Consider the following 267,958-nt stretch of genomic DNA (forward strand, 5'->3'; position numbering starts at 1 on the left):
TCTTTGTCAGTGCAATATCCAGTTAAACAGGAAGATCCTTGCAGACCTTGCTATACATGAACCCAGATCTTTCAAGGTCTGTGTGTTTAGTAATTAGGTTGTTATATTGCAAAATGAAAGCATGTTCTCTCAGAAATGGGCAGATAGAGAAAAATTCTATAAGCTTAAGATGTTTTATGGACCCAAACCAAACATATGCTAGCCATAGTATGGCAGTTATGTTTTCTTTACTGAAATTTGACTCCTTATATCATGATTAATGTCTTTTACCAAGAAGTATCAAGGAATATTAAGAGTTCCTTTGAAGTGTAAGCAGAAGAATTCATAAACACCAAAAAGGAAGTCATAAAATACAAGTTAATGCTCACTCGTGTTTCACTTTTCTTGTTTTCCTTTCTTGGTTGGGGTGTTGGGTGAAAACTAGTTGTTTTGGTTATTATGATATTTGCTGTGGACAATAACTGTGGTTCATTACAAAACAGACCCTGAATTAATGCAATTTACTGTATTGAATGGTGGCTGTTGTTGTTTTTTTTTTGTTGGTTTGTTTGTTTGTTTGTTTTTTTCAAGCATGGTGAAAGATAATGATTTTCAATCAAATTCACGCAAAATGCAAAAATAAATTACATGATGTTAGTGGAAGTTGACTATAATTTTTAATTATTTGTTGCTTTGTTTACAGGCCCTGTCAGAACTTGCAAAGAGTCGCCTGAAAGATGGTTTACTGGCAGCCATTTAATAATTTATGTAACCTCCACTGAGCTATTTTGAACAATTTTTAGCTATGGCAGCTCTGGTTGTAAGAGTGGAGAGGTTTTAATCGCCAGGTAGCAGCTCTGTCATTCAATAGATACTAGGAAATTTGTTATATTTTTTTTTAAAAGCTGCTTGCGTATTCTTTGTCATACCACAATATCTCTTTTCTTTGAAGTGGAGAAGTTACATAAATTTTTTTTAAGTTGAGTGCATGAAATGTTTTTTGACTGCGCTCCAGTTTTATTTACCTAATGATTTTAGAAGTTGTTTCTGTTAATTTTGTCACATTAGGTAATTTTTCAAGATATCTGTTATCTGAGGTAGCCAAAAATTGAAAAAGCATGATGGCTTGAGGGTAATGAAGCCCTTTTGCTGTGAACCAGATATCAACTGCTGTATCAATATGGTGAGGTCTCTTTGCTCAAGTTTCACCTGCTCACACTCCTGGTAAATTTGCCTACTTCCCTGATCTAACTATCAGCTTATGTATCTTTGCGGCCTTCTATACCCTTCCAATGATACATTTGCAACCGTTGTTACTGAAGTTTGCTCTGAAATGGGCAGAACTTGTAGAAAACTTTGAGGAATATTTGAGCATCTCTAGGATAAATGAATAAGTCTGGATGTGAAATTAAGATAAATGAAATAGGGGAAGACAGCTTGGATTAAGGGTATGTATTTTGATAAAAAATGATGGGAAGTCTGGTCTGTATATTTGAATTCTTCACTCTTAATATAAAGCAATGTTATAATTTTGCACATGCCATTGAAGTCTCCTTAAGTCTAACCCAGAAAAAAACAAAGGGATGTGATTGAGGAATATAAGGGGCTGGGTTTGCTTGCCTCTCCCTGGTCAGAGAAAAGTAGTCATAGGGAAATGTCACATGAACAAAGATATAGTCAAAGCACAAGGGGAAATCAAAATTGATGTTTTTAAAACATCAGCATGGATGGAGGACATCACTTGATTTTCTTGTTCATTAGCGCAAGTCAGTTGTATTCATTTAAATTGTCATTCTTTCCCTCAGAATGGTTGTTGTTTAAGAATTAAAATTATGTTTAAGTGACACTTGTTTCAGAATTAGCATCTGAAACCTGGAGTTTTGTTTTTCCTTCTACCTCCCTTGCAAATATTTTTTTCCAGGACTGGGGAAATTGTAAGGGTGTTTATATAAATTTACAAAGAGCTCTATAAGATGGAGTATGGTTGTGTGAGGCAGCAGTCACCTCCTACTTAGACCTGTGTCAGGTGTCTCTATCGTGGTGCAATAGGAACAGCAGAGCAAAAATTTGTAAGCTCTAGGGGAATAAAAGAAGGGATGCTCTATCCCTGCCATACTGCAAGGTTAACAAAATAAACCACCGCAGCAGGTTATCTCCCTAGCCTATGTTAAGCACCGCAACATACTATTTGTGCTATACTTCCATTTGTTTACATGTGCCAACAATGAAGCTGCAATGGTTGGCAGTAAAATATTAATTAAAAGATCCAAATTTTCTATCCTGTATTTTTTCATATGTTGTTTCAAATTCTTCCTTAAAAAATTGGAATTGAAATTGATGCAAAGTAGGCTAAAAGAAACGCCAAAATTGGTCCATTTTCACAACTGCATCACCTAAACGTGGTACTGTGTGTTTGTGTGGACGGCAGGGGGTGGGTGAACCTCCTCCCGGGAGATTCCTTATCAGTTTTAAAGATAGCTGCATCATTACCTGAAAAAAAAACTCTGAGGGTTGAAGTCTCCCGGTAATGACCCCACGGAGGTATTCTATTTGCCGTCTCTGATCTATCAAAATTCTGACCGAAAACTACTGGGGATGAGGTTGAGCCGTTACGGATCGTGAGAGAATCAACATGATCTCGAGACCGAAATTACGATTATCGTTATTTCTAAATTGGCACCAAATTTATGGATATAGTAATTTCGTGGCACTCTTTACCAATCCTCTTTACACGTGTTAAATAAAGAGAAGGACTCGGTTCCACTGTCTTACAGCATTCAAGATGGCGGAGGAAAGGGGTAAATGTGCGTTCAGTTGTGATCAGCATGATCTCGACACCAAAATAACGATTATCGTTATTTCTAAATTGGCCCTGAAATAACGAATATCATAATTTCAGTGCATGTCTGAGACCTTCGGGCTCGAAGCTTGGGAACTAGTATTCAGGGAAAGATAAAATGGCGGCTTACGGCGGCGAAGGAAATCTCAGTAGTTTAATATTTAGCGTGAAAAGGCTTGGGTGTTGTGATCTGGTTCTCAAGTAAAAAAAAAAATCACGCGATCACGGTCTGCAATGGCCCTACCACCTTATGAACAACAAGAAAACATTGAAACGGTGGTAAAAAGCAGCAAGTTTCGAAGTCTAAACGAAAGATGGGTAAGCTGAGTTTCAGTCAAATATCATGACATTTGGGATGTAATTTCGATACCGAATAAATAGTTCTACATGGTTATACACGCATAGGATTCTGTTGTGTTCACGTGAAGGCCATTTCAGCCATTCCTGCCACTTGTAAGTGGTAGGAAATAAAAGATATGTATAGTTGTTTCGTATTGAAGCCCTGTGAAATCAAAAATTTGATTTATTTCTTCTTTGTTTTAGGTGGTCATTATCCATTACTTTTGGAAGTCGATGCTGATGAGAAAGAAAAATGTTTATGATTATTTCTTCTCTCGAACATTTTACTATTTAGGTACCAAATAATCTTGATATTGAAGATCATTGCATCCATTATGAAAAAATTACCCTTGATTGCTTTGTCAACTGGAATGTATAATGTAATATACCTTGTGATTTGTGGGATTTTTACAAGTAATCTAGAAATACTTGAAGAGGGTAATGATGTACTTAATGCAGAGCATTTGGTACAAAGTCTGCTTTGCTGTAATCTACCTGAAGGTGCTTTTTATATGCTAGTAACACTTGCATAGCCCAGTCAAAATGTTTTTGAGTAGTAGAAAAGCTGGCCAAACCTCTTCCTGAAAAGCAGTCTGAAAAATGTGAAGTTAGCGGAAGGTACTTCATTGTAGGCGGCCAAATTGTAAGCTGCCAGCCCATTTTGAGTGAGCAGTAAAACTCAAGATTGGCTATTTTAGCTAATTTTATTGAGAACCAAATTCCCAGCAACGGGCACAATTTTACTGGGCTATTTGTTATTTAACTACTTAGTAATATTCTTATTAAAATTTACTGCATTCCTTTCTAATAATTTGCTGTTGATTGTATGCTGTATATAGCTTATGATTTGTGTGATTTTCACAAGTAAATTAGAAATACCTGAAGATGGTAATGATGTACTAGATAATGTACTTGATGCAAAGCTATTTTGGTGCAAAGTGTGTGCCTTGTCTGTAGGTGATTTTGCATGCTAATAAGACTTGTAATTCAAATAATACACATCAGCTGGAGTGGGAATATTAAAAGAAAAATAATAATATTTAGCTATACCAAGTTCTGGTTTTATGTCCAAAGTGTGTGCCTTGTCCATAGGTGATTTTGCATGCTAATAAGACTTGTAATTCAAATAATACACATCAGCTGGAGTGGGAATATTAAAAGAAAAATAATAATATTTAGCTATACCAAGTTCTGGTTTTATGTCCAAATTAAGCACTTAGTTGAAGATCACTGCACTGCTCAGGTCCAGAAGGCTGAAAGAGTACTGTCTGCTGTTAGTTTGATTTTTGTCATTTCTATTGATTTATTTTATTTATCAATGTTTCTTTGAATTGTAATTCATTGATCTCTTTCCATAGTGCAGGTTCGCTCATGTAACCTAATCTCCCACTTATGTATGTATGTATGGATGAGCTCAGTCAAAATGTTTTTGAGTGGAAGGCAAGCTGGTGATAGTAATAGGCAGCAGAGGCTGAACCTTGTCTTGAATGGAAGTGTGAAAAGTGTGAAGTTAGCGGCAGCTATATTGTGGCAGGCAGCCAAATTGTCAGCTGTGGCACATTTTGACTGGGCTGATTGTGTGTAGTATATATGTGCACTTCTTTTAGGGTGTTAAACAGGTTAAAGTACCAAGAAATCCTCTGTGATAACTTGATAATTCAAGATGTAAAAATTTTAAATAATAAGGTAAAGCTTGATCATTCTTAAGAGTTTCCATTTGTTCTGGAAATTTGGGGGAGGGTCAGGGGAGCATTATTTATACATAAATAATGTACATAAAAAGTAAAAAAAAAGGCCCAAGGTAAAATTCCAATTTGTTTTTAGAGTTAATTTTATTAAGAGAAAACCCTGGATATAGCTTGGGATTTGTGTGATTTTCAGAAGTTGTTAGGAACCTTGTTAATTTTCAGCTTCAAGAACACAAGTACATAATCTTTAGTGCAGCCCTCTTTTCTACCCGCCATTATTCTAATTTTTTTATAAAGTTTCCTTTTTCTTGTGTTCAATTAATTTATTGTCTTTAAAGGTGAAATTTTAATATCTGCTAGCACAATTATCTCTGCTAAGAGTGTCTACCATCACTCTTGCCGGTCTCAAGCCCAAAACGCTGCAAACTAGCTGAAACTACATGTATTTCGTAAAATTGCAATGAAATCTATCTAAAAACACCAAAATCTGGCAGAACGCACGAGTTTTTGCCAAATTTTACGCAAAAGTTGACAAAAGCGCTCAATTCGACCTGAAAAACACTTTTTTTTTTTTGTGCAAAAATCAGCCTATTTTACATTCAAAAGCACGATGTCTTTAACAAAATAGGGATACAATCCATGTGAAAACACTTATTTATTCCAGCTAAAACGCAGTGTTCTCAGTAAAATTTGGGGAAAAAACGCGTAAAAACCGTCAGAAACACGACAAATTGGGCTGATTTTACCCACTTTTTGTGTAAATAGCTGCCAAAACCCTCTAAACTAGCTGGAACTGCATGTTTTTCACAAGATCGCCATAAAATCTTGAAACGTTGCTTTAGGGACCTTTATGCCTCCAAAACGAGTTTTCACTTTAAAAAAAATGGAATGAACAAAGAAAAGGGGAAAAAGGGGAAAAAGCTGTGAGAAAAGGAGAAGTTTAGTGTTGCTGTTTGATATGCCGCCCAGATATATCAATTTATTAATTTATCAATTTATTAATTTAACGCCTTTAGCCGTGGGCAAAAGTTTTTCTCTAGACTAAGAGGACCCTCCCTATGTTGACGAACCTCAATAACTCGTTGATTTTACTGTTTTTACACAGATTTGATTTTAACCATATTCGCCAAAATAACTGCCAAAACACGGCAAACCAGTATCTCGGCCAAGAGCGATATTGGCCATTTCACACATCCTTATTAGATATGAATTTTATTAAAGATTGTCATTCTAGCATATGTTGGCTAGTTACCACAGGTTTCTTGATTTTCATGGGAAAGTGGCATTGGTTGGTACCATGACCAATCTCCTCGACTTTCCCATGATTTTCATAGGATGTTAGCGACCCATACTTCGAACCTCAGTTGTTTTTTTTTTTTTTTTACATTGGTGCGAGTTTCACAACTTTCTTGTGGTTTGGCATTGACTCAGAGTTGGGCTTATTTTTATGGCTAATCCATCGGCGACTTTCTCATGATTTTCTTGGGTTCTCAACAGTGACACGCACTTTGGAACCATAATTTTATAAATATGTCAACACTGGCAAATACTGCTAAAATCTACACTCTACTAAACTCCATGTACCACAATATCCACACAACTGCGTGTGCCTACTTGAAAATCCTAACCCTAAAACTATCCAGTTAGCCTAGTATTGTATTGCTGGTTTGAGTGACTAAACTGGCTCAAATGATCCAGCTGCTTAAAAATCTAAGCACAGAGTAAGTTTAAAAAATTCAATTTTGTAAGGTTTCGAAACAGTTCCAAAATTAACATGCACATAGCTCAGTGTAAAACATCGAAGCTTCTAGGACTTCTTATGATTCCTATGAACGTACACACCTAATGCACGTCAATTTGCCTTTGTTGTCCTCGAACGATCACGTCTTCATGGTAACGTGGTGTAAGAACTGTACAGCACTTTATAAGTATATGTTTTACTTGACGGTAAAAGTTTGAATCCGTACAAGGAAACGTAACGGAAACAGGCGATGATAATATTCCGTTGACAGAAATGCAACGGAAACGTGTCGTCATATTTCCGTTCAGGAATCATAACGGAAACATAACAGGTCCAAGGAAGAAGTGAATGATGTGGAAACATAGAGTTTCATTTTTCCGAATTACGGAATCATGCTATTTCGTCCTGTGCTCACTCTAACTCTGTGCTATCCTAAACCTAACCCAAACCCCAAACCAATCCTAAGCTATGGTAAAGGGTTTAAGTCAGGGTTGAGGATAGGGTTAGGGCAGGAGCCCATTACCTGGTTAGGGTTAGAGTTTGGGTTGCTTCGGGTCAGAGGGGTTTAGTGTTACAATCAGGGCTAGGGCTAGGGTAAAATTATGCTTAGAGTTAGCGGGGTTTAGTGTTAGAATTAGGGTTAAGGCTAGGATGAGGCTATGCTTAGGGTTGGCGTTAATATTTTTCTACAAGCATTCAATTGCAGGGTTTTTGGTATTGTGTTTGTAAATTTCAGTAACTACTTGAAAGTTTACTGAAAAACAAACGATAGGCCGACTGGTACACTTACAGGATAGATAGAGAAGGTTGGGGTTAGGGTTAGGGTTAGGGTTAGAGTTAGGTCTAGGTTAAGGGCTATAGGTTAGGGTTTAGGGTTTAGGGTTAGGTTTTAGGGTTATGGTGTGGGGCTAGAGTTAGGGTTAGGGTTTAGGCTTAGTGTTAGGGTTAGAGGGTCTGCGGTTGTGGTTAAGGCTAGGGTGAAGGTTTGGGGTTAGGGTTTGGGGGTAGGGTTAGTGTTTAGGGTAAGGGTGTAAGCCTCTTCAAAAATATTTTTAAGAAGATTTTGTCACCTTTTTCACTTAAATAACCACCTGAAGAATTTTGACCAGTTAGATTATTTGAAGCGGTTGGATTAATTGATTGGGGTTTAATAACTTTTAGTAGTTGGATGATTATTTTTACCAGTTGAACCACTGTAATATGCTGGATCTTTTTAACTAATGTTACCATCCTTACCTGAATTATTTGAACCAATTTCACTGTTTACACATGCATTATCCAGTTAAACCATTTCAACTGGTTGGATTATTTAAACCAGCTTGTCCATTTTAGATATTGGCATCATTTTATCAAGTTGGATCATGTTAACCAGTCGCACCATTTTACTAAGTGAGATCGTTTCTTCCGATTGGACCATGTCACGTATTTAAAATCTTTTCACCGTTTAAACCATTTTATCTTGTTTTGGCTGGTTGGACCATGTTAACCAGTTGCATCATTTTGACTGAAGTGAAAAGTTCCGTTCTTAACCCGAGCCCTAACCCTAACCCGGGGTTAGGGTTAGGGTTAGGATAGCTCGCAGCTAGAGTTAGGGCTTGGGTAGGGTGGGATTATGATTAGGCTGAGGGTCACAATTTTTTCTGAAAACATCCAATTTTTTTTTGGTATTGTGTTTGGCTCTAAACTTTAACAGCTACTTGAAAGTTTGCTTGAAATCAAAATATACCATTTTTTGCCAAAATAACTGCCAAAATGCGCAATTCGGGCCTTTTTATCAATTTACACTTGGTTTAAGCTTGGTTTTTGTGTTTTCCCACAGACTCTTAAACTATTTTGCTGAGAACATTTTTTGCAGCGTTTTTAAAACTGAAATAAGCTTATTTTTGCAAAAAAAACAAACGTGTTTTTCAGTCGAATTTAGTGTTTTTGTCAACTTTAGCGAAAAATTTTGCAAAAATCGTACATTTCTGCCGTATTTTGGAGTTTTTAGACAGATTTCGTCGCGATCTTGTGAAAAACATGTAGTTTCAAGCTAGTTTTCAGTGTTTTGGCAGTTATCTTGGCAAAAAATGGGTAAGTCAGCGCAATTGTTTTTTTTTTTGGTTTTTAAGGTTTTGTTTGCCCAAATTTTACTGAGAACACTGTGTGTTAGCTTGTCTCCATTGTTTTTTCGCAGATTCTATCGCTGTTTTGCTGAAAACATAACGTTTCAGCTTGTTTGCATCGTTTTTGGTCGTGAAATAAGCTAATTTTTGCAAAAGGAAAAAAACCTGTTTTTCAGCCCAAATTGACATAAAGGATACAGAGGAACATTTGCTTATTGCCTTTTTTTTTGTCCTTACTCATGAAGTTGATTTTGGCATTTCAAACAAAAACTCTGCTAGAGCATTAATTGAATGACATATCATGCACTTACTTTGAAGCAAGAACACTTTTTTTTTAATTCAGAAAAATACCTTTTTATTTTTTTTTAAGGACTGCTGGATATAACCTGTACAACCAAGATGAATTTACATTCATTATTTGTCGTAACTTACACTAAATTAGAAATTCAAGTATGAAATGAGGGTACTAGCCCTGTAATAGTGTTCAAAATTTCCATATGCAGGGGTACTTGTGGCTACTGGAGAAGAATCAGTCTTTAACCCTTCACCCCCCCCCCCCAGGGAGATAATAAGTACAGATATCCTCTTCCCTAGGGGCAACTAGCTCAAAAGTGAGTGATCTCAAGGGCCCTCCAAAAACGTTTTCTACAGCAATAACTAAGCTCTACAGAAGCACACTATGCAGACAAAAGGTGTAAGAGAATCAATGAATTCTTTAATTCTTGGTCCCTCCCAGGCCAACCTATTGTACAAATCTCATGACATCTGTTCCAGTTTCATCAGTCAATTTTTCAAGCTTCAAGCTTTTCCTGCAATTATGTACTTGTTCTTGAAGCTGAAAACTAACAAGGTTCCTGTAAATTAAGTTTACATAACAACCTAACAATTTGTGAAAATCACACAAATCCCAAGCTATATCCAGAATTATGCTCTTAATAAAATAAACTTTTAAAGCAAATTGGGATTTTGCCCTAGTTCTTTTTATTTTTTTGTTACTTTTTAAATACATTTGTATAAATAATGCTCCCCTAACTCTCCCCAAAACTTTTAGAACAGATGCAAACTCTTAAGAATGATCAAGCTTTACCTTATTATTAAAAATTTTTACATCTTAGACTACCAAGTTATCACAGAGGTTTTTTTCGGTACTTTGACCTGTTTAACACCTAAAAAGAAGAACACATACATAACACACACACAATCAGCCAGGTCAAAATGTGCTGCAGCCAACAATTTGGCCACCTACAATGAAATAGCTGCCAATTTCACACATGTCAGACTTCTATTCAGGACAAGATTTGGCCTCTGCTGCCTATTACTATTGCCAGCTTGCCTGCCACTTTAAATTTCAACTGAGATTGTACATACATACATGTGGGATTAGGTTACACGAGCGAACCTGCACTATTGAAAGAGGTCAATGAATTATAACTCAAAGAAACATTGATAAATAAAATAAATCAATAGAAATGACAAAAATTAAACTAACAGCAGACAACTCTTTTTTGGCCTTCGGGGCCTGATCAGTGCAGTGATCTTCAACTAAGTGCTTAATTTGGACATAAAACCAAAACTTGTTATGGTTAAATATTATTATTTTTCTTTCAATATTCCCATTCCAGCTGATGTATATTATTTGAATAACAAATCTTATTAGCATGTTAAAATCACCTGAGGACAAGGCATACACTTTGTGCCAAAATTGCTTTGCATCAAGTACGTTATCTAGTACATCATTACCATCTTCAGGTATTTCTAATTTACTCTTGAAAATCACACAAATCATAAGCTATATACAGCATACAATTGGCAGCAAATTATTAAAAAGGAATGCAGTAATCTTTAATAATAAGAGTAGCTAAATAACAAATAGCCTAGTCAAAATGTGCCGGTAACCAGGGATTTGGCTTTCCACACAGAACATTTGTTAGGCGTCTAATCTGGACAAGGTTTGGTCTCTACCTTCTGTTACTATAGCAAGCTTGCCTACTTCTAAAAAACGTTTTGACTAAGCTGAAAAAAATGTTTGAGAGAAAAATGGCCACAACAAGCCCAGTTACTGCAAAATAAGAAACATAAAAGTAACACTTCAAATTAATACAGAATATAAGCCTTGCAGGATTTGGCTCTCAATAAAATTAGTTAAAATAGCCGATCTTGAGTTTAACTACTCACTCAAAATGGGCTGACAGTCTGCAATTTGGCCACCTACAATGAAGTATCTTCCACTGACTTCACACCTTTCAGACTGCTTTTCAGGATGAGGTTTGGCCTCTGCTGCCTATAATTACAACAGCCAGCTTGACTACTACTAAAGAACATTTTGACTGGGCTGTGCAAGTGTTACTAGCATATAAAAAGCACCTTCAGGTAGATTACAGCAAAGCAGACTTTGTACCAAATGCTCTGCATTAAGTACATCATTACCCTCTTCAAGTATTTCTAGATTACTTGTAAAAATCCCACAAATCACAAGGTATATTACATTATACATTCCAGTTGACAAAGCAATCAAGGGTAATTTTTTCATAATGGATGCAATGATCTTCAATATCAAGATTATTTGGTACCTAAATAGTAAAATGTTCGAGAGAAGAAATAATCATAAACATTTTTCTTTCTCATCAGCATCGACTTCCAAAAGTAATGGATAATGACCACCTAAAACAAAGAAGAAATAAATCAAATTTTTGATTTCACAGGGCTTCAATACGAAACAACTATACATATCTTTTATTTCCTACCACTTACAAGTGGCAGGAATGGCTGAAATGGCCTTCACGTGAACACAACAGAATCCTATGCATGTATAACCATGTAGAACTATTTATTCGGTATCGAAATTACATCCCAAATGTCATGATATTTGACTGAAACTCAGCTTACCCATCTTTCGTTTAGACTTCGAAACTTGCTGCTTTTTACCACCGTTTCAATGTTTTCTTGTTGTTCAAAAGGTGGTAGGGCCATTGCAGACCGTGATCGCGTGATTTTTTTTTTTACTTGAGAACCAGATCACAACACCCAAGCCTTTTCACGCTAAATATTAAACTACTGAGATTTCCTTCGCCGCCGTAAGCCGCCATTTTATCTTTCCCTGAATACTAGTTCCCAAGCTTCGAGCCCGAAGGTCTCAGACATGCACTGAAATTATGATATTCGTTATTTCAGGGCCAATTTAGAAATAACGATAATCGTTATTTTGGTGTCGAGATCATGCTGATCACAACTGAACGCACATTTACCCCTTTCCTCCGCCATCTTGAATGCTGTAAGACAGTGGAACCGAGTCCTTCTCTTTATTTAACACGTGTAAAGAGGATTGGTAAAGAGTGCCACGAAATTACTATATCCATAAATTTGGTGCCAATTTAGAAATAACGATAATCGTAATTTCGGTCTCGAGATCATGTTGGAGAGAATAGGGGTTCATGGGATTGTTTTTATTCGTTACCAATCTACCTTAACTTTTAGATAAATAATCTGTAGCAGCCTTTTTCCCTCGAGTCGTATCTCTTCGAACACGTGGGAGAGGAATCGTGGTCCTTTTTTTTTGCGGGCTTGTTGTAATCACTTCGAAAATGGCGAAGTCTGACACTTCCAAGAAGGTAAGGAAAGCATCTTTTCTCTTCTTTCCACATTTTTGGGGTTAGTCTGGTGTATAAACGTGGTTTAGAGAGGCAATCTGTTATGTTAAATCGAAATCAAAGTAAACTACAATTCAACTAACATGAAAGTGAGTTTCTCAAATCTTCCATGGGCTGTTTAAAAGCGCATGGAGCTATTTAAAAAATGTGGCATTTCCATTGAGGTTAAGTTATGAAGTGAGCAAAAGGAAATCAAGGGCTTAGCGTCGCTGCAAAAAATTGTTTCCCGGCAGCTGAGCACGTGTTTAAATTGCGCAACACAAACGTCGTCAAACTTCTTTTAACTCTTTAAAATTTTGGCTTTTATCTCTGGGAGGAAGAGTGTTGATCATTTTTAAGCAACGGAATGTCGAGGTCGAATTTTGAGCGAACGACAAGGCTCAAAACCTTTTTGGCCACATACTTTCAGCCGTTGAAACTTCAAGGATCAGTGTTCATCTAATCAGTTGGCGATTATTCCGGCGAGGGGAAAAACAAAAGTAACTTTCTTTTCATTGCGTAGTCTCTCTGTTCAACTTCTGTTTACCATCCAAAGCATGTTTACTCTCAAGCATAGAAAACTGATCCTCGGTGCACGTGTAAATTCGTCTTCAAAGGATTACAGAGAGACAGAAAAAGAGTTTGCAATTGGAACTCGTATTTCATTAACAACCAGAAGTTGAAAGTGGTAGTTAAACCTCTGAAGAAGCGCTGCAAGATTCGAATGATTTTTGTGGCAGTTAGAGAAAACATTTTGGTAACTAAATTTACGACACAAGCCACCCAGGTAGTGACGTGTGTTCGGTGGTCATGTAGGTATGAAGTCAGAGATAACATTTACCGTGGTCACAAGAGTTTTGAGCCTTGTCATATCATACGAATCTCCAAAAACCAATGCCAGCCATTCTGCTTTTTCCAAAGACAATATTGCTGTGGCTAGCAGTTTTTTCTATCATGCACAATTGCACTAAGTGTCTTTTTCCTTCTTTTAGTGACCAACATTTGTTTCAAGCAATCACTTGATGATTTTTGGTCACCACATGGCAATTTCCAAGTAAAATAAACTTGGTAGCCCTGCTTAAGTTAATTTTAAAAAGCTGAGGGTTGAAGGGAAGGTCCCTGATCACAACAAAATGCTGTCTACATTTAGTTGTCAGAACAACTCTTCTCTTTGTTAAAAGGCCAATGCTTGAAACACATGCTTTTCAAAATTAATTTCAGAGAGTTATATAAAACTGATAATGTCCAGTTGTAGTTTATCATAGTGTTTCAGGAATCTAAAACACAACACAAAGGTTTATTTAAAAAAATGATAACTTTGGTTACTGATAACTGACCATGAGAGTGAGTGGAACCCTTATGAGTAGCACATACTTAGGATATATGGCCATGTACAGGAGTTTGTTGTTGTGGCATAATACATAAGGTGAACAACCATGAATGTAAAATTTAAAAAAAGCAGCCAATATGATAGCACACAAAAATTGATATTTTTATTCAGGAAAAGGCAGTAGATGTATCTAAAAAGCTTGACAAAGAGAAAAAGTCCAAGGTTAAGAAACAGAAACCTCATACAATTAATGGAACAAAGAAAGTCAAGGCTAAAATCCAGAAAAAGGCAGGTAAAGGAAAACCAGAGAAGCCTCCTCCAGTTCAGCCCCCTTCAGACTCGGATGTAAGTGTAGAGATACAGGTTCCCTTTGTTTGTTTTGTTTTGTCTTTTTGTAGTATGGTATGTCATGATAAGTAGGAAACATTGGAAGATGAGATAATGGAACCATCAAATGAATTGAAGTATTACTATAGATACACTAAGATTTGTTAATTACTTGATGCATGTTATATTTGAAGATGTTGGAAATAAAATCATAGGTGAACTTGGAATATTGACTGACCCCCTAGCTGGCCTCTCAGGCTTAACATTATCTCAATTAGGGGCATGTGGTCAGTGAATAGTCAATCAGATATCTGGTGGTCAGTTTAAAGAAGTGTTGATCATTCAGAAATCACTGTCTTCACAAGGGCGAAGTGACCTACAGAGTTATCTGGAGTGACCTGGAATGTTATTCAATCCTTAAGATACCTTAGTGTTCACCCTATTTTGATCATACAGAAGAAACCTTTCAGGAATTTTACCTTTTTCACCTAAATACCCTTTATTATTGGATAATTTACTTCTTTGAGAGAACAAGGTCTTGTGTCTTTTTAGCATTGCTATACAGTACAAGATTTTACCTCTACACATATTTGTAGAAATTTTTTCATGGGTCGCTTTCTGCTTTCTTCATATTTTTGCCTTTTAATGAATATCTTTTATCCTCAACAGGACTCAAGTTCAGATGAGGATGAAGCTGGGTCAAGGTATTCATCTATGGAGTATGATTGGAGTAACCAGTCAACTCGCCGACGGACCAACTCGCCGACGCCAACTCGCCGACGTATAAAATCGAGTAGAGACGTCGGCGAGTTAGTCGTCAATCCAATACAACTTATTAGAAGTTAAACATACAGAGAAGTAAACGATATTTAGTAAAAAACACTGGCGAACATTGGTGAACATCAAACAGAAGCTTAAACATCGGTGAACATTGGTGAACATCACCAATGACTATAACGAACGAGTTATTGTGCGACAACAACACCGTAAAGACTCATCTTGTCAATCGCTCAGATTTTTTAACGAAAACTTGGCTTTCTAGACGAGATCTTTAGTAAAATGCAATTATTTTTATTTGCAACAAAGTTTATAAGGATCTTAAGGCGAATAAAGCGAAGTAAACCTCACCAAGACTCTAACAGCTTCAGACGCGAACGAGTTATTGTATGACAACAACACCGTTAAGACTCAGCATGTCAATCGCTCAGTTTTTTTAACGAAAACTTGGCTTTCTAGACAAGATCTTTAGTAAAAAGCATTTCTTTTTATTAGGCAATTAAAGATCTTGTCTAGAAAGCCAAGTTTTCGTTAAAAAAAACTGAGCGATTGACATGATGAATCTTTACGGTGTTGTTGTCACACAATAACTCGTTCGCGTCTGAAGCTGTTAGAGTCGTTGGTGAGGTTTACTTCGCTTTATTCGCCTTAAGATCCTTATAAACTTTGTTGCAAATAAAAAGAAATGCTTTTTACTAGAAATCTTGTCTAGAAAGCCAAGTTTTCGTTAAAAAAAAACTGAGCGATTGACATGATGAGTCTTTACGGTGTTGTTAATTGTCACACAATAACTCGTTCGCGTCTGAAGCTGTTAGAGTCGTTGGTGAGGTTTACTTCGCTTTATTCGCCTTAAGATCCTTATAAACTTTGTTGCAAATAAAAAGAAATACTTTTTACCAAAGATCTTGTCTAGAAAGCCAAGTTTTCGTTAAAAAATCTGACCGATTGTCATGATGAGTCTTTACAGTGTTGTTGTCATACAATAACTCGTTCGTGTTTGAAGCTGTTAGAGTCATTGGTGATGTTTACTTTACTTTATTCGCCTTGAGATCCTTATAAACTTCGTTGCAAATAAAAAGAATTGCTTTTTACTAAAGATCTTGACTAGAAAGCCAAGTTTCCTTTAAAATCTGACCGATTGTCATGATGAGTCTTTACGGTGTTGTTGTCACACAATAACTCGTTCGCGTCTGAAGCTGTTAGAGTCGTTGGTGAGGTTTACTTCGCTTTATTCGCCTTAAGATCCTTATAAACTTTGTTGCAAATAAAAAGAAATGCTTTTTACTAAAGATCTCGTCTAGAAAGCCACGTTTTCGTTAAAAAATCTGAGCGATTGACATGATGAGTCTTTACGGTGTTGTTGTCGCACAATATAATAACTCGTTCGCGTCTTAAGCTGTTATAGTCATTGGTGATGTTCACCAATGTTCATCGATGTTTAAGCTTCTGTTTGATGTTCACCAATGTCCAATGTTTTTTTACTAACTATCGTTTAATTTTCTGTATGTTTAGCTTCTAATAAGTTGTATTGGATTGACGACCAACTCGCCGACGTCTCTACTCGATTTTATACGTCGGCGAGTTGGTCCGTCGGCGAGTTGACCGTAAACCATGATTGGTTGGCAGTTCAAACCTTGAAAGTCATTACATGTGAAAGTTTTTTTGACCCTTCTAATAGTAACTCATCGTAAAAATATTTAAAAGTTCCTCTTTGTAAACAGCTACCTTCTAAAATTGAGAAACATTCAAATTAAGTTGGTCTTTTGCATCCTTACTTCAATGTTTTGAAATATTTAACCTGCATGATACTGATTCATTTAGATAACAAAAGTAGCCAGGACAGAACTGAAACAATTACACAGCTAATAAAACAATTACTGGTATGACAATTCACTCATGGGTATTTTCTGTCCAAATCTATTTGAAAACACCTTGCTGGGCACAAACAAGCCAGTTTACTTTGACTCAAAATTGAAGTTCCAAGGTTGTTTCTTCCACTGGTGCACTCAAATTTAAAATGGCTAGGATCCTGATAACCTAATCTTCCTCCTTATCTTTCTGAAATATAATACCGTAAGCAGTTTTTACTAATAATTACATTATCATCTATTAATAGTAGATTTTTTTCATTCTATTTTCAGAAAACAAGCTATCTTTAAAGATCAAAAGAAGGAAAAACTCAGTGCACCACAAGTGCGGGGAATTGAAAACACACAAGGAGACACATCAAGTGATGAGTCCTCCTCAAGTGATAGTGAAACAGCCATGAAGGTAACACCACAGCAGACAAAAGCACAGTCTTCAGACTCTTCTGATTCTTCAGATGACAACAAGAAAACAAAAATTACCACAAAGAAGAAGCTTAAAAAGAAAACTGAGCAAAAGAAGTCAAATGGGAAACCAGCTGGAGGAGTGGCTGTTGAACCACCTGCTGATTCAAGCTCTGATTCATCACATGAAGAACAAAAGAAACCTCTCAAATCACAACAAGTAGTGAAGAAACCTCCTCCTAAGAGGGCATCATCAGAATCCAGCTCAGATTCCTCTGATGAAAAGGAAGGAAAACAAAAAGCAGGGACAGAGAATGGAATTAAAAAAAAAATGACGCAGCCTAAAGCAGCCTCTTCTGAATCCAGTTCTGACTCTTCTGATGAAGAAGAGGAAAAAACAAAAGCAGGCCCAGAGATAAAGAATAAAAAGAATGCAGTCAAAGCTAAAGCAGCTTGCTCTGAATCCAGCTCAGATTCTTCTGATGAAGAAGAGGAAAAAACAAAAGCAGTCCCAGAGGTTAAGAACAAAAAGAATGAAGTCAAACCTACAGCAGCATCCTCTGAATCCAGCTCTGATTCTTCTGATGGAGAAGAGGAAAAATCAAAAGCAGCTATAGATACTAAGAATAAAAAGAAAGAAGTGAATTCTAAGGCAGTTTCCTCAGAGTCCAGCTCTGATTCTTCTGATGATGAAGAGGAAAAATCAAAAGTAGTTGCACAGATGAACAATAAAAAGAAAGAAGTGAAAACCAAGAAAGCTTCTTCTGACTCCAGCTCAGATTCATCAGTTGAAGAAGAAGAAAAATCAAAAGGAGTCACAGAGATAAAAAAGAAAAAGAAAGAGGTGATAACCAAGAAAGCCTCCTCTGACTCCAGCTCAGATTCTTCAGATGATGAAGAGGAAGGACCTAAAGTAACAAAAACTCAGAAAGGAATTAATAGTAATGAAGTGAAACCTCAAGAAACATCAGATTCAAGGAGTGAGAATGAAGATAAACCAGCTGCTGAGGATACAACCCAGGCCAAGAAACGAAAGAACAATTTTCATGAGGAACCAGACAAGGCCAAGAAATCCAAGAAGCTGAAGGTATAAAGTAGAAACATTTGTCTTAAGGTTAAAACCCAGGGGTTTTAGACTTTGCTGGTTTTTAAATGACCTTCCTTTGTGACTTTTTGTTGGACATTTATTGTCAGTTGACCAACTACTGTTGCTATTTACATACCCTATATAGGAAATTAACTATTTACTTTATTGATTCAATTTTGAATCAACCTCTTTCACCTGTATTATTGTTGCAACAACATTCACTTCTATATGAAGGTTCATATTTTTAATTGATCCTTTAGCCAGTCAATAGTAACTCTCTTGGTACATCACAGTAGATCAATGCTTCTTTAAGTCGGTTGAGTCATTAACTTGGAAAACTAAGAGCATTGTTTCACAAGATGACAAAACAGAGGGACCACATCAGTGTTTTATCTTCTCCAGGAGCCTTTGATAGAAAATGAGGAAGGATATAAACAAAAAAGAAAGGCAGACACTTATGGCGAAGATTCTGGAGGCAAGAAATTTAAACAAGATGATGATGTTACTGAGAAAAGTAAGTTAAGTTTGTGTAATGAAGTACCATAAACATCCATGTATAAGCCGCATCCATAGATAAGCCACACCCCCAATTTGGAAGCGCAGAATTTGGAAAAATATAAAAACAATACAGTTTGAAGTTTCAGTAGAGTTGTATTGCTACAAACAATCAAGGTTTCGAAACACCGACATAGAAGTTGTGGCTATCTTTCACATTAATCAAGTCTAAAGAAAGCGAAACAGAAAAGAAAACCAACAAGTGCTTAGTGGCCAAGTTTTAAATGTTGGGAGGAGTCTGGGCCAGGGCCTGGCCATCGTCGACTCTTCTGTTCAGGGATACCATGCGAAAAAGATGTTTGGAAACCTGCATTAGGCGAAAAACTTCATGGTGAACATGAGTCTGATAATGCAGTTGACAAATTTGCCATGAAGGTAGTAAAAAACGAGAGATTCCTTGTATTTTGGTGTTTAGTTGTTTGAGTAAAGCAAAAAACATCCAAGTGAATAAAGATTTTGAAGGAGGATTTTGAGGATTTTGAAGAAGAAGGCTTGTTAGCTCAATTGGTAGAGCGCGGCACCGGCATCGCAGAGGTCATGGGTTCAAATCAAACAGTATTCATTGACCAGCTCCCAGTTGGCTTGTTAGCTCAATTGGTAGAGTGCTGCACTGGTATCGCAGAGGTCATGGGTTCAAATCCCGTACGAGCCTGAATTTTTTCAGGTCCTATTTACAACTACTCGTTTCAGTAGTGTTCTTAGCTGCAAGGATCTCCTAATTTCATCTTTCCACTGCAGTGCAAATATGTGAAATTTTCATATATCTAAAATCTTCATTCACTTGGATGTTTATTTGTACCCAATTCATTGACCAGCTCCCAGTTGGCTTGTTAGCTCAATTGGTAGAGCCCTGCACCAGTATCGCAGAGGTCATGGGTTCAAATCCCATACGGGCCTGAATTTTTTCAGGTCCTATTTACAACTACTCGTTTCAGTAGTGTTCTTAGCTGCGAGGATCTCCTAATTTCATCTTTCCACCGCAGTGCAAATATGTGAAATTTTCATATATCTAAAATCTTCATTCACTTGGATGTTTATTTGTACCCAATTCATTGACCAGCTCCCAGTTGGCTTGTTAGCTCAATTGGTAGAGCGCTGCACCGGTATTGAGAGGTCATGGGTTCAAATCCCGTACGGGCCTGAATTTTTTCAGGTCCTATTTACAACTACTCGTTTCAGTAGTGTTCTTAGCTGCGAGGATCTCCTAATTTCATCTTTCCACGGCAGTGCAAATATGTGAAATTTTCATATATCTAAAATCTTCATGATTTTGCTCTCTAACATCACAGCCAAGATATTATCATTATTATTATTATTATTATTATTATTATTATTATTATTATCATTATCATTATTACAATTATTATTTAACAATTTAGGCAAGCTATTTAATTATTGTTGTTGCATTTTGATGCCAAAGAGAATATATAAAATGTTTCAGTTTCACTGTATGTGGGAAATTTGTCTTTTGACACCACTGAGGAAAGCCTGCGGGCTCTGTTTGAGGACAATGGTGCAACCATAGAAGAAGTGAGAATCATAACAAGAGATGGATTGTCCAGAGGGTATAGTTATGTTCCATTTTCATACATTTTTGTTTATGTACAATATACAATTTACACCTATACATGTAGAGGACCAAGAAAAGCTGGAATTGTATTTGTGCTCCATGTTATTATAGTGTAACTTTGTATATTAATTCATGTATCGTGTTGATTGTACAGCAATGTCTTGCCACAAAAAAAAAACTTACAATGTAAAGAAATTTAGTGAGCACCTTTGTACATGCACTCTCAACTTGACCTGAATGTGAAATTAACATCCTGTTTACCAATAAGAGGAATTGCAATATTTTCAAATATTTTTCTTTTGCAAGAGCTTTCTATAAGCAAGGATTTTTTTAACTAGATCATTCTGCAAGTATTCAGTGAACTTGTAATTGTTGAGTTAGGTTATGTACTGAAGAACTACTCGCATTCAAGTTTGCTATGTTTGAATTTTAGATTTGGCTATGTCGATTTTTCAAGTCATGAAGAAAGTCAAAAGGGATTGGAACTTGATGGTTCAGAACTTGATGGCAGAGCGTTAAGAGTCAATTTAGCAGAGCAAAGACGCAACCAAAATGAGAGAGGACAAGGAAACTCGAGAGGCAGAGGTGGTTCTAACAGAGGCCGTGGTAAAAGTACTCCATCAACCACCTTGATATGCCTTGGTCTATCGTACAACACAGATAATGACTCATTAAGTGGAGCTTTCCCAGATAGTGTCAGCGCACGAGTCATCACTGATAGGGACACGGGCAATCCAAGGGGGTAAGAATCTCTACCTGCCTTTAGTGTTTGTTTTATCCTTCAGTATCTTGGCTTTGTTTACTGAGTGATGTAGTGAAGGGAAGCTGTCAAATTGAGACCATGCTCTACTGATTGAGTGTTAGCGAAGTCAATGCTGCAAAATAAGGAATGAAAAACACTTGTAAATACAAGTAGCCAAGCACAAGAAAATGATTTCTCAACAGATGGCAATTCTGTCTTATTTTTGTATAAGCATCTAGAAAATACTTTGCACGGTCCTCTATTTTAGTTGTTTAGAATCATAATGTTGGCTTTTTGTTTATTACTTACGATTGCAAATGTGCCTTTTTGTGAGATGTTTCAATTAATATTTTCTTGGTTATTGAATATTTAAAACTTGTTTGGGTCATCAATCCAAGTGGAAAAACCTTGCTCCGTTACTCACAGTACTAACAACTGGGTTAGTGAGGTATGAAATCCCCAGAATATGTTGTTTTGTTAAATACATGCAAATGTCTCCTACACTTAAAATTTTAATGTGTAGAATTACTTCTCTTGTTCTGAACCTCGTAAAAACCTTTAAACAAGGCATTACTGAGTACTGGAAAGTAACTTAGCACTTATTATATCCTTTCCATTAAATGTCTTAGTTGTAACTGGCGATTAAACACTCTTCATGTGACTTGTGCTAATCCCTTTGTCCCATGGCCTCTTTTCAGTTTTGGTTATGTGGAGTTTAACAGTATTGAGGATGCACAGTCTGCAATATCCACAATGGAAGGACAAGAATTGGATGGGCGTTTCCTTCGACTTGATTTTGCAGAACCAAGAGGCTCCACACCTGGGAGTGGAGGTGGTAGAGGTGGCAGTAGAGGTGGTAGAGGAGGAGGAAGAGGTGGCTTTGGAGGCAGAGGAGGGGGAAGAGGTGAGTTTATTTGTAATTTTCGTGTCTTTTATTGTACTTTAAGGTAGCTAAAAAGTTGATTAAGTTTTTTTTTTTTCCTTTTGGCACCTGTTAGATAAGGTACTTTATGTGGTCACCAAAGAGTGACTTTGTAAGTAGAGAGCCAGTTTGGTTATGTAGCACACCTGTGGTGATTACTGACCATGTAATACAACAGATGAGTACACAGAGAAGTTTAAATTTGTCACAAAGTTGCTATTTTCTGCTGTCAAAACTCCAAGGATCACTTTCTCTGAAAATTGGTTATATCCATGCTTATATGACTCATGTGCCATTATGCATGCCACAGAACTCAGTCTGTTCTCTAAGCAGTTCTTATATTTTTGTTTCAGGGCGGGGAAGAGGAGGATCTCCCTTCAGTGCCTCACGTAGAGGAAATATTCAGGAATACAAAGGGACAAAGATCTCATTTGATGAATAGGTGGCTGATACATTTGGCCAATTTTACCATATACCATAATGTGTAAAAAGTTAGAGGCTATGGTTTAGAGTCTTTCTTCGCGCATTCCATCTCTGTGTTAGAAACTTCATTAATCCATTAGAGGCGCAATACTTATCAGCAGAGTGTGAATTTCTTAGTGAATCAAATAAAATGTTCTATATTTCGCTAAAACATATTAACAACACCTGGCACAAACCCAAAGACAGATAGAATGCGTAGTAATTATTTATATCAGTGAGAACTTAATAATTACACTCGTCATTTTAATACCGTGAGATTTTATTGTTTTTAAATTCTCTGTCAAATTTGTAATTGGTAGGTAATCTAAACGATTTGTGAAAGAAAGCGTTGCGTTTTTTTGTTGTTAATATCAGAAAATTGAGCGACAGACGTTTACCGCCACTCGTGAACAATGCCCAAAAAGTCTCCTCGTTTCCAATTGTGGAAAGTGCAAATAGTAAATGCAATCGTCTTTGGTTTAATTTTTTTGATCCCTTAGTTTTATTCACTTTCCAAACGTTCCAATGAGAGGTTTTCATAGTTTGTAGGTGGAGTGGAGATATCTGTATTAGAAGTGTATCCCTTTCAACACCACTGAAAGCGTCTAAAGAGTATTGAAATAGGTCTGATATTACTGACTGCTGTGATTTGTAACACAATAGATAATTCAGTAAAGTATGATTTACTCTGAACAGTGTAGAATTCATTGTAAGGTAGTATTTTAATATAGTGTCTGCATTTTTACCATCAAGACGTGTTATCTAGATCCTCTGAACACAGGCCCTCAATAAGCTGGTCATGGTTGTGTTAACGATGTTTTACTCTAAAATTGATGTAATTTTTTTTGCATGGGTTTTATGCGTGAACCTCTCTTGGTAGAAGATCTGGTCTGCTGTCAGAAACGTATTTCTTAGACGAATTAGTTGATAGTTCTCATCTTCGTCAACAATCATGCAGTCTACCTTCTTAAATTCAAGAATAAGACTGGCTGTACTTCCTTGAGTGATGTCTGGAGCTTTAGCGCTAATGTTTGTAGCTTGGCTATCAGAGCAAAACAAAGGTTTCTCGAGTTCCCATGAACTTTGAGCTACATACAGGTAACATTGAACTGGGGAGGAGAGTCTTGTCAATGATTTAGAGTGTGGAAGTTACAGGAGTGTCATTCTACACATAAATAGGACTCTTTAAACATGATATTTCAACTAATTTTGACACTGATTATTGCAGCTCCATCGGTCAAACAGTCTTCTTATGCCTTTGGTTTCAACCCGGCGATATTCGGAAGACATCGTCCCCGACAGTGATCTAGCGGCTAAAAAGCCATGCCGTTTGTGGCTGAAGAGGTGGGATATGTGATCCCGTAGACCCGCCAGAACACAGCGCAGGAGAACTTTGGAGATGACAGGGAGAGGGGAGATAGGGCGATAAATCTCCACAAGGTCTCTTTTTCCTTTCTTGAAAATGGGTACTATATTCGCGAGTTTCCACTCTTCTGAAAAAATGCCTAGCCGCAAAGATTTGTTGAATAACATGGTCAGAGACTGAAACCGCTGACCAGATCGCACCGTCCCTGACCATGTTATTCAACAAATCTTTGCGGCTCGGCATTTTTCCAGAACACTAGAAACTCGCGAATATAGTGCCCATTTTCAAGAAAGGAAAGAGACCTTTTGGAGAATCATCTCCCTATCTCCCCTCTCCCTGTCATCTCCAAAGTTCTCCTGCGCTGCGTCCTGGCGGGTCTACGGGATCACATATCCCACCTCTTCAGCCGCGAACAGCATGGCTTTTTAGCCGGTAGATCTTGTGTGACCCAGCTCAGCAGTGTCTTGCATTACATTGGCGGTCAACTCGACGCCGGTAACAAATAGACAATATATATCTTGACATGAATAAGGCATTCGACAAAGTGATCACACCAAGCTACTTGGAAGGTTGCACCAATACGGTATTACTGGCAAACTCTACGACTGGTTCCGTTCATACTTACAGGGACGCAAGCAACAAGTTACAGTTCTCGGAGCTATTTTCCGAGAATTGCCGGTTACTTCCAGGGTACCACAAGGGTCCCTACTAGGGACGATACAGTTTCTGCTGTTTGTGGACGATCTATCAAACGCTGTTAAGACTTCGGGAGTTGCCTGTTACGCCGATGATACTAAGATTTTCAAGAGCATCGATTCCATCACAGACTGTAACGCCTTGCAATCCGACCTTAACAATCTTGTCAGTTGGTTAGAATCATCCGGGCTCATATTTAATCAGTCCAAGTGTAAATACCAGTGCATCTCCCGCAAAAAATCACTTGTTCAACCTACATATACTATCAACGAAACGCCTTTGGAAGCTTGCGACACAGAGAAAGACCTTGGGGTGTGGGTGTCAAGCAATCTCACCTGAGACAAACAAGTATCTGAACAGTGTGCGAAAGCCAAAAATCCTCGGGTTTGTGCGCCGACTTTCTAGGTACATCCAAAGCACCCAAACGCGTCATACACTGTACCTTTCTATCGTCCGGTGCCATCTCGGCTATGCAACCCAAGTATGGTCGCCACAGTCCATTGGCCTACTAAAGCGAGTTGAAAACATACAGCGCCGTACAACAAAACTAATTTTGAAGCTCCCCTTCCGTTGCGATGTCACCGATGAGACCCGCCTCCAACTAACAAATCTGTTGCCCATCTCATACTGACATGAATTTTTGGATATAGTCTTTTTCTACAAAGCTGTTAATAACTTAGTTTTCATAGATAGTGAAGCTTTACCTGTAAGCAGGCAATTTACAAGATCTACTAGGTCATCGAGCAGCATTGCTATTACTTATATTCCTAAGCGAAGTAGAACTGTTACATATCGACGTTTATTTTTCATACGCGTGTGCCGCACATGGAATGTTCTTCCCACTGAGCTACGCACAAATCACATATTTCTAGCCTCTTTTAAAAGTTTATTACTTCAATATTACAAAAAGGCTCTGAACCTGTACAACGTTGACGACATTAGAACCTGGAGAACAATCTGTCCTAGGTGCAACACAGCGAGGTCTCTCCTATGCCCACCAACATGCTGCTTCTAGCAATTTGGACTTCCTTTTTGTTTCCTCTGAGTTTTCTGCTTACATATTAGTAGATTTAGTTATTAAGTATTTTTTATATAAATAATTAACGAGGGATCCGCTGTAATTGGCTAGGTTGTAGTGGTCTCCCTGCCTAATAATTTTTGTATTCTTTTTTACAAATTGTATTCTAGTTAGGCGAAGCTAAATAAATAAATAAATAAAAAAGATAAGAATAGGGCGATCGTATCACCTTAGAGTAAGCCTCCTGTCTTTTGTACTTTCGCTGAGAAGAGGATTGGTAAAGAACTTCGATGCGATCAATGTTAGGGAGATTCTTATCGGTCAGTCATATAATTCTCAAGCAATTGCAAATCATCGGTCTCGGGTGATGGGAGAAAGCAGGAAGTTTGTTGCTCCTTGATGTTTAATTTCAGAATTCAATCAGTTGCCTCAAAAAGATAGATTTTTATTTGTTTTTTGTTGTTGTTGTTTGTTTGTTTGTTTTTTCTTTATACTATTGCAGGAATGTAGTTTGAAGTAGATGTTAGTGAATTTGTAATCTTTTTTAAGGCCAGCTAGTGTAGCTAGACCTGGATCTGAAATGACACAGATTTGCCCCAATTCCCCTGGGAACTTGTTCCGAGCAAAGCCTTCGAAGAAAGAACTTGTTTCAAATTCAGTCCCAAACAGTTTTTTTTTTTAAATTCATGTAAACTTTCAGAGGACTGGATGGCTTAGGAAACATAGGAGGAGTACATACATACATACATACATGCATACACCCATACATGCATACATGCATACATACATACATACATACATACATACATACATACATACATACATACATACATACATACATACATACATACATACATACATACATACATACATACATACATACATACATACATACATACATACATACATACATACATACATACATACATACATACATACATACATACATACATACATACATACATACATACATACATACATACATACATACATACATACATACATACATACATACATACATACATACATACATACATACATACATACATACATACATACATACATACATACATACATACATACATACATACATACATACATACATACATACATACATACATACATACATACATACATACATACATACATACATACATACATACATACATACATACATACATACATACATACATACATACATACATACATACATACATACATACATACATACATACATACATACATACATACATACATACATACATACATACATACATACATACATACATACATACATACATACATACATACATACATACATACATACATACATACATACATACATACATACATACATACATACATACATACATACATACATACATACATACATACATACATACATACATACATACATACATACATACATACATACATACATACATACATACATACATACATACATACATACATACATACATACATACATACATACATACATACATACATACATACATACATACATACATACATACATACATACATACATACATACATACATACATACATACATACATACATACATACATACATACATACATACATACATACATACATACATACATACATACATACATACATACATACATACATACATACATACATACATACATACATACATACATACATACATACATACATACATACATACATACATACATACATACATACATACATACATACATACATACATACATACATACATACATACATACATACATACATACATACATACATACATACATACATACATACATACATACATACATACATACATACATACATACATACATACATACATACATACATACATACATACATACATACATACATACATACATACATACATACATACATACATACATACATACATACATACATACATACATACATACATACATACATACATACATACATACATACATACATACATACATACATACATACATACATACATACATACATACATACATACATACATACATACATACATACATACATACATACATACATACATACATACATACATACATACATACATACATACATACATACATACATACATACATACATACATACATACATACATACATACATACATACATACATACATACATACATACATACATACATACATACATACATACATACATACATACATACATACATACATACATACATACATACATACATACATACATACATACATACATACATACATACATACATACATACATACATACATACATACATACATACATACATACATACATACATACATACATACATACATACATACATACATACATACATACATACATACGTTTATTGCAACTCCCAAGTTTTGGGTTTTTCAGTTACAAAGCCTACATTAAAATTATTGTAGTATTATAGTAACATTGTATTGGCCTAAAAATATATATATAAGTGAAAACTAAGGCTAGTACAATATAAATACAAAAGGCCAGTACACGTTAAAAACGCTAGTGAACTAAAACAAAAATTAGACAAGAATAGAAGATTGAAATGATTCATCTGTGCGTGACATTTCCACTAAGGAGCACATTCAGTAGGCGGAGCCTAAAGGCGTTTACATTCTCAGCTGCTTTTAAGTCATTTGGGAGGTTATTCCACAATTTGCATCCGCGATACGTGAATGCACGTTGCCCAGAGGACAGACATTCAGTAGGCGGAGCCTAAAGGCGTTTACATTCTCAGCTGCTTTTAAGTCATTTGGGAGGTTATTCCACAATTTGCATCCGCGATACGTGAATGCACGTTGCCCAGAGGACAGACAGCATCGTGGAATGTGGAGCAGATTACATGATCTTACCCTACTATGAATACGAGATCGTGGGCCAAACATGTCAGCCAGATATTCAGGAACTAAATTATTTACACATTTAAATACCATTACAGCATCGTTAAAATAAAGTCTCTCCTTAACAGTGAGCCAATTAAGAGATTTTATGCCTTGGGAGACGTGGTCAAATTTCTTAAAACCTAATACAATACGGGCAGCAAAGTTCTGCACTAGCTGAAGCTTCTTTATATTTCTTTGAGTTGTGTTGGCCCATACAGTTGAATAATAATACATTGTACTAAAAACAAAAGCGTTCATCAAAAGTAAAAGGGTTTCCTGTCCAAGAGGTGTTTAATCCTGCTAATCTGTACTAGTTTAAAAATACAGTTAGAAGTAGCTTTAACAACATGATCGTTATATGTTAAGGACTGGTCGATGTAGACTCCAAGGTCCTTTGCCACAGGGACTGGTGTTATTTCCTTTCCCGAGAGTGAAATTGACGTTGGAGGCAATTTCCTCAGTAGTTGAGGAACACCAACTAGTAAGATTTTAGTTTTAGCTGGGTTTATTAAAAGGGAATTCTGACAGCACCATGGGCAAATTTCTCTCAAATCTTCGTTCAGATAACCAAATACGCGAGCGATGTCAGTTGAGCGAAAGGATAGGTATAGTTTACAGTCATCGACGTAGCACACAGACTTGCAGTGGGCTGGAACGGACAAGAGATCATTTACATAGATGGTAAACAACACAGGCCCCAAGATAGAACCCTGAGCAACTCCGTATTTAAGAGGGAGCGGGTCTGAGATAGCATCCCCAATGCGCACTCGCTGGCTACGACCAGACAGGTAATTATGAAACCACTCTAAGCTCGAAGAGGCAACACCTATGCTCTGTAACTTCTGAAGGAGAAAACCATGTCTGATACTATCAAAATTCATGTAAATTTTCAGAGGACTGAATGGCCTAGGAAACATAGGAGGAGTTGGAGATATATCGTCGTCAGCAGTTCTTCCCGTCGAGCACGGGTCAAATGCATTCAAAACTATTCTTAATTCAGCCTTCAAGCTAAGAATAGGGGCAGCCATTTTGAAACTTACTGCCTCAGGACTATGATTAATTAGAGGAAATTTGGTTTGATCAGCTGAGTTGGTAATGTAAATTGGCCACTGTTAAGAGTTTCTAAAGCTGACGTTGCGAGCGTAGCCCTTCGCCGCTGCTCTAACGAAGGACTAACGCTTGAAACTAACTTAAGCTTCAGAAAGTATTTACGTTGGCCAATTTACACTATAAACTTAGTTGGTAAAAACAAAATTATCTTGTAATACCTCCAACCGACGCAGCGCCATAGTTTCTTCAGAAACTAACCCCCTTTTCGATAACTAAGGGTTGGTCAAACCAGTATATCACAGATTTTTGAGCCAATAAGAGTTTAATTGATCTGACTTGTTTTATGACTTTTCTGCATGAATTTCCGCGCTAGAATTCCCCGTTGATAAAGCTTTGCATAACCACGAATCATTATGATATGACTAAGCGCATTTGTATCCATTGACCGTATATTTCTCAAGTTGAGGGTTCTCTTTATCTAGAGCTGTTGCAAGAAGGGTTACGAAACACAAATGGAATGCGTACAAGACGATGCTAAAAGGTTTTGTGGGTAAGGATACATACCAGTGGTTTGGCCAATGATGAGGGCAATCTTTGAAGATAGGTATACATATCCCCTCGTTTTGATACGTAAAAGCAACAAGAACTTCCTTTGACAATGGGTTTGTCTGATATGCCGTTTAGGTAATAACCTAAACATAGTTCTTTCAAGAAATATGTTTCTGACTTCGTTAAGCAGAACTTTTTATTTAAGTATTTAATATGTCAAGGCCACCATGACTGCACAGAACAGTGCTTTATTGCATCCATAAGGCTACATAGCAATTTGTACTAAATATGATTTTCCATTCGGAAAAGGCACTAGTATGATACACATACACTAGTTTGTGTACTAGATTAGTTCGTTTGCCAATGATTTACAACTAATAAACCACCATCTATTCATCATCACCGTCATCCTCATCATCACCCTCATCCTCATCATCACCATCATCACTATCGTCACCATCATCACTATCGTCACCATCATCCTCATCATCCTCATCATCTTCATCGTCTTCATCATCCTCATCATCTTCATCATCTTCATCGTCCTCTTCATCCTCATCGTTCTCGTCAACGCTATCATCATCAAGATCATCATCGTTACTGTCATCAGCGGCGGCTGAATCATCTTCTTTGGTGTCAGCAGCAGCATCAGTGCTAGCATCCTCTGCAGCAGGCTCAGTCTCGCTCTGAGCTGGATCATTTTCAGCTTCAGATGGTTCAGCTACAGCTGGATCAGTGGCATTGGCACTTTCTGGAACGTAGTTACGAGCCTTATCTTCATGGGTATCTAATAGCGTGACATTTTAGGTATAAGATCCGTAATGCTGTACAAACCATTAAAAAATATTAGAAAAGAAAAACAGCTGGGATATTTTCTCTTCGACTAAGTGTGCCCCATAGGGCACAGCCACATCGCATGTTGAATCTTTTTTTCAAAATTGATTAGGATTGGAGCTAAGTACGAAACCCGCACCATCTTAAAGTTTATACCAGATCGTTCATTTCACTAGCAGATGTATCGCTTACTTACCAGCTGGCATACACTGCACAGTAGCAAAAACGGCAATCAGAGCCAATGCAATCAAGAAGTTCCTCATTCTGTATTTGGTAAATTTCTCGATGAATCTAACAAAGAAACATTATGTCAATATGATGGCGATGGTATGGAACCAAACTGACACTGACAACAAAAAGTTCCTGAATTGTAAAATCAAGGCTCTCTGTTTCAGGCGTTCAGCCGGTAAAATGATGCGTGATAGTAAACAGCATAATGGTAACGGAGGAGCGAAAAAACCAGGGAGGTTGAGTCGGGTCGCGTAACGACTGATTATGATGTTCTTCTAAGAATATTAGTGCCAAAAATACTATGTGCTTAGTGACTGAGCGGAAGGGCCGTACGGGAAAAAACTGGTTCGAGGTCAAGACTTACTCAGTCAAAAGGTATTTGTTAATAGGAGCACTAAATATTAAAATTTTGAAATCGTGTTCGATCTTGTATAAGACGCATTTACATTTAAACCATTGGTGCGCGTTGATTACAAAAAAGATTCCGTAATAAAAACTGTTTATCAAGTTCCTTGAGTCAGAACAAGAGACTGACAATTCATCGAAAACTGTGACTCATTTTTTCATTTCTGTTATATTTTTATATTAAAGTCTGCCACAGGAATTTGCGTTCTCTGCAACAGAACCAAGCGAGCGCAGGCTCAGACGGCTCTCTCCAGACCGGCTCACGTCAGCCCGACCAGCCCTATACTTCTAAAAAATGCAGGATATTTTGCATACATGGTTAAAACCAATATTTGAGGTAATGATACGTGAAGCGTGAAGGAATAAAAAAGAAAAACCTGTACGTGAGCACAGAAGAAGTTTAGTCTCATAAAACTTATCTTTTCAATATAGGAAGCTGAAAGGAGCTAGTATGTTGCCGTTGTGAGGGGTCATGGTGGCTGATAAGGCCTGATATGTGGCCGTTTCACTAAAAAGTGAGGTGGTATCCGGCAAGTTCTTATTTTGTTAGCAATTATTTCACTTTATGTTATTCAATTCCAGCTCATGAGAAATTCAAACAACCAGAAATCATATGAAAGATTGAGTGACAAAATGTCAAAACAAAACGAGAGAAAGATGTTGAAATTTTAACAATTTCAATCTACTGCGGAATTGTTCGCTAGGAACTTATTTTAACCTGTCTTTAATGAAAAAGTACGAAAAGGAAGAAGAAATCTAAATTAACCTCACTTTTAGATTTGTTTTGTTTCGCCTCTTCATAATTTTTACATCGATGACCTCATGATTTATCGGTTAATGTTTAAACCTATGACTTGGGCCGGTAACAATCCCCCTCTCCCTACTTTGTTTCCTTTATTTTGAAAGTTTAACCGATCTTAACTCGGCTACTAGAATGGAAAAAAATATCCGTTTCCTGCGAGAAACTTCATGTTCATTATTTTCTTAACAGTATCTTGAACGTAACGCCGTAATGAGTGATCAAACTGATTAAGTGTTGTTACTGATATAGATGCCGTGACAATTTTTTAAAAATGTTCAGCGATTCAGTATCATGTGGCACAGTGAAGTAGTGAGACACCAAAACAGCGACAGAAAACTTTAGTTAGACAAATGAACCTCTAGTTATGTAACTGTCTTATGTGAAGCTACTACTTGTACTCGCTTTTACCATGAAATAATCCCGACTAACTTGATTATAATATCTACACCACTGAAAGCCATGCCAGAGCCAGAATTAAAGAAATAAAAGACAACTTCATAAACAAATAAGACTAGAATTAAGCAAAGAGAATAATTGTATAGTGTATACACGAAGGTCAATGATTTACCTTCTTCCGCAAAAGTTGCACCTTGCACTTAGTCCTCAACTCTTCGAATGGCGTTGGATCCGCAGACAGATGCCTTTTGTTCCTGTTTATTGTTGAATATGGTGATGTAAGATTAAATGGTCGAATGGCCTTTTTTCTAAAATATATATGGTTATTTTATTCCCTGCTGCTATTAACTGATCTCAAAACAAACATTTTTACGTCACCCTGGAAAAGAAGTCTAATAGTCTGTGCAGCGTAAGTTTCCACTTTTTCAACATGACACAACAAGCTGCACGTCGCTAGAATCGAAGTAAGATTATAAATCGTTTTCAGCTACATTCACCCAGGGTTTGTTAAAGCGCTCTTGAACAGTTTCTCTTCTTTCAATATTTGTTATTTTGTTTCAGTTTTGATAGCAGGTTGAGACAGGCTATAGGAGTTTAAACAAAAGAGGTGGTTAATAACAAGTTTTGATTAAGTGGAAATGGTTCATGTTTGGAAATTTGAACAAACTTTCAACACGTCTTTAGTGTTCCTCAAAAGCTGTCCGTAGTAACTACTCTCTTGTAGTCCACAGGAATTGACAAAATCAATCTCTGCCATAAAAGTCGTGAGAAGTTAAATTTTTAATAAATATCCTCTTTTGATGAGGAGAAATTGTTTAACAAACACGAAAGTGTTTATCAATGCCACCAAATGAATTCATTTATGGTAGCGAATCACTTTTGGCCAACTCTTTATTGCCGTTGCAAAACCAAGATGAGATATGGAAAAAAAGCCAAACACTACTGGTTGTTTGGTGAACCGTCTCGAGGACCAAAACAGCAAATTTTAAACATTGATCAACTCCTGAAGTTCAAGAAACGGCTTAATTAAAACACTTTAAACGAAAATCAGTAACGAAGTAAGTTTCTCTTTAATAGGACTGATTACTCTTGGGCTAGAAAAGCAAACTGACTCCCTGTCATATGTGGGTGAAACTTTACATCTAATGTAGGTTTTCGTTTATTCAGTTATAGGTACTTAGCCTTTCTTTGAAAATAAATCAGCTTTTCAATTGCAATGACCTTCTGATTTCGCACATAACCGACTGAACTCAAGCTAATTAGGGACAGGTTAGAGGAAAGGGTATCGTTATATATCTTTTTGTGTTTGTTACATTTGCATCAGGACGAACAAGCTGTTTCATTTAAAGTTACAATTAGTCATTATTTTCATTCTTCAGGGTTCGTTGATAACAACATAGTTTCAAGAAAAAAAGGGAAATTCAGTGATTGCGTGAATGCGAAACCAGCATTTATGTAGAATAATTCTCGGCAAAGGGTTAGAATCCTCTTTTATCTGTAAGGACGTTTAAGTATTGTCAAATATAGTTAACGATTATCGGAGTTGTTTAAGCAGAGATTGTAGTAGAGACGCTCAAGAAGAATTTTGAACATTCAATGCATGAATTCCAGAGACTTCGTGCCTCCATGAAAATCTGAACAAAGGCCATTGACCATAACAAAAAAGGTGCCGAACACAACAAGAAAGCTTATCAAATCACAAATCATGAAAAAATATTTAATAACTTTTCAGTACTTAAAACATCACACTTCTGTTTCTGTACTGCGCGTCAAACTGAAAATGTGAAATGCACGATGGAATGAAAATCCCTTGGTGGTCCCTGAGCTAATGTCATTATCTAGTAACCCTTTGTGATGTAATGTATTAATGAACTTCCGATACCTTCATGGTAATTATTATTTGTTTCTAGCCATGGCAAACCCTTCAAATAAAATTAACTTATCTTTCTTACGCTGTTTCTTTCTTTAATTAGCCTCATCCTTTGGTGCCAAATAAAAACTTCCAGTGAAGAACCGTTTGGTTCCTTGCATGGAGAACTAAGGACCGATGCACGGACCAGTTGGAAACATAAAGATACCTAAAGGTATATTGTTTACACTGGTCGACATGACAATTTGGGACACCCAGTGAATAGGAAGAAAAGTGTAATCAATAATAATCAATGCCCTTTGATATGAAATATATTTGATGAGTAGATACATGTGCAGGTACAGTTTACAACCAAAAATGAATAACTTTAAATATGTTACCCTTCTACAGTTGACAGTAATACTATCATGCCTGAGTGGCTCGTTTCTTTTGATTCAATGCAAAATATGGTTTCGGAATTATTACATATCTGAAGATATGATCGAGGGTCTCAGTGGGGTTAATCGTTAGCCGTAAACGGCCAAAGATTTTGGCTGTTAGCCGTAAAATTTGACAAATTTTAACCTCTAGTTGTAATAAAAATTACTTTATCATATAAACTACGTTTTTATACAAGGATTTCCAGCCCTGTGAAAAGCCGTAACAACACAAGTGAAAAAATACGATATTTTTTCACGTGTGTTTGATATCGCCAATCAGCTACTGACGCGCCACTTGCCTTTCGCGCCTCTCGATCAGGTTGATGAATGAACGGCAAAGCCTTCACCATTCTCAATCCACAGACGTTTGTCGGAATCTTTTCGGATTATGGCTACTAAAACACCGAAAAATCCGTATCGCTAACAGACAGTGACGTTCAAACTTTCCTAGAGGGGGAAGAAAACCAAAATACGAAAAGAAAAACCGAAGTTACGTATTCAGTGGCCTTGGTAATGGATTTCTCCCGGCTGAGAACGAAAATCAACAACTAGAAGATTTGCCACAGGCCGATTTTGGCCGTGTACCTGAAAGATTTCTTTTGTCGGTACAATTTCAATAACTGAGAATTCGCATATTGAAAATTAGGCCATTGTTTATTTTGTAGTGATTTAACGCACGTTTTCATCTTAGGTGCGCCAACGCACTTTACGATTTTTATTCAGGGATTATCAATCTTTTTTTTTTTTTCATTCATTCATTCATTAACAAAGTTGACTTTGCTAGTCAGTAAAGGGCTTTTGTGTTTATATGATAAACAAAATAATACATGGTTGCTTGTAGATATGAAATTTCGCTCCTCGTGTACAACTCGACATCTCACTCGTGAGCTATCGTGTTAAACACTCGAAGAGAAATTCCATAACTACGCGCGCCCATGTATTATTCTCTATTTAAAAAATTTTGACCTCAATGAGAAAATATTAACCGTAATCCGTAAAACTCATCACCCCATTGAGACCTTTGTGATTTTGCTTTTACAGCCATACTTATATTATTATGATGGCTCGGTCTCAGGCAAATCCTCTGCATCCCGTTACTAATATAGGCAATATGAGGCTGCCATCGCAACACATATTCATCCTTGTGTGATACATCATCGCTCCACAACATCGTACGCCAGGAGATGCTGGATATACAAAACCCGCGCAACAAAGCTGGGTAACTGTATTGTAGGAAGTGGGATAGTGCTCAGCGAGGCAACAGGCTGAGTAAGGTGAGGGTTTGGGAACTACCCGATTTTCGCAGCACAATTGATTCTGTACATCATATGCCATCCTTCCGCAGCAAGCTGAATGATTTCCTACTTTGCGGACAGGAAGACCCTCGCAGCAGAGCTGAGTATTGACATCGTATGCTAGCGAGCCGCAGCAAACTGAGTGTATCCCTGGTTTGAATTGTACATAGCTATCACAGCATATTTGGGTAGCCATATTGTATACGTGACTTCCGCAACAGGCTGATTGGACTCCAACCTTTGGTAATGGCGTATTATCACAACACAATGTGTAATTTGCATCATAAGGATCACTTCCACAGCAGCTTGGTTGCCGGAATCCTATCTTTGAATGTGGGTTAGCGTCGCAGCACATCTGGGTTAATGGATTGTATGACTCGCTACCACAGCACATGAGACGTGCTGTTGTTGTCCTAGGGATTAATGTATCATCACAACACAAGAACATAGCTGTACTGTACATTTGGTTTCCGCATACCCCAAAAAACCTGCGAAATCTTGAAACACCCTTGTTTGGTCCTGTTCATGACAAAGATTAAAGCAATATCAATATACTCAAAATGATTTTTTTATTCCCATATTTGCAATGGTCTTTAATGGTCTTTGTCTAAAACGGGTCCTCATTTGACCTGCAGTTTGCGTAGCGTATTTTGTTAGACCATCACGGCTTATCCATATTTTGTTCCGAGACAATTTTTCCTTTTCTGTCTTTAGGTGTAGCAGCAGCATAGCCCTAGTACCACTTTCAAGGCAACAAATTAAATGAGCCAGCACTGAAATGCACAGCGGGGTCCAGTCCGAAGTTTAAAGGTTTCCCTCTTTTTCGCCCGTTTTGCATTTGAAAGCACGCGATTTTCATTATTTCTCTCTCTCTCTGTCTCCCCTCTCTCCCACTCTCTCTCTCTCTCTCTATGTTTCTGCGTCTCTTTCCTTTTATTTCCGTCTTACTTGCTTTCTTCAAAGAATTTTCTTTACCAAAGATTTTACCTAGAGAGCTCAAGTTAAATACTGACTAAACAAATCAAAGCCTCTTAGCTTAGTGATTTTAATTCTGTTGTGATAAAATGAGTCCCATTAATGAACGGTGAGTTATGCAGTGATCTATTTGCAGAATGATTCACTTTTCTAGCTGGGATTGTAGATTTTATGTTATGTATCTGTTATGTTTGTCAGCACAAACGGGGTCGAGACGAAGACCGAGTTGAATAAAAAGTACACGAGATAAGTACAGCAGCGAAATGATGAAGAAAGGGCAATACGCATGTAGCCTTTTCGCAGACACAAATAAAATTCTTGTTAAAAAGGGAGATCCCACATCAGGAAAATTGTTGTTTGGATCTTTTTGTGAAACTATATTGACACGAATGTTCAAAGTATATCCCCGGATTTACAAAGATGATATATTTGTTGTTTTTCAGTAACTCGAAGATAACTACTTATTCATGTACCTTATTACCTACCAATTCTTTGTTCATTTCTTCCCTGCAAAGCGGAGTCTTTGTTGAAGGAAGCACCGTTGGTGAGAGTTACCAACAGGACTGTACAAAGAGAAGTCGTTATAATGTACCACATCTCTGATGCCGTGCTTTCACCGATAAGCTATTTAGGCTCTTTGATTTGCTCTAGAAGACAGCTGCTTCTAGTTCTTGCCACGCGTGAGGGGCGTTTTTAAACTATCGATACTAACAACAATGTTTTTCAATATATATAATGGCTTGTGACAGTATCAGGAATGTAGTCAACTCAGTTAGCCTTCCGATAAATAACAATTGATATCGTTTTTATTAGTCTTAATCAATGTTGTTTCCAAGGAGCATTTTACAAACTCGGTCAGAGTAAATAAATTAAAAAAAGAGAAAAACTATCAACAAGGGCTGGTAGAATTCAGTTGGTAATTATTTCTTGCTTTTTAGTCTCATGTTTTTTAGACATCCTAAAGATATATCGCTTAAATATTTTTAAAGTCATATTACAATACAAAACATTATACAAAGAAAACAGTATTGGACACATATTTGGTGCAATAGTGTGCAAGTGTAGCAACCTTAAGGTTGACTTCAAGCAGTCAACAATACCCTTATGGACCGTTGGTAGACCGACCTATCTCACAGTTTCAAATTTCTAACTTATAAGTTCTACATAAAAGGAAAAGGCAATTATTCAACTTTACATTTTTCAAATCCACAATAAAGTTTTAAACGCTCAGATCTGTTTCTGTTTTGCCTTTCTTTCTCAAAACTGATCAAACTGTGTGCGTCTCAAAAAAGGACACACAAGCCATACGTGATCCAATACACGCAACAGGTTTCGTTGTGATCCAATTTACAGTTCGTTATCCACGTTGAAGGCCCACTCGATAATCATTTGGAGCAGAATGAACAAAAAACCCTCATTAGGAGCCCTCCGCTTTAGCCAGTGGTAAATGAGAAAGAAAGTAAAATGTAACAAAACTTTCCTTAGGTCATGAGTCATTGTCATTTGCTTGTTCAAATATTGCATTGTTAGTAAATGATTCGCGTGTAGTTCATAACACCGATGACTCCAATATCATTTTTTTTTTCGGCTGAAAAAATATTGGAAAGTATTTTCTAGTTCAACTACTTTAATTTGCCCTCCCTCTTTTTTTTTTTGCTCAAATATTTATGGGTTGATGTCTAAAGCTTTCTAAAATTATCTAAATTTTGTACGACTTGTCCTTATATTTTCCATATTGTACACAAAGAGAAGATTAGAGGATAAGAGCAACAATTCTTCTGTCGTTTGGATGAAAAGACTGAAATTCTTTTAGATGAATAATATTTGTGAATATTGATACTAATAGGTATGGATTTTCCTGCCAGGTATTCTTCGTGGGCACCAAATAGAAACACGCTCTGGGGAAAAAAACTTTGACTAAATTGGTTGGTACTGTGTTTGCTATTTAGTTGAGAGGCCAATGCTCCCAATATCATATATCTTCATTGCGGATCTTTTAGCTAGATATTTCATGCAGGGGCTCAAATATTGACCAAAATGATTATTACATCACCTAATTGCAGCGAAAATTCTTTTCTGAATTCATTAGCTTGATACTTTTTTTTTATAATTCTTCCTGCCCTGACTTTCATTTATCCAAAAACAAACTGTCATACTCTTGTTTTTAAGGTGTTTAGGGTAACCAAAGCCTCTCAAACCTGGTCGCGTTCTCGACGACGCATGTAAGTTGAGAAAAAATACATCTTAAGATTTTGGTAAATGCTAGATCTTAAGTCGCTAACAATTTTATGAGAATAAAGAGAAAGAGTGAAAAGACTTGACCTGTGAACAGCCCCAGCTAATATATGTTAATAAGTCGAGTGAAACCGATATCACTGAGGTGGTTAAGAAATCTCTCATTAAGTTTTGTTGCTTAAAGTGATCTATGGAATAAGTATAATCCAACAACATCTGCTGTAATCGTGTCGTCGAATCTTGATGAGGACTAATAAAATGCAGCGAGTCCGGAAAGTCGTGCCGCTAAGCGGCCATTTCCTTACGGGCTATAGCTCATATTCCAGTATGAAATTCTTGCTTGATTAATTTAATTAAAGATTGACTCAAACAATCAGAGCCAATATACACATTAACATTTGCCGAGGCAGGCGTTGTCGTACAACTTAAAGTGATGCCTAATTATCAGTCCACATAACAAGCGGTGAGCAAGCGGTGCCGAAATGGAGCACACTGATGGTGTCAATCAGCTATAATGTTATGGTGGACATGAATTCTATTCATAAACACTTCCATTTCTTTCTAGAGGGAAACAATCGTATTGGAACTTTCTCCAACCTTCGGTCAAGATAAAAAATCCGGTCTAATCTTATCCTCGCACAATATCTACAGTTCCAACCAAATTTTTGTTGCTTAAAATTTTTTATCTTATTACATCTCAATTTAAATTGTCTAACAACTTGGAATCAATTTCCACCAAATCCCCGAGCTTTAGGTTTCTTGCTGACCTTCTCTCATGCTACAGTTAATGAAAAATAGTCAAACATTTGGATCAAAATTCCATTGAGAGTCCCCACCTTGAATATGTGGAAGACAATTGCAATTGGCCTCTGAGCTAGTTGTTCTATTCCCTGCAGTTACATCGTGTTGGCATTATTACTAACCAGGTCAAAACAGCGCTCTAGAGTTGTTATTCTGTTTGAACTTTATCAATCTGCTGTTGCGTCAAATTGTCTGCGGTGTTCTGCGTATCACGTATCACTTTGCAGTCCTTTTGGTCAATGTTGTGCTGTTTCTACGACTCAAGTTCACTTATGTCCATTGCATCACTCCTCGTTCGCAGTTTATAAGAGAGTAATCAAGTCATGAAACTAACGAGCGAGCTATGGATGAAATTTTGAGCCCTTAATTTTATCGTAAAGAATTAAATTAATTAATTAATTTTACTGGTATAAACGCTTGACACTCAGACTAACAAACCCATGACCCACCCCAAATTACATGAATTAATTATAATCAGTAAGAAGTGCAAGTCCATTCCTATCCCTTATGAATAAATACTATGATAAGTAGATAACTGTATCAATATATTGTGTTTTTCTTAAAAACCTTAAAGCTTGCACTGGATCTATATCTGTAGGTAGAGAACTCCACAATTGTGTGAATGTGATAAGGATACAAGATACATTGAGGGACGGAAATTTTCGAAAATGATTTTGTTGCATAATCTTAAGTATTTTAGTGCAGTCTATCGAAATTCACCACTTTGGGAGGTAAAAACATTATTCCTGGTGAGAATTTAGGAAAAGATCATTTTCGAATCAAAGTAAACAAATTGGCTAAGGAAACTTTGGAAGCGCTCTTCTACGCTTTGACCTTCGAACCAATTGGCCAAACATTCTCGAATTCGGGGCTCACGGAATAAGACCGATTCCCTTGGAAATTGGCAGAGAGTAAGATCAATAGTTGAAGAAAAAAACCGCGCGGCCGAATTTTGATTTTCGAATTCTTTTTGAGATATGACGATGAGTGCAAAGGTCAGCAATAAAAATTGCAAACTCGAACTTGAAAAGCTCATATTTTTGCAAGAATACGTCCATTAATAACCGGCCACACGACTTCTTAGCACATTTTGGCATGCTGATTGACTTCCCAGAGACTATTTGCCGAAACAAGAAAACGCTAGCGCGTATTAAATCGATTGCAGACACATGAGTAGTTTTCTCTTTCTTTTCAATTATCTCTGCATTTCAGAAAAATTAAAAAAACAAGGAAATTCTCGAATTCTGTAGTTTATAAACTGTAAAATGATTAATCGTTTTATATATGGATTAGCTCAAAGCACTTGCTTAATGGTAATTTTTTGTGACCCACCGTAAAATAATATTGTAGCCTTCAAAAAGTTTCACTCCCTTCGTGAATCGTAATGTAATTATTTAACACTCTTCCTCCACCGAAAAAACCTCCCTTTAATTTTCCATATATAAACTGTATTTCCTATACAATTTACGAATCATCCTTTGATGAAATGAGGTTGTGATCTCAACTTTATTCATCGGTGAGAAAGGCCCGAAAAGCTGATCTAATCAACAAAGCCAAAGGAGTACACCCTCTTGCCTGGCCAGTAAATGTGCAAATACACTCTTTTTTTTAGAACATCGTCTAATTTGGGCTTGAGGCTGAACATACTTATTTTTTTGCGATTTGTGCCTGAAAACGTTATTAACATCTTCAAGTTGTGTGGCATAATGCTTCAATACATAAATTAAGTTCGACTTAAGCGTATTGTGCAATAAAGAAACCGCATTGTCAGTGTTAAAAAATATCCCTGAGTATTTGAATTAATTGTCTTGTTAGACCACAGTTTTACATTGGTTTTACCTATATTTACACTTCTCACAAAAAAAATTAGCAAATTAAAGACGTTCTTAACTGACTTTCAGCCTGGGTATGTTCTTAGTATGTTTTCAAAATTTTGGTTTATCTCAGCTTAAACATTCCTTTAAAAAAGGTTCTTATAAACAAAAAAAGAGTGTAACACATTTGGCACTTGCAACTCAGAACTAAACAAGCACACATTGTCACAAAGTTTGAGTTTCAAATGTAGTCTTTAACAATTATTTTGTGCCTCTCACTCTTCCAGTCATCTTAGGCCGCAAACCGAAATATTGGGCTAATACAAGTACATGAAGATCCCGTGATGTAAATGATTTTTAGTTCCACCCAATTAAGCCAACCTCCGCCATTAGAATCATTCCATCGTCAATAACATGTATTTCAAATTTTCCAGAAAGTTTTAAGGCTCATCTCTTGAACTTGTGATAGTCTCCTTTTTCAGAACCTTTCACTTTGCCTTTTGGAGTGCTCAAGCCTCTTTAATGTTTGTTTCCTCAAGAAATTTATCGTTTGAGTGTTGCCTTCCAATCAACATGGAATTTTCAACAGCCTTAGGACTTACTCCAGATAAAGTAGCATAGCTCTTTCCAATATGTTACAATTCGAAATCAAAAGGGGACGAATTATCATTAATCACTTTTAAAGATTCCTGATCAATCAAATATTCTTGATGACATTCTTGTAATGAACAAGAGATCAATTTCCATAGAAGAAGAATGATATCCGATTTCTTAGAGTGCCATCCCAAAACACTAAATGAATAAACTGACGCACTAAGAAAAGTCTCTCTTTCCCAGCTTATTTCGTCAAGGAAACAGTAAAATTAGCGTGCAGAAAAGGATCCACGCTGCACACTCGCTGAGATATGCCCACGGCATACTTTCCTTTGATTAAAAGGAACGAGCGTTTGTTTGTTGAGCTTTCTTGAGGATATTGCGCGTCATGGCTCTCACTGATTTAATTTTTCTTATATCCCATTCGCGAAAGTATCTTCCGTAAAGAACTCTGTGCATGTGATTCGATCTAATAACATGGATACGTATGAAGGCAAATTAAGGTTTGCCTCTAATCATCTGGCTCATGACAGCTTCGAATAAAGCATATAAAGAGTTTATAAACAGTTTATAAGCATATTTATGAAGTCTATAGACTTACCGGCTACTGTTGCAAGCTTTTAACTACCCAAAAGTATTCTAAAAACTCGAGTAGGCGAAGGTTAATCGGATATTTAGAAAAAAAGTAAAAATAGAGTGGGAGACGCGGTGCCTAAACTGTTGACGAGGTGGACTCTTAGTTGTGAGTCTAGGTTCGAGACCTGGCCAGGTCATTTTGTTGTGTTATTGTGGGAGTTACTTAGCTCTTACAATGCATATCGAAGATAAGTACCCCTATTCTAATTATAATAAGCGCCCCTATTCAATAAGCATTATTGAATAGGGGCATTCCAATAAGTTTTGACAATAAAAATGAACGGTAAAACACGACGTTTCGACCAAACTTCGGTTATTTTCAAGTGAATAGTAAGAACGCAATTCCGAATGAAACACACCACCTCAACTACAATAAGCTGGACCTTGTCGATCTTCTTAGAGCGGTTACAAAGGACCAACTTTTATTGTTTAACGGCCATTTATAAGTGAACAAACAGACGGAGTTGCTATGGGCTCCGCCCTTGGTCCTCTATTAGCCAACTTTTTTATGTGCAGCATTGAGGATACTTTGAAACTTGAATCCAAGATGCCCACATACTACAAGAGATATGTGGATGACACACTGACTATCATGCCACACATAACATCAGCAGTCAATTTCCTCGAGATTTTAAACCAGTACCATTCCGGTTTATCATTTAAGTTTACCATGGAGACGAATAGTAATAGCACGCTTCCCTTTTTGGGCACCCAGCTGCTCAACAAACACACACATGTTGAGACTAAGGTGTACGTTAAACCCACAAATACTGGCCTTTTGCTGCATTACAAGAGCCATTTAGACTACCGATACAAACGCGGGTTACTAAAAACTATGCTTGATCGTGCATTTCGGCTTTCATCCAATTGGTGTTACTTCTCTGAAGTATGTGATCGACTGAAATTATTGTTTTCTCGACTGAAATATCCTGACAAACTTGTCAACTCTACTTTTTCACGTTTATCGCCATCAACCTGTTTCCTCACCGACTGTCAGCGATCGAACAAACCCCATTTCTGTTGTCCTACCGTTTAAAGATCAGGCCTCGGCTGATATTGTATGTGTCCAACTCAAAGATTTTAGTCAGAAGATCCACACGACCGTACAGCCTGTCAGCCAGAAGATCGAACAAGATCTCAAGTTACGAGAAGCGAAGCCACCGGTTGTGCCTTGTTTACAAATTTAAATATGACCTGTGCGATACAGGTTATATTGGTTTCACACGCCGCCATCTGCATTAACGTGTTCAAGAACACAGAAACTAGACTTCATTGATTGGCAAACATTTTCGCGACAAGCATTCTTTGGCCTCAAGGGATCTTACGAAGAATTTTAATGTTTTAAAGAAGTGTACGACAAATTTGACTGCCTACTTTAAGAAATGATTTTTATTCAAGAACTAAGACCGCTCTCAATGTGCAGTCGGACTCAACTCGTGCAAAGGTTTTTAATTAGGTTCTAATTTTTATCTTTAATTTGGTTTTTAACTAGCTTCTAATTATTTCTTCTTTTTTTATGTTCTCATTGTCTGGTTACACTTCCAAAAAACTTTTATACTTCTTATACACATATATATACTCATCGTGACATTCTTACTACCCACTTGAAAATGACCGAAGTTTGGTCGAAACGTCGTGTTTTAAAGTTTACTTTTATTCTGAAAAGTTTTACGAAATCGCTACTGATAGGCATTTCAATGAGCGCCCGTAATCATTTTCTGTTTCAGTAACAGCACTAATAGAGTACACATACATTGCGATCAACCGTGGTCCATTTTCCTTTAATTTCTCGCTAAACGCGTCATGACAAAAAAGTGGTCTTCGTCTCAGTTTCTCAGCTATTATGTCGCCGTGAGTGAACCGTTCCTTAAAACAAAAGATCCAGTCAAAAGAAATATCACATTCTTCTTTGTCTCAAAAAAAGAATAAGCACCCTGTTCCTAATAAGCGCCCTCCCTTGAGATACCAAAAGGAAATAAGCGCCCCGGGTGCTAAATCGAATCATGACGATATACCCCATGTGATATTCCCCAATTTTCAAAACTTACGTCTACTTCAATAAAAGTCTTTGCTTAAAATTTGATTTAAGATAACAAAGCGTTTAGCTATTGTTACAGAGAAAAGGACATGTTTGTTTCTTCATAAAGTCGTATTAGAGAACACCAGGAAAGAAAACATCCCACACAGCAAACAGTAAGCTGTTTGTGAACATTTGTTTGCGTATCAAAAAAGGACACACAAACCATACGTGATCCAATACACACAACAGTGTTTTGAACAGTCAGGTTTTGTTGTGATCCAATTTACAATTCGTTACACAAGTTGACGGTCTCTCAATGATAATTTGGAGCTGAGAAAAAAACTCCCTCGATAAGAACCCTCTGTTTTAGCCAATGGCCAACGAGAAGGAAAATTAATTGTAACAAAACTTTCCTTGGGTCATGAGTCTTTGCTTGTTAAAATATTGCTTTGTTAGTAAATGATTCAAGTATAGTTCATAACACCGATGACTCCAATATCAGTTTTTTTCGGCTGAGTTTACAACTGGAATATATTTTCTAATTCGACTTTTTAAATTTGCCCTCCCCCCTTTTTTTTTTACTCAAATATTTATGGGTTGACATCGAACGCTTTCGAAAATTATATGAGTTTTGTACGACTTGTCCTTATATTTTCCATATTGTACACAGAGAGAAGATAAGAGGATGAGAGGAACAATTCTTCAGTCGTTTGAATGAAAAGACTGAAATTCTTTGAAGTTAATAATATTTGTGAATATTGATACTAGTAGGTATGGATTTTCTCGCCAGGTAACCTTTGTGGGCACCAAACAGAAACACACTCTGGAAAAAAACCTTGACTAAATTGCTTGGTACTGTGTTTGCTATTTAGTTTAGTTTTTTGCTATTTAGGCTAATGCTCCCAATATTATATATCGTCATTGCGGATCTTTTAGCTAGATATTTCATGCAGGGGCTCAAATATCAACCAAAATGATTATTACATCACCTCATTGCAGCGAATACTCTTCTCAGAATTCATTAGCTTAGTGATACTTTTTTCTCATAATTCTTCCTGTCCTGACTTTCATTTATCCAAAAACAAACTGTCATACTCTTGTTTTTACGGTGTTTAGGGTAACCAAAGCCTCTCAAACCTGGTCGGGTTCTCCACGGTACTTATAAGTTGAGAAAAAAATACATCTTAAGATTTTGGTAAATGCTAGATATTCAGTCACCAACAATTTTATGAGAATAAAGAGAAAGAGTGAAAAGACTTGATTTGTGAACAGCCCTAGCTAATACATGTTAATAGGTTTAGTGAGATCGATATCACTGAGGTGGTTAAGAAATCTCTCATTAAGTTTTGTTGCTTAAAGTGATCTATGGAATAAGTATAATCCAACAACATCTACTGTAGTCGTGTCGTCGTGTCTTGACGAGGACTAATAAAATGCAGCGAGTCCAGAAAGTCGTGCCGCTAAGCGGCCATTTCCTTACGGGCGATAGCTCATATTCCGTTATAATATTTTTGCTCAATTAATTTCATCAAAAACTGACACAAACAATTAGATCCAATAAGGGGCAGGCGTTGTCGTACAACTTAAAGTGATACCTAATTATCAGTCCACATAGCAAGCGGTGAACAAGCGGTGAGCAAGCGGTGAGCAAGCGAAACGGAACACATCGATGGTGTCAATGAGCCACAATGTTATGATGGACATGAATTCTATTTATAAACACTTTTATTTCTTTCTAGAGGGAAACAATCGTATTGAGCTTTCTCCAACCTTCGGTCAAGATCAAAAATCCGGTCTAATCTTATCCTTGCACAATATCTACAGTTCCAACCAAATTTTTGCTGCTTAAAACTTTTATGTTATTACATCTCTAGGTTTCTGTTTAATAGATCTTTTACATTTTTGTTTTGCGAAGAACCATCAAGCTAACAAAATACAACCAGGGAGACTGCGTGGGTGGAGGAAACAGTTCCGATGGGCTTGAAGATGAATTGAAATCGCCGAATACTTTAATTGACGATCAAGTAGAGGAAACTTTGTCCGCTTCTTTCCGGAAACTAAAGGAGGAAACCGAAGTAAAGAAGCCAGTAGATGAATATGATGGAACATCTAGAGGTAGGCTAGCGATTACAGGCTTCAGGCTCTTTGACATGGAAGTTCTGTGCAATGTGCTTTGGATGTTGAGATGCCATCAATGTGGTGAATTGAATCTTTTGTTTACGGAAGATGAAATTAACAGGAAGAGGTGCGCCTCAAGTCTGTGTTTACTGTGCGAGAATTGAGGCTGGAAACATTTATTTTATACTTCTAAGCAACATGGAAAGAGCTTTGAGGTGACCACACAAATTGTTTATGGGATGCGAACCCTTGGAAAAGGGCATACTGGTGCCAAAACATTTTGCACTTCAATGAACATTCCCCACCCCAGCTCCAAAAAGTTATTCCAAGATTTAAAGCATGATCGCATCTTGTTTGCGGTCTATTGCTAAAGAATGTATGAGAAAAGTAGCTGAGGAAGAAAGAAAACTGAAGGGGTCAAATGATTCTGCTGGTACTGAACCTGTGAACTGTGGTGTGTCTTGGGATGAGACATGGCAGAAAAGATGCTTTTCATCAAAAAATGGCTATGTAGCCGTCATACCTATTGACACAGGAAAGGTGCTTGATGTTGAGGCTCTTAGCCAGGCATGTAAGCAATGTGAGTTACATGAACATTTAGACAAGAACAGTGAAGAATTCCAGAAATGGAGAGCAGACTACATCACATGCAAAACCAATTTTAAAGGCTCTGCTCCTGCCATGGAACCTGAAGGTGTCGACCGTATATTAAAAAGATCTGTGGAACTTCATAACTTGCGGTATACTGAATATTATGGAGATGGTGAAAGTAAAAGTTTTAGCAAGGTGAAAGTTGTATATTTAGCCTCTGGTATTACGGTTGAAAAGAAAAATGCATCGGTCATGTGCAGAAAAGGGTGGGCACAGCACTTCGTAAGTTGAAGCGTGAAAACCCAGGCCTGGGAGGGAGAGGAATGAGAAAAGCCATCCATGCCAGTTTTATGCACTGAGCTTCCAGTGAGTCCCGCCCACTACACGATCATTGCCCTACTAGCAGCACAAGTTGGTGCCGGTATCAGCGAGACATAGCAAACGGTACAATTTTCTGCATACATGGACCTGGACTTCCCTTGCCAGTTATTGCTAAAGTCAAACCTGAGTATGTGAGACTGAGTGAAGACAGCTTGTTGGAAAAGTGCTTGCATGGGAAAACACAAAACCAGGACCAGACATTGAACGGTATGGCATCGCATCCTTACGGAAGTATATATCAGTGGTGAAATTCTTGAGATGGGTCTCTATGATGCTGTTGCATACTTCGATATTGGTATTTCTGCTGTTTGAAGCTATTTGATGCTCTAGGCATTCCTTTAAGAAATTTACGGAAGCTGAGTGCCGGCAACAAGATTAGGCGCCTGTTCACCTGGCACAAAAGAAAGAGCCAAGGCGACATAAAAAGGAAAAGGAAAGTTCCCCGGAGCTCAAAGAAAAAGGAAAGATGACAAAAGGGAGGAGGTAGAGGGTGTGAACTATGCCTTTAGACAGTTTTAGCCATTTGAAACCACATTTTCTTTCTTGTAACTCTTTTTAAATTATATCATGAACTTTTAAAGCCTTTTTTTCCAAATTGAGAATTTTGCACTTTTACCACCGCATAAGCTCGTTTGAAATTCTACTAGTACTCAGATCGATTGGACGACCGTGTCATGTATTACGACACAAATTCTGTGATTGACAAATGGAGCCCCGGACAAAGTGACATGTAATTAGGAGATCATCTACGAGAGATGAAAAGTGAATCAGACGCTAGTGATTACATTACCGAATTCGTGTCTGGTGGTACCAAGAATTATGGGTATGTAACGAAACAAGGGAAGACTTGTTGTAAAGTGCGAAGATTTACTCTAAATTATCGCGAAAGTCAGCGATTGCATTATGACATCATGGAGCAAAATGTGTCGGACGAGATTCAGTGACCCCTGGACGAGAGGCGTACCATACCAATAGTGAATCCATGTTTCTCTGTGCATGAACCAGCAAGTAAAAAAAATCAAGATTGTAAAACGCGTCAAACAGTACGGATTAGCCTTTGACAAGCGAGTCGTCGATAGTGACACTTTTCTTTCTTATCCTGCTGGTTAAATGAAAATGGATGATGAATACATAGAACTCGTTCAGACACCCGTAGATTTGTAACAGAGTAAACTTAAATGTAACGCGAAAGAAAATTACAATTTCAAAGGTATAATATATCGCGCCATGTTTTCCATGAACGACTTCTGACCCGGAAGTTTCTTGGTGGCCTGAACCATATTATCGTCGGCAATCCACTTCTAGTTGTTATCGTGCTGCTTGTCAATTCCATCCAAACTATTTATTCCTGGATCCCCACGACCGAGTCTTTTTTTTCAAATGAGTACCTGATCCCAAATATTGATGTTCCTTTTTGGACAACGAGAAAGGAGGGAATTATATTCCCAGCTTGCTGATCCAGTTTTGAATGTCGTGTTTGCCTCCTTTCTGTGCTCTTTGTCTTTGTCGTTTCTTCTTCTTCTTCTTTTTGGAAGTGGGTCAGTTAGAATTCTTCATATTATTCTTCTACTTTTCTTCGTAAGGGTTTCCCTAGAGCAGCCTCTTCACCTTCTTTCAACCACTCCAATTTTACATCCACCACATTTTCTTCTCCTCTTCTTTTTTACTTTTTTACGTGGCGTTTGAGTAAATTCGCTACGACACCTGTCATGGCAGCATCTTCTTCTTCAGTTGTTAGAATAGCAGGCCTTAAAAATAAAGCCCCCATTTCAAAGAGACCATACAATGCCACCAGTAGTACCAAGCAGGGATTCAAGAGAGGATTGAATAGAGGATTGAAAAGCGAATCGAAACGGCAATCGGCCGAGCGACTCAAAGGATATTTCTATTCGGAATGAATCACATCGGACCTGTGTATTCTAGAAATATGTCTTTAGTACGTGCTGCCATTCTTGAGGATACGATTTTAATAATTTTCCTGGTAGAAACATGTCTAAACTACCGAAATGTTTTTATGATGAGAATTTCTGGTCCAAAAAGGTCCAAGACTTCTTTATCGTTTCCTCCTTCATGACGTTAAATCGTCCAGTACCAAGACACCCCCGCGAGGAAACCACGTTTCCAATTGTGATAATTCTGGAACTCCTTCGTGAAATTTCACTCCGCCTTTTTTCATCGATCTGAATTTATCCTGCCAGTCAACGTAACAGTACACGATCACAGACGTTGTATTCACGAATAATTCTTGATGGTGGCGTGATAATAACGATTCTGTAAAACAGGTCTTGCCACATCCCGAAGGACCTACCATAATGATACTTGATGGAGTCTTAACTCGAAGCGGTTCGATTCTTTCCATGATGAGGATCAAAAGACATTTACCATATCTTCTGAAAGCATTTCTTATTTATGGAGGATATGGTAGAAATTTTAATGAGGTAGCATTCGAACCTACGACTTTCGGGCAGTGAGTCAGACGATCTTCCCGCTGAGCGACCCAGCCATCGCCACACTTGGTAAACGTAAATCAACTCTTTTATTCCTTCAACGCATGTGACATGTCGTTTGATGACCTTCTTTCTTAGAAGTTGCATGCCATTCTTTTTGTGAAATCTCTTCTTCGATCACCGTTATAAAAATTGACCTACTTTATGATCATTCTCTACATAATCGTGTTTAGAAAAACGTTTAAAAAAATCTGACAAGTCTTTTCCTCTAACTGTATGACGCAAATACATCAAGGCGTAATCGCCACAACTCTGACTGTAAGGGATTGCAGACTCCAGTGTTTGTTCATACTTTCGATCAAGAATTGTGTGGTTCCGTATTCTTGTAAAGGTAACTTGTAACCATCCATGATCTCGCAAACGTTCCCATCGGTTCACAGAGCCAACCAATGTTTTCCAGGTTTATCGAGCGGATCCGTGTTTACCATGTACCCCACACATCTACCTCTATGTGGATGATGAGGTAATTTGTCTTGGGTAAGGTACCGTAAAAATGCGGACACAACACGTGATCGTGTCGAGCTAAAAAATCTAATTGCACTTTATTCCATATAATCTTTTCCATCTTCTTTGATCTTACACAGATGTTTGACCACAGACGATGTCGTGCAACACGACCTGATTGGAATCGACCTCTAGCAAGTTTTTGTCATGGGTTCTAGAAATCCTCCTGTTCTCACATCACCTGATTGTTTTTTGGTCTAAGTAGGGACAGTCCACGCATTCGATGGCCATGTTGTCTATGGCAAGAAGGGTATAGTTTGAAAGCAGCTATGGATACTAGACCGGCCTCTAAGAAACTAAGAATTCCACCATTTAACGGGTTCTGGATTTCTATTCAATGGTGTATTCTATTTGAATAGTGTCACACTATTCAAGCCCACCTCCCACATTACATCCAATTGTAAAGGAAAGGATAATCGTATCTTGAAACTGATTGGTTGATTATGCGGAAATTCGCTCAAACTTCCGGTAACGAGATGCAAAGTACCGATTGACTCATGGCACTTTCAGACACATCACATCACACGTCAAAATTACGGTCCCGATCACCCATCCATTCTTGAAAAGACTTAGACCGAATTGACGCGCGAAACGTGGGACACCACCCAAGCTTCCGGGTTTCTTGGGATTTCCATAAGCTTTCAATAGTCCTCTTCCTTTCTTTTTTTTTTCTCTCTGGCTCGGTTCCAACACAAGGACAACAGCAATGAAGACGCGTTAAATTAAATATGGAAGTGCACCGATAAGAATATACGTTTTCCATTTCGTTGAAATAACTCCGGGCCTCTTTTGGAAAATTGTGAATAGCCAAAAGACGAATACGATGAAAGAAATGGAGTGGTTACGACTTCGGAAAATTATTCTAAGGGTTATAAACCAGCCTCATCATCTTGTTTGTACATTTCTATGGTATTCAGGACATCGTAGAAATAATCGTGTCGAGATCTATGAGTCTTTCCGTAGAAACCCTGACATAATTGCAAAACGATTTTCCACGTCAATCGATCCGTCCCCTCGACCTAGAGAGTGGACAGACAAGTGAAGATACTCGTGGTGACAATGTCACGTACAAAATGAACTTTTATCCTTTTATACACTCTATATTCAAGGTGTCATGACTTCTCTCAAATCTTTTTTGTTAGGAATCAACCTTACAAGAGGTATTTTAGCCCATTTCATTTTATTTATTAGACTGTAGAAGGTAGCGTTCTTATTCATGCAAAGTCCTTGGGGTCGTCTCTGACTCTTTTTCACAAAGTTCTCTTTGGTAAACGTTTTATTCTCAATCTCATTCTTCTTCTTCAGTGGTTCTCTTTTAGAAGAAGACTTCTTGGACCGTGTCTCCAATTCGTTCCTTTTTTCGGCAAAAGTTTAAACTCCTGGATTAGCTTCTGCGGCATCCAAACCAAATCAAAGGAATTCTTCTCGAGACCATGATGAAAAAAATACTGAAAGTCTTTTTTGGCATGAATGTCTTATAAACGTGTCACGGATTGTTTATTGTTCAAATGAAGCCTGATGGAACACACGTTGTGTAAAAGTTTATGTTTGTCTTCAGGTCTGTAGAGCAGTCCATACACTTCTGGTCGATTTAAAATTCGATTGGTACCATCATCCGATCTTCATCGCCACATTGAAAGATTCTCTAAAAGCGCAGGAAAAGACAGTTGGGATTGCTATTAGAGTTCCATGGGTTCCTCGCGTTTGCATTTCAACATTTTTTTGAAGACCAGCTTGTGGTAGATAGGTGCTAAACCACAAGGATATTAAGCACGACTCAAACAACTGTAAGCACGGTCCAATCTACGAATACGTGACACTCTTTTTAGGCACAGTAGAGATGTTCCCAACTAGCTTTGGACTGGTTTTTTTTTTCAGGGGTTAAAATCTGTGAACTCCTGATCGAGTTCTTCTTCTTTTTCATATGGTTGATGATGATGTTGTGTGTCATGGAGTAGACACACAACAAAAATGAACTCTATACCATTTGTTTCAAACGTTTTTCAAACAAGTTCCAAACCACAAAACTTGTTTCAAACTAGAAATGTGAGTGAACTTTGTACTTCAGGATGTCCTAGGTATAAAACCGTTTTTTTTTGTTCACAAACCTTTGTAAGTCAGAAACGTGAACTTTTCTTCACTTTCATCATCATAATTCCAGAAATTGACAAAGAAATTACTCTGCAAGAACAAATTTATGAGATATTTATGAGATTACCGTGAAACTATGCGACCTATTCCTGAAGGACACTAAAATTTGCACGAAAATAAGGGAACTCGAGGAAAATCTAAAAGAAATGAAAAGAAATGTGGGAGAATTGAAGAGGGTCACGGAGGATTACGTGAAGAGGGAAGTAGACAGAGCTTTGGATTATTATATGACCTTATATGTTTCGTTAAAAGAAAAAAATCATGGAACCCATGGAAGCAGAAGAATGTTTTCAAATTCACTGTAGGGGAAGAGGACCCATGACTCAACATATTCAACAATTTTGTCACTACTTTTTTGTTCAACACAAATATTTTGAAAAGCAAATGCGTTCTTTTCAAGAATAACAAGAATTTCACATCTGTCAAGAAAAGGCAGCTACCAAACTTCTTCGATTTATATCTTTATTAACTGTACAAGAACAAGACAGAATAGTGGACCCCCTTTACTTTTTGGTCAAAGATGCCAAGTTACTTTCAGATTTTGACCATTTGAATTACACTAAAGATCAAGTTTAAGGTGACGCAAGATGGACTGTTCAGTTTGCTCTAGATCAAGGTTCCAAAGTCATTTATGTATTCGACGATCGATGGTAATTACAATAAAGCACAAAATTAGTACCTTGTGACACACCTCAACCTTTAGCGGACATTACATGTATCTAAGGATAGAAAGAACCATCCCTATGGATAGATCGTGCTTTAGATTCACAGTTCAATCAATTTTTCTCTTACGCTTTGTAATCTCTTATATTCTGCTCATATTTTCAGATTTTATTTAAAATTACCTGTTGGCAATAGTTGAATCATGGCCCATCCATAAAGATTATTTGCATCAAAATAATTAATTTAAGAAAAATCTTCATCAAAATCATCTAGATATTAATTATTTGCTGTTGCAAAACCATGTGAGCCACCGCGCATCATTTGTTCAATGGTGTTTTACATCAAAAGCAAAATGGGTGCAAAAAGACTAGTTGTTGGATCTAAACCATAGTATTATAAGCATATACTCCTGAAATTCTAAAAACCATCAGCAAGTAATTCAATGTCAGTTTTCAAATATAAATTATGATAATCAGCAACAATTCTACAGTTATATTTTTTGTAAACATCAAGTGCAAATTTATATTCTTCATCAGTAACACTATCTCCACTCAATGTTTTGTAGAATTTATCTTTGGGTGGTAGATTCTTTTCATTGCATCTTCAAAAACTGTTAATATATTCATGCATACGGGTAAATGCCCCTACGTGTTAAAAGTGCATCTTAAGTGTATTTAAATTGTGACTTTTTAAGATCTTTGACTAAATTCTCACGAGAACTTGCCATAAATTAAAAGTATCAATAAATTCTAGTTTCAAAAGAGATTTCCTTGATAGTGTGAAACCTATATATTTCCCTGCATTAGATGGTATAACATTTATTACAGCATCTTTAAACTTGCCAATTTCTTGCATCATTAAATGAGAATCATAACCATGCAAGTTATGAAAAACAACAGGTATTTTGATGGCAATTTTGTAATTCAAGTTACAATTAATATATGCTGGCCCTCTATGCAATCCCGTAAAATGACAATGATCTCTGACTTTATCTTTTTTTATCTACAATTTCCTTCAAGCATATATGACAAAAATTTGTCTTTTTATAACATATATTACATTTGACATTACAATACTGACATTACAATTTCAATAGTTTGTCTCTTTTTCATTAATTTAGTTAAAGCATTTGTTCTTTAAGAATTGCCTCAATAGATTAGAGAAGCATTTTCTCCTCTAAAAATCTTGACTCTTTTTGTATATTTGTGATCACATTTACAGAGAACTTTACATCCGTAACTACATGTTTTATGTTCCTTAGTTTCATAGGTAAAGCTCTTAGTTTTAGCTTTGTGTTGAACTTCACATGGAATAATAATGCTCTCAAAATCTGCATAAATGGCGAAAGGAGCAATCAGCTTCTAATGGTAACTCTCAAATTCAACAAATGTATCCGTAGGTGGTAAGTTAATGGTTTGTTTCCCATTAATGTTGCTACAATCAAGTTTTTGTTTATCAAGTAATTCTTGTGTAATAAAACATTCTTGACAAAATATACAAAAGAATTTCTTTTCATGATGGTTTGATTGGCAATAATTTAATCTATTAAAATCTTAATATAAACAAAATGACTATTGCCTTTATTATCAGATATTAGTATTTGATTCAGCTCATCTTTAAACTTACATTTTGAAATGGAAATATAAACACTTTTATTTTCGAAACTGAAGACTTAAAACTTTTTTAAAACGTTTGATGTTTCTGATAAAAATTTCTTTATATCTAACTCTTTATTATTGTTAATTATCTTATATCCACTGAAAATTTATTCTATATCATTTTCTTTGATTTTTTTTTTGATTGCTAAGTTGAATGATATATCAACATCATGATGAGCCTTAATATTACTACTTTTTCACTGAATTTCATTTAAAATAATAGGTATTTTGTTTAAAATAGATGATTTTGGAGATACTGATCCTCTTTTATTGCAAAGGAGGAAGGCTGCACGTAAAAAATGTTTGGTCAGGGAAAGAAGACATATCCCTTGTATAGTGAAAAAAGTGGTACAAAAAAAGCAAACGTTGAATCCATCACTCCCAAAACAAATAAAAACCTCACTTGTCCTAGAGCGAGAGGTTTTGATTGCTCAGAAGGATAACGAAATTGACGAGCTGCAGAAGTCTATTCAGGAGGATCGGGGGACTGCCGATGAGGAGAATGAAGACCAAGCTATAAAAGAAAGAGCAAGAGAAAGGAAAATAGAAAATAAAGAGCGGATTGATGATCTTGAGAATGAGAGAGAAGAACTCGAAGAAGGCACTTGACGAAGAGAGAGAGTGAAAAAAATCTTCAAGGGGTATGGATCCACATTCACTCCTATTGTACTCGCAGTCGGAACAACGATTGGAGTGAATTTGAAAGAAAATCAGAAGTTAATTTTATTTTTCTTAATATTAAAAATGGGAGATATTTTTTCATTGTCGGAAGAAGCCCGGAAAGAGGCAAGCCCCAAAACGGTAAGCCGCGGAGTGGCAGGCCTCGAAGAATCAGATTTGAAAGTAAGATAATTTTTTAATTACGCTTCTTTGCGGCACCATAAGGTCTGAAGTATTGCTCAAATTTGAGAAAAATGACTCATTGATCTTATTGTTTGAAAAAGAGAACCTTTTGTGAAGATCAATCATTTCAAGCTGATGGAAATGGCTCGAGGAAAAACGATCAGACAAAGAGAGCTGCAAGAATCACTTGGCATTGAGAATGTTGATGATAGGATCGCATCAAAGCCATACATTTTCATTTAAGACTCAGATGCCAAACTATTCACATTCAGAACACGGAAATAATCTATGGATTTATTAAGAATAAGTGGCAGTCGCCTCGCTGAAGGAATAAACAATAAGCGAATAATTGTTGACGCTATTGAATACCCATTTAAAAGACGCTGGAAACTTTCGTCTTTGTAAAAATGTCTTTATCTTTTTAATTTTTGTCTGGTAAAAACTCTCAAGATTAACAACATCAATTTTTTGCTTGGAATCTCTTTTCTGTATTTTACTCCGTAGCTTTTAACAACTTCTCTGAACTCTTTCGCGCGTATTACAATTAAATTCGTTTCCATTTTAATAATGTGTGCGAAATTAAAAATAAAAATTTTGTGCAATATAAAAAATATGGAAAAAAAATGTTCCAGACTTAAGAGCTGAGGCAAAACGGCTGGTACTCAAAAAATATCCAAGACTTAGAAAAGCAAAATTCTTGTCTATCCAGTTCCAAATATTAATGCTCCACTTCTGACACCAACAAGATATGTCCCTGTTAAGCCGCAACTTAATGAATGTGAACAAAAAAGAAGCAATGAAATCAGAGAAGTCAAGGAGATGCTTGGATTAAGAAATAGACCGAAGGCGACTCCGAAAGTTATCCCAAAAATCAAAATATCAAGTCCAGAAGAAGGAGAGCGAGATAGAAAAATCAGATAAATCAAAGAGATTAATAGGAATTAAACTCAGGTTTTGGACCGAGACTATTTATACAAACAGCAAAAGCTGAAGTTCTGAGGCGAATTAGAGAGAATCTTAGAACAAAAGAGTCATGATGATTTTGAATTTTGAGATGGTTGGAAAAGAATTATTCAATGAGTGTGAGAACTTCTGAATCCAAGCTGCGTAATCGAAAATCTGGAAGTAACAGATGAATCTGAAGAATTTGACAGTTCAATAGATTCAAGAAAGTATTCAGAATGTTATTCAAGGAGGAAGCAACTGGAGATTTCAAAGAGTGACATCTTTTGACATCCATCTTGCGGAATACAGACGGTTAAACGGCAGCTCTTACATTGAACTCCCAGAATTCAATAAAAGTAAGAAAACAGTCGTGAATATGAAAAAATGCAGATAATTAGTTTTCAAGTGGTGCATAACAGGAGTGCTTAATCCGGTTGAGAAAGACCCTCGAAGGTTCACACAACTCCTCAGAGCACAACCTGAGCAGCTTAATTGGAGCGGTATCAACTAACTTATGAAGCTGACTGATATAAGCAAGTTTGAAAAGCAGAATGAAAATATTGCAGTAAAAGTGCTTGGTTATGAAAGTGTTTTTATCGATTGAGGATCGGCAAAGGGAAAAAAATAGGAAATATATCAATCCTCTTCTCATATTAATTGTACACGAATGTCTGATAAAAAGCATTAGCAGACCGCTATCGAGTCAAACCTCCGAGGATAAGAAAGTGAAAGAATATTACCTCAGCTGCCTGAACCACTTCTCAAGCAAAGAAAAGCTTGCATACCGTAAAGAGCATTGTTCAAGAAATGAGGCAGTCAGGATGGAGAGGCCAGATAAGGGTAGTGCATATTAGATATTTGTTGAAATGCTCGAAGAGAACATCAAGAATATTCATAAGGAACTCGTTATTTGCAAAGAATCTTAAGCGATAAAGATGAGTTCAACAATGTTGCGCACTGCTGGATTTGCAAGGGTTCACTTATAAACGATAAAGTGAGAGACCACTGCCATTTCACAGGGAAGTATCGTGGAGCAGCTCACTACATATACAACCTACAATTCAAGAAGCCGAAGTTTGCTCCTGTCATCTTCCACAACTTGGCTGGTTATGACTCTCATTTATTCGTTAAGACTCTCGGTAAGACTGAAGGAAACATCAGTGTATTCTAAATAATGAGGAAAAGTACACCAGCTTCAGCAAAGATCTCGCTGTTGGCTCTTTCATCAACAAAGAAGGTAAAGAAGTTGACATTAAGAATTAGCTTCGCTTTATCGACAGCTTCAAGTTTGAGGCTTCTTCTTCTCTATAAATTGGTTAGTAATTTGAGGCTTGATAGGCTGAAGGAAACTGAGAAGGTATACGAGTACAAAATCGAGTTGGTCTCAAGAAAGGGTGTGTACGCTTATGACTACATGGACAGTATCACTAAGTTTGATGAAACGGAGCTACCGCCAAAAAAAGCATTGTACTCAAAGCTGAATGACTATAATATGTCTGACGAATATTAAGAGCACGCATGGAATGTCTGGAATGAGTTCAAAATGAAGACGATAATTGATTATTATGACCATTAACTCAAAACGGATGTTCTCCTGCTTGCAGATTTGTTCTTGTTCGAAGAGTTCAAAAACGTCTGTCCTGACGGTATTTCACTCCTCCTGAATTGGCTTAGGATGGTGCATTGAAGGTGACAAACGTTGAGCTTGAGCCATTGAGAGGTCCAGACATGCTGCTGATGATGGAAAAAAGAATTCGGGGAAGAATCTCAAGGACCTCAAATCGCTCTGCACGGGCAACTAATCCATTTATGAGTGAAGCTTATGATAAAACAAAGGCAACGAAAAACAACCTCTCTTAATGCAAACAATATTTATGGATGGGCAATGTGTAAGCCTCTTCCTATTAGAGGTTTCGAGTACATGCCTGGCTTTGACAACTGGAGAAATATTCCTTGCATTCTTGAGGTAGATCTTGAGTATCCAAAAGAGCCTCATGACTCGCTTAACGACTACCCACTTGCTCTCCAGGGGCTTATGATCAATAAAGTTGAGAAGCTGGTTCTTAATCTCAATGACAAGGAGAAATATGTCATTCATCATAAGAACCTCAAACAATATTTATACCTTAGTTTGAGGATCAAAAATATTCATAGTGGAATAAGCTTCAAAGAAGAGCCTTGAGCTCAACACAAACCTTCATGCGAAAACAACAAATGAATTCAAAAAAGGTTTCTTTGAGCTGATGAACAATTCTGTTTTCGGAAAAACTATGGAAAACATCAGGAATCGGATGGATGTGAGATTAGTTAGCAAACGCAAGGAAGCACAGAGGCTTTCAGCAAAACCAAACTTCAAGCAACTGACCATATTCAATGAAGATCTCATTGCAATCCACATGAAGCGAACTAAGCTAGTGTTCGATAAACCGGTCTATTGTGGAATGAGCATCTTCGATATCAGAAAAAGGTTGTTGTACGACTCTTACTACAACTAATTGAAAATTCAGACACTGACAGTCTTGCCTACCAGATCGAAACCGAAGACTTCTACAAGGATATAAATAAAGATGTTGGAGATAAGTTGGACTCAAGTAATTACTTTGAAGATCACGTGTCAGGGATACCAACTGGCCGCAACAAAAAGGTGGTGGGAATGATGAAAGATGAAGCTGGTGGAAAGGTCATTGAAGAGTCTGTTAGATTGGGAGCAAAACTCTACAGTTACTAGAAGTTTGAGGGAAAAGAGGAGAAGAAGTGCAAAGGGATTAAAAAGGCTGTAATAAACAAGAGTATCAAGAGTATAACTCACGACGACTATAGGGAGTGTTCACTCAGCGGAAACATGCAAAGGAGGAAAATGAATGTGATCAGGTCGCATAAGCATGAGGTCTTCACTGAGTCAATCAACAAGACAGCTTTGAGTGCTAATGATGATAAGAAAGTAATAAGAGAAGATAAGACACCAACTTTTTCTCGTGGTCACAATCAATTAGATCAATAAAAAAAATGAATCCTGATCACATTTCATTTAATGCATTAATGTTCGGACCTAGAAATTCTGAAAAGACAAGATTCCTAGTCGAACTCTTGAGCACCACCTTCCGACGAAAGTTTTATTACATCGTTCTCCTCTGTAAAACATTCACTCACAGCATTACATATGACTGTTTCGGAGAAAATGATAAGGACTTACCTTTCTTAACTCCACTCCAAGACCAGATTGATAATTGGCTCAAGATTAATAGTTATTTGTATGAGGGAACAAATACACTGATCATTCACACTGATTGCACTGCTTCGAGAGATATGAAGCAAAGGATGGATGAACTCGTGAGTTTAGCGTTCAGTGCAAGGCACAGGAGAATTTGGTCATCGGTCTATGATAAAGAAATAGACAGTACCTGTGAAGAAACTGATTCACGTCTTATCAAACGCTTGAATAAGAACTTGTGTAAGTACTTGATAATAACTTGTGTTAGAAATTATGTAAGAACTTGCGCAAGAACTTAAAATTATGTATCAACAAATAAACCGGATGGTAAAGAACCTTAAGAAGCGCCGGCTCAACAGGTGACTTCAACTGAAAAAATAAGACAAAGCTAAATAAAGACCCAGGGCGTGTCGCAGCTAGCAAAAAACTTGCTGAAAACAATAGCAGAGTGAGAAAAGCAAAGAAGACGAAAGGAGATTTAAAGCAACCCGATGGATTACAACCAGAGCCGGTACCAGAACCATCAGCATCATTCTCACTCACAGAAATTCTTTCAGTAGCAAATGTTGTTATTTCACTGGTTGGACTGTACTATAAAAGAAAAGAGTAGATGGCTCTCGTTAATAAACCAAAACTAGCACAGCTAAGGGAAATGCAGCAAAACACACAACCACAGATTCCTGTAAGAGTAAAGTCAACGGATTGTTTTTTTCTTCTTTTCTGTTTACCAAATAAAATACCTGATAATGGGCCTGTGAAAACATTGAGTGATTCACTTACCTTGACTTGATTGGCTTCTGGAGTCGAATGGATTGCGAAGAAAGTTATCAAGGGACCGATGACCTCTGATCCGAGTTCAAGTTTCATGAACTATGTTAAGTTCACTGTCGTTATCGCTGCATCAATTGCGGCAAAATGGTGCTTTGAATAACAAAAGATTTTACCATCTTAAAAATGTTCGGGCTATGTACAACTTATGAATGCAATCAAGTTCGCAGCAGTCTACACAATCATTGAGACTGCCTTAGTATTCTACATCAACGAGATAGAAGAAGAACACTGTCAAAAGTTTCATGATGAATACTTGTTGGCGATTCTCGAAATAATGTTGAAGATAAATAAAATGGCAAGGAGAGCAATAATGATCGGAGGAACGCTTATCAATGCAACTGTATTTGTTGGTGGAAGCTCTCTCGCAAAGTATTTGAGTGGAGACCAGAATAGTGTTGAAGAAGAGAAGAAGATACATGATCTCGCAGTGGAGAAGTACCAAGCGGCCTATGAAAAGTATCAAGAAAATCGAATAAAGCTCTCCGATTGGATTGCAACTAATGACAGAGTCAAGGAGCAGGCAAAACAGGATTTCTTGATGCAGACTATGCTTTGAAACTTTACAATAAAATGCATAATCAAGATCTTGATCTAAGGGAACAACAACTTTTCAACCTTTCAACCTCGAAATAACGAAAACAGAGTGAGATGATCTATGTCGGGGAAATGGCTTAGGCTTTGGAATTGGCCGTTACTCGCTCTATTGCGAACTATAATAAAAATGGAAAGGAAACTTTCAAGAGTCTATTACAGCCCAAAAGGATTATGGAAGGGATTGGCTGTAGTTAAGAAGTTGGCTAAAGAAGCTGGAGTATCTGAAGATAATGGTAAGCTTTGGCTGATGAAGCAAGCCATTTGGCAGATTTATTTGCCTACACCAAAACATATCCCGAGACCAACTTTTGATGTTGAATCTCCAAACGTAGTTCATCTGGCCGATCTTCTTTTCCTCCCTCATGACAGACTTTCGAGAGGGAAGAAATTCAACAAGTATGTATTGACAATTGTTAATGTTGCAAGCAGATTCAAGGCTGCTGAACCTCTTACCCCAAAAGATTCTTCTGAGGTCTGGAAGGCTTTTCAAATAATCTATAAGCCAGGACCAAAAGATGGCCTAAAGTTCTTCAGGTTGATTCTGGGCGTTAATTCATGGGTGGAAGAGGCTTCCAGAAGTTGTTTTGGCTTTGAATAGTGAAGTGACCAGGTTGACTGGAAAGAAACCTGTGGATACCACTAAAGACAAGTCGGTTTACGCAAAGAGTTCAACGAATTATTCAAGGCCTGTTGGCTTGAAGGAGACGAGATTCGACTCTTCAATGAATGTGAGATATCTCTATGCCGCTGATGAGATGGAAGGTGGTCAAAGGAGAGCAACAGGTCCAATCTGGTCTCTGAAGGTCTGTGGTATCGAGAAATCAATTGTGAATAAAGGAGAGCCAGTTTTCTACTCTCTGAAAGATGGTCCAAAGCGTGGATTCGTTCGAGAAGAGCTGAGTTTCCTCCTGAAGGAATTCAGGAGTCAATCTTACCAATCGAATTAACATTAAAGACGCAGCAAACAAAGAGTATGTAGATGAAAAAACAAAAACAATCGATTTATTCACTTTCTTGTTAGAGGGAGGGTTTTTTCAGTTGTTAGGAATTTTTCGTTTAAGAAAATGATAAACCCTTGTGCTTTTCGATTAGCTCTGAGTCTGTGAAAAATCATAACTGTGTGACTTGCTTACCATGAGTGCGTGCGTGTGTGTGTGTGTGTGTGTGTGTAGGAAGTTTTGCTCTTGCTTCACTAACCTTAGTAATGTTATCAGATATTTATTACGAATTAGGACAAGTATCTTAGCAGCAGTGAATCTCTGGGATATAAAAAAACTCTTTGAGTAAATAACCGACTTAATTTTGTAACTTTGATTATTAAAAATATCTTGATTCCTTGAAACAAGGTAAGTTCTATCATTCTAGACACCCATAATGGATTAGGCTCAACCTACACGAAATCCCAAACTTTGTCTTCTCCTCCCTTTTCCAAATATAAACATGTATACAGGGGACACCTCAATAAGGTGGGTACAGAGACACCAGACTAAGTTTTATCCTGACGCAGAGTGCACAAAAACTTCCCTCCACCTCTTAGCCCAATTAAAAGAGCAAAACCACCTTGTTAAAAGTGAAAAGTAGAAGTACTTAAAAACACATACACATACAAAAGAAAAATAGTAACAGCACAAAAATACAAGGAGACATCGAAATAGCTGACCTTGAGGAATACTAAGAACTCAACAGCCCTGTTAGATGGGATCCTTTGATCACTAGGGATTGAGTGACAGCGCTAAATGGAGAGCTAAGGGCTATCGCGTTCATTACCCTTCAAATATTTTTTTTCGAAAAAAATGTATTACAAATTGAAGGATAATGCCCTTGGTTGAAAACTTGTTCTCAAGATATTATTCTTGAGGTACATATTCAACTGTAAGGGTTTCGCCGGGTACGGGTACGTACGTTTTTCACCGTCCTGAGTTCTCAAGCAGAGAGGAGAAAAGACCTGGGAACGAGGTTTTTACAATGAGTAGCCCTGAGAACGAGAGTAGTCGCATCGACCGCCATTTTCAATAGGTCGTAAGGGAGAACGTAGAAAAACGTGAACAATTACGATTCTCAGAGAGAGTAGAAACAGCTGTCTGTACCAATGAAGCGTGCGTGCTCTCCAAACTCGATAACGCCGCTAGATTACTCCATCGTGACCACAGAAGGTTTGGAAAGACCCGATGTCGTCAATGATGCACAAAGTTACATCTTGGGAGGCGTTCTGGGAGCTGGAAAGTTTGCGTGGCTCGCTCGTGGTGCTACTTTGGAAGTCATAAATACCATAAATGGTGAGAGACAAGCGTGCTGTCGGTTTGGTTGGAGCCCACAACGGCAGCGCTTTCTGTCCATTTCTTCAGTCAACGAACTTCATATCGAAGACGGTACAAAGCTTTTGGTAGGGCTAAAGGACTTATCAAGTAGCGGTGCAGGAGTTTTGGTCATTTTTGATCCTTTGCTGTCGCGGGTGATCAAAGCTATTGAGGTTCCGTACCCTGTCACCGTAGTTGAAAGCGTTACCAGCTCTGGGGGAGCTCAAGCAGCTCCACATGCTCTCAGGTTAGTTTACAGTGTACAAATTATGCTTCACTCTGACCTAGGGCTAACGCTCGAAACGTCAGCTTTAAACCTCTTTACGGTGGCCAATTTACCTTATCAACTTAGTTGATAAAACAAAATATCTTGTTACACTCCCCAACCGACGCAGCACCGCGGTTTCTTTAGAATCGTACCCCCTTTATTAGTTTACAGCAGGACGTAACATGTCGATCATTTCAAAAGTCGATCAATGTCGATTGAAATCGAGTTTAATCAATCGACAAATAAAATGATAGAAATCGATCGCAAGGTTTCTTTTTATTATCGATTATTAACTCTAATGTTTTTCCTGTCTGGATGTTAACTGTCTAAGGATTGGAAGAATTCTGCAGGGTATTCTGCCGGTTAGCCAAGGATTGTTCCTGTTACAGTCAAACCTTGATTATCCGGACCGGTGATGACTGAACAGAATTGTCTGAATGATCAAAAGTCCAAATACCGTATTCGCATGTGTATAGGCCACACTCATGTATAAACTGCAGCCCAACTTTTGACCATGTTTTCTTGAAAAAAAAAAAAATTTTATGTTTTCTTGAAAGGACAAAAGACCTGGCAAGTGCTACATACCACCAAGATATATTTGTTTATATCACAAACTTCATCATAATGAATAATCTAACATAGCATGCCATCGATGGAACAAAAATTACAAATGCAAACAACAATGGCTATTCATATCTTTAAAATGGTCTTAAAGTTAGAAAAAGGTAAAGTTCAGTTCAATGTTCACCAGCTTTAAAATCCTTCAAAAGTCATTTTCATCGTCACTCTTGCCAAACAATGCCAGATAGGAAGCTTCATCAATCTCCGCTTCAGCCACTTCATTTTTGTCAGCATAGTAAAGTTTGCTGTCATCCTCAGGTAGTAGTTCACTGTCCACAGCATCCTCCTCTTCATCTTGTCACAAGAAATCTTCCTCGCTGCCATCCAGGGCATTCGTGATGCTGCATTTTAGGAAGGACTTCCTAATCAGTTGCTAAGGTATCTCATCCCAAGCTTCTTTGATCCATGTGCAGATCACATCCAGCTCAACCTTCTGCTTTCTGCTACTGGCTGTCAATGTGTGCTCCTCAGACAATATCCATTCCCACCACTTTGGTCATAATTAGCGCCCTCCCACAAGGAGGGACCTATGCTTTGAGAGACCTCCAACTTTAGCCCAAATAGAGGTCAACCAGTCTTTGGCCTTGTCCATCCAACCCTTTTTGTGGTATCTTACAAGCATACCATCAGGGAACTTGACTTTCTTTGGCAGGGTCTTCCTCTTACAAGCACACCATCAGGGAACTTGAGTTTCTTTGGCAGGGTCTTCCTCTTGAAAACAACATAAGGGGGAGTTTAGAGCCATCTCCTCTACAAGCTAACATCATGGTGAAAGGGTCCTTCTTGTGTCCCGTGCTGATAATTGGTATGGACTTGATTCCGCTGGAAGAAACTGGCATGTTTGATGCATTGTCAAATGTTAGTGATATTTGATCTGCATTTCCAGTCATGCTTAGATCATAGTCATAGCATTGCCGCATTCATAAAATGAACTGTTGGAAGTTGATGAGCTTGTCTTCAAAGTTCTCATGAAGTTTCTGGGCCACTGTGGTCCTACTTGTAACACCAGCTTTGTGATGTCTTGAATGTGTCAGCTGCAATATCTTTTTCACAGGCAAGGGCCTTGGCTTTTAAGCAGATTACAGTTGTAGATACTGCAACTCCTTCTTGTCTCTTTGAAGTAATCCATGCAGCAAGGTCTTCTTCAAGTTCAGGAAATTGGGCACTTTTCCCCACCTGGCTCGTTTACTGCAAGGCATTTTCTTGAGGTTCTCCTTCTGTGACCTCCATCTCCACACACACTTTTCATTGACTGAAAAACTCCTTCCAGCAGCACTATTCCCATTTTGTTTTGTAAACAACACAACCTTCAACTTAAAGCCAGCAGTGTAGGAAACATGAGGTGATCCTTTTTCAGACATTTTGTAATGTGATCAATGATCAGAGTAAAAAACCTTGTTAACAAGGTGTCTTTGATGCACAGACTAGGATCAAGATTACCATTTAGAACAAAGATAATTGTTTTAATTGGTTGTTTATTTCTATTATCAGTCCATTTATATATTAGCATTAAGTGGGACCTCTCAGGAAACATATAAAATGAACACGACTTGCACACGCAGAGAAATAAATGGTGGCATGTGGCCTCTTAGATGTGGATTGTTATAGGTTGCTAAGATTGATGAATGAATCAAAGATAGCGGCAGACTCAACTTTATCACATATGAAAGTTTATGTTGCGTTTTCTATGCAGTGTTTGATGTCCTTAGATTCTGCTTTCATTGTGAATCTCAAATCGAATTCAAACAATTAGCACATGGGACATGCAATTGCTACCTCAGTGTACTTCTTTGCTTGCAAACGTGTTCTGGCTATACATGAAAAATTACGTGAAAACTTTAAAAGGGGTTTCCATTTAAACATAAAGACTTAAGTTATACTGTGTATAAGCCACACCCCCATTTTGCGCAAAATTTATATGAGAAAAAAGGGCAGCCTATACACATGCGAAAATGGCAGTCGAAATTGGTCTATACTTAAACAATGGATGGCATCAAGGGCACTCTGATTGGCTATTTGAAAGCTGATTTGCGCAGGATTTGCACCCCAAAATTTGTATTCATTGCAGAAATGAATTATTTAAAATCATCTTTTTCTGCCATATTTTCTCACTGTCTAGTATAAACTAAAACAACTATTCACATGAGTGAAGGCAGTCAGCAATGGATATTTATGCTTTGCTTCTTTGTAAATATCCATCACAAGCCACCTCCACTTTGGTGAATAGTTCTAAATATGAATATTAATGTGCCAAAAATAACACTAGGTATCATTTAATAAATATTACGCTTGAATTAAAGTATATTCTAAATCATTTAACACCATTGCCAAAATTTGTCAAAGTATTTACAAAAATGTTCTATGGCAACAACATATAACTATCTAAAATGCTGACATTAATCAGTTTATTTGAAGCTGCACGATAGTTCTATTATTCTTGGAAGCTGCATTAATGAATGGCATCAACATTGTTTCAGTTCATGTGCTTTGTTTGATGGGAAAAGTTGGGTACAGATCTCAAATGAGACTAACTAGTATTCATGAAAAAATGGAACCAGAGAAGTGAGTCCAGATAACAGAAAAAAAAATTAATAGAGGTCTGGATAATTGAGGTTCAACTGTTTTAGGGACCTTATTATGCTTTGTCATTAAGGTGACTCCATAGGGTTTTTGCTTAATGTTGGCATGCCCACCAGCATTATGTTTGTCTAGAAAATTTTTATGTTTTGCTTTTCTTGGTCACTAAAAGCCATTAAGAGGGTAATGAGCAAGGTTCAGGCTATTGTTTGCCGTAGTAAATATTATCAAAATGATTTTTGTTATTAAGCTAAGACTCCACTAGGGGAGGCACTTGCCAGTGGTAATTTGGCTCAGCTTTGATTTTCTTCAATTTTCTTCAGAGAAATCTTGTCCTGCCAATCATTTAAGACCTGAAAAAATTGGGGTTATAAAGGCAGTTTCCTCGCTATTTGCAATTTTGTATTTTCTTCCACCTCAAATTTGGCCTGATGAATTTGTTTGTCAATGGGCACCAGCAAGGGCACAAATATGTTTAATGGTCTAGCAAATCTTGGGACTTTCCACTGAAGGGAAACACAATGAATCTTGCTTGAAAGATCCCTATTTTCTTTGTCTCAAAATATTATGTTATGGATAGAACTTCGCCAAGATGTATATCTGAGTGTGTGCAAACTTTACAATTTGTCACAATCTGTCACCTTTTGGCAATTTTTCCCATGGTGTTTCTTCTTGTTTGACCTCTCTTTCAGGCATAGAAGGCCTATGAATATTACAGGTGTAGTTGCTGGAAACCCTAGATTCCATCACACAAAAAGTGTATTGTGTTAAACTGTTTTTAAGACATCTTTTCAGATAACAATAGTACAATTGTATTGAGCTGCCATGTTTTTTTGCATGTTAACACTCTTAAAACTCATGCTATGTTTGCACCCAGATCCCGAGCAGTCAAAAAACCATATGGAACCTCCTTAAGGTGATTCCCAAGAAAGAATAGTTGTCAGTAAACCTGAAAAATACATGTAGCTTGCATTATTTTCATCTTACCCTGTAAATACACCAAGATTATCCTAAATCATCCACTTAAGTCAGAAGATGCAAGAATAATTGTGTCAGTATTATATGCCAGTCAGCCTTGTGGCCAATATAATGAGTTCTTTAGGTGCAAGATCATAGCAGAACATTATGCAGCTGTAATCCCTATGGAATAATTACAGATTATGCAAATTATGAAGAGCACAAAACTGTTACTTAATAAGTACCATGGTGTGTCTCTTCTTTTTTCTAAAATCTAAGTGCTTGAAAATGATGAGGGCAAATTAACATGTGGCCAACATGCCAACAAGAAGTCAATGTTTCTGCATTTGGCAGGGCTCTTTTTGGTAATGTATAGATTTGGGATTCATCATTTAAACTTCTTGCTATAATTTCAGTCCCCAGTTGAGGCTGCTGTTTGGTATTGCAGCTGTTGGTACTGAACAAGGGCACTGTTATTTAGTGGATCTTCGCCTTGATGACGAAGATGAACAGTTTGATGAGTGGCGCACAAGCCCTATTGAAGTAGTTGATCCTTTAGCATGTGATTTGGCTCACCTCAGAAATACTGCCAGGACCAATGAAAGCCATTTAGGAATTGAAGTGGGAGGTATGCCAAACTATTGGACAAGTTGTTGTACATTTTGAAACCAAATGCATATGCATTGTAGCCTTGAAACATGTATAGGTATGTCGTAAAGCTAGAGTTCATTAGAATGTAAAAATAGCTAATCAGTATTTTTCCCCCAGTAATAAATAAGTAAATAACCTTAACTGCCTCTTGTATGTGAGACAAGTGAAATTTTTGTTAAGTTACTGTGCTCAGTGGGCTGTACCATTATTTGGGCTTACTGTTCAAAAGCCTCAGTTTAAAATTCAGTCATGTTTTGTCATCTCTCTCACCAGCATTTCTACACAGGCACTGGTTATCTGATTAAAACACTCAGTCAATGATCTTTGACTGCTCCTATGGCTAGCTTTTCACATCAGATCTAGTAAACAATTGAAACAATTCTCAATAGTGTTGGGTTTGTGACTAAAAATTGATTTTTTTTGGACATAGTTTGATGCTACTCTGGTTTAAAGATTTAATGAATGTAACTGAGAAGTTACAATTCATAGACCCAACGTTTTGACACTCCTGTCTAGTGCCTTCATCAGGGGTGATCTAAATGCTGCATCAAGAGGTCCTTTTATACATTCACTAATTAGCTGTCCTTTTTTTTCTGTTAACAATGTTTGGAATAAACTTTGAAAAATTAGTTCTATGATGAAAATTTGTGTGCTAAAGGTGAGGATGGATTCAAAGAACTAATTAGTAAATACCTTTCTTGTTTCAATGTGAAGCTCTAAAGTTACCATTTCTTTTATTAGTATGACTGTTTATATGTTCAATATGTGGTCTTTGTTGATCATAATACTATACAGGGGACTTCTCAGGTGAAACTTAGTATATGGTCTTACTCTACAACAAGTTCCCTGTACCTGAAGCTTATTGATAGACAATTGAACTGGGAAATCTGAAGGTCTGAGGTTCAAATCCTATTTTTAGCCTCAGATTTTTAATTTGCATTTCATGTTTGTGACATGGGAAAAACATCCATATTCAAGAGTGTTGAAACATTAGAACCTAATCCATGGGTCAAACAGCATGGGTTCAAATCCCTGTTCTTTATTCCATACTGGCAATGAAAAATAACATCTTGTATGAGAACTGTTCTTTAGAGATTGTCATGAGCTCTGAACTGGTAAACTTTAAGGACAAAAGGTCCATTAAGTGTGATGCAGTTCAAGGAAATGCTGTCATACGCAGACCTTTCATTAAGCAGTCATTCAGCATGAAGTAGACACGGGCCCAAGTCTCAAATTTCTTGTCCCCTTTCCACTATCTACTTAAAAATGTTTTTTTAGTCAGCAAGTGCTTCAAGTAAAGCAGAATCATGCATGTAGCTTTCAGGGAGATTACAGAGCAGTTACAGTTACAAATCAAGGCACTGGTGGTAACGCTGATTAACGGTGATAATTTTAGACTTATACCAGCCAATTGTATGGTTAGTCAGACATGTGTGCTCCAATAAAGCTGAATTTTCTTTTTTACAAAAGAAAACCGGTTTTTGATGCTCTTTCAAATGTGTAGCAAATTTACGTTTAGTCTGTCTGATGTATTCGTTGTCACAGTTATTACAAGGAATAGAATAAGTGGGGTTGGTTCGTTGTTCTTTAATGACAGGATCCTTTGGTTTGGCAAAAATTTGCCCCAAAGTCTGAAAAGTTTTTTGAGCAACTTTAACATTGTGGGTATTCAAAATTCTCTTGATGGGTTCCATAACACCCTGAATGTAGGGAATAACAACACAACCAGTCGCTGGTTCCCTTTCATCAGGAGTGCTACTGGTACAGGAGTGCTTCTAGGTGGTGGCTTACTTCCTGAAGCCTATTTTACACCTCGTCAGAAAAAAGGCAGCTAAATAGTGATCATATAAAAGGACCTCTTGTTGCAGCGTTTAGATCACCCCTGATGAAGGCACTAGACAGGAGTGTTGCAATGTTGGGTCAATGAATTGTAACTTCTTTGGTTACATTCATTAAATCTGTAAACCAGAGTAGCATCAAACCATGTGTGATTATCTAGCTGGTTGCTATGTTAACTTTAATATATTTTGGTCTTATTCTATCTACCCAAAACAGCTTCATTTAAGAGGTTTCTAATTTTTCACTCTATTGCACTTAGGAGTAACTCATTGACTTTTTCAGCTCAATCTGCCTGACCCATATTGATATGTTACTTGTAAGTGGACTCTCCTGAGACATGTTTCAATGTAGGCATGTATCTTACTCACTAGTTCACCTTGCCTGCATTAGATTACTACACATAGTTCATAGCAAAGATGATGGTTATTTTATTGCTCTATCATGACTTAACTTTCATTTCATCTCAGGTTGTTGCCACACCTTTGGAAGATTTTCATATGTGAGTTGTGACTTTACTGAGTTAAAAAGCTTGTTTTCAGGTATGTTAAAATGGGCTAGAAAAAAGTGAAGCTTTCTTTCAATAGGTACTATTGCCATCCTAATAGTCAAACATGCACCATTTCCCTCCTACATGTGTTACCTATTAAATAAAGTGAAATATTTCTTGAAAGAAACTTCTTCAGAGTGGGCAAGTAACATAAACATGAATTTAACAAAAAATATGTTTAAAAGCACATTTTTTTAAAATGTCATTTAACAGCTGTTTAGAAGAAATATCTTTGTATCTATTTAAGTACAAACAAGGTTGAATGGCCTTTGGTGTTTGTTGATCTGTACCCCAGCGGATCATTTCTTCCTGGCGGTGTTTACTTTCAAACATTTTTGACAAACTTTTAACTTTCTTCAGTTGCAATCATTGGCAGTAATTGGCAAAAATAGCGAGCTTTCTGTTAGAACCATTTATGGTATTTTGAGCTTTCTGTTAGAATTTCCCAGATTATGAACAGTGAATTTATATACAATCCTGTAAAAAGAAACATACATCTTAGAATGCCCTGATGAGTCCAATTATTGGCTATAACAAAACAAAAAAAGGTAGAAAATATGAATAAATATTATTGAAGTATTGATGTTTTGTTTGGGTCAGGTGATGTGTTTGTGACAGCAGTCAAGTATGTAAGACAAACAAGCACCTTGGTTGTGGGATTCAACTTTGGCTGCTTTCAAATGTGGAATATGGAAACTCTATCACATGTGTAAGCTAAGTTGTTCTATGATTTTTCTCTAATTATGCTATATACTGTACATGGTAAGTATAACTTAAATACTAGTTCTTAACTGCTCCAACTGACCTCTCATGACCAATCTTTCTATTTTGACTATCAGAAATTGAATGAAATTTACTGTTAACAAATTAACCATTTGTCAGATTTTGTGTGACAATTGTGCAGCATAGTGCAACTAATGGTCTGAACTAAATGTGAAATAAACCTTTTCATACAATTACTCCCCTTTTGTCTTTTTCTTATAACTAATTTTGGTTGTTGCACAAATATCCAAAAGCCATGTGACTGATCACAGCTGTCAAATGCATATCTTGGGCAAATGAATCAATTTTAGGCAGTTACACTCCAATGTCCAGCACAAAATTTCCAAGGAAAATATGATGCAACCCCTGTCATGCAAAAAATATGAAAGTGGGGAGTTCAATGAAATCTGCTGAAGGAAGAAAAAGGAGGAGTAAAGAAATTCAAGGCTTTTAAAAACAAAATAAAGTAAAACAAAAAAGACAAAGTTTGATTTATAAAAATTTTCCATTGAATTAACATTCTTTCAGATTGACTTTTGGTTTGACTTATGGTAGTTAAATTTTAATACTGGTGACAAAGTTATGGTTTTAGGCAACTTATTGGAAACTTTGAAAAATGTTGAGCTTGCAGCCTTACTTCACTGGAATAGTCATTGATTCCAGGTTCTAACTGATGCCTGTTTTCACTGTGTTTTTAATGAACTTGAAGTAAGTAATCTGTTACATTATTTAGCTTCTTGCAGTATTTAGTGGTCTTTGTTGTGTAATTGTTCGTTTTTGTTTTGGTTCTAGTTACAGTAGCCAGGTTGGGCAGTATTATTCAGCTGTCACACACTTCATGTACCAGGTGCATTATCTAGTGATGTTAGATTTTATTTTATTTTATTTTTTTAATTTTTCATAAACAAAATAACGTCAATAGGGGAAAGTACAATTTGTTATTTGATTCACTCATCCCAGATTGCCTTAAAATATGTTTTTTAAACATGTGAATTTTCTCAGATATAGAAATACAGGGTGACATGCTTTTTCTTTTCCTAGATCTGTTTATGTTTTTTATGTTTATGAAAAGGATGTCTTGTCACAATTTGATGCAAAAGGCCTGTAATTGAGTTTTCTATTTGTGTTTGTTTTTTTTTTGTTTTTGTTTATTTTCTTTTTAATTTGCCACCAATAGGAGCCAGAAAATGATCCACGTTATTGCTGTTACTTATGGGTAGCTCGTGGTCCACTTGTATTAGAAAACTGTCCAGAGACTCCAGCAACACTGACTTTATATCAATTGGTTTTTGCCTCAAGAGATATACTGACAGGTTATGGGGTGATCTACAAGGTACGTACAGTCCAAGAGTTTCCTTAGAACTTTAGTAAGATTTGATGACTGGTGACAATCATGATGGTCACTCTTTAGGTAGGTTTGATTTGTCACTGATGTTTGGTGTATCAGTTGGAGGGTAACAGAGTATGATTTTTTTTTCACTAGAATGTGTCTTTACAAGATAGTGAATTCTGTGTAATTGTTTCCCATTAGGAACTTGGTGGTGTTGGTCGGAGATTTGAACATCAGCTTACTTCTGATGTTCATCATCTTGCTGATGCTACATCGGTGGGAAGTAAAATTGTGTGCTGTTACACTTTAGGTAGGGAGAGACTTCCAAGTTTTACTTTCTTTTATGAGTGACATTTTTCATACCAGTTTGATTTCTATTTTCCTGTGTCTTGTATTCATGATCACCGTCTGAAACAAAAGGAAAGACAAGTTAAACTTGTATGAAACATTTTGAATCAAGAAAAATTTGAGCCACAACATTTACCAAACCATGGTAATAATCAATTCCAAGGCAATAGAATAAACCCTAAGTTATAACACTTTCCCACTGATCTAATGGCACTCTTGCATTTTAATTTCACATTTCTACATATACTGGACATTTATGATTGTCACATGTTTAATAGTTCTCTTTCTATTTTAGAAAAAGGTTCCAGTGCATTGGACAGTCTGAGGGTGGATGAGAGTGCAGGTGCTGAGAGTAAGATCTTCCTAGTCTTTTGCTTTCTTGAAATACTTGTAGAAGTTTTATTCTCACTGATGTATGTACAAAGGTGTTCAAGTAAAACAAGAGTCAAGGAGACAGTTTTAAGATTAATTGGAGAGAGGTAGTCAGACATAGTTGTAGTGTAACTTTCACAGTGAGGAAACTTCTAGATTTACCTAACCATGAAGATAATGATAAACTGTTCTTACATAACCTCTGATCTTCTGACCAAATTATCCAGGGAAATAAATCACACCTAAAAAAACTAAGTTTATTTTATGCAATCATTTTGCTTTTACAACACGTTTGAGTTTCTTTGCGTTCTTGAAATACAAAAATTTCACTGAACTGTTTGGAACAATTTTAACTTTTGCTAGCCAGCTGAGGTTACAAAAGGGAAAGGAAAGGAGGTTCTCACACTGAATAGGGGGCTTGAGTTAGGATAACAGACTTGATTATGTTACCCAGTTGTATGTTTGTTGCCAAATGAAGCACCAGCTTTCTCCTTCACCCAGCCCTCCTCCCACCTTTTCTCTCTTTCCCAATGTTGTTCCTTTGAAATCAAGATACATGTTAAGAATGCCAGCAACATTTTTATTTTTTGTTACAGCTGTCTTGAATATGATCCTTTTGTAAGTGTTCCAGTGGGTTGTCAATTAAGTACTGTTGTACTCTTTTTGTGACAGATAAAGGGCATTCAGTGTGCTAGGATACTGGGTTGATTTAGAGAATATGCATTAGCAAAAGAGAAGAAAACCAGGTTAAAACCTGAACATTTTTAATTAATTTTTTATTTGCCATAAATGTCAAGCTCAAGCTCACAAATGCCTTAATTAAAAATGAAACTCCCAGCTTTTTTTTAGAGTGAGTTAAGATGTAATCCTAGACTAGGTAGAATGGGTTCAAGAGTAAAACTACTGTGCACTCAATTATTAAGTGTTTTTTAGCTTAATTTGGGGTGGCTGAGTTAGTTGTATTATATCTTTGTTTCAGTGGAACATTTTAGGGATCTTACTCTGGCTGTATGTGTTTGGGAAGCTCCTGCACAGGATCCACAATCCAGGCCCACATGTCATTTGGGGATCTTTGATATTAATTGTTGGTACCATTCACAAATGCCCCCGTCCATTAGGTTAGAGTTATCTGATATGGTTACAGCTTAAGATAAGTAGAACAGCCACCTGGCATGAGGTGGACAAATGAAATAGGAGTACCCCATGGCTTGTTATGTACATTGTATGTTATCAACAAGAAGGGGATTGAAATCTTTTGATCTTTTTCTTAAATTAAGACTTATATGGTTACTGCCATTCAGCAGGAAACAAGCTTATGCAAACTTTGAATCCACTTGATTTTCTTCTTAGAGGCATTTTTGCAGCTTACAGTACTTCCAGGCCCTTATTGAACAGTTCAATTCTTTTTAGGTCTTTAAAAAGTGTCATCATGAGTGTGAAATATAGTTTGATTCTATAAGTGTTACAAAGTTACAGAAGTATTATGAATGTTTATTTATTCCACTGAAATCGTAAATGCTTCTTTCTATTTCATTTCCTTGTGGTCAGAGATGCTATGTTTGGTAGTAAGGATCCAACATGTCCATTTTTTGCTTTTTTTTCGCTGGCTGACATCTTAGATGCTGCATCACCGGATGGTATTGTGGTATGTTACTGATTCACTACTTGACTTATCAAATGAACCATTCTGAATCCCAGAGTTGTCTCTATCATCTCTTTGCTATGGCATTCATTTTGGATGAGATGGAAAGAAGAAGGGGTTAAACATTTTGTTATTAAAAATTTTGATCTGTCATGCAGTGTAATGAATGATCCCTCAACTTAATCCTTTAATCCTTTAAAACAAAATAAATGTATTGTACAACTATTATGTGCTCCATAAAAAGGCTACAGGCTAATCATGATAGATATTAAAGTTCCTGCATCCCTTTAAGGTTACTTCCCACCTTCAGAGGCAGAAAAAAATTGATATTTCTTTTATTTGACTAATCTGAATTATAGCATTCCACCAATTCTTTCCATAAAAAATTCTGAAATCTTTCAAAGCACCCTAGTTAGTTAGAAAAATGTATTTTCAAATAATTTTTCCATTTTTGTCATGGGTTTTGCCTTTGCCTTTAGCAACTTTGCTCATTATTGTGTCGTCCACCTCAGCGCTCTACTGAGTGATTGAGATAAAAAGAAATGTGTCTGCGATGGGTTACTCTTCCCGAGAAATCAAGATCCATCATCATTGACTCGAGGAGGTCCAGTTGTCCCATTGGTTTGCAGTTTCAGGAGGCAAGATAGTCTCCTGGAGTGGTGCAAGTTGTTTGCAAACCTTTATGAGCTAAAGTCTCACATTTGATTTTGAGAAGAATACAAACACTTTGAGCAAATTTGTAGGGTATATAGATTTGACCAATTTTCATCAAGTTTTGCCAAAACATTCCAGGAATAATGAAAAATGAAAGTGTGTCAGGAAATTTTGATTTTTCACATATTTGTCCCTTGGTGTCCATTTACACAACATGCCTTGCATGTTTTTAGCTACTCCAACTTTAGATGCCAATATCTCAACAACCAATCAGAATATTGAAAAGCCTGACACTCTTTCGTCAATTGATGCCTTTTGAATAAGATTGTGCAGCCATTTTGCTTATGCTGCAGCATGCAATACCCAATGAATTTAATAGAAGAACCTTTGGCCCTTTCATGCCTTACCGGCTCCTGACACTTCCTTAAAAGGAAAGGTTCTTATATTACATTTTTTTATTGTAATTTACAGTTATTAAGCTTTCTTCTGATATATAGTGTGCTAGGTTTTTTAGTGAAACTAGTGCATGTACAAATTTTTTCCCGAAGGACAGCTGCGAAGGTGGGAAGTAACTTTGTGATAGATCTTTAGACTAAGATTTTTTAAATATAGCCAAATTGCTTTCTTTCTTATTCTGAATATTATTGTACTGCAATGCAAAAACTGGTTAACTTACCAGCAGATGGCAAGAGAATTTGTTTAATATTCTCATCTTTACTGGGTATAAGGCACTTGATCCCTTTTAGTGCCGGGTTCTTGTGTTTTATGTGCAGGTAGGATAATAATAGAGGGTAGTGGGTGAGGTTTGCCAGATTAGTACATTACTTCAGGCTAATTACCTCTCCCAGTTCATTTTTTTTTGTTTTCTTTTTTTGTGTTTAAGGATGTGTTTGTAAATGCTAAGTCCATGGGCAGCTTTGTATCAACTGCAGGGTCAACACTTGAGGAGCACATGTGGCCAGCATCTCTAAAATTTGGTTAAGAGTTTCTTTTGTTTGGTGTTCTGGTATTTTTCATGCACTAAGACTACTTAGTGACAACCTTGCAGTGAGCTGCAAATGAGAATACATATGGACCCTGTGATGACCTTGCTTACCAAAGAGTTTCTGTGGCTCAGTGGTAGAGCATTGAAGTGCTAATTTCAAAGGTCTGAGGTCCAACTCCTCATAGGACTCACAACAAGACAAAAAACTTCTTTTTCATTTTCCATACCCTTGTCAAATTCTTGCATCTTTCTATGGTTAATTCTGTTTACACACATGAACAATTGAAATGAGGAATTCTTGAACATGTTGATGTAGTGAATTACACACTTATCAAACAATATAGGGTTGGCCTAACCAGGAGTAATGATGATACATATCCTATTTCTTACTATGCTTTCTTCCATTAGCTGATTTTTCATGCAATTTAGTCTACAATTTGTTTTTGTTTTTCTTTTCAAAACTCTTATTTGCTTCCTAATATCCCAAACAATTTTTGATTTTTGTATTATTATTTCAGACACTTGTTGTTTGTTGGAGACAGGACTTGTGCACTCCAAATTCCTGGGAGTTCAACGTCAGGTGAGAAGATGTATTGACTCACTCGATGCTCATTTTGCCCATTGGCATTACTGGCATTTGAGGCAGCAACAATGGTCTTCCACTGCTGTCTGCCACTGGCCAGATTATGGGTTTTATTTCAGCTGTCAAAAAATGCTAATTAGTGGTAGTCCTACCATGCTTGTGCCAACCTTTGGGTTTCAAATGTATTGCTGTCTTGGTAATGGAACCATTTTCCTTTCTGGTGGCTGGTTATGTCCTTATCTTTATTCCTAGTAATTTGGTTCTTCCACTGCCACCATCACCATTGTAAGCAGGTCTGCAGAATCTTTTTTGAAAGCTTAGAGTCACCTTTAGAAATCTCTGCTCTTAAGTTGTTTTGGTGTGGAGCTTTACCTTTTCTTTCATGGCTTTAATGATTTCATATTTGTTTGGAGTAACTTCCTTTAGGGCAGACTCTGTAACTGATGGTTGGGAGATTGTTGAGGGCATCTTTGAAGTAGTCTTCCAACAGGTGTCCTATTTTTTAAAATTCCTTTTACTTTTGGTGTGAACTCTATCCTGTGCAACCTTCATGGAGGTTTTGTTTTTGCTATTGTATTAGCTACAAATTGTCCTAGTGTTTCTCTGCAGTTGTATGGAAGGTTATTAGCTCTTAATATTTTTATTGAAAAAAAAAGGTACTGTAGTGTGTATTATATAGGTACTATAGATTCAGCACATAAAGGAGAAAGTGCTTTTATATGAAAGAGTGTATATTGATTTCCTCTTTCTAAGATTTCAAATTCTGAACAATCATGGAAGCAAGTTGAGAGTACTGTAGCTGGTGTTTGTGGGTTGTGGGTATCAGGTTGTTGGCTGTGGTTTGTGGCTACTAGGTCTTGTGTTGTCATTGGTTCAAAATGTAGATTGCTCATCAGAATTGCAGTCAAGTCACCAATGGTTCAACTAGCCAATACCAACTTGCCGACGTATAAAATCGAGTAGAGGCATAGGTGAGTTGGTCTTCAATCCAGTACAACTTATTAGAAGTTAAACATATAGAAAAGTAAAAGATCTTTAGTAAAAAAACAATTTTTTTTCTTCCAACAAAGTTTATAAGGATCTCAAGGGGAATAGAGCAAAGTAAACATCACCAATGACCAAAAAAGCTTTAGACACGAACAAGTTATTGTGACAACAACACTGTAAAGAATCATCATGTCAATTGGTCAGATTTCTTGGAAAAAACTTGGCTTTCTAGACAAGATCTTTGGTAGAAAAAATTCTTTTTATATCCAACAAAGTTTATAAGGATCTCAAGGCGAATAAATCAAGGTGAACATCGATAATGACCAAATAAGCTTTAGATGCAAATGCCCTATTGTGTGAGAACAACACAGTAAAGAATCATCATGTCAATCGGTCGGATTTCTTAAAAAAAACTTGGCTTTCTCGACAAGATCTTTGATAAAAAACAATACTAAAGATCTTGTCAAGAAAGCCAAGTTTTTTTTAAAAAATCTGACTGATTGACATGATGAATCTTTACAGTGTTGTTGTCACACAATAACACATTTGCATTTAAAGCTTTTTTGGTCATTAGTGATGTTCACCTTGCTTTAATCACCTTGAGATCCTTATAAACTTTGTTGGAAATAAAGATAATTTTTTTTACTGAAGATCTTATCTAGAAAGCCAAGTTTTTTTTCAAAAATCTGACCAATTGACATGATGATTCTTTACAGTGTTGTTGTCACACAATAACTTGTTCACGTCTGAAGCTTTCACAGTCATTGGCGATGTTCACCTTGCTTTATTTGTCATGAGATCCTTATAAACTTTTTTGGAAGAAAAGAAATTGTTTTTCACTAAAGATCTTTTACTTTTCTATATGTTTAACTTCTAACTAGTTGTACTGGATTGAAGACCAACTCACAGACATCTCTACTCCATTTCATATGTCAGCAAGTTGGTGTTGGTGGGTCAAACTGTTGGCGACTTGACTGGATACCGCTCATTGAGGTTATTAAAGAAAAACTGATTACAATCTCAAGCACAGAATTAAATGTCAATTCACATTTGACAATTTTTCTATGACACTGAAAGGCAACTACCCTGTAAGCCTCTTGGTCAAGTTCTCCTACACCAGGTCCCTCTTGTTTAGCATAGGAGAAACCAATTGATCTCTCAGGGTAAAACAGATGCAGCGAGCAATTGCTGAGGAACAAAGTTTCAACTGTTGTAAATGGTATAAAATAGTTTAACTCAGATCAGAGCTCATTGTTGCCTCACTAAGAACTCATTGCCAATCTAGTGCTACCCACAACCTGGTGCCCACAACTCACAATGCATAAACAGTGGCTACTCCCACAGATATTTCAACACATGTATAAGTGTGAAGAAAAGAAAAAAAAAACAGAAAAAATGAAAATCATGGTGTTTGTAACATCCTCTTTGGCAAATCCTATTTTTGCTGAAATTCCAATCTAAAGTTCTCATGCACTCTATATATTTTTGTTTAGATTCTTGCTAACATAAGCACGCAGGGATTCAGTTGCCTCTCTGATGCTCATGAGTACTTCAATACATGCTATGTTGCTGGTCTTCTCCCAAGAAATTTTGACCTTTCCAAGCCACAGGATAGGACTGTAAGCATTATTTAGTTAGATAATTATGATGGTTTTTGTACTTCATGGGCTTTCTGGTTGTTATCTACTGTCACTCTGGTTTTACATGGGAAATACAGTAGCACCCTGCTAACTTGAACTCAGTGAACTTAACACCCCCCCCCCCCCTTAGTAACTCAAGCAAGATCTGATTTCCCTTGAACCCATTTCTCAGTCATTTACCATCAGCTAACTCTAACTATTTTTTTTGTTTCCCTTTGGGAGTTCAAGTTTGTGGGATTTCCACTGAAATCATAAAATGAAGACAATGCAAAAAAAAGTCAACAATATGAAATATTATTTGTGATTACCTATCCAAGTTCTAACACCAGTAAACAGGGCTCAAATTTATTGGGCAGCACAAGTATGTGGCTAATTTCCATGATTTCAAGCAAAAGTTTTAACATGGTCTGCCACAGGCATCCCACATAAAACCAGATCACTTGATGTGTAAACATTAGTTAGGTCATCATCAGTTACTTGACTCTGATGATGGTGACTGTTGATCTCAGTCATTGTACTTCTCAACATACTCTAACTATATTTCCTGTAATTCAGTTCCTAAGTTTCAGGGGGTAGGGGGTATCAATTTGAGCCTGAAATTAAAAGAAGCCATTTTCCAAGGTTAAGAGTGGCATAGCATTAAAACAATCAAATAAGCCTATGGACTAATTTTTTGGCATGATGGGTTTCTTTCCCAAAGGTTCTGTGGAGTCATATTTGAAGGTTTGGTAGAGAAGCTCAAGGGTGTGTAGAGCCTGGCACATTTACATATGTTGGTTGATTTTTTTCAGTTTCACTACGAGGCTCTTCTTTCAGTTGCCTTAGAGCATGGCTTGGTGACTTTCATCACATTATGCATTCAGAAACTGGGGACAGGAAGTAAGTTGAATAACTGATTTAAGTTCATTTCTTGGCATGAAGAAATTAGGGCTATGAAATACTCCAAACCTGTGGTTATTATAATAATTTGTCTCGCAGTTTCAGTGATTCCTATTCATGAAAATCTAACACTGTCACTATCATCTTCTTGGGTGACATCAAGCTGTAATCAGTCATTTACTTCAATAATATTGCATAATACTGGATTCTCAATGTATCCCTTCCTACCATAATTTCCAGTCATTAACCCGCAGGTAATCTGTTGATTTTGCATTAAACGTGCACCACTGCGGGTAATAGGGAGGTGCGGGTTACATGACAGTTTTAAATTCTTCTGGAAGTTGAATTGAAAAAATTTATCCCCTACCTGTGTTTCCACCTCTCAAATGAATTTTATTGTAATAAAAGTGCCACAAAGCAGCACGAAAACCTGATGCCAACTTGAGTTTATTTCACGCATAATTAGTTGCATGACAAACAAATTTTTATTGGCACGTGGCAAGTGGATGTCAGAGGGAATCCATACCTTTACTGAAACAAGAAAAATGAGGAGGGCCACCCATGCCAAAGTCTGCGACTGGGTTGTGCGAGCTTGAGAAGCAGTAAAATTTTTGTCCATCAAGAATGGTTTTAGAAAAGCAGGAATAACAAGTGGCACTGACGATGATGCATCTCAGACATCCAACATCCGTGACGACAAACAAATAACATTTACTCCAATTCTGGATTCTGTACTCGATGCTCAGTTAATGGACTTATTTAACAGTGACACAGAGGATGAAGATTTTAATGGATTTTGAACAGAACTTACTTATCATTCAAGTTTTAACACTTGCCCCAGCTTTCTTTCGACAAATCAACATGGTGCTGAACAATCGCTTGCACAAAATGTGGCCACGAACTCACATTCTGTCAAGTATGAAATGTTAAGATTTGGGTATGGGTCGCCAGTGTTTTTACTGTATAATTTTATCAATAAAGTATAAGCTAATATTGACAAAGAATTGTGCGCGTGTCTGAATTGAAAGACTGAAATGTATCGCCTTAATGTCACGTTTTCGCCACCAAAAAAGTTGTATAACAACGTGCGGGTTATCCATCAGTGCGGGTAATCTGTTATCTCTTTTTTTCACCGTATGCAATAATTGGCCATGCAGGTAAACGACCGGAAATTACGGTACATATAAATATTGGTCATCTCATTCACATTTATTCACATTTTGCCTTCTAATGGTGTTTAGGATTTCAAAAGTGACCAGGGAAATGTTCAGAAGAGAGCTCCACACTTTTCAGTATTCTTTCTTGTTTTCTAGCAGGATTTGTAGAGTTCATAGTCATCAGGAATCCACATAATATATATATATATATATATATATATATTTTTTTTTAATGCTTTTAAACATCTTTAGATAGTAGAAGATGTCAATCAGAGTTTTTATTATTTGGTCTGAACTTGAGAAACATCACCAAAGAAAGAAAGAGTACTTTGACCAATGGCGAACCTCTGAATGAACAGATATCAAATTTAAAATGCTTTTCAAACCCCTCAAATATCTCACAGTTTTGGAGTACAAAAGTTTTTGTAGCATATAGTACATTACAAGGGGCAGGCTTGTCAACTTTTAGGCAAATTTTTGTTGTTGCAAGAGGTCAAAAAAGGGCTTTTTTCAGCTTTGATTATTGAGAGCTCGACTAATAGTTTTATTTTAACGTATTTTCAGAAACCACTGTGGTTTTATTTACTGACTACCAAAGATAATTTAATGCACAAAGTTCAGAGATTGCCATTTTAGAGTGCAGGGCATGTGTCAATGTACTTGGCAAACTGATATTGAGTGGTAATGTCTAAAAATTTTCAGCCAAAAACAGCAACAGAAGAAAAACTCCCTCTCTTATTAATTTTTCTTTGCACATAAATTGGGAATTCAGTGGTAAAACTGCCAATGTAGTTTGTCTGGACTAGAGATCCAATTCTAGTGACAAATTGAGACAATTCTGTGTACTCCATTTTTTTACTTTTTATTTCCTCTTTTTTTTCCAATTTTTCTTTTTCCATGTTGATGTTACTACTTTATGGTAAATTTAAGTCATCAGGAGGCAAACATGAGGGAGATAAATGAAATCTGAAATAGCAAGATTGAGTAGTTGAGAATTTTCGCCAGTGACATCAATTTTCCTCCTAAAGTTCTCAGTTGTTTTATCTTGTTTTGGAGCTGAATTGACTCCCTTAGCCTAAGTCAAAAGGTTTTTCCCTTCCATAACTTGATCAAGTGTACACTTGAACAGAGCTGTTTTTAAGTAGTAACGAAATCCAAAGTATAGTGCTCATGAAAATGTGTACTTTCTGTCCTCTGACGTGCATCTAAATTGTAAACTTAGATTGAAGAAAAGTCAAAAGTGAGTGACCATCCAACCCACAGAAGGATGAAATTAGCAGATATATGTATCAGGCACTTATTAATTTCCTTTGCTGTAGTGAATTCAAACTGCTGCTTACTTTGCTAGCATGACAGCCAAATTATTCAAATTAGTATGTTGAGCAAGCTCCATTTATGTTATGATATAAAATGATCAGAGTTTGTGCATCAAACTTACAGTATTTGCTAGTAGCTTAATAAGTCTTAGATTTTGACCACTTTGAAATGAAATGTAATGGGACAGAACTTTTAGAACACACCAATTGACACTCTAAACATTTTAAACAGTTTAAATTTGGCAAATTATTGTCCTGCGATGAAAGAGGTGAACTACAATGTATTGAATATCATATTGATTAGCATTCTGTTGATGTTTTATTGAGAAACTCTTTTAAAAAAATGGTTTAAGTTATCTTATATCCTGAGTTTAAAGAGCCTAAGTTATCCAAACCTGTATGCACATTTCAGAACCAAACAACAACATGACCTTCAGTGCAGTATCTTCTGTTTGACGTTTTTAAACAACACAGAAATCTCTCATGCATATCTTCTCCAGCCTGGGACTCAGAGTAATCATACCTCATGAGTTCAGTTCCCTTTCAATGTCTGAGCCCTTGCAGGGTGGGCACTATCTTACTATTGTGGTGGCAAGCTGCTTTATCTGATCTTAGAAAGGCCTTTTTTATCCCCAGATTTTTCAACTTTATGGCAACAGAAAGATTTTCAAGGAATGCAGCACTAAGAACCAGTCTTTTTTAACAAGTCTTTTTTACTTCTGTTAAGATGGTGAATGTAGTTGGATACTTCTAGGCTTTCCACCCATCTTACAACATTGCACTCACATGTCAATTCATTCCTCTCTCAGCTAACCATTCTGCTTGCTTATCCTGCAACTTCATAGCCATGAACTTCATTGCCTTGATCTCTTCATTTATTTACTTTATAGCTCTTTATTCCACTTATGAATAACCAAAATTTGAGACACTTGCTTGCCATTATTACACTCAATGCTGTGCCATTTCGTTCAGTAGCCAACATGATATTTCACTCACCAAGTAGCCATTTTATTCAGTTTAAAGCCTGACACACTTTGTTTGTATTAAAAAATTTTTTTTCTTAAAAAAAACTAGGTGCCTTATTTGAATTGATTTCAGATGTGACTCATGCAGGCTGCAGTTTGAAGTTGATACTGGATTGGGCATGGGACCGTGTTGTGGACATAAAAGACCAGTTAGATCAGCTTTGTAAGAATAGTGAATTTCCCTTTTATTAGGAAAAATTGGGAAGGTTGTCCAGATTTTTTGTAGTTTACCCTTATGCTATTTGTTTAAAAAAAAAATTCATCTTGTCTTGTTTGAACCAAGTAATACATGTAGGTAATTTTTAATTAGTGGTCAGAAGTCAGGCTTGATCTTTTGCTAACTAAAGGAATCTGCTTAATGAAAATTTTGAGTGGATTACTAAAGCCAATTGCCCTCAGAACTTTTGCCAAACTGTGTAAAAGGGTGCAAGCAAATGGAAGCTGAACAGTCAAATACTCCTACTGACAATAGCCCTTGACAACTGATCAACTAATAACACCAAGTTAGTTAATGTAATAACTAACAGTGAAGTTACTTTGTTGAAGGTGTTCCACTGTTTGATGGAGGAGGTGGCACACCTGATGAGCAGATGCTTTTAATGTTAGACAATCAGAAGGTGCAGCTGGCCCATTTAACAACTGTATTCCAGGCTCTGATAACCAAGTCAGCTCCAACTACCTATCAGGGTAAGGATTCTTAACTTCTATAAGAACATGTTGCCAAGTGACAGCATACTGTAGATTCCTTTCTGAGTGGTGAAGTGGAAGTTGTTTGATAGAGGAGTTCAGGAACCACTACTGAAAAGAAGTGTCTTTCTTTATTGATTGGACAATAAATTGGCTCTAATTTTAATCTTTTAATTACACTTGGAACTCCATACTTTGTTATTGAAGGTTTGAAGGACTTGGAAGCAAGATACAGTGTTGTTGGAACTCTTGCACTGGTAAGTATTCCATACTACACCCACAGTTGTGCATTTACAATGGTACATTAGATAAGGAAAAAGTGCCCTTGAAGTCCAATTTTACCATCTGGAAGTTTTCATGACTGTATGGTCTTCACCCATATACTACAAACTAATTGTGATTTTCAGATACCAACACAGCACTGTGATTTTATTGAAGAGCTTTTCTCCAATTTTCTACTGTCTGATATTTCACAAATAAATTCTGAAGTTGAGTTTTCGATTGCCTATTGGTTGACAAGGGAGAAGTCCAAATCAACTATCACACATAATTCAATTCAGGTGATTTATCTAATTGTCTGAGAAAAAATGTCTATTAGATAATCAAAACTTAACAACAAGTCAGGCTCATGTTTTAATTTTATTTTGTTCACAACCACACAATACTTAGCCACTCACTATCTATTACTGAAAAGATAGCCAGTAGGGCAGCCAATCAGAGTGCAACATATATAGGTAATAGAATGTAATCACAAATAGGCTTCAAACTGTTCTTAATCTTGGTGGTGGAAGCACCAAACCTGACTCCATGGGTTTGCTTCAATAAAGTGAATTTGCAGGAATGCTGGAGTATTTTGAAGCCTACTGATCAAACCCATGCCACCTGCACAATGTCAGTTCCTAATTTTTTGCCAATCAGAAGCAGGCTGCAAAAGTGAGACAACATCACAGTGGCCACTGTTCTCGTACTAATGTGACTGCTTGTTGATCACTTCCTGGCAGACTCCCTGGCAGACTCTGATAGGCTGCAAATTGAGTTGACTGTCAAAATTTTTTTCATTGATAACATATTGTTTGAAATGAAAATAGTTTGTGCAATAATCAATTTGCTGAAATATGGTGTATCCAGGAATTGCTGATGTGAGTCATGACATGAGGCAGGGGGACTCTGTGCTCTTCGTTCTTGGTCATTTTTGTCTGCTTTGATTGTCACTTAACCATGAAGAACAGCAAACACACATGCATAAGAGGTCAGACTAACACAAGAAGCAATCTCTGGATTTCAACAATGCTGGACTTTATCAGGCTGAAAATAGGTGTGGATTTGCTTTTGAAAATCAAGTTCATTTAGGCAATTGCATAAGAATGCTGCTTGATCAACACATCCCTGGAGAGTTAACAAGTATCTTTTCAACCTTAACACCTTGTAAGAATGTGTTGGATGCTGCTTTGGAATAATGGTCAATCTAATCATACCCAGGGTCTTGACAAAAGCTACAAGTACTACACCTTTTTATAATGAATTGCTCCTTTCTGTCAGAAGCAGTAACTATTCCACATTGTTTTTGCATATACATGTTATCTGCTCTAATGGAAGGCCGCCCCTCAGAAGAACTGAACTTCGAAATCACAGCAGTTGATGTCAAGACTGACAATTGAGTGACTTTATTACTATCATCTGCATAACCAAACTGAAGTTGAAGTGTCTGAAAAATACATGTAAACACCACAGAACCAAGTCACAAATCCCATATTATTCAAACAGCATTGCCACTTTTCAACTTTGATTGAGAGCTGAAGATATATCTGAGAATCCTGGGTCAACAGTCAAGAGTGAATGGACACATCCTTGTACTAAAGCACTTGTCTGTCTACAGTGTAATAAGTGCGTTCAAAGAAATCAAAAACATTTATTTTGCATCAAATTGATGGATCTCACTCACACCCACTGTGCTGGAGTGGGTAACACTAAACACCTCATTTCATCTCTGCCAAATGAATGGACATGTTCCAAGTACCTTATTTCAGTATCACCCTACTACAGCCAAAATATATTAGACATATCAGAGACATTTAGTGATGACACTGAGGCTATAGAAAACCTGCACCTCAACACTTTAAAAAACAACAGTAAGAATTCGCGAGTCATGCACATCAGTACTCAGTGAAGGGACTATATTCAACAACCTGCTGTTAACTGTCAACCATTACCCCCTTAATGTTATTACAATGAGTGAGACTTGGCTTAAAAACAGCAAGTTGTTGTTCCAACACGTTACCATCCTCAGCTTCATTCATGCCTTTAAGAGCGGGGACAACACCAGGAGAGGGGGCATTGGCATATATATCAAGGAATCAACAAGTTTAACAGACATACTGATCTGGAAAAGTGATACCCTAATCTGGAATACCTGTGGATGGAGATCCTGGGGAGCAACAGACACAGCAGAGTTTTGCTTGGAGCCATTTATTGTTCTGACCTCATATTGCCATACAACGACAGATTTGAACTAATAATAATAATAATAATAATGATAATTTATTGACTTCTAAGGTGCAAATTCTATGTATATATATTCAAATGCACCGCAACATAATAATTACAATAAAGTAATGATGAAATAAAAATAATGATAATGATGATAATTGGAGTACAAAATAACAATTAAATGCAATTCATAATAAATAAGATATATAACATATAACTAATTATTACTTAAAATGTTCTATTTAAAACTTTATCAATGAATAAATAACTATAAAAACTTTATCAATTATAAAATGCTTTCTTGAAAAGAAATGTCTTTAGCTTCGATTTAAAACTATTAATAGAACTAGATTCTCTTATATCCCTTGGTAAATTATTCCATAGCTTAGGTGCTGCAAACATAAATGCTCGGTCACCAAGTGTTGCCTTAGACTTAAAACTAGGATAACTGACTACGGTCTTATCACTGGAATTCCTTAAATTATATCTTGAATTGGGCTTGCGTGTAATTAAATAACTTAGATAAGACTGTGCTAAACCCTTAAAAATCTTAAAAACAATTAATATGATCTTAAATTCAATTCTTAACTTAATAGGTAACCAGTGCAACCCCATCAACAAAGGACTAATGTGACAATATTTACTTTCGTTGCATATTAATCTAGCACACATGTGTTGAACACGTTGCAATTTGTTAATTTGATATTCTGAAGTACCATACAATAAGCTATTGCAATAGAAGTTCACTGCCATTCCAAAGACAAAGGAGTGGAAATCAAACAACTACCTCAGGCCTATTTTACTGTTGTCATCAAAAGTCTACGAATGTCTTGTCTTACATCAGATGACAAATTTTCTGTCACAACATGGCAGTCCTTAAAGACACTTTGAGTGGGTACAAAAAGGGACACAATACCACCACTGTGCTTCTGGCTATGAGGGATGACATTGTGAAAGCTTTGAAGTGGGGCAAGGTTACTATGGCCGTCCTAGCCAACTTTTCAAAGGCATTTGACACAGTCTGGTATGAGACAGTTCTTATGAAGCACCATAATCTTGGATTCTCCAAGTCCTATTTAAGAGGATAACCAGCTACTTGACCAATAGGAAACAGTTTGTTTTATTGATGAGAAAGCCTCTGAAACCATTGAAGTAGCATGCTGCATCCCACAAGGTTCCATTTTGGGGCTGGTGCTATTCAATCTGTACATTAATGATTTATCTGACTGCCTTAGACCTGTGAAGTCATACCAGTACGCAGATGACACTACCATATATAATCATGCAAGACCCTCTGACTTGATGTCCTGTGAAAAGCAACTCCCATGTGCCCTTGACATGCTTTCTACCTGGTCAGCTGAATCCAACCTGAGCCTAAACCTCAACAAAAATGAAAGTAATAATGTTCTCAACTGAAAAGCTTGCCAGTGTTCACAGTCTCCAGGATTATCAGTTGCATCTCAATGCAAATGGAATTAATCTAGAGAGGGTAAAGCCAGCCAAACTCCTTGGATCAGAGCTACATGAGCACTTAAAATGGAACCGCAACATTCTGTCTAAAACATTCACATGTTATGGTATGCTTGCTGTACTCAGAAAAATGAAGCATCTTGCACCCTTCCATGCAAGAAAATAATTGGCTGAATGTCTTGTTCTGTCAAGAATTAGTTATAATGATGTTTTATTTCATCAAGTGCCAAATTATTGATTGATCAGCTGCAGCATGTCCAGTTAGCAGCTGCCAGTTTGGTCACGTGTGAGTATGCAGACTTGTCAGATATCTTGAAATTGGGCTGGCTGCCTGTCAAACAAAACACAAACTGAAACTTGTGCAAACTTACTTACAAGGCACTGAATCGTGAAAAATAGCCTCTATATCTCCCCTTGGAGGTGTGTGTTCACCAGCACACTTTGTGATCCTCATCAGTACTCAATTTAGTTATACCATGGTACACCACAACTTTCACAAGTGAACACCACACCACAACACAACTTTCACACCAAAACTTTCACAAGCAAAAGTGGCAATACACCTGCAAGAATAATCAGCCATATTAAGTACAAAAGCTGATGGTCACTGTTAAATGCCTTAGCTAGTATTTGTATATAATTATATTAGTTAGTCATAGTCACTTTGTAAATATGTAAGTTAATCCTTAAATAGAAGCCTTAGATAATTCTTATATATAAAATTAATTATGCAGTATGCACAATTTTGTAATAGTGATAGATTTTTAACTAGTCGGTAGTTAGTTTGTAGCGTAGAAGAGCCACCCCTCTGATGGATATGCTAATGAACCATTGTCATTATCATTATCGTTATCATTATCATCATCATCCCATCATCAAACTTTTAAGAAGATTTTAAAAGATAAAATTATCTAGCACCTGTTCTATCCTGAAGATACAGGGTTTAATAATTATGAATCCAAGTGATTATTGTCTTTTAAAAGTAATTATGGTAAGTCACCTTTTACAAATCTTGAAAACTCTCTTATGTTTCACAAGGCTGTTGTTTATATGTTGGCTTAAATTTTTTATATTTATTTCAGTATCTTAAAGTTGTCCTTTGGCTCATTGGACAAGGCTTATTACCTGAACAATCAGGTTAGAATATTTAGACTAGGGTGGTGGCTAAAGAAGAAAACCATTGATTAATTGACTACAGCACAGATATTTGTCTGGTGACAGGCTGTTTTGATAAGCTTTCAATCATTGTTAAGATTTTGTCACCAGCTGATGTTTTTGATACAGTCTTCCTACTGGAAGATGAAGTTAGAGAACCATTGCGATTAAATGATTGCCTACTACATATGGGCCACATGCTTTGATTGAAGACCTAAAGTTTGAACTAACTAGACTTTATTTTATCTTCCTCTTGTCTTTTGTTTATGTTGTTTTTTTTCTTCCTTACTTTTTAGAGGGTTCAATTACAGGAAGTAAAAGGTGCAGAAAATAGACAATTTCCCTTAATTAGTAGTTGGTTACATAATAGGCTGTGATGTTGTATATTTGTTAGAAGGTTGTGACTTCAGTGCATTTTCACTGTGAGATCTATCTCTACAAGAAAGTGATTTTAAGTTTTTTAATGGAAACATGCATGCAGGTTAAAGAACCTTCTGAACTAGAATAAGGATAGCCTTTTTTTTTAAGATAGATGATCTCATGTAATGTAGGAAAGCCAATTTGTGGAGTGGTAGAATAGACTGGAAAGGTTTGATGGCTCACATACTTGGTTTGGAGCTTTACAGATAGTAAAAGATTATTATCACTTTTATACAGAGGACACTGTTACCCTGCTGTGCCTCTTTCTAGAGCATGTGAAAGCAGACGTAAAGACTTGGAAAACCTTTGTAGTAGGTACGTACATCTTTCATCACTGGGTTAAACAGTAACTACACTTTTTTTACACAGTAGTCTCTGAGAATGTTTGAATTTATATTCAACTCAGGAACTAGTTTGCAGCAATTTCTGAGATACCTTTGTGGATTCAATGATAAGTCTCTGTAGTCTTTCCAGAAAACATTATCTTATTTCTTAATACTGGAATTTCAAGTTAGTAAAAATAGCCTTTTTGTGAACGGTTACAAGAATGCCAAAAATTTGAACAGGCAAGAACTGTTTTCATTACCAAATACTTTTAGACAAGTATTTACACAACGACAACCATGTTTGTTTGCCTACACTGTACAAGCTGAGCTGTTTTTTAACTCTTTTTTTTCCTACAAGGAATGAGCTGAGAGGTTTTGATAGTTTTTCTCAAAATAATCTCTAGGAAATTAAAAATCCTCACAGACATCTCTTACTTATGACCAGATCAGTTTTAGAAAAGCATACATCCTCCAATTCCTGTGACTCTAAAATGCTTTGGCTTGCACAGATGAACAAAGAAACTCTGGTGAAGATATCAAGCTAGGACTTTATGTCAATTTCAATGACTAAAGAATTGAAACTGAATCTCTGCTGAATTTTCATTGGAATTGACATGAGACAAGAAAGTTGGGTCTTGACTTATATTTGAGAGTTTTCAGGATTTTAGTCAATGAGCTTAGTCCATCACTAAGTCTTGCAAGTTTGAGGGTCTCACCTCATAGCCAAGCTTAGCTTATAAGAGGATAAACACAGTATATCCTTTATGTGTGATTGAAATGGACTGAAACAAAGACCTCCATGTGGAGTTATGTACAGAACACTTAAAAGGTGACATGTGCCAGCACTCATAGAACAGTGATGTGACACAGTCAATATACAGACATTTACTTCTAAGCACATAGTAAGTGTAGGATTTTGGAAACAGCTTCTGCTTGATAGCACAGTTTAGGGTTCTGCTTGTGTTTTCCACCAAAAGATTTTGCATAAATGTAAATAACTACAAATGTCAGCTTGATAATTCCTGCTACCATGTTCAACTCTATATAATTATTGTCAGCTAATGGTTAGTTATTAACCCTTTAACTCCCAGTTCAAATTTGTAATTCTCCTTACTATCAACTATAAAATTCTTAGAATGTTAGTTCTAAGAATTTAGTATTGGATCAACTAATTATTTTCAAGTTTATATATTTTTTTATTCTCTTCACTTATCTGATTGATATTGTATTGATATTATTAGGAGAAATTCTGCCTTGGTCACTCATGGGAGTTTAAGGGTTAAACAATTATTCCACAAGCCAACATTGCATGTGAGATGATAATCATCTCATATCCGACAAGAAAAAATGGAATTATTCTTTTATTACAAACGCCCCAAAATAATAAAACCGTTACCATGATTGGTATAGTAGCTCATAACCTATGATGGCTTAGTCAACGAAATCTCTTGATTTGCATTATCCAATGATCCAGTTTTTAAAAATTGCAGCTTTACACAAGAAAACAATTAAAAAATAAAACAACAATATACTGGAGTATAAGTATTTGTAAATATAATTGTTTTTTTTAATAGAAATATTCCCTCAGGCAATAGCAAGGAGAAATTTTTTTCTCTGTGCTGTATTTTGACAAAGTGCTGACTACTGGCACTAGTGTTACGTGACAAAATATTTTTCTCGATTTGCAAAAATTTTCTGGATTTTTAAAAGATTTTTGGCATGGTAAACCATTTTTGATTTTCATGAAAGTTATTTGTGGATCTATGAATTAAACCAGGCTTTGAAATTTATTTCTTGATTTGACAAACTTTTTAAAAGCAATTTGTCTAAAAGATGTTGATTCTAAATATGTTTTCAGATTTGCAAAATATTTTTTAATTGTTCCTTTTCAGCTTCTATACCTCATTCTTGTTATTCTGTCAGAATAATTTTGCTATTATGTCATAGTCACCCTGGCTCAGTGGGCTTGATGGTAGACAAAGTCATTAACCAACTTGGCTGTCAAGGAGTGAGTCAGTGGATATCTAAGGGAGGTAGCCAGCAGTACCCACCTAGCAGTTTACATGTATGTTCCTATCATAGAAAGTGTACATATCTTTGTCTGAATTTGGGGCAAAATTTCTGTTTGCCGAGTGGCCTTTACAGAAGGCATTATTTTCTTTATCATGGGCACTTTTGGTAATCAATAGAGCATGATTGGTCATTAAAAGAGAAGTATGCTCCAGAAATTCTTCTGAGTAAGAAAGAGATCTTGGCAGTAACGAACACTACTCAAGCAGTACTGAAAACAAGGCCTGAAAAAAATTCAGGCCTGTATGAGATTTGAACCCATGACCTCTTCAATACCGATGCATTGCTCTACCAACTGAGCTAACAAGCCAAATGGGAGCTGGTCATTATGTTGGTTCATAATGACAAATTGCAAACCAACATAACGACCAGCTCCTAGGTGGCAGAGCACCCCACCAGTATTGCAGAAGTCATAAGTTCAAATCCTGTACAGGCCTTGATTTTTTTCAGGCCTTATTTTCAATGCTGCTTAAGTAGTGTTCATTACTTTGAATATTGCTTTCATATTCATTTCTTAATCTGTATACAAGTATATATATATATATAGGAAGTCTGCAAGTCGATTTTCGCGTGGAACAGTGCTCAATACATTGAAGCAGAGCAGAATAAATATTATGAGAGGAAAAAAGGACGCAAAAATGTTGCGTCCTTTTTTCCTCTCATAATATTTATATATATATATATATATATATATATATGTTTAAGTATAAACACTATTTATAAATGTCTGACATTGAAGGCATTTTGGGAAGAGGCACATACCTTTAACTCTAAATGTTCACCTTTCTGTGGCTAAAGCTTGATGTGATTTGGTGTCAAGAATTCTCCCATTTAAGATTTAATGATGTGTTTGCAGATGTCAGTTTTTTAGTTTGTAGGAACAATTGCCTTGAAACTTGAAACTTAAAATAAGTAAACATCTATTATGAGCCCTTATCATGGTGTTAAGCAACGAAATCTGTTTTAAACTTGTTATTCATTTGGGAAAACTACAGGGTACAAAGTTACACATACACCTGTTGCCTAATACTGTATTAGGCAGAGCAGCCAAAAAGTCACCAAAATATGGCTGAAAATTTCTGTGCAACAATGATAAGCCTGCTTTTACTGTTAAATGGGTCTTTTTACGTTCCTTAGTTTGATTTTTGTATTTATTTTCTTACCTGCAGTTATGTTAGAGTTTTGAAAAATTTTCTTTTTAGAGTGTGTGCAGTCTTTACCTTCTTGAAAAGGTGCATCCTAAATGGAAACATGCCATTGTATCCTTCATGTATAACTTGGAAATGACTTTCCTTAACTTAAATCACTTTTGGCTGTGGAAATGAATAAATCACTTGTTTATTTGATTCAGCCTCATTTTTTCTGTATTTGCAGCAGCACCTTGCTATTGTCAAGCAATTTCTCGCATATACTAAGACATTAAACACTCCTATTTGTGAGGAATCTTGGTTTATATAATAATGTTTTGATTATACTGTAAATGTTTTAGTTAATAAGTAGTTATTTTGGCTTCACTGTACATTTGTTACAACAGTTAATCTGTACATGAATGTATGTAATTCTTTAACTGCTTTTAGGTATTCTATCTGTTGCTTGACTTATGTTTTCTGGATACTGAACTGCAAAGTAACGAGGTACAATTTTCTTTTTTTTTTTGCATTTGAAGATTTTCTTTACCATAGAATTATACGTACACTGTATGCCCTTTGTTTGTAAATACTTGGATATACCTATTTTTGACATGGTTTGATGCTATTCTGGTTTACAGATTTAGTGAATGTAATCATAATTATTTGCAATGCCATGTCAGCACGATGAGGGTCCTTATAGAATGATAACAGTGATCGTATGTTATCAATAAAACATTTTTTTTCTTTTTTGTATGGGTATCAGGTGGCCACCAAATTTGCCAAAGCATTCAGCATGTCAGAGGATTTGATCAAACTCATTCAAGGATTTTGGCTTCTTGATCACCAAGACTTTGAGGTAAAGATTTATCTCGTTCTGCTTCTTTGCAGTGTACACATAAGTGTTGATTTTTAAATTTGACAATATCAATGAGAGATTGTCTGATCCACATGCAGTGGGTTGTCAGGCAAGTAAAAACTATTCTGGAAAGCACGATTTTTGTCATTGGAAAATCAATCTCAATTCAATTAAGAAGTTTATCAAGCCTAATGAAAATTCCTGGTGACCTTTTAAAAAATAATTAAATAATCATCTTCTTGGAAGTTTTGGAGCTGAGGAAAAAATCTGACATGACACTGTACAGTGGAACCCTGCCTTACGGCCAATTCAGCAATGCAGTCACCTTTTTATTACAGACACTTTTATGGCCCTGCAAAGTGGCCTGTACATTTTCGTGCTGAAAAAAATCTTGTTAATTCGGTCACCATTAACATGGCCAACGGCCACATTTTAAAATCCCAAACAGTACAGTTCTTTATAATTTCACCCTTTTGATACGCATACTAGTGTTAAATCTCGAAAACCAAACCAACCATGACATGTTGATTTTATCAAACTCCGTCATTTTTTACTCAAAAAGCCGGTTTTTTTAAAAAATAAGTATACAGAACTCCTCCCTTTTTCATCAAAACCCTGACAAAGGGAATGAATCTTGACACTAACATCCGCTAAGGTAACTTGCAAAGCAATTCAGAAATTTCACCCTGCCCTGGTGATACACAGCCACCCCATTAATAGGGTCAATTTGTTTTGGCCCATTGGTGATCATATCAACGAAGTTCCACTGTATATCTAAATTTAGTCTGCACTAAACAGCACGTAAACAGCAAAGCTTGTTGACAAATAAGTTTATTTGGGGAAGGCCTGTATGACATTACAATGTCAGCAAGAGCTTATGTGAACAAGTGTGTAAATTGTCGAGAGTGAACTTTGACAGTTCGTCCTAAAGAGGTACAACATGCTACCACAGCTACTAACATGATGTCCATGCAAAACTGGCTGTTATCTGCACAATCTTTCCATACGACTGCCAGCTAAGCTGAGAAATCCACTACTGTGAACTAAAATCTAAAACTATAACTACAAGTACAATCAATCATGCCAGGTAGGCATGATTGATTGAAAATGAAACAAACTTAACGTAAAACTATCAGTTAGGCTTGGAAGTCCATTACTTTGGACCAAAATCTCTCATATACTCACGTGTACTAATCACACATGCCATTAGAGTAACAAACTTACAATTCCAACAAACTTAGCATAAAACTGCCAGTTAGGCTGGGAAGTCCACTACTACCAAAATCCCAAATCTGTACACATGTACAAATCGTAAGGCCAGATAGGCTAATAAACTTGCAATCCAACAAGCTTTGCATAAGACTGCCAGTTAGGCTGAGAAGTCCACTACTTTGAACCAAAATCCCAAATATGTACACATGTACAAATCGTAAGGCCAGATAGGCTAACAAACTTACAATTCCAACAAGCTTTGCATAAGACTACCAGTTAGGCTGGGAAGTCCACTACTTTGAACCAAAATCCCAAATATGTACACATGTACAAATCGTACAGGCCAGATAGGCTAACAAACTTACAATCCAACAAGCTTTTCATAAGACTGCCAGTTAGGCTGAGAAGTACACTACAGAATTCTCATATGTTCAAATCATACATGCCAGTTGGGCTGATGAATCTTAGAATTGCGTAAACCTGGCGTACAAATGCTAGTTAGGATGGAGAGTCCTCTATTTGAACCAAAAAGTCCCCTCTTGTAAAGGTATACAAACGAAACATGCCAATTAGGCTTAAAAAAACTGCCCCCCAAAAAAAAAATAACAAGGCTACCAAGGAAATGCAAATAACATGATGTAAGGAGTCTATAGTTAAGAGCAATGGTACCAATCTACATGTCACCGAAGTAGAACTACTGAAAAGCACCTTATACGAAACAGCCTAAGTTAAAGACATGTATAGAAACAAAACAAAACAAAGAAACATTGGATACATCTAGTAGATGTAGCTGAGAAACCAGTAACAATGTTAAAGACATGTATAGAAACAAAACAAAACAAAGAAACATTGGATATATCTAGTAGATGTAGCTGAGAAACCAGTAACAATGTAAGAATGATTAGAACAGAGGCCAGAAAAAGCAGGAAATCTGTGTAGACCAGAGGCCTACGGAGGCTTGACAAGAACAAAACTAGCTGACTATAACATTAAAATTGAACTAAATGGAGCTCTGACTCCAAGGTTGATTAAGAGACCCAGACGACTATTACATGCTTACGCTTTCTTATATACCTTTAGTTTCCTACCTCGTGATGCACTGGCCTGGTACCCAGGCCGTGCTGTGTCTCGTGCTGACAAAATGTTTATTTCAGCCTTCTACCCAAGCTCATTCGTCAGAAATAGCATTTCCTTGGTGTTATGTACTGACCATATTGGGACATCCTTTAGCCTCTAACCAGAGCAACAACTTACCAAGTGCAATTATTGTAATTGTAGGCTGCAGTGACAACCTTACTTGATCCAGTAATAGTAACTGAACTTGGTCCCTGGCAGAGAAGTTTTATTATCAGGACTCTACTTGCACAAGGTAAAAAATTGCAATGCTGTGACAATTACAGGGCAACCGCAATAATGCATGTTAAGTTATCTGAGAAAGTGTCCTAAAGTACATGTAAAATTTCAAACTTAGGAGTTTTGTTTTTAGCCACATCTAATGAATTACCACGGACTATGCATGAGATATACATCCAGTACAGTTAGAAAATACATTATTTTATTCAATTGGATCTGCATGCTCAAAAACCTGAAATGAACAAAATTGTTTAATCACCCAAAATGTAATAATGGAAATGAATGAGGCAACTGAAACAAACTAAAGGCAAATTTGTGGAAACAAAAAAATGAGGCTACAAAACCACTTCCTCAGGTTTCAAGTTATCAAGTTTTATTTTCTTTTTTTGTTATTAATCATTGTTGTCCCCTGAATGAAGAGGCACTTTGTCTCAAACAAGAAAGCAACATGTAAGAGTTTTGTCAAAAAAACTCTCTGGCATTTCGGTTGACTTTGAGGTGGCCAGGTGGACAACACAGGACAATTCAAGTAAATTAAGTGCATGCTATTGTGAACTAAAAATTTTTTTTTCTACCGGACTGAAAAAGATTTAACCAGGCATATCATCAGATACACCCTTTGGAAGCTACGGTGTAATTTTACTCACTTCGTTTTGACTAGCGTGTCCTATCACTGTGCTTGTGCATTTGTGTCATTCTCTGTTTTTCTTTGGATGGTAATGGGGGGAACTCTTTGTAAATGCTTAATTATAGCGGAGCTCGCAGAGCGTAGCCCCTTAATTATACAAAATCAAGCCGAAAAAATTAGGATGTACGACCGTACGACCGTACAAGGTGCTACTTTAAACATGCGTGGTCAACTGTACCGCGTGCACGCCAACGCCACGGCTTTGTCCAGTAGTCCAGTGGTCAGTGTACTGGGCTCCGAGTCGGACGACCCGGGTTCTAGTCCTGGCCGGGGCAAGGCGTTGTGCCCTTGCGGGAAAAGAAATGCGAGGTCCGCTTTTAGGCTTGGCTAAATCTATATATTAAGCTTGGTCATAGATTAAAAGGAAACACGATGCATGACTATTTGACTGGGAGACAAAGGCCAAATCTGTGTTCTTAATTTTCTTCTTGTGGTGATGTGACTTTAAGACCTTTTCAATCACATGCCCCACAACTACAGTTGTTAATGAGAATTCATACGTTATCAAGGCACAGAGAGTAAATTTTTGGTAATGTACAGAATTATGCCAATTTTTTGGGGGAAAAAAGGATTTCTGTAAAACATTACATTACCAATTTGTGTTCTTACACATGTGTGCTTATTAATCTTTTACTGGAATGGTGTTTTGAGGAATTTTAAACAAGTTAATACATGTACTTTAATTTTAAAGTGTTTGTCATTTTATGTTCAGGGGAGCCTCAAAAAGCATTGCACTACATGAAGGTCACATTTCCCACTATTCAGGAGTTCAGTGACGTCATGTTATATATCACTGCATTATTGACCAATGGGTAAGATCTCCAGTTATTTTTTGGTACATTGATTTAATCTTCATGTAGAGTGAGAGAGGGTCTGAGTGGGAGACAGAATTGTGGCCTTTTTTTAAATTATATTAATATATATATTTAATTAATTAATGTATTGAATATTTAATTTTTACAATATATATTTATTATATGTGGCCTATGTTGCATATTTTTAATATGTTATCATATTTCTCAGATAGTATGTGCGCCATGTTTTGTCGATTTGGCAGGCCGTATTTGACCGCGCCTCTCACAAAATGCAAAAGTTTGTTTGAATTGTAGTCTTCTCTCTCTTGTTGAACCAGTGATATAATAAACATTTAAGTAACTGACTAACCTCGTTTTTTTCAGTCCTTACTGAAACATAAGGAACCTCGGGCCATAAATACGAACGGAAAAACCTTTCAAGTCCTCTTAAGAAGTTTCACACGGGGCTCGATATCATGAACAATTGACTCTCAACCAGATAAAAAAATCTGCGGGTGACATGCACTTTAAATTGACAGTAGTTTTGACAAAGGCAACTTATATATGAACCAAGTTGAGCCTAATGAACCTTATTCACAAAGCACAATGGGATGAGGTTGACGTCTTTTTTTCCTTTTTTAGAAAAGTAATAGAGGCATATCACTTTCAGGTAAGACTACATGTAACACTCATTTTGATCCTTGTATATGCTTTTTAAAAGAGCACATCATCTTGCAGAACAGAAATTTCCGTATTGTGTCCTTTAACATCTGGCTTGTTGATTTCCAGAAATGTCATCAAAATTCGAGAAGAGGCAAAGAGTTGCTCTATCATTTCTTCAGTAGCTGTCAGCAGAGTGAGTATACCAATTGTTTTCTTTTTGCCTCTGACATGAAGTAAATGATGGGATTATTAAGCAGCTGATGTGTGTTAGAACCATCCTCTGGAATGGTCAATTATTTAAATGTAAAATAGGCATAAATAAGTCAATACCTTGCCATGTCAGTAACTGTGCAAACAAAATAAATCTTATCAAGGACTATCAAAATCAAAAAAAGAAAATTTGGGATAGGCACACGACATTCCGCAATGAATAAGTTTAAAACCTGAAAATAGTGCCGATGTTACATTTTATGAAAGGGAAGGAAAATTAAGTTTCCCAGCCAATTAATTGTGTGTGTTGTCATCAGAAATAGGGTAAACTGCTCGTTTTTCTAAGCTATTTTAGGACATTTAATTTGTCATCATACCTTGTTTAGCTTTCCTTTGTAAATGTTCATGGGGACATATTGTCCACTACGTTTTATTGTTTGGTTTGGACCAAAGGCGTCACGATAAAATAAAGAGGACAAAGCCCTTCACTGGCAAATGAATTGCTACAAATATGGGAAATGTTGGTTTCTTGCGTGATCATTGCAGGAGCTTAGTTTTTTAACCCACGCGCGAACCCATGATGCGCAGCCCATGTGCACAGTGATAATAGCATGCACCGTCCTGAAATGAGAGGATTTCAAAATATTTTACGGAAAAGAAAATGTTTCCCCTTGTTAAACTGTTGTCCTTGTATGAAGATAATATTAGCTTAAAGACTATTGATGGAACCGATCAGAATTCTGATTGGTTCGTGGACTCCTAGTCTATCATCCCTAGTTCGCAATAAGAACTGTTTTTGTTTTTACCCCTTTGATCCGTCAAAAAGAGTTCCATCAGGTTTCCTTTTACAGTAATAGTTGACTTTGAAAAGGAAATAATTCCTGACAATTACAGTCATATCATTTAAGTGATTGTTATCTGCTTTTTTAAAATTTTTTTCTAAATAGCTCAAAACATGACCAGACTCCTACAGCTCCCTCTAGAGTTTACCGAGGAGGTTTGTTTATGGCTTGTACAATATTACACTGCTTAAACGATTGCAAGTTTATTGAGATTGTTCATGATAATAAGGAGTGGGAAATTCTCAGAGATTTGCCGGGAGTTTAGATGTACTCCCGAGATAAAAAATCTAACAACCTCCAAAGCCATAAATAATTAGTTAAAGCTCTGAAGAGGTCTCCATCATAGTAAACAGATTAAGAGAACATTTACCTGTGATTCGGACTGATGTCTCAGTTGAGCACCACCCCGACTTTGAATGGAAAGACTGAATGAAATTTTGGTGTTTTTTCCTTCGCAATTTTTTCTCTTTCCAACACCTACGGTAACCTTTTTGAAAAGGTATGCAATTTTGACTGAGTTCGTGAGGCATCATTCCAACCTGGATGAGACAGAGAAGAACTTGTATGACTCATGCCTGTGATAAATCAAGGGAAGCCACCTTGAATTGAGTGGAGAACATGTATTTTTGTCTTTGAGTCAAAATGGAGGAGGCACTCGCATTTTTCATTGTATGCTTAATGTTGCACTTCTTCCACCTTTAAACATTTTGAATGCTAAGTTTAAAAGGTTTTTGCTGTATACCTTGTATGAGTACAATGCCATCAATTTATTCAGGCTCATGCGTATGTACTATTGATGCGATAATTTTCGTTTTGTAAGGATTTCTTGGCAAATTTTCTTCAAGAAGAAACATTTCCACATTCCAAGGAACTGCTCGTGATGTACTACTTTCAAAAAGGACGTTATGTGGAAGGAATCAGGCTAAATGAACTCCTCAAAAAGGATAAATTGGTTTGTTATAGTAGGAGCTTTTTGTGTTGCGTTCTTGCATTTTAGAGGGATATTATTATATCTGTATTAAATTTAATTGTCTTGGAAGGGTTTTGGTTAGTTATCACATGATAATGGTAGCTGGTTTAGCGTTTATCTCACGATATAGTCAGTTCTTGTGTGGATTGCGACATCAACACAACCTTAGCTAGAAACGTGTCCGCAAAAATTTGCAACATATGCGCTGTTTTTAACTTGGGGACTACGCGTAGACCGCATTCGGGAGCCCATGCAATTATGGCCGGGTTTATTTCGGTGAGAGCGGAAAACCCATGAAGGAAAGAATCATTCAGTATACCATAGACGTCTTAGTCACTTGCATGCATACCAAGGGAACAGTTTATTGACCATGATTATCGCTAATACACATCGGTGGTAAAACAGGCCATTCTAAGAAGTCAGGGAATATAAATTCCAGAAGCAAGTTTGCTAACAATATAGAAACACAACAAACAACAGAAGAGCAGAGTGATGGCCAAACGCTAAAAGAACTGATCACTGAAATCCGCACAGTTTAATGCTTCCAATGGTGACATATGACAAGTCTACTTCATCACCCGAAGGAAACCACGCGGTCGAAACGTTGTGAAACAAACTGTAAATACCTAGCTATTTTTTTTTTTATCTTTAGATAATTCTTGGTTTCTTGTTTTGGTTTCTTGTTTTGCAAAATCTACAGCTTTGCTACTTAACCCTTGAATTGAATGTGGCTTTCAGTCATACTACATTTAGTACTGATCTACCTCTACTGATGTATTAATTTTTAGGTTGAGCAAGATGAGAGAGCTAAAGTGAGAAATGCCCTGGCTGACGCTTATTTGAGATGTTTACCAAGAGTACAACGCAAACTTATCTTTGGACCTGAAAAGACATTGTCTCAACAACATGTGACCTTGACTGAAAGTACGCACAGTATACATTTTGTCAAACGTTATGGAAAATTTTAATTTATTTCTCCTCATGACTTGCGCCGACTTATGACTTAATTGGATTGATAAGGTGCTAGATCCGTGTGGCCACTTGTGTTGTAGATTGCAACATTTAGACTGCATGCTGCCAGTTTTAATTTGGAGTGAGGTTGACTTGGTCACCTGTATTTGATTATCGCTTGGATTTTGGTGACAAGATCAGTTGTTTTTTGTTGTCAGTCACCTCTATTTCGGCAATTGGTTTCCTTGGCTGTCTGCCGTGAGAGACAACCTTCTCTTTACTGTATTTAGTGATTGTGGTCATCCATGCTTGTAAAATTTACATTCAGTAATTCCATCATCAAGTTGATGATGTTATTTGAGTCGCATCTATGACAGTACGTGCTCAACAGTAAATTACAGAGGGGCTGGCAGTATGCAGTTGAAAAATTGTGAGTGACACCACATCATTACACAAATCATCGTACTTTATTTTTGTTCTTCACTGAAACGGCATTGTGCAATCTTTCCGATTGATTAGTTTGTTTTCCTCGGCGGATTCATTGAATAGGGAGAGTCTTGTTAAAGGTTCGAGAAATAACTCAGATATGAGTGTGTCCTAGCTTGTGGATCGAAATAGGCAGGGCTATTACTGCAAAGAAACTAAACTTGTATAAAGTATTTTAAGGTATTTTAAGTTCATATTATCATTTTGTCAATGGTTAGAGAAAGAAGTTCACAAATGCAGCTCGCTTATTGCGATTGAAATGCGGTTTGTGTGGGTTTTGCATGGGCCTTATTATTACTCTTTCTCAAAATGGACGCACCTGTGATACATGAGCCCATGAGCAAGGTTATAATATGGCTAAAAAGTTATCTGCTCAAAATTACTCAGGCCAAAAAAAATTTTACGAAGAAGTCACATGCCTACACTGTAAGCAACAGTCACTTACAGGTGCTCATTCTACCGTAATTGTTTGGCCATTTGCAGTTCCACGACCCAAACCTCTGTCGACTGTTGTACACAAAGTAGACAAAGGCAATCCAATCTCTCGTGCTGTAATTTTGAGCTCAGCTATGAACAAACTGCAGGAATTAAGGTAACACTGATATTTATCATGTATGACGTTGAGCTAATATTTTTATGTTTTTTGACAATATTTTAATCTATTTTACACATGGAAGATAACATCAGAAAGAGTTTCAATAGCCTTACACTCACACAGGAAACTTCAATTTTTTGTGATTTGTGACACGGTTTTGCCCAAAGCGAATGACATCTGCCACATTGTTCTGTCATAGCAATGGTTAATCTAACTCTTTGCAGATCAGCAGAACAGCTTGCATTCCAGAAAGAAGCAGAACCTTTCATCTGTACTTCAGTGACTCCAAGAACAAAAAGCAGCTTCAGGTAACACCCAGATCGTGGTATATTAGACAATACCCTGTCGGCTGTTTAGAAAAGCACTGAACAAGACTGAGCTTTACGTTTACCAGGACAATAAAATAAGCAAGGGTCTTAAGTCTAGTCTATCCAATAGGAGGGTGCTAAAATTATGTCAGAGAGAACTTCTGAATAATGATGGAACTACTTCACAGTGTTCAAAACTAAAAATTTAATTTTTGTGTCTAAAAAGTATGTAGGTATACAGGTTTGAATAAACGTGTCCATCTTTAGGATGTTTGCTTTGTTGTTCTGTTGTCTTAAAATGCTGATTTTCTCGATATTCTAGCGTCCAAAACAAAGTCTGTTGCTCACAGGTGTAAATCTCAAAAACTAGCATTATAACGTTATGTTTCTTTCAGTGTTGAAGCATCATGAGGGATGGCTAGCAAGGGACTTCTTAGTAGTTATTCATAATTGAATTTCACTTTCTCTTTGTAAAAGGTTGTTAAGAATAAGCATGTCTTTTCCTAGTGATTCAAATAAGGTGGGGGTTCTTTACGCGTCAGAAAATAAACAACCTATGGAGGATACATTGGCTAGTAACAAGGTAATTCCCAAACTTAAATGTATGGGCAAACTAGCTGGACTGAAGCATTTTTTGAAGGAGTAACTACAATACAAAATTCAAATTCATCGCTGTGGTGTCTAACAGACCAATAGAGGATTCAATATTTTTCATGTCTTATTGAACATGATTGATCTTGCGATATACTGCAAAGGAACGGTTCTTTAGGCTCATAGTAGCCCAAATACATTTGTTCAGGGACATTAAAGAATTACCAAAATTTGACCCTCTCTGAAACCTGAAGAAGAGAGTTCCAAAACAATGTGTTCAGTCATCAAAACAGATCTCTTGAACAAAATGTCGACTGTTCAATAATTGCATCAGTAGCATAAATTCATTCTTTGAGGTTGAAATTACCTCACTATTTCAGGTGGACTACCATGTACTTTCAATGAGAGATAACCCATACCTTTCTCGATTACTCTTCTTCATCTTTGTTGCAGTTGTAATGGTTGGTAATAATAAGTGAGAGGGATTCTCGGGGTTTACCTTCAGCAACTCTCTTATTTGGTAATTTTTAATGCTGTTCACGCCTTGCAAATAATGGATTTTCCTTGACTGACTTGTCAACAATTTCTCTCAAGTAGCCATCACCATAACTTAATCATCTTTAATTCCATCTATCTACTTGTTTCTTAGTCTGAGAATGGACACTATTTAAAACAAGTATCCTCACCAACATTTCTGGATAAGAGAAGGTATGATATATACTCCTTTACCGAGGAATTTGGCTTTTCTGTTTGTTTGTTGGTTTCATTGGTTTTTGTTTTTTCTACTTTGTTTTGTTTGCTTCTCTGGTTTGTCCTGTTTCTAAAGGACTAAATAAGTCGAATCAGGGAATTAGTTCCAACTGCGTTGGGAACATGATGACAATTCATTTTATAAACTTCTAAAATAGTTAGTCTTCTCTCTTTTTGAATGATAACATTTCATTTATCTAGATCTTTCACCAGATTCGGAAATAAGAAAGAAAAGTATTAATATAAATTACCCCAACTACTAGAAAAGATTATGCGAAAGAACACAAAAAGGACAGGTGTAGTGTAGAGTGTAGGTGCTAAATTTCTTTAGCTTTGAACTGGTATTGGCCTATGGACGAGAGGCTAGAGGAATTTCTCTCTCTCAAAGAAAATGAGACCATATCTGAAAGAACGCTGGCAAATCCTGAATGCAAGTTTTTTGAAACCTAATCATTCCGGCCATCCCAATTGTAAACTAATTTCAGTACAATTTTTGTTTCCCCTAGTAATGTTCTCAAGACGTTTGTTTTGTTTAATTTCTTTTTTAAGTCGGCGGCAGTTTTTCTCTGGTGCTGAAGCTCTTTCGTTGTTGGCCACTCCTCCAGTCGTGAAATTAAACCCAGTGAGATATATACTTTTTTTAATGAATTTGAATTTGTCATGTTTACTTAATGTATTTCTCGTTTGAATTTTTAAACATGTTCTGCTGTACTCTGAGTAATTTTGTGAAATGAGTTAATGCACGTGTAAGCTCTTGTCTCACTTTGCCAGACGTCTGCAAGATCATCTTTGGGAAAACCGGAAGGAGTTAGTATTGCTACCCCACAGTCTATTTTAAAGGTAATAACTGCGGTTAGAGAACGTTAGTAAAGTAACAGAATCAAATATTGTTTTGCAAAGCTGGCACTGTTTTCTCCCGTTACTTGTAAGCTTCTAAAGTAACTTTCTTCTGAAAACTATTTTTTGTTCATGTAGATAACAAGAGTATTGCGTCGCCCCTCCCCTCAACCCTCCCCCACATCCTCTCCTCCAACAACCAGGCGTGGCTCCTCTGATCCACTGCTATCAAAGTCTGTCGAAACTCAAGGTTGGTCCCATTTTGTATCATTTACTGGTCTGTTTATATGCACTTCCAGGGATCTGCTTATCTATGTATTCTCGGCTAGTCACTTCTTAAAGCAGTTATTAATATATATTCTAGCAAACTTGTTATATTCGTTTCAGCTGTTATAGATATAAATGTTTAAATGTGGTCCGATAGTCCGGATAAGAGTAGTTCTGGAAAGGATTGTTGTCGGTGACAGACCGATTTTGCGACAACCTCACCAGGAGTTTTCAGTAGAGTCAGGGGGGGTCTTTTCAGTCGATTGTTTAACCTGGTTTAAGGAAACTGGTCGGTCAGTTTTGCTATGATGGTATTAGATGTCTGAAGGATAAACCAAACGTAACCTTAAGAAGCAGCGTAGAGTGCATCTCTCACAAGTTATGCGAATACATGTCATGCAAGTTTCGAATTACACTCGCACAACTCCCGTAACAAGTGCGCCATGATCCGTCCGGGAACAACATGAATAACGGCTTATTCGGAGTGATGTCTCCCTGTTTTATTTGTTATCTAAATTTTACTTGTACTTCTGAAAAGCGTACTTACTTTCACATGAAACCAACGGTATAAGTGACCAAACAAATTAAGTATTGTATCCCACCTACCATCTTGATCCTTAGGTGGCTATCAAAAGGGTGCATGGTGTTCAGTGCAATTATTCAGTTCGCTTGTCTTCAATCGCAATCATTGAATACAACTACCAGGAAAAACGATGGACTGGTAGACAGTTCAAAACATACAAATTTATCCTTCACTAGTTTGTATTGAAATGCATGAAGTTGTAATGAAACGGCTTTCTAAGTGTATCAAGTTGGCTTTGTTAATGTATTAAATCAATTTCAGTTTGTATCTTTTCCACTTGTATAAAAAAAAAGTGTTATTGAAACAACCGCTGTCTGACCTAAATATGTCGTTGCCAGTAGTTGTATACATCTTGTGACAGAAGGTTCCATTCAAACTAGTTGTTCAAAGTCAGTTAGCGAAAAGGATTGGGCTGAAGGTTGAACATTGAGCAAATTACTAAGTTAGTCGATATATGTGATCCGTTTGTCTGATGACGTTCACCATTTCCTCATTGGACAATCGCCGTGGATGTTTAATAAATACATGACACAATCCACATTAGTTCAAATTATCCGTTTGTTACTGAAGTGATGCCTGTGCATGTGGTGTTATGGTAGACAGGGTATACTGCACCGCTTTTCTTCACTTTGGTCGAATATTTAGTGTGTTTTTTCCTTAGTGTTAGTTGTATGTCGCCAAAAATAAATAGATAGAAGAAAGTGCTCTGTGAGCAAACTCGTGAATTGACACATGATTTTTTAGATTGTGTTTAATGTTATCTGGTTTAGGGATTTTGTGGTTGATTGTCATATCTAGAGTACGAGCAGTAGTTCAGTGTTCGCTAATGTAGCAAAGAAACAAAGTAACGTTGGGATACGAAAGCATTACAATTGAAATGATCATGCTATTACATTTGACAAGGTGGATGATGTCATGTGTTTTAAACGTCTATCATTTTTGTTTCTGGTTCAAAAGAAAAGGTTGGAAGTAAATGTGGGTGAAAAGTGAAATTTACTGTCTTTCGTTGTAAATATTAGAAAATCAAGGCAATACTGTCTTAATAAAAACATTAACGATTCCCTCTTTATCAAATGAGACAAACGGGAACGAGTTTTGAGTGATATAAATAAGCCAAGCCTGCCACCGTCATTTTGGATCTCCGCCTGGGTAGATTTAAGTCACGTGCTAGGCAACGTATAATCAATAACAAGATAGAATTTCATTTCAGGCCTATTTATCAATTTTGTGGTGTGTAACTTTCGCATTTTAGTACGTTGTATGTATGTTGAATCTTCAAATTGTCTTGAAACTTAAAAGAAAATTGTTCTTTAAAAATTCACTGAAAATCGGTAGCTAAAATTGTTTGTTTAGGTGTTATTTGATTTTCGTGTTAACTTGTTATTTCGTCAGTCGCCGGCATCTTTTGTTGCTTCACACAGGAAAAACACACGCGACGAAACGTAATGATCAATTTTGTCCTCAATCTCACGCTATAACAGAAAAAGCTTTTGAACATCTGTAAACTCCGAGCGCTTAGCAGTAAGTGATATTTTCAATTAGTGAATCTTCGGATTGTTTTCAAGTTCAAGGATTATAAATTACAATTTTATGAAAAACGAAGGTTGTTCTGTTATTTCAATGTGAATCCTTACATGCCTGCCAGTCGCTGGCGCCGCTTGTTGAAACTAAAACGCAAAAAAAAAACTCTTTTAAGATTATCATTGGCTTCTTTTTCACCCCACCACTATTCTTAGCAAGAAAGGTCGCCATTTCGTCTGTTTATTGCTCGCCAAAAACTATAAAATGCACTCAAAAGCCTAAAATCTAAAAAAAGTTTACAGGAATCGACCAATCGAGCGAGCGAGCGAGCGAGCGAGCGAATTCCATTCCCCACATCGTATCTATAACTCGCTCTTGCGCATGCGCGCAATTCACGAGTTAAAAACGGTAAAGGAGCCGAAATGGAATGAAAATAACTAAGTAATTCTTTATTCTAGCTATTGACGGTGTCATTCAGAATGACGATTTAACAACTCCAAACAGACGTATAAGGTTGGTAAAATACTGATTCAATAATTTTGTCTTGGCGGTCTTACCCAGAGGCCATTAAGATTAACAGCTTGGGATAATAAGTAGTCAAAACCTTTACCTCTTATCTTTTCTTTAGTCATCAGCTGTAGCTACTCTTTGATTTTAGAAACATGTTTACCCGGAAACCGTGCAAAAAGTCTTTGATTTCCTCTGTTCAGTGAGTTACATAAGATAATCGTAGTCTTTGGCCAATAATCTCCGCTGTTTTCCTCAGATTTGCCAGTGAAAATGCTTCATCTCCTTCCACAAGGTACAAACATGCACGTGTATATGAACATAAATGTAATGATAAACAGGTTTTTATCTACCAAACGATAGTCTCAATAATACGGGCTTATGTAAAATTATTTGCATAGACACATGATAACAGAACTGTTATTGTTAACAATATACACATGATATAAACTAATAGGATTATGCTTCACCAGATTTTGTGAAAGAGACTCCTCATCTTGTTATTTTCTATAGAAATCATGGATTTGGATCATTTCATTAATTCATTCATCCTAGCTGAACTAAGCTATGGTAAACAGGTGCATTACGCATCTCCGCTGGACTGCTTTCATTGATTACAGGATGTCGTCAAAGGAGCGGAATAACGTGATGAGTAACAAACCTACCAATCTGGACCAGCAATTTTAGCGGCGTTGTCCTTTAGGGGAGGGGCGGGGGGTAAACCAGAAGATATTTTAGGTTCTCTTTTTTTCATCATATCAAATTATTTTTTTCTTGTCTGAAGTGCCCATTATCTTTTGAGAAAATATCACATTCTAATGTAAACAACATTTGAAGTCAGCTGCCATTGTAAAATAATGTTTATAGTTAACTACCTCCCTCTTTTGTTTTTTCAGTCCTGTGAAGCATGTTTCAACATCTTTTCCCTCAAACAAAGAAACCGTAGACTCGTCTCAAAGTAATGTCATTGGCATGACACATGATGAGGATATTGCTGTGGATGATTTGTCCCAGAACTTTACACCACTCCAGCCATCTGACCCACAGTCAAAAACACAAGGTATCGCCAACATGAAGGTCAACCTGTTCTTATAATTAATGTCACACTATCAAATACTAAGTCGCAGACACTTAGGACGGTCCTTGCCATTTAGCCTCTTTTAACTTCCAAAATCGTTCAAGTACATCATGCATCATACATCACACACCATATGCTGCTTAAGTTCTTAAATACAAGTAACATAGTAAGATGTTATATATTTTTCCTTAGCTTGATATTCTTGCCCTTATGTGTCAAGTTGGTATCAAATTCATGTCACACTGAATTAAATGTAATTTTTCTCGGTTGGGTTCTTCAAATCAGTCACCTGATGCCTATTGGACGAATTTGCACCATTTGAATCATTTATGCTATCAGATCCCGCTTTAAATCCAAGCTGCGCTTGGCGTTGCCATGATGCAGGCAATTTATTGTATTAATTAGAGCTGTTTACCTTACCTCAGTATCTCAATTAAATCCGTAGACGAAGTAGAAATAGAAATTGAGGGAAACGAAGCACAAGGAGAAGCTGAGCTTCAGATAACTGCGGCTGTAATGGAATTCACTGGAGACAGTGACACTGAGGAAACAGAAACTCATGACGAGGACTATAGCAGTTACGAGCTGGATGACAGTGATGCAGTACTTGGTAAACAAACTTTGTTATAAAGTTGGGAAGAGAGAATTACAGCTCTTTCTCCAAGACGATAACCGACACAACGTTTCACTTAGTTTACCACACTCATATTTCGGCCCTTTTCCTTTTTACCTACTTTCGTCTTTTTCATAAATTGCCCAGCAAAGAGCAGCTTAAGTTTCATTTTATTCTACCAAACTCTTCATGTGAAGTATTAAGCAAATATTGAAGGAGAGAGGTTACTTTGTAAGTTCTAATCGAAGATTAACCTCTGAACAATTTAACGACGTCAAATCATTTTCTATTACATGAGTTACTGCGGTTGATGCTAACTTCTGACCTTGTTATTGACTCACGCATATTGGCATTGCACCTCATCTTCAGGGTTTGCCCAGATCCTGTGTCAAATTTAAAATCCTTATTAGCGTACTCCAAATGAGGGGCAACACCTCCCTATACTTTTTCCTCCTCCCAGCCCATGATAAATCGAACATTGAATTCTTCTTTAACATGCAGAGAGTGAAAGTGGAAGTGCAGAGCGTGGTTCTTCTGCAGTCCACTATGCGAAAGTAACATCTGTTACGGTGAAGGAAACAGCAGATTCTCCTCCCCTGTAAGTTAAGATTTATAAAGATTTTTTTGTCAGTATTGATCAAAATTTTACGCATTGTATTTTTGTTATATATATGTAGGTTAAGTTTCTATTTTAATTATAATGGACTATTTTCACCGCCAATAACTGACACAATAAGGTGATGTTTCCCGTAGACTTTTGTAGGATTTTGTGTTAGGAGAAAGTATATTCTTAATGATAAGCATGCGACTGCCTTTTTGCTTGGCCGTGATTGCTGTTTTTATAGTTTGCATGATTGCGAAACTTTTTCACGAGACTTAACTTGGATGCTTTTGTGTTGGCTAATTTCAAGAAGTGCAGCTGACGTGTTTTCTTCTTCATACCTGTTAAGACAGTTAACACTTAAATTAAATATTTTCCTAAACCTCAAGTTTGCTAAATGTCAAAGTCAACACACTCAGTCTATCAAACACTTGGATAAATAGAGAATAATACATGGGTGCACGTAGATATGGGATTTTCTCTTCGAGTGTTCAACTTGATAGCTCACGAGTGAGCGCAGCGAACGAGTGAGATGTCAAGTTGAACACGAGATGAATAATTTCGTATATAAATTTTGTTTATCATATAAACACAATAGCCTCTTAGTGACAAGAAAAGCCGAGTTCATTAATAAATAAAAATAAATTGCAGAATCGACAATCGTACATTCCGTTGGCGCTAAGGCTCGTGATGGAAAAATGCTTTGAAACACGATAACAAAAACAACAATGGGCGGGTTACGGGTTTTCTCAGGGCTGGAAATCCTTGTATAACACCGTAGTTTATATAATAAATAGTATTATATGACCTATGTGGCCAAGCTTGCGTTGGAAAACTGGCATCACTTTTTACTTATGAACATTGGGCAATATTCTCTTAAGCAATTAGTTTGTTTTTATATTTATTTCAAGTGGGCTGACATAGGATTTGATTGGGTCAATCGGTCACATAGCACCAGAATGTTTTGTTTTCATGTTTTTTTTCGCATTGATCGCATACACAATCTTTATTTGTTTGAGGCGTTCATTTGCTCATTTAATTCTAGGGTTAGGTAGGGGGTAGGGTTAGGATTCCGGTGGAAATTCCAAAGATTCTAGAATCTTTGTCAAAAAATCTATCCAAAACTTAGCAAAGCGCCTCCTTTGAAGGTGTTATTTCCTTAACCAGATAGCCTTGGCTCCGCTAAAATGTTGTGACTGTTCAGCTCTTTTAAAAAGGCTGCTCGAGCAGTCTTGATCTTAGTTCAGTTTGTTTGTAGTTATAGCTTACTTAAACGATATAATCTAGGGATATCTATTAATCAGGTCGTTCATATTCCTGATGCAGTAAATTTAGCGTTAAGGAAAGAAACATTCATGCTATATGCTTTTGTCGCACAAAAGAACTACCCTTGAGCAAGATATTGAAACGAGTATCTTATCTGTTTTTTTGTTTTGTTTCCATATCGTTAGACTTGGTTCTGACAATGACCGGCACTCTCCTCCAAAAAAAATGGTAAGTTTCAGATTTCAAGATACTTACAGTCTGAAACACTTCCTTACTTTGTTGATATAAAAGTGAAATGTGATCATCGCAGTAAATTTTCCAATTTAAGCAATTGGAAAGAAGAAGCCTGAAAAAAAAAAAAATCAGGGCTTCAACGGGATTCGAACCCGTGACCTCCGCGATACCGGTGCGATGCTCTACCAACTGAGCTATGAAGCCACACATTGGGAGCGAGGCAGCATAGTAGACATGCGTCAGGTGTTGTTTTATGTGTCGCATTACTTGAGTCACAATAGTCACAAACAATCACAAACTCAAACACTATTTTTCTGCATGTGGCTTTGTGGTGTTCCTTCTCTCAATTAGATCAATTGCTTTTTTGGCCTTAATAAGAGCAATTAGGAGTTATGTATGAAGTTATGTTTCTGTGTAGAGGTTTTGAATAAACTCCATCAAACTAATTAACTTTTAAACATGGCGCAACTTAATGAATGCGTGACAAGTGAAAGATGGTACTGAAGTTGTAAAGTTACTGAAGTTCGCACCAAAACACAAAGCTGTGGTTGGACAATCAGGCCAAGAACAACACTAGCAGAAAAGTACATCCGCTGCGGCTCTTCAAGAAGGGAAGAGTTTAACTAAAAAGTTTAAAGAAATATTCACCCAACCTCACTGAGCACAATTTATGTGAATATTGCCTTATCTTATCCAGCGCTTTCCGTCAAGGATAATAGCTCAAAATCAAAATTCCATTTGAGACGGCTTTTCACGACCTCTTAGAGATGTTATTGTCACATGTCCTGCGTGTCACTGATTTATGCACACCGTACTTTGGTGCCAATTCTAGTCTCTACGAAAACAGACAAATGATATCAAGGAATTTTTTTAAAGGTTGTCACTCTATTTTTGTATCATTGCAGACACTAACTCCTTCAGAGACCCATGTTACACCCGTGAGTCCCATACAAGAAATACAGGGCAACCGTACAGTGCCCTCCACCAGTTCCAACTCATCACCACAGCCACCTGAAGCCCTAGAGGAACAGTTACTTTTTACTTCGCACCAAGAAGAAACAGCAATGTACCAAACACCAGTGGAAGCTAGTGAATTATCATACACTTTTTCTCCTCCTGCTCTTATTCAAACATTGGGAACACAAGGAGAATCAGATGCCACGTTAGCTCAGACACCTGCAAAACCCTCACTGGAGTACATATTTTCACCACCACTGACACGCTCTATGGCGAAACGCAGGTCTTTTGGAATGAACCCGTCAGACTTATCTGACTTATCTGGAGGGTGAGTTTTATCGTGCTGTTTTGTTGTCTTTGAAAAATTTGTTCGTGCTTATTAACACCAAATTGCACTCGAAATCATGTTGTTACCAATACAACACGTACTGCTAATTTTATCATTGGAGTTTTTCTTCAATATTACCTGTTATGCACCCTGTCTGAAAAATTAATAGTTAATATATAGAGGTGAAGATGATGAAACAGTGATATAGTTTCCTTGAACAAATTGGCAATCGAAAACCTTTCAATACCTTGTCAGAGAGGGGTCCTGCTCTGTTTAGTTGGTCTGACTATTTGTAGGCTAATTGCGGGTGGTAGTGATGAACAATTGAAGCCAAATTTTAGGAACAAAGTTCAAAAACATACAAGCGCTTATGTGTAGTTGCTTCTCAGTCGCTGAACGTACTCCGCTTCGTAAAAAGTTAGATCTTGATGTACTCATTGTCGTTTAAGACATGGTGGTCACTAAACTAGCTGATAAGATACAGGTACATAAAGCTAAAGTTAAGGTTGTGTTAAGGACACCACATCGATGTTATGTTTTTGGCATGGGGGGAATGGAACATACCATCATCGAGAAACAAAATAGAAAGTTATATTAACAATAATTCATTGAGCAGTGGCTTGTTTTAAGCTTCCCTAACATTTTTCTCTATTTGCAGAAGAGAAGTGTCTGGACAATATACACCTTACCAGTCTCCATCCAATAGTCCGATCTCTTTTGTCTCACCCGTAACCCAGCCAAGTTCTTTGCCACGCAGCTCTCGCAAAAAAATTGTACGTTTGCCAATGCATTCCATGACTCTGCGATCAAGAAAGTGTCCCGGAAGACCAACACGAGCTGCAAAACTACCTCACACTAATTTGTAATTGGCTCATGCAGTGCTGATGATAGAAAGTACATTTTAGGAGACACTTTTCGTGTTCCAGCTCCCATTTGCAAGTCAATACTGTAGAGTGCATTAACTAACCTACCCCGTTATGACTTTGTTGAGAGTTTTTGTTTGTCAATGCAAAGATGTGTTTGACGTTTTAGTAGAGTAATATGATATTTTGCAATAAATATACCGTATTTGAAAATAATTAGCGTTAGTTTTTGATTAATGATAATAAAAATATTAATTTATTAAATAGAGAAGCCTTGACTATGCTCTGCTCTGTTCTGTTGTAACGCACGAAGGAAGCGGCCGGAGCACGAAAGAAGTGTAGGGAGGAACACGAGACGTAGTCGGGTGTTTTTCCCCACCTCTTCAGGGCTTCTTGCGTGCTTTACAACAGAACAGAGCTTCTCTATTTGTTTATAATGAAGCATCCATTAAATTCCCCACTTATCACTTTCAATTTTCCAAAAAAATTTTTGTTTACGAAGCGAACAACAGTGTCGTCAGCATGCTCGATACTCTCATAAAGCACGGCACAATTAGCCAATCAGAATCCTTGTTAGAATGGTTCGAATAATCTGATTTATTGACAACAATAATGTCAAACCACCAAAGTTCATAATCTACAATAGTTCACAAGCTGAAATAGTTCAGCAGGTCAGATTTAACACAGTTGCCTGAAGTCTTAATAAATAGACTCTGAAATAGTTTACGAAGCGAACAACAGTGTCGTCAGCATGCTCTATACTCATAAAGCACGGCACAATTAGCTAATCAGAATCCTTGTTAGAATGGTTCAAACAATCTGATTTATTGACAACAATAATGTCAAACCACCATAGTTTACAATCTGCAATAGTTCACAAGCTGAAATAGTTTAGCAGGTCAGATTTAACTCTGTTGCCTGAAGTCTTAGTAAATAGACTCTGAAAGTGCAATGTTCAGTGAAATTCGGCCGAAATGTGGCTCATGTAAACAGTCAAGTTTTTCAACATTACAATGAGAAAAAGAAAAAACTGCTCAAGGCGTGTGTTTAATGAATAAACGACAGAAAACGAAGATTGCTCGGGATGACGGCACCGTAGAACTCAGCTGCTGTGACTGATGTGGCCTTCCCACTCAATGCATCTGAAAGGATATAAAGGCAAGTTCTTAGTTGTTCACGAGAAGGGTGGCTGATGTAATTTCTGAGGCTTGCTTCGCTGCGATGACCGAAGATCACCAGGATGAGCTAGCCGCGATGGACCTTAGCATGATTTGTATGAATTCTTAACAGTTCTGCCAGGTTTGTGACATTTCTCATTATTCCTGTTTTGTACTGTTTTGTTTTTGAACAAGAAACTATATATACTTTACAAGTGTTAGCAGTGTTTGATTCTTATTACCGTACGTAAGCTTACAATCTAACTAAGCGGGAAAACTTTCATAACTCGGACTATTCATTTTCTTTTCTCTTGAAGGATTTTCGTCTCTGCCCACGTTAGAACATCAATCACGGCGTTTGGCATGTTCACAAACCTTAATTTGGTTGTCCTATTCCACTTGCAAGCTCGCTTGTTTCGAAATTTCACTAACGGGAAAAAGCTGGGAGAGTTTCGGAAATTGGTCCGACATAGAAAAACATTGGTAGATGGCGTGACAGCTTCAGTTCAGTTCCGTGTTTTGTACTGTGGTAGAGCACGCTCCCTCACTCAAAGACAACGCGCATTGTATCCGAACTTTATTATAAATTTTCTTTATGAACCACTCCTCCAATGGGCCGGGCTTTTCAAGGCCAATACGAACATTCTAGAAACAAAGATTAAAAAAAAAAACAACAACAACAGCACAACAGGCCGGTTATTTACATGAGGTCTAAACCAAACCTGGGTCATATGCATTCAGTTGGCCTCAGGTTTTCCCGTGAGAGGGTGGATTTAATCATATAAATATCCTTTAAGCTTTAGGACGCGGTTTTTTTAAACAATAGCGAGAGGCGAGGCGAGAGGCAGAACAGTTCGCCAAACAAAGCGCAGCCGAGGAGGTCAATTTGGGGCAATCAAGAACAAATCCCCTGGGTTGCAGGGTAAGGGCTTTAACCAGGGACAACCAGATAACAAGTCCAGCAACCTAGCCTCTTAGCCACACTACTTCCATTGCTCTTTTTACTTCCTTCGGCTTTTTTTTTCTACAAAATCGGCAAGAGGCCTTTCGGTCCTCCCTTAGAAAGATGGACATAGTATAAGATATCCACCTAGATATTTAGCAAAGTTGGGTTACTCTTACACTATCTTAAAAACTGGATGCCGGTTCAACGTCGAGAAAACTGTACTCACATTGTTCTAAAGACATAGACATGTATTCTACTTTGAATGGTACGATCGCTGATCAAAAGCTTGGTTTAAAAACTTGCTCTAAACTTTTCTATTCCTTGCCATCCTTTTTCCTAAGAACTAGAAACTAGTTTGGTCTCCAGTTGGAGGTAATTTTGAGACAAGCAGCTCGAAACTGATCGCAATAGCGCTAACACAACGATTAGGACCAAACTTGAGAACAATGTGATTACGTGTGGTTTTTAAACAAAATAAAGTCACCCTCTGTCTTCTTTCGCATGTATAAATACAATTAGATTTTATTGTTGATGATCACAATTGTTCAAATCCTGCGATGTGTCGCTGGGCCTCGGAAAGCATAACGTTGGCAAGAAAGCAAGGCAAAAGACCGACTTGTAAATACATTTTCACTCATATGCGCAGCCACGATCGGATAGCAAGAATAACGTACAACCTAGAAATTGTAATCCATGGTCAAATTCAGTCTCTGTTGGAAACATTATTACAATCCCAGAAGCACACATTGAAAGCTAGCGAGATTTACTTTCCGCCTGACTCTCTCATTCTTGTTAGCTATGGCTTGTACCAAGCAAACAGCTCGGACTGAAGTCAACAGGTGGAAATAGTTAACCACTAAGGCAGCCCGCAAAAGCGCTCCCGCTATGGGTGGCGCGAAGAAACCTTAGCCTTACAGACCAGGGACAGTTGCACTTCGGGAAATCCGTCTCCATCAGAAATCTATGAAGTTGTTTATCCGCAAGTTGCCCTTCCAGCAACTTGTGCGGGAGACTCCACAGGATTTGAAACCTTCTACAACCTTCTTTACCCCTTTGCATTTCTCCTCCTCCCTTCCCTTATGCGTCTTGAAGCTGTAAAGTTCTGCTTTCAACCCCACGAACTCTTAGATGTTCTTTCCACCATCTTCATTTTTTTTATCATTCCCACCACTTTCTTGATGTAGCCAGTCGGAATGCTAGAGGGGTGATCTTTTGGGACGTTACTTTGTCGAACTTATCTTCAACATCATACTCATATCGTTCTTGAAGTCCTCGAGTTCAACCTCAAACACGAGACTCTCAGTATCTGTTAAGAGCAGCTTTGCACCATCTCCATATTTAGATTCGAGGATATTTCAATCGAGACCGAAGATATGAATTTCAGTGGTAAAGGACAAACAGCAACCGAAGTTTATTTCGCGCATGACAATGGAGTTCAGTCAGGCGTTTCAAGATCAGACAGAAGGTATTGGGGCGATAATTTCAGAAAAGCGATAGGAATAGGAAGGTTCCCATTGCACTAACTCAGTACCAGGGTGCCAACGAAAAGGAGGTACCAGAAGTTTTATTTAATTAAAATTCCAAATCTTTCGGAAAATCCTTGAATGAGGAGCTCAAGATTTTCGTCACTCCATCTTAAGATTTCAAAGCTTTATTCAGAGGGATATTCGCAGAAAGTAAAAGCAAATTCGTTTCAGGAGCAGAATCAAAGATATGGCTTGCAAAACTTCATATGACAAAATAGTGGTCTTAGCAGCTCAACTTTGCCTTCTGATGTCAAACGAGTGGGTGAGGTATATCTCCAAACATTCGAAATCCTTGATGACCAAGTGAAATCATTTCTGATGTTTCATTTCTATTTAACGTCAGAAATATTCTATTTGAGATGGGAGAAATACAGAGCCGGAATCGCCCCTTTCAGGTGATTTAACTTTCAGTTAAATTAATTATAATTAAAATACACCTTCATTCAAAAAAATCTGTGCGAGCATAGATTTCAATCTCATATCCAGGAGGAGGTAAAAAGTTCAGCGTTGAAGGAGAGGAGGCTATCAAAGGCAATCTGATATATTTCATACGTAATGACAAGGTAAAGGTTAAAAATCAGTTTGACCTCTTCATTACAGATTAGTTAGGAGGTCTGACACAAGCTGATGAAGCGAGAGTGAATCAGTCGTGAAGCATTCGTCTATTGCGTTCTTGGTACTCAAGTAAATGTCAGATCATCAATCTTGTGTTCATCAGGGAGTGCGAAAGAGGCTCAGCGTGAGCTCTTCGTGTTGGCTGAAGATACAATCAGAAATCCGGACATTTTGAAAAGTGTTCAGAGATATCAAATCGCGATCGATAAAGCAAAAGTCATATTGGATCTCGCAATATCTCCTATTACTTTGCTCATGCCTTCAAATCTTCCTCTGAACACTGAGAGTACAGCTGGATACAAAAACAGTTTGAAGAAGGCAGCTGCTAATATGAAACTCGAAGTGAATAAATCAGCACATTTGGAGTTAAAATCAGTAGGAGTCAGGTACATGAATGGAGGGCCTTCAAAGATCAGAGGGCCAACTTCTCACCCATCAAATACAATCAACAAGGAAGAATTAACTTCAAACTAATCATTAAATTTACTACCGTATTTATTTGGCTATAAGCCGAGCGATTTTCACACAAATTCACGCTAATATTTGGTAAAATCTAAGCTACAGAAGGGGGTTCGGCTTATAGCCGAGATTTTTCCTAAAACAAACTTTTTCAACATAATAGAACGATGATGAATGGGCACGTATTCGCGTATGAGCCGAGCGAAAATAAAGAAAATAAACTGAGGGTACAGTATGTTGGTCATAAACTTTTTTAATTTTGTGGTGGCTCCTAAAGGAGCCGTTTGTTTGTAGTTGGAGCGATCTGTTCTTACTGCTCGTCGTCTTCCTTGTCGTTATCGAATTCATCATCCATTTCCTCATCCTCTGCATTAGCGAATTCTTCTGCGTAGATGGCGTCATCTTCTGTGCCGTCGAGGGCGTTGGAGATACCGCATACCTGCTACAATTTTAAGCTTGAACGAGAGGTTGTACGATATACGACGAGCTTTTGACGGATTGACTTTGATGAACGATTGCGAACACGGAATTGTTTGAGAAAGGTTTCTAAACTCAGATTGTTTACTCAGTGCCGTGCACTAAGTTTTATTGACTCGATAGGATCACATTAAATTCATGTTAACTATGATTTGTCGCTTTCAGTTCAATAGCCGAAATCAATATTAATTAATTATCGGTTAACGCTTTGCAATCTTACTTTCTTATACTTTTTGATCCATCTAAATGTTCATGACAATCAGTGTGTTTCTTTTGTGAAGTCTCTGTCTTTTTATGAACATTGTGTTCTAAAATAGTTCTCGACTTATAGCCGAATGTTTTGGTTTAACTTTTCGTGATGATGCCGCTGAGTTTACAAATTGGAAGTTTGGGGTCTCGACCTATAGCTGGGATCGGCTTATAGTCAAGTAATACGGTAACTTCGCTTTGTTTTTATTAGCAGCGTTTTCAGCGTTCATGATTCATCGTTTCTGTTTTTAAAACTTGCTACGTGTTTGTTCAACTATGAAAAATACAACTCCCATCATCAGTACCCATGAATTTCCACCAAGAAAGCTAATCACTGATCCAGCAGTCTTGAACACGAAGCCGACTATTGAACCGATAAGACCTAGGATAATTTCCGCGATCTTACTTCCAATAGCCTCAAACCCATTTCCAACTCCTTTGATAACAGACTTCAGGCCTTCTTTCAATGCCCTCACAATCCCCCCAATCGTAGTACGAACTGCTAGGATAACAGCTGAAACTGTGAAGCCATACTTCTTGTAGATGTTTCTCACTCTCTCTCTCTCTCTCTATGAGTGGAGAGCCCTCTTCGAGTTCTTCTCTCTCATTCTAAAGATCATCAAGCTGTTGTCTATTTTCAGTTAACCTTTCTCTTGCTCGTAATCTTATAGCTAGGTCTTTATTCTCATCATTGACAATCCTGTAATCTTCTTGAAGAGTCGTCTGTTTCTTTTCAACTTTTTTACCTTTCTTAGCATACAACTGTTCTTTTGTTTCACCTGAATCTTTCTTTGTTGCTTTCGGAGGATCTGGATATATGTCTCCTTGTAATGTAAATAAGGGGGGAAGTTCCACCTAGAGGACCATAATTAACAACTTTCCCTTTGTATCTTCCTTCTGAAGGAATATTTATGGTAATAACCCTTCCGTTTTTACCATATCCATCATAAATATGCTCAAGTGTTATTGGGGCCGTTCTTATCCTTGATTTTTCAGGTGAATTACCCTCAATGAAAGATGTTTGAGCAGTTTTTTACTCTTTTTCTTCATCTCTATTCATTGTTGTTATTTCAATCTGTTCTCCGGATAATCCTGGGGTAGAACTATACTCAGCTTTAAAAGGTGTTGTTGTATTTCCATCATCATTATCATCATATCCATCATTTGCATTTCCTTGTTTATCAAGCATACGATCTTCTTCGCCAAATTCTGCGATTTTGAATCTTTTAATATAACATCTTCTTTCGACATGTTCGCTCTCTCGTGCTCAGTAAAAAGAAGGTCTTTCTAGAGCTCAAATAGATCGTAGCTAGCGGTATCTTGCAAAATTTCTCGTACGTATTTCACTGTAAATCGTTCAACAAGAGCTCTCGATACATTGTCTATGTGGAAATTGTTTCCATGCCTACTTACCGTCCGATCAAAGACTAATGCAAGAGATTCTTACACAATGAGTACTCCTTCATCAAGCTTTGGAACGACTCAGGGGTCCTTTTTTTACTCCGACTGTGCCTGTATCATTTACTAAATACAATAATCTTTAATTCACCGGGCTTAATATTTACGATCTTCATTTGCATCGTCATTGTGCAAGAGCATCATATTGGACATTCATATCATTGGTTGGAAAGTTACTAAGGGTCCCACCAAAACACGAGGCTGTGATCCATCATCAGACCAAGACTAGCACTATTTCAGAAAACCCCATACGGTTCCATTCAGAGCATCATCCGACTCTAAGATTTGTATAAAACTTTTAGAAAATGAATTATACTTCTTAGTATCCATGAATCGCGCTTTTCTGTCAAAGCTTTTTTTTTCATAAATGACAACATTTTTAATTGTAAATAGTTTTAATTATATTGTAAATAGTCTCACTTCTGTTTTACTTGTATTATCTGATTAATATTTCATCTCTTTTTCTATCTACATATTTATGTACTTATCCAGTTATTTATTTGTTATTGTGGCATGCCTATGGAGTAGCTGGTGCATTTTTTTTATTGTAAATAGTCTCAATTCTGTTTTACTTGTATTATCTGATTAATATTTCATCTCTTTTTCTATCTACATATCTATGTACTTATCCAGTTATTTATTTGTTATCGTGGCATGCCTATGGAGTAGCTGGTGCATTTTTTTTTAAACTAAACCGAAAAGCTAAGTTAAAGTTTTTGACAAGTTCACTTTCTAGACAATCGCCTTAAGGAGTTCATAGCGGAGCACAGCTGATATGATGCGATGTCTGGTTTGCAATGGCTTGTTGACAAACTTTACCCTGTAAGTTAGCCGCTGAAAGCGGCCGTTAGCTCCACGAGCTGAGCAAAGAAGAGCTCTGTTAGTTGGTGCAGTAAGGTGTCTGTGCCGTAAATTCAGTAAATACCGCACGAGTTACAGATGTAGGGAGCTTCCCTGCTTTCTAATGGCAAAGTTAAGTACTCCTCGTGTTGTTATTTCTATTAAGTATAATCTAATCATGGCGTAGATGTCGAATAAACCCTAGATGAACGTCCGTGGGAGTCGAGATAAGTGATGACGGAAGTAGATCACAAACTTTGGTGAACACAAAATGAGGCAAATACCCTAGATTACGGTAAGAAAGTTAGCATGGCTACCGTGGGCATGCGCGGAATGTTGTGTTGCCATTGCTATATGCAAATCATTACATTTCCTGTGACGGCATCGTTAATAATGTCACGAGCAAATAACCTGCGGGACTTGTGAACAAAATAAATTCTAGTGACTTTGCTTCAGCGTGACAATTTTCTTTCCTTTTCGTTTTGTTACGTTTTTTATTTTCATCAGGTGCAACATCGACTGTTGATACCAGAATATCCAGGAGAGTGCCATCCACCTCGTCCTCTCATGTCAAGTTTGCGTTTACCTCAATGAAGAGCCCACACCTCAGTGTAAATGCACAAGCAAAAATATACAGGTATTTACTATATATATCTTTTTCCTTACAAAAAGGATGAAAATCCCCCCTAGGGGTTTTTCTATCCATGAGGCACTTTTTTTTTCACTTTTTTGTCAATCTTGTGAAACTCTGTGACTCCACCCATTTCATTTTTGATTATTTGTTTAAAAAATAAACAAACATACAAACTGGAAAACAAAAGTGATATTTATAGCGTATCGCTATATTATAGAAATCACAAAGACACCGGCTTTAAGTAAAACTCTGAGGAATATTTATTTTAGCGGCTCCGTTTCTTTCATGAGCCACTTCAAAGCCATTTCCCTTTTCCGTCTTCTAAGCTCCGCTCCTATAACTTCTCTTGTCCTTTCATGATACTTATTTAACCAGTCGACCTGTAACAGAACAAGAAATGCCAGTAGTAAACCTCGTCAAAAAAGCGTACGGGCCAAACTGGTTATTGGAACAAGACAATGGTCATCAGTTTAGTCTGAACATTTTTTAATCTTTGACAGTTACCTGCGACTTGCTTAACAACGACACGTCAATAAGTTTCCTTTGAAACGGTAACTATGAAAGTTAAAAGACAAAAAAACAGTGTTAGAAATGTGTCCTCGAGTAGATACTATTGAATGGCCGCTTAAAAGAAGTTATATTTCCGTTTTGTTAGTGTAGAAATCTCGATCGGCCAAGTAAACCCCGACTTCTAGTCTAATAGGAAAAGATAAAAAGATTATTTAGAACTGATACCTCGCTAACGTTGTTTCCTTACCCCGAGAGCACAACTTATAAACCTAAATCATAGTTTCAGGGTTATAACTGAAGGAGAGGTACAGGTCTACGGATTGGTGGATTTTGGAAATACTTATGCCCGAAGTTCGGACTCAAAGCAGTATCTCAACGGGTTTGCAGATTGTTCTTTTGCAACAGATTGCAGTGGATCCTTTTTTTGCCTCGGATTTTGGATCTTCGCCTCGTTTCAGAAAGGAATCCTTCAAACATCATGCTGGTACTCGCCTGTTTTATGTTTTGCTGATGTAGCATATGAAAAAATGCGTGAATACACATAATTAACTATTTTTCTAAGAGAGACAATGAGAGAAAGGAAATGACAATTCTGGGATAATCCAAAACAGAGGATAAAAAATGTGTTTTGGGTCAAGCCCGGACCACCGTTTTTTTTAGTTCTTGACAACTTTATTTGAGCTGAATCGGTCAATGCTTTCACAAGCTTATTATCAGACATTTGTTGTTGTTGAACTGAAAAAAATCAATCCATTTGTTTTACTCTTACAGGCAGCCCTTTAGGACCGGGCCTCGAAAAGGCAATCTGTGTGTGTGTGTTTTGCTGCGTTTCACTTCGCTATGGTTTTGGTTGTGGTTGATTAACGAGAGCCAAGCCTTTGGCCGGGGAGTGGAGCGCCATCAAAAAGAGTTAACGAATTTGAGTGAGTGAGAATGATGATGGTTTCCCCTTCGGCGCCTGGCCGAAGGTCTCCGGTTCTGGTTCTAGTTACAATCCTCCCCCTCTGGGACCTAGATCCTTCGGAACTTCGGATTGCTTTCAAACATCTCTTTTTCTTTACCTCTCTCATTCTTCTGTTGCGTTCAGCAAGGTTTTTGCCAGCTGCGACAAGCCCTGACTCTTTATTTCATTTTGTATTATTTTTATCAGTTGAAGTCACCTGTTGAGCCTCTACGAGGTCCGGCTGAGGTTAACCGGAGCTTCTTCAGTCTTAGGTTCTTTGCCATCCATTATATTTGTTGATGCATAATTTTAACTTCTTATTAAGTACTTACACAAGTTCTCTTTCAAAAACTTATTCTAGTACTTACACAAGTTCTTATTAAGTACTTGATAAGAACTTAATCAGTTTCTTCACAAATGTATCTATTTCCTTATCGTTGACCAAGGGTACTTCAATATTTTTGACAGTGAGAAGAGCAACACTTGTGATTGCCATGTACTCTCCATACCTGAGACTCAATCCACTGGCAAGAATTCCGAGTTCTCTAGTTGCCATAAATTTATCATTCAAGTCCTTCAGAAGTTTTCTTTTACCAATAGGGAGAAAATGAGCTAATGCTTTAAATGAAAGCTGAAGAAATGTATCAACAATTGCATCGCAAGTCTTTGAGGGCAATAAAGCTTCATATCTCTCAAAGTACTTCTCAACATCTTGCTCAGTAAGCTTCTTGACTTGATCCTCAGATACACCAATCATTTTCTTCTCTTTGCCACTTGCAACGAGAACAGCGAGTCTTTCTCGATGTCGTGAATCACTGAAGGGTTCAATCTCGAGAATGTTCCGAACATCATTAAAAGCGTCTTTTTTTATTGTCAGTCATCTCCATTTTAATTGAGAGATAGAAATATTTCCACGGAAGTTCAAGATCAATGTAATAAGGATGAGGAAGTGAGAATATGACATGAGAATACTTATCACTTTTTAGCTTCGTCATCAATTCTTTCTTTTTATCATTCATCAACTCACCCGCGTAATCCTCGAAAATGATCTTCGTATCCTTGGCTGATGTTGTGTAAAAGAGAACTGATACAGCAGTGTTCTCTCGGAATGGCTTTGCGATACTTGTCATCTTTTGTATGAGGACCCAAACGCTGTTTCCCTATGTCTTGCGCTGAATGCTACATTCACGGGTCCATTCCTCCCCTGCTTCACATCTCTCGAAGCAGCGCAGTCATCGAGAATGATCAGTGTATCAGTTCCCCTGTACACATAAGATAAGTAAGTCCTTCTCATTTGTTGTGGATGAATGTTGGACAGAGGAGAACGATGTAGTCAAACTTTCCTCGGAAGGTGGTGCTCAAGAGATTGACCAAGTATCTTGTCTTTCCTGAATTTTGTAGGTCCAACTATTGATGCATTGAAGAGGATATTATCAGGATTCATTTTTTTATTGATTCAATTGATAATGACCATGAGCAAAAGTTGCTATTCTAAGTTCTCTTATTCTTCTTCATCGTTCACACTCAAAGTTATCTTGTTGATTAGTGAAGACTTTATGCCTATGTGATCTGATTACATTCATTTTCCTCGTTTTTATTTCTTCGCTGGATAGGCTCTTCTTGTAGTCTTCGTGAGTTATCCCCTTTTATTATTACAGTCATTTTAATCCCTTTGAACTTTTTCTCTTTTTATCCCTCAAACATCTTGTCGCTGTAGATTTTTGCTCTCATTCCAACAAACTCTCTAATGATCTTTCCACCAGCTTCATTCTTCATCATTCCTACGACCTTCTTATTTTTCCACTTGGGATCCCTGACACATGAGGGTATTTACTTGTGTCGAACTTATCTTCAACATCACCGCTTGTATTCTTGTACAGTTCTTCAGTTTCAACCTCATACATCAAGCTGTCAGTGTCTGCGAGGAGAAGCTTTACACAATCTCCATACTTCTTCATGATGTAGCTAAAATAGAAGTCATACACCAGAGTCTTGCTGATATCGATGATGCTCATTCCACAATAGACCGGCGTATCGAAATTAAGTTTTGTCTTCTTCACATGAATCGCCAAATCTTTATTGAAAATCGACCGATGCTTAAAGTTTCGTTTCGCTGCAAGTTTCAATGCTATCTTTCTATCATTGACTAATCTCATATCTACTCGATTCCTGATGTTTTCCGTAGTTTTTCCGAAGACTGTATTGTTCATCAACTAGAAAGACTCTTTCTCAATTTCATTTTTTGTATTTGCGCGCAGACTCGAGTTTAAGTCAATGTATATCCTCAGTCAAGGCTCTTCCTTCAAGCTTATTCCCCTATGAATCTTCTTAATCTTCAAACCGAGATCGAGACACTGTTTTAGTGTCTTGTGATGAACTACTTATCTCTCCTTATCATTCAGATTTGGAATAAGTTTTTCTACCCCATTGATCCTCAGTCTCTCAAGGACAAGTGGATAGTCGTTAAGATCGTCATGAAGCTCTTTTGAATACTCAAGTTCCACATCAAGAATAAAAGGAGTTTCTCTCCAGTTTTCAAAGTCAATCAAGCCTTCAGCTGGGCATCATAGCTGCATGCACTTGAAATTTCTAACATGAAGAAGCTGACACATTACCCCCGTATTTCGTTGTCTTTGATTCATCATAATTTTTATCCATGTATGGATAAATTGGCCGTGCAAAGCGATTTGAGATCATTGAGATTCCTCCCCTAATTCCTTTTTCAACCATCAGCAGGATGCCAGGGTCACCCAATAGCTCAAGCTCAACTCAGCATCCCTAGCCAATCCAGGAGCGGTGTAATACCAGGCAGGGTCGAGCGCATTATTCTCGAGACAGACGTTCCAGAACTCTTCAAACACATCTGGAAGAAGGAGAACGTCTAGTTTGAGATAAAGGTCATGGTAATCACCCATCGTCTTTAATCCAAACTCTTTCTAGACCCTCTGTGCATGCTCATAGTCTTCATCAGGGATACCGCAATCGTTCAGCTTTGAATAGGACTCTTCCCTGGGGGGCAGTTCTATTTCATGAAATTTATCAAAGCTGTTCATGTAGTCATATGGGTACACACCCTTCCTTAAGACCAACTTAATTGCAGCTACGCTGCCTGACCCTTCAGGGCCACGCCGAAGGCTTTCAAGACTTTCCTGGTATGTCTCAGTTTATCATGACTCAAATTATTAACTAATTTATCGAGAGAAGAAGTAATTTCCTTGAATATTATCGAGATTCTTGATGAATAGATGGGAATCATAACCAGCCAAGTTGTGAATGATGACCGGAGTGAACTTCGGCTTCTTAAATTGTAGCTTACATTTGTAATTAACTACACCACGATACTTCTCTGTGAAATGGTTTCTTAGAAATCTTCTTGATGTTTTCTGCAAGCATTTCAAGAATGATCTGACCGACTTCTTAATCCTCACTCTTTGCTCCGTAGATGACTGGCTCTTGTGAATAAAGTTTATCATCGAAAGAAACGATTTTATAGCTAAACTTGCATGGTTTGTGCTTTTGATACTGATTAGTGAAGCTCTTATCACCCCTCGGCTCGCATGTGTCAATCGGTTCTGTTATTGATTTAAGGTCCGCGTAAATTACGAAATGCAAATAAAAAACAAAATGCAAAAAAAACCACACTAATGGTTGATTTGGGAAAGCTTTCCTTCAGCAGTTTACTTTCCTCTTCAATGCTTTTTGGGACACGAAAACGGTTAACTGCATTAGTTTCTGCCATAATCAAGCTCCGACTAACCACGGAGCAATTATCTTAATGAGTAAAACCATAAAACCATAAATTTAGGATACAATTGGAAGTCTTCCAAGAAACCCAAAGAGACAAAAGATGAACGGTAGCTGATAATGATGTCCAAAATTATGCAACCAATAGAAAGTATGTAGCAATAGTGTTCTGATTTAGGTGCTAGTTAATCTAGGCAGTTTGAGAAGAAATCTAAAAAACTCGTGCTTCGGGTTTGATCGTGGTATTCAAACAAAAAAAAGCTCGATATTTGGATACCACGATCAAACCCCTGCACTTGTTTTTTATGTACTACCTGAAGCTTTCTTGCTAAAAGCATGGGAAACTGGATAAACTCTTCCTCTTTCAACTCTGAGCATAGTAGGTTTTCTGCCTGGGTATTCCAAATAAAGATTTTTCCCGAGCGCAGCTGAGTGCAACTTTTGTAACTAATTCGCCTTCAGTGAAAGATAAATAAGCAGTTTTTGATGCTTTTTATTCTCCCTTGCTCATTGTCGTCGAAGCGTTCAAAATGTAAATGTAAATTGTTTTCTTTTTCTACCTATTTTTCATCTTCCTTTCTCTTTTAATACCATATCATTCTATTTAGGATGGTATTTGAGAGCCTAGCAAGGTTAAAAGTGACAGCTTTAAACAGCGTTGGATTTGGTAGAAATAATTATTTTAAAATCCAACGCTCCATCTAATTGATAAGCAATATTTGAAAATTTATTTTTCATTCGCTTCTGCAGTTTTTCGATGTTTGTCGAATGATATTGCATTAAAAGGCCTTTTTTTCATAACTGCGTAGTTTTCTCATTATTTTGTGTTGCGATAGTGATTTTTGAACTGGTTTTTGAAAGGGCATATTTTGGGACAGATTTTGCTACAATTAGACGTAGCAAGTTCGCGGCTGGATATTTTTGGTTTAAAGCGAAACTGAAGCAAAAGAACTGCATTTTTAAATAGTATTAGGTAACCTCTAGTTGGAAGATAAAAATCGGCCGATTTTAATTTTTAGCCAGAAATCATCGGTCGTTTCTTAGGCGCAGGGCCTTTTAATGACTGTGTTGTGTTTGTGCCAGGATCTCGCTCACTCATCTTTGACTTGGCAGTTAGTGGTCGTGAACGATGTCGCAAGAGCTCTTGTTGACAGGTTGACTGTGAAAATCGCAGGAGAAATCGTGTAGGACACCGATGGTTATGATCTATTCAAGCTATATGAGGACCTCCTCTTGACTGAGAATGAGATAGCAAGTATGTTCAGAGAGGGTATTCAGTCTGTTGATCTTTCGAAGATCAGATGCAGTGCTGAAGATAAGAAGAAATCAGGAATTGACAAGGAGAATAAGCTCAGTGATGTCTATCAGAACAAATATAGGATTCCATTGAATCGTGAGATTCTGAAGGATCATGGAGTGTTCTTCCCAAGAGCTCTTTCTGATGAGCTCCTTTTCGAACTCAGGCTTCCACCTGCCAGCAATGTTGTGATAGGATCTGACGAGACTCAGCTCGCCTATGAATTGAATAGCACACAGCTTTAGTATGACGTCATTCACAGTCAAGAACCCGCTGATGAGGCCTTGTCTAACTGAAAAAATGGAAAGAGATTCATGTACGTGCACGTAACTCATCTCAAGACAGTCCTAGTAGATAAGGGATCAGAAAAGATCATCAATAAGAGCATCGGTGTTTCAGGGAGGTCAATGAAGGGACTTCTTTTATATGAGCCATATGTCGCTGGTGCTAAGGACAGAGAGAAGACATTTAATCCCGAAATCACTGATCGTCAATGGAATCCCAATTAAGGTTTACAGTCAAGGAATGGAGACAAGAGATAGGTGGGAAGAGCTCTTCAGAAGATTTGAAGAGGAAAACAGCGCGATAAATGCAACAGACTTTTATGCTGGAGACAGATTCGCTCTTTTCATCGATCTCAGGAGTATGAGAGACAGTGCTGTTAGTGGAAGTGGATTGAGATTGGTGAATACGAAAGAAGGAGTTCAGCTAGTAATTAACGGGAAAGCGTCAGGCTCAGGGAATGTAAAATGTGACATCTTTATCCTCTCAGATGTCAGCTCAACGTCATTAACCGTAAGCTTGAAAGCGTACGCGTGACCTATTAATGAGACAACTTCCCATTTATAGAGACACTGTTTTGACAGGAGAACAAATCAAAGCACATCACGACTTCTTTGCGAGAAGACACGACATTGATGCTGATCCTATCGAATTATTGAATTTATCTAAATTTGTTCTGATTCTGAAGATTGACTAGTTCAAAAAATTATGATTTGAGATTTCTGCGCTTAACTCAGTAGTAGTTGTAAAATAATAGTTCTTGGACAATGCAAAACCAAGGATAAAAAAAGTGGTCCGGGCTTGACCCAAAACATTTTTTCTATGCTTGGTTTTGTATTGTCCCAGAACTGTCATTTCCTCTCTCTTTCTGACTGACCTCAAATATTCACGAGTTATGATTTTGAGCGTTTCAAACCAGAAAATGCATAAGCAAAAATTGTATGGGCGGCCCATTGAAATAGCTGGTTCCGCAAACCAATAAATGGACCACATAAACAAGTGACGTTACTTAATGGTAGTTACAAAAAAATCAGACTCATTTTTGCAATGAAAGAGCTACAATTGATTTCGTTCGTATTTGCAAAACAAATAACTCACAATCGAAAAAGCTATGACAAACAAGGAAGGACGAGAAAAATAAATCATGTGAGAAGAATTACAGGAAAAACGTGACATTTGCTTAGTTGTCTACAGGGCGGAGTACTTACAAATGTAACTGGTTCGAACTCAAGATAGTCCACTCCATCGAAATGATACTGTTCAAAATACAAGAAGGAAATTTACATCGTATTACTACGCTGAAAAAAGAGAGTTATAACACTTGACAACCATTTCACATTTCTATAACATTACACGCACTCTGATAGATCAAAAATATATCGCTCAACTCTACTTACAACTCTTAATTTTTTATAAGATATTCTTCAAAAGTATAACACCCTCTTGTTACTGCAAAAGGAAAGCTTTTCACACGTGTTATGTTATCTTAGAGCTTATTTAATCCCAGGGAAGTCGGTTGCAGATTAGATGTTTGGTCCACGGGGCGAAAGGGTGGGGGAGTGACAAGCAAGTCTCAACGGTTATGGTGTTTTCGATCAGTTCAGGGGAGCATTTGATGAAATGCAACCCTGGCGGGATACGTTGAGATTTATGCGAGACCACACAATCACCAATGAGATAATGGCAAAAATGTTTAGAGTAAAGGAAAGCGCGGATTTGTACCAATTCTCTATTGCACACGTTCCTGCAACGTGGTCGATGAATGAAGATGAGTTTAAGTTAAGATAGCAAAAGTTTGCGAGATACAAACCTGTGAACTTCCACTGCTTTAGAGAAGCTACAAAAACAGGGAGATATGGTAGCCAATATTTTACATTTTCGTTTGTTTTTCTACTTTTTCCAAGACTTGAACTAAATTAGAGTTCTTATGATACCAACATTTCTAAGACCCGATCATAACTACTTTTGAGGGAAAAAGAAAGTTAATCTTTTCTGACCTTTGTTTTGGCAACTTTCACAAGGACAGCTGTTTCAAGTCGAATTCCAAAGCGACCATCTTCATAATATCCCGGTTCTAAGGGAATAAATGCTCGGAGGTGAATGATCCTTTGTATTTCACTACTGAACCAGCCAATTTTCGACCGCGAAATGTACTAAAAAGAAGCATTGAAGCATTGATTGCGAAGCAATAAACTTTATATTTTGTCCAGAAAATGAGAATGAGCAATGTGTTGGGTCGAATAACAGTGTAAGAAACTATCCGTACTTAAAGTTAAGTTTTTATCAATTAGTCGTCATTAAATGGAATTTAAGGTAATGGATTTCGAAAGTTATTTTGGTAGCACTTGAACGATTCTTTTTGAGAATAATCCTATTCCTTAGACTTTTATCGAATGGAGTTAATTTAGGGTGCCAACTTTTTGCATAAAATTGTGTTAGAAATGAAGCAAAAAACTTTATTCTCACACTTTCGGTTTTAGCGTTAGAATATAAGTAACACTGCATAAACAGAAAAAACGAACGCAACAGCCTCAAGTCCAGTCAGGTAAATTCGCTAATCACAGAATTGATCACAAAAACCAGAGCAACAGTCACTAATCCTAAAAAAGACAGGGGAATTTTCAAAATGAAGGGATTTTTACTTTAGACATTGTCTCTACCGGAGATGTAAATGTATTTGTTTTTTTCGAAAATTATAACAGTTATGATTGATTGGTAACAGGACCTTGTCCCGTCCTGTCCTCCCACTCAGTCAATAGGTACATATCATCGCACCTGGGTTTTTTATCGTTATTGGATTGTTCTTTTTTGGATAAATATATACATATTTTCATATCAGAAATAGTAGAGCGTCTAAAGAATCAACATTTCATATGCATGAAGGTCGTCTTTCGATAGCATTTCAGAAATACTTAAAATTTTACCATGTACAACATGTGGCTTCGAACGGCTCAGTCCTGATAGTGATTGCGCCCAACCAGTGTCTTGGAGGCATGCACTCGAATCCCGTCGAAGCCTAAATTTCGGGCTTCTTTTCACAGTTGTTTGTATTAATGCCTCGATATAACTTAAGCATCACCACGTCACATTTATGTGACTCTTACCGTCAGATAAAATCATTCCAGGCATTAAAATTTTCTCGTCTTCGATAGGAAATCCTGGAGCTATACACTGGGGTCCTGCACGAGAATTGTAACGATGATTTAAAGGTAGTTAATGAATCATTAACAACTGCGCATCAGATCAGAGTCGGTAGAGGGTCCCCTCTATTTTCTCTAATACAATCAAACTCTCATCAGAGAAACAGTCATCGTCCCCGCAAAAAGGCATAATGTAATTTTGAGATTCCCTCTGAAACCGAAAGCCGGTTAAATCCTGGCTAAACGATTTACAGATTATGGATTGTGACGCCGAGCGTAAATTTGAAAATCCCAGTGTAACAACGGAGGCTAATTCATTTGTGTATCTAGTGCTACATGATGTTAAAGGAGAGGGGGAAAGGACATTCATTTCGCTGTTTCGCACGACTAATAAAAAACTTTTTCACTTTGCAGTATGTGCCCTTGAAGGTCAGTTCCCTCTAGCTAGCGTAGCTGAGGATATTAGATGAAAAATGAAGATGACGAAAAGGAGTTGCAAAGATCACAATTTTCTTCGCACCATTTTTGTCGCAGGTTCCGCCGTTGACTCATGTAAAAACTTCAAACTATGCAGGTTTCGTTGGCTAAATTTGTACACGTTCAACCTGATGGAAATAAATTCAAAATTTGAGATATGGCCAATAGGATCATTAATCCATAATCTGCCAGCACTCTACGCTTATCTGAATATACAATAAATACTAAATGTGTCTAAGATAGGGTACCCTCGTGAATGTTTAGGAAGTGTCCTATTCCGTGTCCCGTGCCATGTCGATAATCCAGCCCCACTTTCCAAAGAGGCTGTCGTGCAAACACATCTAATGTCCTTCCTTGAAAACGAAGACAAAGTGTTCGATTAAGACTCGGTCATGTCCACATACAGTCGTTTCGATATTTATTCCTAACTTTCATGAATTTCGCCGCTAAATGAATTTAATACTCCAATCGGAAATGTATACGATGTAGTAACTGAATCGACAGTTGAGTCTAAATTCTAATTAGGGAACCCAGCATTTTCTCGTTGATGAGCGAAAGTAGTCTTTATTAAACGTGTCAGGTGGTGATTCTTCCACAAGAGGAGTGTAGATCATTTTATGTCAGCTGTATCTGACAATTTTCCTTCGAATACTGTCGTTGCTGTTTTTGAAATAGAGTCGGGGGATTATTCTATAATTTTCTCTAAGCCAAACGAGAGTTATAGTCAGTCACGCAAGTAACATTCAAAGCACTTGTCTTTTCTTCCATTTCAACTTTTTGTCGTTATTGTCTTTTCCTATTAAAATCGAAGGCCACTAAAGATTACGCGACGTTCATTTTATGAACACCTTAATTTCAGAATAGCTATTCAGTGGATTAGATTTAATCATAGTTCCACCAAAATATTTTGGTTGCATCACTAAGAGGCTAATACTCTCACTCGGCAGTGGAAGGGGTCGACCTGGGAGTATATCGAGTTCATTATAATGTCATGTCTGGACCCAAAAAAAAGAGTAGTTTCATTTCTCCTGAGACTATTGGGAAAACAAAACTAACTTCCCCTGCCAAAGCCGCCATAAACTTTTCATACTTTTTAACGGGGCTATGTGATATACTCTCCTGTAAAAACCAAAAAGCCAAGTCAAGTAAAAACTAATTTATCAATTGTGGGAGAAACAAAATCCAATTTGGACCTAAATCTGTGGGGATATGGACATGTACTGAGAACTGACTTCCTATTAGAAAGTGTTTTAAACATGTGCTCGGTCCTTTGAACATTGTAATTAACAACAATCTCCTTTTTTCGCTGTTCTTCAATATTTACAGTAAAATACGCTCATTGTCTGAGTTCGACCACAACTGACCAACGAATGGCAAAAGAAGTTAGCCATATCCCGAAAAAGAACAACCTTTTACATCAGATAAGAGATGTAAGAATTTAAAAAAGTTAGATAAACCTATCGATCGTTGGAAAAAATGTGTGTGCACCTTTCTTTCTAATTAAATTTTACGGGCTTCAAACATAAACAGGACTAAATACAAGACATAAACATTTCTCACCATACGTGTCATTGGGAAAAACTGCACTGGCAATGTCAATATGTCCCTTTAAGACTCTTGTGTAGCAATCCTGAAATTTCCATCATTCATTATCTTAGTCATGAGAAGAAAAAACGTTGTGCATGACGGGGTATGTCTGATAAGAATGGTAGTAGTAATTACGATGCTAATAATAATACTAATAATAGTCAAGCAAATGGTGAAAAACAGGCCAGAAAAGAGAAGTTGTCGGTGCCATCGTGACCCCATTGTCAAGTTGACTGAGCAAGAATGATAAAGTTAAAAAAAAAAAAGTAAACCTAATAGGTACTTACTACAAAATGAAGTTCATGGATGCTGTGCTCTGAGGTAACCTCCATGATAAGGCTGGGTCTTAGTTGACATATACACGACGTTTCCTGCACTAAACAATCGCATTTCCGAACACATTTAGGTTGACAGGGACCTTGATATGTTGGCCTATCATGTTCATCCCATGGTGAAAGGAAAACGTTGAAAAAAGTGTTTTCAAAGGTAGAAATGTAGCACTAACCTTCTGGTGTTTGGTTGGAACTCCAAAATGAACCGTCCTTGTTGTGTCTGTTGTCCCATCTCTGGGCCAATAAAAGAACATTAAAGAAACTTTTTAAACAACTTAGTCAGTCGTATGAATCTGAAAACTGTATTTTAACACAATATGTACGCATCGTATGACCCGTATGGCCCCGCGGGTGCAATCTCAGAGAAAGCCATAGTAAAAGCCGACTTTTGTAGGGCCAGACGCGTTGAACACAGACTGAGGTCAAACACTGCGCTTGCACGAGAGTTTGAAAACAATATTAAGAGGGATTTCCGAACGCGCGTCTAGCGTACAGCAAGGAGAAACAACATTATATTCTTAACTACTCCAATGCGTAAGACGAATGGAAAAAGGATTTTGGAGAAAGATCTTGGCTTTATTTCATCGTGAGATATCCCAACTGTTTTTAACGCGGACGCTTCGTTTCGGTAAAAAGGGAAATGACAGAACCTTTCTTCTACCCTTGCGGCAGTCTACTATAAACACGTCACAAAACAAAATTTTGGAAATTTTCAGCGTTTAGTGGTCTATGATAAAATGGTCATTTAATAAGTTTGGTCGGGACAGACGGAAAAATATTTGGCTCTCGGTCATGACGCACGGACCGAGCGAGGTCCGTGCGTCATGACCGAGAGCCAAATATTTTCCCGTCCGGGCCTCCCACTCAGTCAATAAGTACAATTATTTTGGGAAAACAAAAAGCCAGGAAAGCTTACAAGTACTGTCCTCCTGAATCCAACAAATAAACACTGCTTTTGTCGATCCGGGCGTTAGTAAATTGATTTGCTCTGTCGACGGATTAAAAAAAGAAGGTGATGAGATCGTTAGATCGTCTAAAGCATCTCACGTTTCTTTTCCTTGGGGTGTACCATGTTGATTGTTCAGCACGGTGAAAAGAAAAAGAAAAATTACAAGCGCGAAGTTAGTACTTAACATTATATAGCGTTAAAATGAAGCTCGAATATAATGCACACTGTCATTGATTGAAAGTGCGTGCTTTATCAGAGTACAAAACATGGAGCTGAGCTAAAGCTGTCACGCCATGTGCCAATTTGTACTATATTTATACCTATTTGTAAGAAACTTCAGGAAGTGCGGAGAAACACTCGACTTCGTCCGGTGTTTCCCCCTACACTTCTTTCGCGCTTCCTGCATGCTTTACAACAGAACAGAGTACAGTCAAAGCTTCTCTATTTGTTAACTAATTGATTTTTACGCACCAGTAGTTAATTTTGTTATTTTGAATTTCTTTCTTTACTTATGACACAATTCGCGCAGTCGCCACTAAATCATCCCCACGTCTTGTCAGTTGGCAAGGTTAAGCTGAATCAGACAGTCAACCAGCTCTAAATAACTAAATTTTTACATATCTTGGACCTACTTGTAATGGATTATGGCGCTGTTGGGTCCAAAGCCAGAAATTGTAGCAAAACTTGGACTCATAAAATTCTTCTCCAGCCTTTAACGAAAAAAGTTTTTAAGAATTATTAAAATTTTTGGAAGATCCTGCAGGTATAAATTTGCAAGTTCTATTTAAAGATAGACTATTTAGGCCACACGAAAGAACGCTGATCGCGCCGCGCTGCAATTAATATTTAAAACTAAAAAAGAAGTCTAAACAATTCGTTTCATGCAAAAAGCATCATCAAACCTGAGGTAATTCATTTCGCTATTTCATATGATAGTTCTCTTACGTTCTAAAGTACAACAACTTTGCCTCAGTCGTCAATTCTGTCAGCTTTGTAGAATTCAATGAAATCTGTAAAAATAGCGATAAATACTGAGTAATAACTAAATTCTGAAACGGAAAATTAAACCTAGTATGGGCTAGTATTCGCTACCATCATCTAGTTCAATCGCCAAAATAAAATGTGTATTGTAGACATTAACCGTTGAGCTCAGTTTGATTTCAGTCATAGTTATGTCTGATTTATCTCCAGTTAACTTAGCCGCAGTGGAAAAATGAGAGTTCAAAAATTGAATTGGCTTGTTTCGATCATTTTTACTCTTGTCAGTCATTTGACGCCGTTTCGCATCACTCTAATTGTTTCTCAACTATCGAGACACACTGAAGAGATGTAATAAACTTCCTAATAACCTGTCTTTTTGTTGTTATTGTTGTTCCCAACGGTAAGTTAGGGATCCTCGTTTTTCCGTTTCCCTATGATTTATGCCCAGCGTGCTTCGCGCTAATTGCTCAAGTCAAAAGTGGTAAAAAATTCGGTCTGTTACCTACGGTTCGGACCTCCAACTAGGTTAGTGAGAAGTATTTCCTAATTACGAAAAATATGAAGCTATCGATATTTCTGAATAGAAATAAATATGTTAGACAGTCAAAGAGTTCAAATAGACAATAAGTTCATAACATATGATGTTGATGTGTTACCGTGTGTAGATATGTTCTGGAGTCTGGCATTCAAAATTACTAATTTAATCAAACTTATGTGAGTCAAGGAACGAAGCTCTCTCTTTGTTGTTGAGGAATATTTCGTCCGTTTATGTTAGATGAGCGTGATTTAGGGACGCATTTGAATAGTGTTCAGTAGATGCCAACTTTTCGTGGCATTGCTTATGGAGATCAAACAACACTGAAAATGGTTCGAACAAAGTTGAAATAAGACCTAGCATTTCAGTTTTCACGATTTTACCACGACCACTGAAAACCACTAAAAAGTAGAAGAAGCCCATTAAAAAGAAACCAACCCTTAGCCCTTTTAATACCTCACGTTCAATCCAAGCAAAGAACTGACAAAGCGCCGCGCAGTCCTTTACCTGCAAGGCCAAATAAATAGGTTCTGGCATGTTAAAGCAACACTTGTTAAAAAAATATAACCGTCTCATCTAATTGTACACGCACAGGCTACTTGATTCTCAGAAATATTTAAAGAGAGATTATCATTACTAAAAGACATTACTACTTTTTGCTATTAGGAAAGTACCTACATTGGCATTTTTCATTCCACGAATTTCTGTTGGATTTTTTATTGCTTTTGGTAAAGCAACTGGCGACTCGTCTATTAACAAATTTTCCTAAAAAAATAATATAATAATGATGATAAAATATTTATAGAGCAAATTCAAGGTAAGTATTATCAAATGTGCTTTACAGGAACAAAAAAAGTCGAGGTACATGTTTAAAAAAGTAAGTCTTAAGACTACCTTCAAAGGTAGGTAAAGATTCATGGCCAGTGATGTCAAACATACGGAACAAAGGAGGAAAGTGCCTTTGCTCCCAATGTGGGTAGCATTTTGCAACCAGGTCCCTCCAGCAGAAGCTTTTGATTGGACCTAAGCTCATATTTAGCACAAATTTTACGATGAATAAGATTACAAACATAGTCGGGTGCTATGCGGTATTTAATAGGTAGCCAATGAAGCTTGCACAGTGGTGTAATGTTGCTTAAAAAAAGGAATGATAAAAAATGACGATAAGATTAATGCATAAAAACACATTACTAACTATAGTATGAATTCTTCTTAGTATGCGATTAGAGAACCTGGAAAATGAAAGAGCCGATGGTAAACGAGCTGGGAACGTGTTAATTTTCGGTTTCAAGAATTAACAAATTCGGAATTAAAACAGCTACGAGAAAAAATACGAAATTACCCAAAAAATAAAGAATGAACCAGTCTAAGTAAACGTCTATGGGAAGTGGATTTGTTCAGACATTGAACGGTTAATTGGAAATTTTTAGTGGCCCTCTGCCTGAATGAATAAACTAATTGTTAGATAAATTTGTCCAGCAGTAAAAACATACTCATTACACATAACATTACTGACGCACGGATACATATAACTGTGTGCGTTTGATGTTCAGCGTTGGTTTAACTTTAAGGTGCGACTCTTTAAAATAGATATCGATTGAGTTCAAATGCTGACCTTGGGAATCTTCATCCTTATTCCGTGGCTTGAGGATGTGCTAACCTGAGTTCATAAAGACAAACGAGGTTTACCAATACAACTTGTATCGGTAAAAAGACTAAAAAAAGAACAATCCTGCAATCGATTATGGTTAGTTATGCGTGTCAGCATAAGAATGCAACAAGAAAATGCAACAAACATTTTCAAGTCTTGCAGTTCTCTACAGTTGTTTGTAACACCATATGGAAACTTACTGAGTTATCCCGGTAACGTGGAGTGTTTTGGCAGAAAGCCTTTTATGGCTGGTCGTGGCTCTACTTACCAATATTTTAGCATTTTTGCATTCGGCTAGCGTTTTCACAACTTCCTTGATAGCATCATATGGCTTAAGTTGTACGCACAGGTGCTCTTCATTCCGGCCTTTACAATTTTTAACTTTCAGATGTCTTTTTACAGATGGCGTCACCTTGTCATTATCTATGAACAGTCTGCAAATGCGGGAGGCCAGTCAAATTAAGAAATTGTGAAAAAACATCCAAATTAGCGTAAGGTGGTTTAAAAGAGAGTCGTGAATTTTTAGGGTACATCGATGATGTCAATAAAGATATTTTAAATTGAACTCACTTAAGAGGAAAACGAAAATCCCACGTAACGATGAGGCGTAACGTGAAAGTGACCTCACGAGAAAAAGCTTTTTATTACAGTGATAAGATAGCCTGGTAATATCTTCAATATCAATAAAATACTTCTGTCTGAACCCTCTTTTGAAAATCTTGACTGCCTTTTACTACTATAATGTTACCAAAGTATTTCAATTGGTATTTTCTTTTACTTTTCTTTGTTTTGTTTTGTTCTTGGTTCAAAAGGCACTGATTTATTTTGTCATTTGCTTCATGTTACTGTGACAGTAGCCGACCCATCTTAAATCAAATCTCTTAGGAGGAAATGACCCCGCCAGATATAAGAAGAAATGAGAGATGTTACTTACGAGGCACTGTCCTTTGTAACTGTAACATAGGAGAAGAAAACTGGGGTATACTTGATATCAAATCCTCGGAGATTCAAAAGCCCTGAGAAAACAGTTGTAAATATAATTTACTGGATGGTACAATATTGAGGTCTCCTTAGAAAAATGGAACTTTGTCAGCTAAATTATCGATTCACCACATTTTATACATCAGTAGATATCAGTAAATTAATATTTGGGATAAAAGGAGAAATGTACTTCCTGGTGTACAAGTACTAAGATTAAGTGATTTAAAAAATAGAGGAAGGAATTATAAACAAGTTCGTGGAATCGAAAGGAAACTAGTGCGAGAGAAATCATATTTACCTTTGCCTGAATTAAAGAATGGGTTGCATTTAAACAAGACAGCCCTTTGCCCTCCTTCTCGCCAACTAATATAGGTTAGCGGCTCCAACACTCATACCGAAAATCGGGAAGCAATTGCATCAAAATAGGTCTGTTCGGCTTTCGTCGTACATTAACAAATACTTACACGCTATTTCATCCAGTTTTTCGATTACAACGGCAGTCGCTGACCTGGCCTTCAGGAACCCGCGTAAGGCTATGATTTTATCTTGCCAACTTCTACCTGAGGTTGATATAAGAATTCTATTTTTACCGTTACACTCAAAATAAACAATGGTATATCGGAAATGATATCTGCAGTAGGAGTTCACCGCCGCGTTCATTGGTTATAGAAAATCCTTTACTTGATCTTAATATGATTCTTAACAATACTTGTCACTCAGATTCGTGTCTATTTTTTTTCTTACTCGTTTTTTTCTTTTATCACCCGGAGACGGTTTTTTTAAAACCCGTGAATTTTATTTTCTTTATGAGTGAGTTTGATTTGAGGGGAAGCTATAAAAGACCTATACCCAGACGGTGTGATGTCGCTTTCTTTTACTAGCCCACCCAGCACCGATTATTTTCTCGTTTTAGTGTAATTACTAATTTGTTTTTTATGCCATACCTGAGTAAGAAATATCGAGGACAATCAACTTCCTTGGTTGTGGCTGTGGTCTGGATGGCCAAACAAGATCAACCAGGTTTTGTTTGACAGGAATCAATTCGATGTTATGTTCCTTGAGCTCCTGGTGACATGAAATTGCCTTAGTAAACTCATAATAATCTCGCTTAAGTTCATTCTGATGTCTGTAAAGAGAGAAACAACCCGGTATTTTAAACTATACAGTTCTAAGACAAAGTCTTACACAATTTTGCAAAAAAAGTAATGAACGGTAACTGGAGAAAAACTTTGAGCTGAGCTCTATGCTACAGTTATTCACTTAAATCGTTCCTTGAAAGAAAGAAGTAATAATTAGTTTTTTTGTATAGACAATGGGGCAAACATTAACTAGATTAAAGCAATAAAGCACACGAATGTCATAACTACCTTTGGCCCCTAACGAAATTTGTCTGTTACTGCGCTCCGGTTTGCTTTGTTTTGTTTTGTTTTGTTTTTTGTTGTTGTTGTTGTTTTTGTTTTGAAGAATGTGTCCTTTTTTCGAGGGGAAGGATACATGGTTTGTTTCGGAGAGCACCTGGTTTGGTCCATCCTTTATAGACACCTCATTATTCAGCTATCCAAAGTCAATTAAAAGAAATATTCAACTTTACCTTAAACATTCGATCCCACTCACCTGCAGTGATTCAACCGACACGGGAAAATTAAGATGATGTCATACATTTATATGCTTACGTACAGTTGTAGTTGTTAATTGTCATGGCTATAAACTGCGCATTTGTAGACCTCATTATGATACAAAGATACCGATTCACTTAAATTCTATGGCCATCTAAAGCGACAGTAATATATATACTGGAATTCCGCGTTAAATGTAAACGGTTGGAGGAGTTTTGTTTTGCGGATTGATTTTCGCGTTGTGCGGGAACAAATTTTGTGGTTTGAGAATGAATCAAACTTCTGTCCGAGACAAATTATGTGCACAATCTTTTCAAGCAGTAGAACGTTCAAAAAACTGTTGATATTCCGAGTAAATCCTAATATAAAGATGTAAATGGACTCTTGATTCACACAGAATATAATTACATTTGGTAGTGACTTTTCTATTTTTCCGCCTTGTTTCAGGGGGAAAAGGAAAATCCACCATAATTAAAACCTAGGATAACACTCCTCTTTACCAGGTTTTGCAACTAACTTAATGTTTGTATGCTACTCGTGGTAAAGTTAGTAAAATTAACCCCTTCTGTGGGCTAATGTAACTGGGATGAACTATGTTCGAGCCTTAAGTACTTTTCGAGAGTTAAAATTTGGCTTAAACGCGAATATCTGAGAACAACTGAGAACTTTTGATAAACCTTTCAGAAACGGACATTATCCTACGATACTGCGACATTTTATTAAAAAATCCAGCGGGGGTTTATCTAGTTCTGTCTTTCTTTCTTTTCCGTACCGTGCTTACTAGGCTTCTAAAGACAAATTGATTGACAAACTATGAATAAAAAATGATCAAAACGTGCAAGTGAGAAAGCACCGTTTTTCGCAAGCAGAACTTTCGCCTTTCTCTCTACAATACATTTCGATTATACTGAGTAGAGTACTAGGTAGAATACTAAGTAGAGTAAGAAAAATGATAAATTTTGAGCTAGGTCGTGAAATGAACGGGATGTTATTTCTCTTGTCACGGGAATGGGGCAAAATTAAGTGAGAGTCTTCGAAGATAAAAATCTACATAAATCTTCCTCCCTATTCTATCATACTAATTTGTAATGCTTTATTTTGCTATAAAGTGGAATTCCCACCCTCTTAACCAAACAAAAGCCATCTTTCTAATGTTCGAATATTGTGTAAAACATCAAAAACAAAGGCAACTTACACACGGAAATAAGAAAAGGATCAACTCCCACGCTGGACCCCTTTGGCAGGCTCTGAAATGGTTAAAATGGTTAAAAGACTACGTTGAAATAATATCCTATATCCTAGGTCCTTCATCTATTTTTTTTGACTTGCTCTTTTGAATAAACGACCTCATTTCAATCTCTCGGAGAGATAATTCCAATGAAGGGCTGAAAGGACTGACCTTTGTAGCTCAAATCAATATAAAACTGTTACTCACGTCAAGTAGCCATTGGGAAAGACTTGGAGTTCCTTTCATTCCTATTGTAATTAAAATATGATCCCTCATACCTTGTTGACCTTTCAATTTCAACGTAAAAAGTCTAAAAAGTAAATATGTACGTCACCAGTTTAAGCGTCAAATCCCTGAGATATGAAACCTCTGCAATTTTCCAATGCAGATAATGTTGATAGCTCGTACAAAGGAACAATAAGTTATTTAAAGGAAGATGCTAAAAATGAGTCCAATCAACGACATTCTCTTAAGGACTTAGGACGCTCTTCCACCAAGCTATAGGGGACTTGTGCCAAGCTAGGTCCTTTAACTAGTAGTAAATAAGTCCTTCGTGCCAAAATTACCGCATACTGTGAGGTTAGTAATGTCGATATAGGTGGTGCTTAAGCGTAATCATGATGTAAATGAAGATGATAAACGTTAGGCGTTAAATGTTAATAATTCTATCTTCCTGCGTGGATAGAAATGCCGCTATGTGATACTTATCGGCAATGATGATAATGAAAGTTGTATATGATGTGAAGCAAATCATAACTCACCCTCTTTTTGTACAATCCAGTTACAGTCTAATTCCATTTCTGCTTGAAGAAAATATCTTCCGTCTGTCCAGAAAGCAGCCTTTGCGTACGTTATGATAGCGGTCCCTGAAGATATGCAAATTTATTATATAAAAGTGTCGAAAAGAGATAATGGAAAGAGAAAATGATCCAGTTATGCAGTTCCCATTTTTGTTTGACTCTTTCTTTTGACTTGTTATTTTCTTTTTAGTATACGAATAGTTCTCTCTCCTATGATGCGTTTTTCTATGGGTAAGCTTCATTTGCATCCTTACCATGAGATCCACTGAATCCAGAAATAAACTCCCTTCGTTGATACTGTGGCGCAACATCTTCGCTCTGGAAAATAAATTAAAAGTATGAATAAGATGGCTTCAGTGAAAAGTGCTACCCGTTATCTACCTCGAGAGTTTTTGGATGAAACCCCCCCAACCCCCCCCCCCCCCCATGTAGGAGAGTAAGAGATCTGCTCACCGAAAATTCTTATCAAATTCATTCAAATGCAACTAAGAATTTTTGCTTTCACTCAGTTTTTCCTCATCCAGAGTGTTATTTGCTTCGAGAAAGGAGATGTAACGATGGTAATATCCGCGTCACATTTTTTTCGGATTTCCGTGAATGGACACGTACGATAAGGCTGTTGCCTTGGCTTTTTATTTCTAGGTTTTTTTTTCTGCTATCTATTTAGCAGTTTAAAAGGCAGTCGTGGTTGTCGTCATCCACTAGACATGGGTTTAAGCTACCTCGCCTTTTATCTCTTCATTCGATCTTTATAGCTGGGAACTGTGGATTTCCTTAAGGTCTCAACAGGTCCAATTTTTAACCATTACTTGTCTTTCTCCTTCATGAAAAGTAATTTAAACTTCTGAATAATAAAAAAGAAACATATATGAACAAACGAACAAGATGCGCGGTTACCTGGTGTGCGTCCATAGAGGGTACGATATAGGCTTGTATTCTTGATCTTCTCATCACGCTTCTTAAATCTGACAACTGTTTTGTAGTATTAACTGAAGAGCGTGGTAAAAGCTAGATGGTTAATGAAATGGAACAGCTACATTATTTACAAATGACGAGAAAATAGCCCGGGGTATCTGATCAACTCTAGGAAGCGCTTGCTGGACCTTGTAGGAAATGGATGCAAAGCAGTAGCTCTCGGAATATTTTCACATTTTCGTCTTTACCAACCTGAGATTTCCCTTCCAAACATATACGTCGCTTCAAAGAATCTTTAAAGGAAGAAGCATCTGGAATCTCCGCCATTCCTTAAATAGCACATCTCACCAAGTCAGTAGTTCAAATACATGACGAGTGTAAACAATACAATAAGTCGTTGGATGAATTTCAATCGTGACCGTTGAAATTGCAAGTCGTAAAACGACCAAAGGACAATGAACTAACCTATAGTAACAAGTAAACTGAGAATATTAGAGAAAAAAACCACCATTCTAACTCCTGAAATCACCTCCTGTGCAGAAGTCTTTAATTTCCCATTTTCTCTCTTCGTTATTTTCAGTTTATAGTAGAAGAATCAGTGAAGTGTGATATGCGAAGCAGAGGGCACCAGATACTCACTACTGGTACCAGCTAACTAACCTGGCAATTAATTGAAATTCGTCAAAAGAATTCGGAGAACAGATTTTAACTTGAATAACTAACTTTCTTCTTTTCTTTTTCTTCTCTTTTAGAGTAGTAAAGATGTCAAAATAAGCCTCCTCGAAGTTTTCATAACCCGATCTTACCTCAGTATCATATGGGAAAACCCCTAACGAAAACTTGGGGTGCGTCAGTGTCATGAATACTTGCGAACATAACTGTTATTGTGCCGCGCACGAATTTTTTTATTGAAGATTGTGATATGTAGCATGAAAAGGAAATAAAAACAAGATAAAGCGAAAGGAATGGGTTTAAAGAGAAAAGGTTGCGATTCCTTTAACGTTTTTGTCCCGAATTTTTTGTTTTTGCTGTGGCATTCATTGATAATAGATGAATAAAAAGTCAACTTAGTGGTGTCGATGTCATTGGTAAAGGAGAAGGAGAGATCTGTTACTATGGTTTCTTTTGCTATAAATGACATTGAGCCGAGATGAAATAGCCTTCCTAAGTATTCAGAGGGTTGTGTGTCCTTATTGAACTTTAGAAAATTTGCATTAACTTTCTTAAAGGCCAACACTCTCTAGTTCTTACTATTCAAACTCTCTAATTGTTATTTTTAAGGTTTCATGAATCAATATTTGTATATGAAGTCAATGAAAATATTTACAACGCTATTGTTGTTGTTGCATAGGTAGCCCAGGCTCGCGAAATGAACCATCTTAATATGCAAATATCATTACTTTGGCCGAAATATAAGGATTCGTATAGGTAAGCTATTCATCCAGCGAATAGCCGACACAGTGGACCAACAACTGAGAAGAGAGCAGGCAGGGTTTCGGAAAGGAGGGGGATGTACAGACCAGATCTTCGCCTGGGTAACATCATAGAGCAGTGCACAGAGTGGCAGAGACAACTCTACATTAACTTTGTAGACTTTGAGAAGGCTTTTGACAGCGTACACCGGGAAATTCTGTGGCGCTTCTTTCGGGCCTATGGGATACCACAGCAGATTATCGACATCATCAAAAGCTTCTACAACAACTTCACACGCAGAGTAGGCAACAGCGAAACCAGCTTTGAAGTGAAGACTGGCGTCAGACAAGGTTGTACAATGTCGGCAATGCTCTTCAACATGACCATTGATTGGGTAATGAGGCGTACAACAGAAGATCAGTAACGGAGCATCATGGACCCTACTTCTCACTGGACCTAGATTTTGCAGATGATCTAGCTTTGGTCTCCCATACTCACCAACACATGCATGAAAAGACGACCCGACTCAGCACTTACGCACAGCAAGTTAGCCTGAGGATCAGCCAAAAGAAGACAGGAGTGATGCTGTTGAACGTGTCCAACCCTACACCAGTTCAAGTGAACGGAGAAGACCTGCCAACAACTGAAGAGTTCACTTACCTGGGCAGCACAGTAAGGCATGATGGAGGAGCAGGGAATAACATCAAGAACCGTCTCAACAAGGCTAGACACGCCTTCAGAATACTCAACAACGTGTGGAGGTCCTCTCACTACAGCACAAAGACCAAGCTGAGAAGATCTGAAGATCTACCAAAGCTGTGTGATGTCCACCTACTATATGGCTTTGAATGCTGGAGGATGACAGAGAGCGACATCACCAAGCTGTCAGTCTTCCACACAACGAACCTCAGGAGAATCCTGCGAATCTTTTGGCCTGACACCATCTCCAACCAACAGCTACTCGCCCGCTGCAATCAAGACAGCATGGAGACCATCATCATGGGAAGGCGATGGAGATGGATTGGGCACGTCATGAGGAGAGAGCAGGACAATATCACTAGCACAGCCCTTCACTGGACACCTGAGGGAAAGCGCAAGAGGTGAAGACCGAGAAACACCTGGCGCCGAACTGTGGAGGCAGAGCTCAAGACCATGCAACACACTTGGGGTACCATCCAGAAGCTGGCCCGGAATCGACAGACGTGGCGATTCTTCGTAGCCGTCCTACGTACCACACGGCATAATGGGCATGAGTGAGTGTGATGGGTAAACGGTCGCACTCTCGACCTAAAAAAATTCTGAATTAGTTTAGTTCAGCTGCTCTGCCTTCTGTCAAAGCCGAAAGGTGATATAGCTGCTTCATATCTCCATTATTTTTATTAAATTCATTACATGAACTTCTGTCATTCTATCATAACTTTATTTGCCTTAAGGCCATACTCTAATACCCTCCCGCTCTGTTTAAGACCAAGGGGTAACAGGACGGAAAAGTGTCTCATACATGACGTCTATGAAGAAAAACTCTTCACAGTCAGCGGTTACATTACGGAGTTTAGAGCTTCCTTCGAGCATTTAAGAGTTGTGCGGATCTGTAGTAATCTTCTACGGACGAAAATTTCAGCTTTCTCCCTTTTTGATTATATGTCTCTCTGATAGAAACAGACATGGGAGTTCCCAAGTTTTACAGATGGGTTAGTGAGCGATACCCATGCATAAGTCAAGTTGTTCAAGAACATCAGGTACAACTGCAATGTGCAATAGCACTCCGTCTCACTGTGTCAGATATTTGTGATAAAGGATGTGTTAAGTTTTTATCTCTGTCTTGTTTAATTTCAGATACCCGACTTTGATAATATGTACTTGGACATGAATGGAATCATTCATCCCTGCTCGCATCCTAATGACGATGATCCTCACTTCAGAAAAAGTGAAGAAGAAATATTCGCTGACATATTTCATTACATCGAAGTGAGAAGTGTTAAAGTTTGATCTAATAGTAATTTGTCGATCTTGTTGTTATTGTGGTCAGGCAGTTGAAATTTTCAGGTTTCTTAACCCTTTTTGTGGGCTTTTATGCCAGATGAACTTTTTCATTGTTCAAGAACCAGAAAGTACAAAAGTTATATCACTAAATAAGAAGAAGTAGGTAATACTGTAAAATTACATGTATAGATCGACAGTAACACTGATTAAATCACCTCCAGATAAGTATTTACTGAGGCACTTCTATGTTGTACAGCATAATCATATGATCTTGTTTTTGGCACAGGGGCTTTCCTGGTGCTCAATATATGTGTAATGTCAGAGTTCTAAATTGAGATGTTATCAGTGTTCCCTCTTATTTTGAACACAGCAGGTAAATTGTATGTTCAAACAGGAAGAGGAATCCTTTTACGTGTGGAAGTTTCAAGAATATCCAAGCACATTGCATTGAAAATAAATATTCAGTGCAAAAATTATATAGCAAGTCATTGTAAGGCTAGTACTTCAGGAAAGGGTACTTATTAAAAGGCAAATGTTTGGGTTGCATGAAGTGTTACTAGCTTAGCTTCCTTGGGCAAGTGCTATGATGAAGGATATACTGGCCCTGTAAAGAAATGATTGTTGATATAAGTTTGGTTCACAATTCTATGATACAAATTATTTTAACCAAGCAAAGTTTGTTCTGCTGTATAATGTTTTGTTTAGGTGCTGTTCCAGATTATTAAACCCAAGAGAGTTTTCTTCATGGCTGTTGATGGTGTGGCTCCTCGAGCAAAAATGAATCAGCAAAGAGGACGTCGTTTTCGGTAATTTTCAAATCTTTAAGTAACACTATATGCTTCAAATTTTTTCCTATTCAGGTTTAATTCTTCTTTGGAACCACTTGGTGGGAGGTTGTTCTTTTTATTTCATTTTGTTCCCTTGAATTTCACAGGTCTGTATACCTGTCTTTTATGTGTACATGCTTGTACATAGTACATGTATGTTGGCAAATTTGCCACTTATTTGATCAGCTAAAGTTTTTTTTCTCTGGTTTAAACTGCAGGTCTGCTAAAGAAGCAGAACAAAACATTCGTAAAGCTTTGGAAAAGGGCCAAGTTCTACCAAAAGAAGAAAGATTTGATTCTAATTGTATTACTCCTGGTATGTGCTTGTGCTTATGTATATTGTGGCTTAAATAGTCTTTCATGCGTGATTATGAGTTTTGAAATAAATTCAGTATTCTGTTTTTACACCAATTTTTTGATAAGTGAATGTTAACACTTTTTTGATAAACATTTAACTTGTGTGTTTATTTGGGTTTTTTTTTCTAACAAGAATATAGATTTATAGCTTGTCTTATTCAACTGTTGTGTGTATGGTGTTTTTTCTTTTTTAGGTACTCCTTTCATGGTAAGACTCCATGAACAATTGAAGTTTTTTGTCAGCTATAAGATTTCTACTGATCCTGCTTGGCAAGGATTAAGAGTATATCTGTCTGGACATGAGGTATTTATCACCTAAGTTTCATTAAACTGTATTTTTTCTTGACTGGTCAATAAATGGTACCTGTGGTGCCTTTCAGTAATATATTGTTGCTGTATAGCCTTGCATCAGCTCTTTAGGTAATTATTATTGTGTCTTAATTTTTTATGCTTATCCTCGAGCTGTGTAAAACAGGTCATTTGATACTCATTGGAACATTAATTATTCTTTTCAGACACCTGGTGAGGGTGAGCACAAAATCATGGAATTCATCAGGTCTGAGAGAGTGTGCCCTGATTATGATCCCAACACAAGGCATTGTTTATATGGCTTAGATGCTGACTTGGTGAGATACAAGCTGAAACTAAGCTAAACAGTTTATTGAAAGTTCTGATTGCCTCTTAAAAGATGTCAAGCAGTAATTATACCAATCTATAGATTTAGTTAAAGTGCCTTCAACCCTCCCAATTTTTCTTTTTTTTTCTTTTTGACAAAGTAAATCTCCTTTTTTTATTGTAGCATCTATTTCAGTTATTTGTTTATGAATTTTCAGAGATCCCAAATGAATTTTTAATATCATAATTGAAGTGGCTCTTGAAATATTACTCTTAGTGCAATTAGTTGGTTTTGAATTAAATGTCATTCCACTATCACTGTGTTTTTGAGGGTGGGAAAAGCAAATGATACTGTATTATGTTAAAAAAGGCAATAGTTTCTCCTGTGTGTTATTTTCTTTGCTTTGGACTGACCTTTCTCTCCTAGTAAAATTGACTTCAGAGATATACCTGAGGTATTTGTCCAAAATTTCATCTGAGTATCCTCTATTCTTCAAGCATATTTTGAAAATCCATACTAAACTGTACTCCTCTATTCTTCAAGCACATTTTGAAAATCTGTACTAAATGTGGAGCATGATAAATTTGTTCTTGGAAAGCATAGCACTTTTCCTTTTACAAACCTTTTCTTTACGCCTGGAGGATGATGCGAATAAAATCTTGTGTATAGAGGTCTTCATCTTTTTTTAATGCATTTGTATGTCAAGGGTTGATTCCCTGTAAATCTCTTGCTTCCACACAGGTTTGTGTCTGGGAATCTAATTTGAGCAGATTTATGAGTGGCGGATTTGTTCATCTGTCAGTTGTTCATTTGACAGATTCCTGATGTGCTGTTTGCGTGACTCAATATTTTATCCTTCTACTTCTGTCTCTGTTTTATTTTGCAATTTTAACTGCCAGTTTTATTTGGGTCATGTTGCACCCTTGGCTTTCTTTTTCTGAGGAGGCACAGATTGTACACATGCAAGAGTCAACTTCTCTACTGCCTGTTTGTGCTCTCAAATTTCCGAGAAGCTGGTCTATCCCATGGCTAATTTGTCTACAACACTTGCTCTGAAATGGATTGGATCTATGGCCACTGATTCTAGGTTGAAAATTCTATTACAGTTTTTTGTCCACTCAACTCTTCTGAGCTTTTTTGTAAGTCACCAGTGCTCCCACAAGGTCACAGTCTGCTGTCTTTCTAATCAAGCTTAGGTATTTGATTTAAACTCTTCATTGATGGCAACATGTGCCCTCACATTGTATCTTATGCTTTTTGGGGCTTGTGCCCCTCTTGAGATGAGCTTTTAAGAGTCCAACAGAATCAGGAGATGAACTTTATTTGTTTGTCTCACGATGGAGTCACTTTGGATGTTGATTGCAACATTTCTACTGCAATACTGCTAGTCTTCATCAGGCAATAAGGTTGATTGTTTATGTGTCGCTCTTTGTAGCATATTGGTTTGCTGCTATTGTTGCATTTCAATCCTCATTATCATTCCAGTTGTTAGATGGTGTTCCTTCATAAGTCCTCATTGATTGGCTGTTGTGTTGTTTGATTGTGGGTATCCAAGCTTCAGGAATTTTTATATCTTTGACCCTAGGTGTATAACAGTGGGGGTCATAATCAATAAACTTAACTTGCTCCAAATAGGAATATACCCCATTTTGTTCACATGCTCTGAAACCACAGAGGTCTGAGTACGAGCAACCCATATGTCTCTGTCATGTTCTTTTTTCCTTTCTCACATTGATCTCCTTGTTTCACCAATATACACTTTGCACATGCAAATGGGATCTTGTAAACGACACCTTCTTGTTTTGTTGGTTCCAGGGCCTCTTCAGGTTGTACTAGGTCTACAACAAAGATGTCTGTCTGTCAGTGTACTACAGAGGCTTTTGAAAATTTGTCACTCAGTAGTTTTGGATGTGACAGACTTGCCCTTGTCATAAAGTACTGTTGACTTGGGAGCACATTCTTTTCCAGTCCTCTCTAACCTGAATCCATGATTTTAAACCTCAGTAAAATCAAACCAGGCCAAGACATTACACCCATTATATGTTGGTCAAACTGTCCAGCTAAGGTATCATTATATACATGTATCAAATACAATGCCAAAGATGGTTACTGGATCCTTTCACAAGATTGTCATGCACATGTAATGAAACACATTTAGTAGAGTTTTACTGCAAGGAATCAATCATTAATTGAATGCATTTTGATTAATTGTTTCGTTCAACTTTCATTTTTCTTGGAGACATTGTTTGGGAACAACATTTGTATTAGTGTAAAGTTGCAGTAAGAATGAGAAGTGCATTAAAGCTAATACTCTTTTTGAAAGAAAGATTAGCAGCTTCATTTATTCTTTACCAGATTATGCTTGGGCTCTCCTCACATGAACCTCATTTTGCCTTGCTGCGAGAGGAAGTAAAATTTGGAAAGGCATCAAAAAGGTTAGCTAAATTTAATCATTTGATCTAATAGTCAAATGAAAGTGTGCTTACTTGGAACCTGTTTTTTTGTTGCATGACCCCCCTGAAACTTTTTGTTGTGTAGTCCAACTGTGATGAATATTACTTACAATTACCCCTGACATCTTTTAGGGAATAATAATTTATGATGATCCATTTTCCTTCAAATTACTTTGCGAGGTGTTACAGAGTCTACTTGTAAACTTGCATAAGGTCATGAATTGCTGAGTTTTTTTGACAAGTTTAGAAAAGCATAATTGAAAATGTTATCCTTTCACATGTTTGACGGCACTTATTGTTTCATTATTTCTTGGTTGTTAAGGTTGACTCCATGATTAAGGAAACTGTTGAAGAGCGTTTAGTCTCACTTAGAGAGTGATCTGTTCATTTTCATTCTTCCTGTTCTTAGTGAATGTGCAGCACCTGTTTCCACTTTAAAACCCCTTTCCAGTTGTTGATGTTGAACATTTGTCCTAGTATGGTCCTCACTTGCAATTTTAGAAACAACTGATTTGTTTGCTTTATTCCTATACTATTGATTACACTTAATTTACCCTTACACTAAGGATCAGACATGTTGCATTCTCTGTCTTGTTGTTTTTTGCCTTTTTTTTCTTGGCAGAATTACAAGGCCTGAAAAGATTACTTTCCATCTTCTTCAATTATCTTTGTTCAGAGAATACCTTGACTGGGAATTCAATGAATTAAAGGTGACAAAAGAGTATGTCAAAACTTTTAGATAAAAGATCGTTTGACACTGTTTGATCATGTGGAGAGCCAAAGAGCATGAGAGCAGAAGATTTACATTTAGGGAACGAAGAAAAAAAGATTGTTTAAAGAGTGTGCAATTGAGAGAAAGATGGTAGATTAAAATAAAATAGCAGAGACAAGGAAAGAAATTGAGAGAGAAAATTTATTTAGTGGTAAGAGAAAAAATTATTCAGTGGTACTCTATGTGCAAGAGGTAACCTTATGATTGAAATAAGTGATATGAACTTTCATCATTGATATCACCCGGTAAATTGCTCCATTTAATTGCCCCCCTTTTAAAAGTGCAGTCTACACTAGAGCTTTCATCAGCTTTCCCTGACAGTTTGTCTGTACCAATTTATACTCCTGGATGAAGATATGGACAGTGAGATGAAAGTGTCTCGCCCAGGAACACGACACAATGACCATGCTACTACTCAAAACCAAATCTCTATACTTGGAGTTTGTGCTGTTAAGCCACCCCACAATCTCCACAATAGCACTCCAATACCTACTTGTCAAAGGAAATACTGCTATTTTACTGTGAACTTTATTTGGTATATGTACTGTGTATTTTTGATACTCAGTAGTATACTTGTGCACCACAAGAGGGTATTTCTTCACTTGCTATGAAAAAAGTTGCAAAATATGTAACTATATATGGTTACAGTTGTGATTACTATTTATTTCACAGGATAAATTGCTGCATCCCTATAACCTGGAAAAAATCATTGATGATTGGATTCTTATGGGATTTCTTGTTGGAAATGACTTTATTCCTCACTTGCCAAATCTTCATATTAATCATGTGAGTTGGGAGTTTCACACTTAGAGACAATAACTATTGCATTTGATACACTGTATGTGCGAATGTTATTCCAATCTGTTTCATTTTTAGTTAAATTAAAGAGATGGAGTGTCAAATCTTTTACTTTTCAAGCTAGAAGTATGAGCTTTGAAGTGTCCATTATTATTTTTTACCGAATGAATTTAGAGTTTTACAGTTCTAGTGGCACTATATTTTTTTATGCCTTTGTATTAAATGGATACAAAATTGTGCATATACTTTCTCCTTTCCCTCTGTCCTGGATGGTTGCTGCTCTTTTGGATTTATCACCATGTGGTCATGGTCTGTGGGGTTGTAGCAATATTATTTTGTAGCTCTATATATTTGCTATGGTTGGTCATACTGATTCATCAAACTGATCACAGATATTTTTTGATTCTGCCACGCATACACAAAAATTAACTCATACTCATAAGAATAATTTGAGTTAATGTTTAAATAAAAAGAGGTAAAGAGACTGGAAAAAGACCAGAAAGCATTTGATACTGAACAGTGTATATGACTGTGTGATTTATCTTCTCTTATCTAAGAAATTTAAAGGACAGTCTAGCATTTGTACCAAAAGAGGATGTTTACAGGAGTGTTTTCTCACCACAATAGGGTGTTGGTGATTAAAAAACCAAACCAGGCATGTAAGGACAGCAGTATTGGTCCACTGGAGTTGAATTTGCTTTTGTCCTTATGATTAAAGATTGTTGAGCTAGATGAAGTGATTTGCACTGACTCACCAACATTCAAGTTGTCAAGGAGAGCAATACTATCTTGTTGGTTTAGGTGGCTTATAAGGCTCTCTCTTGCTCCCCCCAAAAGGTTGAATGTCTTGTGTTGCCTTTTAAGATTTTTATTTCGCAAGCAGGTGTGGCCTCTTTCCATGTCCTTAGATTGAGTGTAGCTTGCAAGTCCTGTCTCTTTTGGTGCTGCAAAGTTCTTGTTAGTCTTGTAGCAAGGCAATATCCCAGAAATCAGAGCTGTGAGTTACTGTGACCAGTCTTCTGTTTTCTTGAGGCTGTGTTTGTTTCACAGTGGCTTTGTCATGTTTCTTTTTTTTGTCAGGTGACATGTCTAAGGTGTGCATACATAATTGTTTCATTGTGACAATTATTTACATGTGAACAAGAATGTTATTTTCTTGTGTCATTTCTTAATAGGATGCTTTGCCCTACCTTTACAGAGTTTACATTGATCTTATGCCTTCACTTGATGGTAAAGTATTGTCAACAATAAAATTTGTTTCAAGCACATGTATCTTACCATTAGTCTCTTACTATTTGCATATAAGTGGAATACTTATGAAGAAGATATTTTCATGTACAGTTTACATTAATTGATGTTTGTTTTTTGGAATGATATTTTTTATGAAATATTTTACATAGAATCAAAAGATTTTTACATAATTGTCTTAAGTTCAGTTCTGTGTGTTTACACTGTGTGATGTACAGTGCACATGTACATCTACTCCTAGTTAAACACTCCTTTTTTAAAAACATCAAAAGTTTGAAAAGATTAGAATATTCTGCAAAATTAGAACAAAACTGTAGAACTATACCTATGGTAGTATGGTACAGTGGGCCTATTATTTTACCAAATTCTCCAGAGACACAAATGGCAGTTCACTTTGCTTATGTACATGAGCATTCACTTTCCAGAATCAAAGCTATTAGTTCTTTATGCTGTTTAATTTGTTTGATGTGTTGGGGCAAACAAGGTGTTGAAGGTGGCATTTGAAATTGAATGAAGGAGGAATTCAACCTAAACCATGAATTTGAAGAGGTCTTTTTGAAATATGAGGTGACTCTTGTAATCAGCATGATCTGTTAGTTAATCACCTGATCTTGTGAATTCCTGGAGATTTTCCTAGTCACTGCGCCGACAAACTCTTAAAGGTTCTCTCAGAAGGAGCAAAATTAACAGCGTTGCTGTCATCAAAATCAATATTGAGAAACAACCTATTTGTACTATGTATGAACATTAGTACATCTTTCAGAAGAAAGGACTAGTTGCTGTATTGTCAGTAGGGTTTTAGTAAAAGCTCAGTCACATTTTATTGGTGAAGGTGTGTGAGATCCCTATTTTTGGAATGAAAATTGAACTTTTAGCCATTAATTCTGCACTTGAATTAGAAAATAGATGACTCTAAGGGATAAATTTTGAAGTAATATTTTTTCCATCAAAGTTTATGGAAAGAAGCCTTGACTATTCTCTGATTTATTACAACTCACTTAGCCATATTTAGAGCACTTTGTTATGTGCTTCTTTTACAGTCCTTCTGCTCTCTATTTGCTCTCTTTGAGCTCTGCAACAGAATGGAGCACAGATGAAGCTTGTTTGATTGTCAACTAAAATATCATTAAATGATCATCAATATTATTTCACTAAGGTTATCTTCATGACAGTGGAAAGCTTGTATTACCTAGGTTTGAGAAGTATCTTGAAGCTTTGTCAAAGGTTTGTTTAACTTTTAACTTTTTTTTATTATTTTAACAATGTAAGAGAATGCTTGTAAACCTCTTGAGTTTGGAGAGCCTAAGGATTAGTTTGAAAAGTGTATTCAACCATAACCTAGGTTAGCCTTTACTTGGATCAGAATAGTGATGGTGAAGCATGTGTATGGAGGTTTCTTTGATATCACAAACAAAACATTGATGCACTGGTTTCAATGAACTGGATCAAATCTAAATTAAAGGTGTTTTAATATTACACAGTGACTGTAATTCATATGATAGTGTAACACAACAAATAAAAACTTGGAAAGAATCCACCAGCAGAGTTTACAGTAATTGTTCTTCAGTTTGGAGTTGGGAGCTTTTTTTTAGAATTGTAGATCACAACAATAAAGTAATGCTTCCAATTTGTCCTGTTACCTACTATTGTGAGGCTTATGGAATAATAGTGAAGTGGGAATACTAGTGAATAATAGTGAATGGTGAATTAATTACTTTTATCTCAGTTTGATAGAGAACATTTTGAAGAAAAGTTTGTGGACATGAAATGGTTTGAAAGTAAGAAGGGCTTTACATTTGGAAATAACCCTATGGATTTTGAGGTACTTGTACTAATACTTTGTCTTTCCATTGTAAAATTTTAATTCTTAACTCTCTCGCTGGGACTTAATTATCTAGATGTCTCACCTTGATTAAATGCGCAATCTGGTCAACCCTAGCTTTTTCTGTAATGATGACGCGTGCACATGCTGTTACTACGTTTTTGTTAAAGAATCAGATCTTGGGATTTAAGTTCAATTTGTTATACACACTTTTATGGATTCGAGAGTTATGTCCATTTAAACATCACAACTACGAGAAAATGATTCAATTTATAAAGATTTCTTTAAGTTTTGGGTAGTGAGTATTTTCTCTGTCTAGACAGTCCAGTTTAAGAGAAACACAGTCAGGTAACTCTTGTTTTGTGGAACACTATTGTTTGAGACTGTGATATTGTGTGTTGTCTGTAATACAGTGGTGTCTGTTAAGTGTTATGGAAAACAAATTCAAGGTTTTAGACATGTACAATTAATTTAGAGTCAAACAGAACTTTGATTTTTCTGGTACTTGAGTTGTTTAGTTTAAGAAAAGAAAATTTCATCTACACCAGTCCTGTAGTAACACAAAATGTTTTAAAATATATTAAAGTTCACATGGCAACCAGGTGGACAATCAGACATAGTTTGATGCTACTCTGGTTTGCAGATTTAATGAATGTAACTGAAGAAGTTACAATTCATAGACCCAACGTTTCGACACTCCTGTCTAGTGCCTTCATCAGGGATGATCTAAATGCTGCAACAAGAGGTCCTTTTATATGATCACTAACTAGCGGCGTTTTTTCTGACAAGGTGTAAATAGGTATCAAGAAGCAAACCGCCATCATCACGATTTAAAGGAGCGTGGGCAGAGTTAATATGCCAAGCCTCCAAACAAAGGCACTGGTGGTAACGCCGATTAGTGGTGATAATTTTAGAATTATCCCAACCTATTGTATGGTTGGTTAGGTATGGATGCTCCGATAAAGCTGAATTTTCCTTTTTAACTCGTGAATTGCGCGCATGCGCAAGAGCGAGTTATAGATACGATGTGGGGAATAGCATTCGCTCGCTCGCTCGCTCGCTCGCTCGATTGGTCGATTCCTGTAAACTTTTTTTAGATTTTAGGCTTTTGAGTACATTTGATAGTTTTTGGCGAGCATAAACAGACAAAATGGCGATCTTTGTTGCTAAGAATAGTAGTGGGGTGAAAAAGAAGCCAATGATAATCTTAAAAGAGTTTTTTTTTTCGTTTTAGTTTCAACAAGCGGCGCCAGCGACTGGCAAGCATTCAAGGATTCACACTGAAATAACAACAACCTTCGTTTTTCATAAAATTGTAATTTACAATCCTTGAACTTGAAAACAATCCGAAGATTCATTGAAAATATCACTTACTGCGAAGCGCTCGGAGTTTACAGATGTTCAAAAGCTTTTTCTGTTATAGCGTGAGATTGAGGACAAAATTGATCATTACGTTTCGTCGCGTGTGTTTTTCCTGTGTGAAGCAACAAAAGATGCCGGCGATTGACTAAATAACAAGTTAACACGAAAATCAAATAACAGTTAGACAAACAATTTTAGCTACCGATTTTCAGTGAATTTTTAAAGAACAATTTTCTCGTAAGTTTCAAGACAATTTGAAGATTCAACATATATACAACGTACTAAAATGCGAAAGTTACACACCACAAAATTGATAAATAGGCCTGAAATGAAATTCTATCTTGTTATTGATTATACGTTGCCTAGCACGTGACTTAAATCTACCCAGGCGGAGATCTAAAATGACGGTGGCAGGCTTGGCTTAGTTATATCACTCAAAACTCGTTCCCGTTTGTCTCATTTGATAAAGAGGGAATCGTTAATGTTTTCATTAAGACAGTATTGCCTTGATTTTCTAATATTTACAACGAAAGACAGTAAATTTCAGTTTTCACCCACATTTACTTCCAACCTTTTCTTTTGAACCAGAAACAAAAATGATAGACGTTTAAAACACATGACATCATCCACCTTGTTAAATGTAATAGCATGATCATTTCAATTGTAATGCCTTCTTGTCCCAACGTTACTTTGTTTCTTTGCTACATTAGCGAACACTGAACTACTGTTCGTACTCTAGATGACAATCAACCACAAAATTCCCTAAACCAGATAACATTAAACATAATCTCAAAAATCATGTGTCAATTCACGAGTTTGCTCACAGAGCACTTTGATTGCAAAGAAAAACTGCTTTTTGGTGCTCTTTTAACCATGTACCAAACTGACGTTTGGTCTGTACGATGTATTTGTTGTCACAGTCATTGCAAGGAATAGAATAAATGGTGTCGGTTCGTTGTTCTTTCATGAAAGGATCCTTAAGTTTGGCGAAAATATGCCCCAAAGTCTGAAAAGGTTTTTGAGCAACTTTAACATTGTGGCTATTCAAAATTCTTTTGATGGGTTCAGTAACACCTTGTATGTAAGGAATAACAGCAAAACCAGTCGCTGGTTCCCTTTCATCGAGAGCATTACTATTTGTAACTGGTTTCTGGCAGTTACGGAGAAAAGTTTTTGTATAGCCATTTGCCTTAAGGACATTGGAAACATATTTCCTCTCCTAAGCCTTCGAATCAAGTGAAGATGGTAGACAGTCAGCCATCCTGAGTAAAGTTTTGGCTACAGACTTTTTATGGCAAATAGGGTGGTGAGAATTGAAAGCGAGGTATTTGTCGGAAGAAGGGTTCAGGGTAATTTAGAGACAAGTGTCTACCGTAAACCTACCCAAACTTAAGGATCCTGTCACGAAAGAACAACGAACTGATGCCATTTATTCTATTCCTCACAATGACTGTGACAACGAATACATCAGACAGACCAAACGTCAGTTTGGTACACAGTCAAAAGAGCACCAAAAAGCGGTTTTTCTTTGCAAAAAGGAAAATTCAGCTTTATTGAAGCATACATGCCTAACCAACCATACAATTAGGTGGGATAATTCTAAATTATCACCACTAATCGGCATTACCACCAGCGCCTTTGTTTGGAGGCTTAGCATATTAACTCCACCCATGCTCCTTTAAATCGTGACAATGGCGGTTTGCTTCCTGACACCTATTTACACCTCATCAATAAAAAGGCTGCTTATTAGTGATCATATAAAAGGACCTCTTGTTGCAGCGTTTAGATCATCCCTGATGAAGGCACTAGACAGAAGTGTCGAAACGTTGGGTCTATGAATTGTAACTTCTTCAGTTACATGTACATTCATTAAATCTGCAAACCAGAGTAGCATCAAACTATGACAAAATGTTTTTTTTTTCCATAAATCTTTTTTGGCTTTTACAATTACAGACAGATGAATCTGTGCTACCTTTAGACAACAGTTTTGCTGCTTTAGAGTTCATGCCTGAGGAATCTGTTACCTCAAAGGGAAAACAGACAAAGGTGAAGCTGAATCCAGAAATTGAAAAACTTGCTGCAAAGTTTGATGAAGAACAAAGTGATGAGGATGAAGATGTCTTTGAGACAGAATTTGCTATACACAAAAGGGATTACTACATACAAAAGTTTGGATATGAAGAAGTAAACAGGTATGGACCATATTATAGACCATTGAACCATTTCACATAACAAGGCCGTTTTCACCTGTTGGACTTTTATCTAGTTGGAACATTTCTACCTATTAGACCATAATTTATACCATTCTCACTGTTATAACCATTAAATCAAGTAAGAGCATCTTAGCCAGCTGGACCATTCTTCTAGTTTGACCACTTAAACCGCTTGGATCAATTTAACCAGTTGGACCATTTTTTACGATGTGACCATTTTCCACTGGTTGGACCCTTTATCTAGTTAGACCATCTTATGCATTTGGACCATTTTATCCTCTTGGAGTAGTTGAATCTAGATGAGCCATATTAATTGGTGGAATGGTAATTTTATACATATAAGCACTTGGACTTTTTAAAGTGGTTGGACCATTTTATTTAGGAACATTATGTTACCAGATAGAGGGGCCGCAGCCAGGATAAAACATCTTGTAAAATTTAAAAAACGATCTCTGGCTAAAACTTTTAAAATACGAGCTTTCGGCTGTTTGCGCTACAGCCTTCAACGGGTAAAATGATAAAAAGGTAAGAAATACTAGGTGTGAAGTACAAAGTAAAAAATTAAAAATGCTGATAACTAAGAATGTTTGTTAAAAAGAATGTTGTATTGTCCGGGCAAAGGACAGGAATTGTTGTCCGCATTGGGAGTTAACTTGGAATGCCACGCTTCTAGTGTTTTTCTTGTTCTAAAACTGCCTGCGCATGCCGGCGCATGCCGGCGCATAAGAATATTTCTAAGGAAGAAAGAAAAGCTTTAAACGATCTTAAGAAGGATCAATCTAGAGTCATAATGAAAGCTGATAAGGGAAACTGCTTTGTCGTCATGGACAGATCAGACTACGACAACAAAATGGAGACTTTGCTCAATGACAGATCCACCTATGAGCTAGTTTCCACATCACCTTTCTGCCGGATTGAACGCGAATTGAATGCCATGTTACTCTCCTTAAAGAGACAAAAAAAGATTGATGACCCAACCTATCGTAAACTTCACTCAACCGACGGCACACCACCAGCGATCCGTGGCTCAGTTAAACACCACAAAGAAGGGAACCCACTGAGACCCATTGTCACCTGTATTGGCTCAGCCCTCTACAACACGTCCAAGTTTCTAACGGATATTCTATCTCCAATTCAAAATTGTAACGGATACTCTGTTGCCAATTCCTTACAGTTTTCCAAAGAAATATCTGACATCAAGATCGACGAGAATGAAGTCTTGGTTTCCTTCGATGTTGTATCACTGTTCACCGCGATCCCTGTTGACAAAGCATGTGATTACATCAAGATCAAACTGGAACAGGATGCCTCTCTTCCATCCAGAACAAATTTGGACATCGATGACATAATATCACTCCTCCAATTTACCCTGTCCAACAACTATTTTATGTTCAATGACAGAGTCTATAAACAAGTACACGGATGCGCTATGGGCAGTCCAGTCAGCCCTGTAGTGGCCAATCTCTGTATGGAAGAGATCGAGGAAAGTGCGATTAACAGTTCATCCGTCCCTCCTAAAATCTGGAAACGTTATGTCGATGATAGCTTCTGCATCATCAAAAAAGACAATGTGCCAGCTTTCCATGACACATTAAATTCAATTGACGCCAACATCTCTTTCACCATCGAAATTGAAAGTGACAATAAGATCTCCTTTCTCGACACTTTGGTCACCCGTAGAAATGGCACCATCGCTGTCGATGTTTACAGAAAGCCTACGCACACGGACAGATATCTAGACTACAATTCTCACCATGATAATAAACACAAGGCCAGCACAGCAGCAACTCTTCTACACAGAGCCCTAAAGCTACCCAACTCCTCCGAAGGAAAAGAACGAGAACTAAATCGAGTTTATTCAGCACTTGAATCTAATGGTTATCCATCGAATTTCATTAAAAACATCCAGGCCAAAAAAACCCGACGCTCAACAGTGTTGTCCCCGGAGGAACTTGTTGGCACATTTTTCAAGATGGTCGAGGCGTCTGAATCACGCAAGTCGTTCGCCTCTCTTCCATACATTAAAGGCGTAACAGAACCTCTGACTCGTGTCCTCAAAAAACACGACATCACAGTGGTGAACAAACCACTCATCACCCTCCAACAACAGTTCCCGGCTCCAAAATTTCGACCATCGTTGGAATCGCAAACAAATGTTGTTTATAAAATTCCTTGTGGTGACTGTTCATGGTGTTATATTGGTGAGACTGGCAGGGCCTTCAACACAAGAAAGAAAGAACACCTCAGAAATGTGAAAACCACGGCAAAAGGCTCAAGAATTTCCAATCACGTCTGGGCCAATAGTCACGCAATAGACTTTGATAATGCATCTATTATTGACAAAGGCAGTTTTAGAACAAGAAAAACACTAGAAGCGTGGCATTCCAATTTAACTCCCAATGCGGACAACAATTCCTGTCCTTTGCCCGGACAATACAACATTCTTTTTAACAAACATTCTTAGTTATCAGCATTTTTAATTTTTTACTTTGTACTTCACACCTAGTATTTCTTACCTTTTTATCATTTTACCCATTGAAGGCTGTAGCGCAAACAGCCGAAAGCTCGTATTTTAAAAGTTTTAGCCAGAGATCGTTTTTTAAATTTTACATTATGTTACCAATTTGACCATTTTCTCTAATTAGTCCACTTATATCAGTTAGACCAGCTTATCTAATTACCCTATTTTAATTGGTTGGACCATTTTAACTACTTAGACGGTTTTCACCCATAGTCATTTTATGTAGTGGGACCATTTTAACTGGTTGGGTCATTTAATAAGCTGGACCATTTTTCTAGTTAGACTTACGTATTAACCAATTGGGTCATTTAAACCTGTTGGACTCTTTTGTACATGTGGCTAGACCATTTTAACTGATTAGGCCATTTTAACCAATAATGCCATTTATTTGGACCAGATGGTCCTAGATAGACCAAGTTGAGCCATTTTTATGTGTGTTTTTATTTTTATAACTTCAAGCTCTCAATAGGAGTTCAAAAGTGGGTGACTGTACACAGCACTACACTGGGTTGAAAATTCTTCAAATTTAGATGATGTGATCTAAATCTTTCATGGTATTCCAGTCACTAAATAAAACTTTTCTCTGTAGCACAATGATGGTGTGGGGTTTTCTCCTGCTTACATCTAATGACAAATCTCTATCAGGTTTCTGCCTTGAAACAATATACCTCAGAAAGCAATTATGTAAACACAAGTGTTTTGACTGAAAGCATGATGCAGTGAATTCAACAAATTTTCTTGTATCTCAGAAAAGCACAGGAAAAGTACTGCTGCCCAATCTAGCAGCCAATGTTTGCATAAGATAATTGAATTTAATAAATTAGGCAAAAACTTTTACTGTTCCCACATTCTTTTTCACATCATTAATTTTGTGCATTACGCTACTAGAATGGACTCAAAATTCTCTCCACTTCAACAAGATTCACATGTTAGTTAAGGGGAAAAATAATTTTCTAGCAATGAACCCAGTGACCAGATTGATTCAAATATACTTGGCTCAATCACCCACCTCATCACTCTTTCATAATATATTTTCTGTGTTAAGTGGCTCACAGACACTTTGATGTTTAGTTGGACCATTTTTATTAGTCAATTGAACAATTTTATTTAGACCATTGTAAGCGGTTAGACCATTTCAATCAGCTGGGCTATTTAAACTTGTATGGTCATTTTAACCAGTTGCCCCATTTTTCTTGGTAGGCCATTTTAACCAATAAGGCCATTTTGATTTGATGGACCACTTTCCACCAATTCAACAATTTTGTACCAGCTGGAGCATTTCCTCTAGTTAGACTGTTTTAACCTGCAGTCAGAGCACTTTTTTCTAGTAAGAGCATTCTGATGGATTAAACCATTTTTCTGGTTTCACCATTTAACCAGTTGGACTTCAGTTGCTTAATACTAATAGGTTGGATTGTTTTCACTGATTGGACTATTTTAAACACTTGGACCATTTAGTTGGAATAGGTGGAGTTAGTTAGACCAATTTAACCAAGTGGACCATTTTAACTAGTTGGTTTATTTTAAGTATTTAGACCATTTTAAGTGGTTGGAGCATTTTTTTAGTGAGACCATCTTATGAAGTGTTGGTAGACCATTTTAACTGGTTAATGCTTTTGTGGTAAGTTGACTATTGTAATCCATTGGGTTAAGCTAGTTGGACCATTTTATCTAGTTACCCCACTTGAACAAATTTAAAGAGGGTAGCACTTATCAGCCAAAAGGCTAATAAACTTCTGGCCCTTACACAATATATACATTTATCATTTAGTAAAAATATAGAAATAAGGACAAATACATGAGTATATTTTTGTGCCAAATGGAGGCTTTTGTGTTTAGTTACCCCACTTGAACAAATTTAAAGAGGGTAGCACTTATCAGCCAAAAGGCTAAAAAACTTCTGGCCCTCACACAATATATACATTTATCATTTAGTAAAAGTATAGAAATAAGGACAAATACATGAGTATATTTTTGTGCCAAATGGAGGCTTTTGTGTTTAGTATCCTTCAAAATACTATTTTTGCAACAGACAGGGAAAAAATGTTCCTGAGCACCTTACCACATAATATGTGGAATTTTCAGTGTTCTCCATTACGACTTTGAGTACAAACAAACATGTCTCCTCTATAACAACTGCAAAAACCTCTTTCATCTTGCATTAGATTTTAAAGGAACTGAAGACTAATCATGGCTCATGAATGGTTTAAAACGTGGGGAATATCACATGTTTTGTTTCGGGGATATTAGGTCATATTATGCATTTAGAGCAATTGCATGAATGCAAAAATATTTGATGGATTGTGAATGGTGATAGTTAAAAAAGACTTGTATATGTTCATTTATGAAGCAGCATCTGTCTAACACTCACCCTTCACCCTTAGAATGCTAAAATAGACCAGTGGCCATATGCGTGTTATTGACTTTTTGCACAACTTAATTCAGACTAATTTAATTTTACAGAGATGTCCTTGCGGAGCTAACCTACCAGTATGTGACAGGAATTCAGTGGATTCTTTCATATTATTTCAATGGAGTACCATCATGGAGTTGGTATGATGATTATAATGATCAAACAATTTTTTTTTCAATTTTGTTTTGAAATAGTCCATTTTACAGTTGTGTGCTTGGTTGCCAAGCCTTTGAATAGGAGTGAGGCCAAGGGTGACCTTGTTATGATACAAACCTTGCTGCTTTTCAAATGTAAATTACTTTGTTATCATGTTAACTAGATACTGGTCTCTATCACAACAAGGTCACCTTCAGCCTCACTCCAAATCAAAGGCTTGGCAACTAAGTGCACAACTGTAAGATGGCCTATTCTTGTAGAAAATTGTGTGAAGAAAGTCTGTGAAAATAGTCTTAGCTTGCAGAATGTGAAAACATTTTGTTGAAGCCACCTCCCCCCTGTTTTGATAGGGATTTGAACCTGCTGAAATTGGTTTATTTGGGAGTGATGTACACCAAACTTTTTTCACAATTTTTGCATGTATAGACACTAGATAAGTGGAGCCACCTTGCGATGTCCACTGCTAAGTGCAATTTAGTATCCTGCTAACTTGGCTGACTGACAAATCAATAAATTAAGCAAGTTACTTGCTACCCATCCACTTCCTGCTGTCTTTGGTAGAAAAACTTAGTAACAATATATACTAAGGAATCAATCTTTGGCTCTTTTTTTAGGTTTTTTCCTTTCCATTATGCTCCATACATGTCAGACATAAGACATTTTAGCAGCCTAGAAATCAAGTTTGAACTGAGAACTCCTTTTCTCCCCTTTGAACAACTACTGGCTGTGTTACCAGCTGCTAGCAGGCAGCTACTCCCAAAGCCTTTCCAGGTAAGAATATATCAACCTTTGTTTGTGGATATGTAGGTAATTTTTAACACACACAAAGTGCAACTACCAGGCAAGGTTGTTCACCACCAATATTGTCTTCTTGTGTTTCTTTCAAACCTGAAACTTGTCTTTTTTGGCGACTGTGGTGAGGCATCAATTCCTTCAATAATCTTATCTGCATATTTCATCAGCTATGAAGATGGCTTTGTGAGTTCACCTTTTCTTACAAAACTTTGAATTAACATTGGCAATTCATTGAGAGTGAAAGATATTTCTAAATTGATATGTTCAAGAGAAGATGGCATGGAAGTCTCTTTAGCTGGAATAAAATAATAGACTTAGTGTTCTTTACATGACAACTGGTTGAGAATTTGGATTTTTGGTGACAGGATCTCATCAATATGTTGTGAGTGGTTAATGATATTTAAAAATAGTCTTTTTCATCCACATCTTAAAAATGCAAAACGTGTTTTTCCATTTTTTCTTCAAAGTGTTTTCAGTTTTTAACTATTGAAGAAATGATTTTGGATAAATTTTGTCTACCTGTACTGTGATACCCAAACATACCCACTACCTTGCAGTTTGAGCAAACAAAAACTTTACCAAAATGTTACAACTAGTTCCTGGCAAAATCAAAATATATTAAGTTAATGAAGGCTGAGGATAGAAGTGTTTGTGTATTTTGTTCTCTTGGTTCTAGACCATTCAAAGTTGGAGAAATGGAATTTCAATTTTTGTTGGGAAGGAGCTTTGGTTTGAAGTACTGAGAGTTTCAAAGACTCAAGAAGGCAAAATATAGTGTAATATTGGAACAACATCAGTTTCTTGCAACAGCAAATCCAAGGGGGGAAAAGTGAGGTCCAAAGGTAGCAGGAGTTTTGAAAAACAGAGTGTTCCAAAAATCATGATTCAACTTAATGATTTGCAAGCCATTAAGCACTAAAGGATTTGTTGTAATGGAATGTGTTGTGTTTTGTTTATTGGGAATGTCAATGTTCGCAGATCTGAGGGATGTTGAGATACTAAGGAAACAAAATGAACTGTTTCTCAAGGGACCTATCTTTAAGTGATTTAGTACCACAAGACAATAGAGGATGCAATATGAAAATAAATAAAAAATGCATTAATTAATTACATGTATTTAATTGAATTGAGTGCAAAATACTGCAGTTATAAAATATACTACATCACCTTCAAGCCACCTTTGCACCACTTTCAATCATGCTTTGATCTGGGTAACAGTGCTTGATGACGTAAATTTTACATTATTAGATGTTATGTAAACTCATTTAACCATTGAGAGCATGGGTTGTAGTTACATGTAGAGGGGAAAAAATTCCAACCTCAAAACAAAATCTATTATCATTTTCCACAGAACTTGATGATCATGGAACAGTCCGATATTATTGATTATTATCCTGTAAATTTCAAGACTGATTTGAATGGTAAACAGCAAGAATGGGAAGCTGTGGTGCTCATTCCTTTCATTGATGAGGTCAGTATGAGTAGCAAGGTTGGAATGCACAAAGTAACAAGACAGGTCTTTGTGACTAGTTGCTCTGTGTGAGCTGCTTCTTAAACAAGTCACTGCAACATCTTGCAAGGTTACAAGTTACCTCACCAATTTGCCTTGCATGACAATTTTTTTGAAAAATTAATCTTTGTCCTTTATAGAGAATTTTTTTGCTTGTATCAGGGCATGAATTTAATTCAGTTTGAATTGTGTAACTGCAACAACAAAATTAGTTCAGCAACAAATTTCTGTTTAAGGGACAAAGATTTTCTTCAAAACTTTAGGTAATTGTGAGTTAATTTAATCAAGATGGTGGCCACAGGTGTGAGGCTAGTGCTCTGCACTCTTTTGCTACAACTGTATTTACTTTAAATTTACTATTTAGCCAGTTACATTTTGATATTATCCATTTTGTAGAGAACAATACATGGGTGCACATAGATATAGAATTTCTCTTCAAGTGTTTAACTCAATAGCTCACGGGTGAGCCTAGCAAATGATTGAGATGTTGTGTTGAACACGAGAAGAGAAATTTCATATCTATAAGCAACCATGTATTATTTTGTTTATCTTATAGAAAAATAGCCCTTAACTGACAAGAAAAAGCGCCTTTACTGATAAAACAGTAGGCGTAATTTTCAATATACGAAATTCTCAGTTATTGAATTGGACCTTACTGACAGGAGAAATCTTTCAGGTACATGGCTAAAATAGGCCTGTGGCAAATGTTTCAGTTGTCAATTTTCTTTCTCAGCCACAAGAAATGCCATTACCAAAGCCACTGAATATGTAACTTTCCATTTCTTTTTCGTATATTGGTTTTCTTCCCCTTCTAGGAAAGTTTGATTGTCACTGTCTGTAAGCAATATGGATTTTTCAGCGTTTTAGCAGCCATAATCCAAAAATATTCCAACAAACAATCTTGGATTGAGAATGGTGAAGGTTTTGTTGTTCATTCATCACTTGACCAAGTGGCGTGAAAGATGAGTGACATGTCAGCAACTGATTGGCAATATCAAACACATGAGAAAAAATACCATATTTTTCCACATGTTGCTGCAGCTTTTCTCAGGGCTGGAAGTCCTTTTATAACACTGTAATTTATACTATAAAATTGTAGTATTAGTTACTTGATAGTGAGTGCTTTATGTAGTTTTGATGCCAAGTCTTATCCTAGTTGTAAAGATGCTCTCAGAAGATTCTGTTGTGTATGCACAGATACAAAATGCTGATGTGTCTTTGTTTTCACAGTTTTTTTTTCATTCCATGAAGGCTAACTATTAGAAATCCCATTACTATTAACAGGAAAGGCTTCTAGATGCTATGGCACCTTTGCATTCAAGATTAACTAAGGAGGAAGTTTCACGCAACAAGCATGGTCTTTGCCTTCTCTACACATATGATTCAAGCCTAACATTTGTTTACCATTCTTTGATGCCCAGAAAATTTTCTGATATTTCCTGTTGTCATGCAAGGTAACACTTACATTGTTTCACAGTTTTTGTTTAAATATTAGCTTTCTAGCCCTCTAGGAGCCAATTCTTTTCATCTATGATAACAATATTAATATTATTTATCCAGGGAGCTCACATCACTGAATAGTTAAAGATATTAAAAATGAAAAGTATGGTATTAAAATGTTGAATAAAATAACAGGATAGAAACAAGTTAAAACATGTGGTCTTCAAGGCTTACGAAAAAAGTGAAAATGACCTAAAAAAATTCAAGTGACCTTATAGTTATAAGTATAACAGACGACAAGTCAGTATACTATTGGGCATTAGAAACAAAGTAACTGCCAAAGTTACACCAGAAAAATAAATGAATGAACACGAACAGAGCTGACACAGCTGACAGAAAACACAACTGTAGATTTACATGGTGCTGTAACAGTTATTACATGGTACCCATGAGACATTGGAAGCTATTCCTAAAGAGTCTTGGACAATAGTGCTTCTTTCAGTGGCATCTGCAAAAACTAGAAATGTTAGCTTGTACAGCTGAGATATTGCACTTGATGACAAAAAGAGAATAAGAGAAAGAGGATAGGAACTGCATTGTAACCAACATCCTGTGCTCCTTGAGGAAGATCATGTGAGCAATTATCAATTTCTTTCATTATTTCTGTTGAAAGTTACTGCTTAGGCTATTTTCTATGCAGCTAGAGCTGAGAATTTTATTAGTCTAAAACGTTTTTGCTTTTGGGTGTAATTTCTGAGAGCAATAAATTTTAGCTGTTAAACTCCCAAAGCTTTTGAAATAATCTTCCTTTTCAAGGACTTTGAAAAAACAGCTTCATTTACTAAAGAATTCCAAACTTTCAATGTGGAAGCAAGTTCCACAGTTATCCAGATATAGGAATCCTTTCAGATATTAATCTTTCTAATTATTAATCTTTTCATTTCCAATCTTTTCAGTGTCAGCTCTATGTGTCTTTATTTTTGTTTGAAGACAAACTTACAGGCTGGTTTTTAAGGAAACGTTCACTGGGGAACAAATTGTCATAAATTGTCAAAAATTATCTTTAAATGGGAATGGGAATAAATGGGAATTAAGAATGTAGCCTAAAATTCGGAAACAGATATTGAAAAGGAGTCGAGTTTGCTGCCATGTTTGATTGCGTGACATTAGCAGTGCCTTTTTCTTTTTTGTACATTTTAGTTCTTGCTTCCCAGTTTTCCAAATAATCCTCATACATGTAATGTAAGAGATTCTTCTCAGTGTACTGGCAATATGTTCAACTGGTGGAACTGATTTTGGGGGTGTTCTTTTTCAGAGCCCTAAATGATGTTGAGTCATCGTAATATTATTTTCTCACCTTTTCTCCCCATAAATTAAAATAGTACATGTATAGGCAAAAGTAGGTAGGCAAAAGCTTTTTTTACTTCATAAAGAGAATGCCTGCAAGGCATGTTATTACAGCTATACATTCATTTAGGCTGTGTATGTGTAGGATATCTCGCTTTATTTTATCTCTCAGTTAACGCATGTGATATGATTGATCAATTTCACTGTAGGGCCCCCTAAAGTGGAAAGTTTGTCAAATTTAAATCTTCCCCTTCTATTTGAGTCGGGAGATAAAGTGAATATCTCACTAACCTTGTCTTCTTGATCTATACTGGAAGTTGTAGAACCTCATTTTTTCAGCTTAGATTTATGGCCCTCATACTTCATGCCTGAGCCATAAATAACAATGAAAAAAACTTAGTCTGATAAATTATGAGGTACTTGCTGGAGTTTGCCCTGTTTAATGATTTGCTGTAAATAGATCAAACCAGAGGAGCCACTCTTGCAATGAATTACATTACAAGTCAGTGCAATTCTGTAGGTAAAACTGGCACATTTATTTTTTACCACATTTAACATGCAGGTGTGAAGTGCTTGATAAAGATGTCTTCCATGTTGCAGTGAAACACATGCAGCAAGGTAAAATTTCCTATATCCAAAGTTATTTTAACTCAAGTGAAGCCACTAAATGCAAACTACATTATCTGACTGATTTTTCTTAATTTTCATGGTTGAAAGTTCTAGTTTTGCAGAGAAGTATTTTGACAATTTGTAGTAGTAATGATTGTATTTTAAAGTCTTATATTATTTATAAACCTTTCTATAGACATTTTCAAGCTTTAGAAGGTTTTAGCATCAACTCAATTTCAGCTTTCACTCATACGTATGTTGGTGAAGCAAGTATTGGTATGAAGAATTTGCTGGCTTCACCTGGTAAATCCTTTCCACTAAGCACACTTACCATAAAGAATAGAATCTCCATAAGTTTTCTGTTACAGCTACATTCAACAGCTTTTTTACTTAAATTATCACCCAAGCTAGATAAGTAAACCAGTGAAGACATACTTTAAATATTACTAGACATAGAACCTATTGACCTTCTACTTTTATTGAAACATTATGTTGTTAAAATATGTACAGTTCTCTTCAAACCAAACTTGAAATGTTCTGTAGTTTTTGAGGTTGAAAATAATTATCATATCAAAAACAAAATTTGTTATAATTCATTGTACAGAATACCCCGGTGATAAAATGTTATTAGTTTTTTCACAATGCAAGTGTAGTCACTTCCAAGGTGGATTACCACTGTGCTGCATGGTCCTCTTCAGGTGATGAGGTCAACTGTTACATATCACCTTGCAAGGCACCATGGCCTATGGTGATGTGCTGGTTATCTTAACCAGAATAGGCTTCTGGGGGAAGGGAAGGGGTTTGTTTGCGCTAAAATAGAGCTGCATATCAGTTTTACATGCTATACAGAAGGAGGATTTTGATATAATTTAATTTTGGCAACTGTTATATAAATTGTCTATCTTTGGCAACTGAATTTTCCATCCTTACTCCATCTCTCTTTGTATATTAACTTTCCTGCCCACTTCTTAATGCTTCAGGTCTCTGTGAAGGGGTTAAACTTGATGTGTATTATCCTGGATTTCCCACTTTGTATCATGTTCCACACAAGGTGAGATAAGAAACATGCAAACATGTGCATCCATAGAATTATAATATAATATTATTAGTATGTATTAAACTGATAGCAGTTCAGCCAGAGGGCTTTGGCTAGAGATTACTTGGCTGGCTGTTTTCTCTTTGCCCTATTGGAATCTGTATCAGTACTGCATCCCAAAACCTTTTTGATGTCTTAAAACTGCATTTCAAATTGTATGTCTCTACTGTTTATAATCTTGCAACAACAAACAGAATTGAATAGAATTTAAATAGTCTCAAAATTGAATAGTTTCAGGGAAGTGGGCAGTTGAAAAAGTTGTGCTTTTTATGTACATGTAAACAAAACATGTGGCTGATAAGAATTCGCTTTTGAAGGCACAACTCAAGAAGGCAGGTGTAAAGGTTTTTCAGATGCACAGCAAGAGTCACAGTATGATTTTAAATATCATGGAACCCCAAGAAAAGGTACACAGATTGAAGTAACTATCGTGTTAAAGAGTCTTAACTTGTAGTAGTAATCAGATGTGTAGATTGTCTGAGAGGAAAGGTGTTAACAACAGAATAGAATGTAATTATCTCAATATATGAACTAGAATATGTGTAAAAGTTGTCACATTTGTAAAGTAGGTTATTTTTTTGTTGGCATACAATCTTTTTATTTCCATGGTATATATGGGATTGTGGGGAATGTTTTAGACAAATTGCAATAAGGAATTATGTCTGAATAACTTCCCCGTGCATAGTCTTACAATTATCACTAAATTACATTCTTCTACCTTTAGGTTTTGTCATTAAGAATAGCTGAGGACTTTCTTGGTAAAACTTGCTATGTGGGCTGGCCTCACATGGTGGAAGCTCTTGTAGTTGGTGTTTGTGATGGCATTAAAAGGTACATGTATTAAATAACATAATTTACCCCACAGGGTTTTGGTGTTAATTATGACTTGGCAAGCAACACCCTCCTGGTACCCTGTGCATTCAAACTTCAAGAATACCATAAATGCTGGCCTTGTTGATATCATTCTTCATGATTTTTCCTAGATATTTCCACGAAAAGAAAAATTCTCACAATTCTGATAAGGAAGTATTATACCAGGACTTGACAGAGTTGGAGGTTAAGAGCTGGAATCATCAAATCAAGTCTGCAAAAGAATAGTCAGTGAAAATATTAGTGGTATTATTTTAGTTTACAAATTATTTTCCTTTCAAATGTTACACTTACCTAGGTATATGCACATTTGCTCAATAGTTCAGGACCATTGTAATAGGCTATTTATTATGTTGCCTTAGGGGAGGCTGATTGTTCATCAATCTTATTTTTCAGTCAATTAGAAAGAAGAGGAATAGAACTTGGAGAAACAAAGATTATAATTGAAGCTTGCCCTATCAAAGGAAAGAGGTCTGAACTTTTTTCTTATCCAGGTTTAGGCATGAGATTTAATGTCCTAAATAGGTCTGAAGGCCAAAAGGATGACTCAAGCCCTCATGAGAAATTGAACAAAATTGAGTTATTGGGAATTTGATTCTTCAGGAATTAAGTACAAATTATGCAAAATAGTGCAAAATGTTGGACGTGAGACATCTGCTAGAGGAATGTTTTCTCCTCCATACATAAGTCAGGTAATAGAGATCATCATAATCATTACGACAACTTACATGTGTATTGGATAGGATATAACCTATAGACGAGAGAACAAGAGGCAGATTGATCTTCACTGGCTAACTGCAATTAAAGTAATGGCAAAAAAATAAAATCTGCAAGACTAAGGCTTTGACTAGGACAGGCACTTAGCAAAAGTGAGCTACAGTACAATGTATGTATGAAGCCATGTGATACGATTGAGCCACTTGTAGTGTTTATTCTCTGGCTTTCAAAAAGTGTGACAGATTATCGTGGGTGTACAGCATGTTATGAATTGCATCACCCACCAATCGTGTCAACGAGTGAATTACACGCGCTTCAGAGCATGTGGAAACTTGCGTGTTGTACAAAAATTACATGTGTGCAATAGTCTACAGTGTACACACAAATGAGTGTATTGAAGTTAGTCGCAGGCATTTCCGTGTACTCTCTCTCACGCAAATGCTATTGCTGTGGGAGTTTGTATTCCACTCAATGTGGTAATCCCTAACTGAATACTTTCCTGCAACAGAAAAAATGCGAATTTGATCATTCAACCATTATTTGCTGAACAATATACCCTTCATTTTAACGTACTTCTGCTTTTCACTCCCTTCATGCAAAGGTTCAAAATAAGCCTTTAACATGGACCAAGCTTCCCTTATCCTAACCCCAACCATTTAAGATTCTTCGGCATGGTGATCAAAATAATATTTCGCGGGAGTAGTTGTTGCTTCCTTAAAGTTTGTCTGACAACTTTCAATTTATAATGATATATTTTTATATCAAAGTTTTTTTTAACATGATATACTTTTAGTTCAAATTTGTGTAACGCTGTATTGTTATTTTGTTTTTAAGCTTTGGGGAAGTTACTTTTGAATCGTAGTACTCTATGATGTCTCTTTTCTTCTTTGAGTATTATCTAGATTCTCTTTGAAATCTTGAATCAAGAAAATCCTAATTGGGAAGATTTCCAATTATTCTAGATATGTATGTGGAGCCAAAGGTCTTGTTACCATGGAAAAGGAATGGTCACCTATGCCAGTCTCTTACCCTTACCAGTTGACTGTGAAAGTATGGCAGCTTTTAATTGATTTACTATTATTTTCTGAAGATTATGCTTTTTTTTATTTCTAGTTGAGCCTTCATTTCCATCTACTTGTCAAGTGAACTTCTTAGATGTTTTCAAAATTTAACTCCACTTTATACTGGCAGTGTTATCCATCAAATTTTCATTTGTTATGATAATTCTTTGGGGTTTTAGTAAAAGGAAATTAGGGAAAAGAAATTTCTGTTCGTTGTTCAACTTCTATGGAACTTTTTTTCCTTGTTCTATAGGATATCCATGTTCATGAGTCCCATGAGGATGATAAGATACACACGATTGAGGAACTTTTCCCCATTGGCAGCCAGTGTTTCATGTTAGCATCCCCATACTATGGCTCCTCTGGTGAAGTGATAGAAATTGATGTGAAACAGTCTCGCGTCAGAGTACAGCTTCATGTGCCACCTCAACCTGACTTACATTCTGTGATTGATAAATATAAGGTAGGATTTCTCTGAGAAGGAGTATGCTTTAAAAAAAACCAACTACCTGTATATCTGCTATTGGAAACTATTTCCTATAAGATTTACTTCTTGCTGCAGAATAAAAATTCTAAAGAGTAAACTAAGTTTTCGAAAAGTATCTTCTATTGCGCTAAAATTTTGACTGTCCTGGAAGTCAATTTGATAAAAACTCAGAAACCTAGCGGATGCGGGGACTTACATCGCATTGCTCATGAACAGCTGCAGCCCTCGTGATCACCGAAAGAAATAATCATTTGAACACCTGCAAGAATTGCAAAAATAGTTACACTAACACACCTTAATGCTAAGGTCTAGAAAAATAAACAGTGGCTGAACACAGGTAGAGTAATTTTTGGTCGTCGCCACCACATCCGATTAAAACTAACATCATTTTAACACTTATTTTATTTTTTATGATCACAAAAACTAACATAGGTTTTACGACAGTTGCTGATGATCTTAAAATTTGTTTTGTTTAAGCCTGTTTAGGCCTGTTTAGGCCTTTGCCTACAAGCACCCACTATTCTCTTGGGTTTTTCAAGCTGAGCCAGCTAATGAATCATGGTGAGATGATGCCAAAAAACCTATGAGACTAGGAAATGCTTAAGGGCAAAAACAAAAGTCTTCACTAGCTGAGACAAAAGAAATGCACAGAAAAAGTAACTTTTTCTCGATGATTGAAAAACCAGTGTTAAGGTGTGATATCACTAAAAGGAAAAGGAAAAGGAAAAAAGAGAAAAGACACATCAAAATGACATGGTCTACAGTGGATGTTGGTGGAGACAAGTGAGAACACAGGGAACCCCCTTTGGGTGTGTTAACATCTTAGACATAAGAGAGAAATAAAAATAAATGTATGATGGCCATCAATAAAGCACTGAATAATCCAGTTTTGGTAGGATGTAAATGTGTAGTAATATCACATGTTGCCGGCAAATTTGACATTTCTGTTCTACATCTTTTGTTTTTAGGCTCTATCGGTAAATTACTTGCCAGCACATGTGGCTGCTAAAAAGCTTGGTATTACTACAAACTTGCTTTTAAGAATAAGCGGGAGCTTTCTGATTGAAAAGGAGTCCAGCAAAAGGTAAATAACCACGTCAGGACACTTTTTTTTAATGACTGCAATGTTTTAAGTTATAAGTTTAAGTCATACAACAAAAACAGGAACATGGTTGCTATTTCTCCAGCCTAGATCTGACAGCTTTTTTTTTTGTCATCGTTATCGTCATTACCTTCCATCACTCCATTTCCTCGTATGTTGGTTTTGAGGGCTGACTGTAATTTGCGATAAGAAACGAAATCAAATGGAAATCTTTAATTTGCAAAATGAAGTCAAAATTTGTAAATTCCGATATAGAAATATTGGCCATTCCTTTTTCCTTTCTCCATTTTTCTTAGCATTGATTGTTTCATTTTCCCGCTAGGCATGATATTTTCATTAGAAACAGCTTGCACACTCCTTTGGTCAAGCAAAATTTTCTGGTCGTGGAAGGTGTCATGTCACGCATTCGAATTATTCATCAACTACGAACAGTGATGATTCTTTATAAATAGCTCAGCTTCAGTGCCAGGTAGTTTTTCAAATTACAGTTTTGCATTTTATAGCAACATGACGAAATTTTTCACATAACCGACGTATTGATTTCTTCTCCAGTGCATTGAAGATTTCGTAAGTACACTACAGAGATTTCCATATTGCCCAAAAAGAGGATTTAATTCATTTCGCAAATTACAGATTCTCATTTCGTCTCGTTTCGTAGGCAAATTACAGTAAGCTGATTTGTGGTTATGTAAAGTGTGAATCGGAAGGTGAAAGGGATGAATTATATAACTGGTTACCAACTAAAAACCTTTAAAAGCAAGAGATTAGAAGTACGAAGTTACCCCACTTGTAGTATACCTTTGACTGAAGCTATTGAATGTACCTCAGCGTGGATCACTTATTAATGTTGCACTTCACAACGTGTTCTTTTTTCTTTTTTGCCCTCAAGTTCTTCTGGTGGGACTACAAAGGTTGATATTGGACTCAACATGAAATTCAGTAAACAGAATAGAGAGGTAATTCCAACAAGGGCAGTTTTAATTGTCTTGTGGTTTATAGTGCCAAAAGCCTTTTTTTAAGGCCAATACAACTACAGCAGAGACGCAACCACGATCAATGTTCATTGCCCAACTGTCAATAGCCTCCAGTAAAGCAGTTACGGTGTCATGTTATGAATGAAAACCAGATTGGAAGCCGTAAAGAAGAATGTGATTGTCAGTGAGATAGAGATATTGCTGGTCATAAACGACGCGTTCAAATAATTTGGCCAAGATGTGGATTATCGACATGGGTTGATAATTTGTGAGGTCATTTCGTTTACCAGAAATTTTGTACATTATTAAAGAAAGAGATTTAGCAATTAAACCTGGGCATTCTCATAACAATTTCGCCGAGATTTTGTCTAATCCAGTCGCCTTGTAAAGTTTCAAAAGGAGAGACAAATGTGAAGATGAAATTTGAAAGGTGAACTCTTTACTGTTGGATTATGTTACTTAAAAGTCGCACGAGCTTTTTACTTAAGCTTTTTGATACGCTGCCAAGTGTACATTGTCTTGGTGAGATCATAAGAATTCTTTTAGTTGAGCAATTCTTTTTTCTATCAGTAGCTTTCAGTAGAGGAAAGAGTCAAGTCTGATCTTAGGCCATCTGGCTTACCCTACTCAAGCATGCGGTGTGAACCATGAGTTCTATTGCTCTTTCCAGGTTCGGTGCTTTTCCAGCACATGGACTCCTACAGCATTTTGTCATATTCCCCTCTCAGATAATAGCTTACATTTGTTTTATTTTCCTTTCTAGGCTCTTGGATTTGCCAGGAGAACAGAAGGGGGAGAATGGACTTTCTCTCCCGCAGCTCTGAAAATAATTTCTGGGTATTTACACAAGTAGGTTCATTATTCTTCTGATATTTCATTATCTTCCCTGTATACCTTTATTTTGTTTAATAGCACTTCATATTGATTTTGGTATAGTAGCAATTGTTTTGGAAACTGATGTGCTGTGTTGGTGCCCAAAGGTACCAAGTGTGAGTTACAGAAAAGGTCTCTCCAAAGGTTGCCCACTCTACCCAGCATGGCTAAAGAGGAAATTTGAAATCAGAGTGATTACTTTGAACGATCGATCAAAGGCCAAACAAACTTTATGGCGATATAAAGGCAGCGTCTTTTGACTCTGGTACAAAACAGAAGAATACCCTCCCTTATTTATTAAGCGTCAAACAAGACTTAAAGTGACTAACATTCTGCTCCTATGTATGCAAAAGAAGTTGAGTCACATCTCTGTATCAAGTACAAAAAGTGGCACTTGCCAGTCGTTGAAGGCATTTGCACTCGTTTTACAATTACAATCATTGATCTTAATCTTCAGATCCATGCATTGTTTGTAGACTTAGCATACTAATCAATTACTCATCCTCGATGACGATGGATCTATAAAACCAACCCTGTTTTGATCACCCCACAGGTTATGCGTTTAGTGCAATATATCCTTTATTACATTCGTACTACTCCCTTTGTTGTTGCTGGTGCATTGCCGACTGATTTCTTTTTGTTAGGTTTCCACATCTTTTTGAAACTTTGGCTAAGATGTCATCGAACGATCGGTGTTTTGCAAAAGACTTAGAAGTTGATGAAAAGGGGTAAGCTTTACAATTTAGAAGAGAGTTAATTCAGTACGAGTAGAACAAAAAACAGCTGCGGAAATTGACGTCATGTTTGGCAGAACGATGGAAAATGCATATAGCCAAGATTTCAATAGCTGGAATTGCCGTAGAACAGTGTTTCATTACAATAAAGAAAGAGTTTTTAAGCATCATGTGATAAGTAAATCAACAAAAGAATTAATGGCTTCCTTACAAAGCCATAACATGAGTTAGCTCGAAGAATTGTTTTTGTAGCAGAGTAGAGGACATCGCGACACTAGTAAGGAATTCACAGAAAGCTGTGCAGATGAAGAGATATCAGTCAAATTTTCTTGCTGCAACTGATGTAGGTTATTTCGCTTTAAAACAGCCTTTGTTGAAAAGATCGAGTTCAAGAATTTATAAATTAGATAACGGACAAGTAATTTTAAATGCTCACACGATCCAGGAAAGGTTCGAAATGAGTGGCGAAATGTTTGTCGTGTGATAATGGCCATGCGACAGCGATTTGTTACTTAAACGAAATGATGTACCAAAAAAAACTGTTTTTATATCTCACTAAGTACAAACGAAGGATTCCTCAGTGGCTGCAATAACTGTACGGGGTAATAAAGAACTGGTCCATGCTTAGCGTGTGTACATGTATATATAATTTTGGATCCACGTGGGGAGTTTAGAGAGCACGAGGGGAGCGTAAGAGTTGCTCGAGGCCCGCCCGAGAGCAACTCTAGTTTCTTGAGTGCATGTGCGTGCATCGATAACTTGATAAACTCACGCTAAGCATGAACCAATTCTTTGATACCGCTAAGCCGCAGCAATATGTCGCGGAAAGAAAGCAATATATTGCTAAGTACCGCTCTATTTTTCTGTTTTAAAACGATATTTAGCTTAGTGCAAGCGATAACTTTTAAAGGGGTCAGCGATATTTTACGATAGCTTTCCATAAATTATCAATTTAACTTTGCTTTGTTTTTGCACAATTCGGTAAGTTATTTAGCAATAAGGCAATGCATTGCTTGCAGTGGTGTAATGTAACAGTTGGTATTTGCTAATTTCGTATTGCATAAATATTTTGGAAGTAAACAAGAAAGAATTGACTTGAAGTTTACGATTTTGCAGGTCTGAACTGCTATCAGAGGTTCACGACTGGCTGAAAACAATACCTTCTCTCCAACTAGAGCCTGTGAAATGTGGCAGTATCAGTTTAGATGATCCAGTTGTAGAAGCGATAGAACAGGCGGTGCTGAGTACCAAGGTATAGATATAATTGTGAAATCAGCATTGAAAGAGTTATACACAGGCCTTTGGTCTTATTGGCGAGCGTTTAATCATAGCTTATCTCCAGTCAACGAAGGTTCTCAGGTAGTCGGCTGAACAACTTTTTTTGGCATGGTGTCATTATTAAACTTTAGGTTCCATTGCAGTGCTACTCGTTTCATTTCCTCATCTAAAATTGGATTAAAACTGAAGTGACACTAATGTCAAGATGATGTAGTACTGTGTAAGCAAGAATGACCGTTGACCTTAGTGACTGATAAATTGTCCTACTTAGGCATAGTTTTCTGACACAGATAGAAGTAGCAGGAAAATGGTAGAAATTCCTGGCATGACATCGGCAATCCATTTTTCACATCCATAGTTTGGAATAATTAGAGCAACGGCCTTATCCCATTATCCCAAGGGTGATGGCTGTTCTGTTCCTGCATGATCTATCTGCCAAAGGAGGTACTTCACTTTACAAGTTTGGCATTTCCGCCGACGTGATTTATAAAAATCTTCCTACATTGTTCTCCTGTTTCTTTTTTTATTATCCATCTCTGGTGATATTTGTTTCAAAGAAGCTTCCGAGGAGCTATGTGATATATTCCCTATTGCTAATCACATAGTTAACGCTGCTGCTTGGAGCAGATCATTTACCATAACTTTGTTAGAAATTACTGAGAAGGCCACGTAAGATGGAACGATTGCACATCAAGTTTACTTTTGGGTGTTTGCTTTAGACTTGTATCCAAATTTGTCAAGTTAAATAACGTGATTTTTCACAAGCATTATCTCCTGGCGATGACCTACGTTTGGTTTCCCTATCTGATCTCAAACGTTTAGTGAACAGGTACTCTAACACTTAGAGATTGCTATAGATATCAACAATGTTTTCTTCTTTAATCATAAGGCATTGAACCACAAACCCAAGGCAGTTAAAGTACGTGTGCGGCCTCACCTCCTCTTTAAAGTAAGTTGCCAAGCCTTAACTATTCTTTTCGAAAGGAAACGTTCACGTACGATTGTGTTGTGGATACTTAAAGTTGGTTTCACTAAAAGTAGTGACTTCATTCAGATACTTTTCAACTCTTAGCGGTAGTTACAATGTCGCCACAAGGTGTTGCAGGATAACTGAAGTGAAATCAACCAGTTCCATTTCAGGAAGCGAAATGATTTCAACTATTTTCAGTCGTTCCAATCAGTGCAAAGGATCAACGTGAGCAATAGTGACAAAGAACTTAGATGTAGTTCATTGCTCATTTCCTTAAATAAGATTTGTCAGTTTTGTGTAATTGGCCTTGCTAACAGCACATATTTCTTCCTTCTACTTTGAGAGCTTTTTCAGTTTAAAGGTGTTATTCCCATTTTCTCCTAATTCCCATATTTTTGACAGAAATACCGTAAAATCCTTACTAGCAATGATAGCGCTTTAATTTCAAAAAAATAACTCGGCCTTTTTGAGATATGATTTCCTTTTTGAACCGTCTTCCATTACTGACTGAATCATGTTTCAGTCAAGTTTCATGGAGAGAGAGTCATTTACTTACGAGTGTTATATTGCATAGTGTGAACCCAGCTGACTTACTTTCAAGTGTGAATTTGCGGAGTGTGAACCCAACGATTGTAATCTTATTTGCAGAATTTTCTACCGACCTTTCTTTTAAAGAAAAAACTCTCCCACTGTTTACTTAATTTAGTATCTGTGTTCACACATAGCAAAATAAAACTTGTAGGTGAGTGACGTCGAACCAGCTCTTTTATTGAAATTCGACCGTTAAATATTTTGGTATTGGAAGATGATTTAATTGGGAAATAATGGTTGAAAACAAAAACGGTCCTTTTGTCTACGTTGAGGCTAGGCATATATTGTCAAAAATATAATCAGAACTTAGCTAGACTGAGAACATCTTTAAATCTCATAACGCTGGGGCATTCTTTTATATTTTTTGTTCCAGACAAGTTTTTGCGTTTTGTTAATTTTTGTTTTCTTTGTTTGTGTGTTTTTTACTCAAAAGACAGTTTAATTCCATGACTCATTGTTCTCCCGCAGCCATCTGGCCATCAGGGAGCTGTTCTTCCTGATAAAGATGCAACGTTCGAGCTATTCGACCGAGTAGTCAATGTCAAACTGAATGTTGCTGTTCCATTTGGACTAAGGGGAACTATTATTGGAATCCATGAGGGTAGGAGCAGCTTCGTTGGTGGTTTTTCGGTTTTAAGACTTTTTTGTAAGCTTTATAGTTTAATTCCATCTCGTATTTTTGTGTTATTAGCCCCCAACTCATCAGATGTTCTGTATGAAGTTATATTTGATGAACCATTCCTCGGTGGATTAGCACTAAGGTAGGAAACTACTTTTGCTGAATGAGGCAATTTCGCAGCCTCCCGTACAAAGCTATCAACTTTTATTGAAAACTAAGAATTATTACAATAACTGTGGAGTTGAAATGTGAAATCCCTAACTCAGCATTTAGAGAGATGCACTCAAAGTTTACTTTGTCTTGTTATTAATGTTTATGTCCTCGTTTTTTTTCTGCAGATGTTCATCCAAAAATGTGTTCTTGCTTGAAGCTCTGGCTCTTATTAATATCAGTTATGGTGAACGATGTGAAGCGAAGAAAGTTGAAGGAAGATCAGTTGGCAATAGTTCATTTGGCACAAACCTCGCCAGCTCCCCTCAGCTGAACAAGGAGAGCAAAGGTAGTCAATCCAAATCAGGAGACAGCAGGCTAGATTCTCCAGGTGTGTAGTATTGTAATGAAATAGCATCAACTTCAAACACAGAATGTAATTTAATTAGATTTTTTTTTTAAAGGAGCCCCTGATTACTCAAATGCCCGCAGCAATCAGCGCACCATACCTCAGCGTAACGAGTCTTCGAAATCAGCTACTGTCAGCACAAAACTAAGAACACCGGAGATTCAAGGCAGTGGGTCCTCTCAAGCCCAGGTTAACATTAGTAAAAGAATTGACAGGTCAGTATGTTTATTTGAAATCATACGTAATCAAATTTTGAACCGAAATACACAAAAACGAGGGAGACTACGTTAATTAAAGCGAAGTAGATACACATTTTTGAAGTCGAAAACTACAAGTGAATGGAGGTGTCACCTTGAAGTTTAAGTTTTTGTAAATGGTTTATAGATGTAACCAATATCGAGTCCCATTTTAGGTCCATTACGTTTCCTTGTTGTTGAGTTCTAGAGATTGAAAATCTGCTCTTACAAAGAGGAGTGCTCGAATTGAATAAATTGACTTGTTTATGATACTATTACTTAAAATGTTGGTAATCTGTAGTTACACGCCTTATGTATATCGATGAAATAGCATATTAAAATGGAAAAAAAAAGTAGACCATTGCGTCCGTTTAAGGGCAACTAATAAATGATTCGCAGCGCCACTATGAAGCCTCTCCAGGAACTGGATTGTGCCAGGGTTGCAACAGGAACCCCACAGTATGAATACAAAGTAACCTAGGAATTCCTAGGAAAAAAGATCCTGACGAACGCTTAGAGGGAGTAATCTGATCTGTTCTGAGCAATCTGATCTGTTCAGTGAGAGTGCGGAAGCCAAATCAGTTTCTCGTCAAACGTCTTCCTTAGCAGGTGTGACTTAGTCACCGATTAAATGACAGAGTTTCAAGGGAGGATTGAAGAAATATAATTAACATTACTTCTGTTTTATTTAGGTGGGAAGTGTTTATCTTTAGTTAGCAGTTTTCTCTGAGAATAAATGTGGTGGAAAAATTGGAGACTCGCCACCTCAGTAATATTTAGCAACCAACATGACCGCCTTTCTCCTGTCACAACGTAATTGACGTTTTCTTTTTATCGCAGGCCTGTTAATGAGAGGAATACACAAAACGTAACACCTCCTGGGATTCAAAAGGTAGGAGTGTTCAAGTCAGACATAGCGTAAATTATGCGACAGATACCTGGCATGGTTTCTTATTACTATTTCATGCACTCTATCAGGAAACAGAGGAATATGCGGTCCTTCGAGGGAAGGTTTACTTATCAAGTGATATTGGACTGACTAAGCTAGTTTCCAAAGAAAGAAAGAAGGAATTTTCATTGTGTTCCTACATAAAATTATGTACCTCTTTCCTTTTAATCGCCAGGTCGCTGGCGTCTTAACGAATCAGTCCAGTAATAGTCCAAGCGAATTTGCTGACATGTGGAAAGAACTTAAACTAAAAGAAAATAGTCATGGTGCCTTCGAAATCCCTGGGGACACCCCTGAACATAAGAGCAACGACAAAGTCCAGGATACGAGAGAAGGCGAAGTGCTGATCAAGGTCTGCGGCTGAACTGTACAAGTACCTTAAATACTATTCGATGTTAGTTAGCTTTAGTTAAGGAAAATTCCGAGTACCTAAAGGTGAATAATTCAATATAACATGACAATGTTTATTCGGTATCAAGCGGACTTGCTAACGTAAGGTGAAATGCACGTTATCCTGAACCATGAAGTGTGTTCCTTTCTTAATGAAACTTTCATTTGGCATGAGTATATTTATGCGCGTACTTTGCAAATTATAAAGACACCCCCCCTTCCCCCGCCTGCTAGCTGAGTTCGAATGCATGGACTCTTTAAACTGTAATCTTCATTCCAACGTAAAAGGAATAGGTTGTCCTCTATATTCTCATGAAATTGTGTTCTTATTTCTGAACAGTAAGCTATATGGTGTTATTTGATTCAGGGTCATTTATCTTAAACCAAAACACTAAAACTTAACCTACATACAATAATTCGCTTATTAGCCTTCCCGTGCCGTGCATCTTCATGGGATGTTCAATGGGATAGTCGTATTAAGTAAAATTTTTCATTAACATTGTGTCACTCCCTTTTTGCCGTTTTGTTGAAATGAAAGGCTATATTTTCCTTTACAGGAAGGAACAAAGGCTCTTCGTGAACTCCTTCAGATTGGCAAGGCGCCAAAACCCAAGATGGACCAGCAACCAAACAGACCTGAACAAAAAGGCCTCGCGGGCAAACATCTGACCGTGGATGAACTCTTTCGCAGTCACGGTGAGATCACATTCTTAAACCACAGTATTACATGTTACCCCCGGGTTCAAACCATTTACTGTATTACGTTCACTTGGACGACAGGGCGAAAGACTTGCGAATTCACTTGACTCTGATGATGACTTCCGCACAGGTTGTCGAAACGTCAGTCACCACGACCGACAACAGTCCCTCTCAGTCCCCCGGGTTCAAACCATTTACTGTATCACATTCATTGTTAAACTCGGAAGAACGTGAACTCCTGAAACAAGATCAGAAAACGGAAACAAACTACAAAATATTAACTTTCACTAACTGCAGTATCTCGCGTCTGATTTTCTTCTTCCTCTTGACGCATAAACAATCTAAATTTTTAAGTGTCCACGGTTTTGTGAGTTTGACAAAAAAATTTGATACCCCTTTCCGTCGACTTTGGCTGACATGAAGCGTCAATGGTACAAAGGCAAATACTGAGTGATCAAAATTACTGTGGCTCTAAGATTTTTCTACATTAGACATTTAGATTCTTAGTCGACCAATTGATTGCGCGTTCGACATATTCCCATAGAGAGAAAAAGTACGCGCGCGCGAATATGCTGGACGGAGTAACACAACAGTCCTCATTATCGGAAAAGTGTTGATGAAAATAGCGCAACACGTTCGCGTTTTTTCAGTTTATAATCAGGAAAGAGCTCAATGTCATCCACAAACAATAGCTGTGCCACCCTTTTTACTCCTAAGGAGTAAAATGAAGCTTTGCGAGATGTAAATGTTGTCAGTATTTCGCTTAAGTCTTCATCTCAAATCTCGCATTTGTAGTTGAACTCCTCGAAGAATCTGAAAGTGTCTCATGTTTGAAAAGTTCCTGAAAGTTTGATATGATTTACTTATCACTTTTCACCAAAAAGGGCCAGTTTACTGACGTGACCAGCTACGGTGTTTTCCGTTGAAACAAAAGAAAGAATTTACTCTAAAAAAGAGTTGAACTTCCACAATACTAATTTGGACTAGTATGTACTAAAGCGGTGGATAGCTTTGAAGGCGCGCTCTGATTGGCTACTCAAATTCCGAGTATCCTTTACTTTTGACTTGAGAATATCGTCCGCGGGATTTGCGCCGAAAAGATTGTATTTGTTGCAGGAATAAATAAGCATAAAGTCATCCATCAAAATGGCCGACTTTTCATTATTTAGAAACACCTGTATGGCTGCCGTGGCGTCATGTGAAAACACTCTTTAGAATGGAAGCAACTTCATCCATCCTTTTGTGCCAGCCTGGTGTATTTAGAGATCAACAGCCTCGCAAAGATTGAGCTTAGGTGTTTTTGTAGTAGACCTTAAAACTACGCACAAAAAGTTTCACTCGAAAAATCATTTTCTAAAATTTATTAATTGTGAGAATGTTCCTTACTTACTTCAGTGAGAAACCAACTTTCCGTAGGAAATATCATATTGGCGAACTAAACTGATGAGCTTAGATGTAATGCTTTCAAGAAGTTGAGTATAGATGTATTATTTTCATTTCAATACTTTTCATTTGTCTTAAGGCTCTGCCCAAGGAACTATGGAACAGTTTCCTCCGACAACCTTACCGTACCACTCGGGGTAAGTTTTCTTATGTTAGTGTGAGTCCACCACAAGTGTTGTATTGTGCAATGCCAAGGATGCCATACGTACAGTTCGTATGTGAGTCTGCTTTTGAAGTCTTTGTCATATGTTTTCCTGAGTATTTTTGTTCCCTCTAAAACGAAAGCAATGGCCATGTGATGTTCTTAAGTTAAAATGTTAATTAAAACCATCAGTAGATGTAAAACTTCCCGACGAGAATAACAACACAATAGGGAATATCACAATCCTGCTACCAATCAAAAGGTTCACCCTTTTTCTGCCACTTGAAAGATTGAACATTTTAATGTTCAATCTTTCAAGTGGCAGAAAGTTGAAAGAGAAGAAGCATTTAGCCTATTTTTGGCAAAGCCAGCAACAAACCTCTTTTAACTTTCTGCGTCAAGAATTAATCATTATCAGCTAAGAAAGACACTGATCACGCTAGATGTTACTAATCATCCACCTGAGTTGATTTCGTCATCACACTGGAACAAATTAGAGACTTACCTGTATTTTCTTTGTTTTACTAATATTTCAGAAGTTCACCGTCATTAGCCTTATTTACTTGGTGTCAGTTATCTGGTCTTCCACCTCCCTGTTATCACCATACTCCATCAGCTGAGGTTTGCTTGCTTTATTTAACGCATGCAGTATGTTTAAGTATAACGGCAAGGTGTATTTGTTAATTATATCTTTGTCCTAACAAGAATGATATTCCTTTACTATAATCGTTAACTCTCTTTACTATTTCATTCCTCGTGAGAAAGTACCTTTAATGTGATTATGATTTTAAATGGCACAGCACGTTATGTAAAATTCCGAGTTAAACAAGCATTCGGTTTTAAAATACTCGATGAAAGATTTTTTAAATTTGCCAAAAATTGCCCATCTTTTGACCGTTGTCAACACGCTGTCTGCTAATGTTGTGGGTGTAAAGGAAATAGGAGAGAAATCCTGAGCTTCTCGTTAATAGAATACCTCATTGTGCTAAAACTTATTTCAGGGTGTAAGTGCCATTGTCGAGTTGGCCAACGGGTTTAAATTTGTCGGCAGTGTGTGTCGCAATCCCGTCGAAGCCATGGATAGTGCAGCATCTGTCGCACTGTTTCAATTGGTGAGTACTACTGAGGAGCACTTAAATCTCGTTCCGACACGAGAAATACTAGTCTGTAACCTTATGCTTTATAATTAATACTATGAGGTTATGAGGCTCTAGCCTGCGTATAAAGTGATACGGTGATTCGTCAGTACTACATTGCGCATCCTCTGCTGCGCGTAACATCACCCGTGACCCCTTGCAAAGAGCACGGGCGCATTTGTATAATTTGACGGGCTTTCTCAATCTATGGACGACCTTAATAGGGCCCGGTGACCTTATCTTTTATTATATATATTTATGTAAAAACGATCTCCGCAAGGAAAAACAACTATGAAGTTTAAATTGATAGAAACGAAGAAATTGCAAAGCGTGCACAAAGCCGTAACTCGAGGATCCCTTCCTTACTGCCTCTGATTCCCTTGGTATGACGTTTAACATACTTTGTCGTCAATACTTAACTTAGCTTATGTTTCAGCCACGAATCATGACGAACATTCCAGGGCCCCGAAACCTTGTTATGCAGCATCAATTTTCTCCAGTCGTGTTTCCATCGCTACCCAATCCCGTAACGCCTCAAAGTTTTGCTGGCCTTGCACCTTTGCCCTTTCAAAAAACTGTACGCCAACTATTACCTCAGTCTCAACCTTGGGCAGTACGCACAAGGAGTCAAGATCAACCCAAAAGGGAGGGTCCTCAGTCTGCTCAGCAAAGAACAAGTGCGACTCTGAACAGTTCGGCAGTGCCTTTCATTCCATTGCAGGTGTGTTATTTACTTGACGTCATACCTTAGGAAGATGTAATTTAGGAAGCAACTTGTGTTTACGTTTCCGCCTAAGAAGTCTTGTTCCACTTCGCCGTATCCTTCGTTGAATTTGGGTATATCTTTAAAGAAGTGTGTTGGTTTGATGGCATGGACTAGTACTTCTTAGTAATCTTTTTTTTTCTTCTTTTTCGGGTAATGGAGGCATCTTGTTGTGGCTTTCATTTCGGAATCGAAAATAACAATTTCTAATGGCGTCAAGGCAGCTATACTTGTTGACCAAAACATTACAACTGCCGCTATATTGGTCTTCAAGGTCAGTCGTGAGGGATTTAAACTATAATCTCATGTGAACACTTTTTATTCCAGTACGTGTTTGTTTGTGTTTTCCGACTATTATTTATTTGTAATTGTAGAAAGTATTCTTTTGCTTCTTTTATTTCAGGTTTCCAGGAGGAGTTCTTCACGTTCACAATCGTCACCAATGACATCGCAAGAGACGGCAGTCAAGGAGACTTCAGAACTTTCTCAACTGAATGAAAGTCGACAGAAAGAGCAGAGTCAAGACTTTGAGTATCAAGAGACTGGCGAAATTTTCCCCAGAAATTTGTATTCAGAATCATCAGCAAACAACGTTTCGGCTCAGTCAGATGCGTCGGAAACGAATTCTCTGTCAGTGGACAAAACAGAGAGAGCTGGCATCCCCCCTAAAAAAATGCCAATTCCCAAAAGGTTGTTGGCTCCTAGTTTCTTCTCGAAAAAGAGCTAACTGTTTTGAGTTATTCGGCGTATTCGACTTTTCCTTATGTGCAATCCGCCTATCAAAGGAATGGTGGCTGTGAACAGTTCTCAGGAATCTTTCTCCGTTCAATGATAACCGTGACAAGGATTCATCGTCTTGCAAGGTGGCAGGTTTGTCACACTGCAGTGTTGTTCCGTTCTCGAATATTAGATGGCACATAAGAGACATTAAGCCTTCAATGTCGCGGCTTTCAGAATTCATGAATTTTTGTGACACAGTTAAAACAATCTGCATCGTCCGTGTACCCTGAAAAAATGCGCGATTTTAGTCTAGGTATATGATATAATATTCTGCTTAGTGGAAAAGACCATCGGTGATGGTTTTCAGTTTTTAAATGACTTTTTAAATGGATGATGGTTGTATTAGAAATTCTTACCCATACAAGCATTCTTTACGTCAACTTGTTACGTATGTAGCTTAAAGAAGTGGATAAAATGAGCAGCTTTTAATTTCCTCTTGGGGTGTTTAGTTGGTGTGGTTAAGCAGGGAGGGAAGCTATTCCTTCAGCCGGAATGTTTCCCAATGGATGAAATAGCTATTCGTTTTCTGAATGTTTTCTCTCAAATTTCATTTCTTGGTTGATTTTGTTTAAGAAGTAAACCAAAATCAAGCATCATCACGCTGAATTTTCGAGTGTTCTCCCAACCTCCCAAGTGTTTACATCAGGCTATGTAAACACGGAAACCATTTTACATTTCTTTTATAAAATAACTAATGAAAGATGAACGAAAACCGTGTTTACATACGCTCGTGTAAAATGGTTTTATGGCCAATCAGAGCGCGCGTACTATTTGAATTGTTTTTTAAATTTATATAGCGCCATCTTCCGTTAATTGTCCATGGCGCTTTACAAAACTCTAAAAACCGTAAAAATTAAAATCCTGAGAGTTAAATACACTATAACTACAAGTAAAAACTACAAATTAAATGCACGCTTAAAAAAGATAAGTCTTAAGATTAGCCTTTAAAACTGCCTCTGATAATGAAAGCCTGATCTGGAGTGGTAGTTAATTCCAGAGCCTTGGTGCCGCCACGGATAAAGCCCTTTCACCATACGTTTTAAGATTCGCTCTAGGCTCATCAAGCAACCTGTTGTTTGAAGATCTTAGTGTACGACGAGAGTCATTATACTTCAATAGGTCTTTAATGTAATCGGAGGCCAGTCCATTCAGAGCTTTGTAAGTCAGCAACAGTATTTTAAAAACTATCCTATAATGAACTGGCAGCCAATGTAAGCTCCCTTAGTATTGGTGTGATATGTTCCTGCCTACTAGTCAAGGTAACAAGGCGAGCTGCCGAGTTCTGTAAAAGCTGAATTCTTTTAATCAGATACTTCGGGAGACCATACAGTTTTAAGCAAATGAAGATCATCGCAGTATGTACTCAACTTAAGCAGTTGAGAAATAAGGCCTGAAAAAAATTCAGGCCTGAACGGGAATCGAACCCATGACCTCTGCGATACCGGTGCAGCGCTCTAACCAACTGAGCTATCAAGCCAACTGGGAGCTGGTCAATTGTGAGTTCGTTATATACCCGTAGATGGAGAAGAGTGTGATAAGAATACATGAAAGTCATATATTTGTACTGCGGAAAATACATTTTAAGCAAATGAAGATCATCGCAGTATGTACTCAACTTAAGCAGTTGAGAAATAAGGCCTGAAAAAAATTCAGGCCTGAACGGGAATCGAACCCATGACCTCTGCGATACCGGTGCAGTGCTCTAACCAACTGAGCTATCAAGCCAACTGGGAGCTGGTCAATTGTGAGTTCGTTATATACCCGTCCATCTACGGGTATATAACGAACTCACAATTGACCAGCTCCCAGTTGGCTTGATAGCTCAGTTGGTTAGAGCGCTGCACCGGTATCGCAGAGGTCATGGGTTCGATTCCCGTTCAGGCCTGAATTTTTCTCAGGCCTTATTTCTCAACTGCTTAAGTTGAGTACATACTGCGATGATCTTCATTTGCTTAAAATGTATTTTCCGCAGTACAAATATATGACTTTCATGTATTCTTATCAGACCATACAGTGTGGCATAACAATAGTCCAAACGCGATGTTATGTAAGCGTGAACAATAGCCTCAGTAGTGCTCTGGGATAGGTATCGCCTAATTTTAGCTATACTGCGAATACGGACAAAATGCGCTCTTGCAGGTTATTTTAACGTGTCCTTTGAAATCTAAATATTGATCGAATCCAACTCCCAAGTTCCTGGCCTATTTACTAAACTTGATTACTTCTTCGCCGACTCGTATATAGTCGAGGGGTGGTCGTGGACGATAATTAGAACTAGTAAGCAAAAGTTCAGTCTTATCCTGATTTAACTTGAGTTTGTTTCGCAGCATCCAGTTACCAATTTCCTTAACACATAGCTCTACTGCCATCTTTGTGCTGGATAGATGATTCGGACAGTTGGAAGTAAACGACTCTTGGTTTATTTTTATAATTCTAGCCTATTTCTCGCTTGCAAACGATAAAAAAAGTCTCAATATAACGGTAGTGGGTGGAGCAACAGAATTTCGTTGTGGAACACGAACAGTGGGTTCCCTATTTTTCGAGCCTCCATGGGAAATGAAAATCAGTTGGAGTAATTGGGTTGACTGTTGGAAGGGGAACGACTTTTGGTTCGAGTTATCGAGAGTTACGACAAGTCGAGGACCCGAGCAATCGGGATTCCAGTGAAGTGAAAATAACTAAAGCTTTCACGCGCTTCACACTTACTCTTAGCATATCTATCATTTCATGTTTCACACCTCTTTCAAGAGGATAACAAAAAATCAAACGATATCAGGTTTCACAGTTTGTTTTTATTCCACGAAGGTCCAAATCCGCTTGGGCACCGGCGAAAAACCCAAAATCACAACGCTCAGTTCACAAACAAATGGGTAATTCTTTGATACGACAATCCCTTTTAGTGTAGGCCTTGATTGTTCAAAGGAATCGCTGAAATTTTAGTCGTCGAGTTAAACCAAATTTGAATGCAATTTTCGGAAGGTTGAATTATCCTCTCCCGTGAGATGCGCGTGCGTTTACTGACGCCACACAAGATGTTGAGGTTGTCCACCAGGCCCCGGTTGTTCGAAGGTTAGATAACGCCATCCTTTGGATAAATCTCTATACGGTGGATAGTGCTATATGTTTTGCTATCACTTATCCCCTGGATAGTGATTTATCCATTGAATAGCGTCATGCAACCTTTATGCAACTGGGCTCTGCAGTGTAAAACAGATTTTCTGTTTGATTCATATACAATTAATGAAAGTAAAAATCTTCACAAAATTAAAAAAAAAATGCAAGGAAGTAAAGAATAACAAACAGGGCATGGTTCTTTCGTGAGGAGTAAATGAGGAGTATGATTACCATTCCGAGTTCGTTGATTTCACTTGTTCCAGTCTGTTGTATTGCTTGCTTCACTTTCGGTTTTTAAACAAAGAGAAGGCCCTGGGTCGAGAGAAGACCACCTGTCACTGAATATGGTCGACGCGATTGACGATCCCATTGACTATCTTGGTGAAATCGCCTTCGAACGGTTTTATGTTATAGAAGCTGTGCGTGAAAGTCTGTGTAGATTTCAATTCTTGAAAAGAATAGTGCAACATGATACACACACGAGTACCCGGCATGGAACGTACAGAAAAGGCAAGTGAGGAGGGCCTACATGAATGATGTTGAGATATTTTTTAAGCTTACCTCTGGCGATTTTTCTGTTAAGGTTTTACTGATTAAGCTTACAATTCGATTTTTCGATTTGAGGAGAAAAAAAATAGTGCTACTATACATATGATCTGATAATAATTTCTGCGTAAGCTATCCGTCGTGGCTTTGTCAAGCCTCCGTGTAATCGTGTACCAACTTAACAGAGAGGGGATTATGTACGTGTAGCTAGGATAACAAAAATGTATGTTTTAATAAGAGACATCATTGTCTTAAGAAAATTACCAACGGTATGCAAAGACATGTGTAATATATGGATATGGATATTCGGTTAATAGGTTGCTCGACTTAAGTTAGGGTTCTGTGTATGAATGTGCAGAGGTTAATATGGAATTTGTTGACAGTGAGCTGCAGTGAACTCGAGCGTACTCTTTAAGCAATCATCAGACTAGTTTTGACTGGGCGATCACAGTTCATTTATTTTGTGAGAATTTAACTTCAGTAACAAATGGAGCAAAGAACGTGTTCTTTGGGTACATTTTGTGACATGTGGGATCCACTTACTCAGCAGGTCTATATTGTGGTTTCGTCAATGCAGAGTTTCTTAAATAGGCATTCATTGTACGTTGCAGTAGGCCGGTTTTTTTTTTTTGGTTTTTTTTTCTTTCCCTTCATGATTTTCCATTTGAGATCATTTTCAAAAATGTTGAAAGTTGTAGATTTTTATGTAATATATAAACCTTTTCTTTCACTATTAAAAGGGTGTTGACATTGCTAATTGTAGGGGCACTTTTTGCTAAAGAAGGGAGGTGAGGTGGCCTCACAGTAGGCTTGCTGGACTCTTGGGTCAAGACCTGACCAGATCATTTTCTTATGTTCATGGCAAGACATCTAATTCTAACAGTGCCTCTTTGATGCAAGAGTGTAAATGGGTAGGGGCAAACTGTCTGGGAGACTTGATTAAGTGTTTTGGGGTAATTCCAATAAACTACATCCCATCCAGAGGGAGTGGCAATACTCTTAGTTCGTATTTCATCTAGAAACTGGGATAAGCACCACTTGGCTAGGTGGCAGACTCAACCATAACCTTGTTTTGCTAAAAGAATAACAGCATTTCAGGTCAAAATATTTTGCCTTCATAACAGTTTCTTTTGGTGATAGAAGGAACCCTGTGCCATTTGAGTTTTGCATTGCCATTTTTGGCATGATTACCCCCATGAAAAATGGGAAGCAATACTATCTTCAAACATCTTTCTTCTTAGTTTCACTATTGCCAGATAACTAAAGGTTTGTCTGTCAACAAAAAAGGTGCCTTTTAGAAATATTATCTTAAGCCCACTTCTTTAAAAGAAACTATGGAAAAATATATATCATTGTAAACCTTATAACATATAGATTATGAGAAGAACAAAGCTTCAACAGTTGTTGTTTTGGTAAGCATGTGTGAGCCCTTAAACACAAAACTGATGCTTTATGCATACTGAATTACCAGCCTTTGCATTACCAAACTGGGCTGTGTCAGATGATAAGCTAACCTAATGTGTGAGGCTTTTTTCATATTCCTATTGGTTCCTTAGAAAATTTATTTAAAGTTGGACAATAGAAATTATTACACTTGTGGACAAATACATTGAAATACATAAACTACCCTTCAGTGGGATAATATCTGATGGATATTCTGGTAAAGTTACATTAAAATCAGACAAATCTATTTACCCTACTGATTTGTTTTAATGGAGGTAACTTGCTTAAAAACAAGCCTCAAATTTTTTGGCCTCCAGAGAAGTTTACATCATTTTAGGGCATCAATGCAGGAATATCATCAACCATTGAAATGCAACAGAGAACCTCTTGGCAAGTTTTGTTACGAAAAAGTCCTTGAAATTTGCATTAAAGATCCATTACAACTTAGCCATAGAAAGTCAATTTTATAATGGATAAAACAACATTAAAAATTCCACAAAATTATAGTGCACAAGTAAAAAACTTAAAAACATCTTATTTATAGAGTTTTGAAAAGAGACGTGTTTTGACATTTGCTTGACTTCATTGTTGAGACAAAAGTAAAATATAATATGGGACTTGGAGCAAACTTGTGTATTAGAATTTTCCTACTTTTGCAGACAAAAATATATAGCATATGACAGTTACTATGGAAATGGTCTGGCAAAAATACCAACCAAGTAATAACTAATCAGAAGGCTCTGACCTCAGGGCTACCTTGCTATATAATAATATGATAAATTATTTGAATGCAGTGAGGTAAAAATTGTCAGCTTACATACTGCTACACTCTACTATTAGTGCTTTATAAACTTCCTAAGGTTATTCTGAAAGATCTGTTTACTGTATAATGTGAATTATTATGTTGCAAAGTTTATTTTTGAGGACAAACCAATTGGTATTTTGACCACAAGCAGTCACATTTAGTAGAAGGGCCTCCCAGAGTCTTGTCATGGTATTACCTCCAGGTGTCCCAGTTGTTGAAACATTATATTCTTAACCTTTACTGGCAAATTAAAGGGAAATTGAATTGTGAAAAAACTGTTTTAATGGAAATTGATGAGGATTGTGAGAAGCTTTATTATAGTGTTCTGTTTTGCAGAAGACCAATGAGTAGTGGTCTCTTAGAACATGTAAGAGAGATTATTTTTGGTAGCCATGTTTTGTGGCATGCATTCATGTTGCATATATCAAACAAAGTTGTAGTTAGGTTAACATGGATTAATTATCTTATCTACTAAGATTATCTTTCATCACTAGTTTTCTAACTACAATCCTTAAGTCGTCTATTTTCATTTAGGAACCTATGGAAGATGATCTCACGGAATTCAATCTTTTACAGAAAAGCAGTGGTAAGAGCTAATCTGCAAGTATATTATTACAAATATAAGTAGAACACTTGAGTGTGTAGAATGCCTACAATTGTGTGTGAGCCTAAAATGAGTGTAACAGGCAGAAAAAGTTTGCTAGGTGGCCTCCTTGTTGTGAGTATGCAATTGGGCCATTAAAGATCACTGTCACGGGTTTTATCAGAAATGAAAGGCAGCCCTTTGCTATTGACATTCATAGTGGAAATATTAAAAAAGTTGGTGCGTAATTTAAAAAACAGAGCTTTCTCATGCAGAAACACAAAACACTGTCAAAATTTAATATATTAGATGTTTTAGTTTTGTTGAAAAATGCCATGTCATAGGGCCTAGTTTCCAGAGTCATAATGAAATTCACCAACCTTAGTCTACTAATAACATGAAAGCATTTGAATGAGTTGTAAAGAAAATTGCAATGGATTATGGATGTTATGGATTTTCCATTAGTTTTTACAAAGAAAAGATCTAGGAGGCAGAGGCTGCCAGCTGCAAGGGAAAGGAGTTCATTAAGAAGTCTTATTAAGTAAGTACATATGGCCCCTATTTACACATACTTTTAATTAGTAGCTAAAAGCTGGAGCTGTAAGTTTTGTAACTGCTCATTTTTTATGCACAACAGTAGTTGTCCAATACTGTTGCACTTTCACAGACAATCAGTCGAGATTGATGGAGCACTGATCACCTCACATGCAAACTATCAACTTTGCATACTATCCATGTGCTGAACTCATCATGAGCTTGTATATGTAGGGTATTAAGCAAAAGTAATGCAAACATCTTTCAACATATTAACCACCTCTTTAGGGCTTTTCCATGAAGTTTGCTCAAAACCAAATTTCAGTCGCATCGTGGCAAATATTTTGAGGTTATTTTTTTCCTTGATCTGCTTGAACTCCAAGTTTGGCAATAATGTGCCAGGGATATTAAATAGTTCCTTCAAATATTTACTTCAATGCCATATTTTTAAAAGGCAAACTACCTCATGATAAAACTTCTATATTTTCTAGCTGTGGTTTTCATGGGTAACTCACTTTTAATGTAACATGTGCATGTAAAGACATAGTAAACAAATACATGGGCAACACACTATACTAATGATGGCATGAGCTATGCTGAAAAGTGTCTTTAAATTGTATTATTGTTAGTTTGAAGTTTATTTTGATTCTATTATTATCATGAAGTTATGAAAGTATCATTTAGTGTGTATATATGTCAATTTTGCATTTTAAATCTGTTACACTAATAATTGATCATTATCACAAACACATGATTATTAGTAAATGTAAGTTTGCATTTGTGTTCTGTCTTTATTTTTTGTCATCTGGATTATGAGTCCCTGATCACTTATTTTTTTAGTTTCATGAAGTCAGTTGTTGGAAAGGATTTGACAAAAGTTACAATGCCAGTTCATTTCAATGAGCCACTATCATTTCTACAGGTAAGAGTATAATGTTGTAAATAAATATGCCTTATCGACCAAGCATGAGGGTAAATCAAGTGGTTATATAGTGTTAGTCCAGGTTGAGATGTCATGGTCATTCTCTGATGAAACCTTTTGAACTACATCCTCATTGCAGCATAAGAGAACAATTTATGATTGAAAACAGTTCAAGTAACAAAGATATAAGATATAAGATATAAGATATAAGATATAAGATATAAGATATAAGATATAAGATATATAAGAAAGGAACCAAACAAATATGAAAAAAATTAAATACATTTTGCTCTTTAAGCACTGTTTAACAAAGCCAAAGAACTTAAGAGGTGCTGCAAAGCAAATGGTAATGAAGTTTTGCATTGGGTATGGTTTGCAACTTTATCACAGAGACAGCTGATTCATTATTTTTTGTTGTCATAACATTAAGACAGTATTTTCAAAACAAAAAGCATCAAACAAAGAGATTTTTTAATGTCAAGGTCAAGTTTATTCCTGAGAAGTCTTAATTCCTAATAACATATGCTCAGATTTCAGTGTGAGAATCCCTTCAATTGAAGTTGCTGCTGAAATACCAGTCAGAGGTCATGGGTTTAACTCCCTTACAGGCCTCTGTGAAGTTTTTTGTCTTCTTCTTTTTTTTAAGGCCTTATTTTCACATCTGCTTAAGTGGTTTCATCACTGCAAAGATCACTCTCATATTCAATCATTGTCAGTGATATACACATTAGGATTTCAAAGATAAAAACTTAAAAGTAAAAGATTCATAAAAATTCATGAGACACCTGAATTTGCATTGCATATAAAAGCTGCTCAGCACATTCATCTTTTTCCTTTGTCTGAAAAAATCATAAGGATTTAATTTGGTGATGAATGAACATACCACACTGAACCTCATATGATGGCTGTTGTTCAAATAGAAAAGTTTTGTTTCTGTCCTCCTAGTCAAATAATGTACTTTTAATAACAAGAAAAGAAGACTAGTACTTGTAAGACTGAGTACTGAGTTAGATTTATTCAGATATTATGAAAACAAAGGACTAATACCAGAAATTGGAAAATATTTCCGTGCATACCATTAAATAAATCAGTCAATTCATCATCTCCATCAAACTAAGGAGGAAAATGAATAAGCAGCCAAATTTGCTTAATTTAAAGTTTCTTGCCTAGCTTAATTCTCCTAAAGAAAGGGCTAGTCTTCAAGAACAATAAAATATTATTGCTGAAGAAGCAAGGAAAGAGAGGTAAACCTATAATGTGGAGTACTGGTAGGTGTAACAGGAGAAGAATTGATGACATTGCATGCAAACAAAATAATGTACAATTCAGAATGGTTTACTTACCATGGGATGTTGTTGAGCACTTTAAAACACTGAGGTATTGTAAAGAACATGAGCTAGGGAGATGTAAGGTGACAGAGAACTGCAAGCAGAGTTGAGCACTTGAAGTTCAACAAATGACAAACAAGATTTACATCAGGTTCAATTTTCACTACGCAATAAAGAAAATCTCAGTTCCTGTGGATGAATTAAGCACAGTACAGGGTGGAAGCTTGTTTGTGCTCTATAGCATGCTATACATGTACTTATCTGTTTGTTCTCTGATATTTATATATGTACTTCCCAAGAATCACATGCATCTATTTTCACATGCATCTATTTTGCATATGTAACAGCCAGTATTATTAGACTAATCAAAACTTTACCAGAATTATCAAACATGATTGGTTCTGACCAGCTAGATAAGAACCCTAATTGGACAATGTGCTCTTAATTAAACATTGTAAGCTTACTGTGTGAGCTTAATAATAATGAAATAAAGATATTTCATAGGTTGCCCACATTACTAGAATTAGGTGGTTTACACTTAGTTAGTTCATGAATTAATGTGATCTAAAAAACATTTTTCCCTTCCAATGTACATGTACAACTAGTTATAGGCAGTTAGAATGGTTGAGTAAAATCTTAATTTTCAATTTTTTTCTTGTCTGATGGTTCACTTATCATTCCCATAGAGACTGGCAGAAGATTTAGAGTATGCTGATGTTCTAAACAGAGCCTCATGTAAGTCAAGTTTATTATTTGGCACTTCTGCCGTAAGTTAATGGTTTCCAAACACAGTTTCTATAAAAGTAAGCTAACAGATGTCTTAAGAACTCACATTGGTCTAAATATTTAACCAATCAATGCTTGCAATGCATTTGAATGCCTGCAAGGGAATATATATTTGGGATAGCAGCAACTTTTGGAAAGTGTAAGGATTTTTGTTTTACATGGTAGTTATGGATAGCCATGGAAATTCTCTTGAATCCTCTTCCCAGAGCATGTTGCTCTGCTGTGATTGTGTGGTTTCAACTACTGTAACTATAACAAGGGCATTTTGAAGATGAGTTCCCACAGCACTCTGCTGTTGCACAGCTCTCCTGTTGTTCCCTCAGCAGCCTTCCTTTTACCATGACTGTGTTTATGGACTGTTAGGGGAACCCATTTTCACAAAATGTGCTAATCACAGCTCTGCAGTCTGTTTGTAGAGACTAAAACCAAACTTATTACTGAAAGATTGTCAATTTTTTTTCAACTTCTAAGCACTTCAAAGAGGATCTTATATCCTATTTTAAGATTTCTTTAAGAATTCAGAGACCCAGATACACCACTAGTCACTGCTAATTTGAATTAATGCATGTTGATCATGTGCAACAACACTTTTTCTATACTTTTTTCTTTTACTTTTACACTTTACTTTTTCATAAATGTTGAAGATCATTTGATTTCATTTAGGAGGATTTTGTGTTTCTCGTAGATTCCAGATTGAACTATATTTGATAAATGACCTCAGGAGATCTGTCTAAAGAACATGTTCCTTAGCATGTGACAAAAATCATCTGAGCAGATGTGTCTTTTTTAAATTGGGAGTGTTTTGTCAAACGCAAGTTACAGTTTCATTTTTGAGAGTATGTTTTCCAAAACTACTCTTCTTTATCTCAGATTATTTCAACCAACGAGAAGTTATTTTCATAGCAACATTTGGTTAATGTCATGCATTGTTCTCAATAACATTTGCATTTTGTGGCTGTTCAAGATCATTAGAAGCACTTAATTGCTGCTCAGATCAAAGGCAAACTGGAAAAAAATAGGAAAACCCACTTGAATTTTTGACGAAAACCAAAAACTAAATGCTAATTAAATAAACCCCTTAAAATTCATAAACCAAAATGAACAATCTGATGCGATCCAGTCCAGTGCAATCCAGATTTTGTTAATGCAGCATTGTTCACATTGCTGAAGGTCGTACTGGTTATTGCAGGTCATCTTAGAAATCACTCAAGGTCATATCAGGTCATTTTAGGTCACTTCAGAAATCACTCAAGGTCATTTTCTAGGTCATTTTAGGTCATTTTAGGTCATTCCTTGTTTTAGAATGCAGAATGCATTTTTTGTACTAAAGGAAAGTCTCAAAAAATGGAATTGAAATAATAGAGGAATGTTATTTATAATTGAAATAACACACAAAATTGAAAGAAGTATTTGGTAATCATTGTAGAAGCCCAGAAGGTAGAGGAACCAGTAGGCTTTTGAGCCAGCACCTTTTTAATGTTACAATATATACTATTGTTATCATTATTATTATAGTTAAGGTCACATTTAATTATTGGTTGAATGTCAATCAAACAATGTATTATTGATAAATTATAATAAACCATCTCATAAGTGGAAACTTAATAGCCTTTCTTGGTATACAACGCTGTAGATTTCATTACATAAAAACTACGATTAAAAAATATTAAAAATTGAAACATTGAGCGTAGTGTACAGTGATATATATGCAAACTCACCAATAGATTTTTGGTTTTGTTTTCTTTTGTTTTTACAGTTTGCAAAAATTCGTTGGTACAACTGGCTCATGTGGCAGCCTTTGCCAGTTCAACATATTCTACAGTATTGGGAAGGTAAACTCAGTTGTAGATGTAGAACATGTGAAACTTTTTGACACCTGCAACAGCATAGTTTGCATTTCACCATTAATCCTAATCACAAAGCATTTAAGCCATTGTTCTCTTCAAATGTTTATTTTATGCACACAAAACTCTTTGCAGATGACCATGTTGCTCTTTTTAGTGCAAAATTGACTGCCTTTTGAAATATCATGTAGTTAGGTGGGCACCAAGAATTTATATGTTATGGCATTATACAGTCAGACACACATAACTGCATACATACATAACTTTTATTATTGATTCTCCTTAGCTAAGGTTTTCAGTGACAGTTATCAATATTATGAAAATATAGGCTATAATTTGCGAAACAAAATGAAACAACATGAAAATCTGTACTTTGCAAAGTAGAAATCTGTAATTTGCAAATAGAAAACTTTTAACAAAAAAAGTCGTAATCAGGCAGGAACTTCAAGATAATCTAAGAGCCTGGGTCAAGTCCATTTTCCCCGCCAACATGATATTTTATCTACAAACATTTTCATCATTTCCACATGTATTTCAGGTCAGGAAATTGTCATGTCACCCATTTGAATTATTTGTTGACAACACACTTTGATTACACTTGATATACATTAATTACAGCCACAGTGCCAGCTAATATGTCAAATTACCATTGCTCTTTCTGGCTTAATGACTTACCTCTTCTTTCACATAGTCAATGCATTGATTTATTCATGAACATAGTGGAGATTTTGCAAGTACACCTCACAAATTTTTCATTTCTCACTTTCACCAGTTCTTATTATTATTTGGAAGGGTGCATATGCAATCCACACTTGTGGTGAACCGACAGATTCATTCTTCCAGCCTATGGAGTTTTCTGTAGGGATTATCATTTTGCAAATAACAGATTTATATTTTGCATATTACAGATTTCTATTTGGCAAATCATTTACAGATTTCTCTTTTGCAAATTACAGATTTCTATTTCACAAATCTTACTGATTTTCATTTTGTTTCTTTTTGCAAATTACAGTAATTAAGCCAAAACATAAAGTTAAAGTATAAGCTACAAGTCTACATATGTATATTACAGATTTCTCTTTTACAAATTACAGATTTCTATTTCACCAATCATACTGATTTTCATTTTGTTTCTTTTTGCAAATTATAGTAAGCCAAATTATAAAGTTAAATTAGAAGCTATGAGTCTTCATGTGAATATTTTAGGTAAAAATTAAAGGAAGATTACTAGCCAGTAGGTTATTGAGTCTTTTTATAGAGGTGGCCATATTTCCACAACAAATGAGTTTGTTTAAGGGATTTCATTCCAGATTTGTGCTCTTCAAAATGCAAACAACAACTGACCTATGGTTAGCCTGACTTTTGCGAGGCATAGATTCTTGTTTTGTCTGGATGTTTTGCTGTGGAATCCAATTTGATCAAATCAATGCCATACAGTTGTTAAATAAACTTTTGACAAATGCTTTCAGTGTTTTTCTGTTACATTAGGCCACTTAAAGAGCTCCAGTTGTTATGTACGATTGTAAATGTTTTAGTCCAAGGACTCCAATTCTTGCTTTAGGCTTAGAAGAGAAGGTCTGGGTCCTAAAGCTTGGTCAATATGAAGAAGCCCCTTTTGCAGATTTTGCCTTTTACAAAATAATTGAGTGGGATATTTTAACACAACTTTTGCCTTAGGGGGCAAGATACAAATTTGAACAAACATCTTCCTATTACCCAATTTTGTTGGTCCGTGATAAAATCTACTTGTGTTATTACATTATTCCAAATTACACATGATATCATGCGATTACCTATACAAATATTGTAATATTTGAAAGAGTTTGGTACCTTCACACTCCCAGAAGTTTTTCACAACTGATCAAATGTTCAATCATCCCTCCTAACCCATTAAGGTGATTTTCAAGATGGGAATGTGAAGATACATGTACATTTACTAATTATTAATGGAAGAACAAAATTGTTGACTTTATATATTTACCAGTATACAAATTCATTAAAAATCAAAGTGCTCTGTGAGCAAACTCGTGAATTGACACATGATTTTTCAGATTATGTTTAATGTTATCTGGTTTAGGGAATTTTGTGGTTGATTGTCATATCTAGAGTACGAGCAGTAGTTCAGTGTTCGCTAATGTAGCAAAGAAACAAAGTAACGTTGGGATAAGAAGGCATTACAATTGAAATGATCATGCTATTACATTTGACAAGGTGGATGATGTCACGTGTTTTAAACGTCTATCATTTTTGTTTCTGGTTCAAAAGAAAAGGTTGGAAGTAAATGTGGGTGAAAAGTGAAATTTACTGTCTTTCGTAGTAAATATTAGAAAATCAAGGCAATACTGTCTTAATGAAAACATTAACGATTCCCTCTTTATCAAATGAGACAAACGGGAACGAGTTTTGAGTGATATAACTAAGCCAAGCCTGCCACCGTCATTTTGGATCTCCTCCTGGGTAGATTTAGGTCACGTGCTAGGCAACGTATGATCAATAACAAGATAGAATTTCATTTCAGGCCTATTTATCAATTTTGTGGTGTGTAACTTTCGCATTTTAGTACGTTGTTTGTATGTTGAATCTTCAAATTGTCTTGAAACTTAAAAGAAAATTGTTCTTTAAAAATTCACTGAAAATCGGTAGCTAAAATTGTTTGTTTAGGTGTTATCTGATTTTCGTGTTAACTTGTTATTTCGTCAGTCGCCGGCATCTTTTGTTGCTTCACACAGGAAAAACACACGCGACGAAATGTAATGATCAATTTTGTCCTCAATCTCACGCTATTAGAAAAAGTATAGAAAAAGCTTTTGAACATCTGTAAACTCCGAGCGCTTCGCAGTAAGTGATATTTTCAATGAATCTTCGGATTGTTTTCAAGTTCAAGGATTGTAAATTACAATTTTATGAAAAACGAAGGTTGTTCTGTTATTTCAGTGTGAATCCTTGCATGCCTGCCAGTCGCTGGCGCCGCTTGTTAAAACTAAAACGAAAAAAAAAACTCTTTTAAGATTATCATTGGCTTCTTTTTCACCCCACCACTATTCTTAGCAACAAAGGTCGCCATTTCGTCTGTTTATTGCTCGCCAAAAACTATAAAATGCACTCAAAAGCCTAAAATCTAAAAAAAGTTTACAGGAATCGACCAATCGAGCGAGCGAGCGAGCGAGCGATCGAATGCCATTCCCCACATCGTATCTATAACTCGCTCTTGCGCATGCGCGCAATTCACGAGTTAAAAAAAGAACTCAACATTGTGACTATAATTACAAAAGGCTGGGGAAGGGAAATGCATCAGAAAATATGATTATTTCATATAACATTAGTAGAACATGGTAGAAAAACGATTCTAAATAATTTTTGTGACAGCTCTTACATGCCACCAATTAATGTGACTAATTAGTTAATGTAGGTTATGCATAAGTAGTCAGTAGATGTAGTAGCTCTTGGGATTTGTATTCTGGGGTGCTGAACAAACCTCAAGATACTTGTAGCAAGGAAAAATTTTTCTTTCTGCCAAGGTAAAGTCTTAGAGTCCAAAACTGTTATATTTCATCCTTGCTTGTAGGTTCTGGAAACCTTTCAACCCACTTCTAGGAGAAACATTTGAATTTGTTAACCCCACTGCTGGATATGCCCTAATTGCAGAGCAGGTTAGTGGATGACACAGTCTCATGGTATTTTGTTGTTATCTGAATTGATATTTAACCAAGTGGTTGTTCATTAATGAATTGGTCCCGTAATTTGTTCCTGTGACTTGTGGTAAATGAGAGCTTGGATCTTAAAAGAAAGAACAAAGAAATTAACCTTTTCTCCACAATCCATGTCCTAAAGGATAAAAAAAGGTTGACCTTTGTGAATTCTTGCGTCCCCTTTTTTCCACTTTCAGTTGCTTTAATGAAGTCAGTCTCCATTAAGGTGTCTGTTTCTGACACAAAATTAAAAATCATATGAATGACATCTCTATGTGCAAAAGGCCTGTGTGTGACTGCATCACAGCGTTGGTGTAGGCTGGTGGATATATTTTTAAAATATTTTTTCTGATACAGAAAAGGAATTTTATCCTATGACCCCAACATCTTACAAAGTATTTTATGGTATGTTGATGAAAACTGAAAACCAAATGCTAAACCATATAAAATGCGCAAACCAAAATGAACAGGATCACTGAAAAACTGTACTTTTGGCACAAAAACCAAAAAACCAATCTAAAAAAAGCCAAAACCAAAAATCCCAATGCTCGCCTCCTGATTGAAGAGTGATACATTCCTCTTGCTTGCCTTCATCCAAGGTGGCACTACACAACACTCCTTGACACAGCCGTGAAAGTGACTACATGGAGTTTTGTGGCAAAAAACTTTCAAATGGGCCTGCTCTCCATTATGTCACACAGACTCTGTTTTGGTTTGTTATGCAGCATCTCTAATTTTCATTGAAAATATTGTAATTTTTTCACAAAAAATTACAATATTTTTATTTTGGCTTGTCACACAAAATTTCTAATCTTAATTGTCATGATCTGATCCATGATCTGATCCATGATCTGTGATCTGGTCTGTGATCCAGTCGGTGATCCAGTCCGTGATCCAGTCCGTGATCCAATCCAATCCAATCCAATCCAAATTTTGTTGATGCTATGGTATGTTCAAATGAAACTGCACATTGTGTCCAAGGAGTTGAGCTGCCAATGACATCTTCTGTTTTACCACAAATTACTCTAGCTCACTAAGAAAACATCAAAAATATGTTATTACTTGCATTGGAGGTTTAATTTTTATCACTTAGAATTATTTTCACTCATATATGAACAACCTAAAATCAAAATCGTCCAGATATCTAAAGCAAAAAATTCAGAACAAATTGCTAATATTATCAGGCTCAGCACATTGTAACATAACTCGCATTAGCCAAAATGGGGGCTGTCTACTGTAGTTGTGTTTTGTGTGTAGTTTCCTGACTACTAACTTCTCACTAACCTTCCTCTTCATGCTCCATACACCTCTCCCATCTTACGGACAAAGGTATAAATTAGATATAAAGCTGAACTCTCAATTAAAAGTAGCTAGAATGGATTTTTGATATTCAATCTCGTCTCCATCTGTAATGCCATCAATAGCTTAGGACAAAACACACTGTTCCTTTCAAATAAAATTTAAAAGAACCTTTTCCTTTGGCATCCACATATGTAGCAGTGAAAACCAGAGCTATAAACAAACAATGGTTGAATTGACAAATTTACATTAATTTACCTTACTTAGTCCATCCAAATTACTGTCAAGTCGCCAATGGTACAACTCGCCAACGCCAACTCACTGACGTATAAAATTGAGTAGAGACGTTGGTGAGTTGGTCTTCAATCCAGTACGATTTATTAGAAGTTAAAGATAAAGAAAAGTAAAAGATCTTTAGTTTAAAAAAAGACATTTTTATTTCTTCTAACAAAGTTTATATGGATCTCATGGCGAATAAAGCAAATTAAACATCGCCAATGACTATGAAAGCTTCAGACGCGAACGAGTTATTGTGTGACAACAACACCATATATAAAGACTCATTATGTCAATTGGTAAGGTTTTTTTTAAGAAAACTTGACTTTCTCGACAAGATCTTTTGAAAAAAAACAATTCTTCTTATTTCCAACAAAGTTTATGAGGATCTTAAGCAAGGTAAACATCACCAATGACCAAAAAAACTTTGGATGTGAACGAGTTATTGTGTGACAACAACACCGTAAAGACTCATCGTGTCAACTGGATTCTAAAGATCTTTTACTTTTCTATATCTTTAACTTCTAATAAGTTGTACTGGATTGAAGACCAACTCACCGACATCTCTACTCCCTTTTATACGTCGGTGAGTTGGTGTTGGTGAGTCGAACCGTCAGCGACTTGACTGGATACCGTCCATCCAACTGCAATGTACATGAAACACAACAAAAGAAAATACTACATGGAATGTCAGTGTCTTAAAAAATATTTAACAATTTAAGACAAAAGGATAAAAAAAAATACTTTAACTAGTGGTGATCTTCATTGCTGTGAAAGGAAAGGAAAAAATAAAGTCAACACTTCATATTATTTTTTTTTAGAGGGCACGGTAACAAATCTGATTGGTTCTTTACCCAGTCAGTATTTTCCTATCTCTGCCCAAGAGCCATGGTAACGCTTCCGTGAGTTGCCAAGTACATCCCAATTTTTGTTGCCATTTTTCATAGATACATCTCATTTTTCTTTCTGGGCAGTATTTTTAAGCAAACATGTTGGTGACTACCTCAAGCCAGTAAATAAATTATGAATCCTCTCTTTTCTCTCTCTCAAATCACTTTGATTGACAGAAAAATATTGGTTTCAGAATGAATTTGTATAAGCAATAGTGCCATTATGTTGGTTGACAAGCAGCCAAAAAACCGTCTGCAATTAATTTTAATCGTTCACAAAAAGTACATAGAAAGTTAAAACGTGAGGTATTTGGTTACAGGTAAACTGAACAATGGAACTTTAATTCATCTAATATCTGAATTTTCTCAGTAAAGTTTTAATTTAAGTTCTACAACAAATATACACTCTTGGTGAGTCTTTCCAAGTCCGTTCAATTTGGACATTTGTACTGTAAATTGCACAATAGAAACTGAAGGAATTTAATGAGAAAAGGCTGCATTAAATCCCTGTGTGTTTTGGTGGTGTGCCATTCAAATTTAGTTTTTGTGGAGGAAAGACCAGATTTACACACGCCATTGCAGCAAACAAATGAACAAACTCTCACAACTTCAAAATAAAAAATTTGCATTTACTCACAATTACTTTCCTTGCCGTTTTATTAATGAACAGAGGTAAATCTTTGTAAATGAATGAATCATCGATGAGAGGGAAAAATACTTTCTGTTAGATCATTGACTGTTTTTGAAGAAAAAATTGTCATGACAGTCCTTGCCAAACTAGTTCCATTGTTTTTCAAATGTTCTTGCTCTTTTTTTTGTTACAAGTTCCCTAATTGACAGGTGTCAGATTGTGACAGATACTTGTGAAAATAATGTTTCAAAGTTTGTTTGGAAGACTTTTAAATCACCGTTATCGTTAGGGAAATGAAAATGTTTCGGTGAGGCATCTCTCTTTAATTTGCATCACCTCTATTTTAACTACCGTTTACTCACTCATAAATTGTTCAGTTTATGGAAGATCTTGCCGTATTTACAGCCCTAAATCATTTGGGTTCTTTCAGAAATGATTTCGTCAAGTTAAAAGAAAATATATGTTATTTACTGGCCAAGGGTTGGTCCGTATGGTGAAAAACCGTGACCTCAGTCTTGAAATACTGCCCTTGGCCTATGGCCTCGGGCAGTATTTTCAAGACCTCTGTCACAGTTTTTCACCATACGGACCTCCCAGCTGGCAAATAACATATGTCTCTTTCCTGAAATAGAGTACCAAATTAGTTTTTATTTGGAAGACAAGTTAGTGTATTACCATTATGGTGGTTTTATCTAATTAGATTCACTTTTGAAATCTGTTTATGCATAGGTATCACATCATCCTCCTATCTCAGCCCTTCATGCAGAATCTGATCACTGGATTTTCTGGCAGGAATATAAACTTGATACTAAATTTAGGGGACAGGTATTACACATTATTTCTCAAATTTTTAGCCCAGTGCTTTCACCACTCGTAAAAGTAACAGAAATGATAAGTATTGGGTGCACATAAACAAGATCTCTATGCTTATACAATGCCAGACAATAGAATAACCTATGAACATGGAAACAATGGTGGCCAGTTGAAACCTGTAGGAAAATATACATAAATATATGTATATATCATTTGAATTATGTATGTGACTTTGCATATTCAAAGTAAATCATAAAGTTCTAATGTTATTGTTAATAAAAGATACTTATACAGTTGTGTTGGAATATATCATATGGATGACATATGCCTACCTTCATAGTTTTTGAAGGTTATTCCAACTGGATTGTGTCACGTGAAGTTTAAAACAGATGGTCATCATTTTACATGGCAGAAGCCAATCACAACAATTCACAACATCCTTGTTGGCAGTATTTATGTAGATCAGGTGAGTTTGCTTGTTTACTTCAGAGTGATTTGCCAAAGGCAAGGCAATATTGTGCACTAACGAAAGAAATGGAGTCATATTCACAGAACAGAAAGTCCTGTTATTACACTTTGAAAGCAAACTGAGTTCATTACATTTTAATATCCATTAACATGTGAATATCCATTGACATGTGAATATCCATGTATTGTCAGTGACAAACAGTGTTAACTAATGGTTACAATCTTGCTAAAGAAACCTTGAAAACTAGATCCGAAGTGATAAGTTGCTTTAGTCAGCTTACTACAATTTTAGTGCAAAAGGAAATTTAATGAAACAAAATACAGTAAGCTGTTTAGTTAGCAAGACTGAGCTACATGGATAGGGCACAAAAGCAAACTATATATCCCAAAAAAACTCTTAAAACAAGTAGTGACCATGGCCAGTTTTCTGTGGTTTTAGCCTTTTCAATGTTTCTGGGTCATGTTTAATTGTTGACTTGGACAGGAAAAGTGTGTAAAAATGGTCTGGGCTAAGCCAACTTGGTTCTTCATTTCCATGTTTTTCAAAAAAGCATCAATTATAGTGTGAAGGCTCCTCATCCAATAATGACTAAGTTTAAATAACATATATTTGATGATTTTAGATGTATAAAATTCATATATTTGTACTGTGGTGAAGAAATGACACTAAGAGATCCTTGCAGCTAAGAACGCTACTGAAATGAGTAGTTGAAAATAGGACCTGAAAAAAAAAAAATTCAGGTCCATACAGGATTTGAACCCATGACCTCTGCAATACTGGTGCAGCACTCTACCAACTGAGCTAACGAGCTAATTGGGGGCTGGTCAATGTGTTGGGTCCAAATAAACCATCCAAGTGATGAATGATGATTTTAGATATATGAAATTCATATATTTGCACTGCAGTTAAGAAATGAAATTAAGAGATCCTTGCAGAATACTACTGAAATGATATTTGTCAAATAAAATTATAACATAATAATATATAATTATATTATAATTTTATTTGACAAATATCATTTCAGTAGTATTCTGCAAGGATCTCTTAATTTCATTTCTTAACTGCAGTGCAAATATATGAATTTCATATATCTAAAATCATCATTCATCACTTGGATGGTTTATTTGGACCCAACACATTGACCAGCCCAGTGCTAAGGATAATTACCTAATTTTTATCTACTGTAGGACCCATTATGATTCGACAGTGAGATTGAATATGCCCATTGCTTCCTGTACTTTGTGAAACCTAACCTAACTAAACAAACCATCTATATTCATTTTTGAAATAGCCTATCAAAGTTAACTTTTACCGAGTTACTAGTGGCATTGAAGAGTACCTTTTTCGATTGATGATTAACTATGCAACAAGCATTTCATATTGGTTGACTAAGGGGAAAAAAATAGTAGTACCGAAAACAAAGACCACAAAAAGCTGAGACCTAAGACCTAAGACCTATAAGACCTGAAATTGAAGACCAGAAAACAAAGACTTGAAAATGAATACCCCTTTATTTTCTTTGTTTTTTAGGATCTTGTTATGTAGTTTCTCACTGGAAATATCTAGCTGCAGTTTTAATCTTTTTAGTAGTACAGTATGCAATTAAACAGTAGTTTAAAAAAAAGAACCCAAAAACACAAACCCAAAAACAAACAACTGAAGAACTCAGACCTAAAACAAAGATCCCCTTATTTTCTTTAATTTTGGATAGTGATGAAGGATGTGATCAAACTCTTCTGTCATTTGCCCCCCACTTCTTGTGAACTAAGTGCCTTTAAGAATTGTGTAATTCGGAATGCAGTTGGAGAAGAAAAACTCTCCAAAGCTTCCTTGGCTGATGTGCTTTATGAAGTGGAACTTACTGTATTCAAACTTCAGAGTGTCCTGCAGCACAGAAGCCACCACATGCTCTCTGCCTGTAAGCTTTGCCAACTAGAGTGGTGCAGACATTACACAAGCAATGAGAGGCAGGAAACCTTCCTTCACACAACACTGAAAAGACAAAAAATTATGCCGTTTGTCATGTTAGACTGGCTGCTTTGAAGAGCAGTTAGACCAGCTTTCGTATGAAAGAAGAACAATGCTGTAATGCCGACTGGCATCAGCCAGGTCAAAAGTTTACATCACCAGCTCTGATCTTCATTTAGAACAAGAACAGCTGGGGGCAGCAGTTAGAAATGTCGAAAGGCAGTACTTTTTTTTTAGAATAAATGAGGAAAGCAACAAAGAGGAAAGTTAAAGAAAATAAAGTGTACACCAGTGTAGCATTTTATGTAATTGTTAGCAATTTTGCTTTTGTTTAACTGATAAATGGTTAAACTGTTGCTAACAGAGAAGTTATCAAGCTTTTCACTGTTTCTTTTTTTTTTGGTGGAGCCATAAAGTGTGACCCGAACTTCTTGTCTCAAGATCATAAAGGAGTTGTTTTTAGGTCTCTGTTTTCTGGTTTTGGGTCTTAGTTTTCAGGGGTCTTCACTTGTGCTACAACCAGGAAAAAACTTGATGGTACCTCAAACTCTTACAGATAAATAGATTAAAGTGACCTTTTATTGGATTTCATAGGAAGGAGATGTCGTGGTGACAAATCACTCAACGCGAGAGCAGTGTAGACTACATTTTCAACCTGTAAGGGAAGTCCAAGAGAGCTTCAAACAGCTTTCAGGTATTGGTATAGCACAAAGTAGAGCTGTATCCTTAAATGCAAACATGTAGAGTTCGAGAATTAATGTGTATTTACTGCCATTTGGGGAATTTCAATGCTGCATCGTGGTCATGACTCTTGAACAAAAGGGATACACAAGGGATACAGGATTGTAGATATGGTTCTAATTTCTACACCTTATTGTAGTATCACAGTGTAGTAAAACATCAGGGAAGGGTCGGTTGGGGTCAACCTGTTTTAAAGCTTGGGCTACATGTACATGCAGTAGGTTACAAGACTGCTGCTGTGAAGTAAGTGAGGCACACTCAACTGAACTGTATACATAAAGGTAACTATAACTAATACACTTGATGGAGAATACAGAGGATAGCAAGAAGTTCTGATGACATAACCTAATTATAACACAAATACAACCAGTATGGAACGTACATAAATATTGCTGAACTAAGGCATAATCTTTAATTACCCTAAATAAATGTGTTGCAAGAATGTTGAGCAGGAAAGCAAAAATGAGATTTGCTATCCCATGCGACACATTATAAGAATACTTTCATGTTACTACAACAACAAAGGATCCTATAGCAATCTTTTTTCAGATTATGCTTAGTCGTTGTTATTGCACATTGTTCTGTCTTGCTCTGTCATGTTTTGTCACACTTTTCTACTACAGGAAAGTACTTAGCACAATGATCCCCTCACCTTTGTCAAATGGAATGATGAATGATTTTGCCTCATTTTTGTAGTGTCCCATAATGATTGGGCAATGAGATTGAATATTCAGGTCAAATAACCAACTTGTACTTTTCTATATTCCTACATGTAAATAGAGCCAGAATTGATGATAGTGTACTCTTTCTAGTAATCTTAGAAATCCACTTACCACCTTGTATTCACACTATACAAAGTGATCTTTTTTCCAGTGGTAACACACCTACAACAATGTTAGGGATTCAATAAATACCAACTTTCTCTTATTTAAAAATGAAGTTCCAGGCTAAATTAGCTACATTTCCAAGATATTTTATGACTGAATCCCTTTTGTGTGGAAAGGGTTGCATGAGTCATGGAGCTGGTTCAGGGTGTGGATCACAACATGTTGGGTATGATGCTTGGAGGCACTATATCTGCTGCATATATTAAGCTATGGTGTGTTTCCCAGGGCTCCAATTAAGGTCTTGTCCTCTTCCTTCTATTCACTGGTGATCTCCCTTTGAGCTGGGAGAAAAGAAATGATCATGCCACATTCTGTGTTAAAGCAGTGACCTGCACTAATGTTTAGGTAAAACTGCAATGATATCTCTCAAGTGTAATGGAATTTACCCACTGGAAAAGACAACCTATGTACACAGTGATGAATGGCACTTAATAAAAGTAGTTCAGCACTGAGGACTGGACACTGTGGCAGTTTTTGAATGATAAGCAGTTGAAGAGGAGGGTCTACTGAGTCTATATTTATACCAATCCCTTTTATGGTCAGTTTGGTTATCTGGAAAAATTGCCCCTATCAAACAAAATCTTGGCTAAACTGCATTGTGGATCTTCTGAATGATCTTTTTAAGGTTCAAAACAATGCCTGCATATTGTTTTAGATGCTCATTATTTAGATGCTCCCTGTCAAATTTGTCCTCTGTTGTTATTTCTTTACCTAGCCATTTATCGTATCTGTTATTTTATTATGACAAAATCTTCAATAGATGAACACCAAATTACCTCTATGAGAAATTGTTATCTTCCAGTCTGCCACATACCAACAATATGAAGCAACATTTTTTAATGATGGTGTTTGAGAACACCTGTATGAAAAGTTTCAGGGGTGAATTCTACTTTTGTAACATAAAGAAATAATGGAAAAGATGCTTTGATCCTGTTTTGTATAAATTGGCTGCATGCAGATAGTTTTAAAATCAATTAAGTTTTCTAATATGTTTCGAATGATTGCCCAGCATATATTTCCATTAGATTCTGTTTGTATTTATTTTGTGCTTTCAGTGTTGATATTTGTTCCTTTGTTTTGTTTTCTTGTCATTTGGATTTTAAGGTCATAAGGCCATCACAGAATATGTACTTCTTTGTTAGATTGACATAACAGGTTATGGTTGTTGCTGTTTAAGTTACCTCTTAATGCTTTATTTAGTCCATGTAAGTTAAACAATCTTTTTGGTATTGTCTAGAACAACCCCTGGCCACCTCAAACCTTTATTCAGAAATGTTTTCTTTTGGTTCACTGGCCATAATATTTTTATAACCTTTTGAAAATGAGAATATCTGCTCATTCACACTCATCAGTGTTAGCACCATTGCATTGTAGGGGAGGTGCTAAATTCGAAGGGTCATGTCAAATATAACATTGTGGGAGCATGGGACCGTAGCCTTGAATTGCATTCTGTAGATGGTATGTTGACTTGTTTTTGCAATTTAGTGTGTCATTAATAAAGAATAAGACTGGCTGCTCTTTTTATAATCCATCAGGTTAAATCTCTGTGTTCAAGGTTAGAGCTATACAGCAATCTTAGGTTATTGTTGCATGCCCATGCAGAATAGTCCCTGTAAAAAAATGCATATTTTGTGGTAAGATTTGTGTTTTGAGTTGTTGAATATTTTGATTGATTACATTAAAACTCTAAAGTAATTGGGATAGCAGAGAAACACAAAAGAGGTTATTAAATAGTAAAATACCAAAATGGAACAAGGATGTAACTGACCAATGAAGGCTGAGTTTTTTCTAGTGTTCAGAGCATGATGTATGTTGAAGATAAGTTCTTTTCAATGACATTGTATTTCAAACAGATTTCTAGAAACATAGTTGTATAAATGGTTCCTTCTAGTATAAATAAGATGCATGTATGAGTTTAATATAAAAATGAAGTACATCTGGACAAGAGCAAGCAAGTCCATGAGCACTTTATGGGTGACCTCATTCGGGTAGGAATTGTATAAAAGGGGTGGTAACATATACCAAGACTGGGTCTTCCATGGAGCCTACATGTCAACTCTGACCCTGGTTAACTTGGTATTTTGTGGTTTTATTGTGTTTTTCAGACACAGACATGGATCCCATTGACCTATGGACAGCAAATACCAAACCTGAAGATTCCTGGAGGTACAATAAAGTTTTTGATATGCAGAGCACTGAACTAAGTTATGATAAGGGACTGTTAATTATTTATCAGAGGTGTTACTGAGAAACTGAGTGGACTTTTCACAGGTCAATATTTGGGGGGGGGGGGCTCTTGGAGGTGTTTTGGGGAAGGAAAATAATTTACAAAGGTGTTTGTTCAAGTAGCAAAGCAATGGTAAAACAATGCCATTAAAAAGTGTTTTCTACCAAAGAAGAATTGTAGTTAAAGTGTTATTATTTTCTATATGATAAGAGACAAATTTTAGGTTTGAAAAGTCAGTAAAATGGACTATCACAGTTCCATGCATAATGTCCCATATTCTAATATGCCATATTCATAATATATGTTTTAACAATAATTGTGGTGGTCATTAGTCTTGTGAATGAGTTAGTCAACCGTTATTTGTGTCTTTATAAATATAAGAACTTGCCAGGTTGTGAAATTGTCCAATTACACAGTAAGTTTCCAAGTGATGTTGGTGAACACTCAATTGAAGAAGCTGGAACTTTTGATCAGTTATACTGTTATACTTGTTTCAATAAATAATGAACTTGTAGCAATTTATTGGTTCAATTGTTTTCAGATATTATGGCTTCACACAGTTTTCAATTCAATTAAACGATCCAGAATATGGTATGTATCAGGAGGATGTACACTGTAGATTGAATTTGAATCAAGGTTAGACTATGGTTAATTCAGAGATACATTGTATAAAAAATGCAGAAGTCAGATAGTGAGGAACATTTTTATAAAAGGTAATGAAGTGGTTTTTCGTAGCTCTGTTTCAATGAGCTTTGGAAGTAAATATGAAAATTTCTATTGGCTACATTTTGGGTCATGTGTACTTAAGAGTGTGTCCAGGAGAGCACATACCATCTCACCGATTTCAGTGAAACTTAGCTAGTTTATAGGGTCTACCCCAAAACTCAAACAGACAAACTGGTTTCTGTTTTCGTTATTTCTGGGGGGAGATAGACCCCCCCCCTGTTTTTCTTGGCCTTCCCTGAGGAAATCGCTTCAAATTAGGTAAAATGTATGAAGCTCTTACTGTGATGGTATTCAACCGATTACTTAAAGGGTTTTACATACTTATTGTTACATCCTTAATGATTTTACGATGCAAGTGTCAGTCAATTTGATCGATGGCTTGTCGATCAACAGAGGCAAATAAATGACTGTTTTAGAGTTTTCGATTCCATAAATATTCGATTACTTTGAGGTCAAATATCTCCCCTTGTCAGAAAGCTCCAGCTCTAATTTTAACTTCCCTTTATAATCCATCACTTTGTCTCTGGAAACCATCAAGAAAATCTTTGGGTACTGCCGTATTTTTGTCCAGGATGCCTTTTAAAATCTGTGGTTTTGACAAGCTTCTCTCAACTACACCTGCCACACAATACTGGTTCTAAGCGCTCATTTGAGCGAATAAACCTTCATTTTATTTAACAATTGGCTCGTACGTCAGCGTGCGTTCATCGAGATATGAAGCACGTGGGAAGTTTGGAGAGCACGAAAGATGCGTAAGAGTTGTCTCGGCTACGCCTCGAGCAACTCTAGCTTCTTGAGTGCTCTCCAAACTTCCCAAGTGCTTCATATCTCGATGAACGCACAGCTGACGTATGAACCAATTGTTTTATAACATTTTCAACCCGATGGAAAATTTTTTTTTCTCGAGGGATTTGTTTGCTGACGTCATGAGCGTGCACAATAGGAATATGAAGCACGCTCGCGCAATTGAATTTGATTACACAAATTTACAAGCTATGTTATAAAGCTCATTATACAAGATGATTGATCAAGAAAGCTACAAATGTGGGTAAAAGAGAAGAACAGTTCCCGAAAGATACTAGCAGGTAATTTAGTGTAAACAACTGGGTTGAAAACGTAAATTAGCCCCCGTAAAGGGTAAAAAAGCTGACGTTTCGAGCGTTAGCCCTACGCTCGAAACGTCAGCTTTTTTACCCTTTACGGTGGCTAATTTACGTTTTCAACCCAGTTGTTTACACTAAATTACCTGCTATACTCTCCCACCGACGCAGCACCACAGTTTCTTTAGAAACTTACCCCTTTATCTCGAAAGATACTGTCGGCCAACTGTCGCAAATGTTAACAACTTTCAAGATTTTTTTTTAGGAGTGCAAAATTTCATGTTTGGAGAGATGCATGTAGGCGAATATAGCCTTCACATGGCAGAAAACATTGATTAGTCTATAGTTTGATTATTTATTATCATTTCCCTCATGTTAGGAGATTATGAAGTCACATGTAGCGTGTTGGCTGATAAACCAGCTCACGTGTGCGACAACTTCGGCTTTACAGACGAGAAATTCTGCCCTATCATTTGAGATGGAATATCAACAGCTCCATCAAATTCAAGAACTGTGCTACTATTCCGAAAATAAAGCTAAAATAGTGTTGTCGTTCTCACTTACCGCCATCAAATATTTCCATGCTAAACTCCACCCAACTAACATCTGTAGCATGACCGGAAGACTTTTCGTAGGAATCATTCAAGCGCGTTGTTTCTGCTGTCTGCTGGATAACAATTTCAGAATATTCTCCAGATATCTATGTGTATTTGCTTGCTTTGATCGTAAAATATCTGCATTTTTTTTCAAGTATTCTATAACCAGATGTAAATCTATATCTCTCTCTATCAAGTATTGCGGCGTTGAATTACGCGACTTAAGAATGAGCCAGCAACATTTTGACCAGTAGGCCTCCTGCCAATTTCCCAATTTTCCCAATTTCCCGCTCCTTTTCTCACGCGCATGAAAGGATTTCATGCCCGTGGCTGCTTATCATATGTTTTCTTGAGATTTTCAAGCTCTCTGTTGCTGATGTTAAGTTGGGCATCTGAAAGGATGAAGATGTGTCATTTCACATTTCCTGAACCTGATGTTTTTCTGTTAATTGCGAGCTGAACTCGTTCTTTCGTATTTACCAATTTCAATCCACTTCCATGAAGATCATTGTCTCTCATACTCCTGAGATTGATGAAGAGACTGAATCTGTCTCCGGCATAAAAGTCTGTAGCATTCATTGCGCTGTTTCTTTACCAAATCTTCTGAAGACCTCTTCCCACATATCTTTTGTCTTCTTTCCTTGGCTGTAAACCTTATTCGGAATTCTACTCACAACCACATTCACTTCAGTGATGTCAAGTTTGAATGTGTTCTCACTGTCTCTCGCACCAGCGACATATAGCTTGTAGAATAGAAGAAGACCCTTCATTGACCCCCACGGAACACTTAAGCTTTCATTGATAATCATGTCAGTCGCTTTCACGATAATGATTGTCTTGAGATGAATGAGGTGCTGTTACGTATATGTAGTAAGATGTCGTTCATCAGGAAGTTATTGACTGTGAATTACTTCGGACTCAAGCTGGATGTTTGTAAATTCATAGGCAAGCTGTGCGTTGTCAGATCTTATCCCAAAATTGCTGGCAGGTGCTAGTCTGAGTTCAAAAACAAGCTCATTATAGAGAGCTTGTGGGAAGAAGACTCCCTGATACTTCAGAATCTCATGATCCAATGGAATCCTATATTTATTCTCATGAACATCACTGAGCTTATTCTCTTTGTCAACTCCTGATTTCCTATCTCCAGCATTGCATCTGATCTTCGAAAGATCAACAGACTAAATAACTTCTCTGAGCATGCTTGCTCTCTCATTCTCAGTCGAGGAGAAGTTTTCATAGAGCTTGAAGAGATCGTAGCCATTGGTGTCTTGCTCGATTTCTCCTACAAATTTCACAGTCAACCTGTCAACAGGCGCTCGTGCGTCGTTGTTCACGATATAATTGTTTGCATGACCACTCCGTATCCGTATTCCGTATCCAGGCACAAGGACAACTTCGTCATCAAGGTTTGGAACTGGAACATTGTGTTTCACAGAGAGATGCCCTATTGGGGTTAAGTGTCACTCTGTGAATTACGCGATCAGCCTTGATGCGTTCTTTTTTCAAAATTTTGCTTTTCTCACTGACTTCCATTTAATTAATTAATAATTTATTTCAAATGGATGATTTTGAAGATACTGATCCTCTATTGAAACAATTTTCAAGCATACCTTTTATGTAATAATTCAACTCCAGCGCCATCAGATGAAGAAATTCCAATGACAACAATGAACAGGGGAAAAGAGAAAGAGTCAAAAACCGCCGAAACATCTTTCATTGAAGGTGATACTAACTTTGAATTAGAAGGCATGGGACTCCCTTACCAAAATTATCCTGAGGCAAAGGCTTTGGAACTCAAAGTTTCTTATAGTAAAAGGGGACGGTGGCAGGTAAAGATATTTGGTCAGGGCAAGAGGACATCCCTTGTATGGTGAAGAAAGGTGTAAAAAAAAAAAAAGGTTGAATCGATCACTCCTGAAACAATTTAAAACCTCACTTGGCCTGGAGCAAGAGAGATTGATTACACAGAAGGATACAGAAATTGAAGAGCTGCAGAAGTCTATTCAGGAGGATCGGGGGATTGCCGAGGATGAGAATGAAGACCAAGCTATAAGAGAAAAGGTAGTAGAGCGGAATGTTGCCCTTGACAATGATAGAGAAGAACTTGAAGAAGGTACTTCACAGAGAGTGAGAGTAAGAAACATCCTTAAGAAGTATGGCTTCACAGTTTCAGCTGTTGTCCTGGCAGTTGGCACAACGATCGGAGTTATTATTAGTTTAGTGACACAAAGCCTTCAGTCTGTTGCCAAAGGTCTTACTCTTGGAAGTCAGATTGCAGGAATTCTCCCAGGTCTCTTCCTTACAAGGGATATGTCCTTTTGCCTCATGCTCCGTATTCAGGGCTGCTAGATCAGTGATCAGCTTCCTCGGTCAAAATGCATGGCTTCTGATAATGAGAGTTGCTGTAGTTATGGTCGAGTGATTTCAGAGGAAGAATCGATGAATCAAGAAGGCTGAGACCATTCCAGCTGAAATCAATCCGACCTTCACCATATCATGATTTGTCTCTGTCGCTCGTGCTTCACTTTCCATCTAACCTTGATGGTGACTTCACCTGAACTTCAGTTGAAGTCTTGTTAATTGAATTTGACGGGTGAGAGGCCAGTCTGTTGATCTTTGACAAGCTCCCATTATGTGCCTTACTCCAACTGATTTTGTCTGACTTTCTGATTACATCCTCAACCAAGAAGAGGAACTCACGTTGAGCTCCCTTACTACTTCTTGATGAACTCAAGATTGATCATCTGACATTTGCTTGTGCACCAAGAATGCAATAAACGAATGCCTCAATTGACTGATTCAGTCTCGCCATCCCAGCTTGCGTCAGACCTTCTGACTTGTCTGCCATGAAGAAGTCAAATTGTCTCTCAACCCTACCGTTGTCATTCGTTGTCAAGTAGATCAGATTGCCTGTGATGGCTTTTCCACCGTCATCGCCGAACTTGTTATAACGACGATAAGAGTTTGAAGTTGCTGATGGTCCAAGATTTGTGACATAAACGAAAGCAGATCAGACACCGTGATTATCACATTCTCTGAAGCGGAAGTCTGTAACTGGAATTCTGCTCCTGATGAAATTCCAAGTTGTGCACATATTGGTTTGAACAATGGCGTGTCACAATTGACTCTGAATTCCGCCCATCTCAAAGAGAATCCTTCCGGCGGTGAAGTAGAAGTGAAACGTCAGAAATGACTTGATCTGTTCTGGAACCTTGTCAAATACCTCACAAGATATTCCGTAACCTGTCTTTGCGTACCATACTGGGAAGTTGAGCTGTTGAGGCCAGTAGCCCAACAGAGGCAGAGGCAGATTTGAAGACAAAGAGAGAGAATGACCTCATTGATCCCATTGTTGGAAAAAGAGAACCTGTTTTCAAGATCAATCATTTCAAGCTGATGGAAATGGCGGGAGAAAAAAGCACACTTTACTCACCAAGAGAGAGCTGCAAGAATCACTTGGCATCAAGAATGTTGATAATGAGATCAGATCAAAGCCATACATTTTCATCAGACTCAGAAGCCAAACAATTCACATTCAGAACGTGGAAAGAAGCAATGGATTTCTTCAGAATAAGTGGCAGTCGCCTCGCTGAAGGAATCAAAATAAGCGATTAATTATTGACGCTACTGTGTACTGATTTGAAAGACGCTGAAGCTTTTGTCTTGAAAAATTGATTTTTCAAACATGAAATTTTCAAAAATCTAATTTTTTATATCTTATAAAAATGGAGTCGTTAAAACGACCAGAGTTCATTGCAGTAGCAAAAAGACTCAGACTCAGAGGTTACAGCTGCTTAAGACAGGTTGAATTCATCAATCCCTTTTTCAAATGGGTAAGAGGCCCAAGTCATGCTGCGTGGAGCGATGATAGTGCTATTTCGTTAACTTTGATTTTACGCGAGAACGCTGGTCTGAAACTTTGACATAACTGCTATTGGAAGCTACATGCTAATTGCTTTAGCTTTCAAAAAAATTCCAAAATAAAATCTACAGCAAGAAAACTAGTAAATCATAGTTAAGTAATTGCTCACTTAACTGTGGTCTTTTTCTTAAATACCTTCCTCCAGCTTGTGATACTTAAATAGCCTTCTCTTTTTTCACAGACGTTTCATGCCACACCGACTGTCGAGTCAGAACAGATATTCGGCTCCTGGAATGTGGAAAGGTTTGGTGAACAGGAATTACATTTTTGTCGCACTATGATTTATAGGGATTTTTACAGATGAGCTTTGCGAATTGTTTGAAAAGTTACCTGTTTGAATAGTATAGCCATGGAAAACTCTACGTTCAAACTCCGATCACGCATTTACGAGCCAGCGTATAAGCACTTTAATGTCAATGCTGTCCTTTAACTTTCACAATAATAAGTACATTTACCTTGTGAGGTTAACATAGTAAACTTTTCCCTTGAAGCTGACCGCTGTACACTATCTCCTACCATTTTTAATGCTGTGTTACTAAAGAATTTTTATTACCCTTGTGTCTTCAAAGATTGATGCTTCCGCCAGCGAAAAGCATCGCCTAGAGGAAAAGCAGAGAGGGGCTAGAAAGCAAAGGGACCTTGCTGGCCAGGCCTGGATACCAAGGTAGTTTAAATTATTTATTTTGACAGCTTCGTTGTTTTTTTGTTTTGTTTTTTGTTTTGTTTTGTTTTGTTTTGTTTTGTTTTGTTTTGTTTTGTTTTGTTTTGTTTTGTTTTGTTTTGTTTTGTTTTGTTTTGTTTTGTTTTGTTTTTTGTTTTGTTTTTTGTTTTGTTTTGTTTTGTTTTTGTCTTTGTTTTGTCCTTTTTCTCTTGTTTTGTTATGAATAGAATTTAGGAACAACAGCATTTGTTTTTTATGGTCGAATGTTAAAGTAACATACATGCATGGACGAGTGAAAGAGTGGGAAAAAATGCCTAAATGTGAAAACGCATGAAAACGTAGACAATTGTACAAAAAGTTTCGTGAGAATGGAGTCTGGTTGAGTGTCATCAGAAAAATACCGCTGACTAATCAGGAAATTGCATTGAATAACCAACTCGTTCATAGGGCAAAAGTAAGATCAAAATTCTTATCATCTAGCTTTACAACTTCTTCGTCTCAATCTGGAGATTCGAGAGTCAGATCAAAAATAGTATGTTCTGAGTCTGCGCAGTTTAAGAGACTCAAAGGAGCGTCATTTGAGGCAACATCAGTATGATCAACTCCCGTGGTTAATTAGCGAGACCATCCATTTTTACCCACCTATCCATCAAGATGGATAGGTGGGTAAATATGGTGGAGTCACTGGTGATTTTGACGATGATCATAAGTTGTAAACTCAGTACTTAGATGATAATAAAAAGTCACCATGAGAGTCTGTCGGTACGGTATCAATGCGCTTATTGTTTTCCAAACTGAAAAATGTATTGCTTCCGTACAGAGCCTCACATTATCCGACAATTGCTGGAAATAACAACCCTCAACCCTGAATCAAGACCTATCATGAAAACTGTCATGGTATAATAGTCACTTTTCTTAAAAGTTCTTTCTTTGTGTTTAGATGGTTTGTGTCTCTGGAAGATGTGGATTCTGGAACATTCTGTTATGTGTACAAAGGAGGTTACTGGAAAGCAAGGTTAAAGGGCCAATTTGTGGACTCACCCTATATATATTGAATAGGCTTTTTCGATGAAAGCTACGAACGGCTTGTATATGGTGTTACGCTTTTTAGATATATCTTGGAAAATGTTCCAATTTTTCTCTAGCTGTGGTTACAATGCATGGTTAATACAAACCGAGCATAACAGGAATGAATCTTATCGTATCGAAATTTATTTATAACATTAGATGTAGATTGATAATCATGGTTTTTTATTAATTATGTCGATTCTCTATCTTGCACATGCCAAGAAAAAACAAGAATCTTTTCGGCTTTGTTTTCGCTTGTAGAGGAAAACGTGAAGTTTGGACGTATCCTCAGCCAAGAACTTGTTAGGTGCACTAGTAACTTAGAACAAAGAAAACAAGCAAGTCAAAATGATGAAGCCAAGAAATATGATAGTGACTAAGCAAAGAAAACCATTACAGGTTCTCATATCGAGGTAAACTACCAGAAATAAAGATAATTATACAAACTAAAAGATATCGTACAAGTACATATAGGTACATATATTTACGTCTAAGTGTTTGAGAAAAAATCACGACCCATCACCAAAAGGTTGAATTAAAATTGTAACGCGGTTAAAAGGAAGACAGAGATTGCTCGATGACATGAAAGGCTCTTCTCCTTTCTTAGGTGGACCAGTCACGTGAATGACCTCTTTGTGTCTCGGAACCCCTTCATCATATCTTTCAATTCGTGATTCGTCTTAACAATAAATTTTTAATCACCATTGCTTTCAGTACAACGTTGACACCCCAAATATAATCTCGAAGCAAATGAATGGAACACTTGATCACCACCTCCCTTTTATTTGACGATACAACACATGGATGCGTTTTGCTTTCAGCCAATTTTTTTACGCCTTTGCTGTCACACTCATGAATCCCATGACTGAAGGCGAGTGGGGCAGCCTGAAACTGTGTGGACACACTCTTTATTTATTTTCCAGCCATTTGCACTTAACTTTTGATTCGACCTCCTTAGTCATTTGTGTTTGTTGGATCTTCTTGACCATATCAGTTATTTGCCCCAGTTATACAATTTGTCATATTTCAGTAATTTGGGCCAGGAAGGTCCTTTAGACAATAGAAGTATGTAATTGAAGTGGAGTCTTGTAGACGATATCAGTTTTAGTGCCAGTTAGATGTTTTGAGTTGCCGTCACTTGGAAACACTCACCGCAATAACACCATTCGCCGTCATAATACATCATTCATCGTCGTTTGGCTTCATACGCTATCATTAGTAAACTGTTATCGAATTTCTAGCCTTCTGATTGGCTGAATAGAGCCATGTGAGCTTCTAACCGGGTCAAGGAATTTTTCGGTGAAATGAGAAAACATAATATCCAGCCATCTTGACCTCACGCTTAGTCAATAACGCAATGAATTTATTTCATGCGGACCCATACAAATCTGGCAAGGTAAAACAGTAAGAAAAAAAGTGCTTTTCCGAGCCCGGAATTTGTCTTACGTATAGGTCAATGGACTTCCATTTCCTTGTAATTTGGTTCAGAAAGTGTTGACTTTAGCACTGATCGCACAAATATATCGTCAAAATCTGTTGTACTTAAGAGTCTGAGCCAATGATAAAAAGAGAGGTATTGGTCAGCGTTCTCATTGTTTTGACGTCTGTCAATTTGATGCCATAAAAACACATCAGTATAGGGGTTTGTAACCAATGCTTGTCGACCTCGGTCACTAGCAAATAAAAAGACGCTGATTAATACCAGCGATCCCGCAATATGCCATGAATATTGGTCAGATGATTCTTCGGTGAAACAGCTGCCACCTCAACATCTTAATGTGAATATCCGCTATAACAAGAATGCACTAGCGCAGTTAAACGATTGTATTGAAGGCTTATCACATTTAGGACCAAATGTTACAACATTGGGGCCTCTATTACATTTATGACATTTATTACATGTAGGCCTTCAACGAAGAATGACCAGGGATGCTTAAGTAAGGCTACGAATGGTTAGGGACGCTTAACTAGGACTAAGAATGGCTACAGATGCTTAAGTACAGCTCAGGATGACTAGGGATGCTTACGTACGGTTTAAAATGACTATGGATGCTTAAGTACGGCTAAAGGTTGCTAGCGATGCTCAAGTAAGGCTAAGATTGGCTAGGAATGCCAAAGTATGGCTGAAGATGATGAGGATGCTTTAGTACGGCCAAGGAAGATGGCTATTGATGCGGAAGTACCTCTAGGATGGCTATAGATGCAAAAGTACAAGGAATGCTTTAGTATGTGTAAGGGTGGATACTTTACGGCTAGGGATGGTTCGGAATACCTAAGTACGGTCAAAGATGGATAAGAATGCGTAAGTACGGCTAAAAATGGCTAGGGAAGCTAATGTACCTTTAAAAGATGTGTACGATTTCTTATGTACGTATAGGATGGCTATGGATGCAAAAGTACTAGGAATGCATAAGTATGTGTAAGGGTGGTAAGGGACACTTTACGGCTAGGGATGGTTAGGAATACCAAAGTACGGCCAAAGATGGATGAGAATGCGTAAGTACGGCTAAAAATGGCTAGAGAAGCTATAGTACCTTTAAAAAATGTGTACGGTTTCTTAAGTAAGGCTAAGAATGGATATGAATGCTCAAGAACAGCTAGAAAATTAGTAGTAATGTCGGCCCGACCAGGACGCATTTTATTTACGAGATGAGTTGAATATTAATCATCACGAGTCATGTGACAAAATGTCACGCCAGAGTATTTCGTAGGTAGCGCAGGGTGTTATTTGGATGGGAGAAAGTAAGCAAAACAACAGGTTTTTAAATCAAACCATTTTAATACCAAAAAATTTCTTTAATGTCAAGCGGGACGTGTACTATTCGCTAGTGTGCAGCGTCCGGCACATCACAAAGAGAAAAAAATATGCATTCGTGAAGTTCTCACGAATCAGTCAACATGGCAAATGGATATGTTTTAAAGGTGTGAGGATCAACCACACGTTTCCCGTACACCAATTGGTACTTTTTGTTGTGCTCCACGATAGAAATAGTATAGTTCTTAGAATTTCTGACATTTTCGTACATCTTTTTGGCGTTTCTCTTTCAGAGGGTCTTTTGTCTCATCCAACGCATTTTGTCACTCCACCGTTTCACTTTGCAAAGTTTGACCTTTTCACTGATGCAATTTCAGCAAACTACAAGCATTCCTCTCCGTGGATACAAGTCCGCTCTTTTCTTTTAGCGATACACGGAAACGTTCCTTACACTTAAGAGTCCGCTACTACGCAAATTCCGATAGCTGTTTTCAACAGACTCGACCCCTTGTTAGTGGCGATGTTCCCTCTAACCCTGGTCCTGTTACGAATGCTCGCAGATGTTCCGTTTGCTCCAAGACCGTCGCGCGGAATCACCGAGCTGTAAATTATGACCAGTGTCATAAGTGATACCACATTAAGTGTGGACAAGTCAAGCCGAGGGATAATAAAGTTTTTCAAAACATGGCTTCCTTTGACTAGGTCTCTCCTTCCTGTATTAAGATAGGGCTAACTCTCAACGATTCTCGCCTCCATGTTCCCGTTACCAACGAATCTGCAAGCGCTAATATCCAGGAGCCCGTAGATCCATTGCGTTCCCTTCGACAATTGGTGGGAGGTTAAAATCTTAAAATCGGCCACTTAAACATCAATGGCCTGGTTAACAAATTTCTGGAAGTCCAACTATTATCGGAGGTTACCAATTTTGATATTCTTGGCATTACGAAGACCCGCCTAAATGAGAGCATAACAGAAAATTGGGTCAGGATTCCCGGCTTCAATCTAGTGAGAAATGACCGTGACAACCATGGTGGTGGTGTCTTAATCTACTACAAAGAAAGTCTTCTTGCTCCTCAAGTTACCACGTGGGACCACCCTAACTTGGAAGCCCCTTGGTTAAATGTTACCGTGAGATCACAGTCTTTTCTAGTTGGCTGTATTCATAGACCTTCAAGTGACTGTTCCTTCTTCGATGTTTTCAGAAATCGAATTACTGAGATTTGTATGAAAATTTTTTTTTTTTTTTTTTTTGATTTGTATACGAAAATTTAATTGTTGTAGAGCTCATAGAGCTAACATTTTTTTTTTTTTTTTTTGAACACTACTTTACAAAATAAGACGAACACTACTTACAATACCACCTACAAGACGTTACTTATTCTACTTACTATATAATACTTCCTTAGACTGCAATTCTTACCCTACTTTTTACAGTTTTTTTTATCGCTTACACACCTATGTATCTATTAAATTATAATTCAAAATGGGTTTCCATTTAGCCTCTAGCATCTTCCTATCATTAAACTTAGCCGCAATGTGACATTCAGTTTCATATTTTCTTTTAACTAGTTCCTTATACGAAGGGAAATCAAAGTGCTCTGTGAGCAAACTCGTGAATTGACACATGATTTTTGAGATTATGTTTAATGTTATCTGGTTTAGGGAATTTTGTGGTTGATTGTCATCTAGAGTACGAGCAGTAGTTCAGTGTTCGCTAATGTAGCAAAGAAACAAAGTAACGTTGGGACAAGAAGGCATTACAATTGAAATGATCATGCTATTACATTTAACAAGGTGGATGATGTCATGTGTTTTAAACGTCTATCATTTTTGTTTCTGGTTCAAAAGAAAAGGTTGGAAGTAAATGTGGGTGAAAAGTGAAATTTACTGTCTTTCGTTGTAAATATTAGAAAATCAAGGCAATACTGTCTTAATGAAAACATTAACGATTCCCTCTTTATCAAATGAGACAAACGGGAACGAGTTTTGAGTGATATAACTAATGCCCCATTCACACCAAAGCTTAAACATGTTTAAAAGTTGTTTTGTTAAACACAGTTTAATTTTTTTTTTCTTCATAGAAACTATTTAACCGAATATTTTTGACTTGAATGTAGCACATCGGAAATGCAAGTTAGCAAGTACTTGAATCCTATGGAAAATCAAGTTTTTCAGTTCTCTGTTTATAATTTTCATTCAATGAAAACCAGTTTAACAAAACATGTTTTGCTGGTGTGAATGGGGTATAAGCCAAGCCTGCCACCGTCATTTTAGATCTCCGCCTGGGTAGATTTAAGTCACGCGCTAGGCAACGTATAATCAATAACAAGATAGAATTTCATTTCAGGCCTATTTATCAATTTTGTGGTGTGTAACTTTCGCATTTTAGTACGTTGTATATATGTTGAATCTTCAAATTGTCTTGAAACTTACGAGAAAATTGTTCTTTAAAAATTCACTGAAAATCGGTAGCTAAAATTGTTTGTCTAAGTGTTATTTGATTTTCGTGTTAACTTGTTATTTAGTCAGTCGCCGGCATCTTTTGTTGCTTCACACAGGAAAAACACACGCGACGAAACGTAATGATCAATTTTGTCCTCAATCTCACGCTATAACAGAAAAAGCTTTTGAACATCTGTAAACTCCGAGCGCTTCGCAGTAAGTGATATTTTCAATGAATCTTCGGATTGTTTTCAAGTTCAAGGATTGTAAATTACAATTTTATGAAAAACGAAGGTTGTTGTTATTTCAGTGTGAATCCTTGAATGCTTGCCAGTCGCTGGCGCCGCTTGTTGAAACTAAAACGAAAAAAAAAAACTCTTTTAAGATTATCATTGGCTTCTTTTTCACCCCACCACTATTCTTAGCAACAAAGGTCGCCATTTCGTCTGTTTATTGCTCGCCAAAAACTATCAAATGTACTCAAAAGCCTAAAATCTAAAAAAAGTTTACAGGAATCGACCAATCGAGCGAGCGAGCGAGCGAGCGAATGCTATTCCCCACATCGTATCTATAACTCGCTCTTGCGCATGCGCGCAATTCACGAGTTAAAAAGGAAGACTATTATTCCTACGGCAATTCCATAAATGTAGCTTACCTAAAACGATTAAGTAATTAAATAAAGAACAATTAGTATCTGTGACACCAATTAAAATAGTCTTTAAGTCAAGTTTCCTTTGTTCTTTGGCTATAGCGATCCAATAAGATTCAAATTCTTCCCAAAATGCATGTGAGTAAACACAGTAAAAGAATAAGTGATCAATTGTTTCCGCACTAGTATTGCAAAAAGTGCAAAGATCGCTTTGTATTAAACCTATCTTAGCTAAGCGGGAATTTGTGAATAAAATGTCATTTAGTATTTTAAATTGAAAGCATTGCACATATGTCTCGCAGATACAGGACCTTATTAATGAGAAGGCCTTTTTTGTTTCCACATCATCAATAGAAAATTTAGATTTCAACTTTGTGAAGCCTCTGGACTCTGTCGCCTTACTGGATATAAGCAAACCGTAGAAATCCCTAGACTTGCTAAGTGCTGGATCAAAGATTTTATCACCGATTTTAAATTGCAGTGATCTGACATGATCTTTCTTAATTTCGTGGCATCGAATTCTTAGATGACTTGGTACTGCGCAACGAACACCAGTCCAGGTCAGAAAGTTGGAATCTTTTAAACCATTACGTTTTGCAAGGTTAAAGGACTCTGTGTTACTCAAATCAAATTTTAAGTCGCTTAAAAGAATAATATTTGCGCTATTATAATTATAATAGAATAAAGGTTTGCCGTTTACCCTAATGTTATGATTGTTCCAGATGATTGTTTCACGTAGACTTACAAGATCAAATCTAGAACGAAAATCTGACCACCAGTGTAACATCTCCTTATAAAATATTGGGGAAATGTTATAGTCATTAATATTATAATCACAATGAAGAAAAATTTCTCCACCAAAAGGTTTTAGTAAATGTAATAGATACGCTTTCCAGGGATAAAAGTTATCGCTTAGAAATCTTCCAATCCATGAAAGTCGGAGTGACATAATTGACGTTGTAAAATCAGTTACCTTTAGGCCATCAAATTCAACATCATTTATTACTGCTGTCCTGGCGATTTTATCAGGACCCTTCCAAAGAAAATTATATATAATTGATTGAAGGGCCTTTATGAACTCCAAAGGAGAAGGAAGAATTGACGAGATGTATAAAACTTTAGGAAGTAGTAAACTCTTAATAATTGTAACTTTACCAAACAGAGAGAGGCCTCTCTCCAACTCCACAAGCGTATCTGAGATTTAATTCCTTTGAGCCTATCGTAGAAATTCTTTTGCACTGATTCTTCGTTATTGTAACTAAAGTGAACCCCTAAAGCTTTTACAGTTTTACGCCATTTCAATGCTAGAGGTGTTTCGATGTTATTACGGGAAGAGCCAATCCACATTGCTTCGGTTTTTGTATAATTCACCTTTAAGCCAGAACATTTTTGGAATTGATCAAGTAACTTAAAAAGGTATTGAGCAGATCTGATATCCGACACAAAAGCTGTTAAATCATCTGCATACTGTACCATTTTGAATTCTTTTTCATCTATTTTGATTCCATCTATTTCTGAACATGAGCGAATAGCGACTGCTAGTAGTTCCATAGCAATGATAAACAAGTAAGGAGAAAGGGGGTCTCCCTGCCTTACACCTCGATTTATTTCAAAGCTAGCTGAGAGCGTTCCATTGTTGATAATACAACTTGTTATGTTACTGTAAAAGGTTTCTATCCATCTTGTAAGACTGGATCCAAATCCAAAGACTTCTAAGCATTTGAACATAAAATTCCACTCCAGACTATCAAAAGCTTTCTCAAAATCTATAAAAAGTAGCAATCCAGGGATTTCATAAGTTTTCGTGTAATCCATTATATCTAGAATTGATCTTGCGGCTTCCCCTATGTAGCGACCTGAAACGTACCCAGTTTGATTGCTATGAATGATTTCGGGTAAAACTTTGACAATACGGGTCGCTATAACTTTGGACGCAATTTTGGCGTCGACGTTAGTCAAGGATATTGGCCTCCAATTTTCTAAGTAAGTCCTATCCTTGTCCTGTTTCTCAATAAGAGTAATCACTGCCTGTCTCTGAGATGGGGACATTTCCTTCTTCATAAAAGCTTCATTAAATGAATTAATCAAAGTATCACTAAGTAATGGCCAAAAGGTGTTATAAAATTCAATGGGTAACCCGTCGTTGCCTGGCGTTTTTGCAGTTGGAAAAGTTTTGAGAACGTTCTGGCATTCTTCCGCAGTTATTCTACCCTCACATATTATTCTTGAATCATGTGAAATACTGGGTAAATTTGGACTATCGAAAAAAATCGATGATTCTGCATTATCTAGATTAATATTTCTACTACGATATAAGTTCTTATAAAATTTGCGTTGTGAATCCATAATCATAAAGGGGTCAGTAGAAATTACACCGCTAATGTGCAGCTTTCTTACATGCTTTTTAACATGGTTGCGTTTCTCGAGATTTAAAAAATATTTGCTATTCTTTTCACCGTGTTCGTGCCATCGAGCTCTTGCGCGTAGTATAATCCCTTCTACTTTGTCCTCGTACAGTGCTTCAAGATCCTGCTTAGATTTTTCTAGTGCCAGACGCGTATTGTTACAAGGATTTGTGTGAAATATTAGGACTGCCTCCTGATAACGTTTATTTAATTCCTCTTCTTGTTTCCGTCGAATGGAAGCTATTTGTTTGGAGAATATGATGGAGTTTGACCTTATATTAAACTTGATCCAATCCCACAAAAGTCTGGGATCATGTATATCTTTACCTGCATCCAGCCAGGTCGGTAAATTGTTTGTTATTATATGTTTATAATTTTCATTTGCCAATAGAGAAGTGTTTAGTTTCCAGAAGCCAGCTCCTCTTCCACTTGATTCGATTTCTTCAAGTTCTAAAAAAATAGCGGAATGGTCTGTTTTGATCGAGGGTATGATATCGACCTTAGTTACCAAATCATGTAATTTATCGGATATTAGCCAGTAATCTAGTCGGCAAAGTATAAAAGGTGAACAACGCCCCCAGGTAAAGCTTTGCAATGTTGGGTTTTTTAGGCGCCAAATGTCGTGCAGACTGAATTCATTTTGCAATTCATCTATAGAGTTGATTACATATTTTCGAGGAATCGGTAAACCACCTTTTTTGTCAAGTGTGATGTCGAGAGGACAGTTAAAATCTCCACCTATAATAATGTTTTCTTCATTACCAAATTCGTCATTTCTTCATAATTTTGATAAATTACGATAAAACTTGACAGCATCGGCGTCTTTGTTTGGGCCATATATGTTTGCAATTGTGTATATCTCATTGTTAATAGCAGCTTTTAGAACAATAAACCTGCCATCCGAACTTATTTCACTTTGTTGAATACTAATGTTCAAACTATTCTTTATGAGAATTGCAACACCTCTAGCATTTGTACTGCCGTGTGAAAATAAAATAGAAGCGCCCCACTCTTTTCGCCACTGATCCTGTCGTTCTGTTGTGGAATGAGTTTCTTGTAAAAATATTAAATCGGCTTTTTGCTTTCTACACCAGGAAAAAATTGCCCTACGTTTATGAAAGTTGCTTAGGCCTCTAACATTCAAGGAAAGAAATTTGATGCTTTCAGGCTTAGCTTTCGAATTATGCATTCTTAATGCAAGAATAATTAAGTGTTATCACATTTATAATAGGTGCTATTTGCTCGGAAAATGAATAGAATAGCAAAACAAATGTAAAAGTAGTAAGAGAATAATTTAAGTTTTGAACAAGAAGTACAACACAGACACAAAACAACAACACACAAAATATACAAACAAACGAAAGCGCACTTACCATCTCGGTTGCTGCACACTTTCGCCGAGATCTCCATGGCAAATGGTTGTATTATACTATGGTATTAAAAGTGACAAGCAGTTTTGCCTGCGCCGAAATTGTAAACAAAACTATAAATCATACAGTTCATTTAGCTATAAATACAATTACGCAGTATATAATGACAACAAAACAGCAACATAAGGATTACTCATGTCTGATTTTAAAGGACTTGAGACCTTCAGAATCGATTTATTTATACAGTATCTGCGCGGGAACTGACCATGGGATGAACGCGAACTGGACTCCTTCTCTTTCTTTAAGTTGCTTTAAATGATCTTTCCGTAGTTTGGCTCTTTCACTTTGAACTGATTTTGACACGTCGTCGGATATGAATATCTGACTGTCGCAGAAAGGGTTATCTTTCAGGGTGTTTGCTGCAGCCTTTAAAATTCGTCCTTTATCAGGATATCTAAGTAAGTAGACATGGATAGGCCTTGACTGCGGAGCGGTAGCGCTCGCAGCCGCTTGGTTGATCTTCGTACGGTGCGCTCGCATGACTTCAATATTATCGAGGCCCATGTGCTTACTGAAAAGTTCTTCCTCTAAGAATTCTTCTACGGAGCTGCAATCTTTTTCGGCGCCTTCCTTTAAACCCCATATGATCACGTTGTTCCTCTTGGACCTGTTCTCCAAGTATTCAATTTTCTTGTTCAGGGCGTCTATCTCTTTGCGGTTTGCCTTCTCTGCAAGAGCGCTTTTAACCTCGGTCACATCGTGGTCTAAAAGTTTATAACTATCTTTCAATTCGTCGACATCCTGAGCGGTTTTCTTTTGACTTTTTTCCAAACTTTCTAGCTTCATCAGGATGGCGTTCAACTTCGACTCTTGTTCATCTTTAGCGGCGAGCAATTCGTCCATCTTCGCAAGTACTGCGTCTAGCTTTGCTTCAGTGTCGGGCATTTCGGTTCGTTGCTTTGCTTTCGACCTTGTTCGTCTAGCAGACATTCGCTTGTCACCAATTAATAAACTCAAAAGATTATAACGCGGTCATAGTAACCTATTAAGGATCAAAATTTTGAAAGTTTCATAGAGAGAGCTCGGAGCCGCGTCCGTTCAGCTTGGCGTCATCACGTGACCCCGAGATTTGTATGAAAATAAAAAATATTATTTTAGCGACTTTGACTGTGACATGACTCCCGGCTTAGAGTCAAATAAGTCTCATTTGGGGAGACGTTACAGATCTGAAGAACATCAACGTTTGATTCGAAATCTCTCATTGATCTCATTTTAACGAGTCAGCTAGCGAAAGTTCAAACGTCTGGTTCCATTGACTTGGAAATATCTCACCACCATTTGAGTTTTGCTGTTTTTAAAGTGGCTAGGAGTAACCCTTAGCCACTGGTGATTTCGACAAAGAAATATAAACAAGTGGATAAAAAACAACTTAATACAGATTTTCAACATGCTGCTTGGCATCTTGTGAGTTTGTTTGATGATATCGATGATTGCCCCTTCATCTGGAACTACTTATACAACGACATTATAGATCACCATCTACCATCCAGAAAAGCAAAGGTCAGATCTAAATACTTTCTGTGGATTGATTCTTCCATTAGGAAAGGAATGAACAAAAGATTTAAGCTCTTAAACGAGGCCAAAGCCTCTGGAGATCCAGTGAAATGGAGCCAGGATAGAAAAAAAGAAATGAGGTAAAAATTTTGTTAAAGAAGGCCGAAGCAGCTTATTGGAATGATCAATTTAACAAATCAACCAACCCTAAAGAATTTTGGAAGCTTACATACCAGGTGCTAAGAAAAAACAAAGTTACCAACTTTGGCCCAGTTATGGATTACAACAACAACAAACTATTAACTGATAATTTAGTGTAAGCAGAGCATCTCAACGATTTTTTTCATTATTGTCACTAAAAACCTCACAACAGAGTTAAATCCTCTAGACAAGTCAACCTTATTTATCTTGAAGAAAGATGTGTTTTCGTCTCGTCACGAGCGTGGGACAAAGAAAATATTCTAGGTCCCCATGAGGAATCGAACCTCAGACCTTCGGATTTGCGCTCCGATGTTCTAGCACTGAGCCACAGAGAATCTTCGGTGAGCGAGGTCTATAAGAAAGTTCACATGACTTTCTTTGTCCCACGCTCGTGGTACAGTATGCAGGACGCGTGTCATATGAACTTCGTAATAGACCTCGCTCACCTCTGAGGTTCTGAGGTTCTGAGGTTCGATTCCTCATGGGGACTTAAAATATTTCTTTGTCCCACGCTTGTGACAAGACGAAAACACATCTTTCTTAATTCTTCACCGAGCTCAAAACTTACCATCTCTACTATTTCTATCTAAAAACATTACGCTATCGACATTACTGATCCTAGTAGTGTGCAGGACACGTGTCATATGAACTTCGTAATAGACCTCGCTCACCGAGGAGTCTCTGTGGCTCAGTGCTAGAACATCGGAGCGCAAATCCGAAGGTCTGAGGTTCGATTCCTGATGGGGACCTAGAATATTTTCTTTGTCCCACGGTCGTGACGAGACGAAAACACATCTCTCATAATTCTTCACCGAGCTCAAAACTCACCATCTCTACTATTTCTATTTATCTTTGTTACAAGGATTACTCCCACTAAAGATTGCACAGATATAAATTGGGAACTTGTCACGAGAAATATCCAGAAGGCATCAAACCCTAAGAATGCTACGGTTCCAGATTTGGTCTCATACAAAGACCTTTTCTTTGTATCCTCTGAATTAGATACCTACAGCTTACTTCCACTTTGTAAGAACAGCTTGACTAGTGCTTCATTCCCAGACAACTGGAAACTACCTCGTGCTACCCCTGTGTTCAAGAAAGGCAAACCATGTGATGTGAACGACTACAGATCCATTTCTCAACTTAGCATTCCTGGGAAGATACTTGAGGCTGTAGTGTGTAATTCTGTAAACAACTACTTACAGCCACAACCAGCGGGGCTTCAGAAAAAAATCGTTCAACCGAGGGTCTCTTGCTTCATATGACGGAAACTTGGAAGTCAGCTCAGAATTAAGGTCTGGTAGTGGGAGTACTTTTTGTCGACTTCCGGAAAGCCTTTGATCCTGTTAACCATTCTATCCTGTTAGAGAAACTGAAGGCCACTGGAATATCGGGTTCTCTCTTCTCTTGGCTTGCAAACTACCTGTCTAACCGGAACCAGTTTGTTCAAATTTCTGGAAAGAAATCTGACCTTCAATCTGTGAAGTATGGAGTACCACAAGGGTCCATTCTGGGACCGAGATTGTTCTCAATATATGTTAATGATCTGCCCGAATCTATATCTTGTGGTGACCTCTATATGTTTGCTGACGACACGTCGGTTGTTACCATTGGTAAGGATACAGACATGATCATCTCCTCACTTCTTTAAATTTTATTTCAGCTGCACAGATGGTGCACAGCTAACAGACTAATTGCTCATGAGTCAAAGACTGAAGCAATGATGATATCTAGATCAAACTTTATAGGCCCCCCACCAGCTTTAATATATGTCACCAAGACCATCGAGCTCAAGTCTTCATCTAAATGTCTTGGCTCAACTATTGACAATAGGTTATCTTGGCAGGATCATATTGGAGATATTTATAAAATGATTAACAAGAAATTGGCTGTTCTGAAACGAATTAAATTCCAACCTCAGTCCATTTTGGAATCTATCTATTTCAACTCAACTATTCCTGATGTTGTGTATAATATTGTTGTTTGGGCTCTTTCCTCGGCACTTACGGAGGGTATTGAAAGTATTCATATGAGAGCATGAAAGATTGTCTACAAGTTACCTATGACCACTCCGACTGATGAGATCAAGAAATTGAGGCAATGAAATCCCATCTCTTCGTGTTATGTAAAGAGGCTGCTGGTTGTGACCTACCAATCCTACCATGGTTCAAATACAGAGAAACTGATTATTCCAATATCTAAGGCAAATTAATTACAGTTTAAGAAATTCGTTAAATATAGAAGTGCCAAGACCAAGATCTGAAATTGGCAGGTCCTCTTTTAAACATAGGGCTGCGTTGGCATGGAGCCTTGCGCATCATGTCAAGGACTGCGCAAATTTAAGATCATTTAAGATTGGGCTTAATGCGAACAAATATCTACTAAATAGCATAAATTTTGCCAGAGGTTCCTGGTTGGAAGGGTCGAGATCGATACCTTCAGGAGCTTTGTAGGCTACCGGATGTTCTTGGCGTTTCCGTGGATCATCACTTACTTCCGCTGGTCATCCGCGATAGATGATTTTAGGCCACGTGTTCACATAATCTCGGAAGAGACCTTCAATGGTTTCAGGAAAATGCCAGACTTCGTGAATAGTAACGATGACGTACCCTTTCTCTACTGCTTTCTCTAAATCTAGGGGGCACCACGTGCCTAGTATTTGTCGTTGTTTGTTGGTGTGATGACACACGCAGGTACGGTCCAGCATGGTTTTGGCCATTTCTTCTTCTACACGAGCCTCACACAATGGAAAGGTGAGTTTGTCGTTGGTACGTACAGGAAGGACAGGATGGTAGAGGTTGGTGGGTGGTAAGATGGTGTCTTGTAGTGCCGAAACAAGCCTAGATGTTGGTATGTCCCGGGTTCAAGATGTTTTCGGGATGACTTTTAGGATACACTGCATTCTTGTTGACGTACGGGTAAAGAGATGTGAAGTCGTAGTAGAGGATTTGTTCGTCCTTATTGTTACTGGAAAGATGAAATAACTTGATTGCGTTGGTACGACCTCCAAAGAAAGCATCACATGGGTTGAGAGAGGTCACAAGGTCTAGGCCAATGACAAAATGTTTGACATCATTGTTCTACTCTTTCATCTTACACCATTGGCACTCCCACATTTCTACTACATTGTACCCTTTATCTCTAAGGAACTGGAATTTTTCTTGCGTACAAAGATAAACATCAATCATTCTGCGGTCCTCGAGAAAACGATGTTCCTCAGTCTTGTTAGGGTAATAAGCCCTGCATCCGTGTCACAAACAACCTTGAAACTCGCACACGATGTTGTCCTCACTATCGTACCCGCCCACAGCATACCGACCGTAAGGAATGCGGTATTCACCTTGGTTACCAGCAGGTTGAAGGCACCGACCCAGTTTCTGCTCTTCCCACAGCAACCATTCCAAAGACGCCGTAGAAAAGTTGGTTTTGAGTCTCCAACCGTGGAAGTGCTCTGAAGTAATGGTGTTGGGTTCCATCCTATTTTTACGGAGGTCTCGATTTCAAGCAGAAGCGATAGTGATGCGGTCAAAAGGATTAACTCTGGCTTGTTCTTCTAAGAGCCATTTAAGGGTGACATCCGTCTTTCAAGAACTTAGGCATCCGACTCACAATACTCGATCAACTCTTTTCTTAAATCAAAGACTGCATTGCCCCTTTGTCATTCCTCATACCATTTTTCAAAGTGTGTTTTTTTAACCAGTGGACATGGACTCTGGCATGTAATGTTTCTTGTCTGGAAGCGGTCCTGTGTTGTATTGATTCTCTGGGTGGTTGAAGAGATGTGGGAAATAACCTTTTTTCAACTCTGACAGTCCAAAGGTTTTTAGAAAGACGGATAATGGCATTTTAAAGAACGACGGAGAGTCAATAAATGAGATGCCGTCAAAGGTAACTTGAAGAACTTTACCCCCGCTCCAGAGCTGTTGTACGACACGGTGCTAGCGATGATACTCTTCCAGGATGAAATAGCCATCATACCCCTGGAAATTATGCGCCAATACACGTACTTGTCTCGTGTCGTCTTCAGTCAAGGTGTGCAACCACTCTAAGAAATTGCGAATACAAAGCTCACCGCTGAAACGGAAGGGACAGGTTTCTATCTCAGGTTTCTTTCTCAGTTTCTGCAATGGCTAGACCTGCTGCCGCACCACTTTTGTTCTTTCTTTTTTTTCTCTTTTGTGGTTTTTGTTCGTATTTCTCCTCTGGGGATTTACCAATTTGAATGAAACATTTACGGGCAGAGATTAGAACTGACTCTTTACACGAGGGATACTTTGCATAACCGCAATGGTGTTCTTTTGTTCTTTCAGGCCCACCAATAACTTCTTACACATTCGACATTTACGAACCTGAGTGCAGACACTGAAATGATCGACATCCACGGTTCTTCCTTGGAAGGATTTAGTCAAGTGATTTTATGCACACAGGTCTTTCCAGAAAACATAAGGTGCTGAGGGTGGTTGGTTGCGGCATTTAGCTTCCTTGAAATTGGTGGAGTCCGTTTGCAGGCACAAAAGACAATGATCTGGATTGTTAGTACAAGTGTGTCAGCCTTCATCATTGTACGATTTGAAGCACAACGAAGAAAATTGCTAGCTCCAAAGAGACCAGGCAAAAGACGTGATGACATCGTAATGATTTTTGTCGTACAATAGGACCAGTTGTTTTTCCCGCACAGGTCGATACGACATCACGAGATAACTGCGAGTGGCATCGACTAGTAAAGTTGGTAATCGTACAAACTGGGAGCCAATGCAAATCTGGACAGTTCCTTGTAGCCATATGGACTGAATGGAACGTTAGCTTTGGCGCGAAGTGCCGGGCCACTTGACACAGAATTCTTCCACCAACCTGGAAACCTTTCCAGCTCGGATTACCATTCACCATAACTTTAGCAGTAGCAATGGCACGAGCACAACACAGGCTGTTCTCTTTCTAAATGGTGACCACAGTTTGCTTCATGCGTTTGAAAGTCCCAGAATGGCCGGGTTTCATCTTTCTATTTTTGCCACAACCACGAGGAGACCTTCGGACATGTGTAAACGACATCTGGAATGAATCATCCATTTCAGAGTTCTCGTTGAAGTTTGAGGCATCAGCCATCCGCTGTAGCATACCATCCACACGACCACTTCCATTTAACCATTCTTTTGCAGAAAAACCATGATAATCGAAGGACTTCTGGGCTCAGTCACTGGACAAATGGAAGTAAACGCGATTGTTTTAAGGGATCCGGTTGCGAGGAATTAGTTCATGTAGACTCTCTCGCTCTCTTCCTGCTTTTTTTCTATCCAACACTCTAACTCTGCTTGTACCCTCTTAATCATCATATCTCTTCATTTCATTTCTGCTTTAACATTCCGTAGAGTATGCAAATTTTGTGTCCAGGTATGACAAATTTCCCCCATCTGTTCCTCGTGAGTATCTTGATTTAAGTAATGCTTACAAAGAAGATATTGCATCGCCACATTTACGTTACGATTGCATTTCCCAAACTTATCTCTCCACTGATCTTTACGGGTTTCGAGCTCGTGGCATTTGTTCTTCAAATGTTTCATCTTCTCATTGGATTGTAGCAATAGGCATGTCAAGTTCTGTATCACTTGTAAAGCTATACTAACGGAAAAAGTTGCAAAAACGCTTCCTTCAATCCTCTCCAGCACCTTTTTTATTCAATAGCTGTTGTTTGCGACGTTTTATCGAATTTCTTCGCTTAGCCAATTCTCGTAAGACTTGTTTTTAATGTTTTAATTTAGCTGCGGTTGGAGGTGAGAACGGTAATTGATTTTCGAGTAAAATTAACGCAAGTTCAGTCACAGTATTGATCTGATCACTGTTGGCATGTTGCAACATATCCTCTAGAACATTTTGATTTCCCTCTCAAGATAGATGAGAAGAACGCCCGATGTCTCTGTATTCGTTTCATCGTCTAAGTGGAAAACCCCTCCTTCTCCTGCCACGATAATAATTTCCATCATCTTTTTTACCTTAAAATACCTGAGGCTAATTTTCCACCTAAGGTAGCGAAGGTGCGTGATGGACCCGATAGGAAATTCCTTCGGTAATCTTGTCATTGAGAACAGGTCCAAGTCTGATCGCAACCAACCTTCTTCTTCGACTACCTCGACGTCTGTCATTGATTCATTTATCGGCTCCGTCCTCTCTTTTTCTCGATGGCTTCCAATCCTTTTCTTACTACGTACACTGCTTTCCCTCAGACTATCAAGGCTGGAACGAGACCTGCCGGGGGAAGTACAGCGCCTTTCTGTCCTTTTCGACGTCTAACTCTCTTTTAAGGTCTTCGACTTCTCGCCATACTTGTTCCTCTCTCCAGCGCACAATGCTCAAAGGACCAATCTATCACTTCTTTATAGGTAATTTTAAGGGTTATTTAGGTAAAATGTAACATCTCATACACCCTTCGTGTTTTTTAAAAGGTGACTCAAGACTCTGGTAGAATCCTCACTTGCAGGATTTTCAGACGGTTTTTCAGTCAGTTTACGGAACACGTCCATGATATCCTGCCAACTCGAAGGAAAGGCTTGAAGTAAGACATTTCTCATGCCTAGCTGATCTCGTGGATTTTCAAGCAGTTTTTCAGTCAGTTTACGGAACACGTCCACGATCTCCTGCCAACTCGAAGGAAAGGCTTGAAGTAAGACATTTCTCATGCTCAGCTTATCTCGTGGATTTTTGAAGGCTATCTTGTAATAAGCATTCCTCAAAATACTCTTGATGTATTTTCCTTGTAAAAGTATATCTTGACAAAGTACATTACTGTGATGTTTTGATGATGAGAATGTTTAGGGAATAAATCCAACGTCTTTGTGTCGTTCTCTCCCTCAGCCATCAAATCATCGCGTATCACTAAACTTCCATGTCTTCAACTGACCAAAATCTGGAACCCCATCGTTCCAATGTTTTTCAAAGGTACAAATCTATCTCGCCGAGCGCTGTAACGATACGCGACGGAAGAAGGAACATCTGCAAATAAGTCGTTCGACTGGTGTAAGAGTAATACTCATGTAAAACAAGTGTTTCCATATCCTGAAGGTCCTACAACCAAAATGCTTGAGGGTGTCTCGAATTGGAATGCTCTGCTCATTTCCATCGCGAGAGAATGAAGGGTTTGTGGAAAATGAAAATATATTTATTTACTCTGGATTCAAAACCAAGTTAGTATGGCTTGACCGAAAGGATCGAGCCTCCAACCTTTGAATCTGCAACTCCAGTCCTCTACCTGTACCATAGACCCACCCTGTCAAGACGACGGGAAATGTACTATTTTAACATCTCAGCTTTTATTTGTTACCAGCTACGTTTCATACTAGGCGACGAAGTCCATGTTTACAAGCGTAAGTATTTTGATGATCCATCTTAAATGCATGAAACCATTCTTCAGAGGCAATCTGTTTTTCTAGTAACCTTATTAATCCCACTTTATGATCTTTGTGTACATAATCGTGTTTAGAAAATTTACTAAGAAATCACATGGAGCATGTCCACGAGCTCCTCTCTCAAATACATCACGGCATGATCGCCACAACTCTGACTATACAGGGATTGTAGACTCTGTTCGATGTAGGTGACGTATTTTCATTGTTTGCTTAACCATTCTACGAACGGTTCGATTGTGGCTAATGTCGTTTGTTCGGTTGGTAACCAATCAGAGAGCAGTATTTTGCACCACGTGACATGTATTGTCCAATCAAACTGCAGAAATGGTAGAAAGGGTGAAAACTTGAAATGTCAAATGTTTCCTTTTCTGAAAAAAGTTCTCGTACGCTTCAGAATATGCCTTCATTTTCGCGATATGTCTGCGATATTCTTTGGCCATTTGTTCTTTCGTTTTTGCAAATTCATTTTTGCAAATGGAGAGCACATCTTTCAGGGTCAGTTTTTATTTTGTTGTAGACTTGCCTGCTACTTTCCCTCTTCCTCTTCAGAAAGTGTTCACTCCGTCCCTTGGTAAGCTTCTAATTATAGTTTCGAGAATACGCTCTTCTTTGCAGCACATATTTTTCTATGATCTTTTCGTTTCTAGGTGCCTTCCAACGGTCGTCGTTTTTTGCGGCGACACGCGGCTCCGGCCGCTTTTGATGTTTCTTAGCGTCTTTAAGCAATTTTTGCCTCCAAATCCTAGGATTACGCTGGTTTTTGGAAAGTCGACATCAAGTATCTTCATCTTAGTGTGTTTTGTATTTGCAGATTCGCTAATCTCAATCAAACTTTCGCTGCTATGATGGGATGGAATGTTACTTAAGATCAAGAAATCTAAAGGACCTGGCGAGTAGAATCAAATGTGGTGGCTAGTATGATCGTGGGGAATTTCGTGACGAAACTTTTGCGAGAAGTGCAGAGTTTACCATCTTTGAAACACTCAGAACCGCTACCTATCCAATATATGCCAGTGCGTCAACATCTATCCGACATAACTGAAGTGAATCTTCCCAAAGAAAACGGTGAACACGCTACCTCTAAACCGGGTAAAACTACAGTGACTCTTCGCTTCAAACAATATGTTGAGCGGGGGAATCTTAATCACCCTACCAAGAGACTGCAGTACTTTCAATTTCCTAACAATACATCAACTAGTTACAAGATTCGTTTGCCTTACAGCATGAGATCGGATGGAAATTGGGAAGTAGGATTGATTGGTATCAGTATGCCTGATCTATACTTGAGTATGAGTTCACTAGAAGCCGTGAACGAAGTGGAACTTGGAAAAGAAAAAGATCATTATAGAATCCCAATAACATTCTTCGCTAAAGACACTTCTATTTTGTCTATTACCAACGTTATAATTGACTTCTGTTGAATCGCCTGGATTAAAAAGATTCATGAGGGCTGTAAGGTACGAAGACATCAGAGGTGCTAACGTTATCACAGATTGTATCACCCTCTTGAAGGTGGTGATAAACAGATATTGAGATTCCCTGATGTATAAAAGAACGGTATACGAAGGAATAGGAAAGAATATAAAGTAAAAATACCGTATTAACGAGTGTCAAAAATGCGACAGAATTTACTTTTTCAAATGGGAGGGAGATGATTTGGTCATAGACGATGAAAATTCTATTAATAGAGAAGGATATGATATGATTATCCCTACAATTACATGAGTTGGAAGAAAAACTTGGCATTGAAAATGGGATGGATACTACCCAATCAACCCAATAAAGTAGAATAGAGTTTCTTGATGGCTGCCCGAAATATATCTGGAGAGGCAGAACAATCTTTAGGAATATCTCGATTATATCTGCTTTTACATTTTTTTTTAACAAAGCTGGATATTCTGCTGCGTTGCCGTTTAAAAGAAGACCAATCGTTTTCTTGAGTAGTTTGGTGGGCTTTCCTGAGAAAACCATCCCTTTTTTGACATCCGGAGTCAACGAGGGACATAGTCGGCCCTTGACCTTCTTTGAAATAAGGGGAGCATCCTTGTAGATAAACCGCTAAAGAATGTCCCGAAAAGAGGCCCATGCCTCGTTCACACTGATAGACAATGTATTATGAAACAAAGCGGAACGAGTAGCTGCTAAAGTGGATGTCCTTTTCAATGAGGGAAACGTACCAGATTTCATTGCTAATCAGAAAACCCGAGAATTGTTAGGTCAACAAAGACAATTGACCAAACGATTGAGGAATATTCCCAACTAGTGATGCTTTGTATCCTCAAAGGTGGCTTTACGGTTTTCTTTGTCTCACTTGAGCGCAGTGCGAGGTCAAATACGTTGACGTTGACTGAGTTTGTTGCTGGATATGCACAAATTTTGTTGTCTAAAGATATCAGTTCTTTGGAGTGGAAAGAGCGTGAAAAGGACCTCGTTTTTTTTGTCACTAGATAAAATGAAAAGAGAAAGAGAAGAGTATCAAAGACTTCTGAATCAGGCTTTTGACAAGCTTGAGAGATTGACTAAAGAAAGTTTGACGAGGACATTTGTGAGCAAACTTCTAGACGATCAAGACGTTTTATGACGCTGCAAGAGAATTGTCAAAATTCTTTTGTGGGAGCAGGTGATTGATTTCTATCAAATTCGCTTGGAGAGTTGAAGAGTCACATTCATGTCAATTTGAGACTGGATTGAAGTCATGAACTTTAGTTAATAAAAATGTTCATTTTGTTTTGATCCTTAATCATAACCATTGCCTCAGATGTAATTGATGCATTGGCTACCTTAGTTTTCACTAATCATGCTGTATAGTTGTGTTAGGACGGTGTAATCAGTCAGTTGTAATCGAACACCTGTAATCGGACAGTTGAAGCGGCCAATCATTTAAAGTCTTCTCAGCTAAATTTACCAATCACAGAAGACATCACAATAACCATAGTTGTTCCGATTTTGTTAATCACTTGTATGATTACAGACCAAATTGGACTGCACTCCGTCCTATTACCATTAGTAATAAAGTGGAGAAGATGACAGTGGTTAAATTAAAAGCGGAAGCAAAACGTCACCGACACAGAGGTTACTCAAAACTACGAAAGGCTGAATTTGCCAAGCTTTTGGAAAACCCAATTCCGAGACAAGTTGAAAAAGCAACACTATTGCAAGGAACCAAAGCATCATAAGTGAGAAAAGCTATTCCCCCTATCTCCAAAAGAAAATAAGAGAAGAATCAAGAGATTCAAAAAGAAGCCGAAAAAAATCAGACAAAAACTCAAAAAGAACAAAAAACCAAAAATGGATCATTAAGCAACTTAATAAATTAAATCTCTCGAAAAACAGTTGGATGAAATCGGAGGTGTAAAAGCAACAAGAACCAAAATCAAGTCAGTCAATCAAACTTTTTGAATCGGCAAGTTCGTTGGGAGGTTTTCGAATTCAGTTTCAATCTTTTAAGATTGATAACACTTTAAGATAACACTTTAAAAAGTGTTGAAGGATATGGTTTTGAAGAGTTTATTAAAAAAAGTCAAACCTGAGGTCTAGTGAGTCATGGGAGAAAAACGTCACAGGAAAGTCAAGATGATTCTCTCATGTTAGATGGTGAGAGAAAAAGAGGATGGACCAGTCCAGTTCAGTTATCCACATTTTCGGACTGAATTGTTTGACAATCTTTAGGCAAATGACGAGGACGGAGTCTCCTACATCTACAAGGAGACACTTCCAGGGAGATTTTAAAACTTCAACAAAAATGGAAGCAGTTAGAGATTTATGAAGGTCACTTACTCGACCTTCATTTTACAGTTTGATCCACTGGGAGGTTCATCGTACATCAAACTCTCGAAATGTTTTCAGCTAAAAAAGGCGATCATAAACATGAAAAACGAAGATGATATGTGTGCTTTAATTGATGCATTTCAAGAGCCTTTAAACCTGTTGATAAAAAGCTGAGAGGATCAAAGAACTTAGAGAGCAATTTGAGGATCGGCTGAGATGGCATGGAAATTCAATACGAAGCTGGCTGCGATAAACAAGTTTATGGATGACAGCATCGTAATCAGCATCACTGCTGGATAAAACTCATGAGTAGGTTACTCTCGAAACAGGTCAGGAAGCATGATATAGCATGGTTCTTCTGTCCAAGTTACTCGAGTCACTTTCGGAACGAACAAAGTTTGGCCATTCATGATTTGTACCGCCCAGACAATAAGGCAGCTAAGGTCACGATGCCAAGGGAAAAAGAAGGCAGAAGAAAGCGGTGCATGAACTTGACAAATCACAACCGTGTCATCAAAGCTCCATTTGTGATTTGCACTGACTTTAAGTATTCACTGAGCCGAGTTGTGATGAGGGCTTCACTAATTAATATCAACAGCACAAACCATATGGTTTTTGTTTTCACGTCGTTTGCTTAGATAAAAAATTGTTCAAACATGAGCCAGTTATCCTAAGAACAAAGAGTAAAGATGAAGATTGGGCTCAGATCTTTGTTAAAACCCTGGTGGAATAGTTCAAGATGATTCGGGAAGAGTTCGATTTTCTGAAAGATGTGGTCTTCACCGATGCAGACATGAAACATTTCAAAAATTCAAAGATCTGTTGTATTTGCAAAGAGAAATTCAAAGATGGTGATGATGACAAAGTGAGAGACCACTGTCATTTCACAGAAGGTATCGTGGAGTAGCTCACAACAAATTGCGACCTCAATTTCAAGAAACCAAAATTCGTCCAGTGATCTTTCACAACTTTTGTGGATATGATTCTTATCTTTTCATGAAGAATCTCGACAAAACTGAAGGAAATATATGAAATGCATCCCAAACGTTGAGGAAAAATACATTAGCTTGAGTAAAGACATTGTTGACACATTCATCAACAAAGAAGGCAAAGTAGTTAAAGTCATGACCTTTTCAAACTTGAGTCTTGATAAACTGAGGGAAACTGAGAAAATTTTCAAGGTCTAAATCAGGAACTCGTAGAGGTGTCTCAATGATGGCAAATCGATACTCAAAACCAAACAGCGATTAAATGATTGAAGATCACGATCCAAGCAAGCCATCAGAGTTCATCACTTATCTTGTTGCAAATAATCTCTAAAGTTGAGCATTGTGAAGAGATCCTCTTGTTGGAGAATTCAAATGGATGACTATCTTCGAGAAAAGGAAATCAACATCTTGTATCCTCGAGGTTGATCTTGAGAACCCGTGGGAGATTCATGATTAGTATGGTGATCATACACTTGCTCCTGAGAGGTTGATTATCACCAAAGTTGAACAGCTCGTGCCAAATCTGAAAGACAAGGACAGATAAGTTGCTCATCGCAAAGAACCCAAACAATAACTAAGTTTTTATTTCAAGATCAAGAAGATTCAGCGAAATCAGCTTAAAAGAAGAGGCTTAAAGAAATACATTGATCTAAACACGAATCTCTGTGCTGATGCAAATAATGATTTTGAAAAGATTTTTGTAGGATAAGCATTCTCAACATCAGCAAGAAACTGATGTTTTGGATTTCTACTACATTTCCATAAAAAATGCCATGATTAACAAGAAAAATTGTCTCAAATTTGTTTCTTAAAATCAAAATGAACCAGAAATGTCCTTTTCCTGCCACTATTAGTTAAAACAGTTTGGATATTATAACTGCTTGAACCAATTAAGATAGATTGTGCAATTTTTTCCGTCCATCTGTCTTCCTTAGTTTGACTATCAAAACGGTTGATCCATGTAAGCTAGATTAAACAGTTTAACCTATTAAGCTGGTGGTGGATATTGTCATATTAAGCTAGTTTGAGTATGTGAAATACTTCGACCACTCAAGATAGATAGATAGATCTCGGTGAGATTAAGCTGAAATGAGCGTAATTTAGCAGCAAATAAGCAGTTTAGTTGGTTTTTGTAGTTCAATTGGTATCGTTTGTTTGATCTTTGAAACATATGTGGGTAGTTTGTGTTTTTTTTCCACATCAGCAGACTAGTTGTGCCAATTCAGCAAGATCGTGCATTTTTTCCGGTTTAACTGTTTTAAGTTGTTTGACCATTTAAAGCAGTTACCACTTCAGCTAGTCTGGGCATTTCGTTTAGCTAGTAGTTTTAGCTTCCTTAACAATTTTAACCAAACAAAAAGCAGAAACTAGCTTCACTGGTTCAACTAGTTAATCAAATGATGTAAACAAGCGATAACAGTACAAATTCCCGGATTGCATGAACTATCTTAAGTCATTGACGTTGTTCAAATGGTCGAACTAACTTAAATGGGACCACAAAATACATCTCTAGCTTAATTGACTTGACTGCATTAACTGCACAATTGGCTCAACTGATTAAATAGTTAAACTAGCGAACACAATTAAATTTCACAAATTGCACAATCTATCTGAATTGGTAAAAGCAATTAAAACAGTCAAACTAGCTTAAATGGGCTTAACTTTGCAAAATTTATGACTAGTTTAATCGGTTCAATCTGCTCAGTCCTGCTTAAAAGATTCGACTGCTTAAATAGTGAATATAGCGAGGACAATTAAACTGCACAAATTTCAGACTTTATAATAGTTTCCTGAAGTAGTTTAAATGGTCAAACTAAGTTAAGTGCTTCAATTGGACAAAATGCATGAGAAACTCATAAGGATCAACTGCACAAACTGCAATCTTGCTCAATTGGCCCGACTGGTTAATCGATCCTGAAGTCGCTTAAGCAGGAAAACCGCCCTAAATCTACATTCTGTATAAATTGGTTGAAGTAGATCAAGTGGTCAAACCAGCCTCAATGCTTCAATCACGCAAAATACATGACTATCTTAAATGGTCCAACGACACAAACGGCACAATCTAGCTCACTTAGTTCACCACGTTAAAACAGTCAAAATAATTTAACTGTTCAACTAGTTAAGTAGTCAAACTAGGAAAAAATGTTAAACTGCGCTAATCTCAAAATATATCTCAATTAGCTGGGGTAGTTTTATTGGTTAAACTAAAATGATTCAACTGAAGAAATGAATAACTAGCTTAAATGGTTCAACGCTAGAATGTAGTTTAATTGGGTGAGGTTGAAATAGTCAAAACTAGTCTGATTGGTTCCACTGGTCTAAATGTAAAAATTGCACTAGCTATCTTTATAGCTTAAAGTACTTGAAATGGTCAAACTAGCTTAAATGGTCCAGTTGGATGAATGCATAACTAACTTAAATAGTTTAACTGGTCAAATAGTGAAGTTAGCAAAGTAAGTTATACTTCACAAATAGTCTGTTTCTTACTTGGTTAAAATCCCTCAAATATTTGTACAAACTTCAATGGTTTGAGCGGAAAAAATACATAAATAGCTAAAACGGTTAAACTTTACACGATGAGATACCATCTTTGATGAGAAATATGCCATCAGGCCACCGCCACCCTTTTTTCTATCCATCCTATAGGTGATGGCATATTTCTCATCAAAGATGGTATCTCATCGTGTAAAGCTTCCAAAGCAGTATAAATTACTTGAAATTCTGGCCATAAATGCAACAATAGACAATAATGATGTGTTGTTTGTTGGTATTTATCTAGCCCCAAACGCAACTGGCACCGACTACTACCGTAAACTGGAAGAGGAATTTAATTCACTATGTATGTGGGCGACAATGGAATGTAACACACTCATACTTACTGGAGATTTGAACCTTGACAGATTAAGACCAGAACGCACAGAAGGGAAAATTTTGCTCAGTCTAGAGGAGGTTTATGGCCTGGAGTGTCTAATCAAGGATCCGACCAGAATTACGCCTACTTCTGAAACACTTCTGGATGTGATCCTTACAAACAAGCCAGAGCTTTTTAAAACAAGTGGAGCACTAAATCCAGAAATGAGTGACCACCATCTAGTGTATGGGATTATGAAGGAGAGGGTGTCTCAGCATGAAAGAAAAGTAGTCACATTTAGGAGTACCAGAACACTGGATGTTGAAAAACTCAATGAAGATTTATCTTGTGCTCCCTGGAACGTAATGGATAGCTTTGATACTCTTGATGAGAAGTATCTTTTTTGGGAGTCCCTTCTCAACACCATAGTAGAGAAGCACATGCCCACTAAAAGAATGAGATTTCGTAAAGTCGATGTGCCATATATGACACCTGAGTGGAAAAGGGCAATCAAACTGAAAAGGAAATTTGCCAAGCAATGCGCTCAAAGCAGAACAGAGGACCAACTACAGACGAAAAGCTATTGAAGAATATTGGAAACAAAAGGCAGATGACCTTAAAGCTAAACCAAGCGAGTTCTATAAAACCTTCAGGCCATTTCTTAGTGATAAGAAGTAGCCTGCTAGCGAGATCCACATTAAAACAAATGGGAAAATTAAGAAGGACCAAAAAAAAGTAGCAAATGTTCTGGCAAATTACTTTTCCACGATGGCCAATGATATTGGTGGAGCAGGTGTCAATAGCTTAACAGAGGACGATTTGTCCAGTCATTCAAGCCTCACTAACATCTGTAATGCAAATAAGAGCAATCGAAAGAACTTCTGCTTTCAACCACTCAGTAGTAATCTAGTTCAGTTAGCCCTCGAGAAACTAAATATTAGAAAGGCCTGGGGTTATGACTTCATATCTCCTAGAATGTTAAGGCTAGCATCAAGTGGCATATCAGATTCCTTAACAAAGCTTTTTAATGAGTGCATCAGGGAAGGGGAGTGGCCTGAAGCATGGAAGAAAGGAGAGTGGAACCCAGTCCACAAAAAGGATGACCGGTTGGATGAAAGAAACTATCGTCCAATAACACTGCTAAGTACCGTAGATAAAGTTTTTGAGTCTATGATGAGCATACAAGTGAATAATCATTTTGACTCCAAGTTCGATTCCTGCATATCTGCGTATAGAAAAAAAACATACCTGTGAAACTACTTTGATCAGAATCACTGAGGATTAGAAGCTGGCTGTGGATTCTAAGCAATTTATTGGAATACTCTCAACAGACATGAGTAAAGCATTTGATTCCCTACATCCATCACTCATGATAAATAAACTAAAGGCATACGGCTTCTCAGAGGAATCACTTAGCTTGATGAGATCATATTTTTCCAATCGACAAAACAGAGTTAAACTCAATGGAATCATGAGCAGTTGGAAGGATGCTGTTAGAGGATGCCCTCAAGGGTCATCTTTTGGACCCCTACCGTGGAACATTTTTCAAAATGATATGACGTCTATAGTGAATAATGCAAGCTTGTCAATGTACGCTGACGATCATCAGCTTTATGTAAAGGGATATTCAGTTGACTGCGTGAAACAACTTTTAACTAATGGGGGGCACACTATATCAAAATGGTACAAAGATAACTTTTTGAAGGGAAATTATGACAAGTACAATTTAATGTTATTAGGCAGGAAGAACAAAAATGAGGACAGTCCATCTATCAATGTCAAGATTGATGAGCAGGTTATTAAATCATCACTAGACTTGAAGTTACTAGGAGTAACACTGGATGATGAACTTAGTTTTAGTGCTCACATAAGTGATATGTGCAAAAAGGCAAGTAAGAAAGTTGGTGTTTTAGTACGTCTTAGAAATATGATTCCCAGAGAAGCCAGGTTACAATTATATAAATCGGCAATTTTACCTAACTTAACATATTGTCACATAGTGTGGCATTTCTGCAAAGCTTCAGATGCACGAAAATTAGAAAGAGTACAAGAACGGGCATTACGTGCTATATATAATGATAGGAATGCTACGTATGAGGAACTCTTAGAGAAGGGTAGACTCTCCAAGACCAGTCAGAGCAGACGATTACAAGATATACTAATTTTAATGTATAAGGTTTAAAATTCACTTGCTCCAGAGCATGTATGTAATATGTTTTTTCAGCAAGATCGGCATTATAACTTAAGAAGTGATTTTCCTGTTCCTAGACACAATACTGTTAAGTATGGTAAGCATAGTATTAGATATTTAGGCCCTCACATATGGGGCAAGATTAGCCAGGAACTACGCAGTAAGACCAGTCTTCAGGCTTTCAGGAAAGGGGTGCGTGCTCTCAATGTACTTGGCTTGCTGGACGGTACGTGTGGCTACTGTGTGTGCTCATCTTAGATTGGTGGATACGCATAGTGGCTTCTGCTGTCTGGCTGCCTTGTGTATTGGGGTGTGCTCCACTATCTTCTATTTAATTCGCCTAATATAAATTATCTAGACTGTTTAACTTTTTTAATTTTATATTCATGTTTCGACTGCTGCTTATATGTTTGCCCAATATTGTCTGCTTGCTTGTTTGTTCTATTTGATTGTAAAAATTTTATATATTGATGTCATTTTTTATATAGATGCTATTTTAAGACTATATTTTTAATGTTTTTACATATACTTACATTGTATTCATTTTATCTCTTATAGTGTCCACAATTAGCTTTTAGCTAAATACCATGACACTTTAATAAAGTTTATGTATGTTTGTACTGGTTAGATAGTCAAACTAGCGGAAAAAACTTAACTTAAAAAAACTTAACTGCACAAGTTGCATGATCTATCTTCTATTACTTAAGTAGCTGAGATGGTGAAACTAGCTTCAATTGTTTAACTGAACAAACTATGCAATCCTGCTGAACTGGCCCAACTGTTTTTTTGTCTAAATAGCTATAGCAGCTCATGTGGGCAATACGCACAAATTAGCTGAAACGGTTCAACTGGTTTCAATGATCAAATAAGGGAAAACGTTCAAAGTGCACAAACTGCACAGTTTACTTGGATTGGCCTAACTGTTTGAAATGGTTCAACTAACCAAAACTGCTAATATGAACGAAAAGCATAATTTAGCTAAATCGGTCAAATTGCTTTAAATGAACCAACTGACTTAAACAGCAGAACTACTAAAAATACACTAGCTACCTGAATCGGCTTGACTAGTTAGAATTATCGAACTGGTTAAAACTGCTAATTAGGATAAAAAGGGCAATCCAGCTGAAATGGTTTAACTGGTTTTAATGGTCAAAGTAGCGATAACAGTCTAACTACTAAAAAATGTGTAAACTAGGCGAATTTACTAAATTGGGAAAAAACGGTAAGTAAGCTACAATGGCTCATATGAACAAAGTGCACAAACTAATTAGATATGTCAGCTGATTTAAATGCTCAAACAATCGAGAATAGTTAAACTTTAAAACTACAAAATTTAGCTAACTCAACTGTTTACAAAAGTGAAGTTAGGTAAAATTGCTCTGGTGAAAAAGTACACTTTACCTGAACTACATTAATTGGTGAAAATGCTCAAGTTACCTGAAAAGAGCCAAACAGTATAAAATGCGCAAAATATGTGGATCGGCACCCCTGGTTAAAATGATCAAACTAGGTCAATCTAGCCTGATTGGTTAAATAGCCAAAAAAGCGAATACAGTTAAACTGGGCAAATAGCACCATATATCACAATGGGTTCAAGTAGTTCAAATTGTCAAATTAGCCTAAATGGTTCAACCACACGCAAGAAAATGGAGTTTCGCACAGTTTGTGCAGATCAATTTATTAGGCTATTTACGCATTTTCTCCAGTTAAACTATATTAACAAGTTCTGTATTTGATCCTTTAACTAGTTGAGCCAATTAAACTACTTAAACTTTTTCAACTACCTAAGCCACTTAAGCTAGATTGTGGAGTGTGTGTAGTTGAACCACGAACAATTTAAGCCAGTTTGATTATTTATGAAAGATTTAGGTTTTGATCGGGTCAACCGTCTTGGAAGGTTTGACCTTTTGACCAATCGGATAAGTTACAGTAGTTAAAAAATGATAACTATTTTGACCAATTCAGCTAGATTGTGGAGTAGAACAATTGAAGCTAGTTTGACCATTGACCGTTTGCTAGTTTGACAACTTAACCAATGAAACCACTTAAACTAAATTGTTTACTTTGTACGGTCGAACCAATGAAGCCAGTTATTTTGACTATTCTAACTTCTTAAATCAATTTAGATACATTGTGGTGAATTATGAATTTGAATCATTTAATTTAGTTATGCATTTTATCTTATAAATTTTAGTACACAACTTAGTCACAGAAAATGTTGCTGTTGATTGCAAATTAAAACTCCTCAAAGAACTAGTATTAACGTTCAAGAAGGAGCTGGAGGAAGTTAAACAAAGACTCGACGATGTTGAAGGTAGTCATGATGACTTGGAACAATATATTCGTAAATTTAACTTAATAATACACGAAATCCCCAAACGCTAAGAAGAAGATAATGTTAAGAATGTTTTTAGTTTGTGAAAAATTCTGAGGTTCAACTTAACACGCGGTGACAAAAAAAAAAACAAAACCGAAACACGACCGATGATCGTTTGTTTTAGTAATGACAACGCAAAAAGTCAACTTTATAAAGTCAGGATAAACCAACGAAATGCAACTTTATATGATTTACGAGGGGAGATCTTTACCAATGAAAACTTAAATGCATGGAGAGCGGAGCTGTTCAGAGACGCAAGAAAAGTTATAAAAAATATCACAATGGAAAAACGTGACTGGATGAAAAAATTTGTTTTGAAAACAGACTGAACTGTAAAAGTTTTCAAGATTAACTATTATGAGGATCTAAGAACCCTTTAACTCTAGACATGATTGTTGAAAAGAAAAAAAGAAAAATCAGAAAACTAAACAACCTGTCTGGATTTTTGGATATCTTTTTTTAGTATATTGTGATCTAACCTCGCGAATTAGCACCTTCGAGTGTAGGCTTTCGGCCAGAGACGTAAGTAATTGTGTTGTTTGTTCGGTACTTATTTTGTAGTGTTGCTTAGTTTTTTTTTCTTTTTTTTTTTTTTGCTTTTTCAATGTGTACTAAGAAATTCTTAACGCTTACTTTTAGAAGTTTAAGGAATCAAGAAAAAAAAAGGTCGATATTCTCATATTTAAAACAACAAAAGCAAATAATTACCTCTTTCAAGAAACTTTCTCTAACACCAAAATATAAAATAACCCAAGTAAAATCACGCCTAAACTTTTTCTTAATAAGTGACAAATTTCAGCACGATGTCACAAAAGTGGAAACGCGAGAATAAATCGCACCTGAGCATAAGGCAGTCTTTTTGAGCACTGATCTGAATGGGGAATTTGAGCGCGGCTCTGGCTTATGGAAATTTAATAACACTTTTCTCCAGGACGAATGCTATTTGACGATTGATGAAAGATTACTATCCATGTATCCTACAAAAACACACTGCTGTATATAATAAACAATTGCTCTGGAAATGAATAAAAGTGGAAATAAGATCCGAAACAATACCATATATTTAAAGCAGAATAGAACAATTAGATTTCATAATCTGTAATGACGTTTGCCAAGCCCAACAGTACTTGACAGAATATGAAAAACTAAAGAAAGAATTACAAGGGATATATGAAGTTAATGGCAAGGGCGAAACATCCAAGTCTCAGGCTACATGGACTGAAAAAGAAGAAAAGCCTAAAAAATATGTTTTGAACCTTAAGGAAAGAAAGTATGAAAAAAAGATTATCTTAAACTGAACAATGGCCAGGAAGAACTCTTTTCAGATCCCCCCCCAAAAAAACAAAGAAATAGAATATCAATTAAATCAATTGTACAAAACGAATTTTGACCTTAGAGAAAAAGGGAATGTATCAAGAAAGTTTCAAATCTTTGTGGGGAATTTGAACTTCAGCCACCCTTGTAGAGCATGAAAGTCTTGAGTTAGATGCTGAAATAAACACTGAAGAGGTTCACAATGCTCTGGAACAGTTTCCAAAACAACAAAACACCCAGCGATGATGGCTTTACAAAAGAATTATATGAAGCCCTCTTCGATCTTATAGGTGTTGCACTCTGAGACTCATTAGATGCAGGATTTGAAAGTGGAACATTGTCTATATCACAAAACTGAGGAGTGTTTTCATTAATCCTAAAGGATGACAAAAATTTGACTACATTATCTAACTAGCGTCCAGTCAATCTGTTCAATGTAGACTACAAGATTCTTGCAAAGATAATTGCAAAGAGAGTTAAACCGGTCCTGCCGAAGTTAATTCATCCTGATCAAACAGGGTTCATTAAGGGAAGATTCATTAGACAAAACGTCAGATTGTTGAACAATCTAATGGTATATACAGACGACAAAAAATACGAGGAATTCTGATGTTCATTGACTTTGAAGACGCATTTGAAACAATAGAATGGTCCTTGTTCAAGATGTGCTGCTAGTGAACGGAGGCTACTCAACTAACTGCATAAAAGTCTCAAGGGGAGTTCGGCAATGGTATCCACTCGGTCCCCTATTACTCGTGTTAGGTGTAGAGATCCTGGATAAAATAAGGCAGTCTACGAGCTGCCAAGGAATAAAATTACCGCAATCTAGTTCAATCAGTTCACCAATTTCAAAAGATCTATTTAGAACTACAACTTTAAATTTGAAGTGGTGATGTCAAGGAAAAATACCACATTTATGCCGGCCTTCATAACCATTCCCCTCTATTAACTATGTCTAAATTACCTGAAAATTTGAAATAAAGCCAAGTAGATTAAAGCTGCGGTGGGAACCACTCTTCCATCACCTCAAACTTATTTTTATAGGTTATTTACTAAACGCACGACTTTGATATTCAGCTAAATGGAACAATCAGGTTTTAGATTAAAGGTTATACTAGATCTAAACGTTAGCGCGAAAAATTATGAGACGGTTATGTCGTTCTTTGCAACAGGTCGATTGGCAGCATTTCGTCAGGGTATCCGGGCACATACTGACTTGCTTCCCACCCCCTAAAATTCAAACACCATGAAAATGGCTAATCATGAAGGCGCGAAACTACCCTTTCACCCCTCAAAAGTTATAACGAACTTGAAAGTGTTATTAGCTAATGATTTATTGTGCCGCTTTCTACAAGTAGTAATATACATTACTTGCATGGTAACTTACACAATACTATTCCTCGCTTCGATTTAAACCGTTTAAGACTGTTCTGAGGTATACTGTATTCTTAAGTAGTAATCTGCGATGTTCATCTCAATTTCAAGCAATCATGTAATAAACTGTATTTAAATATTGAATACAATAAAGAACATTTTGTTCCAAATGTTATGGAGTGTCATTAGCCTAGTTAAGGGCTGTGTATACAATACAGATAGAAGAATCACCCCTCGTCATCCCCGCTTGAGTTTAAAATATATACAATGTATACATTCATCAAACAAACTATGGTGTTATATAAGGATTTTCAGCCCTTAAAAAAGCTGTGACAACGCACGTGAAAAAATACGATATTTTACCGCATGTGTTTGATATCGCCAATCAGCTGCTGAAAAGTCACACGCCTTTTACGCCACTTGGTCGCGTTGATGAATGAACGGCAAAGCCTTAATCATTCTCAATCCAAGGTCGTTTCTCAGAATATTTTCGGATTATGTCTGCCAAAAAGCAGAAATATTCGTATCGACGCTTGCAGACAGTGACGTTGAAACTTTCCTAGAAAGGGAAGAAAACCAAATACGAAATGAAAAACCGAAACCTACGTATTTAGTGGCTTTCGTGGTTAAAGTTGTCGCGGCTAAGAACGAAGGCTAACCCTACGTGTTTGTAGAATCTTTTTATGTGCAGATATACAGCTAGAACCGGGGACTGAACAAGAGATAAGAACTAGAACAGATGGAGGCTACGAACAGAATTCCAGAAGCCCTTGAATCCTGGAGGGGTGAAAGGAAGTACAGGAAACTTCTAAGATAAGTATGGCTCGTTCCCTAGAAGTGCCAGAGGCAGGAGACACTCTTGCTCGGGTTGCCAACTTCTCCGACAAAGTTCTCACCTTACGATCACCTCTCCCTGTTGCTGAATACCATACCGTCAGCGGTGTAAGTGACAGTGCTACTCCTACAGAAACTGGCGTTCGTCCATCAGCACCTAACCATCCATACTGCTCAGTTATAGACAGAAATATTGAGGATAATATGCAGGAAAGTACAGAAAGAGAGAATAGAAGGGCAAAAGTTATCCAGCCAAGTTCACATGGGCTTTCAGATGAGCAGAAAAGGCAATTTTCCCTACTGATAGACCAATATGAGGGCATATTTGCAATTAACAATTCTGATTTAGGATGATTAGATCTTATGAACACGATATTAACACTGGTGAGCATGCTCCCATTAAGCAGCTTCCTCGTCGCATACTACCGCACCAGGGGGAGATCATAGATCAACAGCTGGACGAGCCGCTTGCGAATGGTAGAGTTGAAGAGTCGCAAAGCCCCTGGAGCAGCCCGGTTGTTTTAGTAAGGAGACATGATGGAAGTTACCGTATGTGCATTGATTACCGCAAACTGAATTTGTGTACATAGAAAGATGCAATACCGTTAGCGAGGACTGATGATGTCTTGGAAGCGCTGGGTGGTGGCCCATGGTTCTCCTGTCTGTATTTGGCGTCTGGGTATCGGCAGATGCAAGTAAAAGAAGAGTACAGACCCAAAACAGCATTCTCGACCCATCGTGGACAATTCCAATGGAGGGTTATGCCTTTTGGACTCACGAATGGGCCAGCTAGATTTACCAGATTGATGAATCTAGCACTCAGTGAACCGACTTCGACACACTGTCTTGCGTATTTGGATGATATTATTATCTGGGCCCCTTCCCTCGAGGAACATCTGCATCGCCTACGGTTATTATTTGACAGGATACGAACTGCTGCTCTTAAGCTGAAGCCAACTTAGTGTCAGTTTCTAAAGAGAGAAGTTTCGTTCGCAGGGTATGTTGTCTCTTCAGATGGCATCAAAACTGACTCTGACAAGGTCCAGACTGTCAGAACTTGGCCAACCCCAGTAGACATCAAAGAGCTCCAAAGCTTCATTAGTCTTGCCATTACTATAGGCGGTTTATTTCTGGATTCTCGATCGTCGCAGAACCACTCTACGAATTGTCGAGGAAGGGTGTTTCTTTCCAGCGGCAGATGGAACAAGAAAGTGCCTTCAATGGACCGAAACATCGCTTGACCATTGCACCCGTCTTGGCATATCCCGATTTTAGTCCTGATGCAGGATTATTCGTAGTTGACACAGATGCCAGCCAACCCTTGAGCATTGGCGCTGTTTTATCTCACTTGCAACGCAATGACACTGAGCGTGTGAGAGCTTACGGGAGTCGTTCTTTGAATGAGCAGGAAAAGAACTATTGCGGGACTCGATAAGAGATGCTAGCTCTGGTAAACAATGTGGACCGTTTTACTTGGTGGGACAAAAAATTGCACCTGAGGACTGATAATCACTCATTAGTCTCGCTAATGTCTTTTAAAGAGCCTCAAGGGCAAGTGGCCCGTTCGCTAGGGCGCTTACAGTATGATTCTGAGATACAACGTCACCCGGGGAGGTTACACAACAATGCAGACGCCTTGTCTAGAAGGCCCGGAGGACAACATGGGAATTGTCCATCGTGTACTCCAACAGGATTATCCCAACTTACGGTTGTTGCTAGAGACCTTCCGGACGGTGAAAACCCCGCGTGAAGTGAGAAATTGTTGGTACCCAGAAGTGGTTGGACAGGCCCAAAGAGGTGATCCAGATATCAGCGTGGTAATTTGTCGCTTGTTGAAAGAGTGGAGGAAACCGGCTGTTGAGGATCTTCACGTCGATGCGCTGTGCTGATCGCGCTCTCTGGGCCCAGTTTGAACTGTTGTTGCTACAACAGCGGGTTCTATATGTAAAGTCAGCTGCCCACATTACTCAAGCTAAACTGAGGATGATTGTACCGAACCAGTTAGTGGAGCAGGCCCTTGTCGAAGTTCATGATGGCGTTGCTGCCGCCCACCTTGGAGGAATGGAGAGCCTAATGAAGATGAAAGCTAGATTCCGGAGGCCTGGCACGACCAAAGAGGTGCATTGTTACTACGATCTATGTCTGACATGTGCCAAGTGTAAGCCAAGGGCGAGACCCAGAGCACCACTGTGGTCATTTACCTCTGGCAACCCCATGCAACGCATCCATATTGACATTGTTGCTCCCTTGCCACGGTCTCAGAGAAGAAACCGCTACATTTTAACACTTCAGTGCAGTCTTACCAACAGGGCTGAGGTGTTTGCAATGTCCAACCAGCGTGCCAAAACCTCTGCAAAGGTGCTTGTAAGGAACTGGATCTGCAGATCTGGTGTGCCTGACAGCATTCATAGCTATCAAGCCTGTAATTTCGAGTCTAGAACATTCTCGGATAGGTGCCAAATCTGCACAAAACCTTAAGGAGCATGTTGAAAGCTAGAGTTGAAGATAATCCAGCTACACGGGATGAGCACCTCGATTTTTGCCCTATGGCCTATCGCAGTAGTGTTCATTCCTCCACGGGGCACAACCCGTTCGAGCTCATGTTCGGTAGAGAGATGAGGATACCTTTGGATGTAATGGTTGGCGGTGCCGAAGACAATGAGTGTTCCTACACTGATTTCGTTGCTCTAGAACTGCACAAGTTGCACAATACTTAACTGCTTGAGGTAGCTCAAATGGTCAAACTAGCTACACGTTTTCAACTGCACCATGAAGCTGAATTGGTTCCAATAGTTCAAATTGTCTAACTGGCTTAATCTATTCGACTGGCCAAAAGCATCAAACCAGCGAAGACCGCTAGCCTGACAGCAAAAAATGCCAAATCTTTCTCGATTCTTTGAAGAAGTTCAACTTGTCAAATTTGCTCAAGTGGTCTAACTGCATAGGGTGCACAAAGCTTTATAGGTTCAATCTAGAAATCTCCACAATGTAGCTAGATTTGTCGAAGTGGTTGAAATGGTCCAAGTAGCTGAAATTGTTCCACTGGTTTGGTGGTCAAACTAGTGAACAAAGTTGCAGAATCTATCGTAATTCGTTGAAGTCGTTCAAATTGTGAAAGTGACTCATAATTCTTGAAACTGCAGAGAAACTGTACAATCTAGCTGAATTGTTTCAAGTAGTTAAAATTGTCAAAGTAGCCTCATCGATTCAACTAATTGAAAGGTGAAACCAGCAAAGACAGTCAAACTGCACAAATTGCTCATTCTATATGAATTGGTTGAAGAAGTTCAAATGGTCAAACTGACCAATGCGGGCTAATCACACATAATCATTGAAAAGTCAAACTCTGTGGACAATCATACTCCAAAAATAGCCCAATCTATCTTAATTGGTTCACGTGCTTGAAATGGTCAAACTGGTTTAACTTGCTCAACTGCATGAACCGCAAGATATAACTGAATTTTTTCATGACAAATCAGCTTAATTGCTTCGACTATTGAAATAGTCAAAGTAGCGGAAACGGTTAAACTGCACAAATTGCAGTCTCTATCTCGACTATCTCAAGTCGGTGAAGTGCTCTAAGTAGCTTAAGTGCTTCAATTGCACAATATGCACACTTAGCTAAACAGTTTGAACTGCAGATACGGCAAAATCTATCATACATGGATGGAATGGTTAAATAGTCCAACTAGGGAAGACTGGAAAAAAAACAGCAACGAGTTAGAACTGTAAAAGCTAGAAATGCAAGAAAGGCTGAAGAGAGAAGAAAAGGAAAGACAAGAAAGGATGGAAGAAAAGAACAGACAAGAAAGGGTGGAACAGAAGGACAGACAAGAAAGGATGGAAGAAAAGGACAGACAAGAAAGGTGAAATTTGATATCACCGAGTATCTTGAGTTGGTATTTCCATTTCAGGAAGCAGACGCTGATAAGTGTTTCTTGCACTTTAAAAAAGTAGCTGGCAATCTTAAGTGGCCCACGGATTCCTGAGTAATTCAATTACAGAGTGTACTAGTCAATAAAGGAGGAAAAATTTAAGCACGGTTAGGTGTAGAGCAAGCTGCAAATTATGACACTGCTAAGGATATTATTTTAAAGGGTTCTAAAATAGTTGCCGAGGTTCAGAGACCGTGAGAAAGTCAATAGTCAGACTTACGTAGAATTTGCTAGAAGTAAGGAACAGTTATTTGATCGTTGGTGCCATTCGCAGAGGGTAGATGAGAGTCACGATAGGTTAATGACAGCTAGTTTTAATAGAGGAGTCTAAGAGGTGCATTCACAGTGATGTCCGAACGTTGGTCGATGAGCAAAAAGCACAAACCTTAGAGGAAGGTGCACGACTAGCAGATGAGCTTTGGTTGAGGCACAAAGTGAACTTCATGGAAAAACTCCATCAGCTTCACACTTCACCCGCTAGAGTTCTGCCTCCTTCGGTACCACGATGGTTTGCAAAACCAGAGAAGTCGGCAGAATGACGGAGGACATCCAAAGCAGAATCCCGCTAACAATTATGGGAATCGTTTCAGCTCCTCATGGTCAAGACAGAACAAGTCTGATCGAGGTAAGCCCATCAAGCCGATTTCTAGCTGCCCGGAAAAGTGGAGAGTGGCGCCTAAGCGTGATGGTTTTCTCGTTAAGACATTGACTTTAACTGCTGTTGGTGAAGATACACCGCCCTCCCCAAGTTCTAAGAGAGAAGACTGGAGCAAGTGCTGTTACTGAAGTCGGTGGCCCCTGCAAATCTGTCATGGATCTTTTTCAGCCCTTCATCCACCATGGTTCGGTGTCATTGTCAACTGATACGTCTAACTCCATACCAATCAAGATCTTGACAGGCACTGGAGCCTCACAGTCTCTATTGCTGAGTGACACTTTGGTGTTTTCTGAGAAGTCGTCCACTTATGCGAGTGTTCTAATAAGAGGAATCAGCTCCAAGTACACCCTGGTGCCACCGTACACACAGTATACACCAGTAGTCGTCAATACTATTGTCACCGACAAGCGTGGTTAAGAAAAATCTCCAGAGCCAGTAGAGAGGAGAATTCTCCGTCTGTACCCATAATGTGTCGTGACGCGAGCCATAAGTAAGAAGTTAGAAACCAGAGACAAAAAAGGTAACATTAGCTGACACTGCCATCAGTCAGGTCCTTACGGGTGAGCAACCGAATCCCTCTTTCTCTCAGCCAGTATAAGTACTTTCTGAGAAAAGTTCAATGGAACAGGTCGAAAAGATGTCAACTTCTCAACTCATTGCAGAACAACACGAGGACCCGGAAGTCTCACCTATATTTTCAAGAAGTGTTAGTGAAAGCAAAGTATCTCAGAACCCCACCTGTTACTTTACGAAGAATGGAGTGCTAATGAAAACGTGTAGACCATACCATGTTCCCAGAAAAGAGGAGTGGCCTGTCCAGTACAAGATGATTGTCCAAAGACCTACAGACCAGACGTTTTAAGCACAGCGGGTGAGGCCCCCTTGCCTGGCCACCTGGGTGTCAACAAAACCTGCCAGAGGTTCTTAGACCATTTGTACTGGCTCAGTCTAACAAAAGTTGTGGCGCAATACTGCAAGTCGTTTCACACTTGTTAGATGGCCTTGAAACCGAATCAGATCGTTCCAAAAGTACCGTTACAGCCACTACCAGCCCTTCAAGAGCCATCCAGCAGAAGACTCATTGTTGATTGTTGAGAGCCACTACCTAAGAAGAGGTCTGGACACCAGTATTTGATGACCATCATGTGTGCATCCAGTAGATTTCCTGAAGCCGTGCCCTTGAGAAATATCAGCGCAAAGGTCATAGTCAGAGCTTTAACCAAGCTCTTTACACCGGTAGGTCTCCCAAGTTCTATCCAGTCTGACCAAGGTTCCAATGTTGTGTGGCGTATTTCAGCACGTCCTGCACGAGCTTGGAGTCACACAGTATATGTCAACGGCATGTCACCCTCAAAGTCAAAGAGCTCTCGAAAGATGGCACCAAACACTGAAGAACATGATGAGGATCTACTGTTTCGAAACGGAGGAGGATGGGGACGAGGGCAGCCATCTGCAACTGTCTGCTGCAGCTGAGTCAGTACAGGAGTCTCTAGGATTCAGTCCATTGGAGCTTGTATTTAAGCACACTGTGAGAGGACCTCTTAAACTGCTTAAAAAGAAGTTATCTAGCAGCACTGAGTCTACGAATCTCTTGCAGTATGATTCAGATTTTTGCAGTAAGCGTTTTAGAACTTGTGAGTTAGCTAAAGCTAATCTTAGTCCTTTCGAGATGCCTTTGAAAGAGAATTATGGTTAAATAGTCAAACTTGGGAAGACATTTGAGCTTTCAGAATGCTGCTGTCGCCTCTTAACAGACAGGCAACCAATATCCTAAGCTACCTACATGAAGAGTTTTAGCTGCGACTCGGTACCTTGTCTTTTTGCTCTTTCACCATTGCTGTTAGACAGTTGAATTGGTTTAACTGGATATAATGGTTAAACTTATTAAAACTCTACCTGGAAACAAATGCACAAAGTAGGTAGAATGGTCAAATAAGTGTATTTCATGCTCATCAACCCTTTCAGCTAATTTGACTATTTTAACAACATTAAACCAATTCAGCTACCATGTGCATTTCGTCCAGATAAAACGTTTATGCTAGCTTGAGACATTTTGAGGGGTCCAATCGATTAAGGTAGTGTGTGCATTTCGTCAAGTTGTACCGTTTCAGCTAACTTTCAGGAGTTTAGATACATTGCGCAATTTTGCAGGTAAAGAGTCCTCACTAGTTTGACTACTTAATCGAATAAATCATTCAGGCCAGGTTGTGCATATTTCGCTATTCAGATAGATTGTGTAGTTTATGCAGTTGAACTGTCCTCGCTGCGTTGACTATTTAACCAGTTGAGCCAATTAAGTTAGTTTGACTATTTAAAGTACTTGAGTCAATTCAGCTAGATTGTGCGGGTTGTACAATTCAATAATTGAAGCCAGTTAGACCACGGGAGATAGATTGTGCCTTTTTTCCGATTGACTGTCTTTCCTAGTTTCACTTTTTAACCATTCGATCCATCAAAGCTAGATCGTGCAGTTTATGCAATTCACCACATTAAACCTCTTGCGCATATTGTCCAGTTGGCTAGAGCATATAAACTACTTTGTCCAGTGGAGAAAGATTGTGCAATATTTGCACTTTAACTGTCTTCACTGGTTTTGAATATTTGGCCAGTAGAACCAAGTAAGCTAGTTTCAATATTTTCTCTTCTTGAACCCATTTAGCTAAATTATGCAGGTTGTGCAGTGGAATAAATGGAGCTAGTTTGACCATTAGAACTACCTCGTCCAACTAGGATAGACTCTTCTCTTTTTTTCGCTCAAATGTCTTCCCAAGTTTGACTATTTAACCAGTTGATCCATTAAATCTAGATTGTACAGTCTGTGCAATTCAACCTATTAAGTAGTTGTGGATATTGTCCAGTTGAACCATTTAAGCTAGTCTGACCAATTAAAATACGTCAACCAATTAAGATGGAATAATGATTGTGGATGTATGAAATCATATATGAGCACCGCGGTGAAGAGACGAATATACTGTATTTCTTGACCAATATGCCGAGACCCCAAAAGCTAGAGCCCTTTTAACAGACTTGTGTTGTCCAAACGGACAAGCAAAACCATCAGCTATAAGGCGAGAGCAAAATTCTTGATTGTAACAGGCCATTTGAGTAAACGAACTTCACGGAAAGCATTAGCAAATGGCTGATATGATAGAGCAACAAAAATACACCTGGAAATTTTTACA

At 37.2% G+C, this 267,958-nt stretch overlaps 13 protein-coding genes, 2 long non-coding RNA genes and 4 pseudogenes across 26 annotated transcripts in view; 12 read left to right on the forward strand and 7 right to left on the reverse strand.

Moving 5' to 3' along the window:
* LOC113685876 (uncharacterized) overlaps nucleotides 1–1,823 on the forward strand; it is a 4,260-nt gene extending 2,437 nt beyond the window's left edge. Inside the window, exons 4-5 of the mRNA XM_027203456.2 lie at nucleotides 11–76; nucleotides 683–1,823. Coding sequence (XP_027059257.1) covers nucleotides 11–76; nucleotides 683–739 — 123 coding nt within the window. The 3' untranslated portion in view covers nucleotides 740–1,823. The remainder of the gene's footprint in view (nucleotides 1–10; nucleotides 77–682) is intronic.
* A 7,563-nt stretch (nucleotides 1,824–9,386) lies between these two features.
* On the reverse strand, nucleotides 9,387–11,981 carry LOC149041267 (uncharacterized). Its single transcript, XR_016179098.1, has 2 exons — nucleotides 11,578–11,981; nucleotides 9,387–11,352 (listed from the first exon to the last, which is right to left on the reverse strand). It is a non-coding gene; the product is annotated as an uncharacterized LOC149041267 (long non-coding RNA).
* Nucleotides 11,982–12,137: 156 nt separating this feature from the next.
* Nucleotides 12,138–23,052, forward strand: LOC113685800 (uncharacterized). Its single transcript, XM_027203362.2, has 9 exons — nucleotides 12,138–12,299; nucleotides 13,819–13,992; nucleotides 14,644–14,678; nucleotides 16,893–18,108; nucleotides 18,511–18,622; nucleotides 20,105–20,228; nucleotides 20,667–20,975; nucleotides 21,674–21,879; nucleotides 22,251–23,052. The coding sequence occupies exons 1-9, from the start codon at nucleotides 12,273–12,275 to the stop codon at nucleotides 22,337–22,339; spliced, it is 2,292 nt and encodes a 763-aa protein (XP_027059163.2). The 5' UTR covers nucleotides 12,138–12,272; the 3' UTR covers nucleotides 22,340–23,052.
* Nucleotides 23,053–30,193: 7,141 nt separating this feature from the next.
* Nucleotides 30,194–33,213, reverse strand: LOC113686329 (uncharacterized). 3 transcript variants are annotated; one of them, XM_089180173.1, is made up of 4 exons: nucleotides 33,127–33,213; nucleotides 32,802–32,883; nucleotides 30,992–31,086; nucleotides 30,194–30,712 (listed from the first exon to the last, which is right to left on the reverse strand). In XM_089180173.1, exons 3-4 carry the CDS (start codon nucleotides 31,056–31,058, stop codon nucleotides 30,351–30,353), a joined length of 429 nt encoding a protein of 142 aa, XP_089036299.1. In that variant the 5' UTR covers nucleotides 31,059–31,086; nucleotides 32,802–32,883; nucleotides 33,127–33,213; the 3' UTR covers nucleotides 30,194–30,350. The 3 variants fall into 3 exon arrangements, with proteins under 3 accessions (XP_089036299.1, XP_027059743.2, XP_027059750.2); XM_027203942.2 differs by having other exon boundaries at nucleotides 30,194–30,748; XM_027203949.2 differs by lacking the exon at nucleotides 33,127–33,213 and having other exon boundaries at nucleotides 32,802–32,892.
* Nucleotides 33,214–34,332: 1,119 nt separating this feature from the next.
* On the reverse strand, nucleotides 34,333–37,854 carry LOC113686304 (uncharacterized). Its single transcript, XM_027203913.2, has 2 exons — nucleotides 37,674–37,854; nucleotides 34,333–36,732 (listed from the first exon to the last, which is right to left on the reverse strand). Exons 1-2 carry the CDS (start codon nucleotides 37,783–37,785, stop codon nucleotides 35,990–35,992), a joined length of 855 nt encoding a protein of 284 aa, XP_027059714.2. The 5' UTR covers nucleotides 37,786–37,854; the 3' UTR covers nucleotides 34,333–35,989.
* A 2,714-nt stretch (nucleotides 37,855–40,568) lies between these two features.
* Nucleotides 40,569–43,375, reverse strand: LOC149041268 (uncharacterized). The gene is made up of 2 exons (XR_016179099.1): nucleotides 43,234–43,375; nucleotides 40,569–43,101 (listed from the first exon to the last, which is right to left on the reverse strand). It is a non-coding gene; the product is annotated as an uncharacterized LOC149041268 (long non-coding RNA).
* Nucleotides 43,376–43,597: 222 nt separating this feature from the next.
* LOC113685611 (uncharacterized) lies at nucleotides 43,598–44,875 on the forward strand (annotated as a pseudogene).
* A 2,030-nt stretch (nucleotides 44,876–46,905) lies between these two features.
* On the forward strand, nucleotides 46,906–49,590 carry LOC149041269 (uncharacterized). The gene has a single exon (XM_089213772.1). The coding sequence runs from the start codon at nucleotides 47,746–47,748 to the stop codon at nucleotides 48,286–48,288; it is 543 nt and encodes a 180-aa protein (XP_089069898.1). The 5' UTR covers nucleotides 46,906–47,745; the 3' UTR covers nucleotides 48,289–49,590.
* A 10,500-nt stretch (nucleotides 49,591–60,090) lies between these two features.
* On the forward strand, nucleotides 60,091–60,650 carry LOC149041270 (uncharacterized; annotated as a pseudogene).
* Nucleotides 60,651–64,247: 3,597 nt separating this feature from the next.
* Nucleotides 64,248–116,655, forward strand: LOC113684621 (protein ELYS). Its single transcript, XM_089180838.1, has 46 exons — nucleotides 64,248–64,829; nucleotides 69,422–69,633; nucleotides 71,963–72,034; nucleotides 72,643–72,751; nucleotides 73,597–73,651; nucleotides 73,982–74,137; nucleotides 74,336–74,444; nucleotides 74,778–74,834; nucleotides 75,834–75,972; nucleotides 76,403–76,499; nucleotides 78,034–78,127; nucleotides 78,654–78,715; nucleotides 81,199–81,324; nucleotides 82,137–82,224; nucleotides 85,796–85,885; nucleotides 86,269–86,409; nucleotides 86,617–86,666; nucleotides 91,449–91,503; nucleotides 91,818–91,842; nucleotides 92,179–92,256; nucleotides 94,215–94,332; nucleotides 95,540–95,596; nucleotides 95,915–95,971; nucleotides 96,231–96,323; nucleotides 98,814–98,904; nucleotides 100,289–100,388; nucleotides 101,013–101,040; nucleotides 101,160–101,226; nucleotides 102,191–102,240; nucleotides 102,906–103,037; nucleotides 103,844–103,979; nucleotides 104,976–105,084; nucleotides 105,312–105,395; nucleotides 105,903–105,978; nucleotides 106,636–106,694; nucleotides 107,286–107,358; nucleotides 107,508–107,576; nucleotides 107,712–107,823; nucleotides 110,403–110,457; nucleotides 110,711–110,746; nucleotides 111,348–111,511; nucleotides 111,975–112,139; nucleotides 112,644–112,740; nucleotides 114,195–114,288; nucleotides 114,963–115,528; nucleotides 116,187–116,655. Exons 1-46 carry the CDS (start codon nucleotides 64,375–64,377, stop codon nucleotides 116,392–116,394), a joined length of 5,166 nt encoding a protein of 1,721 aa, XP_089036964.1. The 5' UTR covers nucleotides 64,248–64,374; the 3' UTR covers nucleotides 116,395–116,655.
* Nucleotides 116,656–119,867: 3,212 nt separating this feature from the next.
* LOC149041271 (uncharacterized) lies at nucleotides 119,868–121,763 on the forward strand (annotated as a pseudogene). Its single transcript, XR_016179315.1, has 3 exons — nucleotides 119,868–119,959; nucleotides 120,364–120,477; nucleotides 120,626–121,763. The product of XR_016179315.1 is annotated as an uncharacterized LOC149041271 (transcript).
* A 2,819-nt stretch (nucleotides 121,764–124,582) lies between these two features.
* LOC113685688 (xaa-Pro aminopeptidase 1) lies at nucleotides 124,583–147,360 on the reverse strand. 7 transcript variants are annotated; one of them, XR_016179476.1, is made up of 27 exons: nucleotides 147,186–147,355; nucleotides 146,973–147,049; nucleotides 146,703–146,813; nucleotides 146,060–146,123; nucleotides 145,767–145,871; nucleotides 145,213–145,253; nucleotides 144,973–145,024; nucleotides 143,753–143,775; nucleotides 143,106–143,226; nucleotides 142,626–142,721; nucleotides 142,115–142,196; nucleotides 141,449–141,614; nucleotides 141,145–141,189; nucleotides 140,208–140,294; nucleotides 139,986–140,036; nucleotides 138,959–139,023; nucleotides 138,646–138,723; nucleotides 137,981–138,052; nucleotides 137,238–137,298; nucleotides 136,706–136,775; nucleotides 135,394–135,498; nucleotides 134,633–134,707; nucleotides 133,526–133,602; nucleotides 133,339–133,365; nucleotides 132,737–132,784; nucleotides 125,257–125,307; nucleotides 124,994–125,132 (listed from the first exon to the last, which is right to left on the reverse strand). XR_016179476.1 is itself a non-coding variant. In XM_089181247.1 (26 exons), the coding sequence occupies exons 2-26, from the start codon at nucleotides 146,992–146,994 to the stop codon at nucleotides 125,013–125,015; spliced, it is 1,869 nt and encodes a 622-aa protein (XP_089037373.1). In that variant the 5' UTR covers nucleotides 146,995–147,049; nucleotides 147,186–147,360; the 3' UTR covers nucleotides 124,583–125,012. The 7 variants fall into 7 exon arrangements, 6 of the variants coding, with proteins under 6 accessions (XP_089037373.1, XP_089037371.1, XP_027059026.2 ...); XM_089181247.1 differs by lacking the exon at nucleotides 133,339–133,365 and having other exon boundaries at nucleotides 124,583–125,132; nucleotides 146,703–146,794; nucleotides 147,186–147,360; XM_089181245.1 differs by lacking the exon at nucleotides 133,339–133,365 and having other exon boundaries at nucleotides 124,583–125,132.
* Nucleotides 147,361–148,230: 870 nt separating this feature from the next.
* LOC149041272 (uncharacterized) lies at nucleotides 148,231–148,557 on the forward strand. Its single transcript, XM_089180839.1, has one exon. The coding sequence runs from the start codon at nucleotides 148,231–148,233 to the stop codon at nucleotides 148,555–148,557; it is 327 nt and encodes a 108-aa protein (XP_089036965.1).
* Nucleotides 148,558–148,637: 80 nt separating this feature from the next.
* LOC149041273 (uncharacterized) lies at nucleotides 148,638–149,237 on the forward strand. The gene has a single exon (XM_089180840.1). The coding sequence runs from the start codon at nucleotides 148,638–148,640 to the stop codon at nucleotides 149,235–149,237; it is 600 nt and encodes a 199-aa protein (XP_089036966.1).
* A 423-nt stretch (nucleotides 149,238–149,660) lies between these two features.
* On the forward strand, nucleotides 149,661–192,277 carry LOC113684377 (5'-3' exoribonuclease 1). 2 transcript variants are annotated; one of them, XM_027201742.2, is made up of 43 exons: nucleotides 149,661–149,872; nucleotides 149,970–150,101; nucleotides 150,822–150,922; nucleotides 151,162–151,259; nucleotides 151,495–151,604; nucleotides 151,816–151,926; nucleotides 154,272–154,351; nucleotides 154,992–155,079; nucleotides 155,814–155,927; nucleotides 157,115–157,169; nucleotides 158,344–158,411; nucleotides 158,914–159,009; nucleotides 162,325–162,563; nucleotides 167,569–167,658; nucleotides 168,289–168,445; nucleotides 169,821–169,940; nucleotides 171,264–171,433; nucleotides 173,329–173,384; nucleotides 174,356–174,426; nucleotides 174,789–174,878; nucleotides 175,196–175,302; nucleotides 175,455–175,568; nucleotides 175,738–175,812; nucleotides 177,021–177,108; nucleotides 177,373–177,582; nucleotides 178,575–178,690; nucleotides 179,598–179,664; nucleotides 180,446–180,531; nucleotides 181,200–181,283; nucleotides 182,406–182,541; nucleotides 183,457–183,516; nucleotides 184,597–184,729; nucleotides 184,820–184,889; nucleotides 185,086–185,288; nucleotides 185,362–185,521; nucleotides 186,383–186,434; nucleotides 186,667–186,843; nucleotides 187,439–187,577; nucleotides 189,103–189,160; nucleotides 189,702–189,786; nucleotides 190,167–190,277; nucleotides 190,738–191,022; nucleotides 191,468–192,277. In XM_027201742.2, exons 1-43 carry the CDS (start codon nucleotides 149,798–149,800, stop codon nucleotides 191,789–191,791), a joined length of 5,061 nt encoding a protein of 1,686 aa, XP_027057543.2. In that variant the 5' UTR covers nucleotides 149,661–149,797; the 3' UTR covers nucleotides 191,792–192,277. The 2 variants fall into 2 exon arrangements, with proteins under 2 accessions (XP_027057543.2, XP_089036871.1); XM_089180745.1 differs by having other exon boundaries at nucleotides 149,688–149,872; nucleotides 154,992–155,090.
* On the forward strand, nucleotides 162,683–165,815 carry LOC149041274 (uncharacterized). Its single transcript, XM_089179964.1, has one exon. It carries the CDS (start codon nucleotides 163,297–163,299, stop codon nucleotides 165,046–165,048), a length of 1,752 nt encoding a protein of 583 aa, XP_089036090.1. The 5' UTR covers nucleotides 162,683–163,296; the 3' UTR covers nucleotides 165,049–165,815.
* A 2,981-nt stretch (nucleotides 192,278–195,258) lies between the features above and the next one.
* LOC113684648 (oxysterol-binding protein 2) lies at nucleotides 195,259–226,274 on the forward strand. 2 transcript variants are annotated; one of them, XM_089180175.1, is made up of 17 exons: nucleotides 195,282–195,468; nucleotides 196,268–196,415; nucleotides 198,287–198,338; nucleotides 198,801–198,876; nucleotides 199,710–199,791; nucleotides 201,806–201,854; nucleotides 203,662–203,737; nucleotides 207,315–207,399; nucleotides 211,264–211,359; nucleotides 211,688–211,813; nucleotides 214,379–214,478; nucleotides 216,787–216,870; nucleotides 217,518–217,578; nucleotides 218,181–218,230; nucleotides 224,165–224,226; nucleotides 224,553–224,647; nucleotides 225,585–226,274. In XM_089180175.1, the coding sequence occupies exons 2-17, from the start codon at nucleotides 196,398–196,400 to the stop codon at nucleotides 225,697–225,699; spliced, it is 1,227 nt and encodes a 408-aa protein (XP_089036301.1). In that variant the 5' UTR covers nucleotides 195,282–195,468; nucleotides 196,268–196,397; the 3' UTR covers nucleotides 225,700–226,274. The 2 variants fall into 2 exon arrangements, with proteins under 2 accessions (XP_089036300.1, XP_089036301.1); XM_089180174.1 differs by lacking the exon at nucleotides 196,268–196,415 and having other exon boundaries at nucleotides 195,259–195,468.
* Nucleotides 226,275–235,567: 9,293 nt separating this feature from the next.
* LOC149041275 (uncharacterized) lies at nucleotides 235,568–236,323 on the reverse strand. The gene has a single exon (XM_089180176.1). The coding sequence runs from the start codon at nucleotides 236,321–236,323 to the stop codon at nucleotides 235,568–235,570; it is 756 nt and encodes a 251-aa protein (XP_089036302.1).
* Nucleotides 236,324–243,475: 7,152 nt separating this feature from the next.
* On the reverse strand, nucleotides 243,476–244,199 carry LOC113685651 (uncharacterized; annotated as a pseudogene).
* Nucleotides 244,200–267,958: the final 23,759 nt, after the last annotated feature.

The sequence above is a fragment of the Pocillopora damicornis genome, chromosome 8 (genome assembly GCF_964200805.1).
Source record: "Pocillopora damicornis chromosome 8, jaPocDami1.2, whole genome shotgun sequence".
In the NCBI taxonomy this organism is placed as follows: domain Eukaryota; kingdom Metazoa; phylum Cnidaria; class Anthozoa; order Scleractinia; family Pocilloporidae; genus Pocillopora; species Pocillopora damicornis.

What these genes read in the sequence shown, in the direction of transcription:
- LOC113685800 (XM_027203362.2), top strand. Translation starts at nt 12,273, where the DNA reads ATGGCGAAGTCTGACACTTCCAAGAAG. An exon ending in AGTCTGACACTTCCAAGAAG is followed by an intron (nt 12,300 to 13,818) that starts GTAAGGAAAGCA and finishes ATTTTTATTCAG; the next exon opens with GAAAAGGCAGTAGATGTATC. An exon ending in GACACGGGCAATCCAAGGGG is followed by an intron (nt 20,976 to 21,673) that starts GTAAGAATCTCT and finishes GCCTCTTTTCAG; the next exon opens with TTTTGGTTATGTGGAGTTTA.
- LOC113686329 (XM_027203942.2), bottom strand. Translation starts at nt 31,058, where the DNA reads ATGAGGAACTTCTTGATTGCATTGGCTCTGATTGCCGTTTTTGCTACT. An exon ending in TGTGCAGTGTATGCCAGCTG is followed by an intron (nt 30,749 to 30,991) that starts GTAAGTAAGCGA and finishes TCACGCTATTAG; the next exon opens with ATACCCATGAAGATAAGGCT.
- LOC113686304 (XM_027203913.2), bottom strand. Translation starts at nt 37,785, where the DNA reads ATGTGGTACATTATAACGACTTCTCTTTGTACAGTCCTGTTGGTAACT. An exon ending in AAGAAATGAACAAAGAATTG is followed by an intron (nt 36,733 to 37,673) that starts GTAGGTAATAAG and finishes TGTCATGAACAG; the next exon opens with GACCAAACAAGGGTGTTTCA.
- LOC149041269 (XM_089213772.1), top strand. Translation starts at nt 47,746, where the DNA reads ATGATCGCATCTTGTTTGCGGTCTATTGCTAAAGAATGTATGAGAAAA.
- LOC113684621 (XM_089180838.1), top strand. Translation starts at nt 64,375, where the DNA reads ATGAAGCGTGCGTGCTCTCCAAACTCGATAACGCCGCTAGATTACTCC. An exon ending in CATCACCGGATGGTATTGTG is followed by an intron (nt 76,500 to 78,033) that starts GTATGTTACTGA and finishes TTTGTGTTTAAG; the next exon opens with GATGTGTTTGTAAATGCTAA. An exon ending in AGACCAGTTAGATCAGCTTT is followed by an intron (nt 85,886 to 86,268) that starts GTAAGAATAGTG and finishes ACTTTGTTGAAG; the next exon opens with GTGTTCCACTGTTTGATGGA.
- LOC113685688 (XM_089181245.1), bottom strand. Translation starts at nt 147,231, where the DNA reads ATGGTGGTTTTTTTCTCTAATATTCTCAGTTTACTTGTTACTATAG. An exon ending in TTTTCCCAATGACACGTATG is followed by an intron (nt 135,499 to 136,705) that starts GTGAGAAATGTT and finishes TTCGTTTTCAAG; the next exon opens with GAAGGACATTAGATGTGTTT. An exon ending in CGTTGTTAAGCAAGTCGCAG is followed by an intron (nt 125,133 to 125,256) that starts GTAACTGTCAAA and finishes GTTCTGTTACAG; the next exon opens with GTCGACTGGTTAAATAAGTA.
- LOC149041272 (XM_089180839.1), top strand. Translation starts at nt 148,231, where the DNA reads ATGTACAGACCAGATCTTCGCCTGGGTAACATCATAGAGCAGTGCACA.
- LOC149041273 (XM_089180840.1), top strand. Translation starts at nt 148,638, where the DNA reads ATGCATGAAAAGACGACCCGACTCAGCACTTACGCACAGCAAGTTAGC.
- LOC113684377 (XM_027201742.2), top strand. Translation starts at nt 149,798, where the DNA reads ATGGGAGTTCCCAAGTTTTACAGATGGGTTAGTGAGCGATACCCATGC. An exon ending in TTTGGAAAGGCATCAAAAAG is followed by an intron (nt 154,352 to 154,991) that starts GTTAGCTAAATT and finishes TTTTCTTGGCAG; the next exon opens with AATTACAAGGCCTGAAAAGA. An exon ending in AGTGAAACACATGCAGCAAG is followed by an intron (nt 173,385 to 174,355) that starts GTAAAATTTCCT and finishes TTAATGCTTCAG; the next exon opens with GTCTCTGTGAAGGGGTTAAA.
- LOC149041274 (XM_089179964.1), top strand. Translation starts at nt 163,297, where the DNA reads ATGCCGGCGCATAAGAATATTTCTAAGGAAGAAAGAAAAGCTTTAAAC.
- LOC113684648 (XM_089180174.1), top strand. Translation starts at nt 195,427, where the DNA reads ATGATACACACACGAGTACCCGGCATGGAACGTACAGAAAAG. An exon ending in AGCCACTATCATTTCTACAG is followed by an intron (nt 199,792 to 201,805) that starts GTAAGAGTATAA and finishes TCATTCCCATAG; the next exon opens with AGACTGGCAGAAGATTTAGA. An exon ending in GCAGTATTTATGTAGATCAG is followed by an intron (nt 211,814 to 214,378) that starts GTGAGTTTGCTT and finishes TGGATTTCATAG; the next exon opens with GAAGGAGATGTCGTGGTGAC.
- LOC149041275 (XM_089180176.1), bottom strand. Translation starts at nt 236,323, where the DNA reads ATGTCTGCTAGACGAACAAGGTCGAAAGCAAAGCAACGAACCGAAATG.